The sequence below is a fragment of the Lagenorhynchus albirostris genome, chromosome 9 (genome assembly GCF_949774975.1).
Source record: "Lagenorhynchus albirostris chromosome 9, mLagAlb1.1, whole genome shotgun sequence".
In the NCBI taxonomy this organism is placed as follows: Eukaryota; Metazoa; Chordata; class Mammalia; order Artiodactyla; family Delphinidae; genus Lagenorhynchus; species Lagenorhynchus albirostris.
Genome location: NC_083103.1, coordinates 49794579 through 50005943, shown reverse-complemented (window position 1 = coordinate 50005943; position 211365 = coordinate 49794579). Strand labels below are relative to the sequence as shown.

The 211365-nt window shown below is 46.9% G+C and overlaps 4 protein-coding genes across 13 annotated transcripts; 2 read left to right on the top strand and 2 right to left on the bottom strand.

The window, feature by feature from the left end:
* The first annotated feature begins 4692 nt into the window (after positions 1-4692).
* Positions 4693-183910, top strand: CLPB (ClpB family mitochondrial disaggregase). Of its 7 annotated transcripts, XR_009542451.1 has the most exons (20): positions 4693-5137; positions 8623-8674; positions 40270-40356; positions 60878-60981; positions 81184-81312; positions 110907-111004; positions 123196-123310; positions 133689-133766; positions 135024-135079; positions 142454-142498; positions 142874-143035; positions 148715-148871; positions 149636-149709; positions 149878-149997; positions 150216-150320; positions 150708-150938; positions 174774-174825; positions 175805-175974; positions 179323-179380; positions 181614-183910. XR_009542451.1 is itself a non-coding variant. In XM_060159908.1 (18 exons), the coding sequence occupies exons 1-17, from the start codon at positions 4735-4737 to the stop codon at positions 170539-170541; spliced, it is 2109 nt and encodes a 702-aa protein (XP_060015891.1). In that variant the 5' UTR covers positions 4693-4734; the 3' UTR covers positions 170542-170590; positions 174774-174825. The 7 variants fall into 7 exon arrangements, 6 of the variants coding, with proteins under 6 accessions (XP_060015891.1, XP_060015893.1, XP_060015895.1 ...); XM_060159908.1 differs by lacking the exons at positions 175805-175974; positions 179323-179380; positions 181614-183910 and adding an exon at positions 170449-170590; XM_060159910.1 differs by lacking the exons at positions 174774-174825; positions 175805-175974; positions 179323-179380; positions 181614-183910 and adding exons at positions 168365-168455; positions 170450-170517.
* Positions 183911-184005: 95 nt separating this feature from the next.
* On the top strand, positions 184006-188931 carry PHOX2A (paired like homeobox 2A). The gene is made up of 3 exons (XM_060159906.1): positions 184006-184434; positions 186599-186786; positions 187745-188931. Exons 1-3 carry the CDS (start codon positions 184218-184220, stop codon positions 188198-188200), a joined length of 861 nt encoding a protein of 286 aa, XP_060015889.1. The 5' UTR covers positions 184006-184217; the 3' UTR covers positions 188201-188931.
* On the bottom strand, positions 188882-204159 carry INPPL1 (inositol polyphosphate phosphatase like 1). Of its 4 annotated transcripts, XM_060159904.1 has the most exons (29): positions 204067-204159; positions 202819-203233; positions 199950-200013; positions 199707-199857; positions 199356-199476; positions 198968-199108; positions 198631-198724; positions 198434-198523; positions 198155-198253; positions 197891-198041; positions 197695-197801; positions 197254-197356; positions 196974-197170; positions 196553-196670; positions 195849-195945; positions 195394-195532; positions 195178-195277; positions 194989-195077; positions 194670-194751; positions 194449-194538; positions 193775-193888; positions 193548-193636; positions 193017-193104; positions 192769-192924; positions 192445-192523; positions 192209-192349; positions 190191-190863; positions 189823-189956; positions 188882-189702 (listed from the first exon to the last, which is right to left on the bottom strand). In XM_060159904.1, the coding sequence occupies exons 2-29, from the start codon at positions 203013-203015 to the stop codon at positions 189612-189614; spliced, it is 3795 nt and encodes a 1264-aa protein (XP_060015887.1). In that variant the 5' UTR covers positions 203016-203233; positions 204067-204159; the 3' UTR covers positions 188882-189611. The 4 variants fall into 4 exon arrangements, with proteins under 4 accessions (XP_060015887.1, XP_060015885.1, XP_060015886.1 ...); XM_060159902.1 differs by lacking the exons at positions 189823-189956; positions 204067-204159; XM_060159903.1 differs by lacking the exons at positions 198968-199108; positions 204067-204159.
* A 1751-nt stretch (positions 204160-205910) lies between these two features.
* On the bottom strand, positions 205911-210239 carry LOC132525300 (folate receptor beta-like). The gene is given in 6 exon segments (XM_060157839.1): positions 205911-206549; positions 206699-206786; positions 206789-206836; positions 206949-207137; positions 208196-208374; positions 210142-210239. Coding segments are annotated over 5 exon segments (762 nt in total). The 5' UTR covers positions 208346-208374; positions 210142-210239; the 3' UTR covers positions 205911-206262.
* Between the last annotated feature and the right edge of the window lie 1126 nt (positions 210240-211365).

The following is a 211365-nucleotide window of genomic DNA, read 5'->3' as shown; positions in this document are numbered from 1 at the left end:
TCAGATGTAGTTTACTTGTTATCGTTGGGGTATTGTACCTTCATTGACTAGAGAGATCACATGAAAAAAACATATTCAGCAAAACCTAGGAGAAACGTATCTGAGTATTTATATAAATAATAGATGCAGGTAGGTTACTTAGCACAGTGTCTGGAACATAGTAAATAGTTAATAAAACTTAGCTTCTATTATTACTAAAAAATCCATTCATATCACTTATTCCAAAGAGCTGTGGGAGAGTGGGCACTGAGGTAGGGGTATGATAGTATCCAGCAGGATCCGCAGGAAGTGAATTCTGTTTCCAGACCCTATTCATTAACCTCTAGGTATGGTGCTAAATATACTTTAAAATATCTTTGAGTAATGAAGGCTAACCAAAATGAACTACTTATCAGCCACTCTTGATATTTGGAAGAATACCTTATTTTAAAATTATATCTTTTGCTTCTATTAACTGACCATATAACTTGTAGAAAAAAGTTGTTTTCAAAGGTTTCCACTGGAATGCCATGAAAGGATCTGGGGCTCTAGCCATCATCTTCCATGCAAGCATGAAGATTCTTTGAGAACTCACATATTTTACCTTCAAAAAAATCATGTAAATTTTGTATTTGAATTCATACCATTGAATGCTCTTTGAACTGAATGATGCCTATCCAAGATGGAGAGCAGCATGATGTGGTGGAAGGAGGCTTTGGAATCACACAGACCTGGGCTGGCATCCTAGAGCCATTACTCACTAGTTTATGACATGGACAAGTCACTGAACCTGTTTCTCCATCTGAAAAATGGGGGCAAAATCCTACCTCATAGTTATTGTCAGAATTAAATAAGAACATACATGCCTTCTCTGTGCCAGCCACTGTGCAAAGTGCTTGGGATACATAAATGAGTAAGACATGGACCCTATCCTCAAGGAGTTGACTCTAATAAATCACTTAACATGGTATCCAGCATATATTAGGTGCTCAACAAATACTTTGTTGAAAGGACTAATAAATGAATAGCAGACCCTTAATACATGTCAGTTTCTTCTTTATTTCCCCTGCCTATCCCAACTACCAACTGATTTGAGGGAGAAAATAGACTAAAGTACATTTCCCTTAAAAACATTTTATTTTGAATTAATTTTAGACTTACAGAAAGGTTGCAAAAATAGTACAAAGAGTTTCTTTATATCCCCCACCTCACTTTCTCAATGTTAACATCTTAAATAACCACAGTATAGTGATCAAGAACAGGAAATCAACATTTGTACAATATTACTAACTATAGAATTTACTTGAAATTCACCAGTATTCCCACTAATGTCCTTTTTTTGTCCCCAGATCCTATCCATGATCACACAAGGTATTTAGTTTTCATTTCCTTTCATCTCTTCCAGTCTGTAGCAGCTCCTCAGTCTTTCCTTATCTTTCGTGACCTTGACTTTTTTTTTTTTTTTTTTTTTTTGGCTGTGCCGTGTGGCATGTGGGATCTTAGTTCCCCAACCAGGGATCTAACTCGTGCCCCCTGCAGTGGAAGCACAGAGTCTTAACCACTAGATCACCAGGGAAGTCCCATGACCTTGACACTTTTGAAGAGTACCACAGTAGTCAGAATTCTAAGGTGACCTCTAAGATTCCCACCTCTGGGTGTACATGCCTTGTGCACACATTGAGAGAAAGAAGAACCTATGAATATGATAAACTATCACTCCTGTGATTATATTACTTATCATTTGACATTGATTTATCAAAGAGATAGTACCTGGGTGGACCTTCACATTGACTCCTGTGTTCTTTTGACAAGCCTGTATCTGGTTTTTCTTTCCTTACTTTCTGGCCCACAAGATAGTCCTGGGTCATCTTGTATTTTCCCTACCTCAGTTCTGAAAATAACCATTTCTCCAAAGAGAACTGGTTCCTTTTATTGGAGGATAGTGTTTAGATCTGGGTGATATGGTGTATTCAGTGTTTAAGGTGTCATTGCTTCTAGACCTTCTCAGGAGACACAGAGAGGGAATATATGGGCTATACTAAACCATACATACTTACATATCTATATTTCTGTATTGATGTATCTGTATATGTTTTATCTATTTATTTATTAATTTTTTATTTTTGGCCGAGCCATGCAGCTAGCAGGATCTTAGTTCCCTGACCAGGGACTGAACCTGCACTCTCAGCAGTGAAAGCGCAGAGTCCTAACCACTGGACCGCCAGGGAATTCCCTATCTGTATATATTTTGTTTTATTTTATTTTATTTTGCATATATTTTAAAACCATGAGTTTATACTGATACCCCTAATTCCAATCCAATGCCACAAGGTTCATTTTAGCTTTCTCTCTTTCCTTACTTATAACTTCTTTCTCTAACAGTGAAAAATCCAGCTTTCATTATCAACCATATATTTAATTATTTGTTTAAAAATGAGTGTGTGTGTTGTTGTTTTTCAGGAAAAGTTTTTTCTTTAGAAACCTATAGAATGGTCTCCAACTCTACTCCATCAGTAGATGACCCCAGCAACTGCATTGATCCTTCACTTTCCGCCTCCTCCTAAACCCCACTCCAATATCTCTACTAACCTAATTACAAATTAAATGAAACTGGAGTCCTCTGTGCCCCAATCCAAGAGCTAGAAGCTCGGGGCCCAGGTAGGGTAACTAGAACCTGATATAAATCCTTGCTTTCTGAGCAGACCAAAAGGAAGTCTTCCTGAATTGAAGATCTTTTAAAATGTTATCAATGAGACCTAGGGGGGTTTGAATTGGTTATTGGAAGATCTAGAATTCACTGAGTCCTGGCTGATTCTAATGGGTGATTCCCCCATGCTCCCTCACTACTTCTCACTCAGCCAAACATTGATCATTTAACACTCTCAGTACTCCCTACCAAATGCTGATAGTTATTCAACACTGCCTTTTTCCCTTCATAGATGTTATTTGTGAAAATCAAATGAGAGAATCAATGGATATGTGCTTGGAAAGTTATGCAGTTCTAAGTATACTGAAGGGCCCTGGAAAGTGTCTGCAGCAGGGGGGTTGAATTCTGCATACTCAGATGCTCTCCATCTTGTGACCCACCTGGTAATGGGAGCTCAGAGACCACCCTTCCTGCTGTGACCAACCCTAGTTGGGAGTCAGAAGTCCTCTAAGAAAACAGGGAGGGTGAAGCTGCTATAGTGAATAGAGTGGCTAAAAAGACAGGATATCCTGGGAATCTCTTAAAATAGGGAGGTCAAAATGCTTTGACTATTGTACTTTTAAAACATTCATTCATTCATTCAACAGCTATTTGCTGAGTGCCTCTGCTAAGGGATGGGGAGGTGAGAAACCCCATCTCTGCCCACAAGAAGTTTAGAGTAGGGAATCCAATAAACCCCTAGTGCAGGCAATACAAGAGCTGCCATTTCTTGAAGACCTACTGTGAGCCAGGAATGGTGGTGGTCTACATATTATCTCATTTAATACAACTGATTGTCTTGAAGGTAGGTATTATTATCTTTGATAAAAATGAGGAAATTAAATATCAGAGAGGCAAATAAATTTGTCCAAAGTCACACATGTAGTAAATACAAGAGTCATAATTGAAATCCAGGTCTGCCTGGACTCTAAAGCTCATAGTCATTCCCCCACACTAATAAAGTGAGAGTAAGCCATTCACTGAACAAATATTTATTGAGTACCTCTTTTTGTTCCAGATATTGTTCTGGGTGCTAGTGATGTGTGAAAGTGAAAAAAATAATAAAGTCCTTGTGTCGTGGGTCTCACGTCTACTGGAGAAAGACAATAAACAAATAAGTATTTAGTATGTCAGGTGGTAAGTGCTATGAAGAAAAAGTAGGCAGGATAAGAAAGACAGGGGAAGGAAGATTATTAATTTAAATAGAGTCATCTGGGAAGGCTCTGATACTGTGAAGTAAGTGCAGGAGCAGGAGCTGGAACTGGCATAAAGAAGAGCTTCCTCCTTTGCCTACCTGTGGGTTCACTCTGGAGAAGAGAGGGCAGGTTGGGGGTGCAGGTGTTAATGGAGAGGATGGGCTTGGAGTCAGAAGACTTGAGCTTTATTTATTGATTTATTGACAAATCATTTCACTTTTGAGCCTAAATTTCCTTCCCTGTATACGGGAATTATAGTCCTTGCCCAGGTTCCCACATGCAGCTACCATGAGGATGAGATGAGATAGCCCATGTGAAAGCCCTTTGAAAATAAGACAAGCAAAATTAGGCGTCAGCTTTTCAGCCGAAAGGAAGCCTGTGTAGGAAAAGAAAAGGAATTTCTATTTCAGGTGCACCAGTTACCTAGATATCTTTTTGAAAAGCAGTCCCAGGCTGAAAAGAGATATAGGCTAAAAGAAATAAACATAAGTTTCATAACTGGCCTTCACTGAAGATTCCTGTTTAATTTACAATCGTTAGAAATTGCTTTTTTTTTTTCAACCTTAACTCTTGATCGCTGCGCCCCTACTTGGTTGTTTCTCTCCTTGCCACGCCCCCCCGCCCTATCTCCATTTCCCAACATGCCTCGGGCTCCCGTAAGCCGGCAGTCATTCTGGCGCAAGTTCCAGAGCCTTCTGGGAAGTGTAGTTTATTTTTTCCTCCGCTGCGTCAAGATCTAGGGCTGTGGACTACCACTCCCGTGAAGTAGTGCGTAATTCCACTACGCGGCGTCTTCGAACGCGCCGCGGCAGCCATGTTGGACGTGGCCAGTACAGGGGCCGGCACCAGGGGGTTATCGCAGCAGCTGTCACGATGCTGGGATCCCTGGTGTTGAGGAGAACAGCGCCGGCGCCGCGGCTGCTCCTCCAGCTGCTTAGGTCCCCATCGCTCCGGAGCCGTGGGAGTGCCACCGACCGGAGTGTGACCACCGGGGGACGCGGGGAGCCTCAGTGGCTGAGGGCAGCCATCGGGGGGCGCCCTGGAACATCGCCGGCCTTACTCACAAGAGAAGGGACAGCCACTGGGGGGCGCCAGAGGGGAGGTACCGAGACCCCCTGCCTCGCAGCCGCCACGTGGGGACGCCTTCCTAGCCCCGAAGACACTCTGCCTGGACAGGACAGCTGGAACGGGGCCCTCAACAGGGCCAGAATGGGCGTGTGGGCGCTGGCAACGGTGCTGGTGGTACACTGTTACAGCAAGAGCCCGTCCAACAAGGGTGATTATCGGGACAGTATGGGTTTGTGGAAGTGAGAGGCCGGAGGAGTGTCCTGACTGCGTATCTTTGGAGGGTGGGAGTTGCATATAGATTTAGACCACCGGAGCCTCAGTCCTTGTAGGACCTAGACATCATCAGGTAATAGAGCAGGCCGAAGAGTTCAGTGTCTCTGCGTTGTATAATTTCCCAAATTGTACAACTATTATTGTATAATAATACAGTTATTACAGGTCAGCCTCCCTTCTTTGAGCATCACTTTGTCCATCTGTACGATGGGAGCATTTTCTCTACCGTATCGCCTGGTTCAATTCCTCTTTTAAGAGGTCTCCAAGGAACCGCGCGTGTTTTAAGGGCAACCATTAGATGGTTTAGAGAAGTTGCCCTCCCTAAGGTGGCCTGAGAAAGGAAGAGGAGACTTGGTTTCAATGCCAGCTTTGGCCCTGCTCGCCCCTTGCTGCTCTCTAGCTTCAGTTTCCCCATTTATACAGTGAAGGATGACTTCTCAGTACGCTTACAGTGCTGTTATTTTGACTCCTCTTGGAGTTCAGCAGCGTGGGTGTATCCATCAGGGAGACTCCTAAGGTTTTGCTGTGCCTGGTCTCAGGCGTGAGGTGATCTTGCTATGTGGGGCAGTTGGCAGGAGAAGGAAGACAAGGAAGTGGCTCTGTAGAGCCCCAGAGCAACCATGGGGCCTGGCTGACCCAGGTTGGCATCCCCCCTGGGTGCATGGAGCCGAGCAGGGACTGGGAGAGCAGGCAGAGAGCTAGACTTCTGGCCTACGTGAGTCCAGCTACTCAGGTTCTCAGCTTTTCCTCAAGAGAGAAGACTAAGGCATGGTGTTCCTAGATTCCATGCATCCCAAGCTCTGAGATTTTGGACCAAGAGGAGGGACTCCCTTGACATTCATTTGTTTATTCAACAGATGTGACCAGCTATAAAGGAAGGGCCTTGGATGGGGAGTAAGGACACCTGGGATCTTGTTTTGGTTCTGCCTCTAACTCCCATTGTGACTTTGGAGTTTTGTTCCTCCTCAGTGGTCCTCTGTTTTCTCATCTACAAAATGAGGGTGTTGAAATAGAACCCCTAAGGGCTCTTCTAGCTTGGGCATGCTATGATTCTATTACTTCCAATATTTTTATAATATTAAAAATTAAATTATATTTTTATGATTCTATTACTTCCAATATTTTTATACTCTGTGTGTGCCTACTTTGGAGCTCAATGTAGAACTCCTAACTTAACACAATGCCAGTTAAGGGGACAGTGCAGGCAGTTAGACCTGTAGGTCTGGTGAGTGATTTGACAGTGTGTTGTTGGGGGATCAGAAGGCCAGCAGGGTCAGGAAAGCCTTCCTGAATGATTGGAGACCTTCCTGGAGGATGGGGAATTTGAACTTGAGTTCCAAAGGATAAGGCAAAGATGAAAAGGAGAGTGAATATTGTGAGTTCCATGAGAGCAGCAAGTGCATCTTGATATTTTCAGGTTGATGCCAGCTCCTTTCCCTAATACTTTCACGTTGTTTGTCCACCATAGTCTCTGGTATTTAGTATAGGTACTTAGTAAATGTACCTTGAGATGGTTTGTATTCTACGCAGAGGTTTCCGGGAACAAAGATAAAGTAGTCGCAGGTCAGCATGGCATGTATAGAGGCTAGCAGAATGTCCAGCCTGGTTAGAGGACAGGGGGTCTTTGGAATGAGGTGAGAGCAGATGGAGTGGGGTCTGGATATCAGGCACAAGGGTTTGGAAAGGTTGGAATTCTCCTGTAGGCAATGGAAAGTTGATGAGCAGGGAATGTTCCGAGGCCAGTATGTTTAGAAGGACTGGGGGAAGGTGTCCAAGGTCTTGCCTTAGAGCTTTTGGGAGGCTCCAGATTGGACTTTGTGGCATATGAACCCTAGCAAAGAGACTAGGGTCTGTTCACCAAAATAGATCATGACCAAAACCATGACCAGTTCAACCTTTCTGACCTGCCAGTTACCCTGTCTCCTTACTTTGAGTTGTAAGCTGAGACCCTCAGTGCAGCACAGTCATTACCGCCCTTTAGGAGCCAGGAGGCCCTGGTTCTAATCTCAGCTCATTCCTCACTCCCTCTGTGACCTTGCAGAGGCCACTTCTTTTTGAAGACTGAGGGGAGAGTGGATACAGCAATATCTGAGGAAGGCTTGTTTCCCTTCTAGCTAGGGGCTGCCCAAGCATGCCTGGGTGTGTGTTGGAAGAACAACTGGGGAAGGTAACCAAGGAAGACCTGGCCCTGCAGTCTAGGCCAGGAGGTGAGGTGGAGGCATATGCATAGGTCTGAACCACAGGACTGGTTTGCATATGCATGATAAGGTGGATTTTGTACACATGAGGAAACTGAGGCTCCGGAGGTTAGGTAAGTTAGCCAGCTCATACAGAAAGTAAGTGGCAGAGTTAGGACTGGAGCCCGAGTCTGCTACTTCCACCCGGCTCCAGTGCTTCCTCTCATGTTTTACTGGGTGACTCTCTTGGCTGGACTGAGAGCTCCTTGAGGCAGGGATGGGTATGAGTCTGTCCAGTGCCCATCAGTGGAGCTCAGGACCAGCTGGGCTCAAAGTGTTGCACCGGCCCAGGAAAGAATTGTGCCTCTGCTGACTTTTGAGTTTTTTCGAGCCAGGCAGCTTTTCCTATGGCCACAAGGTGGTGCCAACAGCCTACAGGCTGCCCAGGCCAGGCCAGACTTAACATTGCCTTTCTGCTAGGCCTGGTGATTCCTAAAGGATTGATTGGAACCCTCTGCTTTGGATCTCCCTTTGTTGGGCTTGGCACTTGGGTGTTTGCAGATTTTTCAGCCATTATTTCATTTCTTTAGCGTTCTTGTGAGGCCATCAGGGCAGGGATTACTGTCTCTGCTTTATAGTCAGGGAAGCTGGGGTTGAGAGGGAGAGGGGCTGCCATAGCACATGGTGAATAGCGGGCAGAGTGTATTGGAGCCTGGCCTCCTGGTCGAGGCTGTCTCCACTCTCAGAGGGGTCCACATCCCTGCCTGCTCCTCCCTATCCTGTCCCTCTTGCTGGGCTTGTGACCTGTGACATCAAGATTCAAGACTAGGCTGAGAAACTGAAGTGGGGGGAGAAAGTGGGGCAAGGTAGGGGGATGGTTAATAACAACAATGATAATCACATAAACCTGCAGAGCTTTATAGCTAATGAAGAGTGAAGGAGTTCACACACTGAGTGTTTACTGTAGGCCACACGTGGTACTAACACGTTATTTGGATCACCTTTGTGATGAGAGTGAAGCGTTTGGGCTCTAATAGAAAGATGTGGAAGACAAGTTGTTAACAGAGGCTACCACGTAGGCAGGGGATGACTAGCTTTCTCTTTGTATATCTTGGCGCCCTTTCACTTGCTAAAGCCCATGTTTCTGAAGTGCCTCCATTTCCACTGTCTTACTGGGCCCTCCAAGCAGCCCTGAGGGGTAGGTCCTGGCCAGGGATTTGACCAGTGCCCCCTCTCTCTTCAGATGCAGCCCTGATGGAAGCTGTTCGAGCCAACAATGTCCAAGAAGTCAACAGGTGAGTGTCATACCCCAGGCCTTGCTCTCCCGTGCAGGAGGGCTGAGCGGGATGGGCCCCTTGCTCTGGCGGTGGCTCTGCCTTGGAGGAAATCCTCACAGTGAGCTGGGAACTGAACGCTGTGACTTCCTTGTAGTCACCGAGTCACTTGGGCTCCTTTGGCCCAGGTCAACCCTTAGATATTTTAAGGTAGAGAATCAGTCCCTGTGTCTTCTTTCTGGCCCCAAACATCCCCGGATCCTTTGGCTGTTCTGTTCTTTGAAGGATGTGGTTTGGAGTTCCTCTGCATCCTGTAGGTTCTTCAGTGAATCTTCCAGTTTGTTCTTGTTTCTCTGTGGGATCGGTCACTTGTAATTGCTTGTTGCCTGGATGGGGTGCAGGTGGGCACCAGTGGAGAGGCTTGGAGATTTGAGAGGGAGCTGGAAGAGACCTTTCTGCCAGAGCAGCCTGCCTGCAGGGCTGGGTGCACATGCTGGGCTCCTGCCCAGGGGCTGACTGCATTTCTAGCCTCCCTGGCTCAGCTGTTCCCCTAGTGACCACTGGTCAGTTAAATCTGAGACTTGTTCTTGCTCAGGGACAGGACTTCACTCGGGCCTCCGCCTGGTGCCCAGGGCAGGGCAGAGTCTGTGTCTTGGACGGATGCTCAGACATAGGGCATCAGTATGGGGCTGTTATTCAGGGGCAGAGGCTTCATTCTTGGTGAAACTAGTGGCCCGCATTAGGCCTAACTTTGACCATTTTTTGCCTTTTGTATAGAGCTAGGTGGCCATAGGACATCCTCCCTTCCCTGCCATTATGTCCACATTTTAAACAGGAAGTCAGGTGTTTGGAGAGGCTGTCACTGCGCCCAGCGCTGCACACCCGTTGGTGCGCTCCCTCACTCCAGTTGCCTGAACATACAAGAAAGTGTTGAAAGGCAGTCACAGCCCCCATCAAGACTTACTGCTTTGATTCCCTTGCATTTTATCTGCAGCATTATTATTGATTCTCAAGGGTGCTTTTGAGTATTAATGTTCAAGGCTTAGTTTTTAATAAACCACTTTTGGAAGTATGGGCTGGGAGTTGTTTCGTAGCCAAATAAATATTATGGAGCAATAGTTTAATAAACATGCGATGATGCATCTTTAAAACCAAGCACAGATGTCAGCTTGTTGTTATAAGAACCATTCATAACTCCAGGCAGTGCGTGGCCAGAAACAGATGAGCCTCATTTCCTTCTGCTGCAGTACGATGGCATGAGGGGGTGGAAAGTGGCTGTGCCCCATGCTTTAAGGCTTTTGCTGACCCTTTAATCACCTGTTGATGACTGCTGAGGTAACTGCTGCTTTCCTCTGGCGAGCCAGTATAGGCAGTGCATTTACAGAGCAGCAGTGCTGTGAATTCACCTTTCCATCACCTAGGGGAGGCTGAGTTTACCCTGTTCCATTGAGCCCCCAAGGGTTGATTGATTTAGCTCTTTCAAATACACATTTTTCTCATTAGCAGGTAAACCCGTGCCACAAAATTACAGGAAGTGATTGAATTTATGTTGTGTGTGTGATTCACAACATTCATGCTTGCCTGTGTGGATAGGGTCTGTAGGGACTTTCTTGTGTGTCACCAGTCTCTAACCTGCCTTTCTCCTGCCTCCTCTTGTCCTATCTCTCTTGGTCATGATGACTCAATCAGAATCTCCCTTCACCCCTCGTGAGGGGGTCAGAGATGAGCAAGGCACAGACCCTGCCCCTCAGAATTGACAGTCTCCCCCCTCCACCACCACCTGGTCTCAAGGAAACAAACATGTAACCTACCAATCACAGTTCTTCCCACTCAGAGAGCTAGACCTACATGTAGGAGTGGGGAGAGCCCGACCACCCTTGCTAGAAGGAAGCTTTCTTGAATTCCTACTGCAGGTCCTTGTTTAGCCTTTTTACGCCCTAGACTCTGCACAGGTGCTTAACGCTACCCCTAATTTCTTCCTCTGTGTGTCCTGGCCTTTACTTCTGCCCAACAGACCTGCCGATACCAGGGTAGAATTCCATTCTCAATTTTTAAAAGATATTTACTATAGTTTATACGTGGTTGGGTCACCATGTGTATGATGTGTGGTTAAATCAGTATTTGGAATAAAACTCAGACCTGGTAATAATATTGTCCTCTACCCTCCTTTCCTTCTTGCCCTCTCTGGATTCTATGCTGTGTGTGTCTCTGCCTCGATGGCCCCCTACGTTCTGCTGGCCCCAGAGCCTTGGTGGAGCTCTGGATAGTGAAGGGCAGCGATCTGAAGCTCTTCTGCTCAGAGGCGGGAAATTTCATCATCCTCTTTAAGGATACTCTGGAATCTGCAGTTCCTAGGTTCTAGGTGTGGACCCTCCACACAGATGGCTCTCTGTATACAGTGCTCATTACCCTCTGCTTAAAGCCTCCCAGCGTCAGCTCAAGTCCTACAGCCCTTGTGAAGACTTCCTTGACTCCTCCCAGCTGAGTGTGATCTGCCCGTTGCCCCACACCTGCCTGCTCGTCTGGGAAGGTACGTGGGTCATCTAGGAAGAGCCGTGTTAGCCATGGCAGGAGAGGAATCCTTTGCTAGAAGAGAGGTTGGAGGTCAGGTGGGAGAAGCAGGGCTGAACATCAGGACTGAGGAGGCACTCAGCCCATGAACAGGAAAACCAGTGCGGTTCCCATGCTGCCCAAATCAGGAACAGATGAGGAATCCTCACGCAGCAAGCCAACAGCTCTGGACAGCCACCTGAAGTGTGGGCACTGTTGACCTGTTTTATGTAGAGCTGGCTAATCGTTTGTGGTATGGGCCTGCCTGGCTAAAGGGGCAGGGAAGGTTCTGCCACTCGCCACACTCTTTTTTATATTAAGAAGGTTTGGGCTAGACTTCACCTTAAACCACTGGATTGTGTGCCTCCCCAGGGCAGGGACAAGGTCTGGTTTCCCACATGTCTTATCCTCTTCTCCAGCACAGTGAAAGTTGGGGAAAGCTGCTTTTTACTGACTTTTCAGCAAACCTGAAGTAGACAATCCAGAGTCTTATTTCCATACTCCCATTGGCTATATCAGAGGAGGGCTGGGTCCGTTTTTCTTCCCATTGTCCTCTCCTCCTTTCTCCCTGTGTGGCAACTGTTTCCTTCCTCCCCCAAGGCACTTAAACCTTGTTAGCAAGTTCAGGTATCGCTCTTCAGGAGTGGAAGCCCAGTCCTGAGGCCCCTGTCCCACCTGTCAGCAGCATGAGCAGGTGGCCCTGCTTCTGGGCTTAGCCCAAACCCAAGCCTGGCTTCTGGACTCAGGATCCACTCACCCGAAACCTAGGGCACAGGGCAGTCTGAAGGCACATCTGTCCAACCTCGAGCTGAGCCATGTGAGGAGCTGTCGGGGCTGGCAGAAGTGAGGCCTCCTGTTCTCCCAGTGGAGATCACATTTCCTTTCGAACAAACTTGGGTGAAAGACTATACCCCTACCCACTTCCCTTCTCCTGGCAGGGAGCTGGGCCTTTGCTGAATGCTTTTTCTGTTAGTTTTTTTTTAATTTATTTATTTTATTTTTGGCTGCGTTGGGTCTTTGTTGCTGCGCGCAGGCTTTTCTCTGGTTGCGGCGAGCGGGGCTACTCTTTGTTGCGGTGCGCTGGCTTCTCATTGCGATGGCTTCTCTTGTTGCGGAGCACAGGCTGTAGACGCGCGGGCTTCAGTAGTTGTGGCTCGCGGGCTCTAGAGCGCAGGCTCAGTAGTTGTGGCGCACAGGCTTAGTTGCTCTGCGGCATGTGGGATCTTCCCAGACCAGGGTTTGAACCCATGTCCCCTGCATTGGCAGGCAGATTCTTAACCACTGTGCCACCAGGAAAGCCCTCTGCTGAGTGCTTAACTCAGTTGTTTCCATCCGCCCAAGCGCTTTTTAAAAGAAGGAAGTCTGATGGTGTCAATCTTGGACTGCAGACTGCCTACCCTTTCTCTCCAGGATTCATTTGTTCATTTGACAAAATTTTACTGAGCACCTGTCATATGCTGGGTTGCATACTTGGCACAGGGGACATCTGACCACTCATGATTCCTGCCCTCAGTGAAGGAGTCTGGGGAAGACTGTGGTAACACAGTGTGATCAGTGCTGAGACAGGAGGCCAGGATATACCACTAATCAACCTGGGGGACCAGAGAAGATGTCCTAGAGGAAATGACACCTCTCAGACATTTCCTAGTGAAAAAGATTAGAGTCTTAAAATGTCAGGAGGGCTTAGCAAATAGAAGGAGAAGGCGTTCCAGGCAAAGGGAACAGTGTAAGTGATAGCACTGAGGCAAGAAACAGCCTAGAGTGTGTGGTGAGGAGGGGAAATTACTGTTTGGTGTTGCTGGATCACAGCCTGAGGCCAGGAGAGACTGGAGATAGGAAAGGACCTGGTCATGGAGGGCATTGTCCATTTGTCCCTCAGTCACTCATCTGTCCAGCCTGTCCATTGTGCCTAGCCCTGAGCTGAATTTGTGTTGGTGGCAACAAAATGAGGAAGGGGAAGCAGTCCTCGCTCTGGAGGAGCTCACTGACCCTCTTCTCAGGTGAAGAGGGAGCACATTAAGTCAAAAATCGAGAACCAGCGAAACAAGGCACAAGTTGCCTAACTTCTGTAAGACTAAGTAACATGGAAATGATAGTACCTATAACTTACAGAGTTGTTGAGTGTTCATTATTAATAATAGAATTATTACTTAATTCAACCAATATATATGACTGCTTATTAGGAACTAGGCGTTGGACTGAGTGCTGGAGACAAGATTGGCACAGTTCCTGCCCTCTTGGTACTTACAGTCTAACCGGGAGCCAGGTGACTAATTATGCAATTATGTACTTCAAAGTGATGAACAGTTTGTCTCTTCAACAGATGGTGCTGGGACAACTGGATATCCACATGCAAAAAAATGCAGTTGGAATCCTCCCTCACCTATACACAAAAATTAACTCAAAATGGATCATAGACCTAAATGTAAGAGCTAAAACTATAAAACTCTTAGAAGAAAACATAGGATTAAATCTTTGTGACTGTGGGCTAGGCAAAGCCTTCTTAGATATGGCACCAAAAGCATAGGAAACCAAAGAAAAAATTAGGTAAATTGGACTTCATGGAAATTAAAAACATTTGTGTTCAAAGGACACTTTTAAGAAGGTGAAAAGACTCTCCCACAGAAAAGGAGAAAATATTTGCAAATTATATGAGATTTGCATCCAGAATATGTAAAGAACTCTTACAACTCAAGAATAAAAAAGTTAACCCAATTTAAAAATGGACAAAGGATCTGAATAGACATTTTTCTGAAAAAGATTTTCAAATGACTGATAAGCGTGTGAAAAGATGCCAAACATCATTAGCATTAGGGTGATGCTAATCAAAGCCACAATGAGATACTGCTTCTCACCCATTAGGGTGACTGTAATCAGAAAGACATAATAGCAAGTGTTGGTAAGAATGTGGGGAAATTGGAATCCTCATATATTACTGGTGGGAATGTGAAATGGTGTAACTGCTTTGGAAAACAGTTGGCAATTCTTCAAAATATTAAAGATAGAGTTACCTTATGATCCAGCAAGTCTACTCCTAGGTATGTACTGCAGAGAAATGAAAACATGTGTATTAATGTACTTGTACATGAATGTTCACAGCAGCATTATTCATAGTAGCCTAAAGAGGGAAACAACTCCAAAGTCTATTAACTGATCAATGGATAAATAAAAATATAGTATAGCCATACAGTGGAATATTATTTATCAGTACAAAGAAATGAAGTACTGCTAGGTATATGCTACAACATGACCTTGGAAGCATTATGCTAAGTGAAAGAAGCCAGACACAAAAGACCACATATTATATGATTCAATTTACATAAAATGTCCAGAACAGACAAATCCATAGAGACAAAGTAGATTGGTGATTGCCAAGGACTGGAGAGGCTGGGGTTGGGAGGGCACAGGGAGTGACTGCTAGTGGGTCCAGAGTTTCTTTCTGGGCTAATGAAAATGTTCTGAGGTTAGTAGTCAAGATCACACAACTCTGAATCTACTAAGAACAATTGAGTTGTGTACTTTTAATGGATGGATTTTATGGTATGTGAATTATATCCTTTTTATTTCTCCTTTTTTTTTATAGAGGAGAGTTTTTATTGTTGTTGTTGTTTTGTTTTGTTTTGTTTTGTTGCGGTACGCAGGCCTTTCACTGTTATGGCCTCTCCCGTTGCGGAGCACAGGCTCCAGACGCACAGGCTCAGCCGCCATAGCTCACGGGCCCAGGCGCTCCACGGCATGTGGGATCCTCCCGGACTGGGGCACGAACCCGTGTCCCCTGCATTGGCAGGCGGACTCTCAACCACTGCGCCACCAGGGAAGCCCTAAAGGAGAATTTTTTAAATATTTATTTAATTTATTTTTTGGCTGTGCCTCACGGCATGTGGGATCTTAGATCCCCAACCAGGGATTGAACCTGTGCCCCCTGCAGTGGAAGCACGGAATCCTAACCACTGGACTGCCAGGGAAGTCCTGTGGATTATATCTTAATAAAACTCTTTAAAAAACGAAGTACAAGACACTTGGGAATCTAACCTTGAGTATAGGAGGGGTTAGGGGTGGGGGTATGTGGTCAGTAAGGCAAACCATCTGAGTGAGATTGAAGTGAACTCTGAAGGATGAAGAGAAAACTAGAACATTGTGTTAGAAGGGCAGTAGGTAGAAGGCCTTGAGTCAAGCAGAGATGTGAAGGAATTAGAGAAGGTCAGTATGATTGGACTCTAGAGAGTAAGTGGGAGAGGGTGTGAAGCAAAGTTGGAAAGTTAAGCAAGGACCATATCACACTGGATCTGTTGGCCAAGTTAATGATTTTTATTTTTACTAAGAACAGTGGGCAGCCATTGAAGAATTTTAAGGTGTGTGTATGTGAGAGAAAAAGACACATACATGGTGACATGATCTAGATCTGTAATTTTAAAAGATCACTCTGGCTGCTCTGTGGAGAATAGATTGATAGAGCTGTGGTGGATGGAGAAGACCGGTTGAAAGTGACTGGAGTAGTGCAGACCAGAGAGGATGATGGCAGGTGGTGACTTGAAGTAAGATGTCAGTAGCAGAGATGGAGGAGGTAAGCTAGACAGGACTTGGTGTTGTGTAGAACAGTGTCAGTACCTGGTATGTAGTAGGTACTCAATATGTGAATCTTGAATGAATGAATGAATGAATGAATAGAATTGGATATGGTTGATTAAGGAGAAGAAGGTATTAAGAATGAATTTCTGTTTTCTGGCTTGATCCGCTGAGGAGATGCTGTTACCATTCGCTGAGATGAAGATCCTAGAGGAGGACTGGATTGGAAGAAAATGATGAGTTCAGTTTTGAACATGCTGCGTTTAACGTTTCAGTGAGATATTCAAGTGGAGAGGTCAACTAGGCAGTTGAATGGGTCTTTCTGACTCTTCCCGCTATATATAGTATGCTGCCTCAATGATTGGTTTAGAGATTGTTTTGACATCTTGTTTTGATTTCTGGTTTGATGGTTTTAGGCAATAAAGAACTTCATACCAGTTAAAAGTTTATTTACTAGATACCTTTGGGAAAAAGTCTGGTTTGATTTGCAACACAGGAAAGAAGAAAGGGTTGGGTTTTGTTGAAGGCTAAACACATTTATTCTAGCTCTGCATTGATGGCTTGGTTTGGTTCTTGTCCTCAGATGCCCCAGCTTGGGGCTTGAGGCGCTTGCTGTCCACGTGCCAGGATTAAGGTGTCCAGAATGTGCTTAGCTACAGTATAGGTAAATGTTCTGCATATTGATCCAGGGATTTTATCTAATTAACAAAAACCCTGGCTGGTAAATACATTTGGCTGTCTTGGGGCCTCAGGGAGGCTGTCTGTCTATTGATTGTTGTATCATTTTGGCTTGATGGGAAGATATTAATGATGGCATCAGAGCAACCAAAACATCTGACTCTCTTAACCAGTAAATATGTAAATGTTCTTGTGGCTTGCAGTAGGTTGAAACAAAAGCTTTATCCTAGGCCAAAGGTCAAGGCCTAACTGGCATCACTCTTGTAATTTGATGCTTTTTGAGAGCATTTTTTGAATGCTAGGGTATAACCCACACAGGTTGTTTTGAATTCTGGGATGTTGGAAGGCAGCATAATGTTACAGAAAGAATACAAGGTTTTTAGGATTAGAAGACCTGGGTTCCCATAATTCAAAAAGAGTCATGTACCACAATGTTCATTGCAGCACTATTTACAGTAGCCAGGACATGGAAGCAACCTAAGTATCCATCGACAGATGAATGGGTAAAGAAGATGTGGTACATATATACAATGGAATATTACTCAGCCATAAAAAGAAACGAAATTGAGTTATTTGCAGTGAGGTGGATGGACCTAGAGACTGTCATACAGAGTGAAGTCAGAAAGAGAAAAACAAATACCGTATGCTAGCACATATATATGGAATCTAAGAAGAAAAAAAAAAAGGTTCTGAAGAACCTAGGGACAGGACAGGAATAAAGACGCAGATGTAGAGAATGGACTTGAGGATACAGGGAGGGGGAAGGGTAAGCTGGGACAAAGAGAGTGGCAGGCATATATATACACTACCAAATATAAAATAGATAGCTAGTGGGAAGCAGCCACATAGCACAGGGAGATCAGCTCTGTGCTTTGTGACCACCTAGAGGGGTGGCATAGGGAGGGTGGGAGGGAGACGCAAGAGGGAGGGGATATGGGGATATATGTATACGTATAGCTGATTCACTTTGTTATGCAGCAGAAACTAACACACCATTGTAAAGCAATTATACTCCAATAAAGATGTTTAAAAAAAATAACAGCTAGCAGTAATTGAATACTTGTAATGTGCCAGGCACAATTCTAAGCTTTTTAAGTATATGCTTATAACAATCCCAAGAGATAGATATCATTACCTCCACTTTATAGATAAGGAAACAAGGACAGAGAGTCAGGAAGAAGGCCAGCAGAGACAGGATTTAAACCTAGACCATTCTAGTTGCTGTATTACCCTGGAATTACTAAGTTCATTCTTATTCAGGAGACAGAATGAGTCGCTGATAGAAAAGTTACTAAAGTTTGACTGAAGTTATTAAAGTTTGCCACTGAATTTGTCACTAAATACCTGGCTTGGATTTTAGAGAGAAGAGCAATATGTATTTAAAATATATTACAAACCTCATCTGTTAACATCATCACATAACTTTAAAGATGATATTTTTTATTTAAAATAATACTGTCAGAAATTAATTCTCAGTGGTTCTCTTATATAAATAATTGGCATTAAAGTGAAGATTATTAAATAAAGAAAACAAGACCTGGGTTCCACTTCTGTCACAGTAACTGTCTCTATGACCCTTAGTAGGTAATAGACCCTCCCTTTTTGAATCTTAGTTTCCAAATCTTGTTAATGGCCTTCCCACTGAGAACTCTGAAATATAATTCTCAGGGTTAAGCTCTACAGAAAAAACTGAGCCCTTTGGGGAGGGTCCAAATCACACACTAAAACACCAGGGCTTGCTCAAGTGGGCCTTCACCAAACAAGCAATTTTGCAGAGTGGTCCAGGGCCTGGCACCTTTTCTGAGGTGTGGACTTACTGAGTCTCTGGTTGCTTGCTCCCTGGTGATGGAAAGCAACTGGGGAAGATTGGGTTAGCAGCTTTTTATGAACTTCGAGAGTAGGTGAGTTGTGGAAACAGCCAGTCAGCTGCTGAGAACCCCAGCAGAGTCAGGTGGTTGGCCAAGCCGAGGAGCAGAGAACAGCCAGGGCTTACTGGGGTGGCTTGGGGGAAGGAGGGATGCCCCTGAAGGGGAGCCCAGCCCTGGGATTGAGCCTCTAGTGCTGGCCCCACTGGTCCTTGGCTGTATGGCCTTGAGCTGGTAGTCCCTTAACTTCCTCAGTGACTTCGACTGTAAGATAACTTCACAGGCCACCCTCCCAGGATCTCGTGAGAGTTCCAGGCAGGTGAACTCTTGTGGTCTAGAAAATTACCCATCCTTTGGTTCATCAGTGTCACGTCTTCAGGGAAGCCTTCCCTAGCCCTCCAGGTAGCACTTATCACCCTCTTTTGGAATGGGTCATCTGTTTCCTTCTTCCTCTCTCTCTCTGTCTCTCTCTGTCTCTCTCTGTCTCTCTCTGTCTCTCTGTCTCTCTGTCTCTCTCTCTCTCTCTCTGTGTGTGTCTCTCTCACAGTACTGTGAGTTTTGGAGGTGGGAGACCATTGCTGTGTTGTTCATCTCTGTTCATGTAAACAGTTAACAAATACTTATTGAGAATTGTAAAAGTGTTTGGTGAATGGTGAGAGTTAGGCAGACGTTAACAGTTATTTACAGTCATAATAAACCTGTAAATGGAGGAACTGACATCCCCTAGGAAAAAAATAAAAATGGTGAATTAGTTCAGTCATTTATTCATTCAACAAATAGTGCCTACTGTGTGCTGGCACTGTGCAAGGCCCTGATGGATCAGTGGTAAGCCAAAAATGTACAGACCTCACCTCATGAAACTTAAAGCCTAGTCAGACGTTAATCATGCAAATATGAAATTACAACTGTGACAAATGCTGCAAAGGAATGGTATGGAGAATCCTGAGTGCCTCTGAGAGATTTACTCTGGTCAGGGAAAGCTTCCCAGAGGAAGCTTGAGTCCGAAGTGAAGGAGAGGAAGAATTAACCTAGGTGAAGAAGGATAAAAAGAGCTTTCCTGGCAGAAGGAACTTTTGTTTATAGAGGCTCCGTGGCAGGAGGAACAACAGCAGGTGTGAAGGACTGAAAAAGGCTGATGGGACTGCAGCTCAGAGGGGGGTGCCAGGAGCTTGGAGAATAAGCAGGTCTTGCAAGGCATTGGAGGCTGTCTATAGTAAGGAGCTTTGTCTTATTCTAACAGCAGTGACAGCTGAGTTGGGGGCGGGGCAGGGGTGGTTGAGAGGGGATTGATGTGCTCAGCTGCTCAGCAACCATTCTTTTTTTTTTTTTAATTCCTAGGTATTTTATTCTTTTTGTTGCAGTGGTGAATGGGATTGTTTCCTTAATTTCTCTTTCTGATCTTTCGTTGTTAGTGTATAGGAATGCACGAGATTTTTGTGCATTAATTTTGTGTCCTGCAACTTCACCAAATTCAATGATTAGCTCTAGTAGTTTTCTGCTGGCATCTTTAGGATTCTCTATGTATAGTATCATGTCATCTGCAAACAGTGACAGTTTTACTTCTTTTCCAATTTGTATTCCTTTTATTTCTTTTTCTTCTCTGACTGCCGTGGCTAGGACTTCCAAAGCTGTGTTGAGTAATAGTGGTGAGAGTGGACATCCTTGTCTTGTTCCTGATCTTAGAGGAAATGCTTTCAGTTTTTCACCATTGAGAATGATGTTTGCTGTGCGTTTGTCATATATGGCCTTCATTATGTTGAGGTAGGTTCCCTCTATGCCCACTTTCTGGAGAGTTTTTATCATAAATGGGTGTTGAATTTTGTCAACAGCTTTTTCTGCATCTATTGAGATGATCATATGGTTTTTCTTCTTCAATTTGTTAACATGGTGTATCACATTGATTGATTTGCATATACTGAAGAATCCTTGCATCCCTGGGATAAATCCCACTTGATTGTGGTGTATGATCCTTTTAATGTGTTGCTGGATTCTGTTCGCTAGGATTTTGTTGAGGATTTTTGCATCTATATTCATCAGGGATATTGGTCTGTAATTTTCTTTTTTTGTGGTAATGTTTGTCTGGTTTTGGCATCAGGGTGATGGTGGCCTCATAGAATGAGTTTGGGAGTGTTCCTTCCTCTGCAAATTTTTGGAAGAGTTTGAGAAGGATGGGTGTTAGCTCTTCTCTAAATGTTTGGTAGAATTCACCTGTGAAGCCATCTGGTCCTGGACTTCTGTTTGTTGGAAGATTTTTAATCAGTTTCAATTTCATTACTTGTGATTGGTCTGTTCATATTTTCTATTTCTTCCTGGTTCAGTCTTGGAGGGTTATACCTTTCTAAGAATTTGTCCATTTCTTCCAGGTTGTCCATTTTATTGGCATAAAGTTGCTTGTAGTAGTCTCTTATGATGCTTTGTATTTCTGCGGTGTCCGTTGTAACTTCTCCTTTTTCTAATTTTATTGGTTTGAGTCCTCTCCCTCTTTTTCTTGATGAGTCTGGCTAAAGGTTTATCAATTTTGTTTATCTTCTCAAAGAACCAGCTTTTAGTTTTATTGATCTTTGCTGTTGTTTTCTTTGTTTCTATTCCATTTATTTCTGCTCTGATCTTTATTTCTTTCCTTCTACTAACTTTGGGTTTTGTTTGTTCTTCTTTCTCTAGTTCCATTAGGTGTAAGGTTAGGTTGTTTATTTGAGATTTTTCTTGTTTCTTGAGGTAGGATTGTATTGCTATAAACGTCCCTCTTACAACTGCTTTTGCTGCATCCCATAGGTTTTTGGATCGTCATGTTTTTTTTGTCATTTGGCTCTAGGTATTTTTTGATTTCCTCTTTGATTTCTTCAGTGATCTCTTGGTTATTTAGTAACATATTTTTTAGCCTCCATGTGTTTGTGTTTTTTACGTTTTTTTTCCCTGTAATTTCTAATCTCATAGTGTTGTGGTCGGAAAAGATGCTTACTATGATTTCAAGTTTCTTAAATTTACCGAGGCTTGATTTGTGACCCAAGATATGATCTGTCCTGGAGAATGTTCCGTGTGCACGAGAAGAAAGTGTAATCTGCTGGTTTTGGATGGAATGTCCTATAAATATCAATTAAATCTATCTCATCTATTGTGTCATTTAAAGCTTGTGTTTCCTTATTAATTTTCTGTTTGGATGATCTGTCTATTGGTGTAAGTGAGGTGTTAAAGTCCCCCACTATTATTGTGTTACTGTCGATTTCCTCTTTTATAGCTGTTAGCATTTGTCTTATGCATTGAGGTGCTCCTGTGTCGGTTTCCTCTTTTATAGCTGTTAGCATTTGTCTTATGTATTGAAGTGCTCCTTTGTCGGGTGCATATATATTTATAATTGTTATATCTTCTTCCTGGATTGATCCCTTGATCATTATGTAGTGTCCTTCCTTGTCGCTTGTAATAGTCTTTATTTTAAAGTCTATTATATCTGATATGAGTATTGCTACTCCAGCTTTCTCTTGATTTCCACTTGCATGGAATACCTTTTTCCTTCCCCTAACTTTCAGTCTGTATATGTCCCTAGGTCTGAAGTGGGTCTCTGGTACACAGCATATTTATGGGTCTTGTTTTTGTATCCATTCAGCGAGCCTTTGTCTTTTGGTTGGAGCATTTAATCCATTCACATTTAAGGTAATTATCGATATGTATGTTCCTATTACCATTTTCTTAATTGTCTTGGGTTTGTTTTTGTAGCTACTTTTCTTCTCTTGTGTTTCCCACTTAGAGAAGTTCCTTTAGCATTTGTTGTAGAGCTGGTTTGGTGGTGCTGAATTCTCTTAGCTTTCGCTTACCTGTAAAGGTTTTGATTTCTCTGTCGAATCTGAATGAGATCTTTGCTGGGTAGAGTAATCTTGGTTGTAGGTTCTTCCCTTTCATCACTTTAAATATATCATCCCATTCCCTTCTGGCTTGTAGAGTTTCTGCTGAGAAATCAGTTGTTAACCTTATGGGAGTTCCCTTGTATATTATTTGTTGTTTTTCCCTTGTTGCTTTTAATAATTTTTCTTTGTCTTTAATTTTGTTCAATTTGATTACTATGTGTCTCGGTGTGTTTCTCCTTGGGTTTATCCTGCCTGGGACTTTCTGTGCTTCCTGGAGTTGGGTGCCCATTTCCTTTCCCATGTTAGGGAAGTTTTCGACCATAATCTCTTCAAATATTTTCTTGGGTTCTTTCTCTCTCTCTTCTCCTTCGGGGACCCCTATAATGCGAATGTTGGTGTGTTTAATGTTGTCCCAGAGGTCTCTTAGGCTGTCTTCATTTCTTTTCATTCTTTTTTCTTTATTCTGTTCTGCAGCAGTGAATTCCACCATTCTGTCTTCCAGGTCACTTATCCATTCTTCTGCCTCAGTTATTCTGCTGTTGATTCTTTCTAGTGTATTTTTCTTTTCAGTTGTTGTGTTGTTCGTCTTTGTTTGTTCTTTAATTCTTCTAGGTGTTTGTTCTTTAATTCTTCTAGGTCTTTGTTAAACATTTCTTGCATCTTCTCAATCTTTGCCTCCATTCTTTTTCCGAGGTCCTGGATCATCTTCACTACCATTATTCTGAATTCTTTTCCTGGAAGGTTGCCTATCTCCACTTCATTTAGTTGTTTTTCTGGGGTTTTATCTTGTTCCTTCATCTGGTAAATAGTCCTCTGCCTTTTCATTTTGTCTGTCTTTCTGTCAATGTGGTTTTCATTCCACAGGCTGCAGGATTGTAGTTCTTCTTGCTTCTGCTGTCTGCCCTCTTCAGCAACCATTCTGATTGCTGAGAAACATTAGGAGCCAATCTGAGTGCCTACCAGCTTGTGTGTGCCAGCGTCTTCTTGGGCACTGATCTAGCCACGGAGGCAGTGAGACCACAAAACTGCTGTGCCCCAGGGCTCCCCAGCAGGGGCAGCTGTCAGGCTGTTATCTCCCCACCACCATTGCTGTGGCCCAAGTGCTTCTTCTCCAAAGTCCCAGCTCAGTCATGGTCATAGCACAAATCCTGTCAGCATGACTGGAACCAGTTGGATTTTTTCCCGTGGAGTTTTCCTGGAAACTGAGGAACATAGAGAAATCTAAGAATATTAAAAATAGTCAAACTAATATGTTACTGGGCTTACCATATTCACTGTAGCAATTTACCTCACAGTTCTGCTCTCTCTGTCCTGTTTGAAAAGCCTCCTCAGAAAATCTGACTTTCGAACTTTAAGGCTCTTCTACATCCTGCTTCCTTCCCTCTCCTCTCTTTGGAGCAGTGGTCCCAGGCCCAAAGTCCTCCTAAGGCCATAAGTGGTTCTCTTCTTGTGACTCTATCAGTGGGTTTGCTGGAGAGGTTTTCATATCACTGGCAGGAATCCTGTCAGTAAGGAATTCAGAATCTGAGAAAACAAGGTTTGACTCCCAGCTGTCAGTCTGAGAAAACAAGGTTTGGATCCCACCTGTGCCATTTGTTAGCTCTGTGACCTTGGGAAAGTAGCCTAACCTCTCTAGCCTTAGATTTTTCATCTGCAAAGTGGGATGATGATTGACCTACCTCACACCTTTGCTGTGAGTATTAAATGAGAAAATTAAATGAGAAAAACCAGCGAGTGCTGTGCCTGGCACATACCAGGTGCTCAATACATAGTAGGTGTTGTTTTTGAGTGTTGTTAATTACACTAAGTGTTCGCCCCTGAACTAGCAAAATAAATTAAGATAATGGTTAGGATTTTCTGGATAATCTATTTTTACCCTCTTCATTTTTCTTAAGCTCCTAGTGTGCATTCAGAGACCCCAGCGAATGAACACAAAGTAAATGGATATTAAGGTGGAGCAGAAAGGCACCCAGCCTATCATGCTTAGTTTTACTACATTTTTTTAGAACCCATGTATATTCAGAGTTTTGTTTAATGTTTGTAGCATATTACTTTGACAGCATACTTTTGTATATTTTTTACATATATTCATTGTATATGTATATTATAAAGCACATAAAATAATAATATTTTAATAACATTATTAACTATTACTAATAGTGACCAATGTTTATTGAATGCCTTTTTAGAGATAGGCATTACGTGAGACTTAAATCACTAAATCCTTAAAACTGTGTAAGTAGTATAGCCCCATTTCATAGATGATGAAACAGAAATTTGGATTGTTTGAGTCATTTACCCAAAGTCGCCCCCTTGGAAGTGACCCACCACTTCATTTTACAGATGAGGAGGCCATGAGGCCGGAAGCAGAATGGAGCTTGCCTGGGTCACAGTTTCCTCCCAGCACTTTTCCAGGCTCAGGGAGATATTTTGTAGCTCAACGGAGAACCATTTCAGTCTGCCTTACTGGGAGTCTATAAGGTTCCTGAAGATAAATGTCAAATCTAGATCCCTTATCTGTCCTGCCCTCAACTCTGCTCTTCATTGACAGGCCCCACCCCACCCCTGCATTCCTCCCAGCCAAGCCGGCTCCCCTCTGTCCCAAGAACCCCCATTCCAGTCAGAACTGACTTCTCTAGCCCTAAACACACAGCTTACTTCTTCCTACCTGTGAGCCTTTGTAGCACTTCCAACTCTACCCCTGTTCTCCTCACACCCCTATCTAGATCCTGTTCGTGGTTCATTGCCCCCTTCAAGCCCTTCCTTTTCCAGAAAGCTCACCCTCCCTAATAATAATACCTGCCATTTATTAGATACCCACTCTATGTGAGGCAGAGTACCAGATACTGTATATGTATTACCTTCATTCTTTGCTGCAGTATTGCAAAACAGATTGCGTTATAATCATTTTCCACTTGAAGCTCAGACAGATTTAGTGCTTACTACCCTACAGCTTGTAAGAAGTAGAGCTGTGATTTAAACCGAGTCCCATGTGAATGCAAAGTATGTGCTTTTCTCACTGCAGTTCACTGCTAGTTCCAGCCCATGTTGATCTTTCTTATCAACATTTCCACAGCCTTAAAGTCTGAGCCAAATGGTATCATGTTTAGTTTTCACCTCATTGTCTTTCTTCTCAGTTGCTTCATGCGTGTGTCTCCTCACCCAGGCCATGCTGTCACAGCCAGGTAGATGGCATCTCCTCCTGCCTTCACCATAGCTAGTCACACAAGGCTGACTGGGCATTCAGAAAGCACACAGTACAGAGTCTGGCCAGTTGATTGACTGGTTGAATAAAACCTTGTTTATTCTCCAGAGTCTACCCAGCAGGAGGGTACAGCAGCTGGGCAGGCTGACTGGTCTCCAGGATCCTCCATTCATGTGGATGGGAGGCCCAGGAAGGCTGCATAAGAATCCCTCTCTGAGGCTGAGCTGAGGCTTCCATCTCAATGCCCTTTTGTTTGCGAGGATAGCACCCAGGCCTCCCGGGAAGTCTGTGTATTTGACCAGCTTTTGCAGATAGTGAGCAGGGACCGAATGTAAAGCACAAACAATTGGAGGAGGCCCCTGAAATTCCCAGGGGTTCAGAGTCCAGCAGGCAGAGGAGTATCCTTCCCAGGGCCAACTGGGACTCAGGTACAGCCCCCGAATGGGTCTGTTAGGACCCAAGGCACTTTTGTCTCCAGCCTCACTTCCTGTCCAGTATTCATGTCTCCTCTTTAGGTTCTCTGATGGGCAACATCCAGCCCTCAGTTAGGCACCTCTAGGTATGAGGCACACTCTCCCTCCTGAATGATAAGCAGACTGATTGGTCAAACATTTACTCATTCATTTTATTTTTCCTTTTGAGATATAATTCGCATATCATAAAATTCACCCTTTTAAAGTATACAGTTCAGTGGTTTTTTAATATAGTTGTAAGATTATGCAACCATCGCTGCTCTCTAATTCCAGAACATTTTCATCACCATTTCCCCCCAAAAAACCCAGTCCCATTAGCAGTCACTCCCCATTCCCCCTTCTCCCAGACCCTGGCAACTGCTAATTGACATTCTGTCTCGATGGATTTCCCTATATGGGTATTTCAAATAAATGGACTCATACAATATGTGGCGCCTTGTCACTGGCTTCTTTCACTTAATATGTTTTCAGGGTTCATCTCTGTTGTAGCATGTATCAGTACTTTGTTCCTTTTAATGACTGAATAATATTCCATGTATAGATATACTACATTTTATTTATACATTCATCAGTTGATGGACATTTGTGTTTTCACTTTTTGACTGTTATGAATAACACTACTATGAACATTTGTGTACAGTTTTCGTGTGAATGTATGTTTTTATATCTATACCTAGGAGTGGAACTGTCAGGTCATATGGTAACTCTATGTTTAACATTTTGAGAAACTGTCACACTAGTTTCCAAAGTAACTAAACCATTTTAACATTCTCACCAGCAATATAGAATATGAGGGTTCTGATTTCTCCACATCTTTGCCAACATTCGTTGTCATTTTTATTAGAGCCATCTTTAGTATGTGTGTAGTGATATCTAGTTGTGGTTTTGGTTTGCATTTCCTTGGTAGCATCTTTTAATAAGTTTTTTGGCCATTTGTACATTTTCTTTGCCATTTATTCATTCTTAAGGCCCATCATGAGCAGTATGCTCCACTTGGCATTGAGGAGGACCATAAAGATGTATCCTCATGACCTTTGCCTTTCAAAGAACTTTCAGTCTGGTAAGAGAATTGTAATTAGTACATACGAAAAGTTAAGGCTCCATAGACAAGGGGGCATTTAGTCTGGGCCTGGAGATGGGTAGTATTTGGATACAAGGAGCTCAGTGGAAAGACATTCTGGGCAGTTGGAATAATGTAAGCTTAAGCACTTTGTAATTAGAAAAGTATTATATTTTATGTCGTGGTGAATTCTGACGTAATACTGTGAAAGCACCTGGCATAGCACTTGACACGTGGTGGGCTGCTGTTATGGAGTTAGCGCTCTCTACTGCTCCCCTCTTTGGTCCCTGCTCTGTCTTCTAGGACTACACAGCTCCCTTTTCCTGTTCCAGACTTTTAAATATTAAGAGACAGAACTCCAAGCCAAATAACCCTTGGTTCTCTAAATTGTGATTTCAAGTCTTGTCCTCATCCTAGTCATTTTCTAATGAAGTGGCCACAAAGTTTTTGGTGCCCCTTCTGAATTCCAGTGTGGCATGACCATTATTGGGAGGAGCAGGGCAGTGATCCCCTTTTTAGAGATTTTAAGAATCTATTAACATGGCCTGAGCTTGCATTAGCTTTCTTGGCAGCTGCATTATACTCCTAGAGTCTGTTAAGCTTGCAGTCAGCCCAGTCTACAGAAAACTAGGGCTTCCTGTACTTCTTTTTTTTTTTGTTTTAATATCTTTATTGGAGTATAATTGCTTTACAGTGGTGTGTTAGTTTCTGCTGTATAACAAAGTGAATCAGCTGTACATATACATATATTCCCATTTCTCCTCCCTTTTGCGTCTCCCTCCCACCCTCCCTATCCCACCCCTCTAGGTGGTCACAAAGCACTGAGCTGATCTCCCTGTGCCATGCAGCTGCTTCCCACTAGCTATCTATTTTACATTTGGTAGTGTATATATGTCCATGCCACTCTCACTTCGTCCCAGCTTACCCTTCCCCTTCCCCGTGTCCTCAAGTCCATTCTCTACATCTGCATTTTTATCGCTGTCCTTCCCCTAGGTTTTTTTTATAGATTCCATATATATGTGTTAGCATACGGTATTTGTTTTTCTCTTTCTGCCTTCACTCTGTATGACAGTCTCTAGGTCCATCCACCTCACTGCAAATAACTCAATTTCGTTTCTTTTTGTGGCTGAGTAATATTCCATTGTATATATGTGCCACATCCTCTTTATCCATTCATCTGTAGATGGAAACTTAGGTTGCTTCCATGTCCTGGCTATTGTAAATAGTGCAGCAATGAACATTGGGGTGCATGTGTCTTTTTGAATTATGGTTTTCTCAGGGTATATCCCCAGTAGTGGGATTGCTAGGTCATATGATAGTTCTGTTTTTAGTTTTTTAAGGAACTTCCATACTGTTCTCTGTAGTGGCTGTGTCAATTTACATTCCCACCAACAGTGCAGGAGGGTTCCCTCTTCTCCACACCCTCTCCAGCATTTATTGTTTGTAGATTTTTTGATGATGGGCATTCTGACCAGTGTGAGGGGATACCTCATTGTAGTTTTGATTTGCATTTCTCTAATGATTAGTGATGTTGGGGCTTCCTGTACTTCTATAACCTACCAATTAGATTTGTTTGCCAAGCTTGTTTTAACCAAGACGACTTTAAAGTATTGTATTGCCATGCAGCTGTGAAAGTGGTGGTGGTAGTATGGAGACTACCACGAAGAAGAAGGGATGGATCTGGCCTTTCTCATCTTCAGTCTAAGAGAAGGGGTCTCTTCCAGGGGAGAAAGTTCTAGACAGCAGAACTAATCAGAGTATCTCTATCCCTCAGATAACCTCCTTTTCACTTAAGGCTTTTCCTACTTTATCATTTTCTGTCAATTGGTTAGTCCCATCAGATACTTGTGCTGGCCCCAGGCTAAATGTGGGAAAAAAGGGAAGAAGATGGAATATGTGCCCTGGAAGGCAGTGTGGTTCAGTAGAGAGAGCATGGGGTCCAGTCCCAAGCTGCCACTTAACTGACCATGTGATCTTAAGCAAGTCAGTTACCCTCTCTCTATATGACTCAGGCTCTTCCTCTAATCACAGGACCAGTTAAGATTATAAATGTCAAGTGCCTGATGCATAGTAGGCTGCTCAAGAAACATGAGCACTTTTGAACTCCACCATTCAAGAGCTTTGCAAGACCGGAAGAGCCAAGCATGCAGTGTGCTCACTGACCCTGTACAAACAGCTCTCAGAACACCTGTGATCCTTTAAGCACTTATTTGTGTACTTACTTGTTCCATTTCCCCACCCCCAGTTCAGACTGCGAGCTCCTTGTGGGCAGGATCCGTGTCTGATTCATCTGTACCCTCAGTGCCCAGCACAGAGCCTGGTTGGAGAAGGGGCTACTTAAGTTTTGTTACTGGGACAAACCTGAATTAATGAAGTCCAGATTTTGTCCCTCCCCATCTAGAGGGCCAGGTACTGTGGTTGGCTTTGCACAGTCCATTCTTTACTGAAAATCTCATAGGGTTCTGGAGCTTAGCAGTAGTGGGCCAAGTGCCAACCCAATTTAAGAAATTTGAGCCACTTCTGTGTCTCGTTGCCATAGTATGACAAGCTTCCTATCAACGAGCCAACTGCCCAGCTGCCCTACTGCCCTCTGTGGCAGCCTAGAGGCCTGCCGTGGTGCCAGTAGGTGGCGCTCATGGCCCTTTCCCACACTTCACTGCCTAGACAGACTTTGCCTTCTTGTCACCAAGGCAGCTGCTGACTGGGACATAGCTTAGAGCCCAGAGGTACCCAGATGAGAGTGAGGTACCCAGATGAGAGTGCCCTGGACCGCCCCCTCCCCTTTCTGGCCTTGTTGGTTTTTCTGTTTTATTGAGTCCCAGCCATGGCACACACTGCTTGAGGAAGTACAGATGTTTCCCATAGAAGATCCCAGGAATTCATTAAGGGAATCTGTGCTTCTGCCCATCCTTTGTGGCACAGCTCATGCCTCTGCCTCCAAGAAGTCATCCCTGTGGCTCTTGCTCTGCCCTACACTCACATGGTACCTTGCTTGTATTTTAGCTGTTTGCCAGGTGTGTAGCTATCCAGTGAACACCTTGAAAACAAGAACACTGCGTAATTCATCAAACTGCCCTCAGTATCCTGCTCAGAGTCCTATAATAACCAGTTTCATGAAAAGTTTGTGGAATGAATAGTTGAATAATAGGCCGTGGTTCCTCAAAAAAATTGTTATCCAAATTGAAGGACAATCTACAAACTAGCCTGACTCTGCAGAAATGTCTATATCATGAATATATATCAAAGAAAAGTTGAGGAACTGTTCTAGATGAAAGGAAACTGAAGGCACATGCAATGCTTGATTCCAGTTTTTTTTTTTAATATATTTATTTATTTATTTATGGCCGCATTGGGTCTTCATTGCTGCACGCAGGCTTTCTCTAGTTGTGGTGAGTGGGGACTACTCTTCGTTGTGGTGCGCGGGCTGCTCATTGCGGTGGCTTCTCATTGTGGAGCACGGGCTTTAGACACGTGGGCTTCAGTAGTTGTGGAGCGTGGGCTTCAGTAGTGGTGGCTTGTGGGCTCTAGAGCACAGGCTCAGTAGTTGTGGCGCACGGGCTTAGTTGCTCCACGGCATGTGGGATCTTCCCAGACCAGGGATCGAACCTGTGTCCCCTGCATTGGCAGGCAGGTTCTTAATCACTGCACCACCAGGGAAGTCCCTGATTCGAGTTTTGATCCTGGATTATAGCTGGATCTGGAGCAGAGAGGGGATTGCTATAAAGCAATCCCCTATAAAATCCCCTATTAAAAAAATTGCTAAAAAAATTATTTGGATAATTGAAGAAATTTGAGTACGGGATATATATTAGATAAAAATATTTTATCAATGCTAAGTGTTCTGAATTCAGTCATTATTGGTTAGTGGTTATGTAAGAGAGTGTCCTTATACTAGGAAATACATGCTGAAGTATTTGGGAATAAAGGGGTATAATGTCTGAAACTAACTCTCACATGGTCTAGGAAAAAAGAGAGAAAGAAAAGGAGTGGAGTGGTAAGGCACATGAGGCAAAATGTAATGAGAATCCAAGTAAAGGATATACCTGAGTTTTGTGCGTTTGTGCTATTTTTTAACTGCTTGGTAAGTTTGAAATCATTTCAAAATAAAGAGTTAAAAATAATAATAATCTATGCACTTTAATGTGTGCCAAGTTCCTCCTAGAAACTGTAAGAAAGATGGGACAAAGAATGGTCCCATCTTTGGCTTTTATTCTGTTTAATCCAGCAGTATTCAGTAAAGTTCTGATACAGTTCCTCCACTGTATGCCTTTTTTTTAAATAATAAATTTATTTATTTATTTTTTGCTGCGTTGGGTATTCGTTGCTGCGGTGCGGGCTTCCTCTAGTTGCAGCGAGCGGGGGCTACTCTTGGTTGTGGTGCGCAGGCTTCTCATTGCGGTGGCTTCTCTTGTTGTGGAGCACGGGCTCTAGGCATGCAGGCTTCAGTAGTTGTGGCACTCAGGCTCAGTAGTTGTGGCTCGCGGGCTCTAGAGTGCAGGCTTAGTAGTTGTGGCGCACAGGCTTAGTTGCTCTGCGGCATGTGGGATCTTCCCAGACCAGGGCTTGAACCCTTAGTCCCTAGCATTGACAGGCAGATTCTTAACCACTGTGCCACTAGGGAAGTCCCGTCTGCTGTATGCTTTTGAACACATAAAACAATGGTAATGATGATAGCTAACACTTGGAAGTGCTTACGCATACATTATTTCCTTTGGTCATCTCAGCACCCTTGTTAGGTAGGTCTAGCAGACTGATAAAGTAGGATGGCTGAGGTTCAGAGAGGTAAAGATGACCTGCCCAAAGTCACACAGCCTGGAAGAGACAGGTGCAGGCTTATATCCGCATCAGTCTGTTCCAAGGCTGGTGCTTTCTGAGCCTCCATATCTGTATGTATAAAAGGAAGGATTGGACAGATTGATCTCAGTGGATCCTTCTTTACATCTGGAAATTTTAAAACTTTATACAATAGGAGGTAACTGGTTATGAAGCATGCAGGCACATTACACAGCACACCTCATTTGTTGTTGGTGCTGCCTAAGTGCCAGTCCTCCTCCCTCACTGCCCACCCACTGCCCCTTGGAGTAGTCCAGATATGGCCGCGCTGGGATGGGCTACCTCACTGGGAATGAGAGCATCTGGAGAGATTCCTAGGGGCAGGGCCCTGAGCCAGCCCTTGAATGAGAGTGCTCAGTCCAAGCAGTGAAAGCAAAAGATGCCAGGGAGGCCTCATGTCTGTGGAGTTGGAGCACCTGGACCTGCCTGAAGTCAGCTGGCCGAGGCTGGGGTCTGAGAGCAGCATTTCCTCCCTTGCCCCACCCTTCCCAGCCCAGACCCACCGGGTAGATAAGGCACAGATGGAGGCAGTGTGTGGATTCTAGCCCCAGGCGCCTTGCCTCTGCTCAGACAGCAGGGCCTGGTGCTGTTATTACTGTAAACAGGACCTTCTGCGAGGCTCCAGCCAGGGCCCTGTTGCCCAGATAGCAATTATGATTGAGTCTGCATGGCTCACTGCTTCCAGGCCTCTGATGCAGGTGGGACAGGGCTCCCACCCTTCAGCCCCCTCCCCAGCTGCAGCTGAGGGCAGTTCATGTGAAGGGTCCGGAAATCAGTTGGAACAATGCACGATTGAAGTTCAGTGGCCGCTTTATATTGATTGGTCATAAAGAAGAAGGAAGAAAAACCAAGTGTTACCTCCCTCCCCTGAGTGGAAGAGCTGTTAGCCATAATAACTCAAAACTGTCCTGTATCCCTGTCTGGGACTCCCTCCCTCCTATAAACAGCAAGCCTGAGGAGTTGACTTTTCTTTGGAAGTCATGCTGGTGCCCGTGTCTGCCAGGAGTTCACTTCTGTTTTGATGCTGTACATATTTAGAATCCTAAGATTTTAGAACTGGCAGGGACTTGAGAAATCATTTAATTCAGTTCCCTTATTTTATTGCAGAGAAAAGTGAGACAGATTTATCCAGGTCACACAGCTAGTTACTGAGCAAGCCATGACTAGAACCCATGGCCTTCCAGCCCCAGGCCTGTGTCTAAGCGTCCTCAGCCCTGAGAATGAGGACATTTTCCTCACCCACATCTTCCACATATACACAGGAGCCTAAGTTCTTGGAAGAAGACAGGCACATGAGTATAGGTGAGAGATTTGTATAGGGAAGTGCTACAGGCATTCATTTGTTCAACCCCTGAGCCCTCTGGCGTGGGCTGCTGTGCCAGCACCGGAAGTCAAGAAACATGGCATGTCCTCATTTCTAGGGGGCCATGCTGACTACTGGGAAAGTAGGACAAGGAAACTGTATGACAGCTGTTGACACAGGCTAGCACAGGGCACCATGGCTGCACCAAGGCTGTCTTAGGGAAGGCTTCTGGGAGGAAGAAAGGGTAAGTTTTTCTTTCTCTTTTTTTTTGTTTTTTTTTTTTTTAATTGGAGTATAGTGGATTTACAGTGTGTTAGTTTCTGCTGTACAGCAAAGTGAATCAGTTATACGTATACCTATATCCACTCTTTTTTAGATTCTATTCCCATATAGGTCATTACAGAGTATTGAGTAGAGTTCCCTGTGCTATCCAGTAGGTGCTTATTAGTTGTCTCTTTCATATGTACTGGTGTGTCTCTGTCAAGCCCACTGTCCCAGTTTACCCCTCCCCCGCACTCCTCCCCACACTGCCTTTCCCCCTTGGTAACCGTAAGTTGTTTTATACATCTGTGACTCAGTTTCTGTTTTGTCAGTTGGTTCATTTGTACCTTTTTTTTAGATTCCACATATAAGCGATATCATATGATATTTGTTTTTCTCTGTCTGACTGACTTCACTCAGTATAAGCTCTAGGTCCAAAGTTCTTCTTTTCCTAAGAAATTTTTTTTAAGAGTAATAGTATGCTTATTGTTACAAAAAAACAGCAACAGAACTTCAAACAATACAGAAGAGTTCATAGCAGGAAGTGAAAGTTTGAATCCCTTACCCCCACTTCCCCAAAAGAGGTAACCACTGCTGCCTGTTTGGTCCGTAGCCTTCAGGACTCTCCTGGGTCCCTGATAGATGGGAGCAGCTTTTCTTCCCTTGATTAGTTACTCTTATGTGGAAATCTTCAGCTCTTGGGCTGGAGAACCCTTATTCTACCACTGCCCTTGCCTGGGGATTTGAGACCATCCATTTATCAATCCACAGAAAATTTGGAGCACTTATATTCCAAGTTCTGTGTACACCTTGGATATATCATCCTAGTTTGCTCTGTTGCTTCCTTAAAATGAGGTAGACACTCATTGGAAAATGATGATAGTAATGAAATAGACTCTTCCATTTGTATAGCACTTTTATCGCATACCAAGTGCTTTTATATATTTTGTCTCGTTTCTTCATGGTGCCCCTGAATGACATATGGAGTAGGGCTGGTGGAGTCCTCTCCCTTTTTTTAACAGTTTTGGAACAGGCTCTGAGAGCAGGAGCTGTTATTCAGGTGAGGAGACCAAGCGAGATTGAGAGAGGTTGAGTCACTGGTTCGTCCATGACTACCCACCCAGTAAGTGCCAGAGCCTGCATTTGAACCAAGGTCTCTCTCGCTTATTTTCCTGCCCCTCTCTACTGCCTGAGAGTTGTACATGAGCTGGGATTCAACTCTGGACTGCTAGTGTGGTCTCCTCTCCATCATCTACCCTGGGTTTAGTGTCACCCACCACTGCCCTGCCAAGCAGGAGACCTAGTTCATTAGGGAAGGGGCTTCCACAAGTCTGGAGTGAGCCCAGAAAGGCCTGCAGTGCCCACCCTCACTTCTCAGCCCCTGGCCACAGGCAGCTCTGCCCTGAGTGGCAACCTGCATTAAGCCTTTCACTCATCATCTCAGGGATGATGGAATCCTAACCTTTTCGGAGACACCATGCTCTGTCACAAGCATTGCTCTTTTTAAAAGAGATTAATTCACTTGCCACATTTTGTCCATTGGTGAAAATCACAGGGGAGAGCAAGGGTGGCTTTCTCAGGCCTCAGAGGCCCTTTCAGCTGCTCTCAGCAGGCATCCACCCGCCCAGCTGGCCCAGGACTTTGAAATGACTGCCCGCTGGGCATTCACTTGCAAAGCAACAAAATGAAATGGAGGAGACCTGGGTTTGTGAAATCCTAACTTTTGGGACTGCTCTGCACACAGAGGGGAAGTGGGGGAGAGGCCCACCCAGCTCTGAAAGAGGAGAAGTTGTTTGGAGTTGGAGTCACTGATGTTTTTGTTTGTTCTGGTCCTTCCTTGATTTACTAGGTGCCACCACTCCTTATGGAATTCTGCCATGTGGTGTCTCTTTTAATCCTTACAACTACCTTGCACAATAGGGATTAATAGCCCCCATGTCACAGCTAATAAGTGACAGAGCCAGAATTTGAACTCCAGCCTTTGGACTCCAGGGCCATTGCTTTCTCCTTTACACCTCAGCCCCAGGAGGCTGCAAAGGATGATAGCCAGTATGCTGGGCAGGGCTTAAAAGCTGGTGTCTCACTAAAAAACACTAAGATTTGCCTCCTAGGAATGATCCCTTCAGGTTTGCAGAGCCCTTTCCTTCAGATTTCAGTGTCACCTCTTAAAACCCTAGTGGACCTATAAAGAGACTAAATCTCAGAGAGATAATATACCTTCTGTGGGGTGTCAGAGTAGGAGGTGGCAGAACTGGAACTAGAATGCAGGTCTCTTGCTTCTGCCCTGTGCTCCTTCTACACTGTTCATTGAAAGGATAGCAAGTTTGGAGAAGCCTTCTCTCCCAGCAGTTCCTCCTCTTAAAAGAAAACCCTGCAGTGTACAGAAAAGGAAACCTCAGCATGCTAATGTGCATATAATAAGTAGCTCAAAATTATTGGTAATCAGAGACATGCAAATTAAAACAACAATGTGAGATCCCTTTACACCTATTGAACTTGCAGTGATTAGGAAGTTGACTACTGCCAAGTGTCCGTGGTACACAGGAACACCCCTGTCCTGCTGGTGGGAGGGTAGATGGAGCAGTTGTCCTGTAGGACCCTGGCACTATTTAGTTAAATCAAGTGATATAAACCCTGTAACCCAGGGATTGCACTCTGAGTACATGCCCTGGGAAAATACTCACACAGGTCCAAAAGGGTATATGTAAGAGGATGTTCTTTGAGCATTGCTTTTGGTGGCTGAGAGATGGAGGTTAGCTGGGTGGGTATCCCTGGGAGAGCAGAGAGGGAAAATCTGGTGGATGTGCCATAGAGCATTAAGTAGCAACTTAAAAGTGGAATTATTGTATGAATTAGCAGTATGAACATATCTTAAAATGCAATTATGGACTTCCCTGGTGGCGCAGTGGTTAAGAATCCACCTGCCAATGCAGGGGACAGGGGTTCAATCCCTAGTCCGGGAAGATCCCACATGCTGCGGAGTAACTAAGCCTGTGCGCCACAACTACTGAGCCTGCGCTCTAGAGCCCACGAGCCACAACTGCTGAGCCCACACACCTAGAGCCCGTGCTCTGAAACAAGAGAAGCCACTGAATGAGAAGCCCGTGCACCACAACCGACAGTAGCCCTTGCTCGCTGCAACTAGAGAAAGCCTGCGCGCAGCAGTGAAGACCCAACACAGCCATAAATAAATAAATAAATAAATAAATAATTTTAAAATGCAATTATTTGTGGAAAAAAGTAATAAATACACACACGCACATTTTATATATATATATATATATATATATATATATAAAAATAAAGAAAAAATAAAAGAAAACCCTGCTTGGCTTAGGTTCTGGAAAGCAAGAACTTCAGTCGTCTCCTCCTCAGTAGCCAGTATGCGGCCAGGCACAGAGTGAGTGTTTGCATGTTTGTTGAATAAATGAACAAAGGAGTGCGTGAAGCCAGCCTGGCTGAACTACCCAGGTCATCCCATGTGACCCTGTGTTAGAATCCCAGGGTACTTGCCAACCTGCCACTACCAACTTGAGGCCAGATCGCTTTGTTCCTTCAAAGAGATAGAAACAGGGTAGCGTGGCAGGCAAAAACCACTTTGTACTGAGTACTTGCTATGTGCCAGGGACTGGGCTGGGATCCCTGCAAATTAGAGATTACTGTCCCTATTTGATAGGTGAGAAAACTGAGACTCAGAATTGATTTGCTCAGCATTATCTAGCTGAACCAGAATTTGAATCCACGTCTGACTTGCTCCAGAGGCTTTTATTCATCTTTTTCTTTTTATTACACTACCCTCAGCCCTTAAGGGGCAGGAAGAGGAGGCATCTCAATCTTCTTTCTTCAGCACTGCCTCCAGAGGAGTGCTGCTTCTAGAATTCTCAGGGCCCAGGCAGGGGAACACAGGTCACTGACCCACTAAAGGCATAAAGGATTCTGGCTGCACTGCGTTTCTTCTGTTCATGCGCACTTTCTCATTTCCCTGCCCTAGCTCATCTCCCTTGGTCTGTGTTACAGCAACCTCCAAATTGGTCTCCTTGTCCCCATTTTCTATTCTGTCTCCTTTCAAATTCAGCCTGCTTAAGCTATTAGGTTAATTCTATAAGTTCTTTTGCCCCAAACCTTCAGTGACAACCCCACTTGCCTATGGTGAGAGTCCAAGGAATGGCAAATAGGTTTCTTCTTATTGATGGTAGCTGATTGAAACCAGTGTTGAGAAGGATTCTGAGGCTCTTTCAAAGGCTCCATAGGAAAGAACTGCTGAGAGAGAGTCATGATTTCTGACTGAGATACAGGAGGGCAGGACCATAGCACACACATGCCAGGCATTTGTCAACCCTTTAGATTGGGTTTTTAACCTAGGGTCCACTATTGATTTCATGGGGACCTACGAACCCCTGGGCATTGTATGTAAAGAAAGATTTTTTTTTTTTTTTTTGAGTGTGTGTGTGCCTGTGCACTTTTCTGGAAAGAATCATCAGCTTTGATGATTTATCCTCAGAGGAGTCCATGGCTTAAAAAAGGTTTATGCCTACTGCCTTGGCCTCCTAGCTTGGCTTTTGAGGCCCTGTGGTAGGCCCTGCCTACCTTGGCAGCTGCCTGTTTCTGTGCTGCTAACTGTCACACAGATGGATCTACCTGATGGTCTCTGAGTATACTTTCTCATCCCTTCCCTGCTTCTGAATAGTATCTTGTGTCTTTTGTCTTGACTGGCATGCACTGCCTCCCTCTTCTGTAAATTGTTCCTATTCTTCAAGGCATAGTGCAAGTCTTTTCCCGAAGACACCTCTCATCAGCCCTTCCTGATTTTCTGGTCTTACAGACTGAGGGCCAGAGAAGTGAAGCCATCCAACCAGAATCACAGTTAAAATCAGACTCCAGTCTCTCAGTTCTCAGAAACTTGCGCTCTCCACAGCACCACTTGGCCTGCTAAACAAGGGAAGGTTTTGTGCAAAGAGAGATTTCTGTCTCAGAAAATTATCCCCAGGGTTCTTAGCCTCTTTAACACCTTTGGCTATGGACAGTTGTTTCTGCATAAAGGATGCTTAACAGTGTATGTGGTAAGAGGAAGAGGCCCAGGACTTTGACCAGAAGAAACCTTTCAAACTAGAGGTGAGAGAAGAGGGTTTCCCAACCTCCTCTCTCAACACTCCCCTCGCACTTCGTGCCTGAGTCGTGCCAGACCTCTTTCAGGGCCTCATATACCCCGTGCTGCCTTCTACTCTGATGAGAGGCTTTACCTCTGCCTGGAACACTCCTTCCCTCCCTTGCCCCCTTTTGTCTTGCTAACTCTCTATCATCACTTCCTCTGAGAGGCCTTCTGGGTCATTAAGGCTAGGTTAGGTTCCCTGGTTGTACATTTGCAACTTGAGGCCCCCTTCCTAGCACTCGTCTGATGTGTAGCGACGTGCTTGCTGGTCTGTCTTCCCCTCAGGCTTTGACAGTGCCTGTCTCATTCCCTGCATCAGCACAGGCTGAGTGAACGAATGAGTACATGATGTGTCTCTTCATCCTCCCAAGCCTTTATCACCTGCTTACCTCAGCAGCACAGAGGTTAGACTTGGCTTGGTCCAGAGGGGCATTTACTACAGATTATGGTATAAGAATGGTGCTAGGACTCAACCCCAAGCCTCTGGACTCTCTGCCAGTGCCCTTTCGTCTAGAACGCACTGAAGAGTAGACAGCTTCCCAGTTCCCCCTAATGCCCATTCCTCATAAGCAGCTCCTGCCTTGTTGGTGAAACACTTGACTTTTGGTCTCCCTGTTTCCTGGCCTCCTACAGCACTTATGGTGGGAAACCACACACGACAGCCTTTGTTTTCCTGCTATCCTGAGTCCTCCCTCCACAACTAAATTCCTTAGGGCAAACCCCATGTCTTCTCCACACTCCCATCCCAGAATTCAGCACAGGGCCAAGCATATGTCATGCTGATTTGCTGGAGTCCATTTAGTCTTTTCTCTTCCATGTTACATGGAGTCAGGTTCAGTGTAGAGGAAGGTTGGTGAGGTGAGAAGGATTCAGGCTGCAGAGCCATTATTGACTTGGGTTCCAGTCACTGTACTGCTCCTTAACTAGCTTTGTGACCTTCAGCGAGTCATTTCCCCTCGCTGAACTTATTACCTCATCCATGAAAAGAGGAGATTAATACCAGCTCCTTAAGCTTGTGTGAAGAGTGAATGAGAGCATGTATGTAAAGTTCTGGGGCAGTTCCTGCTTGTAGGAGGTGCTCAGTAAGAGTTGGTTCTCTTCGTTCTCCTCTCTATCCACCCCCACATTATAGGGCCCCCTGCTACTGGGACCCAGAATTCAGGCTTTTAGTGGTATACTTAAAAACTTTTGTTAACAGCTACTGAGCTCCTACTGTGTACTAGGCACTGGCATATAGAGTCAAATAGGCTCATATGAACTTTTCTAGAAACCTAATCTAGCATTTCTAACATTCTTTCCATCTTCCCTTGCATTCAGAGTTCCAATTTCCAGACAGCGACCATACAAATAAACTTGAGAAGTGGGATTCTTCCGTAAACCGGGAGCTACATAGATGAGAAGTGTCATTGGGCATTTGGTGCTAAGCATGGGGGAATTCTAAGGAAGGAGGAGAGATCTGTGGACTGGATGAGTCAGGAAAGCCTACTTGGGAGAGAGTCCTCAAGCCAGGGTTGTATCCCATTATATGAAAGTAGGTTTAGAATAGGCAGAGAGGCAGGGAGAGAGCATTCTGGACGGGGGGAAGGCACATTCTTTCCTCAGTAGGCTGGGAGGATGACAGCAGAGGCAAACTCATTTAAGGGAAGAGGGAGAGAGGTAGGAGAAGGCTGGGGTCAAGGGAGAGTGACCAGAGGAGCTGGGATGGGTATTTAGTTCTCAAAGCCCTATAACTATTTCCAAATTCATCTAGCCTCCCTGTTTATTGATTTTTCATTTCTTCCACTCTTATGTCCATGATAAGCCATATACTGAAAATATTTCTGTCTCTTTCTAGGCTGTTGTCGGAAGGTGCTGATGTCAATGCAAGGCACAAACTTGGCTGGACAGCACTCATGGTGGCAGCCATCAACCGAAACGACAGGTGAGAGATCTCCTTCCACATGGGGCTCCCTTTGCCAGAGCTCTGCAGACCACGATCCTGAACCCTCTCCCACCCTTGCCTGTCCCCCTGCTGTCTTCTTGAAAGGCAGGGAAATGGACTCAGCCTAAGGAACTGGTCTACACCTGGTGCAATGGAAAGTATAGGAGATGTGGAGAGGGAAGATGTAGCTCTGGATCACAGCTCCATCCTTCATTGACTTTGTGACCTTAGGCGAGTCATTTGCTTTATTGAAGCAACAAAATGTTTGAAAGCCTGTTGTAAGTGGTTAAGTGTACCTGTGTAAGTTATCATTATGATTACGTTATCATTATCCATGTTGAGCAGTCTGCAGTCACTGTCCCCAGCAAGGGCTCCATTGGGCTGTTCCTTTGGAAGTTCTTGTATAAACTAGGGCAGGTGGGGGTGTTCCTTCCCTCTCATTGGAGGCCCTGCTGTTTTCCTATATGCTTCCCCATTCCCCCAGCATGCAGCTGTTGTGTAAAGATTGAAACAGTCTACTTTGTATATAGTTATCTCTACTTCTTACAACCACCCACAAGATATATATTATTATTTTTCATTTTGCAGCTGAGAAAACTGAAGCCCAAAGAGGTAAAGTGATTTGTCTAAGGTCACACAGATAGAATTTAGAACCTGGTCTGACTGCCTGCAGAGTTTGTGTGTTTTACTGTACCTCACTGCTGCCTCCCACTGCCAGATCCAGGGCTTGGGCTGGATGCTGCCATTACATCGCAGTCTCTAGCTGTGATTATGCAAAAGAATTGATTGAAAAAGAGCAAAAAGAGATGCTTTCAAAGAAGGCAGACTGGGTGCTTTAGTAACAGCCACTGACATTGATGGTGGGAGGTGGAAGTTTTCATTTTCCCTTCAAGCAGATCTTTAAGGATTTTATCTGCCAGTACTGGCCACCTTTGGAAGGGTCATAAATGTGGTGGAAATCAACCAAACAGGTATTTTATGTCAGGGAGGCACTGCCTCAGACTGGCTGAGAGACTTAGCTGTACTGAGAGTTCTCTCTTCTCTGCTGCTCTGTTGTGAACTTGATCTCAGCACTCTTTCTCCTTATTTGCCCCTTTAGCTTTAAGCACATAGTCTTTAAAAGAAAAATTAATGTAAATAGGTTCCACAGTTGAGAGCCTGGAATCCAGTCCTGGCTCTGACCCTTAGTTGAATTTCAAAATTCTATGAACACCTTGTTTCTTCACCTGACATCAACTATTTCTACAAACATTTGGTAGATATCTACTCTGAACCAGGCTTTATGTTAATCACTGGGGAATCAGAGGCCTTGGGAGCTCGTGGTCTAATGTGGAAAAGACAGGCAGGTAGAGAAACAGAGTATAGTGTAATCAGTGGTATCAGAGCAGTGTGGACAGGATAGTATCAAAGCAGAGGGGGTGAGGGGACTGAATCTCACCACAGAGCAGATAGATTCTTACTATATTCTTGTGAGAATCAAATGAGATAATGTATATGCTACAGGTTACAAATGGTGAGATGTTATTCTCTGCTGCTCACATTAGACCTCTACACACAAACACACATGTGCTTATTCTACCACTTATAACCCCCCTCCCCTGCCTCCACCCCCACCCACCAGTCTTTCCCAGCTTGCAGGTATCTCCATCTGCAAGAGGTAACCCGTGGTGGAGAAAAGGGAGGGGGTATGTGCCTTTCTATGTTTGATTTTATCAGCATTGAGACAGAATAGGAATTAACACTATACTTAAGAGTACTGCCAATCAGTGAGCACATAGCTAGTAGATGTGCTTTGAGGACACTTCTCTCTGAATCTAATGAGTTGTTGGTTTAACTGATTGCTCTGTCTTTATCCAGGGCCATTAGCAAATCAGTGATGCTCATTGAGCAAAGTGAGAGTGTTGGCTTGTATGTACTTGGTTCCTAGAACTAATTATTGGTGTTTTAAGCTTCTATTTTGTGCCCTCCTCTTCCTTCCGGTACCCAGTGAGGACAGATTTTTATAGAAAATAGCATACTCTCAGGTTGGCTTTATTTATTCATATCACAAAAATTGTTTGGCACCTACTGTTTGCCAGGCACTGTTCTTGACAGACAAATATCCCTATCCTCAAAGAGCTTATTTCTGTACAAGTGGTGGTCCCTGGGTAGAGAGAGGCAGGGACAGACAATAAACAATAAATACAATGCATAAGTAAACTATATATTAGAAGATAAGAAGTGCTAATGGAAAAAAAGGAAAAGTAGAATCTGGTAAAAGGGAATGCCAGGGTGGGTAGGCCTCATTGGTAAGGTGCCATGGGAGTGGTCTTGAAGGATTATCGTGTCCATCCCAGCACAATCTGCCAGTAAGTTTTTCTGTATTAGAAGTGTGCTGATTCTCATCTCATCAGTCACCAAACCCTTCTGGAATCATACTGGCCAAGCCTGAAATGCCACCACCTTTGAAATGGGTTGGGTCAAGGGCGAGTAGAGGGACAGCACCCCGTGATTCAAGGCTGAAAGTAGAGAACCTTCACCTCCTTTAGAATGTTGGCAGCCCACAAGCTCAAAGGAGATATCCTGAGAGAAGCCCAGTCATTTCACCCTCAACTGCCTTTAGTGCCTGGCTGCTTAATGTGTTAAGTCCTTGGGGATATGAACACAGTAGTCTCTATACTTAAGGAGATTATCTTCTTGTGAACCTTTATTTATATATGTATTTATTATTTTATTTAATTTTGAATAGTAAAGAGAGTGCTATTTTGTTTAATTTTGAACAGAAAATACAGTGTTATAGAACAAAATGTTAAAAATATGCATGGGAACTTATTTATAATTTATTCCCTCCTTTTATTTACAGAAAGGGTTTAAGGTGACTTAAATCAAAATACAAATATAAATGTACACAGGAGAGTTAAAACTGGATCAAGATCAGAAATCATATTGGTAAAAGGAAAGATAATTCTATCAGGATTGAACTAGAGATTTTCTTTTCCAAAAATAGGTTTATTGTTTTTGTAAAGAAAATATAGAGAAGAAAGTAGCCATCAACTGAATCCCCTCTACCTAGAGACTGATCACTATATCTATATCTATATCTATGTGTCTAATTTTACATAAATGGGACCAGGCTGTACTCACTGTAAATCAGGTAATTAGTGGAATGGAGTATGAATTTAATTTGAAGTTTCCTGACAAGCAGGGCAAAAAAGGGATACAGAGAGTTTTGGTTCTTCAGGAGAGAGGAACTTTGTGCTGACATACCTTTATGTTATCATGTTATGCATCCAGCAGACTTTTTTAAAAACTAGACTGTGTCAGGTGCTGATATGCTAGGCTAAAGGGGATTCAAATACTAAGTAAGCATCACAGCCTTTGCCTTAAGAAGCTTACTTGGACTGCTGACATCAAGGACTTGAGCATTGTGATGGCCATTGTCTTCAGTAGCCCTCCTGCCAAAGATTTACCAACATTCTGCTAGGACAATCCTTTTGCCAGCCTAGTAACAGCTTGGGTGTAGTGTTGACTTGAGGAGTAGTTGGCGGGGGCTGGCCCCTTCTCCACAGTGAGCCCTCCATAAGCCTCATGCCACAGGCACTTGTTTAGCCTGAGTCTGGGTGCCTCATTCCGTGTTGCACTCTGACCCAGCCCAGCTAAACGCTAAGCCACAGGGTCCCAGGATGACCACTGTGACTTAGCACAGCCTCTACTGGCTCGTGCAAATATACCCAGCCTTCAGCTAAATTCAATTAGTTTTTCTTTAAGAAGGGAAAGAAATCCAATTTTACTAAACATGGACAGACGGTGGAAGGCACTTTGATGTTACAACCTCTCAGTGATGCTTTACTTAGTCACAAGTTCATAAGCAAGAAGGCTTAATTACTTGGGAAAACACGGGATTAAAACTGGACACAATGGCTGAGTATCCGCTCTTGGGCAACTTGATTCGAACCCATGCACCCAGTTCGTGTGTGGTGCAAACTTTGATGTGTGCTGTGACAAGCTGAAAGTCATGACCCCCTCAGGGATGCTCCTTCAGATGGCATTTGCAGGATGTGTAGGCGGAGAGGCAGGGCCTGCCGGGCCTGTTTGCTCTACTTTGATGTCCAGGCAGCCACAGGCCGCACTGTTTGCTCTTTCACTGAGGGGTGGATTGGGAGCCTCCTACCTTTCCCAGTGGACAATGGCCAGCAATGGAGTGTGACGACTGTTGACCATTCCAAGAGCCTGGCGGACCAGAACAGGGCTTTGGGAGGTGCAGAGCCTGGGGGGCAAAAGCTATTTATAGGACAGCCATTTCTCCAGATGTAGCTTTCTTTAAAGCCTAATGGTGGTTGGGCGCTCATCATAGAGGTAAAAATAGTCTCATGAGTTTTAACAGGTACTGAGTACTGCTTGACCTTTTGTCCAATGACACTAAGGTATTTGTAAATTGAAAATTTAAGTCTGTCCTGTTTTCTTCATCAGCATGTATATGCAGGGGATAGTGGTTTGGAAGAAAAATGGTATTCTAATTCCTCAAAAAAGAAGCTGTCAAAACACGTCTGATAAAAGAATAGTATCCAGAAGATATAAAGAACTCTTACAAATCAGTAATTAAAAGGTAGCCCAATTTTTTTTTAAATAAATTTATTTATTTATTTTTGGCTGCACTGGGTCTTCGTTGCTGCGCGCAGGTTTCTCTAGTTGCGGCGAGTGGGGGCTACTCTTTGTTGTGGTGCGCGGGCTTCTCATTGTGGTGGCTTCTCTTGTTGTGGAGCATGGGCTCTAGGTGTGTAGGCTTCAGTAGTTGTGGCATGCGGGCTCAGTAGTTGTGGCTCACAGGCTCTAGAGCGCAGGCTCAGTAGTTGTGGCGCATGGGCTTAGTTGCTCCACGGCACATGGGATATTCCCAGACCAGGGATCGAATCCATGTCCCTTACATTGGCAGGTGGATTCTTAACCACTGCGCCACCAGGGAAGTCCCAATAGCCCAATTTTTAAAAAACAGGCAAAAGATTTGAGCAGACACTTCACCAAAGAAGAGATTGATGGCAAATAAGCACATGAAAGATACTCAGCATTTAGGGGAATGCAAGTTAAAATCACAATGAGATACCACTACACACCTATACCAATGGCCAACATTTTTAAAACTGACAATACCAAGTGCTGATAAGGATGCAGAACAGTTGTCATCCCTGCTGATAGGAATTCATAATGGTATAGCCACTTTGGAATATATTTCAGCAGTTTCTTATAAAGGTAAAACATACATTTATCATTGCTGCTACAGCCCAGCAATACCAACTCCTAGATATTTGTCCATGAGAAATAAAAACATACATCTACAGCAAGACCTGTATGCAAATATTTATAGTAGCTTTATTCATAATCACCAAAAACTTGAAATCACCCAAATGTCCATCATCTGGTGAATGGACAAATTATGGTACATCCATACAGTGGACTACTCAGCAGTAAAAAAAGAACAAACTTCTTGTACAGGTAACAACATGGTCAAATCTTTAAAGCCTTATGCTAAGTTAAAGCCAGACATGAAAAGCTACCTGCTGTATAATTCCATTTATATGACAGTCTGGAAAAGGCAGTACTATAGGGACGGAAATCAGGTTAGTGGCTGCTAGGGTTTAGGAGTGGGAGGAAGGGCCCAATGGAACTTTTGGGGTGATGGAAATACTCTAAGTGTTGATTATAGTGGTGGTCATAGAACTCATCAAACTGTACAATTTAAAAGGATGAATTTTACTATGCATAAATGATACTTCAATAAACAGACTTTTAAAAAGTTTTCAAAAAACCACCATATCTCTCTACATTTTCACTGTTAATTGTGACCTTTGGTGTACTGAGAATTCCTGTTAGTAGAGTTAAAATGAATTCATACTGTTTATAGTCACCTGGAATGTTTCGAATTCTTATAGTTGATGGTATCTTACATTGGAGTACTATATATTCTGATTGTTAGTAGAGAATAAAGATTTGTGGATTCACACGGTTCGTGATGTCATGAAGTACAGTTACTAATGAATAGTGATAAATTCACCTTATGAGTGGTATACAGTGGGCTCACAAAGTGTCATATGGTTCTTTATGGCGAGGAGAAAGTGCAGGGTTCAGGACTGGGAGCTTGCCTCTCATCCCACATCATTCTTGGTTTCCTTGTCCCTGGACTGCCACGCAGGGAGGACCACCTAAATAGCATGGCCATTGTGGAGCTTCAGGAACCAAAGATCCTGAAACAGTGGGGTCGTGGGGGGAGGTTCAGATTTGAGTCCACTTGGGCTTGCTGGTTGCCTTGAAAGCCCCTGCCTCAGGGAAGTGAGACTGCCAGGCAGAGAAGGAAGCTCCAGCAGAACTGTTTGAAATTCCCCACAAGAGTCTCCCTCCCTCCTTCTGCTTTTTCTCCCGGGGTGCATTTCATCAGCATCGGAAGGACTGCTTCCCGGCACTGCCTTCCCTGCTTGGCTGGAGTCCCTGAGGAGCTGAGCTAATGAGTGGATAACACGCATTTGCCAAGGCCTTCCTGGATGTGGTACCTGGGCTTTGTTAATTTTAAAATGCCGCCATCCTTGGCTGAAGACCATTTAATTCCCTCTCATAGCAGTCATTTATTTTTAGCATTTGCTTATTTTCCCTCCACCTTACTAAGGGGAGGGGGGGCATTAAATCCTATCTTTAAGAACCCAGCAGCCCAAGCCAGATCGCTGACCTGCAGGAGAGGTTTTACAGGCCTCTCTGTGTGGCCGACAGCTCCACAAGTGTTCTTAGAGCAAAGAGCTGATGCTTCTCTTGCAGCTGGACTGGGGCAGCCTCCATGGGAGGCTCTTCTTCCTTGCTGGCTGGCCAGGGGCAGAGCATGTAGAGAACCCCAGTACCTGTGCTTTAATGTAGGTACCAGGGGACCTGACAACATGGACGTCTATCCTGCTTTGGAGGCCTATAGTCTCTTCCCAAGGTCCCCAGCCTGTTCTCAGCCTGGCTGCTTGCTGCAGAGTGGTGCTTCCGTTGGCCGGAGGAGGCTGGCTTTGTGCTATCTGATCTCCTGACTATAGTGGTGATGATGGCTGTGGTTGACTGAGTGTCTTCTGTGTGCCAGGCCCATGTCGAATACTTCCCATGTTGGCTCTAATCCTCACTGCAATCCTAAAATGGGGGGATTATTATCCCTATTTTACAGATAGGGAAAATGAAGCTCAGAGTTGCCTAAGGTTGTCCAGTAAGTGAAAGGGGGAGCCAGGATTTGAAGTCAGGTCCCTCTGAACCCCAAACCCTTATTCTCTCCACTGGATTATACTACCTGGGTAGGGAAGATGCAGGGAGCAAAGCCATGCAGTGAATCAAGGGGTGCCAAGACCAGGAGTCAAGTCAATTCAGGCAGGGTTTCTTGATGACCCACTATGTGCTGGATGATTTTTTGAGAAATCTAAAAACCGACAAACTACTCTCCTTGTCTTCAAAAAAGCTTTCAGAAAAGGGATAAAACAAGCCTCCTTTTAACGGCAGATTGAGGCAGAATGTGGTCAGTACCCGGAGAAGACCAGCCTAGAGTGCTGGGGTAGGGGTTAATCATGAAAGGAGGCCCTTTCACATGAGGTGGGCCTTGAAAGACGGACAGGATTTTGGTTGGTAGAGGTGGAGAGCAGAAAGACAGCATTTCTGGAATAAGCACCATTGTGAGCATAGGCTCATAAAAGTAAGAAAGTAGGGATGTACCAGAGTTAGTAGGGGGCACTGGCAGGGTCTGGAGACCAGTGAGGATAAAGGAAAGCCTTATCCAGCACGGACCATGGTCCTCTCAGGCTGTAACTGTCTAGCATGTGGTAGAGCTGTGAGCTCTAGAGCTGGACGACCTGGATTCACATCCAAGCTGTCTCTTCCTCTTACTAGTCATCTACCTTGGCAAGTTCTTTCACTTATCTGTGATTGTTTCCTCAGCCATAAAATGGAGATAATAAGCTGAGCTACTTTAAATGTGTAAATATATGTATAGTGTTTAGAATAATGCCTGCCACATAGTAAGCACTTGATAAGAGTTTGCTACTTTAGTTAATAGTAGTATAGCAGTAGTGGTAGTGTCTTAATTATTATTATGACTAACACTGCTGCTGCTGATTGGTGACCTCAGGAAGTTAGTGAATTTCCTGCAGGTAAGCCTATCTTTGATGGAGGTGGGGGTATTACTTGCCTCTCACCAGTATCTGATGGGTGATGCAGAAGCAGTAGGGCTTTGGAGATTCTTTTTCCACTCCTTTTCATCTAAGAAGCTGGGCCTAGAACATGGGACCCCAAAGCAGGGCACTTTGATGTGGAGCTTGCTCTCATCCCAGGTGGCCGCAGCTGCCTAGTGAAGAGCAGTTCCCAGTATTTCCCAGCAAGAAAGGGCGGGTGAGTGTGCTGGCCAGGTGCCCGGAATGCCAGCACCATGCCCCCAGAAAAGTGTGCCGAGCTTGATGTCTCTCCCACCGCTGCTGTGGTTGATTATCTCTGAGTAACAGAGAGTCATTTCTAATCCCATTTAGAATCATTGCTCAAGATAATCCTGTTTCGTAGTAATGATATTCCAAGCCCAGCATGCACCCGTTTCTAGTTTGGCAGACACATGCCTTGACCTCAGGCCACCCAGACACTGCTCCCTGGAAAGTGATGTCAGCTCATTTGCCTAAACTGACAGTCTCAGGGTACCCACCCCCTTCTCCAGCACTATATCCCATCCTGGGGTTCTGTGTTCAGTGCTGTCTTCATGGAGAAGATCAGTTGGGATGAAAAGAGCATCCAGTACTCATCCAGTTCAGCAGCCTGGGGAAGGGTGTTCCATTTCTAGGGACTGTGGTATGGTCCACTCCTGCACCTTCTCTTTAAAGACATCAGACCTACTCTGTGCTTATTTAAATAGGGGTGCCACAGGGATATCGGCTCGGTGCTTTGTGACCGCCTGGAGGGGTGGGATAGGGAGGGTGGGAGTGAGGGAGACGCAAAAGGGAAGAGATATGGGAACATGTATATGTATAACTGATTCACTTTGTTATAAAGCAGAAACTAACACACCATTGTAAAGCAATTATACCCCAATAAAGATGTTTAAAATAAATAAATAAATAGGGGTGCCAGCTTGGTGGGTCAGGAATATACAGTAAATATGGTAGGTGTGTCTGGGTTGCAGCAAGGTATTTGGCTGTCTCTTATAATATCCACATTAATAAAATATGATGTGGCAAATAGTTTGGTCAAACTAATGAATGGTGAATGATCTGGTTCATTGTTTATATGTGAATGGATATCAGACTGGAAAGCAGACTGTACTGGTGAGCCACAGGGGTCTGTCCTATTCACTAGTCATATCACTGATTCTAGTGAGACCATTGATAAATGCCAACCAAATGGGCAGATTAAATGAAGCTTACAGGTAGTTGATATGTTAGGTGAAAGAGTCAGGGATGTGAAAAAAGAACTCCGTGGGCTAGAGCAATGGTTAAATCTGTGGTGATAAAAATTAATAGGGACAAGTGTTTCAGTCTACAGTTAAAACCAAAAACCAACTGTAAAATCCAAGGAGACCCACTTTAGCAATACTAGCAAGTAAAGCCCAGGAGCTGACTGAAAACTCAATGTGTGCATCAACAGTGCAGTGTTAAGGCCTTAGAAGTGAATTGATTCAACGAATATTTACTGGCCCGTACTGCGGCCTATGTGCAAGGGAACAGATGGCCAGGCAAGGTCCTTACTTTGGGGAGCACAGTCTAGTTGTGTGTGGCAGAGTGGTGAGGAACAAGAGCTCTGGAAAGAGGGCCTGAGTTTAAAACCTAGCTCTACCTCTGAACAGCTGTTTCCTCATCTGCAAAGTAGGAACAACAATAGCATCTACCTCAGCATAGGGTGGTTGCGAAGATTAACATGCATGTAAGACTGCTTACTGCAATGCCTAGTGCATAGTACATCTAGGAGATGTACCAGCCTCAACATGCTCTTACGGATCATTTGCCTGGAGAGAGCCTAGTCTAGCCTATACTGTGGAAAGAATCCCTAATAACCAGGGCTTGACCACACTGCCCCATCGGTTTGGCGACTGTGTGTTATGAGCCACAGATTGAAAGATATGGAAGTGTATTTAGAACTAGGCTAAGTATATGAAATTGGGATTGTCCTGGAAATCCTGTGATGGGTAATCTCGATTCCTTGGCCCTCTGCTTAACGTGCCATGTCTTCCTTAAGCCTTGCCCAAATTATCTCACCTGGTCTGAGCCCTCTACTGATTTTGACCCTTGTCCCTCTGAATCAGACTCCCTCTTATCCCAGCTAGCTGTTATGACCATCTGAAAATATCACTGTCCCTGGTACATAGTAAGGGCCCAGCGACTATGGGATATTATGACAGACTAATGGATGGTCAGATGGGTGAGAACCAGTGTGGTTTAGGGGAGTGTGCACTGGGTTTGGCCCCAGACAGACACATGGATTTGAATCGTGATTCCTGTGCTTATTTAATGTGTATACTTGGATAACTCATGTTATCTCGCTGAGCCTCAGTTTATTCATTTGTAAAATTGACTAGTACCTGATTGCAAGTGGTTATAAGGATCTGGAGTAGTAAATGTAAAGTGCTCAACCCACCGTGGCTGCTTTATTATGATTATTGATCTTTACCTTTTGAGGGAAGTAAACAAAATAACATCCTCATTCGAGGAAACTGGGGCACATTTTCTACACAGGTACTTTCCTTGCTTCCTCCCTAATCTTTAGTTTGTTTCCCAAGGAAGCTGGCTTTAAAAAGAAAACTGCACCCCACCCCCCAAAAAAAGAAAAGAAAACTGCCTTCCCATCCTGCCCCCCACCAAGCTCATGCCTCTACACCACAGGACCTCTAGATTCAACACAGGCCAGTTCCTTTGGTCGGGCCTCCCCGCTTTCCCGACCGCCTGTAGACCAACCAGTAGACTGAATGATCCATAGCTCATTTGACTTTCCAGCAAACCTCCTGACCTGTGACCTCTTTGCTTTCTCCCCTCATCGAGGTGTGCTCTGGGTTGAGAATAGGTCAACTCTTTGTCTTTTCCTTGGGACACAGTGACCCTATGCTTGCGTGTGGGGGGTAGAGGGGAGGAGGAGTCGGAGGAGCTTCTTCTGAAGCTCCACATTGTGTGGGGACGACCTGGAGCTGGGATCACTGCCCTTCTTGCTTCACCAACTCCAGCTGCTCGCCAGCCGCCTTTGACACGCGCCTCGCCCAGCTTAGGCCTCAGCTCACACCACAGGTTTCCTCCCTCTTTCCTAAACAATGTGATGATCCAAAGCCCCTCCGGCCACTGAGAGCAGAAAGCCAATTGATGTAACTGTCCTCCTGTGCATTGTGACGCCCCACTGTCCTGAAAGCAGGAGCTCATCAAGGTCCATGTGAGCCAACTTCCTACGTGTGCTCCCACATCTAATCTAATTACAAACCTGATCAGAAAGTTAAAACTCGCCTGGTGGGGGCTGTTGCTCCAAAGGGAGTTCTGTGAGTCCCAGGAGCTGCTTCTTAGGGACCACCCTCCCGTTCTTTTCCTCAGCTTTGTTTGGGAACTGCCTAGTGGAGGGCAGGAAGGGCCTAGTGCTGAGGAGAGGAAGATGGAAGTTTTCCACAGCTAAGCTGCCTGCAGCCCAGTTCGGACCCTCAGGTGGGGGAAGGCTGGGCAGGGCTGAGACAGTTGCGTTCCACCTTTCTCCCCCATCTCTCACCAAATAAAATAATTATTTCATTTATTCATTCTTCATTTTTTCGTGCAGTCATTCAGAAATCATCTGTTGACCACTTATTGTGATCCAGGCACTGGGCAAGGAGCTGTGAAAGAAGGTTGAGACATGGCTCTTGCCCCGTGATCTACTGGGAAAGGCAAGTAAAAGTAGACAGGCAATAACGACATAACATGGTGAGGGCCACCTTCCACAGGAGTACGTACTGGATTCTGTGCAAAGAGGGAGGGTGTGGACCCGGGCTGGGAGTCGGAGAAGCCTCAGTTGAGTTGGTGACTATGTCACTGAGGAGCCCTAAAGGTGAATGAGCACTAACCAGTTGAACCAGTAGGAGGGGCCTGCGTGATGGCCTTTGGTGTACTTCGGGGAGTTAATTGTTTTCACTGGGTCCTTAATTCTTCAGCCCCCAAGATCACTAGATCAGCATGGGAATTAGAGTTCTGCAATTGAGAGACTCCCTGAAGGAATAAATTTTTAGAACAGATGGTCAAGTTCAATTAATGAATAATAGTAGGTGGCAGGGAATCAAACCCTTTTTAAAAATCATCTATTCATGTTGCTGCACGTGTATCCAGCCTGTTGCTTCTGACTGCTGCATCATGTTTCATAGCATGTGTCTACCACATTTAACTTACCTGTTCCCCCAGTGATGGACATTTGATTGCCTCAACTCCCCACTGCCACAAAATATGTGGTGAACATCTCCCATGTTGCCCTCTATAGACCTGTGTAAGAATCTCTCTGAGATACATATCCTCACGAGCAAAGTGCTGGGTCATAGGGTAAGGTACTTTAACATGACAGATATTACAAGATTGGCTTCCAGAATGGCTGCTCCAGTCTGTCCCCTGGCAGTGCATGAAGAATCTGAGATCCGCATGTCTTCACCAACACTGGGCATTTTTCAGCGTTCTCACTATTTGCCAGTGTGTTAACTTGAAGTTCTATCTCATTTTTTTTAATTAATTAATTAATTTACAGTAAGTCCTTGTTGGTTATCTCTTTTAAATATAGCAGTGTGTACATGTCAGTCCCAAATTCCCAATAAAATGCTATCTCATTTTTAAAAATTTTCCTTTCTCTAATCACACACAAGCTTGAGGATCTCTTCATATATTTAATCATCTTGTTTGTTTGTTTTTTTCCTCCTCTGGGCATTGACTGTTCATATCCTTGCCTCATTTTTCTGTTGGGCTTCCTGATCCTAGCCTTGTTGCTAAAACTTGAGTTGAGGCGAAGTGCTTCTACAGACTGTTAGCTACCTGGGAGTCAACACAGGGAAGTGAGAGGCCATGTAGCAGAGTGATAAGGACATGGGCTTGGTAGCCAGACTGCCCTGGTTTGAATCCCACCTCTGCTCCTTACAGCTGAGTGACCTTGGACAAGTTACTTATCCCTCAGTTTCTGTTTAACCTCCTTCATAGGGTTGTTGTGAAGATTAGATGTTAGTATATATAAAGTATTTAAAATAGTGCCTAGCATGTAGGAGGTATATACAAATGCTAGCTCTTATTATTAGACTGCTATCTTCCTCCTACTTAGCCCTACTGTACCCTTGAGAAAATAGATACTTGTATCAGCAGGCAGTAAAATAAGCAGAAAGAAAACAGCTCTCAGCCTAGGCTCAGAGCTCACCACTCCTACTCACATGTGTAACTCTTACCAAGGTCTCGGGCTCTGGACCTGCATTCTGCTCCCTATCTAAGGCCAATCTTTAAGACCTGACCATTTCTGATTAGCCAGATTTCCAGGCCTGCAGTGCCCCCCATCCCTGGCCTGGCTAGCTCGGCCCTATTGCTGCTTCTCTGCCAACCTGTCAGCTGGATACTATCCCTCACAACCTTCACCTTCAGTATTCACAAAGCCCGGTCTTTTTGGTGAGTCAGCTCACTTGGGCAGAGATAAGACCAGAGTAGATTCTGATGGACACACAGGAAGGCAAGTACTGCTACCAGAGCCAAGTCACTAAAGGCCAACTCTAAACCACCATCCTCCTGGGCTGTAGACATTCTCTGACTCTCCAGATTAGTATTGGAAGTAGGGTATCTGGAGATTATCTCTAGCCTTTGAGGTTGATACTGACATTGGTAGGCATATCTTTCCACAGACCACCAAAGGCCAAGTCCTGAGGTGGCTGGGAGAATTGCTGATGTTTGTAAGCCTTTGTCTGGTGAGAACCTCTGGAGTAGTCAGCATAGTTCCTTTGAGTGTGTTATAGAAAAACGTAAGTGAGTGGGATGGTGTACTCTGTCCCCTTTAACCCAGCTATTAAGACCATGAAGGCCTAGCCCATACACTTCACTGCCCATTTAGCACCAGCTACTCCAATTTAAGATAGTGATACCTAAACCCAAACCTCCCAAGTGACAGCCAGTATGCCAATGCCAGAACAGAGGGGCGGCTCTAGTTTTCCTTTGGTGGATCACCTCTGATAGCAGTACCTGCCTCCCTTTGTGCCGTCAGATCCTGTAGTCCCCTTGTCAGCCAGGTGGGCCAACTCACCATCTTGTGTACGTAACCTTCTCCCAGATACAGTTCTGAATTGGGGGATTTGTTTCTGCTTCAGCAAAAAATGTCAAAGAGGCAGAAATCTCTTCATTTGCGAAGTCTCCTCACTGCTGCCCCTGGTGTCTGCTTCTTTTGCCTTGTCTTGACCTCTGATACCAGTGTGTTTCTTCGTTTCTGGTTGCTTACTTGTTTTGGGGTCTGCTGTTTCCCTCTGCCTCTAGTCCTTGACATCTGACCTGGCTTTTTACTCTCTGCCTCACGTCTCTGCTGCCTGGTCTCTGGCCCTTGGCTCTGTTTTGACTATGAACTTCTTGACACTCCCTGGGCCTGGCCTGCTGCTAAGCCTGTTCTCACGAGCCTTGCCTTAGCTTTCTCTTACCTGGCTAGCCTCCTACTCTGTTTCTACCCTCCTACATCCCATTGGTCCACGAAGTTCTTTTCATCATCAGAGCTAACCATAGTCATGTAGTCCTTTAGCCTGATCTGGGCTGGCTTCTCCAAAAAGGGCCTGATCCCTGTGGAACTCTGGGTTAGATGCTTTTTAAGTATGAGATAGCTCTTGGGCAAAAAAAGCTTACTAGCTATCTGGTAAGGTGTTTGGTGCCACTCGGCCTGAGCAGCCACAGTTCCTTTAGTCCTAGGTATACCCCACAGTGGGGCTGCTGCCTTTTGAGTTAATTAAAAGTGAAAGGAGTCTTCTCCAGGATTGCAGAATGAGTCACTAGCTTGGATGCTCACCCTCTTTGTCCTCCAAGTTTGTGAAGTGAATTGCCCATTCCTTTTGATTGGGTTAGCAGCCCCAGGGCTTAGCCTAGTCACTTTCCTCTCCCCATCCTGCCAGACCACTGTCTGCCCTTTGGGGCGAAGGGCAGCATACTTGGTTGCTTGGACACGTCTTGCAGCCTGCAAATTGGACAGATGGAATCAATACTCAGGAACCTGGAGAGGCCCAGGTAGCACAGTTAGTGACACTAGCTGCCTGGAGGGACAGCTTGCCATGGGAGGGGGTGTGATTGAATGGTGATTGGACACAGCAGCTGAGGATTAACCAAATTATGTCCCTTTGAGTTTAGATCGACAAACCCTTCTCACTTAGATTTTAAAACAAGCCAACTTGTGCAGAATATAGAAGAGCTGCCTTATTTTTTTAACATCTTTATTGGAGTATAATTGCTTTACAATGGTGTGTTAGTTTCTGCTGTATCACAAAGCGAATCATCTTTACGTATACATATATCCCCATATCCCCTCCCTCTTGCGTCTCCCTCCCACCCTCCCTATCCCACCCCTCTAGGTGGTCACAAAGCACTGAGCTGATCTCCCTGTGCCATGCAGCTGCTTCCCACTAGCTATCTATTTTACATTTGGTAGTGTATATATGTCCATGCCACTCTCTCACTTCGTCCCAGCTTACCCTTCCCCCTCCCCGTGTCCTCAAGTCCATTCTCTATGTCTGCGTCTTTATTCCTGTCCTGCCCCTAGGTTCTTCAGAACCTTTTTTTTTTTTTTAGATTCTATATGTATGTGTTAGCATACAGTATTTGTTTTTCTCTTTCTGACTTACTTCACTCTGTATGACAGACTCTAGGTCCATCCACCTCACTACAAATAACTCAATTTCATTTCTTTTTATGGCTGAGTAATATTCCATTGTATATATGTGCCACATCTTCTTTATCCATTCATCTGTCAATGGACTTTTAGGTTGCTTCCATGTCCTGGCTATTGTAAATAGTGCTGCAATGAACATTTTGGTACATGACTAGAAGAGCTGCCTTCTTTTTTTTTTTTTTTTTTTTTTTTTTTGCGGTACGCGGGCCTCTCACTGTTGTGGCCTCTCCCGTTGCGGAGCACAGGCTCCGAACATGCAGGCTCAGTGGCCACGGCTCACAGGCCCAGCCGCTCCACGGCATGTGGGATCTTCCCAGACCAGGGCACGAACCCACGTCCCCTGCATCGGCAGGCGGACTCTCAACCACTGCGCCACCAGGGAAGCCCAAGAGCTGCCTTCTTAACACAGGGCTATGCCAGCATGAGTCCTGGGGGTGATTAGGTATATATCTAGAGCCCACTTCAGCCCAGATTTGTGTTATTATCACTAAGATTATATGGACACAGAGAAGAGAGCTCATATTTGTGGATCTCCTTTGATGTGCCAGGCACTGTGGTTTTACATACTTATAACCTACAAGGGAGGCATCATTATCTGTTATTCCAGTAAGGAAATGGAGTCCCAGAGGTATAGTAACTTGTCCAAGATCACAGTCAGTAAATGATAGAGCTTTGATTTGAACCCACGTCTCCCTATACTTGTTATAAAATTTCATGCTGTCTTCCCAATTTGTGTCTTAGTTCAAACTTCTCTTGACTTTCCCACAGCCCAGCTATGGGGTCAGGTACATAGTAATGATAACTAATGTTCTTTGAGCACTTATTATATGTCAGGCACTGTACAAGCACATTACATACACAAACAGAGTCATATGAGCTAGATTCTCCTCCTTTTTTTTTTTTTTTAATTTGGGGGTGCTGCATACCATAACCTTCTTTAGGAGTATCACAGTACTCATCAGCATTTATGTATGTATGTATGTATTTATTTACTTGGGCAGGCTGCGTTGGGTCTCCGTTGCTGCGCACGGGCTTTCTCTAGTTGCAGCAAGTGGGGGCTACCCTTTGTTGCGGCACGTGGTCTTCTCATTGCAGTGGCTTCTCTTGTTACGGAGCACAGGCTCCAGGCGTGCGGGCTTCAGTAGTTGTGGCTTGCAGGCTCCAGAGCACGGGCTCAGTAGTTGTGGTGCACGGGCCCAGTTGCTCCATGGCATGTGGGATCTTCCTGGACCAGGGCTTGAACCCGTGTCCCCTACACTGGCAGGCGGGTTCTCAACCACTGCGCCACCAGGGAAATCTGAGCTACATACTCTTAATATCCCTGATAATTATGATTGCAAAATGATTTTCTAATTTCATCATTTGTTCTACATTTATTATTTGTCATTCTACAATAAAGAAGAGCTTTCCCGTCTCTCCCATTGACTTATTCATTTATTTTCAATACGGACTCTTGGAATCTTAGTGTACCCAATGGGTGATAATCCATTAATGTCTTTATTCATGTTGATGTTCATATTGTCTCCGATTTTAAAGCCAGCGTTCTTAACCTCTGTACCATACTACATCCCTTTCTATCAGATATTTTTCTCACTGCCTGCAGGTAGTTGCCCATCTCTAACAGCCTTTTTGAACCCTCTTTTAATCTTCTGGCAAGCAGGAAGACTAATGCCAGTCTTAATCCAAATTATGTGTAAACTATGAGCAAATAGTCTCCAAGTGAAAACCTGACAGACTCTGCTGTGAGTTAAATATCTGAGTTTTAGACATTGATTTTAGGTGCTTAGAGACCCTTCTTATTTCTCTTTGGGATCATAATTCATATCCTAGATAAATTACCTGTAAAAGGTAATTCTTAAGATCCTTTTAGGTAAGGGGAATAGGCACAGGAGGCTCACTTGACCATGTTAGATCAGATGTAGAAGAACCCCATCTATGTGGGAGATAGATTCTGGTTCTTTGACTTACCTATGAGGACTGTGTGTTTGTGTGCATGGGAGTTATTGAAATTCATTCATCCGTTCAGCAAATAATTGGGCAGGTCCTGTGCCTGTTGAAGGTTATGAAACTCAAACCAGTTGATACAGGGAAAACCAGCAATACTGCTGGCTACAGATATTGAAAAACTAACAAAGGAGAGAAACTAAAATTGTAGGTTGGCTTTTTAATATTTATGATAGAGTGATTTTTAAATTTTTATTTATTTTTATTTTTGGCTGGGCCACAAGGCTTCCAGAATCTTAGTTCCCCAGCCAGGGATTGAACCCGGGCCCTGACAGTGAAAGTGCCAAGTCCTAACCACTGGACCACCAGCAAATTCCCTAGAGTAATTTTTTTTAATGCTTGCCATTTATGCCTTCAAAAGCATTAATAGTTTTGAAGGCCAGTGAGCAAAAGATGAACATGCTAAGAGAAAAATAGGCAAAGGACATTATGCCTGAAAATAAAAACAAAATTGATAATTGTGATTCATGAAAAAGGAAACACAACTGATTGCTAAACATTTTTTTTAAGTCCAGCCTCACTAGTAATCAAGGAAATGCAAGTTGAAACAGCAGTGTGATTCCATTTTCTGTGTCCAGATTAACACATAATGAAAAAGCTTTGGTGAAAGAAAGGCACAGCGGTTGCTCTCATCCTTCTTCCTTTGATAGTAAAAATAAAAATCGGTACAATCTTTCTGAAAGGTAATTTAGTAACATTTATCAAAATCCTTAAAAATGCTTATACTTTTGATCTAGAAATTCATCTGTTAGGAATTTATGCAAAGGAAATAGAGATTGTTATTGAAATATTAAGAATAATCTAATTGTTTTACCATTGGGGATTAGCTAAATATAGACTAGCCTTTTAGTAGAATACTGTGCAGTCATTAAAAACAATGTGATAGACAGATATTTAAGACATGGAAGGGGGTGAGGTATGTGTGTGTTTAGGGAGAGTTTATATATGATCCAATTTTTGGTAAATAAAAATGTGCATACATTGAAAAAAATGGAAAGATGTTATATATTCTAAAACTTTTTTCTTTTTGATTAGCTATATCTTCTGAGTTTTTTTTATAGTGAACACGAACCTTTTTTTATTAGGGAAAAAAAAGGAAAGTATTAGCAGGAACATTACATGATAGAAGGGAAGCTAACATATATGGAGTATTCCTGGGTCAGGCACTGTACTTGGTGCTATATAAATTCACCTAATTTAACCTCACTGTGGAGGCTCCTGCCTCTTGTCCTACTCCCTCCAGTTCATTCTCACACAGCTATAGGAGTGATTCTTCTAATAGCAAAGATTTGGAAGGAAACACACCAAACTATAAATAGTGGTTAGTCTTAGAATTTAGATTAAGGAGATGGCTATAAGGGAAGATTTTTCAATTTAATATTTCTATATGATTTGTATTTTTTTAATGTATATATCTTGAAGTGGGGAGGAAAAGCATGTGTTGCCACGTCACTTCCCTTTTAATCCCTTCAGTGGCTTATCTCATTCCCCACTTTTCTTCCCCTTACATCCTCTACTCCAATTCTACCTTTTTTTTTTTTTAATTTTATTTTTTTTGGCTGCATTGGGTCTTCGTTGCTGCGCGTGGGCTTTCTCTAGTTGCGGCGAGCAGGGAGCTACTCTCTTGTTTTTTGGGTTTTTTTTTTTTTGCGGTACGCGGGCCTCTCACCGCTGTGGCTTCTCCCGTCATGGAGCACAGGCTCCAGACGCGTGGGCTCAGCAGCCACTGCTCGCGGGCCCAGCTGCTCCGGCATGTGGGATCCTCCCGGACCGGGGCATGAACCCGCGCCCCCTGCATTGGCAGGCGGACTCCTATCCACTGTGCCACCAGGGAATTCCGTGGGGGCTACTCTTTATTGCGGTGCGCGGGCTTCTTATTGCGGTGGCTTCTCTTGTTGCAGAGCACAGGCTCTGGGCGCTCGGGCTCAGTAGTTGTGGCTCACGGGCTCTAGAGCACAGGCTCAGTAGTTTTGGCGCATGGGCTTAGTTGCTCCGTGGAATGTGGGATCTTCCTGGACCAGGGATGGAACCTGTGTCCCCTGCATCAGCAGGTGGATTCTTAACCACTGCACCACCAGGGAAATCCCCAATTCTGCTTTCTTCAGGTGAAGCTTCGTGCTCTTTTGCCTCCGATTTGTAAATGCATTGGGTCCTCCCACTTCACCAACCCAGATCTGGCTTCTCAGCCTTCCAAGTCTTTAACACCTTAAATACCACATCCTCTGGGAGGCCTTTCTTGATCCTCTCCCTTAGTTTCCCACCATACATGGTACTTCTCCCATCGTAGCCTTTATCACACTTCGCTGTAATTTTATGCTAATTTGTTGTCCTTCCCAGAAGAGACTGTAAGCTCCTTGAGGGCATGGACACTAGCACCTAGAACAGTGACTAGAACATAGTAAGCATTTGATAAGTAATTGATGAATAAACACTTCGTATTTTATTGTCTTGGACACTGAGCCTTAGAGAGGCGTTAGATAACGTGTCCAGAGCCTCTCAGCCAGTAAAGTTTCAGAGCCAACTTTCCTACCCTTGTCTTTGATGCTCGTAAAGTTCATGTTCTCTCCACTGTACCACTCACATGAGCAGAGGCAGATCCAGTCCCCAAACATGCCTCAGAATCTGAGTGTCTACTTCCTCAGCCTTTCCTGTTTTTGACACTTGGTGTCTTTTTGATTTCTTCCAGTGTGGTGCAGGTCCTGCTTGCAGCTGGTGCTGACCCAAACCTCGGGGATGATTTCAGCAGTGTTTACAAGACTGCCAAGGAGCAGGGAATCCATTCTTTAGAAGGTAAGTGTGGGCTACCCTGCTGTTCTGAGATCTCTCCTCCCTGTGGCTTCCAGGCAGCCGTGCTCTGTGCCAACTCTACCAGCAACTCAGGGTGAGAGCCTGCAAGTCCCTCATCCTCTAGGAACTCATAGAGAGCGCAGAAGGCTTGGAACAGATGCCCTTCACAGTCCCCTCTGGCTCTATAATTTATGTCACTTCAAGTCTTGGGGAATAAAATAGAGGCCCAATTTCATAACCGGGGTGGAGGGGTAGAAGAACCTTTTAACTGGTGTTCTCCCAAAAGTGCCTCAATCTGTGGAGTCTCAGATGAGTGGACAGTGGAGCAGGTTTCCATAAAATAATTAAGGCAACTGTGTGGAATGTGGATTTATTCTTCCTCTACTTTCTTCAGACTTACCCTGTCCCAGCCCTGCCCCAGAACTAGAAAGCAGCCTCACTGGTTTCCTCAGCCTCAGAAGTCCCTCAACTGTTTTTTTCCCCTCTTCTGTGTGAAATACAATCCTCTCTCTGGACTGGCCCCTCAACTTACTGAATGACCCAGGACAAAGAGTGGACCTTGTCTGTGCTTGTAAAATGGGGTGGTCATCAGTGCCTCCCTGGGGTGTTGTGTGCGTGGTTGCTTGGACTTCTCAGAGGAAGGAGGCGGTGTGCACCTACCAGGGCTTGGTCACGTGTCCGTTGAAGGGTACCTGGGCAAGTTAGTCCGTTATTGCCTCTGGTGAGTTTTTCAAAAGTAGGGTTGAGAAGAGGGTAGGTTGCTTTGACTGCAGACAGAGATGAATATTTTACGTTTGAGCTTTGCTTGTCCAGATTGGCTCTGCTGCCCGCCCATTATCCTGGATCACTCACAGAGGCTGAGATTCCCCTCCCTTTCCAGCAGCAGGGCAGATGAGCAGTGGCTACTTTAGGGTTGGCAGTAATGCCAGGAGGACAGACAGCCTTGCTGATTGCCTAAGGGTCAGAACATTGACCTGAGGGAAGGTTCAGCAGAGGGAAGCAGTGTGCTCAGCCCTCAGAGCTGTCAGCAAGGCTACCAGACTGACGTGGGTGTGGTAGCCTAGGGCAGAGGTGTCATTGCTGCCCCAGCAAGGTTTCTCAAATCAGCAGCCTGAGAGAAATGTCAAGAGCATCAGAGCATTGCTACCCAGTTGCAGTGTGAAGTTGCCCTCCCCCTGCCTCTCCACCTCTCTGAACCTGCTCCTTTTATCAAGCTCGCTTGCTGTGACTAGATCCTCCATGGAACTTTTGCTGCAACCTGCCCTCAGCTGCTCTTTTGAATGTTCTCTAAATCTTGGCCCTTTATGTGGTTATTTGAACTCTGATCTGCTCATATGTCTTTTCTTTCCTCGTCAGCTGACAGTTCCATGTTCAGGCCTTGACCTATGCCTCCTTGGATTCCCCACTGAGCTGGGGGAATCATGTTCACTTTGTTTCCAACAGAGGAGAATTTCATGAGTACCAAACTTGCCCTATATTTGCAGCCTGATGTGTGGGGACTCACCTTATAGGCTGTCCTCTCCTCACTAAGACATAGCATTGCCACCCTCAGCTCTGTCTTCTGTTCAGGTGCTCTCACCAAAAAGCAAGGAGGAGCATTTGCTGAGAGGGCAGGGCCAGGTAGAAGGGAAGGGATTATTTGAGTGCCTTCTTATCTGTTCTTGGGATCCCAACAGGGTCCAGTAAGCATTTTTGATTTCACAGAATCTCAGAACTGTGAAGCCGTCTAATCCAACCTCTGCTGTCACACCAGTCCCCACCCGTGCCTTTCACGTTTTGTACCTTTGTGTTCTAATAGTTCAGCTTTCCAGGTTGATCCTCATATTCAACATTCTAGATCAGTGGTCAGCAAACTTCTTCTGGAAAGTGCCAGATAGTAAACATTTTAAGCCTTGTGGGCCAGTTGGTCTTAGCTGTGACTACTCAGCTTGGCCACTGTAGCGCAGAACACAATACATAAATGAGAGTGTGTGGATGTGTTCCAGTAAAACTTTATTTACAAATATTGGCAGCAGGCTGGATTTGGCCCATAGGCTGTAGTTTGCCAACCATGTTTTAGATATTTCCTTTTTTCTTTCTTTCCTTCCTTTCTTCTTCCCTCCCTCCCTCCCTTCCTCCCTCCTTCCCTCCCTTCCTTGCTTCCTTTCCATTTCTTTGCCTGTTTTCATCAACCTCCTCTGAATTTTTTTTAGCTTTTGCTAGCCAGCCTATATTCTAGGTAGGTAGACAACAAAAATATTGGAATAGGCTAGCGTATCTCTCATGAAATAAAGATAAAAATATTAACTATCTCTTCTTATTTTATATGATCTGCAAAGTTAGCAAATAGGCTTTCTATGGATTCAGTTACTTATTCAGCAATCATTTTACAAAATTTTATTGATCACATTCCTATCTAGCAGGCATTGATCTAGGTACTGGTGAGTTAGACAAGATCCCTGCCATCATGTACTTCATGTGCTAGTCGTTGATTAAAATGTTTACAGGACTCTATTAAGTACAGAGCCCTGGAGCTCATGATCAGGACAATTTAGAAGTATTACTCAACAGTCACAGCTGTAGATCCACCAAACTTCATTCTTTTCTAGCCTCCATTTCTTCATCCTGTCCACAAAATTTTAAGAGATTTTCTCTGATTTATTGCTGAAATAAAAACATGTTTAACATTTGTCTTAATTTGTTGCTCAGTAATCCTTTCCCAAAAGGATATTAGGTTATTCTGGCGTGGTTTTGTCTTATCCTTAGCGAACCCATACTGGTACCCAGTAATCACCTAAGTGTTTCAGAACCATTAAAAATAAATTCTAGATTGAAATAATAAATTTTATAAACAATCATTGATAAACTCACTGCTCTGTGGCTTGTGAGATCTAACTCTCTCTGTAGCTTTTTCTCTTTTTTGAATTTCAGACTACCTTTGCCGGCCACAGTTTTCTGGCAGCTCAGCCGATTTTCCCTGATGTATCAGTGTGGATGTACTCTGCTCTCTGACTTCATACGCTCTGCTTTCTGACTCCGGGCCTGGAGAGTGACAGTTCTTTAAAATCGTCTCAGGGTTCTCCTCTCCTTACCAGTCTAAGCCTTTAACTCCTTCTTAAACATATTTTTTTTTCCTTTTTCCATTTAAAGATACCTCATTCATTTATCCATTCAACCAGTATTTATTGATTGCCCACTGTATGCAAGTCACTGTACCCAGCTCGGGGTCATTCTCCCTGCTGAAGTAGACAGAAACAAAAGAATCCTGTGGTTCTTTTTTTCTTTGGATTGGACTGACTTTTTCATGGGAAGCTACCTGACTTGGGGATGTGTGAGGAGGTTAAGTAGAAGATGAGGTACAAGCCCCTTGTCCAGAGTGTGTCTAGGCAAATTCACAGGAAAGTCACAAGCTCAGCAAAGTTCTTCAAAACACAAGCAAAGCATAAAGTCAGTGCCAAAGTCCATCAAGTTCACTAAATTTCTAATAGATATTTCTGTGGGGTTCAGCCTGTGCTCAGTACTGAAGGGAAGAGTTAGTTGTAGTTTGTGACTTTGGCAAGACCTCCCTAAACCCCCATAATATATCCCTTGTCTACCTTATCAGTATTATGTGAAGATGAAGAGATAAAGTATGTGATGTGTGAATTGTAGAGTACTCTACGGTTGTAATTGCTTATTAGTTTTGTTTATTTATAATTGAGCATGCACTTACTGAGTGTCAGGCACTCTGCCAGATGCTGGGAATAAATAAAAATGGATATATATGATCTAGCCCCTCAATATATATGATCTGCTCCCAGTCGAGTAAGAAGACAGACCTGTGAACAGGCACCACAGTGCAGAATGATAAATGCAAAGGTTGATAGATGTACAAAGGATATAGGTAGCACTGGTATAGGTAGTGATGCCCTCTATCTGAAGGCAGACTGATATCTGGGAAGTGTCACAGGGTAAGTGACTTTGAACTGGGTCTTAAGGATGTGTCAGAGACTGCCAGGCAGACTAAGAGGGGTGGACTTTCCAGGTAGAAGGGATAACACATGCAGAGACATGGGATAGGTGACAGCCACTGGAATCATCTGCCACAGTACTGAGAATAGCAAGAAGTAAGACCAGAGAGGGAGGCAGGGTTCTATGTGGGAAGGACCCTGAAAGGCAATTCTAGGGAGCTCATAGTGTTTTCTGAAGGCCATCAAAGGATTTTAAGTAGGAGAATGCTCAGTTTACATTAGCATTTTAGACGGACCATTCTGATGGGGTGGGGATGAATTGGAGAGGAGAGATTAGCAATGTTTGGGGGATGATGGATCCCTTTGAGAATTGGATGAGAAGTCATGCTCCTCTCCCTCAAAATGCATTTCTCATTTCTGGGGATTTCTAAAAGAAATCTTTGGGAATGGAGAGAACAGGTATTAGAAAAATATTAGGAGGAGGTGGAATATTCAGTGGAATGTGGGAATTGATGGAAAAGGAGGCACCCATCTGTCACCTCGGGTTCTGCTTTCGGTGAACTGTTAGATGAGTGGGTCTGTAGTTCAAAGAAGTCTGGCAGCATTTGCTTGGTAGTTAAAACAATGAATGTGACTGAAACTGCCTAAGGAAAAGAGTTAAAGGGAAGGGATAGGAGGACAAGTCCTTCACTCAGGGTATCAGCATTTAAGGTGTGGGGAGGAAAGAGGATCCAGGCAAGGAGACCAAAAGGTATCAGAGAAGTTTCTCTCAGAGAGGCTCTATATCCGTTCTGCCTGCTCAGAATGGGCACAGCCTAGAGAGGAAAGAAACCTCTTTGCTGAGACTTGGCTCTCGGTTGCCCCATTTCTAGTGAAACCCTTCTCCTGTTTGACATTTGGCATTGCTCTAGCAAGAAGCCTGCTCAACTGGCACATTACTGTATCTTCAGCTCTTGTCAAGGTTGGTGTTTCTGGGTAGAGAGCAGGTCTGCTGGTGCAGGTGATGTAGGGATGCTTGGCCTTATTGGTCTGACTGTTTTGTCCATTCTCTCCAGTTCTCAGAATGGCATCTTCAGAGGCACAGCGGTATCCTGGAGAAAGGTCAGTCTTCAGTGCCAGGAAGTAATGGGTCCTCTAAGCTCTGTCACCAGCTGTGTGATCTTAAGCAAGTGGCTTAAGGTCCTTGAATTTAGGTTTTCTCATCTGTAACATAGGGATAACAATACCCATCTTAAAGGGTTGTTTGGATGACTAGAAATAAATACATGTAAAGCACAGTAGCATGTGATGAAGAATTTCTGTACAGAGTTGGGTCTTGGATCAGTGTAAGGCAGGAAACCTGCCTTGGAGGTACTGAGCAACTCACCACTCAAGGGGCACTGACAGAGGCTGGCTGTCCGCCCATCAGGGATTTTGTAAAGGGTCATTAGATTATATAGCCTCCAAGGTTCCTGTCAGCCATGTGATTTCTAAGGTTCTAGAAACTTTAGGCTCATCGTCAGAGCAAGTAATGTACTTAGAAGAAGTAAGATTTGAGCTGGACTTTGGAGAGTGAAGAGGAGGGGAAAAAAAAGAAAAGATTTTCTTAGCAGGGAGCACAGCTTGAGCAAGGCACTTAGAGGGGACACGTGGAGGGGAGCTTAAGAGATCACGGCTGCTTCTCTACCAACTCACTCCCTGATCTTGACCACATTCCATTCAGTGCCTTGAGCCCCACCCATGCCCACTCTAGGAGAGTTCCACTTGTGGCTGGCTGATGGGTGGTGGGCCCCAATCCTCAGGTGGAGGAGGCAGTAGATTAGACGTAACAGTAAACAAGTCACCCAGTCAGGGATGCTGCTGGCTGCTTGTAAGTAACTGTTATAAACATTGGGTGTCTGGGGCTGTCAGAAATGCAAGTGAGCCCTCTGAGCTCCTCCCACATAGACAATTAAAACAATAAAACACGGCAGAAACGTGGCCAGAGCAGGCTATAAATCAGCTTCTCTTCTCAGCTCCAAGTGGCGGCTGTATAAAGATGAGTTGTACAGAAGCTGGGTTGGCACAGGGCCCTTCTGGGGGTAGAGGGCCTGACTTTCCTGGCTGAACCTGCCAAGGCCAACCCCACCAGCCCAGTTGGCCCTCTTCCCACAGCTCCAGGGGCTGCAGGTCCTGACCTGCTCCAGCTGACTTCCCCATCTCTGTATCTTCAGATGGGGGACAGGATGATGCAAGCTGGTACATCACAAACCAGTGGACAAGTGCCCTGGAGTTCAGGAGACGGCTAGGAGTCCCCGCCAGCGGTAATGGAACTGCTCTCTATAAAATTTCTCCGTCTCCCCAGGACATGCTAAGGAGTAGTCTTACCCTAGCTCATCTGTTCACTATAAGTTAACACCTAGCACCCACTGCATGTCCAGACCTACCCAGGCAAAGCAGAGAGAATCTGCGCCCTTGGAGACAAACTCAAATGGGAGTAATAAGGCTCCCAAGGACCTAAGAATCACCTAGAGAGCTTGTTAAAACACAGATTCCTGCCACACCCCGACTCCCAAGATTCTGATTCAGTATGCCTGAGGTAGGACCTGATATTTTGCATTTCTGCATTTCTAACAGGCTCCCACTCTTGAGTAGATGATCTAGGCTACTTGTGCTTGAACTGCTTTAAAAAAAACTCATCTGGACCTTCTCCTCCCTGGAAGAGACCTTTTTTATTGCCACTTTAAGTTTCATTCCTAGAGCATCTGTGTGCTTAAGCCATGGTATTATGGGTGTACAGAACACTTAGTAGCTATGACACCTGGAACAATTTTCTGTACCTCTCAGAGGCTGCATCTCCTTATTTGTAAAATAAAGGTTATTGGGAGAGTTAGGGGTAGTATATTTATCCCTAGCCTAAAACGTAGAACATAGAAGGAATTCCATTAATGTAAATTTCTGTTTTTATATCATCATCTTTGTCCTCATCATACTCTTATATAAAACTTCATTCAGAGTCTCTGTCACAGCCTTCCAAATGCTTTTCAGCGGTAGCAAACTGTTATCTGCAAAGAACCAAACATTATCTCAGAGTCCAAGGAATGGCTTGGCTATCACCTAACTGTGTGACCTTGGGCAGTTCTCTTTAGCTCTCTAAGACTTGATTTTCTCATCTGTAGAGAATAATACTTTTTATACCATAGGTTTATTATAAAGATCAAATTGAAGTACTTATGAAATATTTGAGAAAATACAAGATATCATGCACATATAAGGTATCAGCAAGAATGATAATTAATAACAATAAAGATTGACGACATGACCAAGACAGTGTTTGACAAGGGTCCAGTCAGAGGTGCAGATAACAAGGACTATCAGAGCTCAGAGAAGAGAATCTCTGTCTGAAACATCAGGAAGTAAAATGATATTTGAGCCTCAAAGTATAAGGTTTTATGGAAGGACCTGCAACTAAATGTGAATTGGGTGTGATCAGAGAAGGGGTATGTTATGTCCAAAATATTCAGGGGTGGAAAACAGAAAAAACATATTTCAGGGCAGCAAGTAAACTGGTTAGGGTGAAGCATCTGTACAGCAGAAGATTCATTTTAGAGGGTAATGAGCAGTAAAGGTGCTGCTTTAAAGAGAGTAGGCTGGGGCCAAATCAAGATTCTTGGACCTTATCCTTTAGGCAGAGAGGAGTCTTGAAGGTCCTAGAGGAGAAGGTACTGCAGGAACTGATTCCTTCCAGAGTAGAGAAGCAGGGGGAAGTGGTAATAATAATAGGTAAGATGATGATGATGATGATAGCTACAGCAGCAGGTTATGTTTATTGATACTTACTGTGTGCTCACAGCAACCCTGTGATGTAGGCACTAAAGGAAACTGAGGCAGAGAGATGATGCCAAATGCCAGCAGAACTGTCTCCTGCCCTTGTAGGAACCCAGCAACCATATCAGCTTGTATGTGCCCCACACTTAGCTCAGAACCTCTGACTTGTCCGAAGTCTTGGAAGGCTTGGGGATCTGCCAGGCCAAAAGCTGTTTGGGCAAGCTATTATTTTTAATAATGTTCCTGCCTCTTCCTCATCATTGTCAGAGCCTTGTCACACCTTCAATGCCAGTGGTTCTAAATGTCATTTCTCAGCAGTGTCAGCCACTACAGAGTCACTAGGATGGACAATGCACTGTCTATCCATCAGGCCTTTTGGTCAACTTCAAGATTAAGCGTAGCAGCCAGTTAGGTTAATTGTTTCCATCCTTTTAGCCCTCCAAATCTATATATACATTTAACTAAGAGAGGGAGATAGACTAGTTGACATGTTTTATTAAAAAGAATAAATTCGATACATTTATGAAAATAAGAAAAAAGTGGGATGGGGTGTCAAAGAACTAGTCTTATGATTTTTAACTGATTTACATATTTTGTGTATAAATATTTTTTCATCAAAAGTTCCAAATCAGGGATGGGTCCCACACACCACAAAAAATATATTAGAGACATTTATATGGATAGCAGGAAGGGAGACAGAGGGCTGAAATTTTCCAGGCACCCAGTGATTGATGGGGGCTGAGGCTCCCCCTGACGCTTTATTGAGTTTCCGATGATTATCTCTCACTGAGACATTTTTTACAGATGACGGTCGAGCTGTCACAATGGACCATGGGGGAAAAAAACCCAACAATAATAACACTTTAATCTTTTTACCGCACTGCTCCCTAGTATCTCAGATTCATCTTCCCTGACGCACGCAGTTCATTATTCTGCCCCTCCCTGGATGGTAAATAAAGGAAAATAAATATATATGTAGACACACTTACCCACATACATACACACACACAGAGTATATATAAGAGACCACCCCAGAACCAGAGAGGGGCAGAATTTATTGTTCTTTTTGCAAGTATTGAGGTTTATTAGTAGAGATGCTGGGTTGGCTTGGAATTGGCTATTAATTACAGCATTTTGTATTTGTTTTTTATTGCGGGCTTTTAACATCTTAAAGAAAAGGCAGAGGAGAGGCAAGCAGGTATAGAGATGGGGAGCACAGAGGGACCAAGTTTAGCCAACCAAGTAGCATGGCTTGCTGAGAGGCAGAGAGGTCAGACTCCTTCCTCTTGTTGCCAGCCCTGCCCAGAGGATCCCTGGACCTGAAAGAATACTGCTTTGGTTAGGATCAGGGTGGGGGCAGGGGAGTAGGAGAAGATGAGATCAGGGTAATTATAGGACAGATCAAAGGGACTCTAGATACCTGTGAGCATGTTATTCCCCTGAGAGTTAGGAGAGATGGGAAGTAGTGGAAGTTCAAACAGACTGTTGATGGGTCTGTAGATAACAGAGTAAAAGATAACAGAACAAGTTACAGATTCTTAAGAGTTTGCCCAGCTCTTTGATTTTGATGGTGTGCAGGTGAGACATGGGCTCTGGAAAGCTCTACCTGGGTCTGTGGTCAGAGGAGGGTCCTGGGCCAGAGAGGATGCTTCTAGGGCCACAGGCAGGGCGAACAACATATTGTCTTAAGGTTCCAGACCAACCTTCCTGCTCTTCCGTTTCTCTTTCTTGGAGTGAGAGAAGATGGACTTGGGATCCCAGTGGGAAGGCTGCCCTTGATGTGTCTCCAGTAGACTAAGTGCTAGCCCAGTCTTCTCTTTAATTCATCAAACCTTTCTGAGCTCCTACTACAGAAAGTGCCAGTGCTCATGCTACACTATGATAAGGTATAATAAGGTGAGCCAGGGTCCTCTTTTTAAGGAGAAACCTTCCAGTCTATGGGCAGAGAGCATGGTGTTTGTGAGAACCATTTTTAAGCGGGGTCTAACCCTCCAGCCATAGGCCAGCCTAGATGACCGTTCTCTACATGAAGCTTTTTAAAGGACAGACACAGTATCTGTCCTTCAAGAACCTGTTTTCTGCTTGGAGAGACAAGCGTAACATCCATTCACTAAAGAAGTATTTATGGAACACCTGCAGTGCTCAAGAGTGTATGCATGAAGCAATCTGAGAACACAAAAGACTATGTAAGAGAAAATGTTAACTAATTTGATGTGGACTAGACAGTACTAGAATGCAGAGAGGAAAGGGAGATCAGTGAAAATCAGACTTCTTGAGTTGTAAAGAATGGGTAAAACATAGATAAATAAAAGGAAGAAATAGTGAAGCCATGATATCACATAGAGAAGAGAGTAAAAGCCTTGGAGTTGAACAGACTAGCTCAGTCATTGACTACCAGTATGACCTGAAACAAGCTACATAACCTAAGTGCCAGCTGCTTCATTTAGTAAATAAGAATAATAATAATAACAGCCCTGTATGATCCTTTCAAGGAAAATAATTGTAAAGTTCCTTGCACAGTACCTGGCACATAGTAAGTGCTCAGTAAATGGAAGCCATTATTTTCTTATTACTTAAAGAGTTTTATATATATATATGTGTGTATTATATTAATATGTATATAAATATATTTTTTAAATATATTTTTTAATTTTTTGCTGCATTGCACGGCACGTGAGATCATAGTTCCTGAACAAGGGATCGAACCCATGCCCCCTGCAGTGGAAGCACAGAGTCTTAACCACTGTACCCCCAGTGGTTTCTGCTTGGAGAGACAAGTGTAACATCCATTCACTAAAGAACTTCACTCTTGGGAAGTCCCCCAAGAGTTATATATTTATGTAAGACTCTTCGTCCTGGGATATTAGCCTTCAGAACTCACCTGTGACCCTTCACTGAGTATGAAATGGGCTCCTTTCAGTGAGCTAGACATATTCTTCAGTATTAGTGTAAGAGGTGATTCTGGCCATGGTTAGAGTGGCATCAAGAAGAGGAAAGGGCACAATAATAAATTTATTACCATTTATTGCATCCTTACTACATCAGGCAATGTGCTCAGTTCTTTACATTTTTTAGTGTAACAGTTTTATTGAGATTTAATTTACATACTATATAGTTTACTCATTTAAAGTGCATAATTCAGTGGTTTATAGTATATTCACAAGATTTGTGCCACCATCACCACAATCAATTTTAGAACATTTTCATCACCCTGTAAAGAAACCCCATACCCATTATTAATCATTCTCCACATCTCTCAACTCTCCCTAGCTCTAGACAACCACTAATCTACTACTTTCTGTTTCCATAGGTTTGCCCATTCTGGACACTTCATATAAATGGAATCATACAATATGTGATCTTTTGTGGCTGAATTCTTTTTGACTTAGCATGTTTTCAGGGTTCATTCAAGTTGTAGCATGTATCAATACTTCATTCCTTTTTCTTAGCTGAATAATATTCCATTGATGGCTATACTACATTTAGTTTATCCGTTCATCAATTGAGAGTCATTTCAGTTGTTTTGACTTTTGCTATCATGAATAATGCTGCTGTGAATGTTTGTGTACAAGTTTTTGTGTGAACATAGTGTTTTCAGTTTTCTTGGGTTTATATCTAGGAATAGAATTCCTGGGTCATATAGTAACTCTATGTTTAACCTTTTGAGGAACTACCAGGCTTTTCCAAAGAGGCTGCATCATTTTAAATTCCCACCAGCCATGTATGAGGGTTCCAGGTTCTCTTCATCCTCACCAACACTTATTATTGCCTGTCTTTTTCACTTTAGCCATCCTAGTGGATATGAAGTGGTATCTCATTGTGGTTTTGATTTGCATTTGATGGCTAATGATGTTGGGCATCTTTTCATGTGCTTTTAGGCCATTGTGTATCTTCTTTGGAGAAATATCTACTCAGATTCTTTGTCCATTTTTTAATTGGATTTGCCATTGAATCTTATGAGATAGGTGATGATATCTATCTTGCAGATGAGAAAACAGATTCTCAGCGATGTTAATTTGATCAAAGTCATACAGTGAGTTTTGCTTACCAGTCTGACTGGCTCTGACCTTTATGCTCTTCCTAATACACAGTGCTGCCTACTGAGGATTCATGGTAGGATCACCAGGGTCATCTCATGGAGGGGGGTCTCTCCAGCAGGAAGGGAGGAGTTGGAAGTCTATTTGGAGACATTAGGACCAAGTAGGAGAGCCTCTGAAAATCAAACAGAGGAATATGGATATATTACAAGTTCCAGGACAGCAGAGGACATGTTAATTTAAAAATCACCATTTCCTAGACGCAGCCATTTCCTGTGCCCTTCACTATATCACATCATTTCAATTTTCACAACAACCCAATTCAAAGATATTAATGCTTCTATTTTACCAGTGAGCAATTTGAAGCTCAGAGGGATGAAATAATTTTCTAGAGTCACCAGGATTAGAATCCAGGTCTTTCCAGCTCAATATTCTGAACTCTTTCCTTTCAGAGATACTTGGTAAAAGATAGATTCTTTTGATGTTATTTGCAGCATTTATAAGATCTTGAGGGCAGAGCCTGTTCATATCGCCATGACCCAGCCCATGGAAATTACGTAACACTTTGCTGGATAAACAAGGAAAAAGGCTAGAGTATATGCTATAGAAAGACCTAATTCCAGTTGGATTTTGGCAGGGAGAGGAGGTTTGAGTGAGATATTGGATGTCTCCAGTATCCCAAGACTTGGTGTCCTGGGGGCTTTGCTCTAACTTTCTAAACATGGGCCTTGGGAAGAACATTCTGGTGCCTAGACATCCTTGGCTTCCCTAGAGCAGATCAGGCATTTGGAAGTGGGATGGGTTTGGCCAGCCTTGCATCTTTCTTGTGTTCATGACAAGATTAGAATGGGAAGGACCCTCAGAGACCAGACCCTCAGAGACCAGACCCTCAGAGACTAGTCCAGTGCTGCTCAGAGTTTTCTGTGAGGAGCAACACAAAGGGCTTTTTCAGCTCTGCATTTCCAGGCCCTGCCTATTGAATCTAAATTGCTGAAGCAAGGGCCCAAGAATCAACTGTTTTTTTTTTTTTCTTACAAGTTACCCATGTGATTCTGTTGCCATTAAAGTTTAAGAGCCACTGATGTGAAGAAACTCCTCTACTTTAAAAATAGGGGATCTTGGGCTTCCCTGGTGGCGCAGTGGTTGAGAGTCTGCCTGCTGATGCAGGAGACACGGGTTCGTGCCCCGGTCCGGGAAGATCCCACATGCCGCGGAGCGGCTGGGCCCGTGAGCCATGGCCGCTGAGCCTGCGCGTCCGGAGTCTGTGCTCCGCAACGGGAGAGGCCAAAACAGTGAGAGGCCCGCGTACCACAAAAAAAAAAAAAAAAATAGGGGATCTGAGGGGCTTCCCTGGTGGCGCAGTGGTTGAGAGTCCGCCTGCCGATGCAGAGGACACGTGTTCGTGCCCCGGTCCGGGAAGATCCCACATGCTGCGGAGAGGCTGGGCCCGTGAGCCATGGCCGCTGGGCCTGCGCATCCGGAGCCTGTGCTCCACAATGGGAGAGGCCACAACAGTGAGAGGCCTATGTACCGCAAAAAAAATAAAAAATAAAAAAATAAGGGATCTGGGACATGGAGGGATTGAGATACATATCAAGTTTAGTGAAAGCCATTTTTGAATCCAGTTCACTTTTCTCCTGGTCTATTGTTTTTGCTGTTCCCCATGCTGCTTAATTCATCAACAAAAACCACTGCCTGCGCATAGCTTTCAGGATACAGTCCAAACCCCTCTCAGGATCAGGCCTCTGCCTGCCTGGGCAACCTCATCTGTGCCCACTGCTCCACCTGCCTTCACTCAGCATTCCAAGTTTGCTGAAGAACTCCCAGTTTCTTGTATGGGCAGGTAATGCAGCCTTGACCCTCTGTCCTTTGCAAGCACCACTTCCTTTCCTGGAACACTCTTCTCTACCTCATCTTCCAGTTAGTTTTTCTGGGAGATTCCTCCCCAAGCCACATGACATGTGCCCTGTCTTTGCTGCCATCAGACAGTTTGCGCACATGCCTTTCATAGCACTCACTGTGCTGAGGTGCTCAGTAGTGATGTGCTCCAGGGCAGGGGGTGAATGAAGGCTCCTGTGTGCTCATTGCTAAAGATACGTGAAATACTGAAGTGATGCTGGGTGAGATACATACAGAAAATGTTATGAACTAGTTTCTGTCATCCATGAGGAAATTAGGGAGTCAGAAGGGAAATTTTAACACAAGAAAGTATTACAAAAGCTGTTATAAGACGATCAATAAGTAAGTGGTAAATGGATACACACAATCAACATGATAGGCATCCAGGGCAGAGCAGGGAGGAAAGGACTTCCTAGAAGAGGAGGCCTTGAATTGGGCTTTAAAGAACAGTTAGGATTTGGAGAGGAAGGAGGATCATCCAGGCTGTGGAAGGAAATAAAGAGCCTTGCCCTCCCCAGAGACGGTCTCTTGGTGACCCAGCACAGAGAGTCTCCCTCTTGCCCCATTCCTTGGCTGAAGATAAACACAAGAGGCAGAGCCGACAGTGCCCGCAGAAGTTGAGGCAGCTTGCCGATGCTGGCAGTAGGAGTGAGGATTTAACGAGGTGGTAGATACACAACACCTTGTGGGGAGGGAGCTGTGAGCCCAGAGGCTTCTTCCTGGAGACTCTTGGTAAGAATTTAGCTTAGTCCCTGAGATTCAAGCCAGGTCCGCTGATGCTGGGGTATGTGAGGCTTGAGCCTGTGGGCACTGGCGAAGCTGTGCAATATGGATGATGGAGCCAAATGGGCTCAGGACCTAGTCCTGGTCCACCACCAATTAGCAATCCAAGTTGGGTAGGCCATCCAACCTCTTTACCTCTGTCTCCTCTGTTCAATGGAATAATATTTGACCTATCTGTCCTAGGTTGACCTGGGGTGAGGAAACAATTGCATTGAAGCGCTCTCTAAACCGTAAAGTGCTGCACAAATGTAAGAGGTTATCCTTGTGTTTGTCAGGTTAGTTCTAAAGGTTCCCTCTCATGGAGACATGCTCATGTTTTTAAAGGCACTGCTACACACTCCATGACATTAGATGGCATAAGTTCCTGGGCGTGGCGGGTAGAGGCTGAGCCTGAAGGAGAGACTTTTAGCTAGGGTTACCTTTCCTCCACACAAGGCAATGATAATAAAGCTTTTGTTATCTGGAGACCACCCATTTTGCCCCACATGCCTTTTTTCAGTCTCCTCCAGTAGTCTTAGCAATATGAGGACAGAAGCCATGTCTGATTCACTTCTGCATCCCCAGTGCCTACCCCAGGGGAGAAAACAGCATTACTAAATGTTTGTGGTAATGTTTTTAAAAATCTGTTATCAGATTTTATTCTCATAATACTTAAATATTTAGTATTCCTTAAATTACTGCTTGTTGTGCCCATTTTACAGATAGAAGAACTTAGTAAGTGGCAGAGCTAAGATTCAGGACTGTGTGACTCCTTTACCTTAAATTACTGTTTCTTATTGTGGGAGGCAGTGGTTTGTTTTGTTTTGTTTAGTTTTGTTCTGCAGTTTCAGCAGTGCTGAGTAGTGGCCTAGCTATAGGAAGGGCTTTGGGGACAACTTTCACCTCTGCTAACTCCTTGGCACTGCTAAGTGCAGGGAATCCTGCAGAGTGTACATCAGGTGCACACCTGCCTCGGCACTCAGACTGACCCTGGCCACGGCACCGTGCCATAGACTTTGCAACATCAGAAGGCAGAGGTGGGAGCAGAAGGATAACAAAGTAATGCTTTGTCATTCTTCCTGTGGCCACAAGGGTGAAGGGACAGGAATGGCTGGCCTGGAGGGGAAGCAGGAGCCTGAGCCCATCTCCCCCTGTGCTGGAGACAGGCTGGTAGATATCTTTGGGGAGGGGATGGTTCACTGGCTGAGGACCAGCTGTAAACGCCAGGCCTCAAAAGACCACGGTGGTGGCCAGCTGGTGAGCCAGCCTTGGATGAGTCACTTTAGCTTCTGTGGGTTTGCTTCTGCTTTCTCTGTGAGAGCAAGTGAGAACATGAGGGTGCATGCTGCACACACCTCCTTCCCACCTTTAGTCTTTTTTTTTTTTTTTTTTTTTAAAGAGAAGAGTATGAGATCTAATGATCTGGGGGGTTCAGCAAGATATCCTGGGTCAGGGCTTCTAAAACTGGGCGATGAGGGGAAAAGAGCTTACTGTTAAGAGCATGAAATGGGCCTAGCTGACCTGGACTGGGTCCTAGCTCCACCGCTGACTGACTGTGGCACCCTGCTGAACTTCATCTTCCCCATCTATAAAATGGGGAGAGTGAACTTCCACCTCACAGGGTCGTTCTGAAATAAATAAGTAAATGAAGTGCTTTACAGATTGTTTTGCACAACCCAGTTCCAAAGAGTGTTCCATGGAACACCAGTACTGCAGGATTTTAACAAGGGTTGGGTGGAAAGAGGCTGTCAGACATAAAACTGCTGAGTAATGCCAAATTAAACAGATGGTTCTTACTCACAACTGTGCCTTTTGGAGGGGAAAAGTGCATGCAGGGTTCCCCAAACCTCTTTTCACAGAGAGAATACACTTTTGGAAGCACAAGACTAGACAGTAAGGATAATAGCCGACATTGACTAAGAGGTACTGTTAGGCCCTGTTCCAAGCCCCTTTACTCACAGTGTCTCATTCAATCCTTACAATATCCCATGAGAGGGCACTGTTACCATCTCTGCATACAGGTAAAGAAACTTGGCATGGAGAGGTTAGGTGAGTTACCCAAGATTACACAGTCAGTAAATTCAGAACTGGGACCCAAACACAAGTGGTCTGGCTCCAGAGCTCACTTTTTTAACAGCTGCACTCTACTTCCTCTACTAAATACTGCTGGCTGGCATTATTATTATTATTCCCAAAACAAGGTAATATTAGGGCCTTATTTATGTATTAGGTATGCATTTGCTGATTCAACAAGTATTTGTTAAGCACATATTTATGGTCAGACACTGTACTGGGCACTGGGATACAACTGTGGGGAAGACAGTCACACTTCCTGTCCTTATTGTGCTTTTGGTCTAGTGGGGAATGTAGTCAAGTAAAAAGATGATTGCAATGGAATGGGTAATAAATACCATAATTGGGAAATGCCTAAAGTGCTAGGGAAGCTCTTGGGAGGAGTAACTACCTCAAACTCAGCAAGAATCACTAGAGGAAATGACTTTTAATCAGAGGCCTAAAAGTGAATTGGAGTTAGTCAGTTGAAGGCATGGGAGAGGGGGAAATGTTCCAGGCTGTGGAATAGTATTTGCAAAATCCAAGAGGCAAGAAAGAGCATTAGGAAGGGGATGGTAAGTGATGAGACCTCAGAGGGGAGCAGGGGCCCTCTTCATGGACATTCCTTATTAGCTGGGCTGTGACACTGCCACTCTGCTGATGTTTGTCCCTGAACCAAATAGACCAGCTGTGTCCCTTGAGTTCATCTACTTTTTTATGGTAGGCACCCTGTGTATAGCTCTGTCTTGCACTCGTGAAACTGTTATAATTTGTCCATTCAGTGGTCTGATTCTTGCATTAGACTGTTAACTTCTTAGAGTCAAGAAGTGTGTCTTATTAGTATATCTCCAGAAGCTACCATGCATTGGTGTTCATTAATGATATATTTTGAATGAATGATATATTTTCTTTGTAAAATGGATTATACCCTTCCTGCTTTCTTGAACCAGCTATCACTTTTCGTCAGGTTCATCATTATATCTAGCAGTTAATGATGTCCTACGTGGCAATTCAGTGGTGCCCTAGGGGCTCTTGAGGCACTGTATTCTGTGGCTTCCTCTTTCAGCTTTATATTGTGCTGTTCTTTTCCCTCCCTGCCAGGTCAGCACTTGATTGTAATCAGCGTACTTGATTCTGAAGACTTCTCCCTAGCCTTCTAGTTTGCTTCTTCTAATCTGCAGTGGGCTGGAAACAAGATCCCTTACCATGATTTGATGAGACTGTTCGTGACCAAGAGTTAATCTCTGAGTTAGATCCTAAAGGGCTCTTATGAGAAAAATGCAGATGCCATTGCACAACGGACTTACACGTTAGCTAATCAGAGGCCTTCTTCCTGTTTTCCCTGCTCCAGGAAAGGTCAGATAACTCCAGGGGTGGGGGTCATCAGTCAGGAGAGCCTCTGACTGCTACAGAAGAGCTGATGGACCATTGATTCACCATACCACAAGAAAGTGTGGTCTGTTCCCCAGTTACACACTCCAACAACTTCATTTTGACCAAACATTTGAAATGCTTCCACCTAAGTAAGCTTATCCGGTATTAGCTACAAACCTCAGGCTGATCTTTGTTAGGGCAAGTTCCACAGAGAGTGTGCTGGCACCTTCACTTGAGCAGGGAAAGAAGAGGGAGTAGGAGCCAAGGCTGGGACCAGAACATCTGGGATCTGGGCTCTGATTCCCTCATTTGCAAAATGAGAGTGACAGCATGCTGTGATGGGGAAAAAGGGTGAGGACTCAGATTAGACCTGGGTTCTAATCCTCACTTAACCACTTATTAGCTCTATGATCTCTGTGCTTTAGCTTTCATCTATAAAATGGGAATTATAATGCCTACTATATAAGGTAGTTAGGAGAATTAAATAGATTGTGTGAAATGACCATGTCAGCCAGAGTAGAGGAAGGTCAGTAAGTGAAATCTATTAGGATTAGGAAAAGGCATGACAGTCTTCTTGCTTTTGGGACTTTAAATAGCAAGTTCAGTTTTGTAGGAGGGGAAAATGCATAGATTCCATTCCAAGACAGCTTGGAAAAGAATGGTTTCAGAATTGTCTGGTGCTTTTGACTACATAGGCAAGGTTATGAATTACACGCCTTTATCCAGTGGGAGGTAGGAGGAGCCTGCCCTCTGCAGGCCCTATGCCCTGGACTCGGGGAGGAGTGGGTACAGGTAGGTAGGAACCAAATTCCTCCTCCAATGAACTAAGCTCAGGAGGGAACATAAGGCAAGAACTCCAATAATTTCTGCATGAGGCAGAAAGAAACTCCATCACCTAAGCAGCATAGGTATCGTTCCACGGGGGCTCAGTTCCCAAGGGAGGGCCCAGAGGTTGGGTAGCCTTCCAAATATTGTCCAGAGTGGGACCATTCAGGACAAAAAGCAAAAGTCATGACTGTCCCAGGTGAACAAGGACATGTTTGGTCACCTAACCTAGAGTGATGCAACTGGTTTTAGGTTCTTTTGTATCAATTTGGAGAGAGAGACTCACTAATATTAGCACTAGAGTGAGCCTGGGGGTTTTTGGTTCTTTGACACATGAAATGCTTATTCTTCGTACCTTCAAAAACAATGTTCACAGTACATTTATTAAGGGAAAAAAAGCAGATTACAAAATTGCAATGTAGTAAATTCCAGTTTTGTAGGATATATATGCAGGTATAGCTATACCTATAGATATAGATGTAGATATAGATATCAGAGGACATGTACCAAAATACTAAATGCAGTTTCTCAAGTTGCAGAGATAATGATGCTTTTTCTTCTTTGTACTTTCAAATTTTTAATGGCTTTTATAAATTTTAAAAGTTCTTTACGAAATATTAAATACTCACTAGATTGTAGATGTCTTCAGAGCACAGAGGAGGTATGTTACTGTTCTGCTAAGAACAGCCTCTGTCTCTTTCCTGACTTGTCCCATGTCTTTTTTCTTTTTTTTTTTTTAATTTATTTTTGGCTGCATTTGGTCTTTGCTGCTGTGCATGAGCTTTCTCTAGTTGCAGCGAGTGAGGGCTGCTCTTCGTTGTGGTGCACGGGCTTCTCATTGCAGTGGCTTCTCCCGTTGCAGAGCATGGGCTCTAGGCGCGCAGGCTTCAGTAGTTGCAGCACGCGGGCTCAGTACTTGTGGCTCGCGGGCTCCAGAGCCATGGGCTCAGTAGTTGCGGTGCACGGGCCCAGCTGCTCTGCGGCATGTGTGATCTTCCCGGACCAGGGCTCAAACCCGTGTCCCCTGCATTGGTAGGCGGATTCTTAACCACTGTGCCACCAGGGAAGTCCCTTGTCCCGAGTCTTACCCTAGCCTTCTTTTCTTCACCTGGATAACTTCTCTTCACCCTTCAAGACTGTCCTCTTTTGAGATCCTCTCCATGCCCAAATTGAGCTAAGCTCCCTTCTGGCTTTCTATATCATCCCGTTATACCTATAATGGCATTTATCTCAATACTGTAAACATCTGTCTACTGTCTGCCTCCTTTGTCAGATTAGGTCAGGGACCATGTCTGATTCATTTCCGTGTCCCCAAGTGAATCCTATCAACATAATGGATGTCAGTAAACATTTGTGGATGGGCTCTGTTTTACCTCCTCTTTCCCAGCACAGATGGCCAGGCACATAGTAGGTGCCATTATATGTTTAGTAAGTAGGTAGATGAGTGAATGAGGGAATTAAAATGCCAAGAGAAAGAAGACGAGGTTGGCAGCTCATGGCATTTGTTGCTAATGGAAGGATTTGTGTTGCTGTCCCTCTAGTCCTGGTCACCCGAGAGGATGACTTCAACAACCGGCTGAACAACCGTGCCAGCTTCAAGGGCTGCACAGCCCTGCACTATGCTGTCCTTGCCGACGACTACCGCACCGTCAGGGAGCTGCTTGGTGGAGGTGAGGTCATGGGTGAATGGGGTGGGGCGGGGGGGCAGGGAAAGAGGGTAAGGACTTAGCAACCTTACTACCCTGGAAATGCCATGCTTCCCCAGAGCCTTGTTACCCTCTTAGAGCTGGAAATGCCTCGAGGGTGCCTGCACTTCATGAGAGTGGCCGTGTGCATGTGTGATATGCCCTCATGTGGCTGGAGTGCATTCTTTGCCTGTGATTGTGTGAGGTACCATGCCATCCTGCCTGTCTGCACATGCTCTGAGAGTTTTCTTGATTGTTGCTCTCCCCCAAAGTGTCCTGTCTTCTTCCCTGTGACCTCCAGAGCAGGGCTGGTGGACCAAGGGGGAGACCCTTCAAATCTCTACTAACCCCAGTCTCAAAGACATCTTCCTTGATCCCACCTCCACCCCAGTCTAAATTAGGCTCCTTCCATTACTCTGGGTCATGATACCCTACTCTTTTCTGTCATCGCACTTGTTGCAATCTGGAATTGTTTTTGTGTGTTCAGTAGCCTTTTCTCTAACCTGACTCTGAGCTCCCTGAAAGCAAAGGCAAGAACCATGGCTGATTCATTCCCAGCACCTGGTAAAGTACCTGGCACACAGTAAGCACTCAGTAACTCTTCGTTGAATGATTGAATACCCTTCCTTTAGAGAGCATTGATTTAATTGGAGGGTTAATACATACCATCCCCAGACTCAGGCTAGTCTGGTCCTGTCCAGGCCCGCTACAGAGTTACCTGCCACCCTGTCAGATGCCTCCCACGCAGTCACTTTCCCTCATCCCACTCCAGCCTCTCCTTGGAATAGGGAGGGAAGCATCTTGCCAGGATGTGTGGTGCCCAGGCCCCAGAGTGAGTAAGGCATTGACTGCCTTTTTATGCCCTCACTTACACTTCTTAAAGGTTTAGGGACCCTCTCTTGGGCCTGGACGCCAGGGTATTCCTTGTCAGTGGTCATTCTTCATAGAACCTGGGAGCTAGAAGGATCCTCAGAAGTCCTCTGGGTTACTCTGATTGCCTGACTTCTCTTCTCCTGGCAGAAACCTCTCCAACAGCTGGCTGACTGGCATTTCCTTGGATTCTCTCAGGGACTCAGGGAATCCTACTTCTTCCCTAGGAGTCCATTCCATTTTAGTTCTTCTCTGACTGGTTGAAATAGATTCTTTTAAATGAGGTGTGATTTTCTTCTCTGTATCTTCTGCCACCTGTCCTTTGCAGCCAATCACTTTTTCAAAACCCAGTCTTCAACGAAAGTTCTTTAAGTCCCAGAGCCTTTGCCTCCCTGGACCAACCTCCCCAGATCATTTTCTAGTCCTTGTCATGTGATTGGACTGGAAGGATTTCTCAGTAACCCTCAAATCCTGCCACCTTCCATCAGCCCCAGCCACACTCACTTAAGACTCAGGCCTGGCCCATATCCCCAGCCTACAAGGGACCTACCTGCCCCAGAGCAGCCAGAGTGTGCCTTGATCTGGGGCATGTACATTGTGAGGCGCAGGACTGCTCACAGATGTGGTGACGGCGCCTGGGATGACTGATGGTTTTGGAGCAAGAACTCATTGCTCTCAGAAGCAGAGACTTAGAAAATGTCCCCAAGCAAGATGCTACTCACTTTGTCCTTTGGAAAGCTCTCCAACGAGACATCTGTAGCTAGGAGTTGCAGTGTTCACCATGGAGCTTCTCTCTGCCATGCCTTAAAATCAATCAATACCCCCAGCTATTGTCCAGTGGTTTACATTCCCTGCTTCCCCTCAGCCCCTAAGCAGACAGGGAATTCACTCTAAAAAGAGTCCTTCTCCCCAGCCTTCCAGATCGAACACCTTTGAAATGAAGAAACACAGGCCTTTTATGAAGCACCCCTCCACCCTCACCCCCCAGGCCAAGGCTGGCCCTTTGAGCAATTCCAGGGGCATGGTTCTTGCTTGTTGACTTGGAACAGATGCCCTTAGCCCCCACCTTTACAGTTCACCCACCTGCCTTTTTACCCAGAATCCATTTACACCCCCTGCCCTAGCCTCCCAGCCTCAAGGGCCAAAACCATTAACCCACTTATTTCTCCCTTCCTGACCTGAACAAGTGGCCATCACTCAGGGCCTGCAGGCTTGCCAACTTCTGACCTCCCTCCCCCCTTGACCTCTCTTGGTCTGCTTGTGTGTGTGACCAGCCAACCGAGAGGCAGGATCCTGCTCCCTTGTCCTAGGGGCTCTTGTCAGTGACATTTCCGAAGTTTTCTGACCTCAGCTGACCTCCTCCAGAAGGTTTCAGGGAATACAGGCCCTGCCTTCCTGACCATCCAGCTTTTTTAGCCTATATTTGCCACCGGCTTTGCTACAGCACCTTAGAGGCTTTCTCTGTGAGATCCAAGGCAGGTTTAGACACAGGGCCAGCCTGTGCTCACGAGGTCAACACCGAACCCTTGTCCTTGAAATTGCTTAGTCCACAGGGATTTAGGGCCCCCAGATCTTAGAGGGTTAGAGCTAGAGGGGGCAACCGCGCTTGCCCTCTGATCAGCAGTCCCCACGTGAGAGCTGGGGGTGGGGGGTGGTCCAGGCAGCAGCATCAGTCTGGTAATGTGGGAAGTTCTCTGACCTCTTAAGAGGCAGCATGGAGTAATAAAAAGGACTTTAGGCTTCAGAGTCAGACCAACCTGGGTTTGAATCCCAGCTTCCCCAGCTACTAGCTCTGTTGGCTTGGACATGTTACTTTAACTCTCTAAGCCTCAGTTTTCTTGTCTGTAAAGTAACACCTGGGAAATATCACAGTGATTAGTGGGCATAAGGATTAGTGATGACATCTATAAAAGCTCCTAGTACAGGTAGGTGCTCCACGATTGTATAAAGAAATCAAACTCTCACCTGGCAGCTGTAATCCCATTCCTCCCCCATGAAACCTGTACTCCTACCTAATGGCTTCTTAATTCTGTTTCTGCCCCTCAGCTTCCCCACCTTGCCTAAAACACCATCGTGTTCCCTCTCTTCTCAGCTAGATCCTCAGACTCTTCAAGGATCTACCTCTAAGGAAGCCTCTCCAGGTGGTCTGGTCTACTCTGATAGCACCGCCTCTGAACTCTTCAGTGTTGGGCTGGGTGCTTAGCACAGAAAGGCCCTTCTTCATCTTTGGGAGACCCTGAAACATAGTGAAAAGAACACAGTCTTGGGGATCAGACAGACCTGTAGTGTGTCTGATCTCAGCTCTGTAGTGTGACTCTGGGTAAGCCAGTTGCCATCTTTGAGATGGACCTCAGGGCATCCTAAGATGGATCTGGCAAACTGTCCCTGACCCTGAGAGAGGCTCAGACTGGTAGAGGAGACAGACATGGAAACAGGCAGTGACAGCAGGCAGATGCTCGAGCAGGGTCCTGGACAAGGGGCTGTGGGGATACCGAGGAGGAAATACCTGCTTCTGCCTGGTGAGCAGGGAGGTGGAATCAGTTACAGAAAGCTTCCCAGAGGATGGTGTGCTTCAGCCTTATCAGGGAGAGTAATAGGAGTTTGCCAGATGGATTTCTGTGGAAGAGTTCTGAGTTCAGTAGTGCCAGTTTTCTACCCCCAGCCTCCACAGAAAAGTGGGTGCACTGGCTTCTGTGGTTTTCATCTCTGAAGATGCTGCTTCTGCCTGGGTTGCTGGCTTATGAGCAGGAAGGCTCTGCTTCAGTACTTGACTGCCAAGTACAAGAAAAGGTTGGAGGAATGAAGGAAGGGCAGGACAACTGAGAAGACAAGTAATTAGAGAAGATGGGGGCCTCCTTCCTCAAGCCCCCGGAGCTGACTCATCCCAGTAGTTCCGAGGCTGTTTAGGTGCTTTTGCAGCTTTTTCCTCCCAGGGATGTGATCCCACTGCCAGATTGATTTTCCTAAAACATATCTCTTGTCACGCAGCCTTTCTCAACCAGGGTTCCTTGGAAAATTAAGCTCTAATGTTTTAAGGCGTCTGTTGCACACAAGGAATTAATTTCTCTCCCAGGCATCTAAAGTGGTACGAGTTATGTACCATTCTTGAGAGAATTGAGAAAATCATTACTCAAATAATTTCCCAGTTGTGGTTCAAAGGAGAAACCCCAGGTGAGAAAGACCACAAAGAGGGAGCATAAACTGTGGAGTTAGGATCTGAATCCAGCCCTGCCCTTAATAGCTGTGTGTCCTGGCTAAGCTGTGACCGCTCTGCAGTTCTCTTTCCTCATATGGAAATGGGAGCATGCCACCTACCATCTAAGGTTTTGTAGGATTGGGCGTGTGTAGGTTCTACAGAGTAAGCACTCTACATATAATATCTGTTATTAACTTGAAAAGCACCCAGTGCTCATGTATTTTTTTAAAAAAAAAAGGAATCCTACTCATCCTAATTTGTTAACCTGGTTTTAGAGTTGTTCTAGTCTGACCCTCACTTAGCTTTTTTTTCCCACTGCTGCCCTAATACTCCAGCTACAACGTAACGTCGCTTCTGTGTTCCTACCTCAGTGCCTTTACTCATGCAGGTCTTTCTGCCTCTCATTTCCCTTCAAGACTTTGTTTCTCAGCCTAGTGGAATGCTTTCTACCAGCCAGTCTGCAGCTCTCATGCCACCTCCCTTCTAAAGTCTTCCCTGTTCCCTGTGATTTGGGTCCAGTCCCCGCTGCTAGACTGAGGTCATTTGAGGGCCTTACTTTCCCTGCCTCCTTTGCCACAATGCCCTGCACATAGTTTAGTACATATTTGGATGTGCCGGAATCTCCAGAGCCACTGTAGATTTGGATGCCACTGGAGATGTGGTGTCTTTGCTTCCTGGCCCACTTGCTCTGAGTGTCATAATATATCTGGCTTTTTAGAGCTTCATGTATGAAGCTATCTTCCTTCTTTTAGTCACAGTGCCCCTGCCTTTTCAGCCACTAGTGCTCATCACCTCAGAAACACTGGGCTTTATGAAACCTAATAGCATCTTCCCCAGGGCTTCCCTTAGCCTCTTTCCTACCTACTTTCTTGCCCTTCCATGTCCCTCTGCCCAAGTACAGGGCTCAGTTGTCAGTGTTAACCAGCTGTCCTTAAATTCCCAACCATTGCCGCCTGAGGCAAGGAAGCTTTCCAGTGCTGATATCTTCCCTTTAACAGCCTGTTATTTTGTTGTCGGGGCTAGAAACTTAGAACTCCATTCCTTGTTCCACTTCACTGTCTGCCCATCTGGCTGCACTGCCAGATGTTAAGGGGATCGGTTTTGCCCCAGGCTGTCCTCTATGGAAATGTCACCCTCTGATTCTTGCCAGCAGTGCAGGGAAGGGGGATGAGCCCTGGGCTGAAGATCAGACTTTCTGGCTCTGCCACCAGCAAACCCTATCTGCTTTAGGCAAAACCTTTCTCCTCCATAGTAAAATGGAGAAATTAGTGTGGCTGATTCCAAGGACCCCTTCCAGCTCCCGCATACGGTACTATGTAACCCCTGGGCGAGTCTTCTTACTTATTTTTCAAGCACTTATTGAGCATCTCTCCTGTCATAGGCACCCATGTGCCTAGGCACCTGGGTAATAAAAGATGATCCAGACATGGTCTTTACCCTTAAGGAACTCATAGGTCAGTGAGGAAATCAGACATTTTAGCAAAAAATTGCTATCTGATGTATTAATGGAGATGTATAGAAGGTGCTGATGGATCACAAAGAAAAGACCTTTTAAATCTCTGGGGAGAGCAGGGAAAGCATGGTATAGGAGATGGTGTTTACACTAAGTCTTAAAGGATGCATGTGAGTTTACTGGGTGGATGAGGAAGAAAGGCAGAGGAAACAGCATGTTCAGAGGTATGGAGTAGAAAGCAGCATACGTTATTCAGTACACGGCAGGTAGTTCAGAAGAGCTGAATTTATGGGGTATGAATTGAAGGATGGAAAGCAGGAACCAATAATGAAGGCCTGTAACATAAGATCTGCTAAGGACATAAAACTTTATCCTCCAGTGAGAAACCATTAAGATTAAGGGTAGGGAAGGATCAGATTTATGTTTAATGTGAAAGATGGTTTAGAAGTTTCAAAAATGTGTATCAGTAGTTGAATGGATAAATAAATTATGGACACGCAATGGAATAATAGAATGAACAAACGAACGAATGAACTCTTGCTGTATACAAGACTTGGATGAATCTCAACAACCTAGCATTTCTGGACACAAGCCAGACATGGAAGAGTACTAACTATATGACTGGACTGTAATATATAAAGTTCAAAATAGACAAATCACCCAATGTGTAAGAAGTCAGGATGGTGGTTACCCTCAAGAGGGTAGGTAGTGACTGGGGAAGGGCACATGAGGGCTTCAGAGGTGCATAATGTTCTGCTTCTTTATCTAGGTGCTAGTTATGCATCCACCTTGTGAAAATTCTTTGAGCTGTATCCTTATGCCTTCTTTGTACTTTTCTGTATATATGTTATACTTGAAAGAAAGATTAGAGAAAATAGGGGAAAAATATATTAGGAGGGGCATGATTGGAGAAAGGGAAAATATTTCATTTGAAAGCTATTTTAATTGTCTAGGTGAGACCTACAGCAAGGCAGAGAGAAAGATTGATCCCAGAAAGATTTAGGAGTAGAATCATTAGGATCAGATGGTGAGAGAGAAGGAGTAGTCAAGATCAGGTCCAGATCCTGGACTGGATGGCCGAATAGATGGTATGTGCTTGTACTGAGGTAAGGAATACTGGAAGGAGGTATGGGTGGATTGGATGTGCAGAGGAATGACCAGTTCGGTTTTGAACATTTTCTTCCTCCCTCCTTCCCACTTTTAGATTCCATGGTCCAGTGTTCTAACTATTCCCTTGCTTCTCTCTCCCTTCTTTGTAACCACCTGATGAAACACTAGCCCTAGTTAAGCCCAATTTCTTTTTACTTCATGTCTGTATCTGAAGAGCTGAGTATTGCTGGAGGAAAAAATATCACACAACCATGCTAACTTGACTCACTTTACATTTATGTCCGTGAATTTCAGACACTCAATACTGCCAGCCACCCCACTACACTTCTTGAGTAAAATCACAGTCTTGTTCTGGATCACGAACACTTTTATATACCTTCTTTCTCCTCAAACCTCCAGCACTCGCCTTCCCCAACTCCCAAACTAATGATCTCACTTCACACTTCATAGAGAAAATAAATTGCAGTCATAAGGAAACTACCTTATCTTCCCACCACCACTTCCACCAGCCTACCTGCATCTATACTCCTGTATGCTGCCTTCCTTCTCTGCAATGGAAGAAGTTCCTAAGATCACCTCTGCTTTTGGTCTCAGACTCCTATTTCCTCTCTCTTTCTCAATTACTTTGCTCCTCCGGTGATCCCCTGTCTTTCCTACATTATCCTTTTTCTCCTTTCTGCTGGCTCATTCCCATCGGCATAAAAATATGCCTTAATATCACCCATCTTAAACAACAAAGCAAACTAAAAACTTCCCTTGACCCCCATATCTACCTCCAGCTGCCACCTCATTTCTCTGCATCCCTTCATGGTTAAAAGTCCTCAAAAAGAAATGATAGCTAGCCACTTAATTCACTTCTCCGGCTCCAGTTGTTTCCTCAGTCTCAGTGCCATCATGGCCAAAATATACTTCTATTTTTCTCCCAAAATTGGTATCCCCCAAGTCTTCTCCATCTCAATAAATGATAACTGTCATTTACCTAGTTTTCGGGCCACAAATCTTAGAGTTATCCTTGAATTCTCTTTCTCCCTTACACTGCCTATCAAGTCCTTCAGTAAGTCCTGTCAGCTGTACCTCTAAAGTACATCTTGAACCATCCCTTTTTTGCCTCTAGTCAAACTCTAGTCCCAGTTCAGGACCACGATGCAGTTCTCCTGGATGATCACCACAGCTTCCTGGCTAGTCTCACCATTTCCCCTTGTGTCTCCATGAATCCATCCTCCACAAAACTGCCAGGAGGATCTTTTTAAAATATAAACCCTGTCTTTCTGCTATTTAAAATCTTCTGTTGGCATACCAGTGAAATCAAAATGAAATCCAAATCCTTTACCAGAGCCTACAAGGCTCTATGTTATCTAGACCCTTCCTGTCTCTGTGACCTCATCTCTAGCCACTCCCTCACCCCGCTTGTTCACGGTTCTTCAGTGACACTGACCTCCTTTCGCCCTTCAGGCACACTGAGCTCCTTTCCATCTCAGGACCTCTGTACCAACCTCTCCCAGTGATGGGAACACTCTCCCCCTTGGGAATTCAGATCTCAACTCAAATGCCCCTTCCTCAGAGAGGCCTTCCTGACCACCCTAGTAAAATAGCTCCCCCGGTCACTTTTTTTTTTTTAATTATTTTATTTTTGGCTGCGTTGGGTCTTTGTTGCTGTGCGCGAGCTTTCTCTAGTTGCAGCGAGCGGGGGCTCCTCTTCGTTGTGGTGTGCGGGCTTTTCATTGCGGTGGCTTCTCTTGTTGCGGAGCACGGGCTCTAGGCGCCCGGGCTTCAGTTGTTGTGACACGTAGGCTCAGTAGTTGTGGCGCACGGGCTTAGTTGCTCTGCAGCATGTGGGATCTTCCCGGACCAGGGCTCGAACCCGTGTCCCCTGCATTGGCAGGAGGATTCTTAACCACTGCACCACCAGGGAAGCCCCCCAGTCACTTTCTGTCATATTACCTTATTTTATCTTCTTCATGGTACTTATCAGTCCCTAAAATGATCATGTTTGTTTGCATGTTTATCATCTGTCTCTCCCCACCACTAGGATGTAAGCCTTGTAATCACAAAGACCTTGTCTCTTTATTTCACTGCCATATTCACGGCTCCTAGGAAAAAACCTCACAGCTGGCATATAGTAGGTGACTAATAAATAGCTGTTGACCAGCCAGGGAACCTGTGGGACACTCTTGTAGAGATGTGAGGCAGGCAGTTGGACAATGAGTCTGAAGCTCAGGAGAGAAAGGTCTGTAAGTTGGGCGTGAAGATTCGAGAGTTGTCAGTCTCTTGGGGGTGGTAGAAGCTGGCTTAGTCTGAGTTGTCCATGGAAAGTTGTAGAGCTAAAGAGGCCCAAGGACACAACTGAGAGAACCTACATTTCAGATGTGAGCATGAGAAGAGGAGCCAGTGCAAGAGATTCAAGGAAACAGGGAAAAGGAGAAGCAGAAGAGAGTGGGGAAGGGGTTGCTTTAAGGCAGTGCTTCTCAAACTATCTGAAAAACCTGTCTTCTGCAGGTTTTCTTTTTTGTAAAATATGATTAAAACAAATTATTAGAAAAAATATATTTTGAAAGGGCATGTAAAATACAGGCCCAAATTTGTCATTAGGTTCAACAGACAAAATTACTCTTAAGTTGCTATAAAAGTTTCCAGACACTTACTCTCACTTACTGTGCTTGTCTCACCGATGACTAATAACCAAGTTCACAGACCAGCACAAGTATGTGGACTACACTTTAAGCATCATTGCTCTAATGGTACTCCTGGGCAAGAGGGGAAGACAAATGAGCAGAACATAGCCTCTGCCCTCAAGTAGCTTAAAGTCCAGTGGGGTAAACAGTTTGGGATAGACAGACACACTGCATGGCAGAGATATCAAAGCAATGCCATTAGGATGCAGGCACTGGGGACCATGATCTGCCCCAGCTCTGCCACCATCTCACCCTTGTAGGGCCTCTGGCAGATCACAGCCCCTCTGTGGCATCACTTTTTTCATCTGTATGGTGAAGAAATCATGTCAGATGATTGGATGATAAGTTTTCTTCTGGTTGTTTGGACACAGAGCTAAAAACCCTCCATGCCAGCAGTTTTCTGTGGGAGCGTTGGGGAGTGACTTCTAATGGGTGCAGGGTTTCTTTTGGGGGTGATGAAGGTATTCTAAAATCAGATTATGGTGATGGTTGCACAACTCTGTAAATATACTTTAAAAAAAACCCATTAAATTGTATACTTTAAATAGGTGAGCTTTATCGTATATAACGCTATTTTAAACAAAAAGAAAGAAAATCCTCCATGCCACTCAAAACCAGAAAAGATTGGCTTAGATGGGTAACTGGTTGCAGGCTGTAAAGCCAGTTGGTCCCATAGCTAATGTGGTGTATAGGAGGGGCCCCTCTGTTGTATATAAAAGTTTCTTTTTGAAGAATACTATTAAAAACTTACCTGTAGGGCTTCCCTGCTGGCGCAGTGGTTGAGAGTCCGCCTGCCGATGCAGGGGACACAGGTTCGTGCCCCGGTCCGGGAAGATCCCACATGCCACAGAGCGGCTAGGCCCGTGAGCCATGGCCGCTGAGCCTGCGCATCCGGAGCCTGTGCTCCGCAACGGGAGAGGCCACAACAGTGAGAGGCCCGTGTACTGCAAAAAAAAAATAAATAATAAATACAAAAAAAAAAAACTTACCTGTAAAACTTTCTCTTGCCCATACTGGTCTTTTTTATTGATTTCCAGTTATTACCTTAACAAGTATAGCACTCCCCTTTTTTTTTTTTTTTTTTTTTTTAGCCGCTTCACGCAGCTTGCGAGATCTTAGTTCCCTGACCAGGGATTGAACCTGCGCCCTTGGCAGTGAAAGTGTGGAATCCTAACCACTGGACTGCCAGGGAATTCCTGCACTCCCCATTCTTATGAAGCTTTAAGTCTGGCAGAGTATAGACATTAGGCAAATAATCACAAAATTATTAGGTAATTACCACGGAGAGAAGTAGTATTAATGAAAAGTAAAGGGTACTAGGAGAGTGTAATGGAGACCTAATCTAGTCTGAAGAAGGTGAGGGAGGTCTTCCCTGAGCAAATAGCATATACATGGAGACCTGAAGTGTAGATGTTAGCCTGTCACTTGACTTGAGAAAAGCCTTTGGAGAGTGATGGCCATTAGTCATGCAGAAGGACCCAGCAGTCCAGTCAAGAGCATTTTGGGAAATGGAGGAATTCTGTGGTATTACTGCAGTTCATATGATAGGTCAGGGCTAAAAGGGGCCCTCAGTGACCCTGAGTCCTATCCTCTGCCTTTGGCCTATTCAGTGCAGAATGATGAACTGTCTTTGCTGTCCCCAGGGAAAGGTGTTTCTGTATCCCAGATCCTATGGACATAGAGGAGTCACTGCATAGTTGAGTTAGAGATGAGAGCGCCTGGGCACCAGAGCCCCAAGCTCTCCAGAGCCACCTGCCATCCAGGCACCCGCATTTCATCAAGGCTTTAATCGGCTCCAAGCAGTCCTCAGATGAGCCTGGCTGGTATCCGGCATGAGCTCATCACCGCCAACAGTGGCAGCTGGAGGCCAAGACTCCCTTGGGTGAGGGAGAGGTCAGCGTCAGTTGGGCCAGGTCTGTTCTGCGTTCTGTGCTTTCCTCCACCTGCACTGGGCTTGGAAACATCTGAGTAGGATTCCGATTTCCCAAGGCAGGGCCAACTGCCCTTTGCCAGCCCACTCGTGCTCCTCCAGTGAATGTGCTCTTGGGCAGAATGCACAGAGAAAGGGCAGCACTGTGTTTTAAGAAAGGGAACATCAGTCTGAAGGTCAGAGCCTGCAAAATAGCAACAGAGGCCCATGCCAGGGTCAGATGGGTCAGAACTGAGGTCCCCTTCCCAAAAAGAGTTTGCTTCTAGTATTCACATGCTCTCTTCCTCTACACAGAGGCCTAGAAGTGTCCCAGGGAGAACACAGCAGAGGTGCTCTCTGTAGGTTGATCCTACAGACTCCTTCCTGAACATCATTTTGGAAATGAATTCTTTTAAGTGTAGCAGAAGAAAGGAGCCTGCCACTTCAGGAATCCTTCAGAAACTCCCTTTGAAGTAATGAACCCTGTGCAGTGGGAAGTGCTGACTGGGCGTCCGGTGACCTGCACTAACTTGACCTTGTGGTGGGCCCTTGAATAAGTCCCTTTCCCCTCACTGGGCCTCATTATTCCCATCTATAAAATTAGTTGGTCTAAGTTGGTGATTATTATTGGTGATCTCAAAGCTCCCTTCCGTTTTCAAATTTTATGATTCTGATGAATAATTGCTCTTTGATTTATCTAACTGCAAATCTAAGTATTTATATTTATTCAGCAACTATTAATTATTTTCCTGCAGCTGACCACTGGCATCCCTCTTCTAGGTTCCCCTGCTCTTAAAGCAGCCTGTATAATTTCTTTATCTCACTTACCACAGCATGTAGCTATTCAGTTATCTGATTAATAGATCTCACCTTCATTACACAAGGTAGGGTCTGGATCTGCAGGGCTTACATCCCCAGCACCTCGCACTATCCTTAGCACATGTAGATGCTCACTGAATGTTTGCTAAGTTCATGTATAAATGGGCACTAGGCATTACAGGAATAGAAAGAAAAGATACAGGCCCTTCCTTCAGACTACACCCTGTAGAGTGCTGGTTTGGTGAAAAGGCCCAGACACAAAGCACACTGAAAACACCATGACAGTAGGTAACAGGACTAAATTAAATGTAAGCAAAGGTCAGAAAAAACAGTATAATGAATGAGGTGAGGAGGGGAATGATGAGTGTTGGCATTGTAGAAAGCTTCATGGAGGAGGGCGCCTAGAGGCAGATCCTGAAGGACAGGCAGAATTCAAACCAGCGGGGGGAGGAGGGAAGCTTGTCAGGTGTGGGAGGTGCAGAGATGAGCCTTGCATGTTCAAGACCTGGAAGAAACTGGCCACCTATCGGATGGTGGGTAGGGAGGCCTGAGTGTGGAGGGCCTTGCGGGTGAGCCAGAGGACTTGTACTCAACTTTGAAGTCAGTAGATAGCCCCTGAAGTGATTGTCTATTGTTGACTGGTTTAGCAACTGTAGTGATTTTTACTTCAAAAAAAGGTAGAAAATAAAAATTTCAAGAAGTACCAGAGGATGTATAGTGAGAAGGAAGTCTGCCTTCCACATGCCTGGTCTTCCTCCTCAGAGGCAACCACTGTAGCTTTTCCTATGTATCCTCCTTAATGCTGCTGTAAACAGATTATCACAAATTTAGCAGCTTAAAACAAACCAAATTTATTATCTTACAGTCCTGGAGATAAGTCTGAAATGAATCTCACTGGACGAAAATCAAGGTGTCAGCAGAGTTGCGTTCCTTTTTGGAGACTCAGAATCTGTTTTCTTGCCTTTTCCAGCTTCTTGAGGCAGCCCACATTCCTTGTCTCAGTCCCCTTCCATCCTCAAGCCAGCCACAGTCCCTCGAGTCTTTCTCACATTTCATCACGCTGACAGTGACTCTTCTGCTTCCCTCTTTTACTTGTAAAGGACCCTTGTGATTACATTGGGCCCACCTGGATAATCCAGGATACTCTTTCCATCTCAAAGTCACTGATAAGAAACCTTAATTCCCCATTGCCAAGTTAACTTTATATATTCACAGGTTCCAGGGATTAGAACGTGGACATAATTGGGGGCCATTATTTTACCTACCACACTATCAGAGATATTTTATAAATGTTTTATTTTTCTTCCTGTTTTTGAATAGTTAATAGTTTTGAATAGTTAACTTGTACACAGTACAAAATTCAAAAGGGTTTTCAGTGAAAAGTCTTACTCCCACCCCATCTCTAACCCAAGTATTGTCCAGTTTCTCCACTGTATCATTATTAGTTTTTCCCTTGAAATTAATAAAGTCTATGGGGAGACATTTTGAAGGCCATGCAACTATCCTTTTCATCAAAATTTCCCCCCTAGACTTAGCATCCACTGATGGTTCTTTCCTGAATAAATCTTTATATGATGGTTGCAAAATGAATATTTTACATCTTTCCCAACTCGAGTGCTCACTCCACAGTTGACCAGTCAGCACCTGGCATTCTATGGTCAACAAGAACCCCTTTTCTCCCATTTATCTCTTTATTGTCAAAATGTGCTTGTGGATACTCTTGCTTTAATGTTCTAGAATTAATTACTGACCTTAGTTGTTACATTGGTGCTAAAATTGTCTCAGATTTGGCCAGGGTGCTATACCCCCATCTTTTTTTTTTTAATTTCCATATTTTCTGGCATAGCAAGATGTTTCAGTCTTACCTTGGATCCACCTTGCCATTGCCCTGGAATCAGCCATTTCTCTGAAAGCCCTACAACTTTTTAGTGGGCAGTTGTATTAGAGACTGAAACATGAGTAATAGATGTGCTTATTACACACATGCATAGACATATACACACATATATGCATATGCACATACCTGTTTTAGAGGTCCTGAGAACACTGATGCCTCCCATTCCAGTCCATTGTTACAGCATTCTTCCTTGTCTTCACACATTTCATATTTCTATGCCCCTTCTTCTGTAGTGAGAATTCTGGCTGCAAACAGCACTGGTACATGTACTCATTTGCTTAATCCTATAATACATCTAAAACAATCTTTAGACCTACTTCAGCTAAACCACTATAGGAAACAAACTACTAAAAGAGTTCAGGTCAGAATTTGTTTACAGTTCTCACAGCTACTCCATCCAAGGCTAAGGGTATATAGTCAAATACTGGTTCCTCAGTTACTTAGGTGGGTGTTTTACCCTTCAGGGTGTTTATGTTGTTCGTTTGATATACAGTTGGGTTAATTTTTTTAATATTCTTTCAGTTTTAGGATTTTTCTCCTCTACCTCTCCTTGTTTTAATTTTGTTGTTTGAACATGTAGAACATTAACGTTTTTCTAAAAACTGTACAAAAAGGTATACTCAGAGAAGTAAAACTCCCTCCTGTGTCCCTTTCAACTTTTTTCTGCTCTCCTTAGTAAGCCCTTGTAGATAACCAGTTTTGATTGTTTTCTGGTTTATTCTTCCTGTATTTCTTCGTATAAGCAAATATATGTGTGTTTTCTTATTTCTCCTTTTTCCTACATAAAAGCATACTATATATGCTCTTCTGAAGTTTGCTTTTTTTTACTTAACCATATTTCCTAAAATTCACTCGGTATCATTTCACAGAAATCTTCCTTATTTTTTACAGCTGCATAGTAACCCATTGTGTGTATGTGCTATATATCCTATGCTTGATTTCCATTATTTTACAATTACAAATAATGCTATGTGAATAACCTCTTGCACATACATTTGGGGATTGTGGGAGGTGCGTCTCTACAGTAAAGTTCTAGAAGTGGTATTGCTGGGTCAAAGGATAAATGTATGCCCTTGGTTAATATTGCAAATTTCTCCTCCATAGAAGTCGTGCCATTTTGCATTCCCACTAGTAATGTATGAAAGTGACTGTTTTCTCACAGCCTTGTCAACATCGTATATTGCCAAGCTTTTGAATTTTTGCCAGTCTCATAGGTGAGATACAGTATTTTGGTATAGTTTTAGTTTAATTCTCTTATTATGACTGAAGTGAGCATCATTTCAAATGTTTAAGAGCCATTTTTTCTCCATTTGTCAATTGCCTATTCATGTCTTTTGCCCATTTTTCTCTAGGACTTTTGGTCTTTGTTTTCCTCTTGATTTTTAAAAGTTCTTTGTATGTTAAGAATATTAGCTATTTATCTGTGATATATATTGCAGATATTTTCTCCCATTTTGGATTGATATGGTTTTAATACTTCTCATATAGTCCTAAATGTACAGCCAGGACTGAGAACCACTGGGATAGTTTGTGCAAATTGGAACTATTTCTTTTTAAAGGAGAATGGATACAGAGAGAAAGGGACAGGGGCTGAGGACTCAGCCTTGGGTGTCACCCATGACTTGGGATAGAAGAATGGACAGGAACCTGCAAAGGAGACAAAGATTTAGGTATTATGTATCATATAAATCAAGGTAGAAAAGAATCCAAAGGGGGCAGGATTGGTCAGCATCATTGGTTACTACAGCCATGGGCAGAGGAAGAAGAGGTTTCTGGGTGTGGGTGGTAATGAGGTCCATACCCTTACCTCCCAATACCACTTCATCCCTTCTCGTTCAGGCTGAGAGAAGATGCCCCGGATCTCTGTGAGTGATTTTGTTCAGCATTATTACCAGGGACTACAGGAGGCCTCTCCTGACAAACACATTGAAGGAACATAGCTCAGTTGCATCATAACTAGGGCATAATTATTCAGTCAGCAAATATTTATTAAATTCCCACTGAGTGCCAGGTACTGTTCTGGGCATGGGCTATCACAATAAACCCTCATTTTTAATGTGCTTCTCTCTCACCACTTTCTAAAAAGTTGGAGGTTTCCTTTACCCAAGTCCATCCATCTGGTTTGTCATGAAGCTTCAACTCTGAGACAGACTTGGTAAAGTCCTTAGAATTAATTAGGGAAAAGCACTTTTGAGAAACAGTGGAATCATTAGCACCAGCAAGAAGCTCTGGGTTGAAAATGGTCCTCTTGGTATAGATTTCAAGTCTATTCCCCGTCTTCTCCTTTTCCTAATCTCCCCACTACCCTTCCACTTATACTTTCAGTGACTATTGCCTGGTGACTGTGGTTGGGTATGAAGGAAGGAGTATTAACTGGAAGGGTCCGTTTGGAAGTGGCTCCTGGTTTTTTGTTTGTTTGTTTGTTTCAGATTTTTTTGGCAACAGTTTTATGAGGGAGATGAGTAATTCCTTTCAACCTTGATGGGGGGTTGAAAAATAGACATCAGTGGTGAACAGTTCCTGTGCCCAGAACTGCAGCCTGTGGCATTTAATATCATAGTTAAAGATACTTGCCTCTGTATTCCTGATTCTCTCCATTCTGGGAAGTGCAGTTAGCAAAACTATTTCATCAGTTTCTGTTTCTGTCGCTCTTCTCAAAGACAACTGTAAATAGGGCCTCCTGTCTTCCTTTAAGGTCAGAGTGAAAGTCTGTATATTTGAGTGTACTTCATTCCAGTTAGCCTGGCTCAGCCACCACTCTGACGTGCTGGTACTTCTCATTCAAGCAGAAGGCTTTACTTAGCTTTGGGAATAGACATGTGAGTGGAAGCCTAAGCCATCTCTTGATAACCCCCTCTTCCCTGCTATGGACATTAGGCTGGGATTGGTCAACAGAAGCTTAAACATCTGGTCAGCTCAGTCCTTTGGGGTGGTTGGTATTTTATAGACAACCCATCAAGATTGATTGGCCTCGTAACTGAATTAGCCAGATGTGTGGGCATTGTGTGCCCTTTCCTCAGCCTCCTTCAGTGTTGTTAGATGGAAGCAGACATGCGATTAGCATGTTTGAAGATGGTGTGCTTTTAGCGCACGAACAAAAGCTGCTGCCTTCTGCAGAGACTGTGGCTCTGCCCCAGACGTCAGCAGTATAATTATGACTGCTAAATTCAGCCCAGACCCCAGGCTTGGCTGCCTTGGTCTCAGCTGTCATTTGCAGGAAGGGGAGGAGGGGCGCTGAAGCCCGGAGACCCAGGCTCTTATTATAGTTCACTTTGAACTCTGCTTTATCCAGAGTCTCTCCCTCCTTACTGACAATTGCTCCCAGCTGCTTTCTGGTCACAGAGCCTGCTGCCACTTCTGAGCATAGTCTGTGCTGGATTGTAGGGAGCACAGGGGCTGGCCTACTGAAAGCCCACAACATACAGGAAACTTGCCCCAAATGAAAATGAACTAAGGATCCCCATACTTCCAACGTATATGTCACATGCTATTCAGAGCATTATCCCTCATCTAGAAAACCCCTACCTTAGGTTTGCCTTGAACATAAATCTTTGGCAGGAGTTTTTGCTTTTGCCCTTTTCCTCACCTAACTCTGTATGTGAAATATTCGATATGTTTGAATGTTCATTTCCATGCTTTTGTATCACCTCTTTTCTAACCAGACCAACCTGCATATTTGCCTTCCTTAGAACACATCAGGCATTTTCATGTCTCTAGTAGCTCTGCTGTTGCTTCATATTCTGTAGACATCTCATGCTCAATGTATCCAAACCCAGCCCTCATACTTTCTTCTGTATTCCCTAGTTGGTGAATGGCATCATCATTACTGGTCACCCAAACAAGAAAGTGTTTATAAGTGTCTGATGACTTCACCCTCACTTTCCACCAAGCCCATCTTTCTTAGAGTTTTCTCTCAAGTTTATCCTCTCTCCTCTGTCCCCAGTATCCTAGTTCAGACTTCATCACTCTCACCTGGACTATTGTAAGAGACTTTTTGTTGGTCTCCCTACCTCTAGGCTCCTTTCCAAACCTTTACCCTGCAAAACCCTACCACTCCCCTGTTTTGAAACCTTCAGTAATTTCTAATGCTTGTGAGTTAAGCTCATATGCCTAACCCAGCCTGCAAGTCTTTCTGCAGTCCACCAGGAATCTTCTACCACCCTATCTCCAAGAGGGGCAGGGGACAGTTGTTTGCTTCAGGATTGGGACCAGAGCTTGATAGGCTTACCAGGGGCATGCCTGCAGCCAGGTGGGCCTGGGGACACAGGAACTGTCTCTGCCATAGGCCCATTCAACTACTCATTCCCTAGCATGGAGTCTTTCCTGCCTCCAAACCTTTGCTCATTCACTTTTCTGTGCCTGGGATGCCCTTTCCCCACTTCACCACCTATCAAACCCCTACTTAGCCTTCAAGAGCCAACTCATTTATGTCTCTTCTTGTCACTTTTCCTGGTTCGCCTACCTGAAGTGAATCACTTCTCACTCTGTTACCCCACAGCAATTTTAGGAAGCTTATTTTTGGCCGAGCCGCGTGGCATGTGGGGTCTTAGTTCCCCAACCAGGGATTGAACCCCTGCCCCCTGCATTGGAAGCATGGAGCCCCTACCGCTGGACCGCCAGGGAATTTTATTGCTTTAAAGATTACAACTGAAGTTTGAAAAAACAGAGCTTAGCATGTGTCTCCTCATATATCCTCTTCCTTCTGTTCCTCTGATTCTGCTGCCAGTAGCCCTGAGTAGGTCTCTAACCTGTGGAAGGCCACTCAATCTCCCTTCCATCTGCTAAAGAGTTAGGGTGGCTGGCTCCCTCCTCGACACCTCCATCTCTACACATACACCATTAGTGAGAAATATTATAGGAAGGAATGCTTAATAATGGTAATTGTAGTAAAAATAACAATAGCTGTCATTTATTGAGTTCTTACTTTGTACCAAGCTCTAGACTAAGGCTTTTCTCTCTTTCAGTACTTAAAATATCTTTGCAAGTTTAATACTCTTATTACCTACATTTTCCATATGCATACTCAAAGGCATTAGGCTGTTAAGTAACTTGCCCAAGCTCCACCACTAGTAAGTGGCAGAGCCACTGTGGTATCTGTGATTATGATCTCAAGAGCAGAGCTCCAGTTATGTTCCTGGAGAGTATACAGGGTTCAGCATAAAATAGGTGCTCTGGAATGTTGGTTGGTTGATCACATGAATGAATGGATCAGTGTTCTCCCCATTGAACTTGTCTTCAGGCTTTTAGAGACTGGCTGAGCATCTGTAGCTTATGCCAAAAAGTATGGATTTTGTCTCATTTCCTAATGCCCAGCTATACACAGACGTGTTCCCTCCCATTCAGTAACAAACTGCCTGGAACTCTTTCCTGGCTCATATTTACAAGAGAATGTGATAAATTCAGTATTGATCCCTCCTGTTCCACTGTAAATTTTGCAAAAGATGATTAAATAGAGAAATAGAGTCTTCAGGCATTGTGGCTCAATATGTTGTGGAGTGGCGTATCGACCTCCTCCATCCAAAGGCAGCCAGTGCCTAGCCCTGCTGCCCCAGACCAGTAATTAAAATCCTGGGAGACTGGGATTTAAAATCCAATCATATCCCTGAATCAAGCCTTCTAGCCTCCCCATGTGATGAGTGCAATAAGGTAACAGCAGGAGCATGTTTATGTCTGTGCTGAAGCAGTCCCCATAGGGTGGGTAAGAAATGGAAAGTTGGGTAGCCCCGCTGGCTAAATCACTTTGCCCTGACACCACAGCCACTTGTAAGACAATCTGTAGATACATAAACAAGTCCCAGCCAAAGACCAGTTTGGACTGTAAGAGCAAAATACCATGCACAAAAATTCACAAATTGTGCTTCAGTGTACACTTCTATTCCCACAGCCAGTAGTTGGTTTACACAAATGATTTGGCCTTGATTAAACTATGACCTTTAGTAACCAAACGTGTGTTTGAATTTCCATAGGAACTCTGAATTAACCTGAGCTGAAGTCAGCCTTCCCTGTCCTGAGGCCTGTAATCAAGGCCTAAGATACTATTGAAATAAACTTGTCCATCTGCTTTCAGCAGGATCAAGAGCTCCCTGAGAGCAAGGACAGTGTCTTCTTATTCACCTTTCTGTCCCTGGCACCGGCATGGTGCCAGATGCATAGAAGGCTCTCCAAAGGTATCTCTGAGTGAATGAATAAACACAAATTAACAATCTCGAAAAAAAAAACCTCTGTCAACTGATGTGTAGGTAGCAGACCTACCACATTGTTACCCATTCAGAGCTTGAACACTTCAGTGCTGGGGAACTCATTTGTTCCTGAAGCTGCTCACATTCTATCTTTGGATTTTCTGATGGTTAGAATTTTCTAATATTGAGCCAAAATCTGCTTCCAAGGGTCTTAATTTTACTGTTGGGTTCATGTAGAATAAATCTAATTCCTGTTCCACATGATGGCCCTTCAAATACCTGAAAATTCAGGCATGTTCTCCTGAGCTATCTTTCCTCCAGCCTAAACCTCCAATTCCTTAAACCGTGTTTCTCACTTGGCTTCTAAACCCTTTCTTATCTTGATCACTCTTCCCAGAACAGTCTCCACTTTGTCTGTCATCCAAAACCCATGACTTCCCATTTATCTCCATTAATTTTCATCTCATGTGTTTTAGCTCTTAATGTCCATCTTCCACACAAGTATTTGGTACTCTTCCCACCCTAATCTGACATCCATAGATATGATGAACAGGCCATCCCCATGTCAGGGGTCAACATGCTGAACCAGGACCAAGCCTTTTTGCTGCCACTGGAAACTTGCTTTTTCTTCACCTCTGATCTGTCAGTCACTCCACCCTGCCGCTTGGGTCTGGTTAGTCCACCGGTCACTGACTAACCCTCCACACTGTAGTGACATGGAGCACACATTTCTGCATTGTGTCCTCAGTGTTGTCCTGAGACACCCCAGCACATGTCTGAAGAAGTCTACATATGCCCTAACTGTACCTGCTTAAGCAAACACATGTAATCCTGGTGAAGAAAGGAAATGAGGTTAGTCTGGCATGACTGGGTTTCTGTGAACCCATCCTGATGCCTAGGGATCATCACCATTTCCTTTTCTAGGCCTTCACAAAGCATCCCTTTAGTAATGCATCTGCTTCTGGAGACAAGACACATATGGGTGAAAAGTGTGTGATCAGATAAGTACTCTAGGGCTTCAAAGGAGGAAGTTGTCCATGTAGGCTGCAGTGGTCTGAGAAGGCTTCAAGGCAGGGGAGATGGAGCTGGTCTTTGCAGAATGTTGGGTCTGAGTGGTAGGCAAAGAGGCGTTTGACACACTGAAGAGAATGGTGAAAACCCAGTGTAGTCTAGTCCCTCTGGTCAGTGCTGGAACTGAAAGCTCATGGGGTAGGGCTCGAGGCAAGCAGAAAGAGTCCTGGACTGGAAGGCCTGGGTTCTAGCTTACACTCTCCCACTCATTCTCCATGACCTTGAGCTCTGACTTTCCCCTCTCCAGGCTTTCTCCAGTCTTTTTTTCCCTTAGTTCTTATTATAGCACCTTCTGCTCTAAAGCTGGTACTCTTTTTTCCATCTCCCCAGCTACACTGTGTATGGCTCCCTCTGAGTCGGGGGAGGGATTCATCATCCTCTTCTCATCCTGACACCACACTATATTATCATTGTTTCTGTACCTGTCTGTCTCCTACCAGTCTGGGTTCTCCCCCAGGGCAAGAACAAGTTTGATTCCACTGCGTGCCCAGCTCCTGGCCCAAAGTCAGTACTCAGTGAATTTTAATGATGGAGCCATAAGGCAGTAGCTCTCTGTTCCATGAATTTTAGAAATCCACCTCCCTGAAGGCAAGGGTTCCCAACCAGACTGTGTGTGTCAGAGAATTAGGACTTCCAAATGACATTCTGGGCGCCAGCTCGGACTTCTAAATGACCTGTTTGGGGGCTCCCCTGTCACCCCAGACAGGGGAGCCCTGAATGGGAGGAAAAGGAGTTCCATTTCGTACCCTTCTACAAAGCTGTCTGTCCCAAACCTGCCTGTCCCAAACCTGCCTCTGGAGACCCGCCCCACCCCCATCTTGGTTTTGGATCATCTGAGCACATTGCAAGGGAAGAGGAAAGATGATTTTTAGTTCTTTTTGAGTCATCAGGCCTTTGGAAGGTAGCACTGTGTGGTGGAAAACCAGACCTGTCTTCTTTAAAAAAAAAATTTTTTTATTATGGAAAATTTCAAACATATACAAAAGAGAAAAATAGTATAATAAGTCCCATGACTGTGGGCAGATTATTTCAGTTCTCCCCACTTCTGTTTTCTCAGTCTTTGTATGATGAAAACTGTATATAAAGGCCGTAACACCCAACAAATGTTAGCCAGTCTCCTTTCACCTTGCTCTTCCACTGGACTCAGTTATCTGTGAAATGGAAAAAAATTATACCTCTCCTGCTTTCTTCATCAAATTCTTATTAAGAATTAAATAGAAGGAAGTAGTTGGCACAGGGTATGGCACATAATAAGAACTCAGTAAATGTTCTTGGTTACCAGGGAGGCTGATCTGCAGGTGCACATGTACGCGGGTGTATGCATTCTGTTGAGAATGCTCAGTGGTTGGTTTAGGGGAAAAGCTCAGGAACCTCAGCTCTGTTCCCAGTGCTGCTGTGCTGCCTGCAGCATTCTGGACAGGGCTCCTCTCTCTCACCTTCAGCCTCTGGGAACACACAGAAGAATCAGTCCATCTCTGACCTGAGGAGCTACACACAGACTAACTCTGAAGATTAAACAGAGATGGACTCCCAGAAAAGGGAGGAGTGGGAGGATAATAGGAGCCCATAGATGATGAACATTGAGAACTGGAAGGGCGAGGAGGCTTCCCAGAGAAGGGCCCTTGAAAAGGGGGTAGGGTCTGGATAGTCAGGGAGACAAGGAGTGGGGTTCCAGGCATGAGGAGTGTCCCAGACAACAGTGTGGAGGTGAGTGAAGGTGAGTGTGGAGATGGGACAGGTGCACGGCATCTCTCATGTGGTCGTCCTGTCTCTCTTGGAGCGCTTCCTTGATGGGGAGCTCGCAACCAAAAAGAATGGATGGCTCCATATTGATGTCTCTGATCATGGGAAAGATTTCCCTTATATTCAACAAAACCTTCTAATTGGAAATAGTAAACAGACTGTTAAAATAGTGAAAATCAGGATGAAGGTGCTAAAGGAGCCAGCAGTAAAAATGGAAAGGAAGAGTGAATGCAGAAGTTATTACAAAGAGCATTGTACAGCCAGTACAATCTTTCTCCCCACCAATAGTTTTCAAGCTTTTTATCTTATTTAGTTCAAACAGAACCCCTAGAGGTAGGCAGGGCAGCAGTCATTACCACCAGAGAAATGAAGCAGGACCCCAGTCATACAGCCAGGGAGTGGTGATCCCCATCCCTACTGGCTCCCAGGCTGTGTGCCCTTTTAGGGGGCAGGGAGCCAGCTGCAGTTAGGGGAAGGGGTGAATCATGGAAACTGCAGTGGTGGTAGATCTGGGTCACTAGAAGGCCCCAGTGGCTGATAGAACTGTGGGGGGTGGGAGGGAGTGGGTGAGCATGTCAATATTATTGATAATATAGCCTCACACATTTGTATAGGACAGTTACTGGGGTTTTTTTTTAAGCTGTCTCATACGCATCATCTTCTTAGATAGTCACAGAGATAGCAGAGGGCCAGAACAGAGTGGCGTCAAGGGAGGAGGGAGTAACATGCCTCCTCCCCTCCCCACCTTAGGCTTGCTGTCAGCACAGAGAAGATCTGAATCCCATCTCCCACTCTGATTTTAGCACTCTCCCCAGGAAGGGCAAGTGGGCCTCTCTCTCCAACCACTTCCTCCCCACTTCCCACCCACAGAGCACTGAGGGTGTCGGAGCCTGACCTGATCTGTCACCCAGACAAAGAGGTGTCTAGAACCAGCAAAGAGACCGGGGGCTTTGGCCCACAGGAGCAAAGAACATGGTCACACACTTGCTGTGAGAAGGGCTTTTCTGGGTCAGGAAGAACAGCCATGTTGTGTGTGCCCTCAGAAGATAGCACATGGAAAGAAGTCCGTTCATTTGGTAAATCTCATTGAACACCTGTTCTGTGCCGGGCCCTGTGCTGGGTAGTCAGGATATAGCAGTGGATCAGCCATGGTCCCTGACTTCTGAGGGTTCTCAGTCTTGGATGGAGACAGACTGTTTTAACACAGGGATCAGTGTAGTAAGATAGAAGCAGATGGGCCTGTGGGAGCACAAAGGATGGTACCACGCCTGGGGTGGTAGGGAAACAAGGAAGATTTCCTGGAGAAGAAGCCTGAACTGAGTCTTAAAAGATGAACAGGTGTTTACAGGAAGTCCAAGGTGGGAGTGGGGTTGGAGAGAGAGGTTGGGGCTCATGTGAAAAGAATCTTCCCTCAGTTTAGTGGCAGGAACCCCTTGGTAGGCCATGAGCTTGGGACTGGGTTCTGGGCATGTTCAGGGAAGCCAGAATGACCCACCTGTTTCGAATGTAGTAGAGGGGAGTCTCTTCTTAAGGAATTGGAAGAGCTCATCATTAAGGTCTTTTTCCACTCAGAAAGCCTATGATTATGTCAAACCTAAAGCAGGTGCTGTACCAGAGAAGAGCAGCAGGCTCCCTGAGCCCCCGTGGGCCAGGCCTCCTCTCCCATGAATACCATTTCCACTGCCTTATCCTGCCCTGGGTGTTGAGACCCAAGCCTGTCACTGGCACCAGCCAGGACCGGTCCAGGACCATCCACCCCCATCCTACTTTCCTGGCCCGAGCCCTATTGACAGATCCCCCAGAATCTGAAGGAATTCAAAACAAATGGTTAAGAGGATGGAGTTAATAAAATTTGAAAAATTGAGGCCTGTCACTCCACTAAACTTTTTTCAATACCACTGACAGAAACATATTTCCCCAATGAGTGACCTTCCACAGTTGTAGGGGGCAGGCGCAGCCGCAGCAGTGCTGCCAGGGAGCCAATCTGCTGTTTATCAAATATTATAAGCTGGGACACACTAATCTGAAGCAGGGAGAGGAGGGGAGGGGTCCTGCACTATACTGCCTGGGGTGCTCCAGGTGTTGGCCTGAGCCCCAGACAGCCAGTGGGAGGTGACGGATGGCCTGCGATTAGCGCTCCCCACCTCCGCCCAGCCCTCTGACTTACTTCCAGAAGCCTGACCCTCTAGACCAGCTGCTTGGCCCGGAGGGGCCTTGGGTGGGAGGCAAGGGGAGGTCAGGCCAGGGCATGGGCCATCCTGATGCCCCTGGAGAGAGCAGGCGGGTGAGGCCCAACGTGGTTATTTATTGGAGTGTAATGGTTTGTGGCCGTTGGTCGTGGAGGTGAAATCGATCAGTTGTAGAAGTCAGGTTCCATCAATTATTACAGCAATTAGTCAAGCCAGAGCATCAGAGCGAGGGTGCAGGGGCTGGGGGACTAATATTAGATGGACATTATCCATGATGCCCCTGCCTCAGCCTTCCTAAAGTGGGAGCAGCCGTGTTGCCCTGAGGCTCCAGAACCTTGGGGAGCCTGGCTGGCTTTCCCGCTCGGGGTGGCTGGGGTCGGGCCTAGCTGAGAGCCTCCTGGGCTGGTGACAGGCCCAGCCCTGCTTTAAAAGGCATCCCTGTGCTGGCTGGCCCCGGTGCAGAGATGCCCTACCTATCCCCATCCCATCCTTTATGAGAAGTGACATGACTCCTACTAGAAACTACTCAGTGGCCAATGTTTATGGCACACATTTTTCATTCTGTAAGCAAATATAGATCACTGACAGCACTTGTTTGAAGCTTCTAATCTCACCCTCTGGTCTTCCACTATCTTCTTCTCTCACCTCTCTTCCTCTCCCCCTCCCCTTCTCTCTCCCAATTTTTTTTTCCTCTCTTAACCATTTATCTTTTCTCTTTGTTCTTCTCTTCTTTCCCTTCCAGAGGTCTCTCCCTCATCCCCCTTCCACTCTAGCCCATATTTAGTGACAGAGCTCCCCCTGAGGCTACCTGAGAAAGGAGAGGCCTTTCAACTGCATGACTGTAGCTCTCTTTCGGCCCTCCCTAACTGTGGTCCAGGAGCTTTGGGAAAGGGGAAGATGATGTCTGCCACTGCCCGTCGGGTTCTCAGTGCTGAGCACCAGAGAGAACAGGGCTGGGCTGGGAAAACTGGGCCAGGCGAACAAGCCCCTTAGCGCTGTGTTCCTTCCTGAGCCTCCACAGTCCTGCTGTCCCTCCTTCAGCACACTGATCACACTTGGCCTGAGTTGTAGTTGCATGGTCACCTCTGGTCCCCATTAGCTTCTGGAGAGCTGGAATTGTGCCTAGACTCGAACTCTAGATGGCACCTAATCTTTTTTTTTTTTTTTTTTTTTTTAATTTTTGGCTGTGTTGGGTCTTCGTTGCTGAGCGTGGGCTTTCTCTAGTTGCAGCGAGCGGGGGCTACTCTGTTGCAGTGCACAGGCTTCTCATTGCGGTGTCTTCCCTTATTGCGGTGTCTTCCCTTGTTGCGGAGCATGGGCTCTAGGCGTGCGGGCTTCAGTAGTTGTGGATTGCGAACTCCAGAGTGCAGGCTCAGTAGTTGTGGCGCACGGGCTTAGTTGCTCCACAGCATGTGGGATCTTCCCAGACCAGGGATCGAACCCGTGTCCCCTGCATTGGCAGGCAGATTCTTATCCACCGCGCCACCAGGGAAGCCCGACCTCATCTTAAAGACAGGAAGAGGAGCCTGCAGAAGAGAGAAGGAAAAGTCACAGGGTGTGAGGAAAACCTGAAAAGTGGTTTTTAGAACTCAAAGGAGAGAGTGGCCAAGGTATCAGTTTCTACAGAGTGGTCAAGAAATGTAAAAAAGAAAACTCTTCATTGGCTTTGGCAGTCCCCTATCTTCCTATATACAGGGCCCTGATACACAGTGCCCAGTAAGCACCAACAGAATTGAAAGAAAAAATGAGGCTCCAGCTGAGCATCTGAGGACTTGCCTGCTAGTTAGGAAGAACCCAGGCACCCTCCTTATTAGGAAGGTTGTATTTTATCCTGTAAACAGTAAAAAACCACAGAATGATTTTTCACCAGTGGTGTGTCATGGCTGTCCTGGTGGGAGTGTGGAGAATTGTAGTCGACCAGAGTTCGACTCCTGCTCCAAACAAATGACTTTGTGACCTTGGCTAGTTGTCTCACTCCTCTGAGCCCAGTTTCCATGTCTGTAGCATGGTAATTTAATTCCTGCCCCTCAGGATGGTTGTAAGGATTTAATGATATAACGTATATAAAGTACAGAGCGCCGTGCCTAGCACATAGTAAGTAAATACCCGTGGCTATTATTCTTATTATCATCACCACTTCTAGATATATACCCGAGACATGAAAACATACGTCCATGCAAAGACTTGTACACAGATGTTCATAGCAGCATATTCATAATAGCCAAAAGGGGGGAACAACTCAAATGTTCATCAGCTGGTGAATAGGTAAACAAAATGGGGTACGTCCATAGAATGGAATATTATTCAACCATAAAAGAAAGAAGTACGTGCTATATTCCTACATTCATGTTGTAGCATGAATGACATGTGCTGCAACATGGATGAACCTTGAAAACATGCTAAATTTAAAAAGCCAGACTGAAAAGACCACATGTTGTATGATGCCATTTATATGAAATGTCAAGTGTAGGCAAATACAGGAACAGAAAGTAGGCTAATGGTTGCTGGGGTTGAGGGGAATGAGGAGTGTCTCTGATAATGGTGACGGGGTTTCCTTTCAGGATGATGAAAGTGATCTGGAATTAGATAGTGCTGATGATGTATGATGTTGTAAGTGCATTTAAAACCACTGAATTGTATATTTATTTTTTTGAATTGTATACTTTAAATGGTATGTGAATTATATTGTAGTAAAGATTATTTATATTAATATTTTATACCAGATTTTTATTAGAAAATAGGATCGTATATAAAAGTATTAATTTTTCTTATTGACAGTAAGTTTCCTTGGCCTGGATCATACTTTCTGCTCTCTGTTCGTTTCCCCTCATCCTCCCACACCTCTTCTCTGCAGCCCAGGCAGACAGCCACTTGTAAATGCTTAATGAATGTTTGCCATTGTCGGTAAGTATATAGTCCTTTAAGAAGCAGAGAGTTGGGCTTCCCTGGTGGCGCAGTGGTTGAGAGTCCGCCTGCCGATGCAGGGGACACAGGTTCGTGCCCTGGTCCGGGAAGATCCCACATGCCACGGAGCGGCTGGGCCCGTGAGCCATGGCCACTGAGCCTGCGCATCCGGAGCCTGTGCTCCGCAACGGGAGAGGCCACAACAGTGAGAGGCCCGCATACCGCAAAAAAAAAAAAAAAAAAAGAAGCAGAGAGTTTCAATAGGAATGATTTTATATCATGATATAAATGTTTCCTCAGCCTGGGATTGAGAAACACTGATTTTTACTGTCCATCAACAAACAGTGGCTGGACATCCCCCCGAGCCAGGCCTCGTGGTGACACGGCCTTACCTGTGTATTTAGTGTCCCCAGCCAACTTATTATATCCTGTGGCAGGGACTGTGTCTTAACCCTTCTTTACTTCTAGACAACACTTCCCTAGCAAAAAAGAAGATCAAGGAATACTAGTTGACCACTACCTTAATGTTCCATTTAACACATAGTTCTTGAGAGAAGTGCTTTTAGAGCAGGGCCAGATCTGAGTCTTCCATGTTCCCAGGCCGCACTCATTCAAGATTTGACAAATTGAATGGAATTGACAGTTTTTGAAGAGGAGAGTGAGGTGCTCAGACCTAGGCTTTGGGAAGGAGATTCTGATAGCATGGGGGTTAGAGTAGCCTTTCCTCCACGACTGCCTGTCCACAAGGCTTTGCACCAAGTGGACACTTTATTCAGGGCTCATCAGCTGCCGGCACTTAAAAGTGAGAGAAGGTAGATGCATGGCCCCCAGCAAGCCTCTTCTTTTTGTTATACTTAAAGTTCTTTGTCTTCAAATCATAGGAACTAATGATTGGAGGAAATGCCTGCCTGAGTGCACAAACTCACCAACAAGTAGCACCGGTGAGGGCTGGCACAGCCAGGTTGCTGATGATGACCAGAGGACTCAGCTGACTCTGGTAGGCAGGAAGTGTCCAGAAGGAAGAGAGCATTAAAGGAGAGGGAGAGGCAGAGAGCAGAAAGAAGGGGGCCTTTTCACGGTTATTTCGTATATTCTGTGCTTTAGATTTTTATATGATTTTGATGAATGAATATTCATCTGTGTACAAACGAATTTGATAATGCAGGCATTTTAATGAATAACGCATTGGTGTTGGGGTGTATTAATCTATGTGCGTGTTTGGTGTATTTTTTAGCATGTTTGGCTGTGTGTATTTTTGTATGCACAGCACACCTGTGTGTGTGTATAGCATATCTGTGTGGGTGGCACCTCTCTGCATGGGTGGTGTGTTTCTGCACGTGTGCATGCCCATGTAGGAGCCTCAGTACCCTGACCACTGTGTCAGAGAGGACTGAGAACTCCTCTCTCAGAGTAGCTTAACATGTATTTCAATCTCTTAGGTTTCTGTTGCTCCATATTTCTGTGGGCATTCCTTACACTGAAATCAAGGTACAAGCCACCTCTGAGGGAAGGCCGAGAGTCCACTGATCACTCATAGAGGCTCTATTTCTCCTCCTCCTCCTGCCAGGAGCTAACCCCCTGCAGAGGAATGAAATGGGACACACACCCTTGGATTATGCTCGAGAAGGGGAGGTGATGAAGCTCTTAAGGACTTCTGAGGCCAAGGTAAGTCTCAAAGAAAGGAGAAGGCCTGTGGGCACTCCATGCTGCATTTGGTCTTTCACTCATTAAATTATGTCAGGCTCCACACCAAGGGCCACTTCTCCTTAGGGGATTATTGTCTATTTAAATTGAAATACAACCCCCACTCTCATCAAGAATAGGAAGCCGCCCCTCTTCCTGACCAGGAAGAGGCCTGGGCCACTTCTGTCTTCTGAGGACTTTCAAATTCAGATTTTGAGGTAATGGACCTTCCAGCTCCTTTTCATAGGAGGAAGGACAGCAAGACATAAATCTCAGCCTAAGTACTATTTCCTCAGGCCTCATGTATTCTTTAGCCTCATCAAGTAATCCTTTCCCATCATCACTCCTTCTAGAGCTATTCCCTGACCTCTTCCCTCCACACACACTCCAGAGAGCCTTGTATGGAATCTGAGCCAAAACAATCTCCATCTTCATTTGATCTTCTCAACCAGACTTTTGAACCTTCTGAAAACAGGCTGCCTTCTGCTCCTCTCAGCCACCCAATTATATCTCAGAAAGTGCTTGGCAGAATCCAAGAACTAGAATCACAAATCTCAGAGCTGGCAGGGACCTGAGAAGTCATCAAGTCTGGTGATGGGAAATCTTATCGAAGTCTAAACAAATAAGTCAGAGGAAAAGAGAGCTGTTCTTGTTGAAGGAGAGGTGGCCCAGTGCCCTGCCCACCGGACTGTCCCTACCCCCCAGGTAACCTCCCTGAAGGCTGTGCTGTGGGCACACATTTTAAATCTCTGAAACCTAAATCAAATGACTTCTTTTCCTCCTGGGGAGACTGGACCCCAGGGATGTGGTGTGACTTGCATTTGGTCCCAGAGTGAGTTACTGTCAAAACCGTAACTAAGACTTGGACAGGGGGTCATATAGTAGGTTCACTGGCAGGACTGGAACTGGAAGGCTTGGTTTCTGACTCTCAGTCTTGAGCTCTTTCCAGCAGCGTGGAGTCTCTCATTGGCAAACTGGCCGAAGTGCTTTGAGATGATTAAGAGTGACAGGTCCCACCTAGTGGCACATATTCTCTGTGTCTTGAGTAAGAGCACTTAGGTCACCGGACTAAGACAGACAAGACAGGGGTTGTGATCCCAGCTCCCCCACTCACTGACTGGGTGACCTCGGGTGAGCGCTTCCGCTCTTGAAGATCAGTTTACCTTTATGAAAACATTGTGACTAAGTGGTTTCTAAGGTTCCATTCAAAATACCATTGTCTGTGTAGCAGTCAGGATAAACTAGGTCATGGTATTGTAACAACCCAAAATTTCGGAGGCTTAAAACAGCAAAGATTCATTTTTACCTCATGCTACACATGAACGTCAGCAGAGGCGGGTTGTGCTCATCCTAGGTCCTCAGGGACCTGACTGGCAGAGCAGCCACCCTCTGAAATACTGTTGCTTGCTTACAGAGAGGAGAGAGTGCTCTGAAGGGCCTTGCATCTGCAGCTAACTGCTCAGCCTGGAAGTAGGACCCTTTACTTCCACTCACAACTCACTGGAACTAATCCCATGTTCCTGTCCTGTAGTTGGGTCAGCTTCCCCCATGCCATAAGGAAATCCCTGAGCACTGTTTCAAGTCACCTCAGGGACTGCCTCCCCATCATTATCTCCCTTTTCAGGCCAAACCACTGTCCCCTGAGAGCAAGTGCTGCACTTGGCCAAAAGTACCCATATTTGTCAGGTGGTGTGACATAGGGCAGGCCCTGGTCTAGTCATGTAAAGCAGGAGAACAGGCCACTTAGTGCCAGAGAGGGTGGAAGGGTTAGGGCTGCAGAGGGACCCTTAACAAAATTTGGCTGCCCAAGAAATGGCCTGATGTCAGCCACATCAGTACAAAGCTGGTGTCCCGAGTGAATACGTGGCAGTTGCGTCCTCTGTGCCAGTCAGATCCTTCTGGACCACAGAGGGCAATTGCAGATGCTACCTTCTGAGTAGACTGAGCTCTTAGAATCTGTGCAGAGGGGGGCAGTAAGGAGGCAAGCAGAACTGTGCCATGAGAAAAGGCCGAAGGCAATGGGGCGTCTGGCCCGGAAAGGAGAGATGCACGTAGACACAGGGACGACTGGGGGGGATGGGAGGGAGGAAATTAATTCAGTATTAGGACTAGGACAGAGCCAGGCCTATCGGATGGCTGCTGCAGGAGGAGCTCCCTCCCAGAGCTGTGACCCCAGGCAGGGACTGCCTTTAGAGGCTAGAAGACCACTCAGAGCCAGCCCAGGGGTTCTGTCACCTCTCAGCTGGAAGACTTTCTCTGTCGTCACCTCTCTGCACTTGATCCCTTTACCCAGTCTGGATTTCCTCCTTCCGAAATGTTCACCTGTCTGCTGAGCACTTCCACTTGATTGCTCTGCAGTCCCCTCAAATTCTACCCACGTGAACCACCCTCACCTCTCCCTGGATGTCAGCAGCGTTGTCTTTCTCTTAGTTGCTCAGCATCTCCATGGTCACCTATTCTTTCCGCTCTGCTTTTTTCCTCCAAGCTGCAAAAAACTGCCTTTTCAAAATTGTGCGGAAGAGTTTTGCGGAAGAGTTTCAGGGGAAGAACACTGCTTTAGACTGGGTTCTGTCTCCCTCTGCCAGTAAGTAAGCAGCAGCTGCTCCTTTCTGAGTTCAGGCCCCATGTCAGTAACATAATGATTCAGGCCTGGAGGGTGCTGAGGCTCCAACCTGAGACCTCATCTCCTGGCTCTTTGTCTAGATATAGGTTACCACCACTCTGATCTTATCTTCCTCCCCTGCTTTCCATCCGGCATCCCCCTGCCACCCAGCTCAGCCTCTTCCACCTTCACCTACCTCTATAGTCAGTTATGGGCTCTTTATAGAAAATTTGTAATTATAAAAGTCATCTTTCCCATTATGGAAAATTTGGAGAGTAAAATGAAGAGAATTAAATAAGTCAGTACATATTTATGAATGACATCTGTGTGCCAGGCTCTCAGCTAGATGGGAAGAAGACAGCTGGGTGAAACCCTCAAGGAAGTCCCAATCTGGTGAGGATACAGGCAAGTAAAGCATGATACCACCAACTCATCAGTCCCAGGGAAGGCCAGGGACAGGGACTATGGAAAGCCAAGGTGGCTTCTAATACTGCCTGGGAGATCAAGGAAGGCTTCCTGGAAGAGATGTCAACTGAACTGAATCTCAGTTAAAAACGTTTTAGCCTGATAGCTTGACTACCTGTACATAACTGCTATTAATGTTTTTAATTATTTATAATAATTGTAGGTACCATTTATCAAGTGCATCTAGGCACTCTGCCAGGTGTTCTAATATATATTTTTTCTAATCCTGTAACAAAGCCATGAAGTAGCTCTTATTCCCCACATTTTACAAATGAGAAATCTGAAGCTGAAATAAAGCATGTGACTTTAGAAAATCAAGCTATTATTAGCAACTATTGGGATAGGAATCAGAGATTTCTTCTTATGATACTACATTTGCCTTTTCTGAACCATATCTATATGTATTTATATAACTGGTCTTTTTTTTTTTAACCTGGTTAGTAGCCTACTGTATAAACCGCAGGGGTCTCAAACTGGCAGCCATGTTTTATTTTGCCAACTTTTTTTCTTTTTAAATGTGAGTATAATGCCTTAGAGGTTGGAGCGTGGACTCTCCAGCCACAGGCACCTATTTCCTATTGTATTATGTGCTTGCCTGTCAGACATTTGTATTTCCTACTTGGTCCTGAAGGTGTTATGAGTTATGATCCTAGTTCCATATTTGGAATCTGCTTTTTTCACTTATTATTTCTTGATGATTTTCTCATTTTAGAATTATCCATAAGCCTAATTTTTAATTTTCTTCTGCCTTTTAAAATGTGTCACTCACTTATCTAAGAATCTCTGTCACCTTAGGTGGCTTAAATAAGTTTCTCCTCATGGCTGGTTTGCTCAGTTCTCTCAGCATTCTCTGTGTGCAGAAGCCCCTTTGGGCCCCCTGAGAAGATCCAGAGGTGGATGAAGCCCAGCTCCTGTCTCCTGAGCTGGCTGTTGGGAGAGGAAGATGGGGAGAGGCAGGCACTCTTAGCTCTGATACGCACAGACTGACTTGTACCTTAGGAGGGGTCCATACAGAGTTTGTGGGGGCCCCAGGAAAGCATGGATCACCTCCAGACAGAATAAGCAGGGCAGGCTTCATAGAGAAGATAACTGTGATCTCACTTTGAAGGATTTCAGTAGCTGGAGAGTTTAATACTTAAAGCTTAGACCATTTCCACATCTTAACTAAGAGATGAAGGAGAGGTAGAAATCTCTCTCTGTGCACACGATGGCAGATAAAACAAAAATATAGGGAGCTATTCCATGATGAATATTCAGCTGAGGGGGACGTGCTTGTGCCAGCCCGCATCTCCACTCCCAGATCCTCACTCCACCGAGACTCACGAGGGATTTATTGCTCATTTTAATCACATCCAGAGAATGAATTGGCAGGAATATTAGGCAGATAGGCCTATCATATATATTTTATTTGCATATCCCAGTGACAGAATCACAAGCACATTTCCTATCTCTGTATTTTTTCATTTGCTTCAGGGGTAGCTGGGGATGCAGTGCTCCCCTGAGCCCCTCATTCTGGGCTGCAAGCCTGGGTGCTCCCATCAGATCTGAAGGAAGCTATCAGGAGAGAACAGGTGAGGTATACAGGAGGGTAAGAGAGTTATGTTCCTCCTGGCTTAGGGAAGAGCTATCCCTTCCCTGCCTTGCCCAACCTGCTCCCTGCTTCGCATCTCATTTCGAGAGCCACTGTGCCGCATGCCTGGCTCTGTGCTTGGCCCAGACGGCCCAGACAGCACCATCTGACCTTCGTTACAGGTTCTCCATGGGCCAAGAACAGCACTCCATGCTTTACAGGGACAGGCTTTTGCTTTCTTTCTTTTTCTTTTTGCTTCTTTTTTGTGTGTGTGTGGCTGCGTTGGATCTTCATTGCTGCGCACAGGCTTTCTCTAGTTGCGGTGAGCAGGGGCTACTCTTCATTGCGGTGCGCGGGCTTCTCATTACGGTGGCTTCTCTTGTTGCAGAGCACAGGCTCTAGGTGCACGGGCTTCAGTAGTTGTGGCACGTGGGCTCAGTAGTTGTGGCTCGCGGGCTCTAGAGCGCAGGCGCACATTGTGGCACACAGGGCTTAGTTGCTCTGCTGCATATGGGATCTTCCCGGCCCAGGGCTCGAACCTGTGTCGCCTGCATTGGCAGGCGGATTCTTAACAACTGCGCCACCAGGGAAGTCCCTTCTTTTAACTTCTCAAAAACTGTTTGTTGAAACATATTTGTATAAAGTACGCATAAGTATACAGCTCACTGTATTTTTACAAGCTGAATATACCTGATCAAGAAATAGACTATTACAAGTACTCATTTGCATCATACTCCCCTCCAGTCACTACCCATCCCTAAGGGTAAGCATTGTCCTGATTTGTTTCACTTTTACTTTTACATAATTTCAAAGATAGTACAGCAAATTCCCATAAACCTTCACCCATAATACCAGTTGTTAACATTTTATTGCACTTGCTTTATTACTTATGTATATATAAATAATATATAGAGAGAGATATGTATAATTTTTTCTGAACCATTTGAGGGTTAAGTTATATACTCGATACCCCTTTACCCCTAAATACTTGTATGAATTTCCTAAAAAATAAAGGGCAATTTTCTTATATAATCTCAGTACAATCCTTAAAATCAGAGCATTAATATTGATATTAACTAGTCTATAGATGTTATTCAGATTTCACCAGTTGTCCCAATAATTCTCTTTACAAGAAAAGAAAATTCTGGATCTGAAGCTGGATTCAGTTTTCATGTCTCTTTGGTCTCCTTTATTTTTTAATTATTTTAATTTTTTTTTTTTTTTTTTTTTTTTTTTGGCTGTGTTAGGTCTTTGTTGTCGCATGTGGCTTTCTCTAGTTGCAGCAAGCGGGAGCTACTCTTCGTTGCGGTGCGCGGGGCTTCTCATTGCGGTGGCTTCTCTTGCTGTGGAGCACGGGCTCTAGGTGCGCTAGCTACAGTAGTTGTGGCACACAGGCTCAGTAGTTTTGCGGTTCATGGGCTCTAGAGCGCAGGCTCAGTAGTTGTGGCACACGGGCTTCATTGCTCCGCGGCATGTGGGATCTTCCCGGACCAGGGCTCGAACCCGTGTCCCCTGCATTGGCAGGCAGATTCTTAACAACTGCGCCACCAGGGAAGCCCTGATCTCCTTTAATCTGGAACAGTTCCTAAGTCTGTCTTTCATGACCTTGACATTCTAACGAGTACAAGCTGGTTATTTTGTAGACCGTCCTCAATTTGGGTTTGTCTAATGTTTCCTATTACTCAACTCAGATCATGCATTTCTGGCAAGAACACCCTCTGGTGCTTATTTTCAATAAATTCGTTAGGTAACCCCATGCTAAAAGTAGGAATATGAAATTTGTGTTTTAAGTCTCATCTTCCTAAACAGGCTCTGAACTTCCTGAAGGCAAGAACAGGTCTTTTCTTATCTCCAGGGTGGAAAGTGCAGGCACTGGAGTTAGACTACAAGGGTTAGTGTTCTGCCTTTATTACTTGCTACCAGTGGGACCCTGCTTTAATTACTTCATCTCTGGACAGTGAGGGAGGAGGAGATCCTCTGAACTCCACAGGGCTGTGAGACGTAGAACAGTTGGTTCTAAATCAAGCAAGACTCATCAGTCCATGTTCAAACTAGTGAGTGGAAGTTTGAGGAGTAACAGGATATTTTCACAGTCACTGAGTCCCACCCCACAAGGTACTTATTAATTACAAAGGGAAAAATTTTGGAGAAACTTAGCACAGACCACCTTAACCAAGTGATCAAAATTAACATCCCCAGCCACAGGTACAGGAGCATCACGTGCCTCCTGATGTGATGGACTGAGGAGAACATAACCCATTTTCTCACCTTAGCCATTCCTTGCGCCTCTTAACCTTCTCTCACCACTCTTGTCTCTGGATTAACCCAGCTATTTGCAAAGGAATGACATGATCTGATTTACATGTTAAAAATATGGCTCTGGCAGCAAAAGGAGGATCGACTGGAGGAGAGGAGAATGGAATCTGGGATGCTGACATAGTGGTTCTCAAGTCTGATGGGACTGATGCCTGCTCTGTACCCAGCTTTCCTCTACAAGGATGTGGATTCTGAGCTAGTTCAAGAGACTTTGAAGTCCCTTAGGTGCCCCTCTTGTCCCCCAGTCTCCTCTCCTGTCTGCGCTGTATTTCCCAGGCTCCTTTGTTGGACCCCCTAGGCTCCTCTTGTCATCACCCCCCTTCTCAGGACTCTTTCCATCATCCCACACCCCTCCAGTCTCATCTGTTGCCCCATGGTCCCCTTTGTTGGCCTCTGCACCCAGTCCTCTCTGTCCCCCACAGCTTCAGGGCATGGTAGAAGCACTGACTGTGATGTAAGTTGGGGTTGGATCAGGGAGTCAGGAGGATGGGGCATATCTGAGTGTGTGAGCAGCCAGTGGGCTCTGCCCTGACCTCCCACAAGAGACAAACTGCAGCTTGGCCTCTCTTCTCTTCCCTCCTCCATGCTTATCCTGTTCTTGTCCAGGGTCTCATTCTGCCTACCACCCCTAACCTAGCTCCTCTCTCAGTGAATGTACTACCAGGTTTATTATCAGACCTGTTCCTGAGGAATGCCCAACAGTAGGTGTGCTGCCATACCCCTTCTCCCTGTAACCCTCCTCCGCAGATCCTCTCTGCCCAGCCACCCACTTCCTAGCGAGAGCCCAGCTAGGCTTCGCCTCGGCCTCCCAGGCCTTTCCTGTAAATGCACTCAGAGCCAGGAGGGGTGCCATATTAAATCAAGAATGATGGAAACCAGTGGCCATGATTATCCAGCCGAGATGAAGCATTGGGAGCTGGTTGCTGCTAGCTCCAGGTGAGGGCTTCTGAAGCTAATTGCATGTGGCTTTTATTAAGAAGATGATCACTCCCCCACTCTTGCTCTCCTGGGTAGCTTCTTGGGCCTCTCAGCCCAGTGCCCCCTACTTTTGCAGGCTGGGTCATCTAACCTGTCTTCTCCTCCATTGGAATCCTGTCAAAGCAGGGCCTTGACCTCAGTCCCTGTAGCCTTCCTCCCCATTTCCTCAGAAAGCCGGGAACAGCAGTAGCCCACATTCATAGACCCTTACCAAGTGCCTTCTCCCATCCTTCTCTCTCCTCTCCCCCAAATAGAATATATACAGACCAAATGTTTTCCTTTCCTAGGTTCTTCCACTGGTTAGTTTTCCACAAGCCTGAACTCATAGCTCATGCCTTAAAAAGTCATTCATTCATTCAGCATATTTTTTAATATAAACTCTGTGCTAATAAGCATTAGGAAAAGAGCATGAAGCAGTAACCTTCTACCTGGTTTAATCCCATTGTCCTGTACATTTTTATCAAAAAGTCTGATCCAGTTTCAGAAGTTTCCCTGAGGAGATATATAGGGCTTCAGGCTGGGAGGGAGTATGCTAGAATCAGGATGTGCTCAGATTTAAGCCATAGGTTGAATCTTTCCCAGTACCATCTAGAAAGCTCCTGAGAAACCAGCCAGATCACAGTGCAACCTTTCCCCCATGCTCACCCCCGTAAAAGTCAAGAACCCTTTCCCATTGCCCAAGAAAATAATAGGAATACTAAGATAACCTAAAATCATGACAGTGAAGTCGAGTTATAGGAGGTAGAAATATTTCCCTGAAAAAGACTTAAGGAGGCTATGGTGGCCGTACCCAGACCAACAAAGTGGCGGGAAATGTCATGTTAGGCTTTGCCTGTAGCAAAGGAAAGAAGATATGTTTTGTGAGGCCCCACAGACTAATAGATGAAAAGTACCTAGATATGGAGTTCTCTACCGCGTAAGGAAAATTGACAGGCAGAGCTGAGCCACCCCAGACAGTAGAGGCGTCCTGAGAACTCAGTTGGTGTTGAGACTGTACCCTGCAGACCCAGGGTTCCTAGGGGGAGAAGCCTCAGGAACCACACTGGGGCAAGTGGGGGCATCCACGTGGACTTGGCCTCTGGCTTCTGCTTAAGCCAGAGCAACTGTTCCCCTTATCTGTGGGCTCCGTGCAGATTAAATTAGTTAAAAGGGTTCCAGCACCAAAACAAAAACAAACAAACAAAAAAGGCACTGGTTTAGATAATCAGTTATCAAAATGCAGCAAAGGAGAAGTTACATTTATCAGAGGCCTGCCACGGGCCAGGTACTATGCTGGCCACTTGAGTCTCTCACATAGCGACTTCTACATACACATTTGTTGTATGCCAGAGACCTATCAGTTGTTTCATATACATCACCTCACTTAATCCTCACAAGGATCCTGCAAGGTAGGTGTGAGTACCATCACCGTGTTAGAGATGCGGAAACTGAAATTCAGGGAGGTGAATTAACTTCCCCAAGGTCAGCTAACTAGTAACTGGATTAGGCAAGGTCTAAATTCACATCTTTGTGGAGCAAAGCTGCTTCTTTCTGCCACACTGTGTGCCCCACTGTGAGCCAGAAGAGGAGTCAAACTCCAGATGGGGACTACTATAAGAATTCAGTGAGACACTACATATAAAGTGCTGAGTACCGTGCCTTTCACACAGCAGCTGTTCCACAAACGGTAGTTACCTCATTCGGTTGGCAACATGTATTGACTTCTTCTGTGAGTAGGGCCCTATGCTAGGCGCTGGAGCTATAGCAATGAATAAAACATGGGCTTTGTCACTACGGACCTCATGTGTGGAGTAAGGAGACATAAACAGTCAGTTAAATAAGTGCTCTGGAGGTCCCGGGGCCAGGGCAACAGGCTCCTTAGGCAATTTGGTATTTAAACTGAGATCACTTAGAGGTAGGTGGGAATAGAGAAGACTTTTGTGCTGAGGGAGCAGTGTGAGCAAAAGGCCCAGAGGCAGGAATACCCATCCCTGAGGGGAAGTGATGAAACAGACCTAACAAACCCTCCGAGGCCAGCTTCCTTCTGCAGCCAGACTGACTGTGAGCTGGCCAGGCCGCTGGCCAGTGCTGTACCAGCAGGTATGTGTGCATCTCACCATCAGAGCCTTCCACCCCAGTGGACTCGAGTGCTGAGAGGGGCTGAGTGGACAGGGAGGAGGAAGCAGATATATGCCTGGAGTCGGCAGAGCCAGGTGATGTATGTGGCGCCTGAGGGAGCTGCACGATGACACGCTGGATTCCAACCAGCAAGTGTTGCTCCACTGGGATCAGCGCCGAATTATTGCTCCGTATGAAACCCCGGAACTGATGGGAGCTTTCAGTTACAGACTGATAGCAACAGCCGAAATTGGATTGTTGGCTATTTATTTTTTTTAACTTCTGTCAAGGTCACTACCTTAACAGGAAAACACTGCCCAAGCAGCAGGTATTTTTCATCCACTCTCCCTGCAAGAGCAATCTGCAGCCACAACTTTTGTGACAGGGCCATACCTTGGCAGCTCGCTTTCTAGAAAGCTGTCAGTATTACAGGGGCCCTAGGGGAAAGAAGCCTCCTGAAGACCCAGGTCTTTCCATCCCACTTCAAGACCTGTTTCCTTCCCCCACCCTCCATCCCCTGGCCTCCATAAATGCTTTATCATCAGACCCACACACTCACCCCTCCTTGCCCAGTCTCCAGATAGTCCCACAGCTCCCACCTAGCCCAGTATTCCAGCTCCTTCAAGCCTCCTGTCTCCCAGAATTGTTCCGTGCTTTATGTATCCTTCCCTTCTCTGTACTCCTACATCACCCAGTCTAGCTGTTAATTTCTCTTTATATCTGTCATCAACTTCATTTTTGCAAATATTCACCAGATGCCTCCACTGTGCCAGGACCCGTGCCGGGAATAGCAGTGAGTAAAAGGCAGTGCCTACCCTCAGGGGGCTCATAATTGATTTGGAAGACAGAATCACACACATGCAACAAACTGGTTTTCAAGTAATTTTTTTTTTTTAGTGATAGGTACAAGGCTAGAAATAGGCACACATGCTTTGGAACCATGAGGGAAATGGCTAATTCTGCCTGAGTAGTATTTGTGTACAGACCCTGCCTCTCCTCCCCTGCACAACTTTGAGCTTCCTGAGAGCAAGGCCTGGCTCTTCTCCCTCGCAGCAGGACCAAGCTCGGGCCTCCTCCATCTGCCTTTTCTGAAATGGACCAAGCCGGAGGCCAGACACATGCCAGGCACTCAGCATCATCTAAACCTCCCAGGGGGCAGGGTATAATCCTCCTCCTTCCCCCTGCCCCACCTTTCCATCATTGCATGCACAGGGCCAGGCACACAGCAATTGCTGAATAGTTGTGTTTAATTGAAATGCAGTATCATTGAAGTAGAGGGTGTTCGTAGCTCTGGTTTAAAAACCAAAATGGTTTTCAAGAGGTTAAGTGGAGGACTTCCCTGGTGGTGCAGTGGTTAAGAATCCGCCTGCCAATGCAGGGGACACGGGTCGATCCCTGGTCTGGAAAGATCCCACATGTCGTGGAGCAACTAAGCCTATGCGCCACCACTACTGAGCCTGCACTCTAGAGCCCGTGGACCACAACTACTGAAGCCCGCACGCCTAGAGCCCGTGCTCTGCAACAAGAGAAGCCACCACAGTGAGAAGCCCACACACCACAACAAAGAGTAGCCCTCACTCACCACAACTAAAAGAAAGCCCGCGTGCAGCAACAAGGACCCAACACAGCCAAAAATAAATAAATAAATAAATAAATTTATAGAAAAAGAGGATAAGTGGAAAAGGAAAGGAACTTATATTTGTAAGCACTCAGTGCACATCAGCCATGATGCTAGGCACATTCTATATACATTATCATATTTAATCCCCAATTTACGGAGGAGAAAACTGGGGCAAAGTAACTTGCTCCAGGTAATGAGCACATCTTGTAAGTGATAGAGCTGAGATTCGAACCAAATCTTCTGTCAGACGCCAGAGTCAAGGGTTAGTTTACTAGCAGTACTTACTAGCAGGGTGAGGCAGGACCCCTGAGCAGTGGCCACCCGAGGTAGGGAGATGAGGTGAGGCCTAGGTCGAGGGGCAGGGGGAGGACTGGGCCAGCCTCCAGTGGTCATGAGCCAGAGCTGTGCATCAGGACCCTCAGAGAAAAAACCCTGTGTTTTTCCCCCCTGGGTTGGGGGATAGAATGAAACTAGGATCCTCCTGGGCCCAGCACTCCTGAGCCAGCTTCCCTCTCTCCCCACAGTACCAAGAGAAGCAGCGGAAACGTGAGGCCGAGGAACGGCGCCGCTTTCCCCTGGAGCAGCGGCTGAAGGAGCACATCATTGGCCAGGAGAGTGCCATCGCCACAGTAGGTGCTGGTGAGTATGCGAGATGCTGGCCTGCACCAAAAAGGGCAAGGAAGCTCGCGGTCTGCCCTAGTGAGCTGTAGTCCTGCTGTCTCCATGCTGGGGAGAAGTAGCTAATAATAATACAACATAACATTTGTTGAATACTTCCTATGTTCCAGGCAGTGTTCTAAACTCTTTGCATATGTTGTGTCATTTAATCTTTACAGCAACCCTATGAGGTTGGTGCCATTAAATTCCTCTTTTACAGATGAGGAAGCTGAGACAGAGCACTTCAGTAATTTGCTCAAGGCTGCCTTCGTATGCTTTGAATTTAACTCTAACCTTCATCTGGTCTACTGCCCCCACCCCACCCCCATTTTTCAGGTAGGGAAACTGAGACCCAGAGAGGAACAAGAGTTTGTCCATCACTAGTAATGTAGCAGTTGAGCCAGAACTAGAACTTTTATCTTCTGTCTCCCAGCACAGGACTCTGCCACACTTCAGTATAATTTGTCAGCAGCTGGTTCAATTTTGGGGAAAATATTCTGAACAAGTCTTGAGTGCCTTCTTCTCCACCTCAGAAGTTCTTTATGTCCGATACTTTGACCCCTGGGAGCTAGACTGCCTGCTGGTGTAACTCCTAATCTAATGGCTCTCCTCCCCATGCAGATCCCACTAGAGAGATATATCAAACTGAGATTCTGCTCAGGATGGTGGCCTCACTATTGTTCCTCTACTCAGGTGCATGACTCCCTGAGGGTGACCTCAGACAGGTGAGGTAAGGTCAGTGGAACCCTATGCCTGGCCTAGACAAGGGGTATCCCCCAGGGCAGTGGTTCTCAAAGTGGTCTCTGGACCAGCAGCACCAGCATCCTCTGGGAACTCGTTGGAAATGTAGATCTGAGGCCTCAGCCCAGACGTATGGAATAAGAAGTTCTCGCAGGGGGCCCCAGAAATCTGTGGGTTTTGTTTTTGGGGGTTATTTTTTAATTTATTTTTTTGGCCATGCCATGCAGCTTATGGGATCTTAGTTCTCCGACCAAGGATTGAACCCAGGCCCTCGGCAGTGAAAGCAGAGTCCTAACCACTGGGCCCCCAGGGAATTCCCCAGAAATCTGTGTTTTAACAGGCCCTGCAGGCAATCTGATGCTCAGCTCAAGTTTAAAAACTTCTTTCCGGTACTTCCCTGGAGGTCCAGTGGTTAGGACTCTGTGCTTCCACTGCAGAGGGTGCAGGTTCAATCCCTGGTCAGGGACTGGGATCCCGCGTGCCACGTGGCTTAGCCAAAAAAAAAAAAAGAAAAATTAAAAACCTCTTCCCTGTGATGTCGTGGTCAGTCCCACTCACATGTTGCATCTGGTGCTGCATCTAGTCCCACCAGATGCAGCCCAGCAACTGCCAAGGCCAGCACCAGTTCTCGCCAGTAAAAGGAGAAATGAGTCTGAAATTGTGGTGCCCCTCTGGAACATTCTGGAGTGGCCTTGTCAGCCCTAGGAAACCTATTAGAGGAGTCATTGAACAATGAAGGCAGTCACCCCTGTGACACACTAAGCCCAGCCCAGTCTCCATCATCCTCACACACCAGTGGGACTGTTAATTTCTCATTATATCTGTCATCAGCGTCGTTTTTGCAAGTATTCACCAGATGCCTCACACACCAGTAGGATCGTGAGCCCCTCATCAGGGGCCTGACCATCAGTGAATAAGAGGAGCCCATAGGGACTTCCCTGGTGGCACAGTGGGTAAGACTCCACGCTCCCAATGCAGGGGGCCCAGGTTCAATCCCTGGTCAGGGAACTAGAGCCCACATGCATGCCGCAACTAAGAATTCACATGCCGCAACTAAGGAGCACACTTGCCACAACTAAGGAGCCAGCAAGCTGCAACTAAGGAGCCCTGGAGCTGCAACTAAGGAGCACGCCTGCCACAACTAAGGAGTCCACATGCTGCAACTAAGGAGCTGGCGAGCTGCAACTAAGGAGCCCACCTGCCGCAACTAAGAAGACCCAGTACAACCAAAATTAATTAATTAATTTAAAAAAAAAAAAAAAAGAGGAGCCCATAGGCCAGAGCTGCCTCACCAGCTAGAGGTCAGAAGGCTGCCTGCAGGCACACACAGGAGCCAGGGAAAGCTTTTATGAATACACAAGTTCCTGCTACTCAGGCCCAGACCACACCAGGCTGCCCTTTTGGGTCTGGATACCGACAGCCACCCTCAGCCACCACTTTGGAGGTGGCAACACCGCACTCTGTGTCTGAGGTAGAGGGGAAGGAGACCTGGGAACTCTTGAGTTGAAGAAGAGAGGAGGAGGAGCCCATGGGAGAGACAGGTGACCTAGCAGAGATCTGAGAAAGCATATCCTGCTGGAGTCCCATGTCCACTTGGGCCAGAACTGCAGCTGCCATCATGATATTTTCCCCCCACTTCTTACACAGCCCTTTCCCAGCAGGTTGTCTGCTCCTCTTACCTCCTGCTACTCACCAGCTTCTCAAGCCCATAAGCTATGAAGCTCCCAGAAGTAGCTGGGGGGAGAGGGAGGATCAACCAGGGCTCAAATCGTAGGTGGGCCACTTACCAGCTGTGCAGCTCAGGCTGGTCATTCAGCTTCTTTGAGCATCAATTTCCTCATCTCTGTACCGGGGAGCCAAATCCAGGACTGTCGGACTGTAAAGCACATGCTTCTTCCAGCGTGTACCAGATAGCACTCAACAAAATCTAGTCCCCTTCCTCAAGATGTTTACCACCTAGGGTTGGGTACTGTGCTCTACAGGTCAGGCCCACAGTTATTTCCTTCAACCCGGGACTTATCCCTAGTCCCAGCCCCAGACTGGTCTCTTCCCCAGGTCCTACATCACCTTGTCTGTCCCTGCCCTTGGCCCAGAGCAGGAGTAGATGATTCCACTCCCCACCTCCTAGGACCTGTCAGAATGTCTGCCCCGAGTGCTTCCTTCTATCCAAAGCTCCATTCTGTCACCCGAACTGCCTCAGATCTGGAGGCAGATCTTTGTCCTGTGGTATGTAGGTTGACCCTGCTATGGCTCCAGTGATGCTGGAAAAGATACAGAGGCTGTGGATGGCCTGGGCTGAGGGGTTGGTATGTTCTCTTCCATTTGTAAAGCAGTAACTGTGCACCCACCTTGCTAGAGGCCCTGCAGCCAGGATCACACTGATAATAGATTGTGTTCAGCTACAAACTCAGGTGAAGCATGAGGCACTCTTTGGGTTGGAATTTGTGGCAGGTAAGCAGCAGCCAGTGCCTCAGGACCTGAAGACTGAAGTAGGTGCAGGAGAGGGAGGCGGATCTAGAGGGTAGGCCAGACCTCCCTGAGTCCTCTAGGCTAGTGTCAGATATGTGCTGGGGGCTGGCTGGGTGGAGCCTGGCACCCCAGGGGTACCACGAGGATGGGCAGGCAGAGAAGTGCCGCAGAATGAATTGATTTGATAAATGGCCATTTATTACCCTCACGAATTGACTGAAACCAATTTCGGTCACATCAACCCCTGGTAAGTGCTGGGATATTGATTTGTGCAAAGTAATACAGTGAATTTATCAGTGTGATCCCCAGCTGCAGGGCTTCTAGCAAGGCTGGCGCACAGTTACCGCCTTACAAATGGAGGAGATAAAGCACCAGCCCCACAGCCCAGGCCCCCATGGCCTCTCTGGTCTTCTGGGGTCACTGGAGCCAAAGCAGGACCAACCTACAGACCACAAGCCAGAGCACTGACATTGAAAGTGAGGCTCTCCATCCAGAATGCAGAGCCGTTCTTGAACATGGGGAAGGGGAGGATGCCTGTTCTACTGGGCAGACCTCCTGGGAGCTCAGAGCCTCTGTGTCCCACCATCCTCAGAAACGCAAGCAGTTGTCTATTCAGCCCATTCAGAGCTAGACTCTGCCCCCCTCCTCCAACCCACCCTCCTCCCATGTTCCTGTCTCAGTAAAGGCACTACCGTTCCCTGGTCTCCTAAATAGAAACTTAGGTGTTTCCTTGGTCCTTCCCTCCCCCTCACCCCTCACAGCCCATCAAGTTCTATCATTGTAACTCTCTGTTCTTCTCCCCTCTGTTCCTAATACCGCTGCCCCAGCTCAGGACCTCAGTATCTCCCATGTGAACCAAGCAGTGGCCTCCTCACTGGTGTCTCTGCCTCCTTTTCTTTCCCTGTAATCACTTCTCCCCAGCTAGAGTGAGCTTTGTAAAGTGTAGGGGGGAAAAAAAAACCTGTTTAAAATCTTTGAGTGGCTGGCACACAGGGCCCACCCCTGCTGCTCCCCCTCCTCGGTTGCCCCCACCCGTCCCCACCTGGCACTGCACAAAACGGCTGCTTCTGCTACCCCGCATGTGCTGTGTTGATCTCCTGCCTGCATTTGTTGATGCTGCCCCCTCTGCTTGTAATTCCCTTTCTTCTGGCCCCTTCCCCACCCCAGCCCTGCCCGCCTCCCACACTCGGGCTGGTTTTTACTTAGCCTAACTCAGTTCAGGAGCAATAGACTGTAGACTCCTGAGGGCAGAGACCATGACTGAATCATTTTTGTTTTCCCATGTCCTGGCACAGCGCTCTGCTCGAAGTAGATGCTTCGTGAAGTTTGTCAGATTAATTATTTTGGTATGGCCCTTTGTCCATCTCTGATGTGCTCTGAGGAAAGAAGAGAAGCTGTAAGCCCGCTTTCTAGTTGTTCACAAGCATACTAGGAATGTGACTGTAGCGAAATAGTTAATTACAACACCCACACTACTCAGCCTTTGACCCCTTTTCCCCAGACCTGCTCCAAGAAGCTTTTTCTGGGCAGCAGGTCATCTTGCACACCCTGTCACTCCCTCTGACCAGGGGCCTGTCCCCAGAACCCATTGCATCTGGTTCCAGTTGACTCAAGCCCATGAACTCCCCCGGGAAGCTCTACCACCTTGACTGCTCTTCCAAGGTCTGTCCCGAATTCAGAATCTCCACATCAGCCATGTGCACACAGTAGGCGCACCATCCTGTCTTGTGCTCCACGTCCCTCTTTGACTAATCCAAAAATGTAACCTTCCTAAGCACTGCACCTTTCTGGACCCTCCCTTGGAGTGCTGTTTCTAATCTGAGAAATACATCCAGGTCGTCCCTGCGTTGTAGAGAGACAGTGACTGATTTAGAAAACTTCTTACAGTTCCACTTCCCCACCTCACCACTTCAGGTGTCCCTCCTGTGCGCCTGCCATTCTTATTGTCTGGACTGCCCTGCCCTTCCACTCACCTGCTGGGACCCTCAACACCGAGGCCTCCTCCAGGAAGCCTTCCTTAGCCCTCCACCTGGGTGCAGGGCCCTTTCTCTGGGCTTCCCGTGGACATCTTTTAAAACTGAACTTACCACATGGCATCAGTGGTCTTTCTCCCTCCCAAGGTCAGGAACTACCTCTCATTCAGGTCTGTTTCCCCAGGGTTGGTACACAGGTGTGTAAAAGGTTGAACTCAAGTGAACTCAAATGAACAAAGTCTGAGACCATCTTGACGTTCTGCCTCTCCTCAGCACAAATTCTGATCTCAGCCTCTTTCTGGAAGGGTGTCAATCTTCCCTTCAGGGATCCCTTACCTCACAGCATGCACATAGGCACATATAATGGGTGGGCTCAACAAAAGCTGTTTTTTGCAATTTTAATACGTAACCCCTTAGTAGCAATAGTTTGTCTTCAGAAAGACTAATCCTTACAGACTAAGAAGAGAACTCTCTCTCATCATCCACCAAACCCAAGGCACCAGTATCCACTCAGTCAGCAGATACTTCTTGAGCTGTGCTCCTCGAACCTATAAGCTTAGATAGGAAATTGCTAATAGACATTTAGATGACTCAGCCATGGAGTCCCTCTGAAGGACAGGTTTCCCTAGGAGGTGGCACAAGCATGGAACAAACATGTTCCAGTTAGGTTAAAAAAATCTCTCCCACTGCATCACCAGAACTTATCAGGAAAGAAGAGTCAGCCTGCCCAGACTCCCCCGGAACCTTGAGCTAGATGGAGGCAAAGGCCTGGCATGGGAGGAGGAGGCAGTACTTTTGTCTCACTTTGGTTTTGCACACACCAGGGCTTTCCTCTGGAATGTCCCTTCATACCCAAACTGCCTGGCCATCTCTCCCTCATACTTCAGGCACAAATGGCTCTTCCCACACTTCTCCCAGTTGCTCCCATCCCACTTGGAACCCACAGTTTTCATAGCAGCGTTCAACCAAAAGGCACAAACCTTGTTTTAGGCTTCTTTGTAGGTGCCCCAGCACTCAACACAGAGCTTTTTTGCTGAGCAAATGAATAAGGCTCCCTGGAGAGAGGTTAAGAAGAGAGTGGAAACCTTATTCACCCAAGGGTGGTAGTAGTAGTAGTAGTAGTAGTAGTAGTAACCAGTTAAAGCCATAAGAGACTCTTGGGTCCAGGCCTCACTCTTCTCTGTAAAATGGGAGTTGAAGTGTCTGTTCTCTTCCCCTTGTGATTCCAGAAAAACCAAGAATTAATTCATTTAGTCAGCACACATTAAACCAGTGATGGGCAAGAGTCCCTCAGGAAATAGAATGCCTAGCACATGCACCCACGGAATACACAGGTTGAGGCACACCCTCCCCCTGATACGAGGGCAGAGACAGATGAAACCTGTTCCACTGCCCCCCTTTGAGCCTCAGTCTCTTCTTCTGTAAAATGGAGGTAATGTCTACTTCTCTGAATTGTTGTAAGGATGAAAGAGAGATCTGTAAAATAGCAAAGCTAATGGCAGCTGCCACTACTGCTGCTATGACTACCATTATTTTTATTATTATTCCATTCTTTGCAACTTATAGCCATTAACTATACTATACTATAGCCATTAACTCATTTTAATCTTCATGTGGGGCTGACTGAGCATGTATGGCTCTTCCCATTTTATAGATGAAGAAACCAAGCCTCTAAATCAGTAAGTGTTTTACTCAAAGTCAATCATCTAATAAGTGGCAGAGCCAGGACTCCAAACTAGGTCCTGTAACTCCTGCCCTCTCCATCATACTGCCCCATAGATGAACATAGGAGTTAATGGAGCAGATGTGATGTGGTGGAATAAACAGGAAAGAGTTGTTGCAGGTGAGACTTAGGATGGTCTGGTAGTGGTTGACATGGTCAGGAGAAGACGTTCTGGTAAGGGGAAGAACCCAGCAAGGAGGCCCTGGAGCTGGCTCAGCATGTGGAGAGGCTGCCAAACCTGTTGGAGCTTTCAGAGATGGGACTGGCCAGAGAAGGGGCTGAGCTGCCTGCTCAGGGAACCTGACACCATCTTAAGCCCAGAGAGCAGTGGTCAGGATATGGTCAGGGGCAGGGGCTCCTGAGACCATGTATGGAATGGCTGAGCCAGCCAGACTGGAAGACTGCAGTGCGGTGGCTTTCCAGGTGAGGCAAGGGAATGAGGAGATGTTGTGGTAGGGGAGAGCCAACTCCTTTCTCTAAACTCCTGAAGCACCAGTTCATGCTCAGGAGCTAGCCAGAGCCAGGGTTAAAGCCCAGGTTCATTTATTTACCTGTGTAGTCTTGAGCAGGTCACCTAACTTCTTTATATATATTTCCTCGTCTGTAAAATGGGAATCAGGTTACCTGCCCTGCCAGCCTCATGGGTTCATAACCAGCCTCAAATGAAGTTATGTCTACAGAAGTTCTTTACAGACCCTGAAGTGCTAGCAGAGGAAGTTGCTGCATTTGCTTGTCCACAGAGCACCAATACCTGTGGCCACATCCCAAATGGGCCTATCCAGGTCTCTGTCTGTCCCAGCCTCTGCCCCAGCCTGACAGAACCCTGAGGCACCCAGCCTTGGTCCTCAGCCACCCTGCCAACCACACACCCCAGGGCCCGCCTTCCCCAGTCTTTCGTAGCTGCTTCCATTTTTCATTCTGTCGGACGCCATCTGCTTGGCCATTTTTCTCTTCAGATATTATTAGAAATATCCAGAGTTGTAATTGTTTAATGGTTGGCATTTTGCCTGTTTCACGGGGAGCCCAGATCAAGCCCACCCCAGACTCATGCCCTGGGTCTGGCAGAATTGACCAGGGACAGCTGTGCAGTGGAGTCTGCTTGGCATTATAAAGAGCTCTCTCCCAGGTGCATTATTAGAAAAGAAGGGGGAAAAGATGGCCCCTGGCGTAATCCAATTCCGCATTCTCCATGGTGTTTTTGAACTGCATAGCCCAGAGGCATGCAGCTCTTGGTGGGCTGGGAAGCTTCCTGAAAGAGAAGTCAAGATCAGAACCTCAGGTTCATGACACCTGGGGAACCCTGGTCCCCCAGGCCACCTGTCTGAGTGATGCCTGGATACTTTTGCCTCCCCAAATACCCCCATGAAGCCTGAATCCAGTTTTTGCTCAGCTTCTTTCCAACCTAGATTCTCAACTTAGCCAACTTTTGGAAGAGTGTGACTCCTTTCATATAACCCCTTCTGTCACCCTTGCCTCAACACACATCCATACATAATGTTCACAGAAGTCTAGCCTTTGCCATTTTACAGTATCTCCACCTCCCCAAATACCCCCACCCACAGGGTCTTGTTTCTGTCAGGACACTGGGGGCTCCCTCTCACCAGGCTGGGACTTCTCCATCTTCATCCCCAGCCTTCAGATACCTATGAGGTCTGTGGATTCCCATCATGTCCAGGCCTTCCGGAGGACCAAGCCAGTCAGTTTAGAGATGATCTGAGACCTAGCCCAAGGGAGAGGTTAGACAGTGTTTTCTCAGGCCCCTCTCAGGAGTCTCAGGGAGTATCTCCCGAGCAGGCAGAGTGGCTAGTCTGGTGTCCGTGAGGTTGCACAGTTTTTTTTTCTGCTGAGGCCAGAACTAGAAAGTATCTTAGGTAGAAGCATTAGAGATTGAAGTGACAAAGCCCACAGTGTGGACCTGAACTCCTAAGACAGGGATTCGAGACCTCTTTGATCTGATCCCACCCACAAGTACTCATGTTCATTCCTGTCTCTCCACCTCTGTCATGCTGCTGCATTTGCCCCCTCCAGATCCCACCCAGTCTCTGTGATCTGTCATCAGTCCCACTTCTTCCAAAAGCCTTCCCTGATCTCTCCAGCCACTTCTTTGAAACCCAACCACACAGATTATACCACACAGTATAGCATTTAGGATCTTTGCACCTCAAGAATGGACGATGCTTCCCTAAGACTGTCAACTCTTCCTCCATTGACTTGGTTTCCATGCCTTGTTCTCTGACATATATCCTTTTGCTCATCTCCCCTTAACGCTCTGGGGACCAGACCATATATGCTGTTCCATCTGCAGGATGACCTTGACATTGCACAATGGTCTCTCCCCTTCCTTCTTCTGACGGCCGTGTTTCCGTTTATGGCAACCCAAATTGATACTAGCTTTTGTAAGTAACCATATGTGACAAAAAAAGAAGACAGGTTTAGAGATGCAACTCTAACATCTCCACCAGTCAGCTGGTAATCTACTAGTTGTGTGACTTGGGCAGATCTCTTTATCTCTTGTTTCAGTTTCCTGTTCAGTATGATGGAGTTGAAAATAATATTTTCCACTCAGGGTATGGGTCTTGAGTAATAAAATGTTGGCGATTTTTCCATTGGGCCTAGCAGATAGCATGTTTAATAAATGATTCTTCTGATTGTTCTGCCTCATTCTGTTCCTACTCTTATACTTGAGTGATGCTTCTGAGCCTGACTCTTCCACTCTGTGGTTGTTCACTTAATTTCCTCATCTTGCACATAGAACCCTTGAAGAGGAGAGGTTAGCACTCACTCTAGCAGAGCTGAGCCCTGGGGAACCTAATACGTGTTTATTCCCGTTCCCCTACCTCTGCCCAGTGGAGGCCATGTTGGTGGAGGTGCTAACCAGGTGGCTCACCGTTCCATGCCCTGAGCTCCACACTACCCTTCATTGGCTTCCAGAAAGTGCATTTGGCTGTATTTCCTAACAGCAGATGAGATCTTAGTTCCCCCAAATGGGAAAGAGTTCAGAGCTCACACCCCAGATCCCCAAGGGCCTGCCATGGGCTTCTGCCTCTCCCATTTGCATAGGGGCAGGCTCAGACTCCTGCCAGTGGTGAGTAGATGGGTTACCAGTGGAGAGCTAAAGTTCCTCTCGAATTCTCCTTCACCAGCCCCCCACCCCCTTCACCTCCATTCACCATCCACCCGCCTTTCAGTTTCCTTGGCAACGCTGAGTGCTCATCCTGGAAAACTTTATCCGAAATCTGCTCTGGGCAGCTTTCCAAATCCATGCTAACCTGATTAGGTGTCTCTAGGGGCCTTGCCAGCTAATCAGATTAGGCAGCACTAATGGTAGTGAGGACTTTGAGTGGGCGCAGAGCAGTAAAACATATTGTATACTTAGTGATAATTATCCTGCCTTTTGTGTCATTGATTTATCTGCCTCCCTCCCTGTCCTCCCGTCTTATGTGTTTGGCCATAGCGATCCGGAGGAAGGAGAATGGCTGGTACGACGAAGAACACCCTCTGGTCTTCCTCTTCCTGGGATCATCTGGAATAGGTAACTGGAAGTAGATCAGCCTGTGGGGAAGGAGAGCTGGGGGAGCCCCAGCTGCTATGGGCCAGAGTCACACGACCCACCTCTCATTCAAATCTAGCTCCCAGAACAACTTCCTCCAAATTACAGAGCCAGCAAGAGGATCATCTGTCACATTAGGAATAGCTGGAATTATGCCCCTCCCTCTGGAAGCTGTGGTGCAGGACCTACTTCACCTGGAAGGCCAGGCCCTTGGGGTCCTGTGAGTCCTGGTCCAGCCACTCTGCAATCCCAGAGGCTGCCCTTTAGGAACTGAACCACCTCCACTGCCCAGTGCACCAGCCTTATCTAGTGTAGCCTGGGACATAACCCTCTAGGAAGCTAAAGAAAGCCCCTGATAGCCAGCACAGTGCTAAGTGCATAGCAAAATTGGTTGCAGTGAAATGGGTCGGGGATTTTTATAGCCATTTGGGCTGGATTATCTGAGGCATTCTCACCCCCTCACTCTCTGCCCTCACAGATACTTCCCACTGCCACCACCACACCACCACCACCTCCCGTTGTCTTTTTGTTTTTCTCTCTCCCATTGTCTTGATAGGGAATTTCATGCATCTGTTGCCTCCTCTTCCCCTCTCAGCATCTTCATGGGTGCTCCCTCAGATGTAGGGTCCCAAAGGGTTACCATTACCTCACATGATACTATAGAACTTGACACATACCAGATAGTGACTTCCAAAGGCTTGACCATCATGCCAAATGGCCCTTCAGAGCCACCACTTCGGTATTATCATTCCTTCTTTATGTTGCAAAGCAAGGCTGTGAAGCCAAGGAGAGGTGCTTTTTATCCTCTCCCAGCCTCTTTTTGGCCTGTGGCTCCAGGGCCTGGCTGGATGGCAAGACCGTGGGTGTCCAGAGAGATACGGTGCAGTGAGCCAGGAAGTCAGGGTGCTCCTAGGACAGGCAAGGTTTATGCTGGGCTTCAAAGGACAGGATGGCTCTGGATTGTAAGAGTCAACCTCTCACTCTTAGGATGCTGCTGTAGAGAAAAGGCTTCAATCCCCATCCACAAAAAATCAAGATGCAATGCAGACTTTGATTCTGGTCCCAGTTTTACCATTAATTCCCTTGGTGACTTTGAGAGAGTCACTGACCCTCTCTGAGCCTCAACATTCCCATCCATAACATACATTATTTCCAGCATCCATGCATTTCTAATATGCTTTCATCACAGGAGATAGTCATCTGGTCCTAACGCAACACTTCTCTTTTCCTTCTTATTAGGAAAAACAGAACTGGCCAAGCAGACAGCCAAATATATGCACAAAGATGCCAAAAAGGTAAGGGCTGGGATCTACGCCCAATTGGCAGGCCATGGAGAGCTCACCACTCCTGCTAGCCCAAAAAATCCTAGGCTCCCTGAATCTGGCAATAGCCAATCAAAAAGATGGGCCCTGGCCCAGGAAGCAGGCCTCAGCTATGGCCCCAACTTGGCCACCAATTGCTCCAGGAATTTGGGCAAGTTATTCAACCTCTTTGTGCCTCAATTTCTTCATCTGTGAAATAGGATGAATAATCCTTGCCCTGCCTGACTCTTGAGGCACTTGGGAGAACCCAGTGAGATTCATTTATACAACATTTCTAAGCATCTACTCTGTGCCGAGTATTGTACTAGATCCTGATAATACAGCGTTCATTAAGACACTCCCCTGCCCTGAGGAGCTCAGTCTTGAGGGGGAGACAGCTTTAGAAACATATCACTACTGTCCAGTGCCATCAAGGCCATGCTAGAGGGAGTCTCAGACCTGTAGGAGAAAAGTAGAAATAAGAGGATTTGCTTTTCTACATGAGCTTTTTTTTTTTTTTTTTTTTTTTGCGGTATGCGGGCCTCTCACTGCTGGGGCCTCTCCCATTGCGGAGCACAGGCTCCGGACGCGCAGGCCCAGCGGCCATGGCTCACGGGCCCAGCCGCTCCGTGGCATGTGGGATCCTCCCGGACCGGGACACAAACCCGCGTCCCCCACATCGGCAGGCGGACTCTCAACCACTGCGCCACCAGGGAAGCCCCATTCTACATGAGCTTTTAAACATGATTTCTTAATGCCCTAAGCTATGAGGTGGTCAGTCTCCTTTTTCCCATGACCCAGAGGCCTGGATTCTCCATAGGACAGGGCTGTGCCCATCCCCTTATTCAGACTCTGGCTTTCCAAGGCCTGCTCAGTTTGACTTTCTAGACTGACAGGAAATACTTTCACACAGACAGAAATGTCAGAGCAGTCCTTGGAGATTGCAGAAACATTTCAACTTAAAGCCACACATTCTTCTTCCTACTGGCCTTCCCAGTGTGGAGGCATCACAGGTTGCCCATGACCCTGGATGCCCTTGCCTACTTTCTGTGGAAAGCCTCCCCAGCTAAGGTGATGAGGAATTGCCCAGGCCTCCGCCAGCCAAACTGCCAGCAACAGAGTCCTGGCCACCTCCTTTCCTGCTTTTGCCTAGCTCCCCCTTCACCACCTCCCTGAGGGCCTGGCAGCCACAGAAACAAGGTAGCTCAGGCTGTGTCCTTCTGAGCTGCATTCATAGCCCCCTTCTACTGACTCTGCCAGTAGCTGTCTGTGAGCTGTCTCAACCAAAGCTAGAGCAGACCCACTCAACAGGCAGGCAGGCAGGCAGGCAAGAAGCAGCGCATGGCATGCTAATATGCTCCAACCGAAATAGCGTTTTTAAGACAATTCATCAGGTTGGCAGCGATTGAAACAATTAGCACTCTGGAAAGGGCCATAAACTAGCAAGACTATTAGGGAAGATGCAGTTATGGGCAGGAACCACCTGATTAGGGATGAAGAATTCCAAGTGGTTTAATTTTAATACTGTCAGAAAGGTTAATATTTAATTACAAATCATAATCTCCTTATCCAAGCTGTCTTAATATGTCTTCATACACAGTGGAAGTAGAAGGAAGGTATCTGCTGACTTGCTGGTGTAGAAAGGAGAAGGGGCTTGATAAAAGACTGATGATGCAGGTCATTTTTCAGTTGGAGCATCTAAACAAGAGGCAGATTTCCATCAGTGCAGTGTGTCCTGAAAGCTGATGATGGCATCCTTCAGTACATGCCTCACCTAGGAGACGGAGTTAACACCGTCACCACTTGGAGTCAGTGGCTTGGGTGATCCAGGCTCTGGAGTCAGCCATTCCTTGGCACAGGTTCTACTGGTCCTAGACGGGTTGCTTTACCCCTCTTAAGTTTCAGCTCTTGCCTCAAAGTGAAGCTAATCAGTCCTGTGTCTAAGGTTGTCGTGAGCATCAAGTGAGATACTATGAATCACAGAGAACACAGGTTCTAGCACCCAGTAAGTGCCTGATCCCTTGTCTTATATTTATTCATCACTCTGTACTTTCCACAGCAGTACTCCCATCCATTATCTTATTTGATCCTATAAGGAAGATAGCATAAATGCTAAATTAGACCCACTTTTTAGATGAGAGAACTGAGACCCTACAGCATTAAGCATCCAGAGTCACCTGTTAGGGGAAGAAGTAAAATCAGAATCCAGTCTCTCAACTCTTCTCTCAGAACTGTTGTTCTCAGCCACAAGAGGAGGCTAGATTATAAACTTGTCCATTTGTCCCCATGTCACATAGGGAGATGAGAGGCATGAGAAGCCCAATATAACCATGTATTTTATTTTTAAATCATAATTGTTGCTTCTATAAAACTTCTACCTTCACCAGCCCTGAGGACCAACTCATTACAGCATCTATGTCTAGCACAGACATTCTCTGGACATGTAACAGGCATGTTTGAAACCTGCCTTCAAAATCTGAGGGTTCTGGGCTTCCCTGGTGGCACAGTGGTTGGGGATCCGCCTGCCAATGCAGGAGACAAGGGTTCAAGCCCTGGTACGGGAGGTTCCCACACGCCGCAGAGCAGTGACGCCCGTGTGCCACAACTACTGGTCCTGCACTCTGGAGCCCACGAGCCACAACTACGCAAGCCCACGTGCCTGGAGCCCGTGCTCCGCAACAAGAGAAGCCACCGCAATGAGAAGCCCACGTACCGCAACCAAGAGTAGCCCCCGCTCACGGCAACTAGAGAAAGCATGCACGCAGCAGGGAAGACCCAACGCAGCCAAAAATAAATAAATAAATAAATAAATAAAATTGAAAAATAAAACAAAATCTGAGGGTTCTGGACTGTAAGCTGTCTAACCAGGGTACCTGACATCACCAGGACCCACGGAGTGATGTGTGGGAAGTGTCATGTACAGGGCCCAGTGTAAAGGAGGACTGAGCACTGACCTGGGAGTTGGTGACTTGAATTCAAGTTCTGGCTCTCTGATCCTTAGTTTCCTCATTTGTAAAGAGTCACAATACCTCCAGACCTGGCTGCCTCTCAAGGACTTGTTTGCACATTTTTATAATTTCTTTTTTATTATTAATTTATTTATGTTTGGCTGTGTTGGGTCTTCATTGCTGCGTGCGGGGGCTACTCTTCGTTGCAGTGTGCGGGCTTCTCATTGCGGTGGCTTCTCTTGTTGCGGAGCACGGGCTCTAGGCACGTGGGCTTCAGTAGTTGTGGCACACGGGTTCAGTAGTTGTGGCTCGAAGGCTCAGTAGTTGTGGCATATGGGCTCAGTTGCTCCATGGCATGTGAGATCTTCCCAGACCAGGGCTCAAACCTGTGTCCCCTGCCTTCGCAGGTGGATTCCTAACCACTGCGCCACCAGGGAAGTCCTGTAATTTGTTTAACAGACTTGTGAGCTTATTATTTTTCTCTCATTAACCTCTACTATTTCTCCCAAATTGAGCAGCTTTGTTAACTCCCATTATTAGGGTTAATAATCCTTGAGAAGAAACCTTAATGGCATTCCGTGATTTCATCCTAAAGTAGGGTGGTGAAGCCCTAACGACTGCAGTTATAGTGGCAGTATGATGAAGGGATCAGGAGCAGGGCTCTGGGTCCAATGCTAAACTACTCTGTGGAGTTGGCTGAGATCTCTGTTTACATCAGTTTTCTCATCTGTAAAATGGATTCAGTAATGGTGCCTGTCTCACTGGATTGTTATGAAGGTTAAGTGAGATAATGATGTAAAATGCTAAACACCATTCTTGGCACATAGTAAGCAATCAGTACATGTTAGATATAATTGTTATTATTGTTGCCTCACTTCTAGATAACCCTAAGGTAAGATCATTTGAAACCAAAATTATTCTAGCCAAGAAAATCAAGCCCTTAGATTTGTTGAGAGTTACTCAGCAAATCAGTAGGACTAGGATAAGAACCCAGGTAATTTGACATAAGCGTAAGTGAGCACTGAAGTCTGTACTCCCTGTTATCTTGGGGCATTGATTGACACTGGTTCTGGACACAAAGCTCAGAACCCTTCAAATGAAGATGCCAAGAGCCCAGCTGATTGATGGAGTGGGAAATATGAGGCAGGAGGGTAGAGTGGCTAAGAGCACAGGCTTGGAGCCAGATTGTCAAGCTTGAGTGACCTTGGGCAAGTTACTTTAATCTGTGGTTCGGTTTTCTCATCTGTAAGGTGGGAATGATAATACTACTTTTATCTCATAGACTTACTCACATTCTAAACCCTTTATAGCTTGCTTATTTAGAACATCGCCAGACACATAGTAAGCGCCCAGTGAGTGTCACCTATTATCCAGATACCCATCTCGTGGCTTCCAGCTCATTGCTCCCTCTGGGCAGCACTCCCAGCTTCCCCATGTCTATCTCCCCACACTTCCTGAAGCCAGTGTTTCTCTTGGCCGAGCTGCCTGGGTCCCTCTGAAGATGCTTGCTCGCTAATGCTCCATGTCCTCTGATAACACACCCTCATGACCTTAAGAACTTCTCCAAGGCCTTTCCAACCTCTTGGATTAGGTCCTCTCCTCAGGCCATAACATAAAGGAGAAACAACGAGAGGGCATAAGGGCCTGAGTATTGAAGAAACTGCAGCTCCAAAAGGGAAAGCAGCCAAGGCCACACAGATAGTGGAGAACTGGGGCTGGAAGCCAAGCCTTGGGCTCTTTCTGCCACCCTATACCTCACGTACAGAGTGACAGGACAGAGAAAAAAATAGAATACATCACAGACTGAATTTCTGGCCAGCAACCGAACTAGAGTATAGCCTGGATTTCAGACATAGCTACCTCCCTCTCAGGGTCTTGGCGCACCCTCCCTCATCCCTAGCTCTCAGGAGAAGCATAGGCAGTGGGTGCATTCTCTTAGATGGAAGCATGTGCATCTAGGAGAGGAGCCTGAGGAGTCTCTGGGGAACCCTGATCTGGGTGGAGAGACAGGGCCTCTGAATGCCCTTATAATGCCCTAAATCCCTAAATTCTTCATGAAAAGTCATGGGCATTCTGCTTGTTTTAACTCGCAAATCCCACTCCAGAGGGTGTGCTCTTCCCCTGGGGCTAATTATGGTCGGGCCTCACCCCTGGGGGCCAGTTCCCTGGAAATCAGCCCTAGGCCCAACCATGGAGAGAGAAGGGCTGCAAGCTACATTCTAGATAGCTCTTAAGTGAAAACATGTAAATAAATGAGAAAGATTTATTAGTTTAAAAGAAAAGTAGGGGGCTTCCCTGGTGGCGCAATGGTTGAGAGTCTGCCTGCCAATGCAGGGGACACGGGTTCGTGCCCCGGTCCGGGAAGATCCCACATGCCACGGAGCGGCTGGGCCCATGAGCCATGGCCGCTGAGCCTGCGCGTCCGGAGCCTGTGCTCCGCAACGGGAGAGGCCACAACACTGAGAGGCCCGCATACTGCAAAAAAAAAAAAAAAAGAAGAAAAAAAGAAAAGTAGGGACTTCCCTGGTGGCGCAGTGGTTAAGAATCCGCCTGCCAATGCAGGGGACACGGGTTCGATCCCTGGCCTGGGAAGATCCCACATGCCGCGGAGCACCTGGGCCTGTGTGCCACAATTAGCCTGCACTCTAGAGGCCACGAGCCACAACTACTGAAGCCCACGTGCCTAGAGCCCATGCTCCACAAGAAGAGAAGCCACTGCAATAAGAAACCTGCACACTGCAACAGAGTAGCCCCTGCTCGCTGCAACTAGAGAAAGCCTGCGCACAGCAACGAAGGCCCAACGCAGCCAAAAAATAAATAAAATAAATTTATTTTTTTTAAAAAACTGTGATAAAAAAATTTTTTAATAAGTAATATAAAAATAGGGGGCTTCCCTGGTAGCGCAGTGGTTAAGAATCCGCTTGCCAATGCAGGGGACATGGGTTCGTGCCCCAGTCCGGGAAGATCCCACATGCCGCGGAGTGGCTGGGCCCGTGAGTCACATGGCCGCTGAGCCTGCGCGTCCGGAGCCTGTGCTCCGCAACGGGAGAGGCCGTGACAGTGAGAGGCCCGCGCACCGCGATGAAGAGTGGCCCCTGCTCGCCGCAACTGGAGAAAGCCCTCGCACAGAAACGAAGACCCAACACAGCCAAAAATAAATATAAATAAATAAATAAATTTAAAAAAAAAATAAGTAATATAAAAAGAAATTGGTGCAGCCACTGTGGAGAGCAGTATGGAGGTTCCTTAAAAAACTAAAAATAGAGTTACCATATGTCGCAGCAATCCCTCTCCTGGGCATATATCCAGAAAAGACGAAAACTCCAATTTGAAAAGATACATGCAGCCCAGTGATCATTGCAGCACTATTTACAATAGCCAGGACATGGAAACAACCTAAATGTCCATCAACAGACGAATGGATAAAGAAGATGTGGTACATATATACAATGGAATACTACTCAGCCATAAAAAAAGAATGAAATAATGCCATTTGCAGCAACATGGATGGACCTAGAGATTATCATACTAAGTGAAGTAAGTCAGACAGAGAAAGACAAATATTGTATCGTACACTTATATGTGGACACTAAAAGAATGATACAGATGAACTTATTTATGAAACAGAAATAGACTCTCAGACATAGAAAACAAACTCATGGTTAACAAAGGGAGAAGGGGGAGAGGATAAGTTAGTAGTTTGGGATTAACATATACACACTACTATATATAAAAAAGGTAAGTAATAAGGACCTACTTATAGCATGGGGAACTGTATTCAATATCTTGTAATAATCTATAATGGAAAAGAATCTGAAAAAGAATATATATATGTATATATGTGGGTGTGTGTATGTATAACTGAATCACTTTGCTGTACACCTGAAACTAACACAACTTTGTAAATCAACTATACTTAAAGAAAAAGGGGCATGTGCCCACATAGACTTGCAAGGTTGAGGGCACCATGGAGCTGTCTGGGTGCTTGTTGCTCCCCTCCATCTCATCATGATCCCACGCTGATGGTGACTGACTTTGTCCATGTCAGCCTGCCCCACTCAGGTGCTGCTAGAGACCAGAGACATAGCTCCAGTGCTTGGCACACACAGTATGCCCTCAGGAAATGTGGGATGAGTGGATGATGTGGTGATCAGACCCAGTAGAAGCCTGAAAAAAGAGACATTCCAAGCCAGATTTAAGGCAGGAACACGACTTGGGTTTATTAAGGTAGGGCATGAGGGAATCGTGGGGGATGAGTGGACAGAAAAAGGAGGCAAGGAGCCAGAAAAAACTATATCATGAAAATGGGATAGAAAATCTTGGCTTGGTGTGGCTTAAAAGCCGAAATATATTTGAGATCTCTCCTCCTTAACCCTTCCCCCTGCCTTCTTCAAATGGACTCCTGCTTGTTTCCACACAGGGTTTCATCAGGCTTGACATGTCTGAGTTCCAGGAGCGGCATGAGGTGAGTGAGAGTCCTTGGTGAAGTGTGGTTTGGAGAGCCTGTCAACAGGGCTCTGCCTGGCTATTTTGATGTGACTTGTCGATTAGGCCTGAGATAATTCCAGCAGTCTTGGGATTTGTCCTTTGCGGGGAGCATATGTACACAGCAGGGTCACTGATCTGTTTTGCATACGATTTGCTCTGAAGAGTAAACACAGAAAAGATCATCTGCTCTCCCATCACAGCAGGATTCCTTCCACCCAAATAGACAATCTGATTGTCCTTGTTGAGACAGGCAATCTTAACAGTATATAAAGCCATCTTACCATTGCATGTCCCATATTGGAAACTAAAAGCATAGAAAGGCCTTCCTAACTTATTTCCTTCCTTCCATCAGGTGGCCAAATTTATTGGGTCCCCACCAGGCTACATCGGCCATGAGGAGGGTGGCCAGCTGACCAAGAAGCTGAAGCAGTGCCCCAACGCTGTGGTGCTCTTCGATGAGGTGGACAAAGCCCATCCAGATGTGCTCACCATCATGCTGCAGCTGTTTGATGAGGTGCCAGTCAGCTTGGGCCGGGATGGAGTTGGGGACACCTGTAGGTATGGGGGGCTGTGAACAGCAGGACCCAGGGGCCCAGAATTGATCATTCCTCAAGTTGCTGCTTCCTCGTGTGTACGTTCAGTCACTTAGCAGGTGTGGCTTCACCCCCTCTCTGGACCGGGGCCCAGACTGGGCACCCAAGGAAGACCAGCACTGCCCAACAGTTGAAATGTTGTGGCTGCCCAGACTACCTTCGAAAGAGACAGAATGGGACAGGGGTGCCAGGGGAGAGAGAGAGAGAGCTGAATTTTTAGTTCTAGCTCTGCCCCATCTCTCGGCATCAGGGACCTCGTTTGACAAACAAGGAGGCTGGATCCAATAAGCTCCAAGAACCTTTCTGGCTCAGACAGCTCCTGCTCCTCCCCATGTCAGCCATCATTTTCACCAGTTCTTTAAAACGCCAGGGACGTTGCTGCTGTCTGTGATGGTGACCATGATGATGGAATGGTGGTGCCCTGGTTCATGGAACCGTCTTCTCCTGAGGAGCTCCAGGCTGGTCACAAGCAAGGACAGTCTCCCTCTTAACTGGTGAAATGAGCTCTAAATGAGAACAACTTCCTCTTTTTCAGCACAGTCTATGTAATAGGCCTGTGCTAAAGACTTTACAGACGTTCTTGCTAATCATCACAATAGCCAGGCAAGGTACCAATCATTTGTTACAGATGAAGAAACTGAGGTTCAGCAAGGTTATAAATGACTTGCCCAAGGCCACAGAGCTACTGTGTGGAAGAGCCAGAAATGGGCTGCAGATACATCTGGTCCCAGAGCCCCAGTTCTCCCCATCCGTACCAGTCCTTATCTTGAGCAGCGGAGGGAGAGCTTATGATCGTGGGAGGGGCTGCCATCCACCTTTTCCAGGGGTCCTGCAGAACTGGGGATGAGGCCTCCCATCTGCTCCCATGCAGGGACTATATTAGCCAGCACATGGCCGGATGGAGTCCAGTCCAGGGAAAATGTCCAGCCCCATTTTCCCTCCAGCCCTGGGAAAATGGAAAGAGGTTTGCTGCCCATGTCAAAGTGCACTAACAAAATGCAGGAATGGAACCCGTGGACCAAATAGCACATCAGGTACCAAGCCAGGAAGAACCAGATCCAAATGTCCCCACAGCTGCCCACTGCCTGTCCCACCTGGCCCAGCATCCTTGCCCCTGCCCCAGTTTATTGCTCTCTTCCTAGGCTCTCATCTGCTCCCTGTCTCGAGACCCACCCCCCACCCCCACTGAGGAATGAAGGCCAAGACTTCAAAGGTCACATATTCTGTTTCCCGCACCTGTGCTCTGAGACCACCCCGACCCCGACCCCCGCTGCCGCCTTCTAGCCTCTTGATGGGATTCAGGTACACAGCTGTGGACCAGACCCAAACCTGCCCTCTGGGAACTCCCTACCTAGTAGACAGCAGAAAGGAGATATGATAAAGTTGACATTTTTGTACTTTGTGTGCAGGGCACTGTTATTGCATGTATGAACTCCTATAATCCTCCCAGAAGGAGGATTGGTTCCCAGAAGATGGTTATTATTACTGACTCCATGTAACAAATGTAGAAACTGAAGTAAAGTGAGACGATTTATTCACCCATGGTCACACAGTTGGGAAGAGGAAATCCAGGATTTGAACCCAGGCAGTCCAGTTCCAGAGCCTGCAGCTAAAATAGTAACTACCATGCAGCCAAGGCCAAAAGAGAACAGTAGATCTGGAATAAAGCATTCACAGGAAGGGAGAGCCCGGCTTAGGGAAGGTGAGCACAGCAGCCTGGTTGGCCTCTCACTTCCCTGGAGAGGTTCCTGGTCCAGAAAGAGGGAAGGCAACTGCTGACTGAAATACAACCAACCCCACCTGGAAAATGCTTACCACTCCCGTGTGTAAGCCCTGTCCACCCCACCCACTGCTGCTGTCACTCCACTGACTACCTTGGGGAGTTGATAATAACTCCTTCCTACAGCTCCCGACAACCTGCTACAGTTTCTGATGTTTATGCCCTTGCTTCCATTGACCAAAGCTGCCATCTGAGCTTACTTAGCCAGATTTATGCATGTTTGCTTCTTGAGGACAGAGACCTTGTCTCACTCCAACCATTCCCAGAACCCACAGCACCAGGAGAAATGCCCTGTTGACTAACTTAATTCAGTAGTAATTCAGCAAACCTTCCAAGGATGAATAAGTATTTGCCAGGTGAACAGAGTGGAGAAGGGCTGGCAGTAGACACCCAGTGTGCAGAAGCACAGGGGCATGAGGCAGCCTGGTATATGCAGAGAACTACAGCTGTTCAGTATTGATCAACTGCAGAGGGAAAGGGAGAATAGAATGGTGGAGATAGGTGGATAAGGTAGACAGGGGCAGGTTAGAATGCCAGGCAGAGGAGTGTGGACTTTTTTGGTGAATAGTAAGAAGCCTTTAAAGACTTTAGGCAAGAGAGAAATATGATCAGGTTTTCACTTTATAAAGATCCTATAGGCAGCAGTGAGCAAATAGACTAGAAGGAAGAAGAGAGACCCGTGAGGAGACTGTTGAAGAGTCCAGGCGAGAGCTTGGGAGGCCTGCTCTCAAGCAGGGCTGTGAGAGGGGAGAGCTCCCGGGAAGTCCGCTGTGCAGGGCTCGGTGGTTGGATGTGAGGAGAGAGGGAGGGACCAAGGATGACCAGCGGCAGGATTTCTGGCCTGGGTGACCCATGGGTGCTGCTGCCATCAACCTGCGGCAGGGAACACAAGGGGATGAGCAACAGATTGGTGAGGAAGGTAAGGAGCTAAGGTTTGAAATTGTTGAAAATGAAATGCCACAGCCAGATGGGTATGTCCAAGAAGTCGCTCATCAGTTTGAGCGGTCTGGAGTGTAAGAGAGGCCTGCACCGGAAGCAGAGACTCAGGAATGCTTCAGCACAGAGAGAGTACCAGAAGCCACAGGAAGGGGTGAGATCTCTGACCTAGTGAGAGTATGGTGTGCAGAGAAGAGAGGTAAGAACAGCCTTGCAACCTCTCCAAAAAGAGTCAAAGGCAGAATTGCCAGAGAGTAAGAGGCAAACCAGGAGAAGGTGGTTCAGTGCGGAGCAGAGAGGACAGAGGGAGAACAGACAGTCCCTGCCTCAGTGTTTCTGAGCAAGGGGGAGTCAGGCAGCAAAGAGCAGTCCAGCCACTGTGGTGAGTGGTGTGCTAGGATAAGTAGGAGTTATAAGGGCACCTGATCCAGTCTGGGGGAATAGGGAAGCCCCCCCCCATATCCACCCAGCCCAGACCTCCCAAGCTTGGACCCAGAAAAGCAGAAGCCCTAATGCTCTCACCAAAACACCAAGCAGAGCTAATGCAGGTCACTTCTCTGTTGACCCCAGAGTCTGTAGCACAGGGCAGAAGTCCTAGGAAGCCCACCCACTGCTCCTCCCTTCAAGGACAGAAACGGGGGAAAGCAGCCCCTATAACCCTGAGGTGAGCATTCACGCGCCACCCAGGATGCGTGCACTCCAGTCGTTGCTGAGAGGCAGGACAGCAACAGCTCCCTCTTTGGGACACATTTTCTTGCCAGGGACTCTGAGGAGAAGGAGACGTGAACAGTGTGAAGGTCACCCTTTGGGTCAGTAATACACTGCACCTGCTCCCCTCACCCACCTGGGACCCATCCTCAGGCCCAGTTATGAGCAGAGCTTTGATCTCTCAGAAAGAAATGGCCACTGGTTATTGCTCTGGCCAGTACAGCAGTGTGTGTGCTCAGTCCTCAGGGATGAGCTCTGCGAACACACACAGGGTCATCTGCATGCACTTGGGCACATCACACATGCACGCAGACATGGTCCCCAAAACTAGAGTTGCCCTTAGTGGATTCTGTCGTGTTGTAACCCATAAGCAGGGGGTGAAGTAGGAAGCTAATGGCCAAGCTCAGGAACATCTGCTTGCACCCTTGCCTTCTCTTCGTCCCTCCCAAGGCTGGGACGGGAGAGTGACCAGGATTTGGATCTCGAGGCCCCCGTTGAATAGACCCCCTTGGAACTAACACTTTCTGAGGCCTGTGCCAAGGTCCCATGTAAAGTGAGGCAGAAAAGCACTTGGTACTGTGCCCAGTACACAGTAGGCGCTCAGTTAATGCACATTCCTTTTTTACCTCTGAGGGCCAGGACTGGTCTGCCTTTGCATTGGCTTTAGAACCAAGGGCTGACCTTGAGTGAGGCCCTCGCCACCAGGGAAAGGGGAACACTTGAGGAGGATTGGTTACCTGAGGCTGGGGCAGGGCCCAGCATCACTGGCTTGGGCAGGTGCCAACAGGCTGAGGTCAGTGACCTTTCCCCAAAGCCATGTTCTCAAACTTGGCAGGAGTTATGCTTTTGCCTGCAACCCAGATGAGTTCCCAGGAAGGTCTGCCTCTCCCCACACCTGTCCCGGTAGCTTGTTTCCTGTCAGGATCAAAGGATGCAAACTGAATTTGGCAGAATTCTGAGAAATTTTTATTTAGGGAAAGAAAATTGCACGAGGCCTCATTTTATCCCACACTGTTGGTATGACCCCAGTAGTCTGGTGTACAGTGAAGGATATGGGTTCTGGGGTCAGACAGTTCAATAGAGCCTCAGCTCTACTGTATTCTAGCTGTGAGACCTTGTACAAATTACTTAACCTCTCTGAGCCTCAGCTTCTTTGTAGGGGTGGTGAGGATTCAAGCATTCAGCAAGCAAGTGTTGAGCACATGCTATATGCCAGACACTGTTCTAGGACCCAGTGAGAGCAAGACCCAGCCTCTGCCCTCATAAAGCGACCTTCTAGTGGGCAGAGCACAACAGTGCACGGAAAGCACTAAGCAGGGCACCGGCAGTGGAAGTAGATGTGCCCATCAAAGTCAGACTCCATCAGTTCCTCTCAATGGGGCCCTGATTAGTGCTTTTTTATAAATGACTGCAAAGTGCTGTTGTACCATGCTAGCCTTGAGGTTTGCTGAGTGGGCAGAGTTCCTTGCCCTTGAACTGAATGGCCCTGGACAGCTACAATTTTCTCATTCTTCTGTCTCCTCCCTCTACTGTTGCCCCTTTTCTCTTTCCTTGTGCATCTGTTTCTAGTAAAGATGCTTTCTTCTGTGTCACCTCTAGAAAAAGCTAAAGATTCCAAGGCAATTTCCCAAGTTGGTTAAGGGAGGGACATTAACCAGGCCAGAGGATGGCTCTAAAGATGCAGAGATTATACCTGTTTCAGTTCATTTACCTGGTCCTCACAATGACCCTGTAGAATACCCTCCTCTGACCTCCTACAGCAGCGTGGCCTTCCCTTTATCATAACATTTAACCACTGAATTGTGACTGCTTGTTTCCTGACCTCACTCCTTCTCTAGACTGGGAGCATGTCAGAGGCTCAGTGAGTCCCCAGTGCCCCAACACAGAGCCTGGCCCAGACTGGGCCTCCAGGAGAGTGTGTTGGATGGATGCATGTACAGTCAGGCTGGCTTCTGGGTGCCCTCAGAGATGCCAGACAGCAGGTTCAGTCTCAACCTGGGGCACTCCCAGCAGGTGAGCACTGTAGCCGAGGTGTGAGAACAGTGCTCAGAGACCCCAGAGGAGGGAGTGCTGACTCTGCTGGAGGAGGGGGAGGCACAGGGGTTCTGGAGAGAGCTCCTGGGAGAGGGGCCCAGCCTTACCACTCCCTGACCATGCAGTCACGGTTCCTTCCCAGGGCCGGCTGACAGATGGAAAAGGGAAGACCATCGACTGCAAGGACGCCATCTTCATCATGACCTCCAACGTGGGCAGTGACGAGATAGCACAGCACGCGCTGCAGCTGAGGCAGGAAGCTTTGGAGATGAGCCATAACCGGATCGCCGAGAACCTTGGTACAGCACGTGGCCCGAGCTCTCTGGGCAACTGGTCAAGTGACCAGGCCGCCAGCGCATCTCCTGGGGTCAAGGATGGCAGGATGGCATTGGTGTCCTGGGGCCAGATGAGGGCCCTGGTAGCATCTTTGTTCCTAGCTGGTCCTGACCAGACACCAAGCACCCTACTAGATAGTGGAGGGAGGCAGACAGACGGTGCCCCTACTTCCTCAAGAAATCCCCAAGTCTCTTGGGTGACAGGAGGGCTCCAGACAGAGTAATGGACAGAGCCACACCAGGGCATGGGGCCAGGAAGAGGCCAGGGCCTAAGGAGACTGAAGGGATGCACACTCAACAGATGGAGACACTTCGGTGCAATGAGGGGATAGCAGATCAGAAACCGTATGGAGGTGACACAGCCTTTTTCAGCCAGGGAGCCTTCCTGCATAGGAGGAAAGGAGGAGCATGTCAGGCAGGAGGCCACATCTGTCACCTTTCTATTTAGGATTGAACTCTCCAGCCCAGTCTTGGTCCTGACTCTTCTCCTCTCCCCTCCCCTCCTTCATACAGTTCCTACCAGTACATGAGCAGTGGAAGGGCCTAGGAGGTACCCAGTCCAGGCCTCTCATTGTGCAGGTGAGGAGAAGGCTGAGGCCCAGACAGCCTGAGACCTTGACCAGGAACACACAGACCATAAGGGTCAGGACCAGGGCTTTTTTCATGGATAGAGCGAAGGAGCAGGCACAGCTCCCAAAGGTCCTGGGTTTATGATTCTGTCTCTACAGGGGATGTCCAGACTAGTGACAAGATCACCATCTCTAAGAACTTCAAGGAAAATGTGATTCGCCCCATCCTAAAAGTAAGAGCTCTTTGTCATTCCTGCTGGAACCTCGGGTTGGGGGAGATCCCCTTAGCCATCGTGAAGATACGGAAACCCTCCCACACCCATCTTCCCCAATAGGGTCCAGTAATTCCTTTATACCCTCTGGGTCACTGAGTTCACCCCATCCCTAACCTGGCCCTATAGGCTCACTTCAGGAGAGATGAGTTTCTGGGACGAATCAATGAGATCGTCTACTTCCTCCCCTTCTGCCACTCGGAGCTCATCCAACTCGTCAACAAGGAGCTGAATTTCTGGGCCAAGAGAGTAAGAGCGGGGACTGCCTGTGGGTGGGGGTGGGATATATGCCCACTGGAAGTCAGGGAACACTGGGCTGGGAGCGCCACCCCCAGAAGAAGGAGCACAGAGGGGTCCAGTGGCTATAGGGCACACAGTCTCTCACAGGCCCAGGCCTCAGGCCAGAGCGCTGAGAGATAGAAAGCCCTGGCCCACATTCAGGCATGCTCCTATCTGACCTGTCCCAGGCCAAGCAAAGGCACAACATCACACTGCTCTGGGACCGTGAGGTGGCAGACGTGTTGGTTGACGGCTACAACGTGCACTATGGCGCCCGCTCCATTAAGCATGAGGTGAGCACAGGAGCCTGAGAGAAGTGAGGCACCTCCACACCTCCCTCCCTGGTGCCCCCAGACGCATTCCCTGGGCTCCCAGTCTGTCCAGACAGGCAGGAATTGTTCTTAGAACAGATGCCTCTTCAGAACCAAAAACAATATAATCAAGTAAAACCCCTATCCTAAAGGGTAACTGAGTTTGAACCCCTACCAGTGTGAGAAACTGGGCTGAGAACCTCAGAAACTGACATTAATGTGTCATTAGCACTGTCCTGCAAGCTTGCGTTGTTAGCCTTTTGCAGATGAAAAAGCTGAAGCTTTGAGTAAGTACTTGCCTGAGCAGTAAGTGATAGAGCCAGGCCTCCAGGCTTTGGCAGTGAAGACCACTTCACCTACCACCTGCAGGTGGAGCGCCGTGTGGTAAACCAGCTGGCGGCCGCCTACGAGCAGGACCTGCTGCCAGGGGGCTGCACTCTGCGCATCACTGTGGAGGACTCAGACAAGCAGCTACTCAAGAGTCCTGAACTGCCCTCACCCCAGGCTGAGAAGCGTCCACCCAAGCTGCGGCTGGAGATCATCGATAAGGACAGCAAGACCCACAGATTGGACATCCAGGCACCACTAAACCCTGAGAAGGTGTGCCACACCCTCTAGTGTCTACCTACCTGCCTATACGTGCCCTGAACACCTAATAAAGCCCCCTTGGCTGTGGCATGGTAACGACCTACCTTCTCCTCCTGCCTCTCACTCCTCTCCAAAGTCAAAAGCAGGAATTTTGCCCTACCCTGATCCCTTCCTGTGGGCCCCACATGTGCTAACAGGTCTCTGGGAGAGGAGCTGCTCCTCCATCCCCTTCAAGCCAGGGGGAAGAGGGAGGTCTCTTATCTCTGTCCTTCAGCGTGATCCCCATGTCCCAGCGTCTCTGGAACTTTATCATGTTTCCTGGAAGCTCAGAAGTATGGCAGCTGAGAACAGATCTGGCTGGAAAGAGACAGGGACCAGGCTGTGACCTGCCACCCTTTACTGGCTCTCATGCAACTGAGTCCCCAGAATGTCTCCACTGGGAATGGAGAAGAATGCAGAGGCCCAGGCACAGAGGTTCTGCATTTAGGCCGTAGCTTCCTCTTTCCCAAGCTCTAAAATTCCAAGGGAAAGGGACTCTCAGGGACACTACTGTGTCATAGCTACTGTTGCTCCCCACCCCATGTTCAGAGGTCAGACCAGAGCATGTCTCTCCAGCCTTGGAACTAAGCCAGCATAGGGCATCTTTAGGAGGAAGGCTGACTGGGCACTACCCTGCCCTACACGGAGACTGGACAGAAGTTACCAAATGACCAAGCAAGGTCAGCTCTACAGGGCCTCCTTCAGGAGACCAACTACGTAGACATTGGGGAACTGCAGGAGGAGGAATCATGGGGTCGGGCTCTGCCCAGATGGCCATGGAGCCTGCCTCAGCCCCGTCTATACTATGATCCCAGCTAAGTGAACCTGGAATAAACAGCTCCCCTGTGCAGTCTGCATGTTAGTCACTAAGCAGAGGGACTGCACACCATCCCCCAAGGCATTCCACAGACCAGACATGTTCCAGCCTCAGCTTAGCAGGGCACAGCAAGGCTTGGTACACCTTGGGAACCATCTGCAATAGCCACCATCGATGACCATGTCATCACCCTCCCCCTGCGGGGCCATTTTGGAACCTTCCTTTGGTGTTACAAAGTCTCTTTCAGGAAGCAGAAAATGGGGACAGGAATCAATCCCTTGGGTGATGACAACATGGCGGGTGTGAGGCAGTCAGAAGCCAGAACGTGGGCTCCAGCAGATGCTCCAGCAATCACTGTCCAGCCCCTCAAGGAGTTGTCTGCTGCTTCTTAACCTCAGTGACTGCCATTCTTTTTTTTTTTTAATTTATTTTATTTACTTATTTTTGGCTGCGTTGGGTCTTTGTTGCTGCACGCGGGCTTTCTGTAGTTGGAGCGAGTGGGGGCTACTCTTCGTTGTGGTGTGTGGGCTTCTCATTGCTGTGGCTTCTCTTGTTGCAGAGCATGAGCTCTAGGTGCACAGGTTTCAGTAGTTGTGGCACGTGGGCTCAGTAGTTGTAGCTCACGTGCCATTCTTTTTTGTGTGTTGTTATTATTATTATTATTTTACTTCTTGCTCTGAAATAATTTTAGACTTACAGGTAGTTGCCAAAATAATAGAGTTCCCATGCACCCTTCACCAGCTTCTCCTAATATTAACATCTTTAAAAATTATTAAATTACAGTATAATTAGTAAAACCAGGAAATTAACATGATACAGTACTACTAACTAATCTGTAGACATTCAAATTTTGCCATGTTCCCCACTGATGTCCTTTTTCTGGTCCAGAATCCAGTCGAGGAGCCCACATTGCATTTTGTTATGTTTTCTTCATCTCCTTCAGCCTGTGACAGTTCCTCTGGCTTTCTTTGCCTTTTATGACCTTGACACTTTTGAAATGTCCAGATCAGTTAATTTGTAGAATGTCCCTTAATTTGGGTGTGCCTGCTGTTTTCACATGATTAGATCGAGGGTCTACATTTTGGGCAAGACTAACCCACAAGTGATGCTGTGCCCTTCTTAGTGCCTCATAGTGGCAGCACATGGCTGAGGTTGTGTGTGCCAGTTTCTCCACTGTAGGTTTACTAATTTCCCTTTTGAAATTAATAAGAATCTCATGGAAAGATAGGAGCTGTATAGATGTCTTATTTATCCTTAGAATTTTGCCTATTGATTTTTAGCATCCATCAATGGTTCTTACTTATAACAAGCATTAATATTGTATTTGCCTAATGATGACTTTCTCTTTTCTTATTCCATCTATGTTTATTAATTGGTATTCTACTGTAAGGAACAGCTGTCTCTTTTCCCCCATTTATTTATTCAGTAATTTATTTATATTAGTATAAACTAATGGATATTTGTTTTAGTCTATGGGTTATAACCTAATACTAACATAGTTTTTTTTTTGCTCATTTGGCCTAGATTTGGCCATTGGGAGCTCCTAAATTGGCTCCTGTGTTGTTTCAACATTGCCCCATCATTTTTTTTAGTATTGCCTTACTTTCTGGTACCACAGGATATTCCAGGCTCACTCATTCTTTTCTTGTCCCAGCCCTGGCATCAGCTATTTCTCTAAGCAGCTCCTGGTTCCTTTTATTTGAGAATGGTACTTAGAAACTAAGGTGGTATATTCATTGCTACTGGAGTGTTGTTGCTTCTAGGCCTTTTCAGCACACAAAGCTAGGAAATATATGTGTGTATGTTAACACATGTATCACACACAACTGAATTTATTACTGTATCTGTCCATCTGTATATTATTAAAAACTATGAGTCCGTATTGATGCCTACAGTTCAAATCCAACACCACAAGGTTTGCAATTTGCCCTTATTATTATGACTTTACTATTTTTTTTCTGCTTCTTCCTCTCCTGCTATCTCTGTTTCTTCTCCTCTCACTCTGTTTTTTGTTCAGACTTCCCTTAGAGGCTCTAATTAAGTCAGTCAGTGACCATCCTATATGGAACATTCCTACTGGATAAAGTTCTTATGCTTGGCTGTCAGTCCCTTGGTTTAGTCAGCTGCGGCCAGGAGCAGCAGACATATAACTCAAAACCAGATAATTTTTGTACAAGAAAACCCAATGGCCACCTTTCTGAGAAGAGGGTAGGGGACAGGGTAGACCCTCAGATTCTGAGGAACTTAAGTATCACTTGTAGGGAATCTTAGCTAGACCTCCTAGGTGATGTTGGACCATAGCATCCTAGGCAGTATTCAGCTCACTTGCATTATTTGTTCTATGTAAGAACAAATAGAGTGTAAGATCCAAGAGGGCAGATACCCAGTTATTCCACTCACTATCCTATTCATAGAAGCTGGCACAGAGCCATCACATGATGGCTGCTCCAGGTATTTGGATGGATGGGTGGGCCCTGCAGCAAGCATAGACCTTCATAGTGCGTCCCAGGACAAAACAGTATCATATGTTCATGGAGCACACATTTGTCATGTGTTTGTGGCCAGGCAGTAGAACCTGCTAGACCCTTAGTGAATGGGGCAAAGTAAGACCCCAGATACTTACTGAGTATCCAGAAATACATGAGGCTGGACTTGCAAATGAAAATGTAATATCTTTATTGTTCAAAAGGAAAAATTCAAAGATATGTAGTGATGGTTTTAGGAATTTAGAAAAAAACACATTTAAAGCATAGGAAAATAGAAAATGTCTCAATTAAAGATAAAACCTGAAGTTAAGTAGGAATTCAAAAAACAAAAAAAGGAGAAAGGATAAGAAAACTATTCTTTTTGAAAACACCAATAAAATAGATAAAATCTCCTCAGCCTGATATAGGGAAAAAGCAAAAAAAAAAAAAACAAACAAAAAACCAAGATTAGGAATGAGAAATCAGACATAACCACATATATGAACGTATTTAAAATAATTTTAGGAGAAGTCTGTGGCCACAATTTTGAAAACAGAGCAGATAGATCGTTTCCTAGCAAACACTGACCCAAGTCAGTGGTTTGAATACGCCAATTAGTTACCAAAAGAAGAGATTGGAAAGGTCATTAAAATTTTATCTTTTTAAAAGATTGTTTTCTTTAAACTTTTTAAATTGACATATACATGGAAAAGTACACAAATCACAAGTATACAATTCAATGAGTTATCCACAAAGTGAATACCACTGTAGCCATCATCCAGCCCAAAAAATAGATCAGAGTAATTTTTAATTACTATAAAAACTGATTCAGATCATGGGAAAAGATGGAAAGATGCTCAGTTGATTTTTAAAGGCCAGCGTAAGATTAATACTCAAACCCGCTAAACTGCCAAAAAGAATGCCATAGCTTAATCTCATCTACGACTATAGAGGCAAAACTTCCAAATAAAACTAAGTTGAATTATACAACATAATTATGTAAGTTTTATTTCAGCAATACAAGCCTCAGTATCAGGAAATTTATTAATATAATCCATTACATCAAGAACTTGAAGATTATTTAAATGTCTGTAGATTAATTTTCTTATTTTGATAATAGTTCTTATGATTATGTAAGAGAATATCCTTGTTTTTAGAAAATATACATTGAAATATTTAAAGATAAAGACAGTTGGCAAATGTTTCAGGAAGCTAAATTATACATACACACACATACAAAAGTATACATACAGAATGATAAAACAAAAGTAAAGTATTTATTTTACATGGAGGAAATCTGAGTGAAGGGTATACAGGAACTCTTTGTATTGTTTTTGCAACTTTTCTGTAAGTCTAAAATTATTTCAAAATAAAGTTTTTTTAATGAAAGGAGATGAACATTTTATCAGTATATGCTGAAAAAGCATTTGATAAAATATTACAGCTTTAAGTATGATTTGATAAACTCCAAGTAAAAGAAACCATCAAAAGCCAATAGCAAACATTTTTAATTATAAATACTAAAGCTACTTCTGTTAAAGTCTGAAATAAGACAAGAGTCAACACTGCTTTGAAAATTTAGGTGTAAATAATTAGGCAAGAAAAGTGAGTAATTAGTATCTATTGGAAAATAATAAATGATCTTGTTTTGTTGATATGTGACTGTGCTTTTAGGAGATCTAAGAGGCTATAAGTAAAACCTATTAGCATTAATAAGGACATTTGGTAAGTGAGTAAAAGATAAATGTACAAAAATCAATTGCTTTTTTCTATTCCAGCAATAATCAACTAGAAACAATAACAAAAGTATTCCATTCACAATTGAAATAAATAGGTGTATGTATTTGCTCATATAAATATAAAATATCTCTGGAAGAGAGAAGAATTGGGCAGAGAGGAGACTGCAATGGAAGGGTAAATTCACTGTATTCATTTTTATAATTTAAAGTTTTGAACCATATTAATGTGATACCTATTCAAAATTATAAAATGCTAAGAATAAACAAAAAATCATATTGAAGGGCATAGAACAAGATCTGACAAGTGAAAAGACATACTAGGTTCTTGGAAGGGTGACTTGATATCATTAAAGTGTCAATTCTTTAATATACAATTCAGTGCAAGCATAGTTAGACTCGAACATCTTTAATTTAATAAAATTAAAATCATGTTATACTGAAGTGTCTAGTAGCTTCACCATATGGAGCTACTGTTTTCTGGGTTAGGGAGATAATGAGTTACTACTGCTGTCAGTTACTACAATTCCATCTTGATAGCACGCGAACTAGAGAATAAGTAAATGTAACTACTATCAATGTACACCCTAAATAAAATTATGAGAGAATAGAAAGAGAAGAATTAATGTCTGTGACTGGAGTGTAGAGAGTGTATGTGAGTGTGAAGAAGAGGAGAAAGTGGTGGGAAATGAAGCTAGAGAGGTGAGTTTCTGTACTTCATAGTGTCTTGAATGCCATGCTGAGAGGATGAAATGGCCATATTTGTGTCTTTAAAAGACCCTTTGGGGCTTCCCTGGTGGCACAGTGGTTGAGAGTCTGCCTGCTGATGCAGGGGACACGGGTTTGTGCCCCGGTCCAGGAAGATCCCATATGCCACAGAGCGGCTGGGCCCGTGAGCCATGACCGCTGAGCCTGCGCGTCCGGAGCCTGTGCTCTGCAACAGGAGAGGCCAGAACAGTGAGAGGCCCGCGTACCGCAAAAAAAAAAAAAAAAAAAAAGCCCCTTGATTACAATATGCAGAATGTTTGGGGGTGACTTCTGACCAATATATCAATACAACAGACAGTAGTTCCAGGCAAACTCACTTCCTACCTCAAATATAGAAATATTGAATATTATGTAGCCAAAAAAAAAAGTTTGACACACAACTGGACTTAAACCTAAAAATGGGAAATCCCAGGGTTCCAGAAATGAATGGGAACCCAAAAGTCAGAGGGTTTGTGAGAGTGGAGGTCAAAGAGTTCGTGGAGACTTGGGACTCAGATATAGGCCTAATGGCTGAGTGCTAGGCCTTCAACACTGAAACAGGAGTCTCAAAGGACTACTTCCTTGTGAAATGAAGACTAGAAAAACACTGCTCTTTAACCTGGGAATCAGTAGGGAAATACAAAAAAGTCTAACATCACTCAGAGATGTAAGTAGCTACAAAGAAACTAAGACATTTGCTGTTTGTGAGAGTGTGGTCTAAATTCACAGTACCCAAATGTTACTGGAATGTCAAGATGAAAAACTAACAAAAAACTGGTCCTGGGCCGTAGGATCCCTTAGAAGCAAACACAAAACTGTTCTGTAAGGATATTCTTGTAACCAAGTTTTCACAAAGGAACCTTTGGAAAAACAAGTCCTATTGAAATGAGCTTACAGGAAAACTTACCCCAAATAAAGGAGGAGGAGAAGAGAAAACGAAAGAAGAAGAAGCAAACCACCATGAAGGAGAGCAAACTCAGCAGATGCAACAAGTGGGAGAATTTGCACTCCAAGAATTGTAGTAGAAGAATCTGAATTTAAAAGAAGTATGTTGGCACTTCCCTGGTGGTGCAGTGGTTAAGAATCCGCCTGCCAGTGCAGGGGACACGGGTTCGATCCCTGGTCCGGGAAGATCCCACATGCCGTGGAGCAACTAAGCCCGTGCGCCACAACTACTGAGCCTGTGCTCTGGAGCCCGTGAGCCACAACTACTGAGCCCACGTGCCACAACTACTGAAGCCTGTGCACCTAGAGCCTGTGCTCCGCAACAAGAGAAGCCACTGCAATGAGAAGCCCACGTACTGCAACGAAGAGTAGCCCCCACTCGCCGCAACTAGAGAAAGCCCACACACAGCAGCGAAGACCAAATGCAGCCATAAATAAATAAATAAATTTTTTAAAAATTAAAAATAAAAGTATGTTTAGGGACTTACCTGGTGGTGCAGTGGTTAAGAATCTGCCTGCCAATGCAGGGGACATGGGTTCGAGCCCTGGTCTGGGAGGATCCTGCATGCCGCGGAGCAAGTAATCCTGTGCACCACAACTACTGAGCCTGTGCTCTAGAGCCCGTGAGCCACAACTACTGAGCCCACATGCCAAAACTACTGAAGGCCACGTGCCTAGAGCCTGTGCTCTGCAGCAAGAGAAGCCCATGTACCACAAGGAAGAGTAGCCCCCACTCGGCACAACTTTGCTGCCGCACGCAGCAGCAAAGACCCAACACAGCCAAAAATAAATAAATTTTAATAAATAAAAAATAAAGTATGTTTAAAATATTCAGAGAAATAAAGGGAGGACTAGAAACCATAAGGCAAGAAAGGACAGTATGAAAAAAGAATAGGTGAACTTGAAAAAAGAACCTTTGTTCTAGGTGGTTTCTTTAGATTTATTTCCTTTTTTTTTTTTTCCCCTGAACAATTTTCTCTACTGTGGTCTTAACTGATTTAGGTATTAAATAACAGAACCACTAAGTACTCGTATTCTTTTTTTTTTTTTTTTAACATCTTTATTGGGGTATAATTGCTTTACAATGGTGTATTAGTTTCTGCTTTATAACAAAGTGAATCAGTCATACATAAACATATGTTCCCATATGTCTTCCCTGTTGCGTCTCCCGCCCTCCCACCCTCCCTATCCCACCCCTCCAGGCTGTCACAAAGCACCGAGCCAATATCCCAGTGCCATGCGGCTGCTTCCCACTAGCTATCTACCTTACTGCGTTTGTTAGTGTGTATATGCCCATGACTCTCTCTCGCCCTGTCACAGCTCACCCTTCCCCCTCCCCATAACCTCGTATTCTTTAAAGGATAAAGATTTGGGTCACCCACTGGGCTCCAAGGAGCTGACCTAGGACAAGGGAAATAACCCCTAGGGTTGGGGGAAGAGGGCAGTCACCAGTGTGCCACCCCCAGGGCCATGATCAGTTGCAGAAATAAGGAATGTACCTGCCAGCACAATCCTGGAACTCTTTGCCCACCATCCTGCAAGAGTCGTTCCAGTCTAGCATTCCTCACAGGTTTGTCAAAGTAATTTCAAGAGGTCTGAACGTCAGTGGTCATCTACCATCACCTCATCACATAGTGTTCCCAACACTTCCCTGTGCCCCCAGTTCTTCCTTCAATAATCAACAAATTTTTCTATATAAGCATCTTGTTGGAATGTTTGCTCCATCTCTTCACCATTTTTTTCTTTTTTTTTTCTGTTACTGAAGTATAGTTGATTTACAATATTGTGTTAGTTTCAGGTGTACAGCAAAGTGATCCGGTTATATGTGTAGATGTGTATATTCTTATTTTCCAATTCTTTTTCATTATAGTTTATTACAAGATTTTGAATATAGTTCTCTGTGCTATACAGTAAATCCTTGTTGTTTATTTTATATATGGTAGTATGCATCTGTTAATCCCATACTCCCCAATTTATCCCTCCCCACCTCTTACCTTTTGGTAACCATGAGTTTATTTTCTATGTCCATGAGCCTGTTTTTGTTTTGTAAATTCGTTTGTACTGCTTTTTAGATTACACATATGAGTGATATAATATTTGTCTTTCTCTTTCTTACTTAGTATGATGATCTCTAGGTCCATCCATGTTGCTGCAAATGACATTACTTCATTTTTTTTATGGCTGAGTAATATTTCATTGTGTATATATACCACATCTTCTTTATCCATTCATCTGTTCATGGACCCTTAGGTTTCTTCCATGTCTTGGCTATTGTAAATAATGCTGCTATGAACATTGGGGTGCATGTGTCTTTTGGAATTAGAGCTTTCGTCTTTTTTGCATAGATGCCCGGTAGTGGGATTGATGGATCATATGGTAGTTCTATTTTTAGTTTTTTAAGGAACCTCCATACTGTTCTCCATAGTGGCTGTACCAATTTACGTTCCCCCCAGCAGTGTAGGAGGGATCCCTTTTCTCCACACCCTCTCCAACGTTTGTTATTTGTAGACTTTTTGATGTTGCCCATTGTGACTGGTGTGAGGTGATACCTTATTGTAGTTTTGATTTGCTTTTCTCTAATAATTAGTGATGTTGAGCATCTTTTCATGTGCTTGTTGGCCATCTGTATGTCTTTGGAGGAATATCTATTTCAGTCTTCTGCCCATTTTTTGATTGTTTTTTTGTTATTGCATTATATGAGCCGTTTGTATATTTTGGAAGTTAAGCCCTTGTCGGTCACATGATTTGCAAATATTTTCTCCCAGTCCATAGGTTGTCTTTTCATTTTGTTTATGGTTTCCTTTGCTATGCAAAAGCTTATAAGTTTGATTAGGTCCCATTTGTTTATTTTTGCTTTTATTTCTATTGTGTTGGGAGACTGACCTAAGAAAACATTGCTATGATTTATGTCAGAGAATATTTTTCACCTTAACTGTCTCCTGAAGGTATCGTTTACTCTGGCTGTCCCTTAAGATGCTTCTTCCCCTGTAGTCCTCTTAGGTGGCAGCTGCTTTTATTGTCAGACCCAGGAGGTGAGCCCCCACTGGTTCTCTGTGATTATTGCTCATCTTTCCTCCTAGCTTTTTTAAGTTCAGCAGTTTGACTATTCCAGCCCTCTGTCATTGCCCTATCTACTGATCTCTCAACAACTTCCCTCACACAAGGAAGATCTTAGGCCCCATATCACTTTCTCCCTTCCCCAACACATGCCATCATTCTTGGTGGCTTCAACTTCCCATGAATGACTTATCCAATACCCTACTTTGCTTACATTTAGTGAACTTTTTATGCCCCTGCCCACCTTAGCCACCTGTATCATGGTCACATCTAAATTTTATCAACAATAACTGTACTTCCTCCAAAACCCCGATCCTTCTCTGGCCAGTCTAGTATACTGAGTAAATGAAAAACTTTTACAACTCAACAATAAAAAGACAATTTAAATAGGAAAAGCATCTGAGTAAACATATCTCCAAAGAAGGTATACAAATGGCCAATAAGCACATCCTTAGCCATCAGGGAAATGCAAACCAAAACTGCACACCCACTAGAATGGCTATAATCAAAAAGATAGACAATAGCAAGTGTTGGTGAGGATGCTGAGAAACTGGGAATGTAAAATGATACAACAACTTTGGAAAAGAGTCTAGCAGTCCCTTAAAAGATTAAACATAGCATTTCCGTGTCCCGGCAATTCCATTCCTAAGTATACCTAAGAGACATGAAAACATACACCCACACAAAAACTTGTTGCACAAATGTTCAGAAAGTAGAAACAACCCAAATGCCCATCAAACTAATGAATGGATAAACAAAACTTGGTATATCCATACAATAGAATATTATTTATCCATAAAAAGAATGAAGTAATGACTCATGCTACAACATGGATGAACCTTGAAAACATGCTAAATGAAAGAAGCCAGTTACAAAAGAATACATATTATGATTCCTTTTATATGGAAATGTCTAGATAGGCAAATCAATAGAGACAGAAAGTAGATTAGTGATTGTCAGCGGCTGAGGGAAGAGGGGAATGGGAACAACTGATAATGGGCTTCTTTTGGAATGATGAAAATGTTATAGAATTACATAGTGGTGACGGTTGCACAACTTTGTGCAGTCACGCAGTTGTACACTTCAAAGGGTAAATTTTATGATGTGAGTTACCTCAATTTTTTATATCAAAAAATTATACATCAAATGTAAGAAAATTTTCTTTAAAAATAAGGCTTTTTTTTTAATATATCGAAGTTAAATATCAAGAGAATGGGAAGACAAGCCATAGACTGAGAGAAAATATTTGCAAAACATAGTATCTGATGAAGGACTGATAGCCAAAATATACGAAGAACTCTTAAAACTCAACAATAACAAAATGAACAACCAGATTACAAACTGGGCAAAAGATCTGAACAGATAACTTCTCCAAAGAAGACCTACAGATGGCAAATAAGCATATGAAAAGATGTTCAACATCATATGTCATCAGGGAAATACAGATTAACAAACGAGATACCACTACACACCTATTAGAATGGCCAAAATCTGGAACACTGACAGCAAGAAATGCTGACACAGAGCAACAGGCACTTTCATTCATTGCTGGTGGGAATGCACAAACTGGAAGACAATTGGACGGTTTCTTAAAAAACTAAATATACTCTTACCATGCAATCCTGTAATCGTACTCATTGGCATTTGCCCAAACAAGCTGAAAATGGATGTCCACACAAAAACCTATACACAAATGTTTGTAGCAGCTTTATTCATATTCAAGTTGCCAAAACTTGGAAACAACCAAGATGTTCTTTGATTGGCAAGTGCATAAGCAAACTCTGGTACATCCAGACAATGGAATATTATTTAGCACTAAAAAGAAATAAGCTATCAAGCTAGAAAAAGACATGGAGAAACCATAAGTGAAAGAAACCAATCTACAAAGGCTACATACTATATGATTCCATTCTGGAAAAGGCAAAACTATGGAGAGAGTAAGAAACATCAGTGGTTGCTAGGAACTTGAGTGGGGGGCAGAGATGAACAGGTAGAGAACAGGGGATTTTTAGAACAGGGAAACTATTCTGTGTGATAATGGTGGGTATGTGACATTATACATTTGTCAAAACCCATGGAATGGACAACAGTGAACCCTAATGTAAACTATGGAATTCGGTTGATAATGATATGTCAATATTGATTCATCAGTTGTAATAAAGGTGCCATTCCGATGCTGATGTTGATAGTGGGGAGACTTTGGGGCAGGTGTGAAATACGGGAACTCTATATTTTCCACCCAGTTTTGCTGTGAACCTAAAGCTGCTCTAAAAAAGTCTTATCAATTTTAAAAAGTAAAACTACATTTTAATAGAGCTGTATCAAAGAAGTCAAGGTTCATATTTTAACAGGTTAAAATTACAAAACTGTCTTAGGGTCTTCCTCTGCTTGATTTCTGTGGCTTCTCTGGGCATACTCAGACACAGAGTAGATGCTTACCTAGTGCTTGCTGGAAGAGCAAATTCCTCAATATGCTTTCTATGGCATAATTTCATGATTTGGAATTTTATCTTTGACAGTTTCTTCCCATTACAGTAACTCCTCATCCAGCTGCCTTTTTCTGACAATTAAATATATAAAATAATTATAATTTCCTGATGACTAAAGCATACCAGCTTAAAGTCCTCACAATGTGGCAGTTAGCATTCCCAGAGCAATCTTAGAGTCAGGCAGAAGCAGCACTGTCTTGTATGATCTAGGTCTCAGAGGTACCACACCATTATTCCTACCATAGTCTCTCCATTAAAAGTGAGTTTCCTATGGAAAACAATATGGAGTTTCCTCAAAAAATTAAAAATAGAACTACCTATGATCCAGCAGTTCCACTTCTGGGTATTTATCCGAAGAAAATGAAAACACTAACTCAGAAAGATATATGCATCCCCATGTTCATTGCAACATTATTTACAATAGCCAAAGTTTGGAAACAACCTAAGAGTCCATTGATGGATGAATGGGTAAAGAAAATGTGAGATATAAACACACACTGGAATATTATTCAGCCATTAAAAAAATGAAATCTTGCCGTTTGGGACATGGATGGACCTTGAGGATCACACTTATATGTGGAATCTTAAAAAAAAAAAAAAAAGCTATAGCTACAGAAAACAATTTGGTTGTTGCCAGAGGCAGGGCCAGGTGGGGAGGTGGGTGAAATGGGTTAAGGGGGTCAAAAGGAACAAAGTAAGGTTCAGGTTATAAAATAAGTCATAGGGATGTAATATGAAAAAAAAAATTGGAACTATGTATGGTGACAATTAACGAGACATTGATCACTTCTGCAATACATACAATTGAATCATGTTGCACACCTGAAACTAACACAATGTTATATGTCAATTAAATCTCAATCAAAAAAAAAATCAAGACAGAAATTTTAAAAATTCCACCTTATACCTGGAAAAACAGAAGCAAGTCCCTAAGTCTATCCCAAACTTAAGAGGAGGGGAATTAAGCTCCACCTTCTAAAACATCAAAGACTTTGTATGCATATTTTTATTTATTTATTTATTTATTTATTTATTTATTTATTTTTGGCTGTGTTGGGTCTTCGTTTCTGTGCGTGGGCTTTCTCTAGTTGCGGCGAGCGGGGGCCACTCTTCATCGCGGTGCGCGGGCCTCTCACTGTCGCGGCCTCTCTTGTTGAGGAGCACAAGCTCCAGACGCGCAGGCTCAGTAGTTGTGGCTCATGAGCCTAGTTGCTCCGCGGCATGTGGGATCTTCTCAGACCAGGGCTCGAACCCGTGTCCCCTGTATTGGCAGGCAGATTCTCAACCACTGCGCCACCAGGGAAGACCTGTATGCATATTTTTAAACTACTACACACGCCTGGACTTATATTTAGATTCCAAAAACCAAAGATAAAGAGACAATCTTGAAAGCAGCCAGAGAAAAAAGACATTATACAGAGGAAAAAAGCACACTTCTCACCAGAAACTCTGTAAGCTAGAAGACAGTAGAGTGACATCTTTGAAGTGCTAAAGGAAGAAACTCTCAACTCAGCATTCTAAACCCAATGAAAATGTTTCAAAAATAAAAATTAAGTACTTTTTCAGACAAATACAAGTTGAGAGAATTCATTTTCATCAGACATGCATTACAAGAAATATTACAGAAACTCCTTCAGGATGATGGAATGTGATATCAGAGAGAAACTTGGATCTACATAAAGAAATGTAGATCTCCATAAATGGTTAAAATGAAGACTTTTGTAGGCAAGTCCTGGCCTTGTTTGAACAATAATTCCTACTGCTTTTCACTTTCGCTTGAAAGGACCACACAGCTTTGGAGGCCCAAAGAGAAGGTTGTGCTGATGGGTTCCAAACTGGTAAAGGCATCTTTGATTGGGTAGGATCTCTTCTCTGTGACCCAGGGAACCTTTGGCATGGTCATTATAAAAGCTTCTCTAAGGACTTGAATTCCCTTTGAATGACGGCATCACTGAAATCGTACCCCTTCCAGGAAGTCTCATCAAAGAATTAAAAGATTCAGTAATGGCAGACCCCTAGAAGAAGCAGAAGCAATATAGGAAAACTTCCCCCCAAATCTATGATATCCATAGAGAAAAAAGAGAAAATAATATAGCCATGAAAGAAAAACAAGATCCTTCTTTTAAAAGTAATAACAGAGGGGCTTCCCTGGTGGAGCAGGGGTTAAGAATCTGCCTACCAGTGCAGGGGACATAGGTTCGAGCCCTGGTCCGGGAAGATCCCACATGCTGCGGAGCAACTAAGCCTGTGTGCCACAACTACTGAAGCCCGTGCACTCTAGAGCCCTCGAGCCACAACTACTGAGCCCACGTGCCTAGAGCCCATGCTCCACAACAAGAGAAGCCACCACAATGAGAAGCCTGGGCACCGCAACGAAGAGTAGCCCCCGCTCGCCACAACCAGAGAAAGCCTGCACGCAGCAACGAAGACCCAACGCAGCCAAAGATAAATAAATTAAATAAATTTATATTAAAAAAAGTAATAACAGAAGAGAATAACTTTTAGAATTTTAAGATATGGTAGTTAATTTTTTTAATCCATAAAATAATTGGAAGATAAACTTGAGAAAATCTCCCAAGAAGTAAAACAAAAAGAAATGAAAAATGTGAGAGACCAGATAAAGTTAGAAAAATCAATTAAGAATGCCCAACATCCACCTAGTAGGGGTTTTTAAAAGAAAGAAGAGGTAACTCCCTGGGTTGTCCGGTGGTTAGGACTCCACGCTTTCACTGCTGAGGGCCCGGGTTCAATCCCTGGTCAGGGAGCTAAGATCCTGCAAGCCATGCAGCCAGAAAAAAAAAAAAAAAAGGATTAAGTGAGGCAGAAAATATTATCAAATAATTAGTATAGAAGAAATTTTCCATCGCTAAAGGACATGAATTTTTCAGACTGAAAGGACCCACCAAATGCCCATTGGTTGAAAGCAGATTCCTACCCAGTCATATCATATTGAAATATCAAAACCCTCAGGATGTAAAGAAGATTCTAAAAGCTTCCAAAGGAAAACTAAAGTCATGTACAAAGAATAAGGAGTTATAATGATATCCCTCAAAAGCAACATAGGAAGCTGAAAGAAAATGGTGAAATTATGAGAGAAAATTATTTTCAACCTAAAAATACAAACCTAGCCAAATTATTAATCAAATGTAATGGCCCAATAAATGTGTTCAGATATGCATGGGTCTCAAAAGATATTCCTATCTTGCACCCATTCTCAGGTAGCTACTTGAGGATTGCTCCTTTAAAACAAGGAAATAAACCAAGAAAAAGAAAGTCACAGAATTCAATAAATGGGGTATCTGGCCCAATAGATACGCAAAGGCATATCCCAGGACAATAGCTCTATAGAGCAACAGCTAGTCCAGATTCATGAAGGAGGACAGAAGGTATATTAGTCAGTATTTTCTGTGTAATAAAAGAAAATCTCAAAACCTCGGGAGCTTACAACAATATTTTTCATGTTCATGGGTCTGCATACGGGCTAGAGTTCAATCAATACAGCTGCACTCAGCTGGACTTGCCTCTAGACTGAGGTTTCAGTTCAGGTCTTCTCCCCATGTTTTCTCGTTCTCCTTGAACCAACAGCTATCCAAGCCATGTCCTTTTCACGGTGGATTGCAGAGGCTCAAGAAGCAAGCCAGATTACACAAGCACATTGAAATCTCTTTTCCTCTCACGTCTGTTAAAATTCTTGAGCCAAAGCAGGTCACAGGGCCATGCTCAACATCAGTGGGACAGGAAAATATACTCCCCCTACTCTAGGGAGAGATACTGCAAAGTCACATGGCAAAAATCAGGGGTGTATAATTCTCTTAACTGGAAAGAAGTGAAGCACTGGGAACAATAATCCAATCTACCCCAGAAAGCTCCAGGAAAGATGTCTCCAGGAAAAAAAATATGGGACTGATAGAAGACTTGATATATCCGACTGTGTGGAAAAGACTATCTCCAAGAATTTTACAGTTCCTTAGGAGAGTGACAGTGATAGAGGCTTAGGAAACTAAGCAAATGAAAAATAGGTAATTATTACTTCTATGAAAATTCATACAAGGAAATTAAGGACTTCTCTGGTGGCACAGTGGTTAAGAATCCGCCTGGCAAGGCAGGGGACACGGGTGCGAGCCCTGGTCCGGGAAGATCCCACATGCCGCGGAGCAACTAAGCCCGTGCGCCACAACTACTGAGCCTGCACTCTAGAGCCCATGAGCCACAACTACTGAGCCCACGCACCACAACTACTGAAGCCCGCTCGCCTAGAGCCCGTGTTCTGCAAAAGAGAAGCCACCACAATGAGAAGCCCGTGCACCGCAAAGAGGAATAGCCCCCACTCGATGCAACTAGAGAAAGCCCACGTGCAAAAACGAAGACCCGGGCTTCCCTGGTGGCGCGGTGGTTGAGAGTCCGCCTGCTGATGCAGGGGACGCGGGTTTGTGCCCCGGTCCGGGAAGATCCCACGTGCCGCGGAGCGGCTGGGCCCATAAGCCATGGCCGCTGAGCCTGTGCCTCTGGAGCCTGTGCTCTGCAGCGGGAGAGGCCACAGCAGTGAGAGGCCTGCGTACCACAAAAAAAAAAAAAAAAAAACGAAGACCCAACACAGCCAAAAAAAAAAAACTGGAATCTGAAAATCTGAAATCAAGAACCATCACAATCATCGTCAGCCAGGCAACGGTTGTGACATAGATGCAACTGCCATGTGCAAACATGATTGCTATTTCTATTGGCATGACTGGATAACTGCCACTCCTGGAGATTTCAGTCCACAAACCATTTAAGTGTCATTTGAGGAATGAATATAAGTCCAGGTTTTGTCTAAGAAGTTTTCATTTATACTTTCTGGAAAAAACAAGGAAGTGCCAGTATCAAAACTCGCAGAATGAATATCAATGGTTTGGAAGAAAATTCTATGCATGATTGCAGATCAGATCCCTCTTTTTTAAAATGCTGTATCACCAATACTTTTGAAGTTTCAGAGTATGATATTGTGTTTAAATTAATTAAATGTGGGCATTGACATCTTTGAGGCAAAAAATGATTCAAAAAATGGGACTCTGAATATAAAGAAGTTTTAGAAATACTTAAACCAACTTATTTGCTTATATTTTTCTTTTTCTTTTTCTTTCTTTTGAATTTTTTGGCCGCTCAGCACTGCATGCGGGATCTTAGCTCTCCAACCAGGGATCGAACCCGTGCCCCTTGCAGTGGAAGTGCGGAGTCTTAACCACTGGACAGCCAGGGAAGTCCCTTATATTTTTCTTTTTATTGCTTGCAAGCACCAAAGTATATAATAAATTATACATCTAAAGTATAAAGGATCTATTTCAATAAATATAAAAATGCTAAGGGATAAGAAAGCATTGTGGTTATTTTGGTTATTTTTTTCTTTTTTAGCGGTATACAGAAGTGTGGCTTACAATCAGTGATGTCTTAGATCAATGAAATGTGGAATATTGAGATAATAGAGATACGGCAGGGCCTTGGGTGGTGTGAGTTATAATTATTCATATTAGGATGCCAGGAGTCTAAAATCAGTCAATCAAGAAATCACAGGGTAAACATTATACTGGAAGAACACACTGCCTGAGATTAAATCCCAGCTCTGCCATTTGCTAACAATGTGACTTTACGTAATTACTTGATCCCTCTGTGACTCGATTTTTCTCATCTCTAAAATAGGAATAGAAATAGTGCCTACAATATAAGGTGATTGAGAGGATTAGACAATGCATGCAAAGCACTTAGGATAGAGCCTGACACATTGTAAATGTTACCTAAAATTATGATTTATCTAAATGTATGGAGATAAATACCAAAAGAAACAGCTAGAATGGTTTAGAGAGTAGGTTCTGGGTTCTGAGAATAAAAGTGGGGAGAGAAGAGGACTGATGTTTTTCATTATGTCTTGATTGTTTTTAAATTCTGTATTTTTAATTTGATTTAAAATTTTTCTTTTTTTATTTGTTTCTTTTTGATAAAATAATTATTTAAAATACACACGTAGGGACTTCCCTGGTGGTGCAATGGTTAAGAATCTACCTGCCAGTGCAGGAGACACAGGTTCGAGTCCTGGTCCGGGAAGATCCCACATGCTGCAGAGCAACTAAGCCCATGCACCACAACTACTGAGCCCGCGTGCCGCAACTACTGAAGCCCGCGCGCCTAGAGCCCGTGCTCCACAACAAGAGAAGCCACCACATGAGAAGCCCACGCACCACAATGAAGAGTAGCCCCCGCTCGCCACAACTAGAGAAAGCCCACACACAGCAACGAAGACCCGACACAGCCAAAAATTAATTAATTAATTTAAAATAATAATAATAAAATACACATGTTAGTGGGTCATAGACCTAAATGTAAAATGCAAAACTATAAAACTCGTAGAAGATAACATAGGAGAAAACTGAGGTGATCTTGGGTTTAGCAATGGCTGTTTGTCTGTTTTTGGCCATGCTGCAGGGCTTGCGGGATCTTAGTTTTCTGACCAAGGATTGAACCTGGGCCCCGGCAGTGAAAGTGCCGAGTCCTAACCACTGGACCACCAGGGAACTCCCAAATAGCTCTTTAGATATAACACCAAAAGCAAGATCCATGAAAGAAGAAACAGATAAGTAGGACTTGATTAAAATTAGAAACTTCTGTTCTGCAAAAGACACTGTTAAGAGAATGGAAGAACAAGCCACAGCCTGGGAGGAAATATTTGCGAAACACATATCTGACTAGTATTCAACATACACAAAGAACCCTTAAAACTCAACAATAAAAAAAAAAAACACCTCATTTTAAAATAGGCAAAAGATCTGAACAGCACCTCACCAAAATGATATACAGATATCAAATAAGCACATGAAAAAATGTTCCACATAATATGTTATCAGAGAATTGCAAAGTAAAACGATGAGACACCACTACACACTTACTAGAATGACTAAGATCCCAAACACTGACAACACCAACTCACTAAGACATGCAGGGTACCTGATACTTCCTGCTATTTAGGTTTTATCAGCATTTTGTCATAATCATAGTGGACCAATGTGTTGTCTTATGGGATGCTAAGGTGATCAAAGTCCCTGTGGACTAAATTGTGGCCCAGAGGCAAAGTTAACTTGGTCCTGAAGCAAAATGGTGAAGATGTACTTCTGCCCTTGACAGGTTAAACAAAACTACTTTTGGCCTTCTTTGCTATTGAAATAAAGAAAAAACAGTCACAAGTTAATAACTTTATTATAGGTGGCAGAGGCTCTATTGTTTTGCTCTAGTAAAGAAACCATATCTGGAACAGCAGTACAATTGGAGTCATCACCTGTCTTAACCTTTCAATAATCCACTGTCATTCTCCAAGGCTCTTCTGACTTCATCATGAGCCAGAGAGGTGAGTCAAGTGGGTAAGTAACAGGAATCACCACCTCTGAATTTTCAGGTCTTTGATGGTTACCAAGTCTTGCATTTCCCCCCAATGATGTGTTATTATTTGTTGTTTATAATTTTGATAGGAAGGAAGCCCTAGGGCTTCCACTTAGCCCTTTCAACCATAATAGCTGTATTCCCTGTATTAGAGAGACATATTCTGCCAACTGCTTACTATCCCTAGTCTATACACTCTGGAACTAGAGAAATCATGGGGAAAGGGGTTTAAGGACTAGACTGATGTTGAAGTAGATTAGAATCAAGTCAATTTATCACTTGACTCCACTCTGAATGGTGGACCACTGTGCCAACTACAGCCCCAATTAGCATTACAGCCAGTGTCAACAATCCCAGTATCACAGTTATTCTATTCATTTTCCAGGGCTGCCATAACAAAGTACCACAAACTGGGTGACTTAAAACAACAGAAGTTTATTCTCTTGCGGTTCTGGAGAACAGAAGTCCAAAGTCAAAGTGTTGCCACGGCTGGTTCCTTCTGAGGCTTCGAGGGGCATCTATTCCATGCCTCTCTCCTAGCTTCTGGTGGTTACCAGCAGACCTTGGCATTCCTCGCCTTGCAGTTGCATCACTCCAACCTCTGCCTCCATCCTCACATGGTGTTCTCTGTGTGTGTGTCCAAAATTCCCTCTTCTTATAAGGACATCAGTCATTGGATTAGGGCCCACACTAATTCCATATGACCTCATCTTAACTTGATTACATCTGTAAAGAACATATTTCCAAATAAGGTCACCTATTCCAAAGGTACCTGGGTGACGACTTCAACATATCTTTTTGGGAGACATAATTCAACCCATAATTTACCCTGAGAAATGACTACAGGTCCCATCAGGGAAATCTACAAGGAATATATAGACAGATATTTATATACATCTTCCATAAGTGTACTTGCTTTCACTTCATTCAAGGTACTCGAAATCTGTGAACTAACCCAGGCCTGGAAATTGGGTTAAATATCATAACTATCTTGTCTTAAGTTCACCCTCTGTTCACCAGTTCCAGAGGACTTTGGTTTTACAAATTAGGATATTAGTGAACTACCCATATTCTTTAGTCCCATCTGTAGTGTCTTCCTCCAGCATCACTGGCCTGCAGAAACCAGTTGCTACAGCACTTTCCAAAGATGCCATCACCCTCTCACAAATGTATTTCTCAACACCTTGGTGAAGAGAATGTCATCTGGGCCCTCTCAGGGGGTGGAATTGGGTGTAGATGAGTCACACTTATAAACCTAGAAGGAGAGGTTTATAAACCAACATTCTCATCTCCTTAAGTGTTTTAATTATTTCTTCTTCATTATACCAAAGGATTCTCAATTTCATTTAACTTCATCAGTGAATCCAGGTGTCAGTCAACCAACTGAAAAAAAAGGCAATTAAATCTATTATACACCCACCAGGATGGAAAATATTAAAAAGACTGACACTATTTGACTTTCAAGAGTATGTGGAACAACCAGAGTTCACATACGTTATTGGTGAGAGTGTAAAATGGCACAACTACTTTAGGAAAAGCTCTGGCAGTTTCTTAGAAAACTAAATACACATCTACCCTATGACCCAAGAGAAATGAAAACATATAACCACAAAAAAAGTCTTGTACATAAATGTTCATAGCAGCATGATTGATAATAGTCTAAAACTAGAAATAACCCATATGTCCATCAAAAGAGAATGGCTAAGCAAACTGCGGTATTATATTAGTTTGTTATTGCTGTGTAACAAATAACCCCACAACTTAGCAGCTGAAAACAATGTTCATTTCAGCTCACAAGTTTGTATTTCAAAGTCTGGCACAGTTCTCATCTACTCAGAACGTGGCTGGACTATCATCTGCTCTGGATCTCAGGGTGTCAGTTGAGCTGCATTCCTTTCTGGGGGCTCTGAGGAAGAATCCACTCTTAGGTTTATTCACGTTCTTAGCTGACTTCAGATCCTTGTGGCTGTAGGACTGAGGTCCTGTTTTCTTACTGGCTGTCAGCTGGAAATCACTTTCAACTCCTAGAGGTCACCCACATTCTTTGCAATGTGGCCTCTCCATCCAGCAATGAAGAATCATCCTCCTGTTGAGTGTCTCTCATGCTTCACATCTCTCTGACTTCACTGTTTAAGACCTCTTGAACCAAATGGAAACGGTTCATGTCATTAGGTTAGATCCACCCAGATAATCCCCCTTTCTAAAAGTCAAATGTGCGGGACTTCCCTGGTGGCGCTGTGGTTAAGAATCCGCCTGCCGAGTCAGGGGATGTGGGTTCAAGCCCTGGTCCGGGAAGTTCCCACATGCCGCGGAGCAACGAAGCCCATGTGCCACAACTACCGAGCCTGCGCTCTAGAGCCTGTGAGCCACAACTACTGAGCCCACGTGCCACAACTACTGAAGCCCGCGCTCCTAGAGCCTGTGCTCCGCAACAAGAGAAGCCACCACAATGAGAAGCCCGAGCACCACAATGAAGAGTAGCCCCTGCTCGCTGCAACTAGAGAAAGCCCGTGCCCAGCAACAAAGACCCAGTGCAGCCAAAAAATAATTAAAAAACAAAAAAAAATTTTTTTTTTAAAGTCAAATGTGCTATATAAGTGGTCCCCAACTTTTTGACACCAGGGACTAGTTTCATGGAAGACAATTTTTCCACGGACTGGAGGCAGGGAGGATGGTTTGGGGATGATTCAAGCGCATTGATTTATTATGGTTTCTGTGCAGTCAAACCTCTCTGCTAATAATAATCTGTATTTGCAGCCGCTCCCCAGCGCTGGCATCACCACCTCAGCTCCACCTCAGATCATCCAGCATTAGATTCTCATAAGGAGTGCACAACCTGGATCCCTCGCATGCACAGTTCACAGTAAGGTTCGCACTCCTATGAGAATCTAATGCCACCGCTGATCTGACAGAAGGCAGAGCTCAGGCAGTAATGCAAGTGATGGGGAGTGGTTGTAAATACAGATGAAACTTCGCTCCCTCACCTGCCTCTCACCTCCTGCTGTGTGGCCCAGTTGCTAACAGGCCACAGACCGGTACCAGTCCATGGCCTGGGGGCTGGGGACCCCTGTGCTATATGACATAACCTAATCACGGGAGTGCTATCCCATCGTATTCACAGAATTGGGGATTGTACAGGCCATGTGCACCAGGAAGCAGGAATCTTGGGGGACATCTTAGAATTCTGCCTACACATTCAATGAAACACTACTCAGCAATAAAAAGTAGTGAACTATCGATACACACAACATGGATGAATCTCAAAAATATTATGCTGAGTAAAAAAGAAGGCTTACACAAAGAGTACTCAGAGGAATTCAAGAACAGGCAACATTAGTCTGTAGTGGAAAAGAATCAGAAGAGTGGTTGCCTCTGAGGGAGCGGGCTTGGGATTGATTGGGAAGAGGCATGAAAGATCTTTCTGGGGTGATGGTAAGGGGTAGGGTTGCACAGATATATGCATGTGTCAAACTCATTGAATGGTACACTTAGATTTATTCATTTCACTATATGAAAATTTTACCTGAAAAATTAACAATAATTTTCTCTACTTAATGATATGCACACTGAAGTGTTAGGGGCCAAGTGTATGGATGTCTGCAACTTACTGTGAATGCATCAAAAATACAGTCTGAAAAATCTACATGCTCTGTGATTCTATTCTGGAAAAGGCAAAAATATAGAGACAGTATTGGAAAGGGGAGAGGGATTAATTGTTGAAACACAGGGGCAGTGAAACTATTCTGTATGACACTGTAATGGTGAATAAAGACATGTATTTGTCAAAAACTATAGAAACATATAACACAAAGAGTAAACCTTAATGTAAACTATGGACTTTAGTTAATAATAATATATCAATACTGGTTCATTAATAGTAACAGATATACAACACTAATGTAAGATGTTGATAATAGGAGAAACTAGGGTGGAGGAGGGGAGTATATGAGAACTTTCTCTATTATCTGCTCATTTTCTATGTTAATCCAAAATTGTCCTAAATACTAAAATCTATTAATTAAAAAAATAATCTGAAAAAAAATACAATGAATTGACAGAAAAATGCATAGATGGGTGGATATGTGATCAAGTGAATATAATAAGATGTTAGACTCTAAGAAAAAATAAACTCATCTCTTTTGTACAAAAAGGTGATTAGAACTCCCAGCTCTTAAAATCGGCACATGGAATCCAGGCTCTCTGGTAAGTGCACTCATATTGGTCATTTCATTCTAATTTTAAATTATGTTCCTCCTCCTTAGTCCTGAATCCTCAGAATCCATTCCCACATATATTTGCCAAATTTTATTGATATAAATTTGAAAAATCTTTTAATTCTTTTAGTGAGAAAGCCTTCTTGTGAATTTGAGCTCCTATTTGACCCTGATGCATGTTGGGGTCTGATTTTGATAATGAGTATGGAGACGATTAAGTCAGTGGGATGGGGCATGAGGAGACTTGGCTTCCTCTTGCCACATAATTCCCCATGGGAAGTCTACATATAGTCTTCACACCAGAGGGAAGCAACCCCATTGGACAGGGAGAGGGTGCTATAGTCTCTGGCTATTTTCAGTGGTAGGTTGGGGTTGTAAGAGAGATCACCAATTGCCTGCTGTGGTAGACAGCTTCTGACATGACTCCCAGAGATCCCTGCCTCCTGATGCTCATGCCCTGTGTAATCTCCTCTCCCTGGGTGTGAGCAGGAAGACATAGTAACTTGCTTCTAAGGAATAGAAATGGCAAAAGTGACAGAATGTCATTTCCAAGGATAGGTTATAAAAGGCTGACTTCAGTCTTGCTGGCATTCTCTCTGGCTCTTCCTACATGCTTGCCCTGATGGAGAGGCCCATAGGCCAAGGGAATGAGGGTAACCACTGGCAAACATCTGATAAGGACTGAGCTTTTCAGACTAACAGCCCTGGAGGAACTGAGTCCTGGCAACAACCATGTGAGTGAGCTTGGGGGAAATCATTCCTTAGTCAAGCCTTCATTTGAGACTGCAGAACTAGCACCTCGATTGCATCCTTGGGCGAGGCCCTTGAAGCAGAAGACTCAGGTTAGCCACACCCAGATTTCTTACCCACAGAAACTGTGACTTTATAAGCATGTGGTTTCTTTGGGGTTTTTTTGTTTTGCTTTGCGGTACGCGGGCCTCTCACTGTTGTGGCCTCTCCCGTTGCAGAGCACAGGCTCCGGACGCACAAGCTCAGCGGCCATGGCTCACGGGCCTAGCCGCTCCGCGGCATGTGGGATCCTCCCGGACCCGGGCACGAACCCATGTCCCATGCATCGGCAGGCGGACTCTCAACCACTGCGCCACCAGGGAAGCCAAGTGTGTGTTGTTTTAAGCTAGTAAGTTTGGGGTAATTTGTTGTGCAGCAATGGATAACTAATACACTTGCCTAATATCCATTCCCTCCTTATTCCTCAGCAACAGAGACTCTATTTTATTTGGGATACTAACATGCCCAGCTAAAATCATGCTGTTTCTAATCTCTCATTAAGTCTGATGTGACCATATGACTGAGTTCAGGCAGAAAAGAAGTAAGCAGAAGTGTTGCATGGAACTTCTGGAACGTTCCTTATAGGGAGATATCTCACTAAGAAATGTACCTTTTGTTTTCCTTCTTCCTCATTCTTGCCGCCTAGAAGGTGGATGTGATGACTGGAATTCCTGCAGCCATCTTAGAACATGAAGTAACTTTGAGGTTAGAAATCATACTCTAGGAAACAGAAAGCAAGAAGGAATATGAGTCCCTGATGTGCACTCAGCAGCCATACCAACACTGGACTCCTTACCTCCAGACTTACTTTAAGTGAAGAAGAAATAATCTGTTATCTTGTTTACACTATTGTTATTTTGGATTTTCCCTTATGTGCACCCAAAATAACCCTAACTCGTAGAGGTCTCAGGGCTCTCTTAGCCATGCACATCCTCTCATTTATCACCAACCCATGTCCCTCTTCCAAACAATACTCAAACTCTCACACAGGAGCAATCTTTGTGTTTGATTTTTACATTTTTCAATCTCTTTAAGCTTTCCACACCTCCTCACAATCCTTGCATTCCTCATTCTCTTTATACTGATCTCTGACAGCCCTCCAAGTCTGTGCTCTCAATGGACACTTCATTCCAGGTGCCACTAGTAATAAACTGATGAGCTGTTTTGCCCCTGAATGCCACTCCATCTCTGGATTTCCACTAACTCTAGTCCCAACAAAGCCACACAACTATTCCCAGATTCCAACTAGTACCCTGAGAGTTTGATGCCCTCAGCCAATCTAGTACCAACTTCTTTATCAATCAGTCATTATTTACAAGCAACAGAAACTAACTTCATCTTATTTAAGCAAAATAAAATTTTATGTTAAACATATTACATTTATAAAACATATCTCAGGGGATTGCTGAAATGACTGGAGGACCAAATACAGAGCCACACAACTAGAAACAATGCCCTAAATTAAGCTGCATTGTTGTCTCCGTGAGGACAGCCGCATCACCACTGCCCCTTGCACAGCTGGCATGGTTGGCACTGAACCCTCAATGCTGCCCAAAACAAGCTATGTCGGGGCCCTGCTGCACCTAGAACTAGATCTTGCTGTAAAGCCATTTCCCCTGGAGAGAATTCTTATGGTCACTGAGTGCTCACTTCCTTAGCTACAGAGTCATTAGCTTAGGCTGTGATCAAGGTACATGCTTGGCTGAAAATAGGTCAGGTGTCTGCACTCTGGTTTTAAGGGAAGTTCAGAGAGTATCTGGCATCTATTAGTTAGGGAATTCCCCTAACATAGGAAGTGGTTTCAGATGCCAGATGTCAAAAAAAATGCCAACTTTTTCCTACTCTCAGGCCAGGGTGCCAAGAAGGACTGGGAGAATCACACTTCCCTAATTTCTCTAGATCTTCCCAAATATTCCCATTATCACCTGTCAAACAGTCAATGTTTCCTAATCAATGCATTCACTCTAGAATGTGGCAGAGAACTTGGCTATAACCAATCTGCAGATCACATGGCTATCCTCCTGCGGCAGCCTCAGATTGCTGGCCATGGGCAGAGGCTTCCTTACCAGAGTTACAAATTGTCATGCTGTTCCTCATCTGCTTGTCCCCTCTTAAACCCCTTCTCAAGGTTGCCAGATGTGAATTATTTTACCACTTTTCTACTTAATCCTCTGCAGTTACAACCACAGGGCAATGGGGAAAGTTGAGGTCAAGCTCTAAGAGACAACATGCAGTAGTTTTCCCAGTTACTTCATTATCACCTAACAAGGACATCTCATTTCCAGGCTCAGAATGGAGGGATTCTCACTGCATCCCACCCTATATCAACAAGGCCAGTTCATTTTTTAGGGTCTGCTGTTTGCATCACTGCATACCTTATACCTATTTTTTATTTGAATCTCTTTGTTTGGAAGTGACAGAAATCCAACTTGAAATAGATTAAACATAAAGAAGACTGTATTGGGTAACAAAATTCAATAAAGGGCTGAAGAACTAATTTGCAAAAAGAGTAAGGATGTCTCAGGAATAACTGGAACTAGGCTCTTAAATTCTAACATAAGTCTCTATATCTTTTGCCTCAGCTTCTTATTTATTCTTTCTTCACTCCAACCACCTTCCTTCTCTTCATGTTGGGGAACATGGCTGCAAACATTTCCTGAGCTTTACATTTATAGTTTTCACCATTCAAAAGAGAATGACTGGTTTCTCAATTCAAATAAGAAAAAAATGATGAGAAAGGGTTTTATTGACCCATCTTCAAACAGGTACCCACACCTGGACCAGTTATGGCTGAGGGTAGGATTATGTAAGAACAGTGGTTCCGTGGGTAGCCATGTTTGGAGGAGGATGTTTGGATGGAGGAGACAGTTCCCAAGAGAAAAGTTGTGCTGGGCTAACCACACTACAGATGTCCACGATGGTGGCCCTGAGGCAAGTCCTTTCTCATGCACAAAAGCTTGAATAAGCTTATCAATGTATGGCATGTTTGGTAGGATCAAACCCTTTTTTCCCCCTTCCCTTTTTAAAAAAAGAGCCATCTTGTCTCACCTTCTATGTACCATTCTCTTGCCCAGACAACTAAAACATTCTAAGGAGAGCCTCCCCATAAGTTAAGTGCCTATGTGCCCACCAGATCGGAAGATCCTTAAAGAAAGCAACCAGGATTAATTTATCCCCATGTGTCGACTGCCCCATGATTCCATCATAGATCAGACACTCAAGAAATAGTTGTAGAACTGAGTTAAGATCTCTTCTCACTCTTCAGCGATCTCTGAGAACTGAACATTTTAGATGTTTAGGATCCCTGGAAAGGCCTAATGCTAGAAGCTAAAAATAAAAGTGGAAATTAATAGAAGACCGGGTAACTTAAGGTAGTGGTGGGAAGAAAAAAAATAGTCAGTAAGGGTTGTCCCCATAACAGAGAGATGAACAAGAGACTACAGGTTATGATAGACAGGTTGGGAATATACAGTTAATATATTTGCCTCCAACCTTCCCTGGACCCAAAATTATAGCAGGAGAGAAGAGCGATTGGGAAGAACATTGCTGATGGAGTTGGTAGATATATGGGGGTGAAAGGAATTTTAAGGTCCTTAAGCAGGACCAGAAATGTGCTAACTTTTCACTGATAGATAAGCTCCATCCTTTATTAGAAGGTCGACATGGATGTCTAATCAAGCTTGGCTTCTAATCATAGTTATACAGTGATGACACTGAGGACATTGCTTCAGAGAGTGAGAAGATGCATTTCAAAGGTAAGGAGGTGCCATCACTTTATGTTCTCCCCCTAGAGAGAGAAGGACTGACAGGAGTGCACTGGGTTAGTAAATCAGCCTGGTGCCCACATTCTGAGCCCTGGAGATCCTTGCTCAGAGCTCTGAGGGAGGCTAAGATCTGTGGCTGCTCTAGAAGTAGCCTGGGAATTCTCCAAGTGACCACAGGCAGGGAGAGTTCTCCAAGGCATGGGTCCTTTCTCCTCTGTTCTCAAGGTAATTCCGCTATCCAGGCTCGCAGAGTTGGGATCAGAGCAGCAGAAAAAGGACAGTCCCCACTGTACCCTCTCCCCAGGTTCCTTTTTGCATGCTGCTCCCTCTCTGGAAGGAATCCTCCCCACCATGACACACTCTCGCTGTTTTCACTTTTCCTCCAGGACTCCTCTCTGGGCATCAGTTTCTTCATCTGCAAAAATTAAGGGGTCAGGCTGGGTAACTCTGCAGGGCCCTGATATCTTCTGAAATCTCGAAGGTAGAAGTGATGCTGTGATGCAAAGACAGGAGTCCATGCCCAGATTATATGTCCAGGTATCAGGTGCAACAGATCAGAGGAGCTTGACTAGAGTGTGGTCTGGGTCTATCAGTCACAGGCCTCAATCATTTGGTGAGAGAGAGAAGGGGTGGTGGTGGGAGCTAATTTATTTAATGTTTACTATGTGCCAGACACTGTTCAAACACTTCATATATATATATATATATATTTTAATAAATTTATATTTTTTGGCTGCGCTCGGTCTTGGTTGCTGTGCGCGGGCTTTCTCTAGTTGTGGCGAGCAGGGGCTACTCTTTGTTGTGGTGCGTGGGCTTTTTGTTGCAGTGGCTTCTCTCGTTGCAGAGCATGGGCTCTAGGCGCGCGGGCTTCAGAAGTTGCAGCACGCGGGCTTGGTAATTGTGGTTTGTGGGCTGTAGAGCACAGGCTCAGTAGTTGTGGCACATGGGCTTAGTTGCTCCGTGGCATGTGGGATCTTCCTGGACCAGGGCTTGAACCCTTGTCCCCTGCATTGGCAGGTGGATTCTTAACCACTGTGCCACCAGGGGAGTCCTACTTCATATATTTTAATTCACCTAATCATTAAAATAAACCAGGTTACAGGTGAAAAAGGTGAGGCACAGAGAGGTTGAATAACTTACCCTAAGTCATCCAGCTTGGAAGTGGCAGTGTCAGAGCCAGAACCCAGCAATCAGGCTCCAGAATCTGTCATCAGTTATGGAAGTGAGGACATGCTTAGCAAGGAGGCTTCACAGCAGGAGTGCTGTGACAGTGTTTCATGTCAGAGCATTTTTAGTTCCCCAGGAGTGCACGCATTTGGGAGGGGGTCTCAGTCAGGATGAGCTCCCACATCAGATCACAGCCACCAGCCTCTCTGGTATGAGGCCCTTGCAAAGCCCAGCCCACTCTGCCTGTCTCCTTCTTTTATGGTGAGTTCTCAGAAAGCCCTCTTGGGTGTCCGCGTATCACACACACACATACACAGATGCACACAGCCTGGCCTCCAAAGTCCCCCCACCTCCACCACCTGAAACACCTGAACCCAACAGTGGACAGGGTTCAAAGCATTTTCTTGGGCTTCATCTCAGTTTCAGTGCCCATCAGCAGATACAAATGGCTCCTTGCAGAGAGAGGAGGCTCGAACTTCACAGTCCTGAGTCAGGGGAAGGGCAGCTCCTGCCCAGCCGACCCTGAAACATGCATGTTACCATAAAACTTCCAATCACAGCCATTTGTTTGATTATCTGTAAAGGTGTCAAGTATTTATAGGTTATACTGCTCAGAGCTCTTGGTTTTAAGTGTCAGAAGCCCAACTTAAAGCAGTTTAGACAGAATGAGGAACTTAATGGCTCAATGACCAAACTGTAGAAATGACAGGGATGGCTCATGGAAACAGAGACAGGTGGAACCAGGGCCTCATATCTCTGCTGGTCCCTGCATGAAAGCTTCAGTTGCTCCTTTGCTTCACCTTTGTCCCTGTGGAAGGGATATGGCCCCTTGAAAATTCCTCAGATGAGGAAGGACTTTCTCCCAGGCAGAAGGTTGGCCCAGATGGAGGAAGTTTCCTGTCCTTGGGGATCGAGGGAATGAAGACGGGAGTATGATCCCTTTTCAGAGAGTGGGGAGTGGGAGGCTGGGGATGGGGATTCCTTCCCTAGAAACAAGGGCAGGATTCCCCAACACAAAGAGTTCAGCCTAGCCTTCACTAATTCATTCAACAAACAGATATGGGAAGGCCTATGATGTGCAGTGATGCCATAGACATCGTGGGTAGGCTGCAGAGAAAGTGATCAACATGAGGACACAGCTCTGCCCTGAGACCTTGCACTTTATTGCAAATACTTCAACAAGGTGAGTAACCAAAAGAGAGGGAGGTACTGTGGGACACCCAACCTAGTCTAGGGGTATCAGGGAAGGCTTCCAGGAAGCAGTGACTTCCAAGTTGATACCCAGTGGACAAACAAGCGTCAACCAGGTTTTGGCTTGCTTTTTGGCGAGGGATAGGGGGAGTGTGGTGGGATGGAGACTGGAATGAACATTCCAGCCAGAGAGAACAGCTCTGAACTAAAAGATCAATGTGTGAGGGCTGCAAAGAAAACCACGGTGAGGAGGAAGCAGACTGGAGCACTGGCATGGAGGACATTGTGGGCCAGAATGGATTTGATCCTGAGGGCAATGGAGAGCCAAGGGAGGTCTAAGGAAGAGAGCAGTGGCACTGTCTGATTTCCCAATTGTGAGATCACTTGGGTCCCTGGGTCAAGGTAGAGAGGTGCACCTCCCACACCAGTGGAGAGAACATTTTGAATCAGTTTTGCTCTCAGTTTTAGAAGCTTAGACCTAAAAATAATTAGAGAAAATACCTCAAAGAAACACCCTGAAAAGGAGTGGTTACAGAAATGGGGATAGGTGTCCTTGTGTTAAGCAAAGAATGAGTGGCCAGGGAAGTGAATCACCTGAGGGTGGGCATGCTCCCCACTGTGCTGGTAAGCTGGGGGGAGGGATTCCAGGAGCCGTCTCTCAACCCCCGAGGACTCTGGTTGGTGACAAGGGGGCCCCCCTGCCTTCTTGCTGGGTCTCCACTTCTCCACCTGCAGAACTTGCCAAGATTGGGTGCAGGAGGCTGGGGGTTGGGTGGGAAAGCTGCTAAATCCTCCTTAGGTGAGCTGCGGGGGTGGAAGAGTTCTCTAGTCTCTTCTCCTGGAAAGGATTCTGTATCCTGTGGCCCCACAGTATGGAGGCCAATGGCTAAGTCCGTGGAGCGCGTCTGTGGCCAAGTCCAGACTGAGTCTAGGTGGTTTTCCTGAAGAAGAAAAAGGCCTCTGCAGGAGGGGGTGGAAGCTGAGAAAGAGTGAAGGGGTCATTTGGTTACTCCCCAGTCTTGACATTCATCACACACACACACACTCTGTGCCGAGGGTGCTGGGGACCAGAGACTCACACCCAGCAGCAGCGGGGAGAGGGGCTGAACTGTGGGACCTGGGGGAGGGGAGAGGCAGGCTGGGCCTTGAAGGTGCAGGGCAGGGTCCTGTGGCCTTCAGGACAAGTTAGGAGAGAGGCAACCCTCCCCCTCTGCAGCTTCACACCGCGCCTCCACTACAGTCCTTCTGCCCGCTGGGCGCTCCAGCTGGTGGGTCTCGGCTCTCCAAAGGCTCTTTCTCTCCGCCCCTTAGCCTCTGTTCCTCTGTTGTGTCTGTCCCTGGCCTTGTCTCACTGAGACTGACCCTCCGTGTGTGTCTGTCTCACTATCACTGCCCTGTTTTGTCTCATCTCTCTCTTCATCTCCATCACAATCCTTCTTTCCAACCGTGTCTCTTCCCTGTGTTTTCTGTCTCCATGCCTGCCTCACTTGCTTTCTCTGTACCCCTCTCATCTCTCTCTTATCTTTGTCTCCTCTATCTCTGCCTTGTCCCACCTCCTTCCCTTCCTTCCTCTTGTACATGTTTCACCTTTGTCGCCACCTCTGTCCCTGTCTCCCTCTTGCCGCCCACCCCCCCCCGCCCACGTCTCCAATCTATCTCTCTCGTCCATGTCTCATCCTTATCTCCATCTGTGTACCTGTATCTCTCTTGTCCCTTTCTCCATCTTTCTCCATCACTGTTTCTGTCCCTTTCTCTCCCTGTCTCCGTCTCTGTCTCCTCTCTTCATCCACATCCTCTGTCCCCATCTCAGGCCCCGTCTCTTCCTCGTCCTTGTCTTCATTCCCCCTCCTGAGCCATCTCCGTGGTCCCTTCCGGGATGGGACCTCGCTGGGGGCGGGGCCGAGGGACTGGATCGGAATAACTCGGTTATCAGGACGAATTGAATTAACTTCTTCACACGAGCGCCGCCGGGCCTGTTTCCCCTCCCTTCTGCGGGGCCGCAGGTGGAGAGGCCAGGGAGAGGGGTCGGGACCCTACGGCTGGGCACGATGCATAGACTGAAGGTCTGGTCCGGATTGGGGCGGGATGGGGGACTCTAGGGATGGGGCCCCGCGCAGCCTGCCCTGCACATCCCGAGCTCTAAGAGGGCGGTGGCGACCCTTTGGGGTGGGGGTCGGGGGCGGCTGGGGGCGGGGCCTTGGCCGTCCAGGCCCCGCCCCGACGAGCTCGCCCCGCCCCGCCCCCTCCTCGGGGTCCTACGCGTTAAAAGGCGCGCGGGCCGGGTTGGGCTGCACTTGCGTTGCACCGGGGCGGAGCGCGGCCGCGACGGGGCGGGCGGACTCGCGAGCTCTGAGAGCCGGCCTCGGGTCCTCGGCCCCTGGCGCTCCAACCCCCATCTTGACCCCCACCCGGCCCGGGACACCAACTCCGACCCGGCCCGGCCCGGCCCCCGCCCCCGCCCCCCGGGCCGATGGACTACTCCTACCTCAATTCGTACGACTCGTGCGTGGCGGCCATGGAGGCGTCCGCCTACGGCGACTTCGGCGCCTGCAGCCAGCCCGGCGGCTTCCAGTACAGTCCCCTGCGGCCCGCCTTCCCCGCGGCCGGGCCTCCCTGCCCCGCGCTCGGCTCCTCCAACTGCGCGCTTGGCGCTCTACGCGACCATCAGCCTGCGCCCTACTCGGCAGGTGAGCCCATCCCCGGTACCACCCTCCTTCCAAATCCTACAGCACCCCTAGCCCCTGCCCTACTCGGCTAGTGGTTGCGACTGTCCCCCACAGCCGCCACAATCCCTGCCCTAGTCAGACCCTCCAACTCCCCGCGGGATCCACAGTCCCTCGTGTAAGACGGGATTCCCTAGGCAGAGTTGAGCCCCACCCTCTCCTCCTTCCCGTTCCTCTTCTCGCTGCCGTATCCCTATCCCGTGCTCTTTAGGTCAAGGAAATAGATCCCCAGTGTAGCCCCAGGCTCCTCACCAGGCCCTCCCCTGCCCATCTGCAAAGACTGACCACTAAACCTCTCCATGCCCTGTATCCTTGGAAAATGCTCTCGGCTCAGGCCAATAAGACCTCCCATCCTTATCATTCCCACCCCGCTTCATGCCCGACCCCCAGCATGGACCCCTGCGGCAGATGAGCTGCCCAGCTGGGAGCCTTCCCAGAGCCCCAGCACCATCAAGCCCCTACTGCCTGGTTTTGAACCCATCCTACCTGTGCCCAAACCCTCTTGCGCTACTGAAACCCATTCTGTGGCCAGAAGAAAAGGATGCTCAGGTCATTGAGCAACTTTCATTTCCCCATGCCTCCTGGAGATTCTCCCAGCTAGAGTACTGCAGAACCCAGAAGCAGTCCCATGCAATACCCAAGCCCCCTGATCCAAGACCCCATCTGAACCTTCAACCTCGTGGAGCCTCTTAGCCACCCCCATTGCTCCAGTTAGAGTTCAAGCTGCCCCACCCATTCTCCTTATCTTCTTCCCTCCTGGGAAGACCACCGGGACCCAGTAGAAGATTGGGACCTGTGTGGTGGGGAGGAATGGTGAGAGAGACCTGGATTTGGAGAAGTGAGAACCAGAGAGATGGAGTCAGAAACTGGAATGGGGATGGGGAGATTGGGTACTCTGGGTCATATGCAGATGGGGACTGGGGAGCTGGAAACAGGAAATGGGGAGATGGGCCCTAGAAAGATGGAGGTCTGAGATGGAGAAGACAGGGACAGATATAGAGAGATGTGAGCAGAGATGGGAAGATTGGGGTACTTGGAAGAAATGGAGAACCAGGGTTGGGGAGATGGAGATAAAAACCAGGTGATGGGGACAGGAATTATGGGAGATGGGGACCAAGGAAGATTGAAAACAGAGATGAGAAAGATGGGGATAGGAATGGGGTGTTGGAGACAGGATTAGGGGAGATAGAGAACTAGGGAGATATGACAAAGATAAGGATATTGGGGACCCCTGGAGAACAGGGAGAACTAAACGGGGGCTGGAGACAAGGATGGGGAGATAGTGTCAGAAATACTGTCCGTGGGACAATGGGTACTGGGAAGGGGTAGATGGGAGACAGGGATGGGAAGAGTGAAGGGAAGGGTTGGGGCTGGTTTTTGGAGGAGTTGGGAGACAGAGAGAGATGTCTGGGAGGAAGAAGAAGGGCAAAGAGAAGATGGAGGAACCTGGGAGGGGAGAAATAAGAACCCTTCTCAATGGGCACAAAGAGAAGAATGGTCCAGGAGGGGAAAGTTGCAGATAGATGTGGTTGGAGAGAGATGAAAAAGAGAGGGGGACACCTGGAAGAGAATGCGATATGAGATCGGGCTGAGGAAATGAGGCCTAGGAAGGAGAGGGATGCAGGGTAGAGGCGGCCAAATTTTTACATGTCAGAGAGTCCGTGGCAGGCCTGAAAGTAGACCCGCGGTCCATGACTGGTTACTGGGGAGACACAGGATGTTGATGAGACCTGACAGACAGCTAAGGCTAGAATGGATATAGCAGGACCTGAAGTCAGGCCGACTGAGGGAGAAACACACTGAGGGTCGGGTCCGGTAGACTGGCGGGAGATAGAGGGAACACTGCGGAGGGCCAACGACAGGCCAGCAGCCTGGATCCGAGGATCAGATTTTGGTTCCCTCTCTGCGGCTCTTGGGCCCCAGGCCTCCCCGCGCCCCGTCCGCTTTCACCCCTGCCGGCTCCATCCAGCGATAGGGAAGCCGATCCGTACTGAGAGGACCAAGCCGAGGGGCCAGGTCAGGGGCGGGGGATGGTGAGCGATCCCTCAGGGGCAGAACACAGCGGGCCGGGATCGGCCCCTCACATCCCCACCCTTGTTGATTTCCCCCCTCCTGCACACACCCGTAGTGCCCTACAAATTCTTCCCGGAGCCGTCGGGCCTGCACGAGAAGCGCAAGCAGCGGCGCATCCGCACCACGTTTACCAGCGCGCAGCTGAAGGAGCTGGAACGCGTCTTCGCCGAGACTCACTACCCCGACATTTACACGCGCGAGGAGCTGGCGCTCAAGATCGACCTTACCGAGGCTCGCGTGCAGGTGCGTGTTTGCGCGGAAGTGTGTGCGCGCGGAGCGGGGCCGGGAAGTTAGTGCCTGACACCTGGGGGTCCGAGGGACAGAGGGGCCTCACTCGGGCAGCGGGCGGGTACAGCCCGGGGGCGGCGAACTAGGACCAGGGGCCAGGGTGCAGTCTGGAGGTGATTGGGCAGGGGAGGACCGGCAGCCCCGGGAGGCGGTGGGGCCAGGCGGGTCCTGAGGCCTTCGGAAGAACTGAGCTGTTCAGCCCCACGATTTCTCCTCAGTCTCCCGGGTAGGGCTGGGCACGCAGAGTGATGCTTGGGAAGCCAGGACGGAGGCCGAGTGGATAGAGGGTCAGCTCCAGGTGGCCTCGGGGCCAAACAAGGCCGAGCAGTGGGGGAAAGCCAGTCAGCGCCTCCAGGTCCCCTCTTCGGCTCTGCAACGGTGAAACTTCTGAGTCTGGAAAGCCCGGGTTCAGGGTAGGCGCAGGAGCTGGGTCGGGACGGACTTTTCGTCGATCTTACAAATCTGAGTACAGATGTTCAGCTGGCATGCCTTTACTGGAGACCCTGCACAAAAGGCTTCCCGAGTGCCCTAACCCTCTCTCCACTGCCGTGGGACGCTCCGGGGGGACTCCCGGAGCTCCTTGTAGGAAAGAACTGGGGCGAGGGCTTTGGGTGATGAGGAGAGCGAAGGCGGAGTTCCCTCCGGGAGACAGAGAACACTGGGAGGCAGCGGGATCCGCGGGTGAGCAGATCCCAAGGGGAAGAGCCTAAGGACCTGGAGGAAGGGGCTAGTGGAAGAGGGGAGGGAGGCGAGAGACGAGGAGGGGAGGGAGGCGAGAGACGAGGAGGGCAACGAGCGGAGTGGTGGAGGAGGTCAAGACTCAGAAGGCTGGTAATAATCCTGACCAGCCCCCTCCGGAAGGAGGTCTCACCGCGCCCGCCGGCCCCGGGCTGACCGGCCCCTGTGCCCGCAGGTCTGGTTCCAGAACCGCCGGGCCAAGTTCCGCAAACAGGAGCGTGCGGCCAGCGCCAAGGGTGCGGCGGGCGCGGCGGGCGCCAAAAAGGGTGAGGCGCGCTGCTCGTCTGAGGACGACGACTCCAAGGAGTCCACGTGCAGCCCCACGCCCGACAGCACCGCGTCGCTGCCGCCGCCGCCGCCGCCCGCGCCCGGCCTGGCCAGCCCGCGCCTGAGCCCCAGCCCGCTGCCCGCCGCCCTGGGGTCCGGACCTGGAGCCGGGCCGGGGCCACAGCCGCTCAAGGGCCCGTTGTGGGCCGGCGTGGCGGGCGGTGGGGGCGGCGGACCGGGCGCGGGCGCGGCGGAGCTGCTTAAGGCTTGGCAGCCGGCGGAACCCGGACCAGGGCCCTTCTCGGGGGTTCTGTCTTCCTTCCACCGGAAGCCCGGCCCCTCCCTGAAGACCAATCTCTTCTAGCTGCCGGCCTCTAGAGGCTCCGGGCCTGCCGCCTGAGACGCCCCTGCCCCTCCAGGATCTGACAGAGTCCCTCCTCATCCTGGCCACCTGCCTGATGTCCCCATCTGTCCCACCCCCCACCGTGTCTGACACCTATGTGTGCCCTCCCCAGCTTTGGAGACCAAGTCAGGGCCACTCTCATCCTCACCCACCCCTACTCAGTGGAGGGGGGTACTTTTCACTGGGATGCCCTCCAGGAGAGCCCAGAACCCCTTCTAGCCTGGTATTCTTCAGAACCGGAATCAAACAACACCTGCCCCTAACACAGTGCCCAAAGGTGACTCCTCAAACGGGGACAGCCTGGCTTCCTCCCCTGCCCCTGTAGCTGGCTGGGTCACTCAGCTTGGAGAGCAGTCTGCTGCTCCAGCCCTTGGGCCCACCCACACTGACCCCACCCGTGCAAAGGCTGGTCGTCATTGGGATAACGAGTGGCCTGAAGGGTCCCACCACCAATTTCACCCTCACGCATCCCCTCCCATCCCCAGCCGGTCTGGCACAGAGGGCAGGCCCGTTAGATGAGTGGAGGAGCTGCCAGGGCAACGGGATGGAGGGGCTTCCTCGTTCCTGTTTTTTTGTCGTTGTTGCTGTTGTTGCTCTTTTCCTTTGAAAAACCTGTAATTTATTGAGGTGAGTTTTGCTCAATCCAAATAAAACTTAATTTATTGAAGACAGCACACCGGCAACCCTTCTGAGTACCCACGATGGGGACAGGCTACCTGCAAGAGACCGGTTCCCCTTGTGACCAGCGAGGAACCCTGAGCTGCCACACAGCCCCAGGGCAGGGCGGTACAGACCAGGAGACAAATCTAAGCAAACTGGCGCTTTATGGCCAAAATTATTCCCCCCCACCTAAACCGGCCCCCATAACATTAAAGTGCCCGCCCTCCCTAAGCCCATACAGAAAAGCTTAAATAAACCCTAGCCCAGTTCTCGGGCTATTCCTTCATTTCCGGACGGACACCCCCCAGAATGGGGGTTGGGAGAGGTCCTAGCCGAGCCCCTCCACCTGTGGTTCAGGCCAGGTGGAGGGCAGCAGGAACAACGGTGAGAGTGGGGGCCCACGACGTACCCATATGGACCCCATGGCCTCCCTGGGGCTGGAGAAGGGGTCCAGAAAGGGAGGACAGCACCAGAATAACCAAGATCCTCGGTAACCACGGCAACTGACCTCCTGGGCCCTGACTCTAAAAGGTGAGGGGCAGGATGTCCTAACTAGGGCATTCCAAATGATTGGGCAGTAGGGAACGCAGATCCCCAATAAATAGGCAGAGAAGTACTGCCCCGCCCGTAACTTTTTCAACTCCGGAGCTCTGGCTGGGCCTTCAAGGGCAGGTTGAGGCGCTCAGTTCTTAGCTTCGCAGTGCCACCGCGATCACTTGCTGAGCTGCAGGGTGTCCAGAAGGAGGCGCTTGTGAGCCGGGTCCTGCACCCCAGCTTCCTCCAGATCTTCTTCGGTGATGTCGCTGTAGGGGTAAAAGACGCTGGGAGAAGGGCGAGGTGGTCCAGAGAGCCCGTAGCTCCGCCCCCGAGGCCAGCCCCACCCCCACTCCCCCACCCCCGTCCACCTCCAGCCCCGCCCCCACCTGAGAAACTCCAGGTCGTCCCAGCCATTGTGCACCAGGCCCTCCTCATAGCGCTCCAAGCCGATGGCCCGCAGCCAGGCTCCCATGCCTGCCTCGCCCAGCCCACCAGACCGCCCGACCTGCGGGCACGGAGCCTGAGGGAATAGGGCACGTCAGAGAGAGCACTGAGGGTGCCTCACACAGCAACATTCTACCGCGTGCTCTGGGGTGGGGAGAGAGGCCAGGAGCGGGGCTGATTCATATGACCTCCAACTCCTCCCCAGTGCCCAGCTCAGGGCAGAGGCAACACCACTGAGTGCTGAATGAAGTAAAAGTATACCACGACCCATGGGCAAGCACACACCGACAGCCACCCCTGGTGCACATACCTCTTCTGCCAGGTCCTCCTGAATGCTCTCTCGGATGCGAGGTGGAGGGAAGCTGAGAGGCCGGCCATAGTCCGAGGGCAGTCCCCGGGGCGGCTGCAGCTCCAGGGGTCCTGGCAGGAGCACGGAGCGGCCAGGCCCAGCAGGAGCGTAGTCCACCTCACTCAGTGTCTTGGCCATCTGCAGCACTGAGCAGGAGCGGTCATCCCCACTGGCTGCCTCCCCCAGGAAAGTGCTGGTGGGAGAGGGGCCTGGGGGCAGTGGGGGTCTTGGATGGGCCTTGGGAGGTGGTGGGCCACGGGCCTCACCTGCACTGCGGCCCCGGATCACTGGCCCTGGCAAAGGATCCAGGCTGGGGGGCAGGAAGATGGCCGAATCCGGCAGAGGTGGGGGTGGAAAGTCTGGAGGGGGCAGTGTGCCCCCAGACTCTTCATCTGATGAGCTTCCCTCTCCCACACGGGGAGGCCGGTGGCGCCCAAGCTGCGGAGCAGGCACTGTGATGGCCACTTTGTTCTTGGTGGCAGGTGGGACAGGGGCCCTGGCAGGCGAGGGTGGCTCCGGGGGCAGCAGCTGGTGTGGGACCCCTTCAAGGACGTAGTAAGCAGGGTTATTGAAGCTGTTCTTAGGTGAGGGCGCCACCACCCCTTCCAGCTCTGGAGCGCCCTCTGGCTTCAACCTGGGTTTGGGAGCAGAATAACTAAATCAGGACCCAGCAACCCAAAGGGAAGGCGGTGGGTGGGTGCAGTGGAAGGAGAACTGGACTGCGAGTCAGGAGACGTAAGCCCCTGGTCCTAGACTTGCACGTGACCTTGAGCACATCACTTTCCCTCTCTGTCCCTTGGGGTCCTCATCTCTAAAACTGGGGAGACGGGGGAGTTGAATGGATAACCCCTAAACTTCCTTGTCTTACTCGCTAAGATTCTGCAATCTTTTTTGATTTTGTAACGGTGAAAGCTGAGCGTAAATGGGTGAAAACAGAGGCCAGAAGGAAGGACAATAAAAGTCTTCAATGAGAATGACCAGCCAGATTCGGAAAGCCTCTGGAGGCATCTGAGGCCGATCTACTGGGGAATCTTACTCAGGGATTCAGGTTAGTTTTACTCAAGCCTAGAGATAAAACCAAGGTGACTGATAACAGCTGAAGATGACTGAAAACACACCAGCAGTTTTTATTTACGTTCAAGTAACAATTGGATATAATTAAAAAGCAAGCCTCACTTTCCCAAAGTATGATCCACAGAATACTACAGTTGACCATTGAACAACACGGGCTTGAACTGCACGGGTCCACTCATACGCAGATTTTTTTCAGTACTGCAGCACTACATGATCTACAAGCCACAATGGTTGAACCTGTGGATGTGGAACTGCAGATATGGAAGAACTGGGGATACAGAGGGATGACTCTAAGTTATACACCCCTAACCCCTGCCATGTTCAAGGGTCAACTGTAGTGCCCCAGGATATTAATAGTTATTGCATGGAAAAGTTTCCTGGCCCATTAAGTTTGGGAAACTATATTCAACAGAGTTGAAAAAGGATTTCCTTCCTGTCCACATGCTCAGAGCTTTTGCTGATACTATTGTGCACTGGGAATACCTAAGAAAAGAATCTAGCAACAACCATTTCCCAAACTCATTTGACAACAAACCAGTTACCAGCGGGGGCATCTTGTAGGACAGTGGTCCATAGAACACCCCTAGGGAAATCCGTGCTGAGATGAAGGCCTATCCCCAAACAGAAGGCTCAAGTTAAGTGTTTACACAGAGGGAGCTGTTGCAGAAACAATTTCTAATTCTATTTTTTAAGGCAGGATTGAGAGGAAAGGCTGACTGTGCTCCCTTTGACCAGAGAGCCACACCTTCAGGAGGCCTGGCTGGCCAGTGGCCACGAGCGTAGGGCCCTGGCACCTCCGGCCATGCGGCAGCAGAGCAGCCAAGCAGCAGGTGATCCCCAAGCTGGCCCTGAGAGCCACGCACAGCGATGGATAAAGTCAGGGGGTGATAGTTTCCTTCTCTCACCTGGGGGTCAAGGGCTCCTCCCGGGGAGCAGCTCGAGGTGGGGCTGGGGGCCTCCCAGTTGGTGGTGGTTTCTCTGGTTCTTCAAATAACTTGGAGAGTGGACAGGAGGCCTCTCCAGAGGCTGGCTTGCGGCTCCCTGACCTGCCAGGGGTGCACAGGGGAGGAGAGGTGAAGTAGGGGCTGACCAAGAGCCCCTGGGCACCCCTCACGTAGCACACCACACAGCCCCAGCTCACCTGGGCTCCTGGCTGCCTCGGGACACAGAGGGGGCTTTGCTCTTTGCTCCTGCCTCATCCTTATCAATGCTGATCCACTCTGGGGGAGGAAGGGAAAGGAGACTCAGAGGAGACTTGGGGTCCTGCATCCCACAGACACCCCAGTGGGCTGCTAGCCCCTTCCCAGCTACTCCTTAGGGCAGGCCCACCCCCAGACCTGGCTGCAGAACCGCCAAATGTTCCAGGGATTCCAACATGCCCTCCCTGCAGCCCTGGTCCTCCCCTCCTAGACCCGCCCACACCACCCGGTCTTATGCCCCACACCCCTCCCAATGGGGCCCCCACCATAGAGTCGCTCACGGGTGCCCAGGCGCTCTGTGGGCACCCGCACCTTCATGGAGCCACGGATGTTGCCTGTCTCTTCGCCGCGGTGGGACAGGAAGGTCAGGAACTGCTGGGCCGTGCTGCCAATCATGGACTTGAGCGCCACCACGCACTCCCCTGAAGGGCAGATGGAGCAGACCAGCAGACTGCCAAGCCTTTCTAGGGCCCTGCCCAGCTTTCTGTGCCCCTTGGCCCCCCTCGACCCTCACCATAGGATTCGTAGCCGTCCATGGACTTGACTGTGAGCAGGAGGTGCTGGTCCTGCAGGTACTCGATGTCAGCCAGAATGGGCTTGAGCTGGGGCACAGAGAGGCCCAGTGAGGAACAAAGGCCCACCCACCCCCTCCTGCCACACCGCCACTCACCCCACCCTCAAGCTCGTCCATGCTCACTCCCGTCCACTCTTAGGAAAGATCCTAATCCATAAGGTAGAAGACACAGTCCTGCATGGGCCTCTCAGAGCACTTAACAGCCCTGTAATTAATTAATTTTCTGCATCCGCAATGACCAACACAGGACCTGATGTTTAGCAAAGGCTCAAGAGCTATTCATTGAATGAATGAATGAACCAGCTGCAACTTGGCTCCCCCCACTCCCCCAAACAGAGCACGTGCCCTCATCCTCACTCACGCCCACCCCACACACAAGCCTGTGCTGCCGGCTCTGCCCGCCCTCCCAGGCAGGCTCCAGGTGGCGCTCTGCTGCACCTCCCTCTCTGTGTCCTCACCCACAAGCCTCACCGTGGGCAGCTGGCGTGAGGACCACTGCACCTTGAGGAAGTTGATGTTGTCACTGCTCTGGGCATCATTTTCGAAGCTCTTCTTGTACTCTGGGTGGGGGTGGGGGACACCCAACTGAGCGCCACCTCTCAGCTTCCCTTCTCTCTAACTAGAGGGCTGACCACTCTGGGCACCTCGGACCTCCCATACCCTGTGGCCCACACCCAGCCCTGGGTCCCGCCTCTGACCCTCCAGGCAGGTGGAGTAGAACTCAATGAAGAACTTGGTGCGGCTGGCTGTCTTCACAATGGCCTCGATGCTCTCAAACTCGATGTAGGCCTGGTCTGAGGTCTTTGAGAGCCCTGAGGGGCAAAGGGAGGAATATAGACAGGAGGGCTGAGAGGGTGGCAGAAGGAATGGGATAGAGAGACTGAGTGCTGGGACAGGGAATCAGCAGCCCTGGCAGAGCAGGAGGGAAGGCCAGGAGGGGCCTCCTCCATCCCAAGCAACCAGTAGCGAGACCCCAAAGCCCAGACCTGGGACTGGGACAAACAGACAACCCAAGATGAGAGACTACCTGAGAGAGGACCAGGGACCAGAATGCCTGCAGGATATGCCCGCCGACAACCCACCACACCACCAGGCACACTCGGGTACTCAAGTGGCCCCAGGCAGATAGACACACGTACATGTTTACGTTCACACGCTCTTGGGCATGTACCTCCTGTGATGACCCAGGCAACACAGACACCCTCACACATCACATATTCAGAAACATTCCTACACGTACATGTAAACACCCAAACACACACACACACACACACACACATTTAGATGTATTCAAACCTATGCACATCCCCAGGCCAGCACCTGCAGCCACCCAGATGGACGCCACACCCACAAGCACATCCAGAATAGCCACCTTTCTTGGAGATGAACTGAGAGGTAACTCCAACCTCAAATGTCCCAAACACGGGGGAGTGGTCGCTGGTGACGATGTCATCTGTGCAGCCTGGGGAGGGGAGTAGGAATGAGGGCTCAGGGGAAAGCTCCTTATTCTCTGCTGGCACTTCCCAAAGCTGAGGCAGAGTTGGGTCAGTGACCACCCAAGACCACCCATCACCCTGTCTGGGAGGCTCTGACCATAGGAATTGCAGATGATGTGGGTCTCGGGATAGGACTTCCAGAGAATCCGGTCACACCATGAAGGCACGTTGGTCCGGACCTGGGGCAGGGGATGGCAGCCTGGTCAGAGGTCAGCTGGGGCCCCACCACAGTGGCCCCAGCGCCCACCTCCTTCCTTGGATCCTCACAACATGCAGGAGCACCCCAGAGGCCCCAAAAGGGGCCACGGAAGCTGGAGCGGTAAGTGCAGAGGCCTGGACCCTTGACCCCACACACACTCTTGATTCACTGCAGCCCTGGGGGGTCTCCCCAGGCCCAGCTCCTTCTCTTCACTCACCCCAGTTGGCTTCTGCTTGTGCCAGGCGTATGTGTCCCGGGAACCCCGCTCATAGCGGTAGGTGGGTGGGAAGGAGATCTCCTCCTCACCTAGGGAAGGCGGGGAGGATGGAGGAGTCAGGGCCCGGAAGACCCAGGGATACCACAAGGATCCTGGCCCTCAGGGACCCCCTGCCGGGCCCACACTCACTGAATCGAAGGAAAACCTTGTGCTTTTCCCGCTCCAGGTTGAGCTGGTCCACCCTGAGCAGGGGCTCAAACTCCTTCCTGCTGATGTAGTTCAGGATCTCCTGGGGTGGGGACACAAAGGCTGGAGACTTTCCCCCTCGAGCCAAAGCCAGAGGTGAGAGCCCACCTGGCCCCAGCCCAGCCTCCCTACCAGCCACCTGCCGGGCCCTGCTCACACCTGTATATCCATGTCAAGGCGGTAGTTGAGGTCCCCGAACCAGAAGAGGTGAGTGAAACGCAGAGAGATGTCAAAGGCACTGAGCTGCCGGTCACCCAGCGAGAGCAGCCGCAGGATGTCCAGGTAGTTCTGGTTCCGTCTACAGTGGGGGGTGGGGGGAGGCCTCCAGGGTCAGGTGTCAGGGACAGGCATGAAGGTAAGATATCTCTGGCTGGGGTCAGGGACCCTGATCCCTGGATGGGCCAGGGATCAGGGTCCCTGGGGACAGAGGAAGGAACTGGGGACAAGGTCAAAGTCAGGGAGAGACAGAGGGGTCCTGAGTTGAGGTAAGGAAGAAGGGGGCCTTTGGGGACAGGGATGTAGGATGTACTGTAGACTAGGATATGAGAGAGGGAATAGGTCTTTGGCAAAGAGAGGATGAGGCTAAAGAGACAGTTGAGAAGGTGCCCCCTCACCGGGCAGTCTTCTCATTTCCCGAGGTGAGGTGGCAATTCACAAAGCCAAACGAGGTGCCATTGAACATGAAGGAGACACCCACGGCCCCCTTGTTTCCTGTCAGAGCAACAGAAGAAGGCCTGAGTCACCCCCGGTGGGCTCCCGACTCCCCTCTGCCTGTCTAAGCAGCAGTGGGAAGATCCTCCCGACTTCCCCACATACCATGAGGCAGGCAGGCCCCTGCACACACACACACGCCTTCCCGGGGGTCCACACGGGGCACATGCAGCCCCATCTGGATGGCCTGGGTCTGTCGGCATGTGTGAACAGAGAGCCCCTGGAGATCACAGGGGACCCCAATGGTGAAGCTGCAAGAACCTGCAGATTCTGAGCAGAATCTATCCTGAGGGACCACTGGACTGCAAACAGGGAGACCTGGGCACTATGCCAGGTGCCGGGCTCTACCACGTACTAGCTGTGTGACCTTGGACAGCTCACTTGACCACTCTGGGCCTGAGTTTTATCATCTAAGAAATGGAGGTAATTATCCTGGCCCTGCCTTCCTGGTGGGGCTGGAAGAGATTTAGAATACGAACACGCTTTGCAAAGTTCAAAGAGTTCTATAGATGGGAAAGCTGAGACTACCCAAAAGGGGGAGACCCTGGACCCTGGGCTGGAGAGGAAGCAAGAAGCGTGGACAGAGGGACCCACCCTCCCTACTCACCCAGGGTATTGGCGATGCCAGTCTTCACACTGGATGTACTGACGTGGCTGATGCGGTTCTCATGCTCTGGCTTGACCAGCACAGCCACCTTGATGTTCCACAGTGACTGCATGGCAATCTGGGGAAGGGGTGCGGGGTCACCCCTGCCCTGAGCTGGGCCACTGTCCACATCTCCCCCACCCCGCCCAGCCCATACTACAGACTGTTCTGGAAGTCACAAAATAGGAAGGGCTGCCACCCCTTTTTCCTGAGGGACCAGAGAGAAAGAGCCCTTCCCATAGCATAAAGGACTCCAGTTAAACTTCCTAAAGGATATGCCCAGGGACCAGAGGGAGAGCTCTCCAGGGTCGTGCGTGAGGTCAAGCAGGATAGTTGGGGGCAGTGTGTGAGGAGGCGGGCTGGACAAGAGGATGACCCTCACCGGGCGGTAATCCAGATCTGTGAGCTCCTTGAGGCTCCCGCGGAGCAGGTCCAGCCACTCGCGGTCGCCCACCGAGTTCTCCTGGGTCCCAAAAACATAGATGTCATGGGGTATGGTCACCGTGACCTCATCCAGGGTCTTCCCCAGACCCTTCGATGTGAACCAAGATGTCACATTTTTTGGAGGCGGCACACTTCCTGGAGGGGGAGTGGATGCAGGTGGTCAGGTCCCTGCATGGGGCCCTTCCTCTCTCCCACCCCAGCCCCTGCACGGGCCTGACCCATGTTCCAGGTGCCTATGAAGACGGAGATCATGTCGGGCTCGTCCTGCTTGGAGTGCTTATTCTTCATGAGCTGCAGCAGCTGGCAGAAGGCCTCCCGCTTCTGGGGGAACAGCAGCCAGTCAGGGGCAGGTGGGTGGCCAGGAAACCCCCTTCCACGGGGACACCCTGCTAGGTGGCAGGTCCAGGAGGAGACGGACATACCTCTCTGGCTCACCACCATACACCCACTCCTCAAGCATACAACAGGTGCTCAGTAAACGTTCACTGAATGAATATTTGAATCCACCCTCAGGCTGCCCACTCTCAGTATACACACTCTCTGCTCCGTCAGAACTGCCCCCACCACGAGGGATGGCATGCCTACATCATGTGTTCCCTCTCTTCCCATCCAGCAGGGACTCCTGCAGCCCCCAGTGGCCTGGCCCACCCGCTGCTCACCCGGGCGCTGACAAAGATGAAGTCCTTGCGCTGTGTCCGGTCCTTCTCTTTCTCAAACACGACGCCCAACTTGTTCTGGACCCGCTGGGACTTAATGAGCTGGCGGACTAGGGGATGGAGGATGGGTCACACCAGCCTGTGCCCTGAGGCCCAGGGGCCCACCCCACCCCCCATCCCAGGGTGGGCCCTGGCTCACTGCGGTCATGCGTGAAGGTCGTCCAGTCCTCCTGTGAGTCCCGCTGTCTCCGAAGTAGCACCAGCCGCCCACCCTCCACGTCCACACTCAGCGTGAACTTCTGTGACTTCCCAATCTTGGTCAGGTCACCCAGGGTCACATCCAGCTTCACCTACAGGCCAGGAGGTGGAGGGGCTGCTGAAAAGACCTGGGGGCAGGCAGCACCCCCTTCACCTCCACCCACTCTTTGCCCTGTGAGGTTCCCCCCCGCCCCCCACCATGTACCTCAAAGGCCTGCACGGGGATGGTCTTGGCCTTACGTGTGGATGGCTGCAGCGGGGTCGGGGGTGCTGTGGAACTCATGTCCTGTAGGGCCTTCAGGGCCTGGAGGGGGCAAGGACAGGGCAAGGTTAGGAGCCTTGCTGAGGGCTGGGGCGGGGAGGGACACAGCTGATGTGGGGCTCAGTGCTAAACTACAGATTCAGGGTTCAGATCAGTTAGAGCAACGCAAGTGGCCAGGGACCGGTGAGTGGGTCAGGGATCAGAGGTCAGGGGTCGGGGCACCTTCTTCTGGATGCCTGACAGGAAGTCCTTTAGCACTGACAGCTTTAGCACCAGGCTCTCTAGCTCCTGCTCCCCAGTCTGTGGTGGGTTCTGCGGGGAGAAAGAATGAGGCTCGTCCGTGAGGCCACCAAGCAGGAGGCACCCCACTCAGCGCCAGAACATGAACCCACTCCCCAGAGGTTTCTCCACAATCCCACCTGCTGCTGCAAAAGGCGGGTCACCATGGGCGAGCTCTGCTGGTCAAACACCTTGGACAGGATCTCCAGGCCCGACAGGACCTTGTCCACCTCACTATGGGAAACATCAGGTCAGAACTCCCCACACCGACCCAAGCATAGGGAAGAGGGGCTGAGTGTGTAGCTTCAGCTGCCACCGAGAGGATACAAGGGTTCAGGCGAGGAAAAGTCAGGAGGCAATAGCTGGTTCCTGGTTCAGGGCCAGAGGTCAAAGGTCAGGGCATTTGTGTAGCAAGGCAGCAGGAGAGGACAGGTGAGAGGTAAGGGTGCAGCGCGTGGAGCTGGATGTCCCAGGTACCTGTGCAGCCTCCGGCATGAGGTGGCAAGGGTGCGGGTGAGGTGCGGCAGGTTGCTGGCTCCACCCCGCACAGCCTCCAGATCCAGCCCGTAGCTACCCTTCAGGTACTCGTGCGAGACAGTGCTCAGCCCATTGGGAGCACTTCAGGAGGGGTTAAGAAGTCAGTGGAGGCCCCGCTGACCCTGTCCCAGCAACCCCACCCCATCCTAGAGGAGACGGTACAGGTGGCAGTCATCGTACGACAGGCCAGGGTGTCTGCCTCTGGGGCTGAGACAGGGTGGGGGTCCCTGGGGAGGGCTGGGGGCTTAAAGGTCTTCCCACCTTCGGTGAGGACACCGTTCTCAGAGAAGAAAGGGACTTCCTGCTCAGGAGGGGGTTGGGGTCTCACCTCTCAGCAGCCGGAGTCGTGGGGGTCTCAGGGGCTGGCAGGGGGCTGCTGGGCCCGAGGGGGGCAGAAATGCTGGTAGAGCCAGAGCGCGGGGGCAGTGGGGGCTTCTCATCCTCCCCATCTGTGGACAGGGGCCAGTGGGCAGCGGTGTGAGCCCCCTGCCCTCAGTGAAGTACGGGGGACACGATGGCTGTCAGAGACTTGCGTGGAAAGGGGTAAAGGGCCCAGGCACCATGGAGAGTGGCAGCGGGCTTCAGGGGAGTCAGGCTGAGAAGATGGGTTGGGAAGTCGCAGGTAATGGCCGGGGATGGGCGCAGGGAAGGCATTCGTACATCGCACCCCGGGCAGCACCTGAGGCATCGCGGTCATCCGGCAGGTCTGGCTCTCGCTCCCGCTCCACAGGCAGAAGCAGGGCACACACCAGGCCCTGGTTGGGCTGGGCGTACAGGCCGATGAGCTCCCCCAGGGTCTGGAAGCGGCGCACAGGCACACCCTGCGAGGTCTGCAGGCCAGCAAGAGTGGGAGAAGCGTCAATCAGCTGGTCCCAAACCTTAGGCTGGAATCAAGGTCAGGGGTCAGGGTCTAAGCTCCTACCTGCACGGCCAGGAAATCTTCTCCATCAGGGAGAATTCGATATGTGTGCACATGCTTCTGATACCTGACAGCAGAGCAGGGGATCAGAATCTGTCACCCCCAGGCTGGGGTCTAAGTCCCAAGACCCCGTTTCCTCCTACCAGCGGGCTCAGCCCCCAGGCCCCTCGTCTAGGTTTCCTTAAAGCTGTTTGCCCAGGCTGCACAGGGTTAATGATGGGGCCAGTCCCCTCTATCCTGCTAGTGCCAAGCAGAACAGGAATGCCCAGACCCACCCACCCCCACCCCAGGCCTACATACACTCCACACCCACTGTAGGGCCCCGGAAGCATCAGGCGGCTCTTTTGTGGCCTCCACAGCTGTCTAAACAGACCCTCTGGGCTTTGGTACCAGTCTGGGCCCCCCGCCAGAGTAAGAGTCCTCAGAGGCCTGGGTAACCCGTCTGCGTGCATGGGTGACGTGCTATCACACGTGTGCCTGCTGCCTGTGTTTACACTGGTGTCTGGCTCTGCTGGAGTCAGGTGTGTCTGGAGTAGTTTTGCTGGGGGGGTGTGAGGATATCATTCTAGGGCTTTCTCCCCCCTTCCCCAGACACCAGGAAATTGGGATGACCCATGGGGGCCCTCAATGGGAGAGGTGGGCCTCTAGGAGCCCCAAGCTAAGGAGGGGCAAGAGGGGTGCTGACAGATGGTAGCAACAGCTGAGCAGGTGACAGCTGAGCCTGGCCTGGATGGTACAGGCTGCACTCAGTGGGGGTGGAGGATCCCTCTGCAGCCGCACCTCAGGGCAGGCTTGCAAAGGGGGTCACCTAGGCCGTGTGTGTTGGAGGTGGGTATCACTAGAGAGGACCAAATGCCTATTTGAGGAGACTCTACACCCTAGCCACAGGGCCATCCTCTCCCCTCAGGTAAGCCCCGTCCAGGGGCTCTCCTGACCACTGGGCACAAACTGTGTGGCTATCTGTGTGTGACTGGGTGTGTTGGTTTTTGGACTGTGGGTCTGTGTTTGTAAGAGTAATAGCATCCCATTAACTGAGTCCTGTCTCTGTGACAAGTCAGGTACTCAACGTCCTACAGACGTGATCTCATTTAATCCTCACGTTTTAAGGCAGATATTATTATTATCCCTCTTCTCCAGAAGAGGAAACAGGCGCAAGGAAGAAAAGTGATTTGCCTAAGGTCACAGAGCAAGTAAAAGGTAAGTAAAAGGCAGAGCTGGCATTTAAAATCAGGACGGAGGCCAGGACCTGTATCCGGGCCTGCTGGTTGGATTGACTGCGCCTGCTGGGGCAGGGCTGTGTCCTGAATGTTTCCCCTGTATGCGTGGGTGGCATATACAGGTAAGCAAGTATGTTTCTGATCACCCACTCCCAGGTTCCTGAGATGCAGGGAGTAACCAGAGTCAGCCGGTAAAGCTGAAGTCCTCACACACAGACAGCCCCTCACCCCACCCGTCCCCTCCCCGGCAATGGAGCCAGGACTTTTCCGTCCTGGGACAATAATGTTCCCATCCAGGCACAGGCCCAGCTGTCCCCCTCCCACTCAACAGCTGATCTAGCACCTGCCTCCCTCCCCTCCCTAATTAGGGGGTATGCCTCAGAGAGGGTTGGCATGCAGGACTCTAGGTTATTCATCTGCCTAGGCTGTCCCTCTTCAGTCACCTATTGGGCCTCAGATATGGGACATAAGCTGAAACTTGAGGGACCCCTTCCTCTTCAGGTCCACTGCCCAGGCCAGGGTTGTTCAACCCTCAGCACCACCGACATTTTGGACTACATAATTCTTTGTGGTGAGGGACAGTACTGTGCATTGTCGGATGTTTAGCAGCAACCCTGGCTTCTACCCACTAGGAGCCAGTAGTACGATCCCAGTTGTGACAACCAAAAATGTCTCCAGACATTGCCAAACGTCCCCTGAGGGGTAAAATCAACCCCAATTGAGAACCACTGGCCTAGGCCAGTGTACACCTAAAGATGTGAGGAGAACAGAAGGGAAAGAGACACAGGGATAGGGACTTGGGAGGGCTCACGGGCCTGAGGCGGAACATAACTAGGTCTAAACAAAGCAGCCCCACCACTTCCCACTCACCACCTCCACTCCAGAGGCCTACAGAAGCCCACCCAATGTCAGATTCTGGGGCTCAGGGGGGCAGCTCAGGAAGAAGACTCCAAAACTGAGAGTGCAAACTCACCCAACACCACTGCCATGCACGGCAGATGGGTACAAGCACAAAACCAGGCCCACTCAGAGAGCTGCCAAGCCTAGCCCCACGCTCAGCACCCACAGCTCAGGGCTAGGGCAGCAGGATCCCAGAGCCAGGGCACACACACTCACTCACTTACTCATGAAATAATGACAGGGAGCCATACTGCCTCACTCCCCTTCTCAACACCACCCTGTCCCCAGCCGCAGTCATACATACCCAGACAGGCCCCAGCCTCAGTCCCGGGAAACAGAAAGCCCCCTAAGGAAGCTGCTGGGCATCCCCACACACCCCATTAGTTCCTCTGGCCCCAACTCCCACTCAGACACCCAATCCCTACATAAACAGAAGTGCACACAACCGTGGGATGCACATCCTCACCCCTGCCTGGAGGATGCCTGAGGGGGTCTGCCAGAGACTCCCTACACTTTCCCCAATTATAGCGACCCTGGGCCGCAGGACCCCGCATACTCTGCCCTCAGTGCCGCAGCAAGTGCCCCCAGACACACAGCAGGAAGGAAGTGCTCCCGGCATCCTTCCTCAGGCCCAGCAGAGAGCCAAGGCCCCCACTGTGGCGGGCGCAGGCGTCCCACTGTCCCGGGCCCTCCCCACAGCACTCAACGAAGCCCGGGCCGTGCCCCCGCCCGCCGGGAGCCTCAGCCCCACTCACAGGACGCAGAGCGCGAAGGCTCCCGCCACGCTCTCGCTGTCTCGGACCAGGAAGCTGCCATCGCGGCCTGCCCGGGCCAGCAGCTCCTCGGCGGCGGCGCGGCTCAGGTCGCGGTGGTACCAGGCGGGGGCCGGGCTGCCCAGAACGGCCCCAGGCCCGGCGCCCCCTGGGCCCGGCGCCCCGCACGCCGAGGCCATGGCCAGGGCAGGGTTCAGCGCCGCCCGCGCCCACCGCCCCGCGCCATCCGCCCTGGGACGCTCGGCGCTGACGCTGGGACCGGGCCCGGGTACCGGGGCTGGGGACCGAGCCTGATGATCCGCTGGCGGGACCGAGCCGGGGATCGGGGTTCCGTGCTCCGCCGCGCTTGCCGCCCGGTTTGCCGCGCAGCCGCCGCCGCCAGCAGCGCCGGCCTCAACTTGAAGAGAAAGAAAAGTTTGTTCAGAGGCGGCGGGGGAGGGGCAGGAGCGGAGCGCAGTGCCGGGCGGCCGGCCCCCACCCCCACCGCTCGGCCCAAGGCCCGTCCCGCCCCTGCCCTCACCCTCTTCCCCGCGGGGAAGCTGCCCTCTGCATTCCCGCAGGAGCCGGGACCCCCCAAACCCCAGGGGAGGCCGGCCTCCCAAACCCCACAATGATCCTGCCCAGCCATCGCCACCCGGAGAAGATCCAGCTCCTAACGCCCGCCTCCAAGCCCAAGTCAACCCAACCTGCGCCCCGACACTTTGGGATTCCCGATCCCCTCCCCCTCCTTTCAATACTCACAATTATATGACCCCCAACTCCCATAAACGTCTGATTCCACCCCCAAATCCTTTCCATTCGGCCCCCCTACAGACTCGTAGGATCGAGTTACCAAAATCCCCGAAGGATCCCATGATGAACCAACCTCCTGCCGTCTCTCTCCCCATCACCCCCAACTCCCGTGAAATCCAGCCCCTACTTAGACCTGAACCCCCAAACTCCACTGGGTCCCAGTCCCGCGTGGGGGATCCCCCACAAACCCCCAGAGGAGGTCCAGTGTCCTCGAATCCCCATGCACCGTCCCTGGCAGCCCCTCTCAGCCCAGGCAGAGCCCTTCCCCCCTCTCGGCCAAGTTCCCTGGCACCATCCCCCATACCCGCAGGCCCCGGCCTTGAGGGGTTCAGCAGCCCGAGATCAGGCCTTTCCTTGCCCATCTAGAAGAAAGTTCCCTCAAACCCCCGGGCTCCCGACCTCTCCCCAGAGCCCCGGCCGCCGTACTCAGACCCCCACCTCCTGGGCTGCTCCGATGCCCCCTTCCCCGGGGAAGCAGCCCTGGACTCCCAGCGGCCACTTAAGATGGCCATCCTCTGCCGCCGCACCCCCCCACCTCGCCTTCCGCCCCGCCCGCCGCCCCGCCCCCGCGGCTCTCCGCCGAGCCGGGGGTAGAACCCGCGCCCCGCCTCGCCCGGCCCAGTGCCTTGATTCCGGAGCCGCTAACCAGCCGATTGACCTCGGGCGAGTCACGGCGCCTCTCAGAGCCTCGCCTTCCGGCTCTGTAAAATGGGGATAACTTTATGAGGGCAGACTCGATAGGACCGTTCTTGTAAAGCTCTCCGCACGGGGCCTGGCATTCAGTGGGCGCTCCCGAACAGCGGCTATTTTTATTATTAATTAAGGAGTAACGAAGGTGACAGCTGTGTAAACTGTAAAGCGAGGCAATGGAACGAACGAGTATTATTAGCACCCGCCCCCATCCCAGCTACTCCCTCCAAGTCAACAAACTCGAGCCTCTGTGGGCGGGACGCGGAGCCAGGAGCGCCCTAGACCAGGCTCGCTCCGACAACCCCCGGCCCCTTCCCCTCCCACAAGGGGCGGTAGGGCCCCCTGGGCCTCCCGGAAAGGGGGCGGGGTCCTTAGGAGGGTCTGGCCCGCCCCTCCCCACAAAAAGACCTAGCCGGTGGCGGCGTCTCCTGGGAGTCCGCTTCCTGCCCCGCCCCTCCGCCCCCTGGATCCTTAAAGGCGCAGGCCTCCAGCCTGGCTCCCATTGCTGCCAACTCTTAGGCCGCTGTCGGAGGATCCCCTTTAACCTGCGAGAGAACTTTCACTTTGCTAAATTGAACCTGTGTCTGGGTCAGTTCCGACGAGCTCCTTTCTCTGTTTCAAATGTGCATTGACTTCACCCAGCTGGAGCAAAGCCTGGGACGTGGAGCGGGGTCCGTGGGGCCTTCCAGACTAGGTAAATGTAGTGACTGAGACTCACCCACACGGTAAACAGCGTCTCAGGACCCCTCCAGCAACCCAATAACTCGTCCTCCAATCTGTGGCCAGCTTCCCCTATCAGTCACCTCTTGGTATGAGGCGGCGGGAGAGACCTGGACTACGAGTCTTCACTTCTGGGTTCTCGTCCTAGCTTGATGACACCTCCTGCCTGGCGTTCTCACACAGGTACCTGCGCCTCTCTGACGATAACTGCTGTTGGGATGTGGAGACAAAGGCTTCCCCAGGGGGAAAGGGGAAGGGGGAGACCCTGAGATATAAACTCAGGCCCAGTTCCTGGGGGCTGTGCAACGACAGAGCAATCCTCTAGGAGAGGCATATCTACCAACCCTGGAGGGGACAAAGGTGCCAGAGAAGTTCCTGCCCCAGGGAAGCCCCTAAGGGTTTCCGCCGCTTTTCCAGCCACGCTTCCAGGATACAGCAGGGCTGAACCAGTGCAAGGCTCCGGAGTATTTCCTCCCCAGGAACCTCACAGATGCTCTCCCCAATCTGCTGTCTTCCTCCCCTGAGGCTCCCAAGCCCCAACTCTGCCCCTTCAATCCACATGGGTGAATTTATTTTCACACCAGACCCGCTGCACCCCCTGCCCCGGGAATCCAAAGCCTTCCCTGGCTCCCATCCCCAGCTTTCCCAGAGCAGCAGAGCTGAGCACAGAGCCAGGCAGACAAGGCCTGGGGGAAAGGAAGGGTATTTGGGGCCCAGTATAAATAATGAAGTTCTGGACTTGGCGCTCTCATTTGGGGCTACAAGGGCAACAGGATCCCTGAGGACTATTAATGTGCAGGCACTAGGCACACATGGTTTTTAGGCAACATTTAACAACCATGAGAGAAGGAAGGATTATTATCTTCATTTTATTGAGGAGGTATGGTTTAGAGCAGTCAAGCAACTGCTTCACTTTCACATAGTAGCAGAGCTGGGTTTCAAACCCATGTCTCATTTCTCTAATCTGAAGGAATCCAAAAACTATGGAATCTGCCCTCTACCACCCACAAACTCACAACCAAAATAATTCATCAGACACGGATGTGTTGGTCTGTTTTTTAGAACTGGCTGTCAGAGAAACCACAGGCCCCACCATGGAGCAGGAACTAGATGACAGAGGGATGGGTAATGGATGGAGGCATGCTTATGGCTTCCTCATTTGTGGGAGCTGAGCTGAGCCCAGCCTGGTCATCAAACCTGAGGACTGTCTGGGGATGGCTGGACTCATTCATGGAGCCAGAGTGGCAAAATCAGGGCCAGGCAGAGCAGGAGAGGTCTAATCCCCTGGGGCATGGCCCCAGCACTCATGGCCAAGGCATAGAACCTCGCCACCTCCTCATTGGGGTTGCCCTGGGCGGGGTCGAACCACATCTGGATGCAGCGGCCACTGCCCCGGCTGTAGTTGCTGAGCTTGTAGGAGTTACTCCAGAGGCCCTCACACAGGGCTGCTGGCGTGGGGAAGTAGAACTCAAATGTGCCACAGGTGGTCCCAGTTGGGCACTTGTTAGATCCTGCAGGGGGAGAGAGGGTAGGCACGGACATTCAGCCCCTGGGCCCAAAACTCATTTCTGGCCCCCCTTAGAAATACTTGCCCAACCCCAAATCCTCAAACCCCCTTTCTCCATTCTCCACCTCCATCTCCCCACCCTCAGGCCCTCACCTGAGGTCCAGTTCCAGCCCTTGTGCCAGTTGGTCTTGCAGGTGTAGGAGGTGCGGCAGTCTTCCCACCAGCTCTGACAGTCCTCTCGTTGCAGAGGGGCACGTTCAGGAACCGTTCTTTGCGCCAGCTCTGGTTCACCTGGGGGGAGCCGGGGGAGGGAGGGCTCCAGTCAGCCTGAGATGTTGGTAGGAACAGCCTTGACTGAGTTGGGCGACAGCCTGCTGGGGTGGGGTGAGGGAGACACCAATACCTCCTGGATCCAGGGCCCCAGGTTAGGTGAGCACTCGTAGAGGCAGCTGTCCTGAATGAAGTGGCGCTTGCAGGCGGGCTTCATCTTGCCACAGTGCTCCCAGTTAAAGTTATACAGGGAGGAGGTGTCCCTGTGCAGCTCCTGGCTGACTTTGGCAGAGCAGCAGGCATTCTTCTTCCAGGGGATGCACTGCGGGGGGGCGGGGGGGGGAAGACATGAGACTAACTGCCTCCCCGACCACAAGCTCTGCCACCTCCAGCCTCTTCCCATTTGGCTCTTGCCCTCCTGCCCCAGGTAGGTTGTCCTAGGAACGCTCGCTGTTAGGACCTCTCTGTCCTTGGCCTCCAGAAACTCTGGTCTTGGGAGAGACTCAATTACAACAGTGTGATGGGGAGGCAGGGGTGGTGAGAGCCTGGGAGAGACCCTGCCTTGGGGAGACAATAGTTTTCATTTATACAGCGCTTGATACTTTATACAAAGTATTTTATTTTTTCACTAAAAAATAATTACTGAGTACTTGTTTTATGCCAGTTGCTGTTCTAGATGCTGGGAATATAGAAGAGAACAAAACAGAAATATGTGTTCTGGTGAGGGGAGACAGTAAGAACTAAAAGAGAAAAAATATATATCAAGATCCGATCAGTTATATGGAGGAAATTACAGCAGGGAATGGAAATATGGAGTATGGGATGACTGTTGAAATTTTCTGGCTGGTTGTGAACAGCCTCACTGGAAGGTGGCATTCTGAGCAAAGGAGGAAAGGGGATACGCTATGCAGTAATATACGCTGAAGTCTCTCACCCTTTAAACCCCTGGAGTTGCCCACCTCAGTCCTACCCCTACCCCACCACAAGGGCAAGTCCTGTCCCATTCCTTTGTGTGTCTGTGTGCTTCTCTGGGCCTCAGTTTCCTAATTTGTGTCATGTGGAGGAGAACATCATCTACCCACATCACAGGACCCCTGGGAATATGAAATCACACACGGAAAACACATGACACCTGGTAGGTGCTCAGTAAACGATCATTCCGCCTTATTGCCGACACGGTGTCGTATCCTGAGCAGGCCACCCCTAGAATCACGCCAGCCACTCCCCTGCATCCTACCTTCACCTTCTCCCACAGTGATAATTCAGGATGTGTGTGTGTGGTGAAGGGGCTGACCCCGCGACCCCTCCCTCGCCACCCTGACTTCCTCTTCCTTGTCTGAACAAGCCCCCTCCCTGCCCAGAGCCACAGTCCATCCTCACCTGGTCATGTAGCTTGTCCTCAGGGCCTGGCTTTACCTTGTGGTGCTTGGCATCCTTGCAGACGTTGAGCAGGTCTGTCCTGGGCTGGGCACTGCACTGGTAGGCCATCCAGGCCAGAAACAGCAGAAGGGGTGTTAATTTCCAGGGCATGTCTTTCTTTTCCTGCAGAGGCAGCTGTGGTTAGGGAGACCAAAGCCTGAGGGGAGAGAGTCCCATGCAGGGTGCCCCCTTCACCTCTTGCCTCAGTCTCCCCAGCTCCACACTGAAGGATGGGGTCAGACCCTGTTCCTTCAGTGTTGGGGTCCTGAGGCTCCTTGAGACTGAAGTAGAGAAGATTGGCAAAAGGGATGGCTCCCTCACCTCAGGCTCGAAGGGCTCAGAAGGGGATCTGGGATTAGAGGGTGAGCCCTGGGGGAATCTTCCCAAGGTGGAGGAGATGCCTTGTGCTCTCACCTTCTCTCTGGACTTGATCTAAGAAAAGTAACTAAATAATTCAGGTCCATGCTCTGCTCCCCTGAAAGGGGCCAGGGACACACAGTGCCCTCATCCTATGTCCAGCAAGTGCCCTGCCTTTACACCCTGGATCACCTGGGTTCCCATGCCAGGTTAGAAACCCTGTTACCCTTGGGGTGGCAGCGACCCAGCTCTGCTGAGTTCTCCGGATCAGCACAAGGATCAAGTGAGGTAACACGCAGGATGGTGTTTGGTTAAATGATACAGAAATGACAAGGGTGGTTTTTTTTGTTTGTTTTTTTAAAGATTCCACATATAAGCAGTATCATATGATACTTGTCTTTCTCTGTCTGGTTCATTTCACTTAGTATGATAATCTCTAGGTCCATCCATGTTGTTGCAAATGGCATCATTTCATTCTTTTTTATGGCTGAGTAATATTCCATTGTATATATGTACCACATCTTCTTTATCCACTCAGTCTGTTGATGGACATTTAGGTTGCTACTGGGACTCTACTTTTTTTTTTTAATTTATTTTTGGCTGCATTAGGTCTTTGTTGCTGCACGAGAGCTTTCCTTAGTTGTGTCTAGTGGGGGCTACTCTGCGTTGCAGTGTGCAGGCTTCTCATTGCAGTGGCTTCTCTTGTTGCGGAGCATGGGCTCTAGGCACGCGGGCTTCAGTAGTTGTGGCACGCAGGCTTGGTGGTTGTGGCACGTGGGCTCTAGAGCGCAGGCTCAGTAGTCGTGGCACACGGGCTTAGTTGCTCTGCAGCATGTGGGATCTTCCTGGACCAGCTCGAACCCGTGTCCCCTGCCTTGGCAGGCAGATTCTTAACCACTGCACCGCAAGGGAAGCCCCTGGGGTGGTTGTTTTTAAACAGCTTTGCTTTCTCAGACTTTTTCCTTCCCTATTCTCTGAAAGCCATTTCCTCCTGTCCACCCCCCACATCGTGACTCTGGCCTCCTCAGCTCTTTCTGGACAGATGCACCAGATCCCTACCTTATCCCTCAAAACACAAATGCAGGACCCTAGGACCTGAGGGACAACATAAAAGTCCCTCACATTGGAGCTGCTAACCAGACAAGCACTTAGAGTCGTGGGAGACCCCCAGCAAAAGTGACGGCCCACTACTCTGTCCATGACGGCCTCTCACCTTTCACCCCGCCCATGACAGATCTTTTCCTTTAGGCTCTGTCACCGAGGGACCTAAGAGTTGATAATAGAGACTTTCCTCTCCCTCCCCATCCTCCATGCAGTTGATCACCAAGCCCTGGCAAGGTCTCTCCGAAAACGTTTCTGGAATTCACTTCCCTTGGCTCTGTGTTTGGGGTAAGGTCTTCCCTCCTCCAGTTTCTTCCCCTTCAAGTCACCTTCCCCACAGGAGCCAGAGTGATCTTTCTAAAGAGAGGTATGCCCCGCCCCTATGCGCCAACCTGCCAAGTCTCCCCAGTGTCCTGTCACCATCTCCTCCTTAGGGCAACTTGCCTGAGCCTCCTTTGCTGCTGGGCGCACACACAAGTCTGGATTGGCCTGTCTTCAGGTTGGCAGCAGCTCCAAGCCGCAGCACTGCCCTCTGTGTTCTCTGTCCTCAGCGCCGGATAGACTGACTAGGAACTCTGGGAAGCATAGATACAATTTCCTCTTTCAGCTTTCCTCCTGCTCTTCCTTCTCTTCCGATCCCACCCTCTTCAGGGTTGCTTTAGTCTGTCAAATGATCCATTCCTGTTTTCATTCATCTCTTTATTTGTTAATTTCTTCATTCCAGGGTCTACACATTCAACATGCATCAAAATCTAGATGATTGCTCATCTCCAAGGGGGATCTGAATTTTTGACCCCAAGCAGTTGTTAGGATAAAGCTAACTTGAGGGGAATGGGACCTAGTGAGAAAGAACCCAGGCTTTGGGGCCAGGTCATGGGACCCAGTGATAGCTCCATCCCTCCCACAACTGTGGGAAATATCACTGAATCTTTCTCAGCTTCAGTTTGCTCACAAGAAGATTGTTGAGAATTATATGTAGAAAAGCCTGACATATACTGAGTAGGCTTAAAAAAAATTTTAATTAACTATATTTGATTCATAATATTGTGTTAGCTTCAGGTGTACAGCTTCAGATTCTTTTCCATTATAGGTTATTACAAGATATTGAATATAGTTCCCTATGCTATACAGTAAATCCCTGTTGTTCATCTATTTTATATATAGTGGTGTGTATCTGTTAATTCCATACTCCTAATTTATCCTTCTCCCTCCCCTTTCCTGTGAGGTAACCATAAGTTTGTTTTCTATGTCTGTGACTCTGTTTCTATTTTGTAAATAAGTTGATTTGTATTATTATTTTTTTTTTTTGGCCACACCACATGGCAATGTATTATTTTTTTAGATTCCACATATAAGTGATATCGTATAATATTTGTCTTTTTCTGCCTGACATTTCACTTAGTATCATAATCTGTACATCCATTCATATGCTGCAAATGGCAATATTTCATTTGTTTTTATGGCTGAGTAATATTCCATTGTGTGTATATACCACATTTTATCCATTCATCCATCCATGGACACTTGAGCTGCTTCCACCTTCTGACTATTGTGAAGAATGCTACTATGAACACAGGTATACAACTATCTCTTTGGGACCCTGCTTTCAATTCTTTTGGATATATAACCAGAAGTGGAATAGCTGGATCATATGGTAATTCTATTTTTAATTT

Bases quoted from the DNA above. Each gene is read 5' to 3' on its own strand.
- CLPB (XM_060159913.1), top strand. From the start codon at position 4,735: ATGCTGGGATCCCTGGTGTTGAGGAGAACAGCGCCGGCGCCGCGGCTG. The intron at 111,005-123,195 runs GTAAGTCTCAAA...CTCTCCCCACAG, and splicing joins TAAGGACTTCTGAGGCCAAG to TACCAAGAGAAGCAGCGGAA. The intron at 142,499-142,873 runs GTGAGTGAGAGT...TCCTTCCATCAG, and splicing joins AGTTCCAGGAGCGGCATGAG to GTGGCCAAATTTATTGGGTC.
- INPPL1 (XM_060159904.1), bottom strand. From the start codon at position 203,015: ATGGCCTCGGCGTGCGGGGCGCCGGGCCCAGGGGGCGCCGGGCCTGGG. The intron at 193,105-193,547 runs GTGAGGCTTGTG...TCTGTGCCCCAG, and splicing joins CCTCACGCCAGCTGCCCACG to CTCAAGCCCATTCTGGCTGA. The intron at 192,925-193,016 runs GTGAGGGTCGAG...TCTGCCCTTCAG, and splicing joins GGACGGCTACGAATCCTATG to GGGAGTGCGTGGTGGCGCTC.
- PHOX2A (XM_060159906.1), top strand. From the start codon at position 184,218: ATGGACTACTCCTACCTCAATTCGTACGACTCGTGCGTGGCGGCCATG. The intron at 184,435-186,598 runs GTGAGCCCATCC...ACACACCCGTAG, and splicing joins GCCTGCGCCCTACTCGGCAG to TGCCCTACAAATTCTTCCCG. The intron at 186,787-187,744 runs GTGCGTGTTTGC...CTGTGCCCGCAG, and splicing joins TTACCGAGGCTCGCGTGCAG to GTCTGGTTCCAGAACCGCCG.